General features: G+C 37.5%; 5 protein-coding genes and 1 pseudogene across 12 annotated transcripts; 4 read left to right on the top strand and 2 right to left on the bottom strand.

The window, feature by feature from the left end:
• Window positions 1-89,281: 89,281 nt before the first annotated feature.
• Window positions 89,282-108,524, top strand: AKIRIN2 (akirin 2). Its single transcript, XM_045843058.1, has 5 exons — window positions 89,282-90,081; window positions 103,906-104,049; window positions 105,731-105,880; window positions 107,266-107,337; window positions 107,824-108,524. Exons 1-5 carry the CDS (start codon window positions 89,844-89,846, stop codon window positions 107,832-107,834), a joined length of 615 nt encoding a protein of 204 aa, XP_045699014.1. The 5' UTR covers window positions 89,282-89,843; the 3' UTR covers window positions 107,835-108,524.
• Window positions 108,525-111,433: 2,909 nt separating this feature from the next.
• ORC3 (origin recognition complex subunit 3) lies at window positions 111,434-172,374 on the bottom strand. Of its 4 annotated transcripts, none has more exons than XM_045843054.1 (20): window positions 172,287-172,374; window positions 168,925-168,979; window positions 166,103-166,200; window positions 165,110-165,254; window positions 162,655-162,759; window positions 159,622-159,767; window positions 158,079-158,212; window positions 156,187-156,346; window positions 155,200-155,313; window positions 150,923-151,056; window positions 150,376-150,439; window positions 139,569-139,685; window positions 138,625-138,704; window positions 122,497-122,630; window positions 119,525-119,604; window positions 118,474-118,574; window positions 114,263-114,404; window positions 113,381-113,497; window positions 112,393-112,472; window positions 111,434-111,845 (listed from the first exon to the last, which is right to left on the bottom strand). In XM_045843054.1, exons 1-20 carry the CDS (start codon window positions 172,308-172,310, stop codon window positions 111,740-111,742), a joined length of 2,136 nt encoding a protein of 711 aa, XP_045699010.1. In that variant the 5' UTR covers window positions 172,311-172,374; the 3' UTR covers window positions 111,434-111,739. The 4 variants fall into 4 exon arrangements, with proteins under 4 accessions (XP_045699010.1, XP_045699011.1, XP_045699013.1 ...); XM_045843055.1 differs by having other exon boundaries at window positions 119,525-119,601; XM_045843057.1 differs by lacking the exon at window positions 172,287-172,374 and adding an exon at window positions 170,491-170,507.
• A 91-nt stretch (window positions 172,375-172,465) lies between these two features.
• Window positions 172,466-242,950, top strand: RARS2 (arginyl-tRNA synthetase 2, mitochondrial). Of its 3 annotated transcripts, XM_045843307.1 has the most exons (21): window positions 172,499-172,555; window positions 182,741-182,814; window positions 188,831-188,920; window positions 189,115-189,214; window positions 190,545-190,628; window positions 199,688-199,785; window positions 204,877-204,932; window positions 206,837-206,920; window positions 210,298-210,374; window positions 225,301-225,459; window positions 226,497-226,603; window positions 227,691-227,786; window positions 234,118-234,178; window positions 235,374-235,450; window positions 235,949-236,073; window positions 236,616-236,683; window positions 236,768-236,877; window positions 238,175-238,270; window positions 239,847-239,921; window positions 241,733-241,796; window positions 242,279-242,950. In XM_045843307.1, exons 4-21 carry the CDS (start codon window positions 189,140-189,142, stop codon window positions 242,363-242,365), a joined length of 1,599 nt encoding a protein of 532 aa, XP_045699263.1. In that variant the 5' UTR covers window positions 172,499-172,555; window positions 182,741-182,814; window positions 188,831-188,920; window positions 189,115-189,139; the 3' UTR covers window positions 242,366-242,950. The 3 variants fall into 3 exon arrangements, with proteins under 3 accessions (XP_045699261.1, XP_045699263.1, XP_045699262.1); XM_045843305.1 differs by lacking the exon at window positions 188,831-188,920 and having other exon boundaries at window positions 172,466-172,555; XM_045843306.1 differs by lacking the exons at window positions 172,499-172,555; window positions 188,831-188,920 and adding an exon at window positions 172,580-172,711.
• A 795-nt stretch (window positions 242,951-243,745) lies between these two features.
• On the bottom strand, window positions 243,746-278,169 carry SLC35A1 (solute carrier family 35 member A1). Of its 3 annotated transcripts, XM_045844151.1 has the most exons (9): window positions 277,959-278,169; window positions 277,368-277,428; window positions 271,200-271,377; window positions 257,438-257,597; window positions 257,100-257,252; window positions 249,376-249,442; window positions 247,273-247,449; window positions 246,702-246,836; window positions 243,746-244,662 (listed from the first exon to the last, which is right to left on the bottom strand). In XM_045844151.1, exons 1-9 carry the CDS (start codon window positions 278,058-278,060, stop codon window positions 244,535-244,537), a joined length of 1,161 nt encoding a protein of 386 aa, XP_045700107.1. In that variant the 5' UTR covers window positions 278,061-278,169; the 3' UTR covers window positions 243,746-244,534. The 3 variants fall into 3 exon arrangements, with proteins under 3 accessions (XP_045700107.1, XP_045700108.1, XP_045700109.1); XM_045844152.1 differs by lacking the exon at window positions 277,368-277,428 and having other exon boundaries at window positions 277,959-278,115; XM_045844153.1 differs by lacking the exon at window positions 277,959-278,169 and having other exon boundaries at window positions 277,282-277,400.
• Window positions 253,411-253,738, top strand: LOC123822197 (phosphatidylinositol N-acetylglucosaminyltransferase subunit Y-like). The gene has a single exon (XM_045844154.1). It carries the CDS (start codon window positions 253,444-253,446, stop codon window positions 253,657-253,659), a length of 216 nt encoding a protein of 71 aa, XP_045700110.1. The 5' UTR covers window positions 253,411-253,443; the 3' UTR covers window positions 253,660-253,738.
• A 299-nt stretch (window positions 278,170-278,468) lies between the features above and the next one.
• LOC123822185 lies at window positions 278,469-280,528 on the top strand (annotated as a pseudogene).
• The last annotated feature ends 7,830 nt before the right edge of the window (window positions 280,529-288,358 follow it).

The following is a 288,358-nucleotide window of genomic DNA, read 5'->3' as shown; positions in this document are numbered from 1 at the left end:
CCTTGTGTGGTCTCTGTTGTTTCCCCAAAGCCTACAACAGTGTCTGACATATAGTAAACTCTCAATAAGTATTGCTTAAATGAATACATGCATGAATGGATGAAGTAATAATGCTTAAAATAAGATAATGAACATATTTTTCAATGTCTTCCATAAATTAATTTATGCCACTCTGGAATAAATAATTTGCTGCATATACTTTATATAAAAATCTTCATAGCCCTGGCTGGTGTGGCTCAGTGGATTGAGTGCTGGCCTGAGAACCAAAGGGTCACTGGCTTGATTCCAAGTCAGGGCACATGGCTGGGTCACCAGTTGAAGGCACACAAGAGGCAACCATACATTGATCTTCCTCTCCCTCTCTTTCTCCCTCCCTTTCCCTCTGTCTAAAAATAAATAAATAAAATCTTTTTTAAAAAGAATCCTCATAGTAATAGATTTTCCCCCCAGAATTAGAAAGTTAAGGGTCTCCTCTGTAATGTGCACTATTACCTTTGCCAAATTGCAAGAACAAGGTGTTTTGCCTATTCCCTGGACCTGCTGTAACTGTTTCCACAGAAGACCCAACTGTCCACAACCTACTCATGGTATCATGATTATGACAGTGAAGGTAAGGATCACAAGATATTAACTGCTTTTAAAAAGCAACTCACCTTTGTTTTTTTTCTATTTGTTCATATGTTGCCTGCTCCCTAAAACATCCAGGATTTGAGAACAAATAAAGGAGTCCACATTTCCCACAGAAAACTGGAGATAAAGAAAATAGGACTTCTCTTCCCTCTCTTCCTTCCCTTTGGATGGGAGAAAATTTTGAACTCCAGGGAGAAGTTGGTCTCTGTCTTCAATCACCAGGATGTTCCATATCTCAGCTTTGCAATTTAAGAATCTATTCTGTTTCATATTTGTCAATCCCTAAGAAATGAGTTTGAATATAGCTGAATAATGTTGCACAATGTAATTTTCCTCAATCTTGTATAGAAGAGTTAGGATCTCTGAACCCAAGAAGCAAATAAGAACAGCAATGGGCCCCTGCTGCATGCCCAATCTCTTATTAGAGTCTGCTTTCACTTCCACTCCACCCAGAATGGGTAGGAGCTATATTTAAAGGCTGGTTGATTGTGTTGGAAGAACAAAGTCTTTTAAGCCACAGTGCTTGTATAAAAGACTTTATTAACCCAAGTCCAGAGTCATTACCTCTGTTGGCACCTTTTCCTCTGCTAAAAATTTATAAAAGGCCTTTATGCCACCTGAGTCATGAACCTACTCCTGCATACCAATTCATTTCACTGAATGAGTCTTAATCACCCATGTTTTGAAGGGTGTAGTCAAGTTGTTAGATCTTACTAATGAACCTTTCCAAACCATGCACACCATTTACTGTAAGCTATGCTAGACCAACACACAGTTAAATGGCATGTCATTTAATCTCCAAAATAATGAGGGAGATTATATAGGTCGGATTTAGTTCTGAGGCAATTACTTAAAGGCTTACCCTATAATCTTGGTGTGTAGTTAACATTCAGGAAAAAGAATAGCCATGCAAGTCATTCAGGAAGGCCCGTAGGTTGGAAACTAGTAGGTGTGAATGAACACAGAGTATATGATTTTCACAACTTTAACTAAAATAATTGACATTTTTGCAATGTTGTGATCACTGTGCATAAATAAAATCTTATCTAATAACTTCTCAGCTACCAAGAACATAGGCAAAACTCTGCTTTAATCTTGAAAACTTGCCTCAAAGTGTATGGTATACAAAGTTCATCCTCATCTAAGTGCAAGGCCATGAACTGAGCACTGCTGGACACACAAAGTTGGGTCCATCGTGGTCCCTTCCCTCTAGGAGTCCACATCCTAGTGCAAGCTGGACATTACACAAGGCCTGATGGAATAAGTGCCTCCTAAAGAAACTTGTTATTTCTGTAGTAGGTGGGAGGATGGAAACCTTAAATCTGATTAGTAGTTCAGGTAAAGAGACAGAGGGAAAGTGGACCTAAAGGATAAAAGGATTCCAATTAGGGAACAATGAGAATAAGGACACTGCAAAAAGATGAACTAAAAATAACAATGGCATGGAGCCATGAAACCCTTCCAAATGCAGAAACTATGTAATTACATCAACTCCTAAATCCCACTTGTATGTCCTGCCTACACTATGCTCAAAGCACAAGGTCTTGGGAAAAAGAAGCATAACACTGCTTCTCCTGCACATGAATTACCCTCAAGTACCTTTTACCACAGTTATGGAAGAAACTAAACTGTATCTTTCTCTATACACAGACCTTGCTGATAGCCCCTAATTGATTTCCAGTCCATTGGTTCTCAGTTCCCAATCCATTCTGCACACTGAGGCCTTATTAACCTTCCTAAAAGATACATTTCTTTAGGTAAGAAGAAGTCAGGGATAAGAAGAACATACAATATTCTTCTAGAGTAACCTAATGTTCACAAGATAAAACCTAAACTCCTTGGCCTGGACCTCAAATGCCTCCTTGATCTGGTTGTAATTCCTCATTCTTTCTGAATCTTATGCTACTCCCCATCACATGAGTCATGATGGCAACTTATCACTAAGCAACTACACAGAGCCCAGGAGTTAAAAAAAGGAAAGAAAGAAAACTGCTAGGATTGATCAGAGACAAGGAAGGGAGTGAAACGACTCTGGACAGTGAATCAGAAAAAGAGAGAGAGGCAGAGAGACAAAAAGACAGAGTGACAGAGAGGCTGAGAGGTTGAGACTTGCTAGGAAAAGTTTCTGAGGAGAGAAAACAATTTTTTTATCTGAGTGAAAATTTCATTTCATTTTTGAACTTTAAAAGTAAAATACCAAATTTTAATAAGATGTTAACTCATAATTTTGATCTAGTGAACCTTATCCATGACTCTTCAAAATTATCACTTATTTATTTGTTCAGCAAATAGTGACTGAATGTCCACACTGTGTCAGGCACAATTCTAAGTCCTTGGAGATAGAATGACAAAGTGGACCTAAAATGATACTGCTAAAATGAAGTGAATAGTCCAGATAATCTGTCTATGATGTGTACTCACACACCGCACTCCAAGTCAGCAGAGCAGTGACTGGCAACTTCTAGATAACTAGATAAAGCAATAAAAGATGCTTCTTGATATCTCTGGCAGACTGCCATCTACCATATTTGGCTTGCCCCTCTGAAGTCAGTAATGTCTATAAATATTACTAAAATTCCAAGCAAGGATGACTTGATCTATGTCCTTCTGAATGTTCTTACCACTTCCTATAACAAATTATTTTCAGTGTCTGAGATCTTTTCAGTTGCACCTTTAAACAAGAGGAAGGGATCAAGCCTCCACAAGAATTTCAACTTTACAGAAACTGAGTGCCTTAATTAAGATCTCTTTGGTTGACAATAACAGAAGCCAATCTGAGCTAGCTTATTTGAAAGGGAAATTTTATTCTAAATTTACAGGAGTAATTCACAAAATCCAGGGGTTTGAAAGCAGCCAAACTTCACAAAGATCTAGAACAAAGACCTAGAAAGCCACTGGAAACACAGACGGTATTCCCTCTCCATATTTCCTCCTTTCTCTCAGTACCCATGTTTCTTCTCTCTCTTCAGATCTTCCTGCAGTTGGTTCCTCACTGTTTGAGTTTTCACCACCTGCATTCCAGCCATAAAGAAAGTAGCTGGCTGTGTCTGAATCCCAACACCAAATTCCTAGGGGTGAGAATCTAATTGGCTCATCTTCAGTTTACCCTTTTCCGACCAAGAGCCACAGGGGGTTGGAGTCCATAACTCAAACATGGATGTCAGTAGAAGAGGCATTGTGAGCTGGGAAGGTCAGCAGAAAGGTGTTTGTTATAAGGAAATGTATACAGGGACTCCGCAGCCACCTTGCACTGAGAAATTTCTTTTAAGATTCTGTAGGTTACAAGTCACTTGGCTAGAAAGCCCTGTAGAAAGACAGGGAAAATAATGTGTTTAATAAATAAACTCAATATCCCTTTCCATGTAAATTTTAAGTTACACTAGGGAAGCAGTTCTCCAACTTTAAAAAAAATTTTTTTAATCCTCACCCGAGGATAGGTTTATTGATTTTTAGAGAGAAAGAAAGAGGGGAGAGAGAGAAAGAGACAAAGACAGAGAGAGAGAAACATTGATATGACAGAGAAACATCTACCGGTTGCCTCTTGTATGCACCCCAGCCATGGATCAAACCTGCAATCTAGGTATGTGCCCTGACCAGGGATCAAACACAAACCTTTTTGTGTATGGGTTCAACCAACTGAGCCACCTGCTAGGGCTCCAACATTTTGGTCTCAAGGTCCCTTCATCCTCTTAAAAATTATCAATAACCCCACAAACATTTGTTTATATGGACTGTATCTACATATAATAGATATTTACCATATTAAATGTTAAAACAGAAATTTTTCAAATATTTATTTTAAAATAAAAATAAACTCATTAAATGTTCAAATAAATATATATATAAAATAATTTTATTTTCCAAAACAAAAATTACTCAGTGAAAAGACATTGTTTTATCTTTTTGTAAATCCCCTTTAACATCTAGCTTTATAGATTTTTAATACAGTCACATCTCCTTCTGCTTTGAATCTTCTGTGGTATCACACATCATGTGCCCTCTGGAAAACTCCACTATACACTCCTGAGAGACTGAAAAAAAAAAAGAAACAAATAAAGTCTTAATCTTATTATGAAAACAGGTTTGATCACACATGGCCGTGAAATGGTCTCAAGGGCCTCCGGGTGAGAACTGCAGCACCACAGATTAAGCTACCATCTGCATGTGAGTAGACATTTAAATTAAACAAAGCAGCCTGGTTTGTAGGAGTAACTTCTCTCTGTCTCCGTATAAACTAGCCCATCCAATTCTGCTCCCTACATTAATCGTATTATTTTGATTAATTTGATGAACCCATGAGTCAACTGAATTTGATAAATTTCATAGACAAATAAATAGTAGGATATGAAAGTTACTAAAAAAAAGCTTTGGAGAAGGCAGACCTAAAGTTAAAAGCTGGGTCCTCTACATATTAGTTGTCTGACATCAAGCAAATCCTATAAGGCCCAGTGCCCCCATTTTTAAGTAGGCATAATATTAATACTTACTCATGGGGTGTACAGAGGGAATGACATAGTAAAGTGCTTAGCATAATGCAGGACAGACATACCATGAGTGTTCAATATAGAAGCTGTTTTTATTACATTTTGTTACTGGTCAAATCTATGCTCACAGCCATCATAGATGAATATCTCTTTATGCTTGCAGAATGAATCCTAAAAATAACTTACGTCTTGTATCTTAGATGCCCCTATACCACTGAAAATATGCTATTGGGGACATAATGATTCTGGAGGAAATGAAGTCCTTCCACCCACATGGCTGGCTTACAAAGTGATTGGTCTCACTGAGACATTATGGAAATGCCTTCAAGTGGGCCAGCAAAACTAAATTATATTTGGATGTAGTTAAAATTATACTGGTTCTATGTGGAGCTCGCATAAAATAATTAGTTAAAAAAGTGGGAGACTGATGACTGATCTCTGGCTTATCCTAAGCTTCCCTTACCTTCATTTCATAACGTTTATTAAGGACAGAAAATATACAAGTCATTTAATTTTCTTCATCCAAAACCAGGATATTCTTCTAAAATGAAACCGGAAAGTATTTTCTTGGAGCATGTGCTGTGTGGCCAAAGACAACTATCTTTTACAAGAGACAGAAGTGAGAAAGGAAGAGGATAAGACTTTACCTTATGTGGCCACTAATCAGTTCTGCCCAGGTCCTCCTCTCACTCTCCTGCCAAACCTTGACCCAGGGTCTGGGACCTAACAGGCCACAATAAAGAGCCAGGGAATAACTCAGTTATTTGGCAAGTTGGAATGACTTGATTTAAAGAATATCCTTTTCTTCTGTCAATCTTAACTCTAAAGCTCTTTTCCATAAGCTTCACAAGGAAACATTTAGATTCCTTGTCACTCTATAATCTCCAAAGACAAACAACTAAAATCCAGTACCTTTGGCTTTATTTTAATGAAGGAATGCAACAAAACATCAATCCAGAATTACATAAACCAGAACAACATTTGGAAAAAAATTTTAGTTGGCAGCATAACAAAGCACAGCTGATAACTAATGCAAACTTTCATGTTTGGATTAAATAATAAAATGTTTGTTTATATAATATTTTTTTACTTTTCATAAAGCTAAAAAACTCACATTTTTATTGAATGCTTTCATCATTTGGAGTATACAACTTTTTCCAGCTTCTCTGGGGTCAGTGGTTTGTCAGGATATAGTGAAAGTAGGACCTGGATAAAAATTGTTAGTGGCCACGTGTCTATCCTCTTCCTATCCTACTTATGTGAATATATCAACTTACGTAAAAAAATTGTTGCCTTCAGCCACCCAGATGTGCTGCAAGAAAATACTTTAGTGTTTTATCATGTTAGAAAATACTGGTATTGGGTAAGTAAAATTAAACAGCATGTACTTGAGTCCTCAAAAATACTACTTTACAATATTTTATTTATTAATAAATTTTATTTGTCATATATAGTAACAATTGTTATTTCATTATTTGCTAAAAGGTTAATTATTCAAAAAATTTTTGGAATTATTGTTCAAGCTTTGATAAAATACAACATAAATAAGTCTCATATTAGTAGAGAATGTCTTAGAGGAGAGGTGAATCAAACAGTGTAATCCCTAAGAGCAAGGGATCTAGAGTTGCCCACAAATCTTTGTCTCCCAGGAAAGTCTCCTATGGTTAAAATGTCAGGTTTCTCTTCATTTTGTATTTTATGAAATACAGGAAAAGTTGGGAGCCTTATCACCTCAGGTTTCATTGCTAAGCAGAGCCATGATATATTTCAGCAATTTCTGTCCCTGAGTCCCAACAACAGCACCAATTCTTCTGTGCCATGAGGACCTACATACTCATGAGTTAAATGGAATGACAGATTGACCAAAGAAAACATTAGAGTTTTTATAGGATGATGTTATATAATGGGCAGGAAGCCAGAGTGGGATTTTTTTAAAACACACAAACATTTATTTCTAGTTTACAGCAGAAATAAAGACAAAGAGAATCCTTTCAACATCGTACCTAAAGTAATAAAAATTCTCTAATTTTGGACCCAACTCTACTCTTTTACCTTAGTTCCCCTCAAAATTTAAAATCTATTTAAGCACCCACACTTTGCACAAATTAATATAAAGAGGATTTTGGAAGATGAAGTTTAGAAGCGAGCAAAATAAGAAGTTTCCATGGAGAGGGGAAAAACCACTAGATAAATGATTCTTGAAATTTTTTGGTTATTCTAAATCTTCTGTAAGGAAACTCCAATTTTCAAAGAAACATTATCCTCATATCTTCATAACCAGAACATACGGTATTTATTAAGTCAGAATTTAAAAGTTACTGTACTTTTATTATTATTAACTATCTTTTAACACTGGAACTATTTCTAATGATGAAGAAAAATTTTCTTATCAGTGACTTTACCATATTATTTTTAAAAATTGAATAAGAAATTAAGCCATAAGATCACCAGGCAGGAATCAATTACAAGTTTCTATTTTTAGTAATGACACAGTAGCTCGTATTAGATCAATCCTCCCAAAGTAACAGTTATGAACTCTGGGCAAAGCACAAGAAACAATATCTTAAGCCATCTGACAGTCACCAAAAGCAGGCACAAACCAGAGGAAAAGTATAGCACTAGATAACTGATCATTTTTTATGTCCTTTTGTCTGAGGGTAGCTCACAAGTGATGCATCAAGAAGGTGGCTAAAACTTTAATAGACAGCTTACTGACTGATAAATTCGAAGACAAAACTCAGGACAATAGCAGCTAGCAAGAGATGGGAGAAACAATGGAAAGAAAAGAGCCACAAAAAGAAGCCTCAAACTCTATGTACAAACTGTTCAAATCTCTGGCCAACCCTAAACTAAACATATGTTGGGCAGATACCAAAAAATCCATCTAAGACTAAAAGAACAGAAATTTTACTTGCTATACACCGCAGGGTAATTTAGAGATTGAGATCAGCCAGGTCGATTGCCTGCTAAAACAAAAAAGCAATATTCTTCAGAGTTACGTAAAAGAATCCAGAATCCCTACAATGTAGTACCCAAAATATGCATGACCAATCCAAAATTAGTAGGCATAAGAAGAAACAAGAAAAAATGATTCCATACCAAAGAAATAACAATCAATGGAGAACAACCCAAGACAGTTTACATGCTGGAATTAATAAATAAAGGTTTTAAAGCAGTGATTATGTCTAAATAACAAAATAAACATAATGAATAAGAAGATAGAACATTACAACAGAGATTATAAAAGTATTATCACTATCTAAAAGTGATTATACTACTAAAAGTATAATTATTATAGTATTTCCTAGAATTAAACATATATTTGAAATAAAAAATCAATACACGTGATTGAGCAATAGATTGAACACGACAAGAGTTAGTAAATGTGAAGATAGATGAAGAGAATTATCCAATCTAAAAATGAAGAGAAAAAAATGAAAATGGTAAAAAGAACTTCAGACACTTGTGAGAAAATAGGGAATAATAAGAATAACATACATGTAGTTATAGTCCCAGAGGAAAAGAGAAGAGTGAAGAAAAAGCTTTAGAAAAAAGAACTACCAAAAAAAGTCCCAAATTTTGTAAATGACATACATTTATGAATTCAAGAATCTCAATGAACCCCAAGCAGGATAAATAAAAACAAAACTATACCTATGTACATCTTAGTCAAAATGCTGAAACCCAAAGATAAAAAGAAAAATCTTTAAAGCATCAGAGAAAAGCAACATATTATATACAGGAAAACAATGATATTAGTGATAGCTGATTCCTCACCACAGAAAAAAAGAAAAAGGGAAGCAGAAGAGAATGGAATAATATGTTTAAAGTGAAAAAAGGAAAGGAGGAAAAGAAGGAGAGCGAAGGGAGGAAGGGGAAAAACTAGGATTCTTCATCCAGTGAAAGTATCCTTCCACACGGAAGAAAAAAGACATTTTCACACAAATGAAAATTAAGAATGTTTGTTGTCAGCATTATAAGAAATACCTAAAGAAGTTCTCCAGGCTGGAGGGAAATGATAGAAGATAGAGAACTGGATCTCCCAAAAGAAACCTCAGAAATAGCAAATATGTGGGTAGATATGAAAACATTCTTTCTTTTCTGATTTTCTTTAAAGTGTGTATGATTATTTACAGTAAAAACTACAGCATTGTACTGTGAGGTTCATTTCACATGTACCTGTGATACATGTGACAACTGTAGCATAACGGAGGAGGTTGGAGGTAAAAGCCAGGTGACCAGTGCAAACAGAAGCTTCCTGACAGCCCTTTTATTTTTTCAATGTGCACAGCTGGATGTATTTTAACAAATGCCTTCACTCACGTAACCAACATTAAGATCAAGATTTAAAACATTTCAGGTTCTGCCCTGGCTGGTGTGGCTCGGTTGGTTGGAGCATCCTCCCATAACTAAAAGGTTGCAGGTTGAATCCTAGTCAGGGCACATACCTAGGTTTCGGGTTCAATCCCTCGGTAGCAGGTTCAGTCCCTGGTCCAGGGTGAAGAAGGATCGCCAGTCTGGACACATATGGGAAGCAACTAATTGCTATTTCTCTCTCACCCTTCTTCTCTCCCTTCCTCTCTCTCTAAAGGCAATAAAAGAAAAAATGTCTTCCAGTAAGGATTAAAACATTTTTTAAAAAAATTCATGTTCCCTGGGAGATTCCCCAATGCCCTCTCCCATTGGATGCCACTCTTCTTGCTTTCTCATCACAGTTTAGTTTTTGCTTGTTCCAACAACTGGGTTTTTTCCCATGTTTCTTTTTTCTACCTTTCATTTCTCTATTCTCCTCTTGTTACCTTTAAGGTTGTATTGATTGTCAAAGGCTTATTGGAGGGATATGTATATCAATTCCTCAAAGCTGGAAGAATAAGCAAACCAATTTCTAAAACAGAAGACATGGGGCTGAAAAAGACAAAAGGGCTGGAAAGAAAGAAAAGTGGGGATTCTTCTTTGAACCTGCCCTGCTACGAATGCCATGAAATACAAACACACACCACTTCTTATCCATGAAAACTTCACTTTGCCCAACAAGCCTATAAACAGTTACACAGTCTGCCTATGGTGATCTCTAAGGAGTTTCAGTTCCAACTTTGTCTAATTTTATAGTCTTTGCAAGTGGCCTTCAAAACTCTTGACCCAGAGCTATTCCAACAGTGCTGAGTGCCTGCAGCAGCCAAGGCCACCCTCCTTCCAAGTCCCAGAATTTGTTAATGACCATGTGTTGGCCTTGAGTAGAAGGTGGCTGATTAGAAAGCGGTAGGTGGGAATGCAGCAACTCTGATGATAAGTTAGTTAATTACCACAGCATGTGCAGTTAACACTAACATCAAAGCTAGCAGCATGAAGGGCTCTTTGATCTCCAGTTCAGTACCCTTTCAAGTTGTTCCCTTTATCCTGCCCAGAAAGTTCTGGCTTCTTTTCCCCTTGACTTCTAGGGAGAATTCTAATAAGAGTGACCTCCAGCCCCACCCACCCACCCAGTGGTGAGCAGGAGAGGGGCTAGAGCACCATCCTGAACACAGTTAGCTCCCTGCATCTCAGCATTGCCTAAGGCCCCTGTCTCCAGTGCGTAAAATCACATCACAGCTTTTCTTTCAAGAGAAGCTTCTGAACCACGATCACTATACAAAAAATGTTCTCAACAGCATTATTGATCTGAGCCAAAAATGAGAAACAGTTCTGTTGTCCAGAAACAACAGAATGAATATACTGTGTGTCCTGACAATGGAATACTATATATCCATGAAAATGAACAAGCTCCATGTAACCATATAGATGCACCTCACAGACATAATATTGGGTGAAAGAAACAAACAATAAAATAATGTGTGCTGCATGATCCCATCTATGTAAAATTAAAAGCATCCAACACTAAATTATAGTGTTTCTAGATGAATAGTTTAGTGGCAAAAGCATAGAGGAGCAAGGAAACGGCATAAAAATCAGGGTGGAGGGTGGAGCGTGACTGGGAAGGAGCATATAGAGGAGGGCTGTGGTTCTAGGAGCTGGAAATGGAAATCTGGACCTGGGTGATCGTTATCTGAGTGTTCCCTTCATGATGCTGTATTTTTTTTTCTCTGATCTTTTCAGTAAGTGTACCACACTTCACAGTTTTAACAAAAGCGTTTTAGAAAGAAAAGGAAAGCCTGGGAGTTTTAAGACTAGGGGGGAGAACTCAAGTTTCAGACGAGATCGGGCGAGTTCAGGGTGGTATGGCCGTAGACTAAGTTTTCAAAATTAAAAGGAAAAGGAAAGCCCCTTCAGCTGTTGCAATGCCTAATAAAGCTGTGACTCCAGCCCAAACCTGCAGGCTGTCAGACTCACAAAGTGTGTGCATGTAGGCAGTGAAGATGGATCACCGAGGTTTCACACACACAAACAATCAGTCCTTCAGGCCGCCCACACTGCACCGACTCAGCACCAGCCTGGAGTTCGGCGTTCATGGTGTGTGTTCTCACAGAGGCTCTGGGGAAACACTCGCCTTCACCGGAGGCGTGGTTGGCCCTGCCCCTTCTCACCTGATGGTGCCAGAAAATCTGAGGGAAGCATCACTCGCCCTGGTGCCAAAAGAGGAAACTGTAGCGCTGCCTGGAGACAAATCCTTGCAGCGTCTACCCTTATCTTCAAAAAAGAAAGTATTGCTTTCAGAGTCTCCATCCCTGCAGGTAGTATGTGCCCCTCTGACTTCACATTGTGTGACAGCAGGGGATTCTTCCCAATTATCCTCAGGCTCAGGCTGTGGTTTATACTTCCTACTGGATCAACCAGCTGAGCTTTGTAGCATCCCAGATGAAACAAATCAGATTAAGGTCGCTGATCCAAAGCGCTGGGTTCTACTGCAGCTGGACCGACCATCACCCAAGAGGCTTTGACTTTATGGCAAAGATGGGGATGCCAGGTGTATCCTCATTTCTAGGTCAGGAAGGATGTTGAGTCATTTTGATAGATAGCACCATTTCTTATAGAAACAGAAAAGTCCTTTCTGGGTTTTTCTTTTTCAACATCCAAATTAGAGATTTAAATGTGGTATAACAAGAGAAGCAATACTTGCTTTAATCTAGTGAGGGCACCCCCTGCCATGGATGAAGTCAGTGCATCACAGACACACACAGTAAAAACATGGCTATCCTGTTGCACTTTTAGCTCCACCTCTCACACAGCACCTCACACTCTCTACTGGGTATCACAATGATTTGAATACTTACACTTACCTTATCTCCTCTATTACTGGGTTGCAGGCTCCCAGAGGGCACAACCTGTATACAATGGGTTCCTCTTTGTTTCCCCCCTGCCTGGCACAGTGCCTTGTAGTCACTAGTCCCTCTAAATGTTTGTAGAACAAAAGAAAGAGAATTACCATGCATTCATCTCTAAGCTGTATCAGTTACCATATTAAATGCTTAAGGTATGTGATCTTACATACTCCTCACAACAAGCCTTTGAAGTGTTATTACCACCACTTTATAGGTAAAAAAAAAAAGTTAAGGCTCAAAAATGTCAGTGTACTTGCCTAAGGTCACTTAGCCAGTTAGAGTCAGAGCTAGACTTGACTCTACAACTGTCCCTCTGCATGGTCCCTCCTCTTCTCTCTCCATGAATGAGTGGATGAATGAGGTTGGTGATATCTGAGATGACTCATCCCAATCCCTCAAGCACTAGTAACACTGCCTCCCACCAACTCTTGCTTAAGGTTCATGGGGCTTTTTTTGACTCTTTGGCTAGTCCTTACTGGGGCTGGAATTAAGCCAAAGACAATGGAGAAGTGGTCTTGGCACTATTTTGTGCGATACTCTCTGCCCACATAACTGCCAGGGCCAAAGTGAGTGTCACTGCATTACCTACTAGTGTCTCCTCTGTTCTTAGCATGACCACGCCCACGAGGATCAAGCAGACTACTGAACTCACCCAGGTCTGTTCCTTGGAATGCCTGCCCCATCATCTGCCTGACAAACAATTGCTCATTCTTCAAGACTCACGTCCTTCGGGAAGCCCTTCCCAGCTCTTTTGGCAGAGCTCCTCAAGAGCTCTTCAGTTGCTGGACAGAGCAAGGGCTACACATGACAGGGACCAAGATGACCAAGAATCTCTCTCCTCAATGAACGGCAAGTCAAAAAGGGAAGACAAGAAGATAGAGCATAAGAGTACAGCATTACAGGACATTGCATGTCTCTGGGTGTAGTATAATTATAGATACACACCTATGGTATATCCTTGTCAGAAAAATAGAACCTGGCTGTAATCAAGTCTCTAGATTTAACTGGCAATTGATAGGAATACAGGGAATAGAAGAACATGGTAAAAACACCACAAGGGTGGAATCAGCCAAAACCAGACTATGAAACAGAACAATTGAGCTGATTATTTCAACAAATACATGGGACTGGGGAGGGGCAGCAGTGATGGGAACTGTTGCAGGTTAAAAGAAACTTAAACATATCAACCAAATGCAACTAGGAACCTAACTTTGAAAACAGAAACTATAAATAAAAGAACATTTAGGAAAAAAATGAACATGAACCAGGTATTAGATGACATTGAAGAATTATTGTTAATTTTGTTAGGTCTGATCATTGTTTTGCAGTTACAGTTTTCAAAAAGTCCTTATCTGTTACAGATATATTCTGAAGTATTAGTAAATGAAAGAATGCCCAGGACTTGCCTTAAATTTCTTTCTCAGGAAAAATAATTGAGGGGATAGGTGAAGTCAGAGTAGCAACATGTTGAAAATTATCAAAGCAAGGAGAGACCTTTACACTCCTCTACATGTATACAGTTTAAAATTTTCCATAATGAAATTTTTTTTTTCAATAAAGCAGATTGCACGCTAAATGCACTAATGGATACATGCTGAGGGGACTTGGGAGCAGGGAGAAAGGGTGCTAAACTAGCCTGAGGTGGTTGAGAACAGCTGCACAGAGAAGACAGGAGCTCAACTATTGAGCCATTCTTGCATTTATCATGCTGTATGATTGTGGGCACACAAGGGATGCAGCCAATTCATCTTTGAGACCCCAGCACTCAGCAGAGTAAGAAAAACAACAGGTGCTAAATACAAGCTATTGAATGAATTAACTATAACTGCCTGAAGACTCCTTTCATGTTCCCATTAAAGCAGCAGCAGCAGCAGACTCTCTATACTGTGATGGACATGGAGGATACACAGAAATTTTTTTAAAAATAGTCTCCGCTTTCAAGGGAAGACAAGCCATTCACACAAAAGAAACTGATTTTCAAAAGAAGCTAAATGGGCTAAGTACTGGTATGAATGGTATGACATGCTGAACATTGCAGCTCTGGAGAACTCTTCTAATTTGTGTGCAGAATGGCTCAATGAGGTAGGGAGGTCAGTTGGATGCAGCCATGCAAGAATGGGAGCAATCAGGGATGGTGACCATAGGAAAATAAAAGAAGAAAAGGGTGGATGTGAAAGAACTGATCCCACTATAAGGAAGTATGTGCTGTGGACCAGAATAATAGTGTTCCCAAATTCTTCCCAAGCCATCAAAGCTCACGAGGATTCTTCCATCATCACTGCCAGGAGCATAGTGAAGGGAGGGCAGAGGGAAACATGTCTTCACAGACAAAAGACATTAATTCTTGCAAATGAAAGATGTGGCAGAAAGTGGGAAGATCGGGTAAAAATGCATCACATTGTTCCTGAGCAATTGGACTCTCCCTCCCTACTCTAGCTACTGTGGTATCAGAATCCCAAAACTTCCATTCCCCTCTATAAATAATTTCAAGAAACCCACATGGAAAGATCCATCTGAATATACCTTTGGTTTTATCTACATGATCAGGACAAGCTTCACCAGGACTGAGAAGGGGCCACTAGCCTGCTCTTCCTCATGGCTGGGAGAAACCACGCCATGTGACTGTCACGTGGTGATAATTCTGACCTATCTTTAGAGGCTTCAAGAGAGCAGCTTTCCCAGACTAAGCTCCTCAGTGCTTTGATACAACCTGAAAATGGGCAGGAAAAAAAAAAAACAAAAATGACTCAGCAACCCAGCAGGATATAGACCCAAAGATAAAATTAAGCTGATCTAGAGAAAATTTTAAAAGGTCATACTTATACACACCTGAGTCTATGGACTGAAATTTAGGACAACCACATAAGAAAGATATCCTTTTCAAGTTAGCTTAAATAGAAAGAAGTTTTATGTTAGAATACATGGGAATCTAGAATTGGAGCCTCATGATCTTAAGAGAGAATAACACCATCAGGAACCAAAGCATCTTTTCCTTCCCTCTCTCTCTCTCCCTCTCTCCTCACCAACCCCTCACCTCCATGTTCTCGTGGTCTCTCTCATCTGTGCTTCTCTCTGAACCTCTGTCTGTCTCTTGTTCTCTAAATAGTAGCTTCCTCTATTCATTTGCACATGTGTGGGCAGAACATAGCTGCCCATGATTTCTTTTTGTTTTTCAAAAACAAACAAACAAAAAATTTTTAATGATAATAATATTGTTTGACATTTTTGCACATTCTTTTAATTGCTTGCTTAGTCAATTGACTTTGAATAGATCTCTTACCCATGTATTTGTTATTTGGAAAATATGGGTTCAACAAGTGTGCATACCTTCCAAATGTTGACACATTCCATATAAATATATTTTAAAATCACATTTGTCAATATCACCACTAATCCCATCAGAAAAATCTTTAAGTATCAAAAACCTGTGAAGCTCATGGTGGCAGTTATAAGTTTTTCGAAATTCTAGTTTTCATTTGGAAACTCGCACTTCATTCTTGGCAAAAACAAAAACAAAAACAAAAATACTATTCAATATTTTCCTTGAAGTGACAGGAAAACATTCATTTTTCAAGAAAATATCTCCCTGCCTGAGAAACCCTAGTTTGTTCTTTCAAGTGAGAATGGTGTTCCTTTCAAAAATCCACTTGTTTAGTTCCCAGCTCAAACAACCACAGAAGTAGTTTCCTCCAAAAAGTGCTTCCTTTGGTCATCAGTAGAAGGTAAACTTGCAAACTTCCCATTTCATCACACAGAATATTAAAAAGATGTGTACTCAAAGGTTGAGATTTAATGAAATTAATAATTTAAACACTTCATCAAAAACCCTCTTAAGCACAACTAGCCTTTTGCTTTTCTTTTACTTTTCTCTTCTTCTTCTCTCACTATGAGTGTGTGGTAGTGAAAAATATGATGACTACAGTTTCATGCCACTGCCTGAATTCATGCTAAGATGTTAACTTTTCGTTTTTATGTCATCTGCATAAAAACACACTAAAAAAGGCAAATAACCTCTTAGCATTATTATGAAAATAGTTTTGATGTCGTAGATTCCATAAAACAGTCTCAGGAATCCCGAGGGATCTTTGAACCACACTTGAGAACAGGTATTCTAAACTATTCAAATTCAAGCAATTAATAAACTCCCTGGGTTCCAATTTCCAATTCCAAGGAAAGAAAATTTGAGTTAGATGTCTACCCTAGCCCTCAGTGTGGCCAGACATGCGATCATGTGACCCACTGACCACTTCACAAGGGTTGTGGACCCAGAGTCTGAAAAGAGGTAGACAAAACTGGCAGAATGGAGACTCTGAATACAGTGGGGCTAAGGGCCCCAGGAACTTGAAGAAGAATTGGAATGACCAAGAAGTTCAGCAGGAATACATCTTGGAACCTCCCTAGAACACTATTAACAACTTAAGCGTGTACCATATTTTACAGATTCCTAAGTGCTTTTATACACCTACCTCATTTAACCCTTTCAACAGCTTTGTGAGGTAAATGCCACTTTAGAAATGAAGGCACAATAGCTTAGAGAGGTCAAGGCACTTTACAGTCATGTAATGAAGAGTTGACAGAGCCTGAATCTTCTTCTGACTTTAAGTGAAGAGCTCATTTTACCTACAGCACAGCTTCCTGCCTTGGTAATTATACTCCAGGTGAAGAGCAAGATGTGCTCCAGAGTATGGCTAATGATTAGAGATTATGCATTTTGTACCTGGTGAGAAGATGGGTGAAACAAAGACTTAGCACTCCCTGCCTAAACCTCAAAGTGAAGTGAAGGAAATGAAACCAGAGTCAGAAAGATTTCTTAACACTCCCAAATTCTGGACAATTAGGTACAACTGAGACTCTGTGGGCCAACTGTCCCATTCCACGCTGTTGGCCACTCCGTAAACTCACAGGGACGAGCCTGCCTTCTACACTGGCTGCTGCCAGTGAAGTGCTTCTTTATGCCTCTGAAAAAATAAAGTATTAAAGTATATATTATTTATTGACTAGCTGATATGAATTCCTGCATTCTGACTAGAAGTTAAAGTATAGTCTTTGTTACATTGTAAACATTTTTTTCTACTGTAAGCCAGCTAGAGGATCTCCCACATGAGAAAGAAGCATCAGGTCTAAACAGATAGCCACCCATTTAGAAAGCCTGGCTTCGATCCTTTCCCCTGACACAATCCAGTTTCCTCTAACCCCTTTTACCCAGAAACAGTTTTTAGGATATTATTCCAAGTGGGCAGAGCCAAGAGGAAATGAAGATTAAAACTAACAAGGAAACCAATGGCATTTTTTTAAAAACCACAAGCGAAGCCTGGCTTTCCGTAAGATCTGGGCTCTGAGTTCTGAAGCAGAGCCGGTGAGACGCCGCCACAGAGGAGAGCTGATAACAGCCTGGAGTTACGATGTCGGAAATGGTTTCCAACAACTGTGAGTGTGGAGACTTGCAATGTGGCTAATTCAATTTATGCTGCATGAAGGATACACATCAAGTTTTAAAGACTTAGTACAAAATGATGCAAAATATCTCACTAAGAGTTTTTATATTGATTACATGTTGAAATATAATATTTTGGATATATTGAGTTATTCTTCAAATCAATTTTACCTGTGTTTGTTTCTAATTTTTTCATGGGGCTAGCTACTACATAATTTAAAACTGTGCATACGGCTCACATGGTTGTGCTGATGACACTTGCCTGGAGGGACCAATCCGACCTCTCTGCTCTCAGCTCCTCCTCGTTTTTATTCTAAACCTTATCAGTCTGTTCTGCCTTTATTTTTTAATTCCCTTTCACATTCTAATGATAAAAAGGAATCTTGAAGGGCAAGTCTTTCTAATTTAGTTTGGGCAAGTTGTGATAATAAAAAATTAGGAGAGGGAGAGGAAAGGATCACGTCCTGGTTTACTGACAAGGTAAAAAAGAAAAAAAACTATTCTGCTCATCTATTTCCCTTTCTTGCTAAACAGAGAATGTATTCTACATGACAAATTGATGCCCCTCTTAGAGAAGAAAGAATTAATAATGTGATAATGACAGATTAGTTTCTATTCGATATTCACTGAAAGTGAGTCTGTTAAATTGGAAGTCTCCCACCACATATTACCAAATGCTCAAAGAGCTGGAATAAATTATCAGTTAAATGCTATTATTTTGTGTAAACAAATCTAAATAAATTCTGACCCAGAGCATTAAACTGCCGGGTGGTGAGGAGGGGAGGTGGAGAATTGCTGTGGGAATTTCTCATAGATAACTGCTGCATGACTCCTTGGTCACACTTCGATATTTTAGAAAGCTAAAGGATATTTGTGCCGTCGACAGGAATTCTGTGTCTTTGCCTCTAGGCTGTGGATAAACCTTTACTTCAGCAGAACCCAAGCAGCCTTGAAGGTTAGGATGAAGGTTAACAAAGGACAAGGCAATAGTTCGGTGTCGTTAGCTGGAATACAGAACAGTACAGGAGAAAGGTTTGGGGCGAGGAATGGCGACAGTTGCTGTCATTTTCTAGAGGACAATTATATTGCATTTCTCAGCTTCCCCACTGTCACATAGATGACCTTCGCCACAACTCCCAGAGTGATTCATTTGCTTTCCACTGGACAGCTCTACACTAATCAGAGACTTGTTAAACAAGCCTGCAGGTAGCCCATCAAACCCAGCAGTGAGGTGTGACTTCTCTACCTCAGCCGCCCCTCCCACTGATTTGCGCTCTCCGGAGTAATTCCCAGGGGACCTGGCTTAGCTATTGAATATGTTACTGAATAAAGCTGTACTATGTAGCAAAACAGGAATCCAGGCAGGATTACAAATCTGTACTCCTCCCAGCCTTGTTACTATTCATCCTTCATCCTATACCTGGATGGGTTTCCTCCTTTTTTATTCTTTCCTAGTGCCTGCTGGATTTGCTCAAGGTATGCAAACTGCTTGCTGTGAGGTATTCCCACCTTGTCAGTCACTGGAAGCCTCCAGTTAGCATTTCCCAATGCCCTGCCCCTTTTCCTGCCTGTGCTTGTGTTACTCTACCAGCTGCCTGGGAACAACCCTACTTTGCAAGTTACCACCTGTGAATGGACTGGATTTTGTTAGGATATTTTGAAGTGATGACAATACCGATTCCTCCCCCAAAGAGACTGACTCAGCAAAGATCATTGTGAATGCTTCAAGTCTTATAAACGTGGGAAAGGAAAATTTGAGTTACGATTACTTTGGAAGATCCTACTTGGAGAAGCCATTCTTCAAATAAAAATGGAAAATGCTCCCTAAATTTAAATGGGCATATAGTACGTGGATGTAAAGTACAGCACAGCATAGGGAATATAGTCAAGAATATTGTAGTAACTATGGTGCTGAGGGGACCACTTTGTAAAGTATATGATTACCTAACCACTAGGCTGTACACCTGAACTAACACAAAATAATATTGAATCTAAACTGTAATTGAAAAGTAAAATTTAAAAAAATAATCTGAATAGATATGGCCAAAAAAGAAATAATATGTATATGGTATAAAAATACTTAAGTGTGTACAGACACAAAAGCTTAGCATTTATTCATGTACCTTCAAAATGTGCTACAAACTTTATGTAATTAATCTTAATGCAACACCCAGATAGAGAAGTCAGTATTAATAATTCCTTTATATTATCAAATGGTGAAACTTAAGCACACTGAAGCTTTAAAAATTGTCCAAAAACACCAAGAACCACCATGAATTAGCAGGTTTTGCTTGTCTGAAGGCAAATACTAGACAAAGAGGAGAGCAGGAAAAAAGGCATGGAGTAATATAAAGAGAAAAAACTCCTTCTGAAATCTAAACTGCTCTGAATGTGAATATAAGACCAGTTTTCCTCATGGAATATTTTTTCCTAAAATAATTGCAGATAATGTATTCATACCAATGGACCAAATCAAGCAAGTGTTTTCTAGAAGACAACCTTTCTTGTTTGGAAATATCCTAGATTAGCCCACACTGACTTTTCACAGAATTTCCTTTACTTCTTCCAAAACTTTCTTGTTCTCCTTCCCCTTACAGTATTTTACTTGAATAGCTGTGGGAGAAATAACCTGGTAGCTTAGAGCAAGACTAAGAACAGGATAAAAGTGAGTTCAAAAGCTGGTCCCACTGCTTATTAGCCGTGGGAACATGGGAAAATTTTTAGCTCTCTAAAACTGCTTCTTCACCTATGAAATAAAATGATAATGATACCTATCTCTCAGGATTGCTGGGAGTATTCGGCAATGTTATACTTGTAAATTGTTTAGCATGGTACCTGACATCACATGAGTGGAAATAACTACTATAATTTTGAGGGGGGGTATCGTCTTTTTTTAAAAGATTGTACTTATTTATTTTTAGAAAGAGGGGAAGGGAGGGAGAAAGAGAGGGAGAGAAACATCAAGGCGTGGTTGCCTCTCACACCCTTTACTGGGGAACTGGCCTGCAGCCCAGGCATGTGTCCTGACTGGGAATCGAACCAGCAACACCTTCATTTGCAGGCCAGCACTCAATCCACTAAGTCACACTAGCTGAGGCTATAATTCAGTTTTAAAGCAAGAAACTCCAACTTCTCAACAAAATCGATGCCAGCAGCCATACTACGGAGAGATTTTTAAGGGGCAACCGATAACACCTTAACTGAGAAATAAACACAGAGCTCGGACAGAGGAAGAGTAGGACACCTGTTTGATTATTGATAAAACCATGGGTAGCAGGACATGGCTTTGCTGTGTGGCCACAGGAGGCTTGTGTAGCTTTACTTCTGACTTGACAGGCACAGCTGGACCACCACAGGCCTCCTCCTCAAGGGCAGGTCCTTAAAAAGTGGCAGATAACAGAACAGGCAGGAAAGTCTTTAGAAAAGAAAGGAAGAAACTGTACAGAACTGTTCAGTTTTTTGTCTCAAGGATAAGGAGAAGCCAGAAGCCTGAAGTTCTTCTGCACAGACACACAAAGTATAGAAAATGTTCTTACTGTATCCTATCCCCAACAAGAAAGAGTTTTCTTACTGGGGTTGTTCTGCAAAACACTTCAACTCCCCTGTTCCTCTCAGAGTGCTCCCCTCTTCCTCTAAGACTTCTCCACATTAGAGTTCTCTTTTTCCACTTCTCCATGGTACATTCTCCGTGTTTGAGCTATAATGAGAGTAAGAATTTACCAAAAAGACCAGAAACAGAGAAGAATATAGTATTCACTCATTCCATCATCATTGATCACCCAATATGTATCTTCAGGTTGCTGTGAATATCATCATGAATAAGACAAACTCCCAGATCTCTCCCATGGAACACCCACTGGATGTGGGAGAAACAGGACAAGCTACCCAAAGAGGTCCATCTCTGCACACATAAGAGTAAAACACCCATGTTCTGAGTTCTTGCCTGGGCTCTTCCCCTAACTGACTGTGTGATGAAATTTCTCCAGGCCTCCATCAAATGAGAGAATAGTATTAGAACTATAGAATGTTGATTAAATTTTCAAAGATTTCCCTCCTCCTTGGGTCTTCCCAAGGAGATCCTCTCCCAGATGGTAGTGGCACCAAATGCAGGCATATGTCACTTGGCAGTGGTGTTAGGCAGAAACTGATGGGAAACAAAAGAATTCACAAGTCAAATACCATTTACTTCTATTTTAGACAAAATTTTTTTTGAGTTCAGTCATCCTTTTCTAAAGCCAATGCAGATATGAAGAAGCTAATTGGAAAAGATCATAGATGCAGGCACAGCAGGGAGAAGTGCCAGACCGCAGTGGCTCTGCCTTGCTTTAGTGTTCCTGAAAGCCTCCCATAGTAGACAAGAGACAAAAGGTAATCATGCGCCTGCCCCATACTCCAGATGTATGTGTAAATTATGCTCTAGGCTCTAGGATATATTTTAGAAAGATTTCCATTCAAAAGAATTAAGGTTAAAAATGTTTGGTACTTTAAGAAATAAATGTCTCGATTCTGGAAAACTAGCCTGTGTTTCTTTACATGCAGTTTACCCAGTGAAAAGGAATAAATTCCTTTTGAAATGTATTTCTTTCCAAGCAGTTGCAAACTCCCATTGTTTCAAGAATCAAACAAGTCACAAATATATAAAGTAGATGTAAGCATTCAAACTCAAAACACAATAGAGATTTAAATTCAAAACTGTTTGAAAATTGTGACCTCTATTGTAATTAATGTTTTGGGGAGAGAAAGGTACCCCTTGAACTTAAAAGTAAAATCACGCTCTGAGATTGCACCTAGTAAGAATCAACATATAATGGATGAGATGAGCCATTAGTGGAAATTACTTGTCCTAAAATTGGTCTGTAAATACATGGCTGAGAAGATACACTACCTCCAGTTTTAGTCAAGTTTTCTAGAATAAGTGTCAAAGAGACAGGACTGATGGAAATTAAGAAAACAGGAAACACAATTTTTGAGTTGCCTTTCCAAAGGCCATTTCTTTCCTCATCTTCATCAGTGTCAGAACCTACCTCCCATAATTGCCTATAAAAATGCCAGAGCCTACCTTTCCCAGCCTCTCTTGCAGCTAGGGGTGAAAAGGTAATACCGTTCTAGCCCCAAAAAACATGAGGGATAATCTTCTGAGAGACTTTTGATACTTTTTTTTTAGATTTTATTTATAGTTTAGAGAGGGGAAGGGAGGGAGGGAGATAAAGAGAGAAATATCAATGTGTGGTTGCCTTCCACATGCCCTCTACTGGGGACCTGTCCCAAAACCCAGGTATGTGCCTTAGACTGGGAATCAAACCAGCAACCCTTTGGGTTCACAGGCCGGCACTCAACCACTGAGCCACACCTGCCAGGGCTATTTTCTCTGTAATAATAATTAAAACTACCTGAAGAAAGCTTATCCCTATCCTAGGCCCAGAGAGTAAGGAGAAAACTGGAGACTTCAAAGTAGGTGGAGGCAAAAGTCAATGTAATTTGCATTTCAGAAGGGTTAATATTATAAATTTATGTTTGCTCTTGGAGAATGCCATATGCATCAAAGGGTTGTATTGATCTCTTTACACACTCTCCAAATCAAGCTCTGTACTAAATAAGAAACCATGTTTGGGAAAAACTAAAATTCTGAGAGAAAATTGTCATGTTCACTCAGAAAAGAGTTGACAATGATTAGTTTTCTCTGGGACATCAAAATGTCCCTGAGTGACTTAGAACAGTTTTTATGGAGATGTTCCAGCAGGATTAGATATCCTGTTTACAATAAATATTTATGATAGATTTTGAAACTGCAGTTAGTGGTCTCTGTCAAAGAAAGTAATAAATCAAAACACAGTAAAAATTTAACTACTTCTTCAGCTTTCTTCACATACAAGAGGACATCAAGACACCATTCTTCCTACATCAGTCACTTCTTTTGTGCCACTTCAGATCCTCTCAGCCTGATCTTTCTCTGGCTTCGTGTTCCAGCTCAGCCAATACTGTGGCAGCCAACTCTATGTAAATTCTACCAACTCTACTTGGACAGAACAATAGCAACTCACTTCATGCATATCTCTCACCTTGTGTCCTGTGGCTTTCCTGTTGATACTGCCGTGTGCGACCCCACAGAACACACTCAATGCCTACACATGCACCCTCGAGAAGTTCAAGGAAAGGAACACTCAGCAGGGAAAATCTTTGGCGATATGGAAGCCAACAAATAATTCTTCTCTCTTTCTCCCCTGGGAATACTGCCCTGAGAAACAATCAGTGATTTGTCTCTAAATCAATAGTTCCCCAAAATTAAGGAATCGGTCACTCTTAATAAACATTCCTGCATTGCATTTTCCTCCTTCCCTGCCTCCCTCTACTTTTCCCTTATTCCTGCTCCCTATTTGGGATTGCAATCCCAATAAAGTAGGAGCACACAAGCCATGACCTCAGGCTCTGCTGTCTAAGCAACAAATATTCAGACTATATATTTTTTCCCTGTTTCTATGTAATAAATTACCACAAACTTAATGGCTTAAAATAATACCTATTTACCAGGTCACAATTCTGTAGGTCAGAAGTCCACCAGGAGCCCTCATCCAGGCTTACCCAGTTGTGACAGAATTCAACTCCTCATAGTTGTAAGACTAAGGTTCCAGTTTCTTTGCTTCCTGTTGTCTTGAGTGTTCTCAGCAACCAAAGGCCACCTTTCTTCCTTTCCATGTGGCTCCCTTCATCCTCAAAGCCACCAACATGCATCGAATCATTCCTGTGCTTCAAATCTCATTGGTTTCTATATTTCTGATCTCTAGATCTAGATTTGAATGGTTTATGTGATTGGGTCAGGCCTACCCAAATAATCTCCCTATCTTAAGGTCAATTGATCTTAGTACTTAAGTACATCTGCAGCCCTGGCCAGGGTGGTTCAGTTGGATGGAGCATCATCTCATAAACCAAAAGGTTGTCAGTTTGTTCCCTGGTCAGAGCACATACCTAGGTTGCAAGTTTGATCCCTGGTTGGGAGGGAGGCAATCAACTGATGTTTCTTTCTCCTTCTCTCTCTCCAAACAATGAAAACAATGTCCTTGAGTAAACATTTTAAAAAATGGAATTCGCATCACATTGTTTTAAAAAAATCCTTTGGCCATGTATTGTAACATATTCACAAATTTCACCCACCCTCAAAGCGATATAGATTATACAAAGACAAGAGTCACTGGGGGTCATCTTAGAATTCTGCCTATGGCACAGCCAGTTGGCAACAAGAGTGAACCATGGAAGCAGACCCTCAGGATGAAATTTTGGTGCTCAATTACTCACTAATATGAAAGCAATGGGGGGGTTCAAGTTATTGGTGGTAAGTGGGGGTGAAAACTCCTGTCATGCAATGACATCACAAGTACTAAAGCTTTCACTTGAATTTAGTATTAGGTGGAAGGCAAGGCAATGTGTTGTACAATTGCTATGGTGTTTTAAAAATAGGCAATTATGTGAGCAATTATGACCATAAAAATTGTGGATTGTCCTTAATGTTATTAGCATAATTGGAAGCTTTGAAAAAAGAAAATAGATTGAGGTTAACCAACTGCCAATTCAAAGCCTGCTTTGAAATCAAGAAAGCCTATGAAGTAAGTTTAAAAAATATTCTCATCTATCCTTTATGTGCAGTTTCTAGGGAGACAAGTACTGTGCCTCATTCTTAATGGTACAAGGTGTGAGGTGCAGCCTTTCATTTTTTATCTTAGAGAGGGTGTGCTGACATTCTCCAGACCACTAGATCCCCAAAAACACCACCAGTGTGGTGAATCTCTAAATATTCATGGAATTTATCTCCATTTTTTGAGGAAATATGATTCTACTAAGGCATATATGGTTCTTGCTACTTCCTGTGCATCATTTAGCAAGATGCCATGAGATAATCTGATAGTCATACCATTGTCTTGCCCATGTGAAGGTGAACTACTTTTGATCCTCCTTCTTAATGGGGATTGAGAAGTATGCATCTGTCTGATCAGTAGCTGCTTACCAACTGTGAGAGGCTACATTGACCTGAACCAGGAAAGATACCACATCCAGGACAACAGGATACAATTGAAATTAATACCCAGTTAAGTCTCTGAGAGTCTACAGTCTTCTGTGATCTATCCAGATTTTGCAGGAAGTATAGAGGCAAAATGAAAGGGGAAATGATGGTAACCATAACAACTATATCTTTTAAATCTTCCATGATGGAGCCAGTCTCTAAAATTCCTCCTGGCTGTATGCTGTATGCGTGTGATTTATTAACCTGGTGAAAGGGCAGAACAGTGGGGACGAGTAGTTTGAGGAGCTTCCACTTGGCCTTTCCTACTCTAATCACTTTCACTGTACTGACTAGGAAAACAATGTGAGGATTCTTTCAGTACTAGACCCTTAGGGACTGGGAGATAAGAAGAAAATGGGTTCACATACCCATTGGACCCATTATCAGATAGAATTGGTAAAGAATTCCATTTAATACATGGCCCCCAAAAGCACCCACTATATCTCAGGTCCATGGAAGTGGGTTCCCTGATATCAGTGTTAACTTGGGTACCATATCACAAATTCTCTGAATCTGAATATTTCTTTTTTTTTTCCCAGTAGACCTACCATGACAAATGGTTACAGATCCTTCCAAGGAAAGAGAGTAGAAAATATTTACCTATGCATTTGTGTTGCATTATAAGATCTTTTCTCAGCCCTGGCTGGTGTAGCTCAGTGGATTGAGCGCAGGCTGGGAATCAAAGTGTCCCAGGTTCAATTCCCAGCCAGGGTACATGCCTGGGTTGCAGGCCATGACCCCCAGCAACCGCACATTGATGTTTCTCTCTCTCTATCTCTATCTCCCTCCCTTCCCTCCCTAAAAATGAGTAAATAAAATCTTTAAAAAAAAAAAAAAAGATCCTTTCTCAAAATGACCTGGCTTCAAACAAAAGGATTTGAATCTGTGAATTAACTTAGATTTGGAAACTGGGTAAGGTACCATACTATTTTCTTTGAGTGGCTAGAATTAACAATGGAGTTTTTATTGCCATCTGACTGATGAGTGACCCAGCTCTAAAGTCCCATGAGGGTCTGCTTTCTAGTGTCATTTCTGATACCAACTGTCTTTTCCTAGATTCCCCCAGGAGTTGAACAAAGTCCTTGTACAAAGAGTTATTTGGGAAGGGATCCCAATGAGCAGAATTGCTGAACAAGAGGAGCTTAATCTCCTCTTGAAGGTCATCTCAAAACTGTTTGCCAAGTACAAAAAAAGAAAGCATTTCTTCATTGACTCCCATCCCCCACTAGTCGAAGATGACTCCGTGTATGTTGACTCCACTGGACTTCCTGTTTTCCCATGCATGAGTGTTCAGAGATTCTGTGGGTGTCCCCCTTCAGCATCAGGAAGCTCTAGGACAGGAACCAGAGGCTGAGACAAGGCACTGCCAGAATAAAACTGCAGGCAGCCAGTCTAAACCCACAGGGAACTGGTTATCACAGCAGTGGCCAGAGTAAGAGGTGGGGCCAAAAGGATGTAAGGTATGCACAAAAAAAAAAATGTGCTCAAAACTCTTCTATTTGATAAATCCAAGACAAGTTGATTTAGATCAGAAATATTTCTATGGGGAAGAACGCTGAATCCTGGAATATGATATTTTTGAGTCCCCAAAAAGAAGTTCTGATATCTACTTAAGTATACTTAATTAAACATGTATTTTATTCCTCTTCCTGCCAAAATCTCACCAAATGAAAGCAAGAGGATAGAAAAGGCTTCAGAAACAGAGAAAAAGCAGACAAAAGAGATCAACACAAATGCTAGAAGCTAGAATATTGATGGGTAAGTAGTAACTAATTTAACAAAGTGGGAAAAACTGCATTTCTAAACTTTCAAGAGCTCAGAGAAGGAATTGAGGATAAACATCTCTGATAGCCTTAAACACTGAAGACACCAGAAAATGCTGGAGGCAAGCACAGAAGCAGTGCAGACAGTGCCATCATTGCACAGGTCTGTATAAGGAACATTTAGAATGCCTGATCCCCTCTCTCCCACTAATTCCCTCCTCCCTGTGCAGCCAAAAATCATTCTTTCCCTATTCAAGCAAAAGGCTGTTGTTTACTTTCTGAAGAGGTTGAACCAGACAGATTCCACAGTTAGAAATTGATTGAATGCCCAATGTGCTAAACATTGAAGGAAAACTTTCATTTCTATCAGCAAGTTTCTGGATGGTTACTGATAGGTAGGATCAAAAGACGACTTGGAAGCAGAAGCATTTAGAAAAGGAAAGAAAAATGTTACTTGCAAAGACTATAAGGAAGTCAGACCCATAAAGACTGGCCACAAAATTAAAAACAAGTTTTTTGTTTTCTTAGAAAAAAATTAAAGAAGTTCTTTATGTAGTCACATGGAATGATCTCCAAAATATTGTAAGTAGAAAAAACAGGTACAAAACTGGGTATTATAGTATTTTACTATTTGTATAAAATTATGGAGAATGCACAAAAACATATTTGCCTTTTGTATTAGTTGTCAGTTGGAACAAATTACCCCAAAATGAAATGACTTAAAATATTTATTATCTGTTTCCACGGGTCAGGAATCCAGGCACAGCTTAGCTGGTTGCCTCTGGCATAGGTGGTCATGAGGTTGCAGTCAAGCTGTTAGCTGGGGCTGTGATCTCACCTGAAGTCTCAACTGGCGGAAAGAGGATCTGCTTCCAAGCTCATGCTGGTGGTTGCTGGCAGGCGTCTGTCTCTCATGAGCTCTCCACGGGGCTGCCCCCAGCATCACAGCTGACTTCCCCCAGAGTGAGTGATACAAGAGAATGAGCAATAACGCCCAAGAGGGAAGCTGCAGTCTCTTGCATAACCAAGTTTCAGAAGTCACATCCCACAGCTTCTGCAGCATTCTATCCCATAGAAGCAAATCCCTAAGTCCAGCCCACAGTGAAGAGGAAGAGATAGATGTACACAGATGTGAGATCATTGGGGATTATTGTGAGCTATCTTAGAAGTTGCCCAGCCCTGCACTTATATAGGCAAAGAATATTTTTGGAAGGATAAGCCAGAAACATTAAACATCCTTTGCCTTCAGGAAAGGGAACTGAGTAACTGAGGTAGGGCTTTTCAATGAATATGCTCTTATACCCTTTGAATTTTGTATAAAGCAACAAGCACAATGCCTGGCACACAGCAAGCTTTGTTTAGGCTCTGTCCTGTGCATGGAATGCCCTGCACCCCTCCCCTAGTGCCAAGTAAAATTAGCCTCAGGCCTGAGATGTCATTGTGAAGCATTCTCATCAGCAGTTAGTTATCACTTCTCTGCTCCTACAGCATTCTGTTTTACCTCAGATACAACACTTTTATTATTGTATGACAATTCAAGTTTCTTCAATTCGTCTTGTCCTTGGATCATCAGCACCAACATTACTTGGAATCTTATTATTAACACAGAATCTAAACCCCACCCTAGAGTTGCAGAATCAAAATCTAAATTTCTTTTAATTTATTGATTTGAAAGAGAGAGAGAGAGAAATACCAATTTGTTGTTCCACTTATTTATTGGTTGCTTAAACCGATCATTGGTTGATTCTTGTATGTGCCCTGACAGGGCATCAAACACACAACCTTGGCTTATGGAGACAATGCTCTAACGAAATGAGCTACCTGGCCAGGGCTGAATCTAAATTTTAACAAGATACCAGGAATTTAGGTGCACATTAAATCTTGAGAAACACTGCTTTAAATCTTTCCCTAGTTAAACTGTAAACTTTTCTAGGGCTTTCATCTTTGTCCCTAGAACACATCATAAGAGCTGATCACCTGACTCTGGGCTGGTAAAAACACAAGTTTTTAAAAAAAAAAAAATCACCAAGCTACCAAGTTTACGTTACTTTGTTCATGATGGAAAAAACAATTTTTCACATGATTATCTCGTTCACAAATTCATGACTTATATTTAGACATCTGCATAGTAAAAATCATGAGTAACAGTATTTTTGTTAGGGGTTTCAAATCTAAAAGAAATATTCAAGCTTTTATTATTTGAAGGACCAAAACCAGATGGACCCTATTATTTTTGGACTGCCTCGGGAAGTGCTTAGTCATCTTGGAATCAGGGCAAAATGAGTTTTTGTTTCTAAAACAATAAAAAACTTAAAAAGCAAACAAACAACAACAACAAAAGTGGGACAATTGTTACTTAAGGGAAAACAAAAAATTGTATGTGCTAGTTTATCTCTGCTTTCTCTCCATCTTGGCTTCAGGCAGCTGACCTCCAGTAGAATGCCTGACCCAAGCCCCTTTGTTTCCTGGTTTCTCTATTGGTTCAGCCAGTGAGGGGTCACTCCTCTGCTATCAAGGTCTTACAACAAGAGATCAAACAAAGGGCAGGAGAGGTTGAGATATTGATTCCACCTTCCCCCTCACTCTGCCCCAATCCATAGACTTTTGGCAACAGCCTTGTTCCTTAACCTTTGGCCATAGCTCCTGCCTGGTCATCTCTCCATAACTGTGGCTCTCTGAAGGTCCCCCATGCATATTGGGGCAGAGTGGGTATTAAGAAAGCTGAATCTATATCTTCCACAGTAGGAAGTTTATAGATGCGATATAAAACTGAAAAAAAAATTTTATTTTAAATACAATTTTATTTTATTTAGAAATACAGAAATAAATACCATAAAATTGCTAGTTTCTTATAGCTATTTTTTAAAGTGTTGGAAGTTTTAACTTCTTAGAAAAAAGAATTAGATCATGTAGAGAGATAGAGTCCAGTAATATTATTGTACTTTTAAAACTATGTATATGTACTTACTTTTGTTTTTCCTAAAGATTTTATTTACTTATTTTAGAGAGAAGGCAAGGAAGGGAAAAAGAAAGGGAAAGGAACATCAATGTGCGAGAGAAACTTCGATAGGCCCCCAATGAGGGACCTGGCCCACATCCCATGCATGTGCTCTGACTGGGAATTGAACTGGCTAACTGTCGGTTCATAGGCTGACACTCAATCCACTGAGCCACACCAGCCATACAATCCAATACCAGGACTGTATTTACTTTTCAAAAAAAAAAGAATTTCCATTTTAACAAAGACTACCTAAATAGCCAGAAAATAAAAAGTCAATACTGAATTCTCCTTTTGATTTTTTGACCAATAGAAGAGGGAAAAATGCCCAAATATACTCTAGAGTCTGTTGAAACTTAGAAACAGGGCCCTGTTGCACTGGCCCCATTTCAGGATCGTTGCCCAAGGCCTTGGCAACTGTGCTCAGCTAGCTGAATGCTTTAACTCAGTGTTGAATTCCAGTTGGCTCCAAATGTTTGTTCATCTTTGAGAGACCCCAGTATATATGAAACTAAATCCATAAGGCAATCTTTCCCTTCAAACATTAGTACTTTGTTATAAGAAGATATTAAACTACCACATTTGGATTTAATTAGGGTGATCATCTCAACATTTTGAGAAAGGTAAACAGTAATTTAACTTGATCTGGGAAGTTATTAAAGAAAAATTAACCTACAAATATAAAACCACTGTAAGCTCTTTAAAGGCAGTGTGTCTAGAGCTGTCCTCTGGATATTCATCTAAAAACTTAAATTTACAATGAAGTCTTACCTTACCCTGGTTAGGTCCACAAACAGAGAAATGCGCATGTCAGCAAATCCCCTTGAGAATCCCTTAGGAGGCCTCTGTGTTAGTCACCATTATGCTCACTCAGTAAATCCCACAGTCAGTTTTTGTTCCATTTCTGGAACAGATTGTTGTTGCTTGAGCTGAGCACCAGATGAAATAACTGACATGCATTTAGGGTTGTAAAAGTTAAGTATCTTTGGCAATAGAATCATGCTCAGTTTGGTGAGATTTTCACTCTCCGAGAAGCCCTTAGGTATTGAGCAGAGCTAGGAAATGGCTTATTCACATCTCAGCCTACATTCACTCAGGGACATATGCTCACTAAGTGGAATGATAGGTGGACTATCCCATACTAATCAAAGAATACTTCTCTTTTTCTTTTTCAGAGTATTTAATGTGTACAATTAAATGCATATATAATGCATAATCCATGTAATTTGGAATTAAATAAGGAGTCATCTAAATTGGCACATTGAGGATACACTTTCACAGTACAAGGGTCCAGATGTGCAAGGATATATGTTTTTTGTCTATAGCTGAAATTAAATTTAGCTCTCAAGATCCCATCTCTTCAGCTAACAGAACACTTAGTTGTGGCAATTCTAAATACCTCAGTCACAAAATAAATAAAATAAATAAAGAAATAAATACACACATAAATACTTAAGTCACTTCCATCTGAAAATGTAGTCTCCTAAGGTTCTCTTCCTTTCACCTTTTCTTTCTCTTTTTCCAAGAATAATTGAAGTTCCACGAGGGATTACATGTTTTCCTAGCATCAAGGGAAGGTCATTGGTCCCTGTGTCATTTTTGTCCTCACTGGCCTTCCTAAGGCGTGGTTTGCCTCACCAAGTCTTGGGCAGTAGCCTGTTTCCACCATGACTGTTGCCAAAGTCAGCTGGAATAATAAATCCTTTCTGCCAATTTGGTGCTCAAAAAAGCCTGGGGGCATGATGGTCGCTCCCACACCAGCTCTCATCTTACTGCAGATCCTCTGCCTCTTGGCCACATCTCTCATCCCAGCCCTTGTGGGAGTGTTCTCCCATTGTTACCGGAAAGGGGACCTGGCCCTGAGCAGGTTTGCCTAGGGCCAGCCAGTAGTGTGTAGGAAAGATTTCACAACACAACCAGGTGATTTTCAGAGAATGTTTATTAAAGCTGAGGACAGGGAAACAGGAAGGGCTTAGGATATTGGCAGCAACAGGACAGCCTAGATGGGGCTGCCGTGCTGGGGACCCTCTTAAAATGACTTTCTTCTAGAGAACCATCATACAGGTCAAATAATGACAATTCTTTTGGAATGAAGCTTTGAAGGAACTACAGTCCCATTCTTACCTCTCCAGTGGCCACCACACTGCTGGTTTTTGCTTTATTGTGGGCCATTGGTTTCCAGGCTACCGAAGAGTCGGAGTGGGGCATGGGAACAGAGCAAGTTAAAATGCCACATAGTTCATTGTTACTGCGATTCAGCTGTTTTCTTGAATAAATGCTCCCTGGAGTGCTACAGCCTTTGATTAATTTCCAGCATTCCTTAAAAAAAAGTTGATTCTTTTGCCAGTTTTTTTGCAGCTTTCATGGAATTTTTGAATGTTCTTGCTCTGCCATTTTTGCTGATGTCACTCTATTACAGACTTTTAAAAGTATTTTAAAATGCAAACTAAGCAATGACTATTTTCAGCTGTGGCTGCTTTCTCTCTCTGGATGATGATCATGATAATAATATAATATTTATTGAAGCTCATGTGCCAAGTACCAGTCTAATAATTTCACATGTATTATCTCAGTTAACCTTCAAAATGAAACCATAAAAGTCAGTGTTAATGCTGCCTGTCACTATTAGAACCAATAAGTAGAGACAAGGATTGAATCTTTATGGGTGCTTTATTCACGTGCCAAAGATCTGATAAGACGGTGGGTTACATACCCTTGAAAAACCATCTTAATATCACATCTCAAGCTGACCTTTTATAAGGAGAAGAAAGAGTGGGAAAGGAAAAAAAGATTAATCACATAGGAGTTGTAGCCCAGCATCCATTTTCCTAGTACTTTTTTATCTGTTGATAAATTCTTTATCTGCCTCACAGACATTCCCTCCTTAGAACACAATGGCTCAGGTACCATCTCCATTTCTTGCAGACTCCCAGGGGCACAAATGTTGAACTGTCACATTGGTCATGTAGTCCAGTTCCTGGAATAATAGTTTTCCACATGCATTAATCACTTAAGCTTATCAACTATGACTGAAGTTAAAATCTTTAACTCTTGAGTTCCCCTATCCAATACAGTTCTACTTACAGATACTGTTATTATCCCAGTTAACAGACAAAGAAAATGTGGCACAGAGAATTTAAGTGACATGCCTAAAGTCAACAAGAACGAAGTGGTGGAAAGTGGATTTGAGCCCAGGCTCTCTGGCTCTAGAATCAGAGCTGTGAGGTAACATAGAACAACTAGGAATTACCAGAATAAAAAATACCTCAGTTGGTATTTCAAAAACATTAACCCACTGCATAGGCTTTTATTTTATTGAACTGTGGATTACTGTAGGTGTAAGATGTTTCTTGGTCATTATAATTTCAGGTAGGTTTAGTATTTTGATAAAGGCAAATGATTAAGTACACAACTAAAGATTATTTAATTTTCTGATTTATCAGAATTTTCATATAAGTAATTTAAAAAATCAAAACCAAAATTTTTGATCAGACAACTTTTTGCTTACCCTGAGAAAATATAATCACTATACTTTTGAGATCTGTTCTAGTGCTGAAATCTTTTTGAGGTTTCATTTTAGTTTGTTCACTCTCAATCCAACCAAAAAAATGTTTTTTTATGATTCCATTTATTTAATTCTAGAGAGGGAAGGGAGGGAGAAAGAGAGGGAGAGAAACATCTATGATTGGTTGCCTCTTGCATGTCACTAACTGGGGGCCTGGCCTGCAAGCCAGGTATGTGCCCTGACTGGAAGTCAAGCCAGCAACCTCTAAGTTCTCAGACCAGTGCTCAATCCACTGAGCCACACCAGCCACAGTATTTTTTTTTATTTTGTATTTATTGATTTTAGAGAGAGAGAGGAAGGGAGGGAGAGAGAGTGAGATCAATCTGTTGTTCCACTTATTCATTCATTCCTTAACTGATTCTTTTATGTGCCCTGACTGGAGATCAAACCCACAACCTTGGCATATCAGGATAATGCTCTAACCAACTGAGCTACCCAGCCAGGACCTCAACCAAAATTTCGAAGTGTTTACTTTGCACAAGACGCCAAGAATGTGATGGTTAGCAAAAAATATTCTGCCATCATGAGGATCATAATGCAGTGGGAAAAAGGAAGTAATAACAGGTGTAATTAGTATTAGGAAAGGAAGCACAGCTATTACAGGATTACAGTGAAAGACCTGAGCTACTCTGCAAAATTAGAAAATGGCAGCTTTGACGTATTGTCTCGGACAACAGCTCACAGTGTCTGCAGTGTTATGGATGAAATGAGACATTCACATGGACTACTGAGTACTATGGAGGAAAAGGGATGTCACAGCTACCCTCTCAAGGGGATGGTGTCTCAGAGCAGCCTGGCAACTCTCTCAAGAGGAGAGAGCACCACGAGCCCTTGCCTAGACAGGCTTTTATTGGGTTTAATTTGCACAGGAATACAGGTACAGCTTATTCATCATTGTCAGGCAGTAAGGATAAAATGATAGATAGCATACAAAGAACTATTAGGGCTCATTCTGAGTCAGGGTCTATCAGCTAAAAGGCTATAAAACTTTGGGAAACAAGCTCATTTCCTGCTCAGGCCTTTATCATTTAATTAAGAGCATTCTTAGCAAAGCAGGTTTCACAGGAGTTTATGTATTCTTTCTCAGTCCTCATTACCTGGGGAACCTGCCCTTTCCAGCATAGGGCTGGACTGCCCTCTGTCATTGTCAGTCAGAGGAGGCAAGATAGCCAAGAAATTAGGAAACTTCTCGCAGGCAGAATGAGGACTCAGGCTTTTTCAAAGTCGAGGGGCAAGGGTCCATCACCCCCTTTTTCTGTAGAACTCCAAGTCCTTCCCTGGGGCCTCCACGTGATCGTGCCTGTCTTAGGTTGTTCCTCGCTTGGGGAATCTTACCCGTCACTGGCTAACCGACCAAGCATTGGGGGCCAGTTATGGAAAAAGGAGCAGAAGTGACACTCTTGCCAGGGAGATAAGCTTTGTCTCCTTAGTGGCTTCTGGTCCAAAGGTCGCTCACTCAGCCTTAGCCATTGGGCCGGGGGTGGGGGGGGTGGGGGGGGTGGCAGTTACAGCTCCTGAAACCAGGCATGGTGGCTCCCAACAAAGTATGACATTTAAAATGAGACCTAAAGGACTGGGTGGAGTGATGGGAAGTCTAGGCAGAGGAAATAGACATGTGAAGCCTAGCGTTCCTAAAAGAATGTGGTTTATCAAGAACTGAGAGCAACTAAGGGTGGCCAGAAAATAGAAACTGTGGGAAGAGGAAGCCATGGAGATAAAAGGACTTGGCTGAGAGATTTTTTTGTTCAAAAGTACTTGTTTAGATGGGTTAAAGTCCCCAAAGAAGAACACACTATATTTATATGTAAATATTCTTTTAGCACATCATTAAGAGATTGCCCAATGGCTGTGTACGTGACAGGATCCTGCTATCTGGTTGATGATTTTTAATGAATAATTGCCTACATTCTCCAATAGAGCTAAAAATCTATCTGAAAACAGTGCTAAGAAATAATGACAAAAGATTCATGAACAATTTGGTAAAAGCAACCCAAAATATAAAGCTTAGAAGAGAGAGAGAGACAAGAACCTCACCGGGTGACACAAATACTGATGAGTTATCCAAGGTTCTCTCTAAACAGATTCTCTTCTCTGCTCAGGTATATTACAATATATCATTCATTATCTTCAGGACAACCCTTTGAGGTATTACATTTCCCTCTTTAATAGAAGCAAACCAAGGTTCAGATATATAAATGACTTCAGATATATAAATGACAGTGACTTCAGTTGGGCAAGTACTTACTGAGTGCCACCTACATGCTAATTTATCAGTGAACCCAAGCTAATGAAATTTATATACTAGCAGGAACTTGTCTGAGTTCACAGAACTGATAAACCTAAACAAAGATTTTTTTTAACTAGAAAGACTAGACCCTACTTCTATTGCACCACTAATGAAGAAAGGGATAATTTTTTTTTCTTAAAAATTATCTAGAAGATCCTCGAGGATTCACTAACAATAAATCGTATGTTGATGTAGTATCAACTTAAGAAACGCCCAAACCTGTAATAATTTTTATGAGTTTATTTGAGCCAAACTGAAGACAGTTGCCAGGTAGCAAAATCTCCATAGATTGAGAAAATGCTCGGGAGAATGGCGGTTATGCACCTTGTTTTCTACATCACAATCAAAGAAGGAGAAGTAGAGGGTAATGTGAAATCCACTGGTGACAGATCAGGGACGGGGGAGGAAGGAAAGTGGGGAAATCTCTGGGACTGGATGAAAAGTAAAACAAATGCTGGCCCAGGTTTGATCCCCAGTCAGGACCCATGCAAGAGGCAACAGGTCGGTGTTTCTCTCTCACATGATGTTTTTCTCCCTCTCTCTCTCTCCCTCCCTTCCCCTCTCTCTGGAAATAATAATGGGGGGGGGGGAAGTAAACCAAATGGACACATACTTCTTTTACATTTGTGGGTATAGGATAGTTAATAGTCAAAAATTAAACAATTAACGTGATAATAACAATGAGGGATTTGTGGTCTCTTCTCTGCTATAGTGGTTGTAGGAATAAAAAAAAGGAAATTACTTTGATATTCCAAAGGTATGTTATCTTAGATGAAAAAGACAACAAACAAGTTCAGTTAAGGAGAAGATTGACCCTTATTAGGGAAAAATACTGGCTTAGGACATGACTATCCTCCATGAACTGCTTTTATTCAGACCATCCTATGTGATTACTTTGGTCTCTGAGTTTGTAAGGCTGCCACACAGGCCTCCCCTGAGCTTGTCAGGTTTACTATGTGGCTCCTTGTCATCTACAGTAGGTTCAACTAAACTCTGTATTATTTGCTGGTAATTACAAGAGGTACCTCAATTTTTACCTGTAGAACATGATATCTAACGAAATGTTAGTTTACAGCTTTTGTCATGTAGGAAGAACCATCCAGACTCAGGAAGACTGAGAAATACAGATAGATCCAAGTTGTGAGTTGATGCTGCTTGCTTCTCCTTGGCTCCACCTTCCATTCCCCTCTTTCAGTCTCTTTCATCTCCTCTCCTTTTTGGAGCCTTCTTAAAGACACCTCAAAACCCAGGATCTGTCTGTCTTGTACAGACATCAAAAATCCCCAGTACCCAGGACTCTATTCATCATTCTAATATGTACATTTTGGTTCCCTAATTCCAGATCCTTGCTTCCAGTCTCCAAGGGACAAGGGAGCAGAGAAGAGAATCTGTTTAGAGAGAACCTTGGATAACTCATCAGTATTTGTGTCACCCGGTGAGGTTCTTGTCTCTCTCTCTTCTAAGCTTTATATTTTGGCTTGCTTTTACCAAATTGTTCATGAATCTTTTGTCATTATTTATCTTTCTTAGTTTTTTAGAATTCCTCTCACTTTCCTTCTGCTGACATCCCAACACTATGAATCAGGGAGGTGTGAAGTGTTATTGCACATCGCCTCTCCACAGACACTCCCACAGAACTGCTCCTCTGGCAGTGTGTTTCTTTCAAAGATGCTGATTCTTTGAGACAGTGAAAGGGAAGAAGACCTCAGGAGGAGAAAGAGAAGGCTGGGTTGCCCTCTGATTCTTCCTCTTGAAATATTTTCCTCGATTGTACATGGGTGGGGGAGAGGTGGCAAGAAAAAAAAAACAGTATTTTTGTTGCTTCTTGCTTTTTCTATGTTCTCAAAAAATGTAGCCTCAAAAAAATTCTGTAACTATGTATAGTGCTGGATGTTAACTAGACTTATTGTGGTGATTACTTTGCAATGTATACAAATATTAAATTATTATGTTGCACACTTGAAATTAATACAATGTTGTATATCAGTTTTACCTTAATGAAAAAAAATTTAAGTACAGCTTCAATATTACACATTTATAACAGAAGATTTCACCACAAGACCTCCCTGTCCATATTTAACAAATTGAAATTCATTTTTTACTTTTTAGACTTTTAAAAAAATTTTTAATTTAATTTATTGGGGTGACATTGGTTAATAGGATCATATAAGTTTCAAGTGTACATTTCTATGATACAAGATCTGTATATTGCACTGTGTGCCCACCACCCAAAGTCAAACCATCTTTCATCACTATGTATTAATCCCCATCCACCCCCCACTACTGCCCACCCTCTTCTGTCTGATAACAAGTTGATATTCTTTAGAAATCTCTCTTTTATATCCTCACCTTTCAGACCCTTTGAAATTTTAAGCCATCTATATATTTGTAATATCATATTATTATTAGTAAAATTTTAAATAAATATCAATAAGCTAATTTGCCAGAGAAAAAAAATACCTTTTTTTAAAAGGATGCTCTTCTGAAAACGTAAGTTGATTCATGCAGCATCAGGCAAACCCTGTAGGGGTACAGCCTCTGTCTGCTCTGTGCTGCATGTATTGTCTTGATATCAGCTCACATATCATCCCCACTGTCCCTTTGTGACCCTCTCACCAAGGAAACACATCCAGTGAAATTCACCCAGCCAGCAGTCTTATACAAATAAACATAACCAGAGCAGACAAGAGATGAATGACTGTCACTAAGAGGACATTAGTAAGTAAAGCATACAACTGCTTTAGATTTGACTGCTCATCACCTAATGTGCCAACTGGCTGGAATCAAGAGGAGACACATAACGTGCTTTCTTTCTTAGTAGACGGGGGAAAAAATAAGAGCAGCTTTAGCATCTCTAGCATCTTCATTGAAGCTTTGGCATGATAGCAAATCTGTAGTTATACGTATTCCACATTCCAGGTAATTTTGAAAAGTTTCATTTTCAGCCCTGGCTGGTGTGGCTCTATGGATCGCATGCCAGCCTATGAACTTAAGGATCGCTGGTTGATTCCCAGTCAGGGTACACGCCTGGGTTACAGGTGGGTCCCAAGTTGGAGGCGTGCAAGAGGAAACCGATCAATATATCTCTCACATACCGGTTTCTGTCCCTCTCTTTCTCCTTTCCTTTCGTTCTCTCTAAAAATAAATAAATAAAATCTTCAAAATATATATATAAAAGAAAAGTTTCATTTTCAGAGGTTAGAATATACCATGAAGCCCCGCCAATTGATTCTACCTGTATAGTAACCCCAACCTTTATTCCGGTTTTACATTCCGTGGTTTCAGTTACCCACAGTCAACTGCAGTCTGAAAATATTAAATGAAAAACTTCCAAAAAAACCCCAATTCTTAAAACAAGTTTTAAGTTTTGTATCATTTCCAGTGGCATGATGAAATCCGATGCAGTCCCACCCTGTCCCACCCAAGACACAAATTATCCTGGCAGAGGCTGCCCACCTGTCAGTCACTAAGCTGCTGGCTCAGTTATCAGAGACCAAACTCATATAACTTTTCATTACCCTACTGTGTTGTTACCATTGTCCTATTTTATCATAGTTATTATTGTTAATATCTCACCGTGCCTAGTTTATAAATTAAACTTTCTCATAAGTATGCATGTACATATAGGGAAAAATCATAGTGTACATTGGGTTTGGTGCTATCCACAGTTTCAGGCATCCACTGGGAGTCTTGAAACATATTACCCATGAATGAGAAAAACTACACCACACGTCTACTGTCACCGATTCACTGTCACCACCACTTCTCTTTCTGAGTGTGGTTGTATCCTGCCTGGACTCTGCAATAGCCTCTGAAATGGTCTTCCCACTTTCACCTCTCCCGTCTATTCCCCACATAGCAGTCAGAGCTAAAACACCCATTCTTTAAGTCATTCCCCTGTTTAACTCTCTCTAAAGGCTTCCCTATGAATAGAAGATAAGATTTGAAATCCCCAGCCTGGAATCTGAAGCCCTGCAAGAACCAGTCCCCTGCCTACTCCAGCTCCATGTTCTTTGTTCACCAGTTCCAGCAACATACTGTCCTTGATTTCTCTGGACACTGCACATTCTTTACCACCTTAAAGATTTAGCACACACTCTTCTTTTGGCCTGGAATGTTCTTCCCTCCTGATTTGCCTTATTAACTCCTGCTGATCCGTCAGAGCTCCGCTTAAATATCAGTTCCTCAGGGAGGCCCCCTTATTCATCCCAGTGTAAATCAGACCCTTCTATCATCGCTCTCGTAGCACTCACTTTATATATTTATACCTTAATCTGTGTGTTAGTTTGTTGCAAGCTTTCCTCCTCCCCTGTGATAAATCTCCGTGCATACAGAGTCCTTGATGCTTTGGGCCCCACTGTTCTCATGCCCAGAGCAGTACATAGCACAGCGTTATGTGCTCAACAGATAATTAGTAAATGAAGGAGTAGATGAATATTTGTGGAAGGGAATCACAAACTCCCAAAACATCCATCAACTTCCAGGCAGAAGCCCTCCCACGTACAACGCAAGACTTCTAGAGAACTCAACCGAGCTCCCCTTAGACACACGTTACTGCAAGATCACTGGGGCTTTTTGGGATAGAGTATTCTACCCATACCTTTGCAGTTCTCAGTGAGTCAATTATAGAAACTCCCAATGAACCAACTCTACAGAGGCTCTTCACTGATTTTTCCACCAACAGTCCTGCTCTCCACCTCCACCCCCCACCCCTAATAACTTACTGTGAGGTCAGAGGGATGAGAGACCTTTTTAAAGACTCTACCCATTAATACTGTTTAGTAAATATGTGAACCATGACGTAGTCATTTATCATCACTATCAAGTATTATGTACTGTACATAATTGTATATGCTGTACTTTTATATGACTGGCAGCGCAGTGGGCTTGTTTCCACCAGCGTCACTACAAACGCATGAGTAATGTGTTGCACCACAACACCAAGACGGCTGCAGTGTCACTAGGTGATGCAACTTTTCAGCTCCATTGTGATCTTATGGCCCACATTTGTACATGTGGTCTGTCCTTGGTCGGAAAGTTGTTATGCAGAGCGTGATGGTATAATCATCTAAAGCTCTTCATTATCTCCTCTTTCCAGATCTTTTGCCTGTAAGCCTCACAGATCTACCGTCACCCCATGAAGTTATTTCAGACAAGCCTCAGGCCTCCAGCTATAGTCATCAAATGTGTCTTGGACCTAAGCTATGGCACGACACTTGCTCTTGACTCTCTCCTCCATTCTAGCTTCCGAAACTGGCTTTTGAAACTCTGTTTTGTCTCTCAGTCGGGCCCCACTCTCAGTGCTTGGGTTCAGTGATGGAAGAAGCAACCCACTCACTTTGGCCTTCTCCTGCCCTAGGGTCAAAGCTTGTAGTTCACCTTTATATCTCTCCATCTGTTTTATAAGGAAACTCTCACCCTGGCCCCAGGCCTCTGGCCAGCACTCAGGTCAAGCTTAGACAAGCCCCCCCCCACTCCCACAAGACAGAAGGTCAGCGAGATATGGCCCTCACCCATCTCTGAGGCCCCATTTCCCTCTGGTCTTCCATGAACATTCCGTTTGCCCTCTCTTTGTGTCCTCAGTCCTGAACATTCTGCCTACCACCCCCCACCCCACCCTGCCACCACCACCACCCAACTAACCACTAACTCTGGCAACCAATTCTAATTCTGCTGTCAAGTTCACCTCCAGATCTTCTAAGAAGCCCTTTCTACCCCTCCTATCTACTCACTTGTTCATGAGCAGCACGTGAGATTCTCTCAAAAGAACAAACCCAGATTTAAATTCCATCCTTATCACTTGCCAGCTGTGGGACCTTGAGCAAACAACAATATCTTAAAGTCTCATTTTTTAAAATCTATGAAATGAAAATAATACCCACTTATAACATTTGGCTGCTAGCACAGTCGCACCACATGGTAGGCATTCAATAAATGTGCAGCAAGGGGTATAAAGAAAGAATGCATTAATTACTTGCAGGAACATGGTGCTAGGGCTATAGCAAAGAAATGAAAGCCTTATTTTGGCTATATACGGTAAATCTTCTAGATGCTGAGAGAAATCATAAGAGCAGCATAACAAAGGAGAGATGTATGGAGAGAAAGCCTGTGCTTAAAGAATATGTAACATATAGATAAGAGAATGAGAAAGGAAAGCTTTCCAAGATGGCCAACAGAAGTAAAAGCCTGAGCAGCTCCTACTTCCGGGACAGAGGAGGCAAAGCTGAAAGGAGGGAGAGGAGCACGCTGAGGAAAAGCAGAAAACAAGCCTGAACAGGTGGAGAAGGGCCAGCTCAGGAAAGATGAGACCAAACTGAGCCCCAGGTTATTGCTTTGGGTTTGCCTTTCTCTGTAAGAGAACACTTTGGGATGCATCATCACTAAGCATTTGTTTATTTGCAACTCAATAGCCCAACCCAGGAAGTGACATAGTGTACACCTCACCCATAGTGTACAACTAATTAATGTCACCTAAAGTAATGGTTGTAAGGATGTTGCTGGAGATCCTGCAACTGCCTTGGCATCACCCCGATGTGGCGACAGAGGCAGGCACCTCCCTCTCTGCTCCTCGACCTTGGGTCACTCAGCTTGTTACTTACACAGTTTACTGACATCACATGGGCATAGTTGTGAAATATTTCCAATGAATCCAGATTTGCAAAAGTTCTTGAAATCTTGGCTGTTACACAGAATAGCTGGGGTTTTGGTCCTTGTTTTTGTTTCATCTTTAAGTCGACTCAGGAAAACTTCTATTTCTGCTAATTTCTCTACTTCTTTGGACCTTCGTATCTCTGGTTAAGTTATAATAATAATACAATGATACCTCCAGATAAGTTAAATATCACTAACACTAATCCTGATTGAATAATATCTGCCAGGCATTTTACTTATATCATAACACATATTTCTCACAGCAATCCTAAGACACAGGTACTATTATTATCCTCATTTTGTAGATGAGGAAACTGAGGCACAAAGGCACGTCAAATAACTTGCCCAAAGCCACACAGGTGGAAGTGGTGGTATTAGGATTCAAACACGGCAGTCTGCCTCCAGACCCCACGCTGTCACCCCTCTTGCCATACCAACTGAGTGGCAAATGTCAGCATCCCGATTTTACAAAGAGGAAGTGAGTTGTGAAATAAGGAAGAGAATCACCTCGGGTCACTGAACAAGTGAATCAGTGACAAAGTCAGAACATTCTACCATCCTGGTGCTCTTTTGGCCCAATTTTTTCATCAACTAATCTGCGTGAAGACATTTCCCCTCTTGTCATCCTCCTCCCATTTTTAATGGCTCCCAAGGCAATGGGACTAGAGCATGAAGAAACAAAAATCCATTTCAAAAGCAAAGCTTAAAATTAACAATACTTAAAAATAAACAAACAAACAAATAAATAAATAAATAAGCAAAGCTATCCCTTAGCTAAAACTCCGTTTTCCTAAAGCTCGTGGCTTTTAATTAAAAAAAAAAATAGAAATCAGTCATCCCCAACCTGCTGGCACACCACAGGGTGAACATCACATGACCCAAAGTTTTTCTCCTTGCTTAGGAGGCCAAGGAATGTGATTATCAACAGATGAGACCACCTCTGGGGTTCTCAGTGCCTAAGGTTACAACATACAAATATATAAGAATTAGTATATTAAACACTTGAAGCTTCAAGCGTTCTGTTTAAATCCCAAGGAGGTCCTTTAAATTGCTACATCCTTCTTCCTTAACCGAGGAGGAGAAAATAGAGTTTGGGGAGCAAAACCAAGCTCCCTATTGTGGGGAGTTGCCTAGAGAACTGGTAACATTCTCCCTAGTTCTCCACAGGAATACAAGTTAGAAATACACAAGAATTTTAAATGTTTCGGTCCTATAAAATGTTATCTAGTTTCTAGTTTAAAGGCTTAGTGGTGCCTTGGATTTTGACACATAGTTATCACATAGTTTTAGAGAAGAAATAACCGATTTGCTTTGATTCTCCTCCAGAAACATCAGCAGCCACAGCATTAAGCCCTTACCAGGGATGGTCTCACCCCAAAGTGGGAATGCTTCTGAAACAGGCTCTAAAGGCAAGGTCCCTGTGTACTAAGCTACATTCAGTGATGACACACTGCAGGATAAGGGACAGAGGGCAGCCAGTTCAGTGCACTAGAGCCAAGCAAGCTTGAAATAATATTAGAAATTTCATGTGGCCTGTTCTGTCTGTCGAAAATAGTCCAAAAGTTTTCCTACCTCAGCCAAGCAGAAGCCGTACTCTAATCCAAAGCCAACAACTGGAAACAAAGTTGCCAAACCCTTAATATTTCCCACTCAGTGTTATATTATTTTGTGTTTCCCACCACGGCCCCCCCGCTTCCCGCCCCCTTGGCATTTTGAACTGCATTGCCAGCTCTGGTTGATACAAAAGCCCAAAGCTTTCCTGCTGCTGCAAGTTCAAAGATAAAGTCATTGAAGGCAGTGATCATCCACATGGCTTAAGGGATACGCTATGAAAAGAAATTCTTTCCACATGTGCATAAATGAGGATTTTTCAGAAGTATGAAATAATCATTTTCAGTTTAGTGTTCAGTTCCTGTACAGTCTCACTTAACTTCTCTATGTTGAGGATATACTGGTAAGAAATTGGCTACTGGGGAGTCCTACCTTTTCAAAACTATGCTACATCTTTCACAAATACTCAGGAAACTGAAGCTCAGCTTCAGGTAAGTTTTATGATAAAAGAGAAGCTTCTGTTCAAACAAACAAGTCATCAGAGTTAACAGTAGAAATATAAACATGGATTTGCTCATAAATACTTCACATTTTCTGACTGTCTCATGATTTGGTTTTTGCTTAGGCTTTTAATTCCAATACAGAGAATGTCAGGCACATAGTAAGTACACACACAAAAATGTTAAAGTGGGTGACTTCATCTCTGTTGAGCCAAGCCTATTATCATATATGTAATAAGTAATAGCATGAGCTGAATTAATAAGACAAACAGAGAAATGGCCAAAAAATACCAGCACCATAAGCATAGCTCATTCCTGAAGGGATAGATCACCTCTAATTTGGAGAGGTCTCTGGGCTCACAGCCTCACTTTGCTTAGCTCATTACACCTATGCAATGTTTGACCGCCCTGTGCACTAATCAGCCCTTACGACATCCCTCTGAGATAAGTGGATGAGGGGTATCATTAGCTCCACATGGCAAATGAGGCAGACCAAACAGATGGAAATTAAATAACTCGCCTCAATTCACTCAGAAGCTAGTGGAGGAACTGAGCTTAGAACCCACAAGCTCCTGCTTTCTGTACAACAAACCCACAGACCCACGTGGTGAAGCCGAGCATGATCCCAGATTGCCACTGAGAAGCTGGTCCTCCCTAGCCACTCCCAGACAACGACCTTGGTCTGGATGCCAGCATGGAGGGAGAAGGCACTCGAGCTAAGGTGTCCATCAGCTCAGAAAATAAGAAATTCAAACATTTTTAAACTTCAGAGTTTATTTTTGAAATGCTCTTCACAGTAGGTAGATAAATGATAAGCAATTTGAGAAGAAACTCTATCTTAAAGAAATATAAGGGATTAAAGGGTCATTGCAATGGGCTTTTCTCAAATTAAAAGGATCTGAAATGTTTCTGCTCAATAAGTTTGGAATGAAGTTCAAATTCAGTTCATCAACTTATCTCCAAATTTCTTATTTGTAAAGTACCTCAAACTTAAACTCCCACTTAACTTGATCAAAAGCTTCTGCTTCAAGGGACAGAGCAATAATTAGCCCTCTTGTTCCTTTAGCCATGTCAGTGTTCTTAATCAGCATAAAAAACATCAGGAGCCAAAGGGTGTATTTTTTTGTTTTGTTTTGTTTTAAATAAAAAAAATGGTTTGATGAGGCTCCAGGCTGGTGGCAGCCTTCTCAGCCCAGAAAAATGAATCAACTGCTCAAATATGCAAACAGGCCCAAGAACAGGGGCCAATTCCAGGAACCAGCATTTTTCAAGCCTCAGGTCCCCAGTTGTGTACCTCTACCTGGTTCCCCACCTCTGCCCCTGCAATGTTCCACACGTCCTTCACACCCTTCATGCTTGTTTGCTTCAGGGTGTCAGTGCCCTTTCTCCTTCCTAAAAATATGTCATTTGGGCTTTTCTTTCTCTTCTCTTCCATCTCTCAACGATTTACTCCTAAAACCTTTGAGTGGGACAGAACACTGACAAGGGGAAGCCCTGATGGTCAGAACTGGCTGTTGGGACACCAGCAGGCTTAGAAGGGTGTTAACTAGTTAGTAGTTAACAATAACTAGTGTGAGTTGACCAACCCTGAGCAGGGTGAGGATGACGTTCCTGCAGGGGCAGCCTGGTGCCGGCGGCAGAGTCCCATTTGGTAAGGAGGGAGGCCCTGTGGAAGGGCAGCCGAGAGTCAAGTGTGAGAGTCCAGCAGAGTGGGAGGACATGCTTCTGTGGGTAAGAGGCCAGAAGTGGAACAGGAGACTGCTTACGTAGAGGTGATAAATCGAATAAGCAACTCATTCAGGATAATAGGAGCTAGGTTTCTCACCACTGGTGAAGGGAAATACAAATATTAGAACAGAGAAAACTGGAATGAACACTGTAGCTGTTGGACTGGAATTGGAGGTATCCAAGTGAACTCATATTTTTCAATATATTTCTGTAGATACAAAAGTAAATAGGTATATATGTACATACATATTGTTGAATGTACATTAATAGACTCCTTACCTCCAAAATGTTCACATTCTAATGCAGCATACCTGTGGATGTTACCTATATGATGAAAAGGACTTTGCAGCTGTGATTAAGTGTTTCAGGATGTGAAGACTATCATGATTATCTGGGTGAGCCCTTGTGATTATATTGGAAGGCAGGAGGGTCACAGTCAGAGATGGAGATGTGACAACATAGCAGAGGTAAGAGAGAGGAAAAGGAGAGAGATTTGAAGATGTCATGTTGCAGGCTCTGAAAATGGTAGAAGGGTTCCCCAGCTAAGAGAAGCAGGCATCGTCCAGAGGCTGGAAAAGGCCAGGAAATGAACACTCTCCTACAGCCTCCAGGAGAAACATAGCCCTGCTGACATCTTGATTTTAGACTTCTGACCTCCACAATGGTAAGATAATAAATTTGTGTTGTTTTAAACTACTACATTTGTGCTCATTTGTCACAGCAGCAACTGGAAAGTAATACACATATATTGGTTAGTTCTATTCAGCAAGAGCTCCTGGGAGAAGCACTACCCCAAGAGCAAGGAGCACACCTAGCAGTTAAATACCAGCCTGCACTAAAAGGAACCAAGGCTCCTGGGAGAAATGGCCGATGCAAGGCTGGGACTTGGAACATGCAAGATAAGTCTGGAATCTGTTTTGTATCAGAGAGCAAGGAAGCGCTCCAAGAATGGTGGGGCCTTCTCAAAAGAACACAAGGAGTCAGCTTGAAGGGGACTGCTGTGGGACAAATCCAGAACAATAAGATCACCAAAATAAGAATAATACTGACAGATTCTAAACCACTGAATAATTTAGAAATATGAGATCCCAAAATGAAATGAATTAATAAATGAATAGCCCTGGTTGGGAGGCTCAGTTGATTGGAGCATTGTTCCATGCACCGAAAAACTGCAGCTTCAGTCTCTGGTCAGGGCGCACACTTCAGGTGCGGGGTGGATCCCAGGCCAGGGTCGATCCCAGGCCGGGGCACATGCTGAAGGCAACCGAGTGAAGTTTCTCTCTCACATCAATGTTTCTCTCTCTCTTCCCCCTTTCTCTCTCTCTAAAAAAAAAGTCAATAATAAAAATATCCCCAGTGAGGATTAAAATTAATTAATTAATTAAACTTTGATTAGAATTGGTACATTTATATCATTTCATAATACCTTCCCACAAAATACTATTAATTACAAAAAAAGAGTAGCTGTATATCAAAGCAGCTTTGCAGTTAAGAACTTAATCAAATGATCAGAGTGGATGTTATCAGTGATAGGACAAATTAAAATAAAATTAAAATACCCACCTGATAGAATGTAATGAGAGGGACAAAGCATCACTTCTGTGTTATTCCTGCCAAAGATTCACAATCTGAATTTAATCATGAGGACACATCTGACATAACCAAACTGAAGGGCATTCTCCAAAACAACTGGTTCAGATGCTACAAATTTTTTAGATTATAAAAGTTAAGTAAAGATGGAAGAATTCTTCCAGATTAGAGAAAATTAAAGAGCCTTGAGAATTAAAGCAACATGTCATTTCAAACTGAATCTTTTGTCTATAAATGAATTTGGTGAAACTTGAATGGGATCTGAGTGTTGGGTGATAGTATTCAAGTATCAGTGTTAATTTCCTAAATTTGATGGTTATGTTGTGGTTATGTAGGAGAGTAAAGTATTAGGAATTATGGGACATCAGTTTGGGAAATTATTCTCCTATGGTCCTGGAACAAAACTCTTGGTACTATATTTATAACCTTGCACTAAATTGGTGATCATTCAAAAAAATTTATTATGTATCATTTGTTACCAAATCCATTTCTTACACTGTACTGAATTAAATCTTTCCCCTCCAACTGTTGCTTCTGTTCTCCTGGTAGAAATGGTAGTTCTCATTTTCTCCAGAGTAAGAGCATCTTAATGCACATTCAGGCACGTATCTTAATGGAGAATGCCTTGGGTCTGGGCCATGGAGTCCAGCAGGGCTTGTAACAGCGCTGATTGGATGGATCCTGGGTGGTGTGAGATGGTGTGGACAGGTGTGAGAAAACAATTTTGAAAAGCAGGCAGAATATTCTTGCTTCACTTTCTTATTTTATTTCCTAACATCTGATTAAATTACCCAAGTTCACAGTGGAGTGCGAAGAAGAAAAGTTGAATATCATCTGTTAGCATTTCTGTCTTCAGTATAATCTCTCCAGAGCTCTCTGTTAGAAAAAAAGCAGACCAACCTTTCTGAGAGCCCTGATCTGAAGGGACGAGGAAGTTCTTAGAAGGTCATGGTTTTCTAAATCCCAGCTCTTCTTTTCTTTAGCTTTCCTTAGCAAATTAATCCCATTTCTCTTGAGCATTTATGTGTACTTAGACAAGTCTTAGTGATATTCCAAGCTTCAAAGAAATCTGGCAAGGTACAAAATACAGTTTAAAGTAAAAATTAGATTTTTCTATGTCCAAGAAGCCCAAAAATCTTATGCCACCCATTAAAAATATATATTTGCCTTATTTAAACAAAAAGATATGAAAGATAATTTGGGACAACCTGGGAGAAATAAATATGGATTCAGTACTAGAAATTAGGGAATTCTTATTTATTCTGTTAGGTATGTTACTGGTGCTTCATTGCACAAGGAAAATTACCTCAATTTTTGGCCATGTGATGCTTTTGTATAAAATACTATGATGTTGGTAATTTTCATTAAAATGGTTCGTATATACATCCACACACATACATATCTATGCATGAATCAAATACGGTGAAATGCAAAAATGTTAACTATTGTCAAATCTAGGCAGTGGGTATATGAGTGTGCATTGTACTGATTTTGTGGGCTTCTAAAAGCATTCAGTTAGTTCGTCTTCCACATTCTAACACCCATTCTCCTCACCTTACTCACAAACCTACTTCAAGAAACTTTCGGGGGATTGTGGATGGCATCCCGCACCACATACATTTTAGGATGAATTTGGCAGCTTTGTGGCTATACCAGGTTCTTCTAGAGAATTCAAAATCATTATACACCTGCTTTCAAGTTCAAGACTTGAAACATTTAAATATCCTATAGAAACATTTTCTTTCCCCTCAGGATATCTAATTTAAATTCTCTCACTCCTGGAAGAAAATAGGATATTAGAAGAATTTGTTCCCCACCTCTCTCCCACCACTTAAAAAAAAAAAACAAAACTTGTCATTTCCCAGGGACAAAGATTGTGCCTCTCAGCAGGCCTCAGCCCCTTTCACAGTGCCTTTGCTCTCCCCTCCCTGCGATGCCCAGATGAATAAACACTTGCACAATTGCACAGAAAGCTTTCACTTGCCATTCAGGGCCAAGTTCTGTGTCACTTCCTGGATCCTCCAGGCACAATTAGTTGCCCTGTTCTCTGGGCTCCCACAGCATTTTGTTCATGTCCTTACACTTACAACTTTGGTAATTTATAAATTCGTTGATCTGTCTTTCCTATATGCTCTGACCTCTTCAGAAGGAAGAACCATGTATTATTTACCTTGTGGAGCAACCGACATGTATAGCAAATACACAATAAAAGCTTGTGAGTGAAAGAATAAATGAGTGCATGAATAAATGCCTTTGAGTTGGGGCCTAGGCAAGGTCTAATGATTTGTAAAAGCATGGGAGCCATCAGCAGCATTTCTAATACCGCCCTCCAGGGCCTGATACTTAATCTTCAGATCCTGATACTTAATGCCACACAGAGGCATTAAACAGCAGCCACTGCACATGAGATTAAAACCAAAGAACATTTGAGGTATTGAAAACTTAAGGCATTTCTCCTTAACAAGTTTCACTTTTTTTTCACAGCTTGAAAATTAGAGCTCTAATAGCTATGCAGAATATCCACTGAACACTTCCATGAGATGATAAAAGTCACAAAATAGTTACAGGGGACATATGGACACTTCAGACAATTGGGGTGGTGAACAATCAAAAGCACTGAACACAGAGAAATCCATGTGGAAAGGTAAACATTTTTTAAAAAAATCAAATGTCAGCTAACACTTATACCAGACTCTATTCTAAGGGATTTAGTGTATTGTCATATCTAGAGCTTGCAACAGCCCTGTAACAGGGGGCCCATTACTATCCTCATTTTATAGGTGACGAATGGGGCATTGGGCTCACTCATCTAAGAGTCACTCTGAACCAGGACAGCCTTGCTCCTGAGCCTAGGCTCTACACTACTTGGACATCATGGTACCTTGCCATGTACACATGTACAAGACTCATTAATTAGCCTCACACGATAAGCCATCTAGTCAAGGTCTAAAGAAGGAAGTAGAGACCATAGGGGTGAATGGCTTATCCTGACTTAGAGAGATTGTTCCCAGCAGAGCTGGGCTAGAACTGAGGGCCCTTGTGCCCAGCCCAATGTGCCTTCACCCACAGCACAGTGCCTCTCCTCGCATCTTCTCATAGTGCAGCATCTGCTAAGTCAAGTGTTATCATATGAATTCTCCTGTTTGTTTAGGAGTAGTTGATGAAATCGGTCAATATTTCTTAGGAAATGAATCTCAGGGTACTTGTCCTATCCCAATAATTATTGGGTTGGCCAAAAAGTTCACTTATTTTTCCTGTAAGATGCATCTAGTAGCACTTGGTTTTCTTTAATTTCACTCGAAATAATGTTGTTAGATTGTATTGTGACAGCTGTCATATCAGCGTGCATTTTAAAAAATTATCAAAATTGGTGAATTTTTGTGTATCATTTTAATATTGAAAATGGAAGAAAATCTGCAACATTTTCAGCATATTGTGCTTTATTATTTCAAGAAATGTAAAAATGTAACTGAAATGCAAAAAAGATTTGTGCAGTGTATGGAGAAGGTGCTGTGACTTGTCAAACATATCAAAAGTAGTTTGCGAAGTGTCGTGCTGGAGATTTCTTGCTGGATGATGCTCCATGGTGGGGTAGACCAGTTGAAATTGATAGCAATCAAACTCAGAACAACAGTGTTATATCATGTGGGAGATAGATTATATACTCAAAAATATCCAAACCAATAAACTTATTGGTGAAAATGAAAATGGTGTCTTTTATCTTATAAAAAAAACTAAACAGACTTTTTGGCCAACTCAATGTGTTTAATAATATTTATGTTCAAGCTAAGTTAATACATATGTAATAATCATTGTGAAAGAGATGAAAACTGAAAAAACAAAACAAAAAGAAAAATAGATGTTCAAGTCTGTTTTCTCCCTTAGCAAGGTTTAGTTTTCCGCAGCTTGAAACAAAATGGGAGTCTCTATTAGAAATGTATGTTATTAAATATCAATTTTCTAGCAACTAAACCACTGGACACTCTTGTCTAAGTGAAACAAACTCCCTTTTGTGCATTTCCATGGGAGAAGACCTTTAATCAACGGAATGTGATTAAGCATTTTTCAGTTGGCTTAGAAAAGAAAACCTCAGGGGAGAGAGTGTATTAACTGAAATAATTTTCTTTTTAAGCTCTTGATCTTCGGTGTTTATTTTTAAACTCATTAATCATTTAATTGGTTGTCAACAAGATTTCAGATTTTCCAGATGTAACGTTAAATTTGAAATTAAATATAACATCAGTATGAATGCCAGATTTGTCAAAACTCAAATATTTGGTAACTAACCAGCAATTTGCAGTTTTAGTCTGTGCCCTCCACCCTTTCAGGCAACAGTCAGACTGGGTGCTAACATGTCTCTGAAAGCTGTTTAACAAAGAAAACCGTAATTCATGCCGTGGGCTCTGGTGTGAAACAAGCCCTCTTCTGTCTGCTATCTCTCCTTAGAAGGGTGGAGGTGTCTTTCTCTTCCTGCCTCACTCTCCTGGGAGAAGAGGTTTCCCAAGATGCACCTCTTGCAAACATCTTTAAAAGCTTAGTTCTCACTTTCTACTTCATTGTGCTAGTTAATTGAGACATGTAAAATGTGAATGGGTCTAGGCCAAATAATTACGACCTAGTGAAATCCATATTCTCTGACTCTTGCTTCAGGACCTATTTGCTCTCCTGCTGGAGAAGCCATCAGGATTTTATTACAGCTTAGTTGTCACAGTACCAAAGAACCCAGACAGCATTAGCGCTATAACCATCAGAGCAACTGGCAGTGTTTGAGAGCCTACTGTGTGTGGGTACCAAGCTCTGGGATTACCATGTTATCTGATTTAGCATGAATGGATTACCTTCTTAAAAATCGGAGAACCAAGTAAAAGCAGGCATTTTTTTGTTGTTCTAGCAAGGCAATTCTGTCTTTACAGGTCAGAGACAGAAAAGAAAGGATGATACGCATTTACTTTTTCCTTTTGAGAAGAAAGTGACCCCTTAATACTAATCTGCACTGGCTTTTTACAAGAGGCTCTTCCATTATTTTTCTTTAATTTTAATGTGCAGTGATCTTGATTCTTTCATGAGGAGCCCTGAGAAAGGGCATCCTTGTCAAAGTGAAGTCGGGCAGAGGTGCAGGCCATGTTCCATCCTCTGCTCATCTGTTCTTCCCCTGTCCCCACCTTAGCCCTGTCTTAAGCTCAGTGCTGGTCATACTGTTTCTCTCAAACCCAAAGAATTCTACCCCAAAAGATTTCTTGGAATGTTGGAAGATTTCTTGCAATGTCATAAGATTTCTAGTTATGAGAACTAAGACCATCCAGGCCTCCAATTTACCTAGGTAAAACTACCTGACTTGATAACATTCTGTAAACTAAGACCAAGGACAAGATGATACTTTGTAACTATGGGAGGGAATGCGGCTTCTCACTTTTAGAGAGAATATAAAAACAAGATCTCAAATTCTTTCCATGGCATGCTAAAGAGGGCCTCATAGTGCTAGACCTTGATTCTCTCAAACAATAAGGAAGCCATCCATAATAGCATAAACAATAAAACTTCAAAAATGGAGGGAAAAAGGAAGTAACAGAAGACCCTTATCTTTCAGAGCTCTTTTGCAAGGCTGGTGTTTTGTGCCTTATAAACTGAGGTCATTTTTCTTTATTAGAGTTTAGATGGGGGTGGGGTCACCAGCAGATATTCTGAATACCAAGAATATGGATAGATTTTTTAATTTTGCAGGGCACTCTTGTTTAATTCTTTTTAAAAGTTATTTATTATTATAATGCAGAGCAATGCCTTTTGTGCTATGAGGGATTTAAAAAGACAGATGATTAAAATAGTCTTATTTTTGGAGTTTATCATCTAGTTGAGAAAACAGGTCTATATATAATACAAACAGTAAATCAAGAAAAAAAGAGAGGCAAGAAAAGCACTAAGTATGAAAGGATTTTTAAAAAATCCTGACTCAGGAGCAGAGTGGATGGCAGTGTCCTGTGACCTAAGAATTTTATTAGTGAGCAGACTGGGAGGTAAATGATTAACAAGGCATGTTCCCTTGGCCTGAAGGAGTTTCCAGTCTCATGAGAATGACAGGCATGTGAATAGTTTACAGTAAACAAAGCAAGAACTGTAAGAGATAGAACTAAAATATAAAAATCAAGAGAATAATAGAATGACTAGTTCTACTGAGGAAAGTCAAGGAAGGCTTCACATAGAAGATGAGATTTGAGTTGAGTCTCTAAATGTTGTGGGGTTGTTTTTTTAAAGATTTTATTTATTTATTTTACAGAGAGGGGAAGGGCGAGAGAGAGGGAAAAAAGCAACAATGTGTTGTTGCCTCTCGAGTGCCCCCTACTGGAGACCTGGCCTGTGACCCAGGCATGTGCCCTGACTGGGAATCAAACCAGTGACCCTTTGGTTCACAGGCTGGTGCTCAATCCACTGAGCCACACCAGCCAGGGCTAAATGTTGTGGTTTTAAAATATGTCCATAAGTTTTTGGACATCCTCTTTTTAAGAGATGGAATTTAAATCTCCTTCCTCTTACTGTGGGCTGGACTCAGTGGCTCATCTCTTTGTGACATTAATAAAGCATGGCAGAAGTGACAGTGTGTTACTTCCAAGACCAGGTCATCAACAGTACTGTGATTTTCTCCTTCCTTTCTTACTTGGATCATTCACATGAAGGTCAGCTGTCATGTCATGAGGTCTATGTAGGTCTATGAGGAGGATCACATGGCAAGAAAGTAAGGCCTTCTGCCATCAGCCATGGGAGTGAGCCATCTTGGAAGTGGCTCCTCCAGTCCCAGTCAAGCCTTCTAAGGACTGAAGCCTTAGCCAACACTTGGACTGCAGCAGCATAAGAAACCTCCAAACCAAACCACACAGCTAAGCCATATCTGAATTCCTGACTCCCAGAAACTGTGAGATAATAACTGCTCCTTGCTGTTTAAGTCACTACATTTTGTGATAATTTGTCATCCAGCAATAGAGTCCTAATACTCCCAGTGAGAATCAGTTGGCCATGCTGGCAGCTGGGAGGCACCCAGTTAGAACTGAAAGGTTGTACTGAGTGATTGAGTGTGGCCAAGGTATAGGACATGTGGTTGTAGTTCCTAAGCTATTAGCATCTTAGAAATTTACCTGTCTTCTTTTAAAATTGACTATTTTAGAATAAATGACCACTATTCAATATGGCTTCCCATTGCACTTAGGAAAAAATTCCTTGCCATAGTGCTGCTTACTCACACCTGTCACACTGGTTTTCTTCAGTTGCTTTTCTCACAATAAAACTTTTTTCCCAACCAACTTAAGTTTATATTTTTCTCTTTTTAATTATATTTTATTAATTATGCTATTACAGTTGTCCTGATTTTTCCCCATTTGCCCCCCTCCACCCAGCACCCCCACTCCCTCAGGAAATCCCCACATGATTGTTCATGTCTATGGGTCATGCATAGAAGCTCTTTGGTTTCTCCATTTCCTGTACTGTACTTTACATCCCCATGGTTATTCTGTAACTACCTATTTGTGCTTCTTAATCCCCTCACCTCTTCACCCATTCCCTTGCACACCCCTCCCATCTGGCAACCATAAAAAATGCTCCCCATATTCATGATTCTATCTCTGTTCTTGATTGCTTAGTTTGTTTCTTAGATTCAATCGCTGATAGGTATGTATTTATTGCCATTTTATTGTTCATACATTTCATCTTCTTTTTCTTAAAAAGGTCCCTTTAACATTTCATATAATAATGGCTTGGTGATGATGAACTCCTTTAGTTTTTTCTTGTCTGGGAAGCTCTTTATCTGCCATTCCATCCTAAATGATAGCTTTGTTTGGTAGAGCAATGTTGGCTGTAGATACCTGTTTCTCATGACTTTGAATATTTCTTGCCAATACCTTCTAGCCTGCAAAGTTTCTTTGGAGAAATCAGCTGACAGACTTATGGGAACTCCCCTGTGGATAACTAGCTGCTTTTCTGTTGCTGCTCTTAGATTCTCTCTTTATCTTTAACCTTTGGCATTCTAATTATGATGTGTCTTGGAGTGGGCCTCTTTGCATCTATCTTGTTTGGGATTCTCTGTGCTTCCTAGACTTACATGTCTATTTTCTTCACCAAATCAAGGAAGTTTTCTTTCATTGTTGGGAACCGCCCTGCCTGGTATCAGAAGCTGTAACCCCCTCCAAGGCTAAGGCTGAGGGAATGACCTTGGACTATAAGCCACCAAGGAGACAAAAGCTTATTTCCCTGGCAGGAGCACCATTTCTGCTCCTTTTACTTCAGCTATAACTGGCCCCCAATGCTTGGTCGGTTAGCCAATGACAGGTAAGATTCCCCAAGGGGAAAACGACCTGAGACAGGCACGATCACGTGGGAGGCCCCCAAGGAAGGACTTTGGGGACTACAGCAAAAGGGGGTGATGGACCCTCGCCCCTCGGCTTTGACATAGCCTGAGTCCTCATTCTGTCTGGGAGAAAATCTCCTAATCTCTTGGCTGCCTTACTTCCCTTGTTCCACCTAAGCCTGAAATAATGACAGAGGGTGGTGCAGCCCTGTGCTGGAGAGGGTGGGTTCCCCAGGCAATCAGGCCTAAGAAAGAATATGTAAAATCCTGTGAAACCTGCTTTGTTTAGAATGCTCTCAATTGAATGATAAGGGTCCAGGGAAGAAGTAAGTCTGTTCCTTAAAGTTTTTTACAGCTCTTTAGTTATCTGACCCTGACTGAACATAGGCCCTCAGAGTTCCTTGTTATTTGATCCTTACTTCCTGGCAATAAGTAATGAGCTTTACCTGAATTCCTGTGTAAACGAGCCCAATAAAAGCCATTAAGGAAAAGGCTCTTGGTCCTTCTCCTTCGAGAGATTGGCTACCTTTCCTCCCCAAGCAGATTATGTCTTGGTAGACTTATTCCCATCCGTGGCAGATGGGGGGCTCAGCGGACAAAGCTCCCCTACATTTCATTATTTTTTCAAATAGATTTCCAATTTCTTATTCTTTCTCTTCTCCTTCTGGCACCCCTATGATGTTAATGTTGCAATACTTGAAGTTGTCCCAGAGTCTGCCTACACTATCCTCATATTTTCTGGATTCTTTTTATGTCTTGTTTTTCTGATTGGTTGTTTTTTGCTTCCTTATGTCCCAAATAATTTATTTTATTCTTGGCTTCATCCACTCTACTGTTGTTTCCCTGTAAATTGTTCTTCATTTCAACTAGTGTGTCCTCCATTTCTGACTGGATCTTTTTTATGCTGTTGAGGTCCTCACTAAGTTCTTTGAACATCCTTATAACCAGTGTTTTGAACTCTGCATTTGATAGATTGCTTATCTCCCTTTTGTTTAGTTCTTTTTCTGAAGTTTTGATCTGTTCTTTCATTTGGTCCATGTTTCCTTATCTCCTCCTTTTTGTAGCCTCCCTGTATTTGTTTCTATGTATTAGGTAGAGCTGCCTTGACTCTTGTGTCTTGGTAGCATGGCCTAATATAGTAGGTGTCCTGTAGGGTCCAGTGGCACAGCCTCCTCTATCACCCAAGGTGAGTACTCAAGGTGCACCTTTCATGTGAACTAGGTATATCCATCTCTTATAGTTGAACCTTGATTGCTCTTGGAGGGTCAATGGGAGGAATTTACCCAGGCTAGTCAGCTGTAAGGATTGGCTGTGACCACTGACCACCAACCTCTGCCCTCCGTGGAGGATCAACTGTGCAGATGCATCTACATGGTCTATAGCTGTCCACTTGGTACACAAGCCCTGGAGTTTCCATAGGTCAAGACCAGTCCTCACCTATGTTCTGCCCTTCACCACCTTGCATCAGCTATAAAGCAATCTGAGATGGCTGCTACTTGTGCTGGGCTTGGAGATTCTCAGGAGTAGCCAAGCTGTGGATCTAGGCTGGATGCTGCTAGTGTTGAGCCTGGGGCCACTTAGCAAGAGGTACAGGAGCTGGGGGCTCAGTGAGACTGACTATTCCTTGTTTGAGAGGATTTAGGGAGTTGTGAAGCATAAACCAAGACCAGCCATTCCTATAGAAAAGTTACTTGGGTGGGCCCCTAAGTTGGGTGGAATGGAGCCTCAGGGTATCTTCTGGGTGGGTCAAACAGTGTTAGCCAGGTTGATGGAGTCTAGGCTATGACACCCGCCTGCTGGCTCTGTGGCTTTCTGGGGAGAGGGTTCAGAAAAGAGAAAATGGCCTCTGCCCACCTTTCTGTCTGGGAAAAGGCTGTTCCAGTTCTTGCCTGATGCCAGACACTTAAGTTTCCCCTTGTATGACACTCGTGCCTTTCAAGTTGCTACCCCTGTGCTGGAGCTCAGAGGGAGTGAGTATGAGTAAGTCCATGTAGGGGTTCTTAAGAACTGCTTGGGACTCCAGTAGTTTCTTCTTCCATCTCAGTCCCTGCTGGGTTTTGCAGCCAGAGTTATGGGGACTTACCTTCCTAGAACTGGAACATTGGGCTAGGGGTTCTGGTCTGGGGCTGGGACTTCTCATACCCAAGGTATCCCTCCTGAATTTTTATCCACCACACGTGGATGTGGTACCAACCCACTCCACATCTCCACCTCTCCTACCAGTTTAGGTGGATCTGTTTTCTTTAATTTTATAGTTGTCAGGCTTCCATTCAACTTGCTCTCTGCCAGTTCTGAGTGATGGTTGTTCTATAATTTAGTTGTAAATTTGATATGGTTGTGCAAGGAAGTGGGCTGTGCTTACTTGTGCTACCATATTACTCAGTCTCACCCCATTAAAACTTTTGCACACAGTTTCCTCTGCCTAGAATGTTCTTCATCTTTCCTGTGGCTAACTCCTTCTTCTCTTACAGCACTCAGCCTCAGTGTATCTCCAAGAAGACTCCTTTCCTGACCATCACACTTATTCTCTTTCATAGCCTTTGTTTGTTTCTACCACAAGAGTAATTTCCCCATGTATGTTATATGTCTGTTGCATCATATTTTTGTCTGTCTTCCTCTGCAGAGAATACATCTACTATGGCAGGACCACACTGGATTTTGTTGTACTATCTCCAGTACTTAGCATGGTGCCTGACATGCAATAGGTTCTCAATAAATACATAGTGTGGTTATCTTCTCTTTCTTCCTGTGTAGTAAAACTTTGCATTAGGAATTTCCATTTTAAAACTGTTTGCCTGTGTTATCCTCATCTCAGAGACAGGCAGATGAAATTAAGTTTCCAACAAACTGTAAAATAAAGTGTGTTTAACCTTGTGTAATTTTGTATTGCTATTATTTGATTATCTCATCTCTCATGTCTTGAACAGTAATTCCTTTATTATGATAACAGAAAATAATAGAAACATCCCGTCCTGCTCTGGGTGAAAGCATCCCTTCCCTGCTTTCGCTCCATTCCCAAAAGGCCTTTTCAATGATGAAATGTTGAAAATATATTGAAAAGTAGAAATAATAGTATAATGAATATTCATCTCCAGTGAATAAAAACATTCTCTTATGTAACAAACCTAACAAAATTTTAATAAGTTCTATCACCCAGCCATCTAATACCCAGTTTTCCAAAAAAAAAAAGTTTATTTTATATCTGGTGTGTTCAAACCAGGATCCAAACAAGAAAAACACATTACATTTTGCTGTTATAAATATCAAATCCCTTTTAATATAAAACAGCCCTTCCTCCCAGCCTCCTGTTTTTACACAATTTTGACTTGTTGAGAAATGTGGGTCAATTGGTTTGTAGAATGTCCCAACTTCTAGATTCATGTGACTGTTTCCTTATGGGACCACTTAACATGCTCCTTAGTCCCCTGTGTTTCTTATATGTGGAAATGCAGATACAGAAGTCTTGATTAGATGTAGATTAAACATTTTGGCAGTAATACTTCACAGAAGTCTTTGGACCTATACTTCATACTGCATCATATCAAGAGGTACGTATATCAGGTGCCTCTTTATTGAGGATGCTGAAATTGACCACTGGGTTTAAGCAGTGACCTCCAGATTTCACTTGGAAAGTTTTTCCCCCTCATAACTGGCAATGATGTGGAGTAATCCTTTGGCATTATGCAAATACACAGTGGGCACTATGGAGTTTTTTTCCCATTTACAGAAGACCTAAAGGTTGTATCTATACTCTGTGTAGGGCAGGATGGAAGAACCCAAGCTTCAGGGTGCTATGATTTACTTCTTTGTCCATTCCAGCTGTGTTGCACTGGTCATGAGGCAATACATATGTGTTCAGCAAATGGTTCTAGGCTTGGATGGCCATGAAACAGACAGTAGGCAAGTTAAAAATTGCCTGCCCTTTAGCACTAAAAGTATGTACTGTATTTTGACAGTTATAATGTGTACATTTTTGCCCAAACTTTTTAGGGAAAAATAAGAATGTGCATTATACATGGGTATAATGACTACATACCATGGGTTTAATAATGGGCATAATAATCTCATGTATAATGTGCACAAAAATGTGGGTGTGCATTATACATAGCAAAATACAGTATATTAGGAAAATTAAGGGGTAGTAAGGCTCAAGACACAATATTAAGGCAAAAAAAAACCCCACAGGAAACCAAACTGTACATACACTCTGCTTCAAGTTTACATATATACATATATATTGTGTGTACTATAGCCATATATATGTTTATATATGTATAATATATATATATTAGGCTTTTAAAAACTGAAAGAAAGTACATGTCTTAATAATATTTGGGGTTGAGAAATATAATCATGAATTTTTCAATTTTTTGTAATATTCCTATGTTACCTTCATGATAAAAATAATAAATATATAAATAAATAAGAATTCAGGGAAGTAAGATGTTTTGACAAGAAAAATCATGAATAAAAATATGAACAGAGAACATGACACAATGAAACAAATTTTAATTTTTTAACTCACTTTACCTTTTATGTTGAAGTTATTAAGGCAAACTAGAGACATAGTGACATCTAACCCATAAATACTTCAGCACACATCATTAAAAAGTAAGAACATTTTCCTTCACAGCTAAAATAAGACTATTCACTGAACAAAATTAACTTTAACTCCAGTATCACCAGTCCAGTCCATCTTCAAAATTTTCCCCTAGTCATCCACTAAAATGTCTTTTGTATCTAGCTTCCAAACTGGGATCTAAAGCAAACAATTTTTAAATGATCACACAAGAAAAATTTTAATGGTATATCTTTTAGATACAGACATTTCCTTTTAATTTCATACTTTACCCACTGATTTAGGAAGAAATATTGCGCTGCTGCCATTGCACTAAATGAACACCACACGCCCATGGTCAGGAAATTTGCAATTTCTTTTAATTCTAAAACTTATTGTCACTGACAACATTTATGTTCTTTTGATTCTGAACTCCTTACTAGCAATAAAGAAATCTTAAAATCACTATGAGATTGAAATATGTTTGTTTATGAGTTGGGCCCCAGAAATAAATCTTGCCCAGTGACTCAGAAGCAGAAAGCAGCTGCTCTGCAGGAATTACCATCATAGCAGGAGAAAGCAAAGCTTGATGGCCAGGTTCAGACTAAGACTTCAGAGATGAGAGAAACAATACATTTTGATTTGACAGTCAACAGGATATGGATCTGAAGACCCACAGAGTCTCCTTTCTCAATTTTCCCTTTTTTTCTCATTAAAATGACACTTTAAACTTTCCATGCCTTCTTTCAGGATTTGTTCATTTTCTAAAAGAACAAAGAGTACTCCTTTATCAACCACTCTCTGACAAAAATGTGGAAATTAGTAAGTCAAAGATGATATATCCAAGACATGAAATCATGGATCTTTCATCCCTCTGTGCCCCAGAGTATTTGAACTATTTCAAATAACAAACCATGACTTTATTTTTCTATTAAATATTTTTGAAAATTGGGGGAAACATTTATATTTGAAATTAGCCTTTTTATGAAATACTAGGACCTGTGTTATTCAAAACAAGCAAAGAAACTTGTTTATAATTTTTGGTTTCTATGTTTTGGCCTGAATGTTGATCACGTGCTTGATCAATAACATAGAAATATGTCAGAATTGTAACCATCTTTTATATAGAATCTTTAATCCAAAGACCTGAACATTTTTTGTATTATCTGTTTGTAAATAATATTGGTCATTCTGAGAATAAGCAAGTTGAGGAGAGAAAATTACCTGCACACTCAAGGACTAAACCTTGGTGTGATCAGTATCAACTTGTTTTGATCCACGTCTCAAGGACTGACTTAAAATCTCAAAGACCCCTTTGCTCTGCCTAGACCAATGGTGCTGACTTGAAACATTTTGTGTGCTCTAATGTTAAGATAATAAGTCCTCAATAAATAGACCACGTTTCTATAATTACAGTTGACCCTTGAATGACACTGGGGTTTAGGACACTGATCCCTGAATAGACAGAAATGCACATTTAACGTTTGATTCCCCAAGTACATAACTACAGTCATCCCCTTGTATCTGTGGGACATTAATTCCCAGACCCCTTGCAAATACCAAAATCTGCAGATGCTCAAGTCCCTTATATAAACTGATGTAAAATAATGTATACATTCAGTCCTCCACATCTGAAGATTCACCACCAAAGTTTTGATTTGCAGTTGGTTGAATCTGCAGATGCAAAACCCCAGGGATATGGCGGTCCGACTGCGTAATTTTTTTTAAAAAGCCACATATAAGTCGACCTGAGCGGTTCAAATCCATGTCATTCAAGGGTCAACTATATACAAAATAACTATGTATGAGTCAATGGCATGGTTTACACGTGTATTTGTTTTGTCTGTTTCTTTTTAATGAATAGGCTCACCCAAGAGACAAAAGAGTCTGTATAATCAAGAATACACACAAGCCCTGTCTGGTATGGTTCAGTGGATTGAGCACCAGCTTGTGAACCAAAGGGTCACTAGTTCGATTCCCAGTCAGGGCACATGCCTGAGTCACAGGCCAGGTCCCCAGTATGGGGTGTGTGAGAAGCAACCACACATTGATGTTTCTCTCCCTCTCTTTCTCCCTCCTTTCTCCTCTCTGTAAAATAAATAAATAAAAACTTTAAAAAAAGAATACAGGAGGAATAAACACTGGTTATTTATTGTTCTTTTCTCAGATTGTAGAGATAACACATATTTGTTATACAAATCTGGGACAACCCAGTAAAAGCACAAAAAATATATAAAATACCCAATTTCCCACTTCCCTGATCTATGTAGCTATCTTTATCATTTTGATTTATCTTAATAAATATGTCATGCATATCCATCTCAGCTGTCATCTGGCATCTCTCTGTCCCCAAAGATATAAGCAAATTAGACTCAAATCCCTTTCCAGGCCTGTGGAAAGTCCAATAACCTCCTGGATACTTCTGCAAATCCCTCTAGGCCTGACGGAGGTGGGGGTAAGGGAATTTAGAGAAATCTGTCCCATGGTCCCTGATTTCTTGCCCCTATCAATTCCTATTCTCTGCTCAGGCACCCCACTGGTGGATTGCACACCCTAAATGTGAGGTCCTTCTGGGCCAAACTTCAGTGAAGTTTCAGGAAGATTTGAGAAGATGGAGAGAGTGATAGAAGTTTACTTCACTCTAATAGAAACAACTTATAATCGAATAGTTAACATCCCTCTTCTTAAACTGTTTTAGCTTTTTTGACAACTTGGATTGTAGCCTCCTACCACTTTCCTTGCTTGCTTTTTAATACAAAATCTTCACCAGCTTATCCTGAACCTACTCTACAACTCTATTCTCCCTACGCCTCAATAAATTTTTCCAATTTATAATGCTAAGTTACTCAGATTTATCTAGACTTCTAATATAGGAACAGAATGCCCAGGTTAAAATCCTAGGGCAGGTCAACTCTCCAAGCTACAGTTTTCTCATTTGTAAAATAAGGATATTGATAGAACCTCCCTCCTAGCCAAAGCACTTAGCTTGTCACTTGATGCATTTAATAAACACAAACTACTTTCATTCTTATTGAGAAACATTTCATTTGGACAGTATAAAGCCTGGAGAATCTGTCTGCGCCTCTGTTTAGTACCCCTTTCTAGTGACCAGAACAGTTAAACCTGGAGAAACCTGGAGTGAAACCTGCAGAACAGTGAAAGCAGCATCAGAACACACAGCCTGATGCTGACAGGCCCATCGTCTGTGATATAATCAGGGCTCTGTCACATGTAGAGTTCTCAGGAAGCAGACACTGAGATGGAGTTCGGGATGCAAGATGATGGTTAGAGATTGATACCTATGGAAGGAAGGAAAAGGAGGCAGGATTGGGCTAAAGTGACAAACCATTCTGGTTTGCCTGGGATGAGGGATTCTTGAGACATAGAACTTTCAGTGCTACAACCAGGACAGTCCTGGAAAAACTAAGATGGTCACCCCAGTGGAGACAGAAGCTGAAATGCTATGTAGGCTCATCAAAGGTTCTGCCACTCAGGCAGAGAGTTTTGTTGTGACTGTTCCTATCAGAATTGTTTCATGTTAGCCCAAGTTGGCTGGACCTTTATACCCTTTCTCTTTGCCATCCAAGGCAGGCTGCCCTGGGGGGCCCTGACCTCTAGCCAAATAGCTGAGACTAACCCTGAAGGTACAGACAAATGAAGGCAGCTGTGCAGAAAGTCCTTTGAAGGACAGTGAGTCTCTGTGTCTACCACGGGCATCACTTCGTCCCTCAGTTCCCTTTATCTGCAAAGAAGAGATAACAATGGTAAATACCTGGTAGCTTTCCTGTGAGGATTAAATGAGTTAATATGTGCAAAGTGATTAGAATAATTCCCAGCACACATTAAGTTCTGAAGTGTTAGCTCCATGGCCAGATCAAATATTTTCCTAATGTTTACTGTCAGATCCTGAAATTCTTGATCTTTGGGGTATCGTTTTGTCAAGCCACCATATTAGTGTCCTTAATTACCTCAGTCTGGTTGTAATGCACATGATTAATCTACAGCTTTCTTCATTTAATCTGGTTGAATTTGGCCACATGTTGGTTTCTTGACTACAGCCAAAAAACTGGGGTATGAGCATCTTCCATTTCTCTTCTTACTCCCTGATTTTGGGTTGAGTTAGGAAACCTTAAGTTCTTATGCTATGCTATTTCTATTATTGAGTAATGGAAAGGATTAAACAAGGAGAAGAGTGACAGAAAAGGAGAGAGGGAGAATTTTTACATTAAAAGTAGCTTCTACAAAAGGGGAATTTAAGCATGAGAATTTGGAAGCTGGGGTGGGGGGTATAAATGGCTAAATGACTAAAGACCATTTTTAGCCTGGGTAAGTTTGATGATCATGAGGCTGATGAAATAAATGATCCTCACCCTGACTTCCCTTTCCTCCAAAATAAGCCACGTTGTGTAACTTTATCGGGCGGCCACTGGCTTGCTAGTTCCTCCATCCTAAAGAAGCTAAAGCTACTAAAAGTCATGTGAATCACAACATGAGTAAGAGCAGGAAACAGCAGTAGGTTAAAATTTCAAGTGTGACATTCTCAATGTGAAAATACTTCCCTCCTTAACAAGCTCAACACAAATTACTTTTTATAGTAGCCCTTGGCTTTTCATTTACTCAGGAGGGAGGTATGAGGTGGTAGGGTTCCACACCCTTTTTCACCTGGATGATGTTCTTCTGTGTCATCTAAACATCTTCTCAGAACAAGGTGGGTTCTTTATTCCCTTATCTCATCACCTGCACTAAAGCAAACAAGCAACTAAACCAAGCTACAGAACAATCTTAGAGGCTATCTACAAAAAAATGCCTACAAGAGCTCTTTGGCGTGTTCTTCCATCGAATTCCAAGCATTATTTGCGTGGGTTCCCTAGTCTGAACTGTTGGCACAAGAGATGCAATTTTATTCTCAAAGCAGGGTGTTCCTGGGGCACTGAGCCAACTGCATTGGCTCATTCACTTCCTTCTCTGCTACATTTCTTCAGGGCTTTTTACATGTCAGAAACCTATTGTATGATGATTCAGGAGGGGATACAGGAAGTACTGCTCCTAATCTGACATGGCTCCTCACTTCTTTCTGGCCCAAACTGTTTTACTTCATCAAGAAAGCCACAGAGTTCCTTCATCTTAGTTTCTTTCCAATTGTGTAACATCATGATGGAAATTCAAAGTAGAAAGTACTTCCCTGCCCCCTCTGCAAGGGAAAGTTACTGGGACTTGCACCCCAGGTAAGGCGCCTGTGCCATCACAAAACTGAGGCTTGTGTGATTTCTAAAACTTCTGCTGCTGAGTTCTTTTATGCAGGTGACTCAGCTGAGCTAGGTGATCCACACCTTCACATGTCCCCCTAGTGGAAGTGTTTGCATGCATCTGTGCAACCTTCTTCACTTGCCTAGTGCTTCTCAAGAACCTATTCTAACAAATGATAATTGGAGGCACGTGGCCCAGACTAGGGATGCCCACTCTATATCTCTTTCCAGGAATCACACAGATGACCTTAATCTGGGAACCCAGCCAACTTTAGGTTCCTAGGGAACCTAAAGGTCACATTCCTTTGTGTTAATGAAGTGGAGCTGAGCCAGACCTGCCTGACTTTATATCTCCATGGAGACTCAGGCTTCTGGTCCAAATGGTGTGGCGGGGAGGGGAACAGCACTGGAAACTGCATGCAGAATCACAATAGAGGGTGATCTGTGTGTAGAAAGGCTGTCAGGAGCCAGAGAGAGGAGAAAGGGAGGGCTGCAGGTTCAGCCTCCCCTTCTCATCATGCGACTCTGAGATCCTCTTACCCAGCTGGAGGGCTGCCCAGCTTGAGGCTTCTTATTCAGTAACACATGAGATAAAATTTCTGGGCTGGTGTTTGAGCAGATGACTCACCTTTTTGTCATCAGAAAGACACAAGAAAGTTATAGTCTTTCAATATGGTTTGTACTTCATCCTTACATTTTTCTGCAAAAAATGAAAAAGAAAACACAATATGTGAGAAAATTCTTCATTTGCCCCACATTTAAATTTTATTTTATGGTCATAAACCAAAATCATATCTTATCTCAGAATTACTTGAGCTTTATAGTTAATACATTTTAAGATTTCGGGTTGACCATACATGTACTATGAGATTTTTACATCCTATGAAAATAATTGGTATATTCAGTATCTTTTTCTGTCATTATCTTTTTTGTTTATACTTTCAATAGAAACACTGCTAAAATGATGTGATTATCTATTTCATATACATAAAAAATGGGATGTTTAGTTTATGCAAAGTTAACTATTTTAAATTTGTATACAGATATAGCTAGATATTTGTGGATGTTTTGAAAAATTGGTTATCAGCAAATGTTTCTACCCCCACCACTGCATTGTGGGGATAGAAACAGGCATTTAAAAAGAATCACTTCTCACCCTGGCTGGCATAGCTCAGTGGATTGAGTGCGGGCTGCAAACCAAAGCATCGCAGGTTCAATTCCTAGTCAGGGCACATGCCTGGGTTGCAGGCCACGGCCCCCAGCAACCGCACATTGATGATTCTCTGTCTCTCTCTCTCTCTTTCTCCCTCCCTTCCCTTTCTAAAACTAAATAAATAAAATCTTAAAAAACAAAAAGAATCACTTCTCAAACTATCCCCACAAACATCTCTAACTCACATTTCTTCTCTATATCTCCTGCTATTCTTTCCCATGTAGCTTGCCTTTTTTCCTACCACATCTTAAAAATATGTCTTTTTCTCCTCCAGGATTCAGCTGGAGATGGGAGAAGTAAACTGAGATCTTGAGATACTTTTTCGCCAATGGGAGTTCCCCGGAGTGCCACATTGGCTTCGAATCAACTTGAAGGCTCACACCTTCCTTGGAATGTTGCTTCCCTTTAAATCCTTTCAGGCCACTTTGGCAGTTCATAAAATCTCTCCCTCAGAACGTGGCTGGAAAACACTCCTTACATTCACCGGGGTTTTTTTTTCTTTCTTTGCCTTTTGATGAATTTGGAAAAGGTTATAGGCATTCACTATACAGGAGCAAACTGTGTTTCCCATAAGAATCATAACACAGATCAAAACAGCAATCGAAATCTTGGACCTATAGAATTCTGAGGCATTTTTGTAATATTTTCTAAAGCAAAGTTTTTTAATGCTATTTGCAGGACTCGACTGTGGCATAATATTGTTTTATGATTTTTTTATGAACCATAAGCTGGAATTGTTAAAATAACTACAGGTGGACAGATGCCAAATGGCAAAGCTGGGTTGGAAAGCAGTGGTAAGAAGGGATTTTTACTGCTCCATTTACTCACAAAAACTCCACCCAATAATTTCTGCAGAGCAAAGATATAATACATTGAATCCTCTGTTGATCTCTAAAATCTGGACCCTCTGAGTTAGGGGGAGTAAAATAGCCTGATTGAAGTCATTAAAATAAGCACTGATACAAGTGCCCAGAGAAAATTGGCAGTGGAACTGCTGAGAAATCCCCTAATTGTTTCATTTTCCTAAGACTCATCACTTGTGCTGACATTCTGAATATGCTTGCCAAAGAAGTTGCCTGTATTTTGTTAACAGACAAGTACCCAAGGGTGTAGGGGAAAAAGACATCTGTAAGAAAGTATCCTGGCAAAGGCAGGCTGTGTCAGCATAAATTTCATAGGACTAATTGACTGTTTCAGGTCATACTTTTCTACTTGTTGAAAAATAGCATTATGACAACTGTGAAATGTTGAAAAATAAAACTAATGCCTCAGAAGTCCACCATCTTAGTCCTAACTTGTTCCCACTTTGAGGATGCAGATCAGAAGAGGCTTGAATGATGAACTGTAATGTTACAGCCAGTGATGTATATTAGCAGATGTCTATTTGCATGAATTGATTTGCATGGAGGAGAGAGGAGGAGAGTCTGTGGGTTGAAGAAAGAATAAGGAAACAGAAAAGAGAAACAGCACCCTGTTTACTCCTTCAGCTCAGTTGCAAGGACTTCCATCTGAGCCTTAGAGAGAAGGGCTGTATGCAGTCATTAAAGGAAGTATTTTTAAAGGACACTTGGAAAATCATTATATACAGGCTGTGATGCTTTTGGTCCAGGGATGACACAGAGTGAAAGAATTTAGAAGTATCACACATTTGACATGGATATCAGTCTCATCATGCTTGATACTGATGTAGGTATTGAGCCAGCACCAGTAAATGGCTTCTCAGGCTACAGCTGAAACACAGGAGACTGGCTGCAAGAACATGAGAGAACTGCGAGCATGTAGGGCCCCAACTCGGGGATTCTGGAGGACACATTGGGTGAGGCCAGAAAATCTGCGTTATGCAAGGGGAAGGAAGACCTAGTAAACCTTTGAATTTGTTATTAATGTAAACTTATTTGTATCTCCTGGCTAGTAGAGCATGATTAATAAGAAAAATACATCATTTCTAAATCTTTCAACTTAATATTAAATCATGAAAGTTGGAACATATTGAAGATTTTTAGTTGCAGACAACAGAATCCACTCTTGCCAGTTTAAATTTTTTTTTTAATGGCTTAAAGGGTTATTACTATATAGACTTCTGGAAGGGCCAGAGAATCAATGCCCTAAGGCCACTTTGCAAGATGTCATACCCCAATTACACCACCACAGGCACAGGCACCAAGCTGCACTGATAACCCCCACAGGGGATGCAGACACTACGGTTCCTGCTGGTTCGGCCTTGGTGCCTCTGCCAAGCGCCACAGCCCTCACCAGGAAATTGACTCTGCCTGACACCTGCTTTCTCATGGTTTCCTCTTCCACACTGCAGTCTTGCACAGATGCATCTGATTGCAGAAACAAGGTCACATGCTTATACCCTGGTTGCAGAGCAGGCTGGAATAGTGAGTTCTAGTTTTGTCTTGAGAAGGCAGGATTCAAAAAGTATAAGTTTCTTCAGTATATAGGAGGGGCTTTTGAGAGATACTGTGTGGCCACGAACATAACAAAAGTCTACATGAGATCATTATGCAACCAAACCATTGGGAAGCAGCAAGAGGCCACTGTTTAACTCCTGCTTTTCAAGGAGACTTGACTGCTTCATAAAACAACCATAGAAGGATTCTTCTGTAAATGAAAGAAAGACTTTTAGATGGTATTCAGGCTATAAACTGTTTTTTTTTCCTACCAAATGCAAGAAGATATACATTGTCTCCCCTCCTCACCTCAGCTTAGAGAGTGTTCCCAGAAACTTTGCAAAAGCTGTTAGCACACTGGCAAGGAGTCACAGAATTGAGAAATAGTAGATAAGAAAACACTAATGAAAACAGTCTAAATACAGTTGTTGAAATCTTTGTGATGCAAAGCAAAAAGTCTCTGTATAAGACTTAAGTAACTGCAGACGTAGAGACTGAGAATCTCTCCATTGTCAGTAGGTCACAGCAGTTGGGAGTGCTGAGGATAGGCATAGAAGTAGATCAGCACAGTGCAGAGAATCAGGCCTGTGAAAGAAAGAGTTCAGGGCCTGAACCAAGTCAACAACTTTCCCCTAGCCAAGATCATGTAAAGCAGAAATGCCGATAGATTTTATCCTACAAATCAAGATTTATGAATTGATTGTGGGTACCTCAATCACCTTGCTGAGAACTATCAAGGAAAATGTCCTTATGTGAACCTGTTTTCACATGGTCAATACTTTTAATTTTATATTTTGCTTTTTCCTTATTCATTGAATCATAAATATTTTTCCATGTTATTTACGTGATCTCGGTAGCTATCCTTTAAAATATCTGTGTAGTATTGCATCTGATGATTCTTATTTTACTCAATCATTTCTCCATTATTTATACTTACTTAGTTCTAAGGATTTTAAAAGGGTAAGTGGACTTCCTCAAAAAGCCCTTCTCATTGTTCAAAAGAGATTACAGGAATAGTGCCTGAACTTTTCATGGATATGGCCACCCATCAGCTAGGTCAATGTTGGGCCTATGGAGATTCCACAAGTACAACGACAGGAACAGAGGCTTTATGGGAAAATAGTCTTAATCCTTGGAAACTTTAAGTGGAAAGACTCTAGGTAGGGAGTGTTGACATATATTCCCAAGGTGGCAGCTACATACTCCAATAAGATCTCTATTTCTGAACAGAATATCTCTAGACTACTTTGGGAAAGATCCCAAATGAGGCTAGCTTCCATTTGAAGTTCTGGAAACCAGTCATCTGGAAAGCTTGGTCTGTAGAATCTAAATAGTTAGTGAGGAGAATGGAGAAAACCACTTATCCTATTGTGGGTTTTAAGATAAAACTTCAATTTCCATAATCTTCATAAAAGAGCAGTCCTTCCACCTAAAATACATTCACTATGAAGTATAGAGTGTCTTAGATTAAACAGAAATAATTTAGATGCAAAACACAATATTCCACTTAGCTCAAAAAAAAGAGGGTTGATTGAAAGGCAGAGTTTATTATGGGGTCATGATAAACCAGCGCAGGAGATAAAGTTGGCATTATGAGACCAAGAAGGCAATTATGCAGATTTCTCTCTCTCTGTTTCTCCTCTGCCTTTTGAGGTAAATGGTCTCTCTATTTATGTCTGGGCATCTGCTCCATCTTTCTGCCCCTCCGTTTGCAAACCAGATTTTTCTGCTGACTCGGGGTTTCTTAGCTTCCCCTCCCTAGCTAGCATGAAGCTTCAGCCTGCTGTGACAGGCCAGCTGGGCATGACCTTGCAACTTGACTCTGCATAGCTAAATGACTCAGCCCCTTTGTCCCTTTTCCAAATTCTTGGGAGAGTATCCAATGGCCCAGCTTAGGTCAGCTGTCTATCCCTGGGTCAGCCGTAGAGATTGGTGAGACACAGTCACATTGTATGCTGTGCTGTCCCTCCCAGGGTTATGAGTGGGGCAGAGTCTCCAAGGTGAAATGTGGGTAGGGAGAAGGGAATGTTTGGCATTTCTGAGGCAGACTTGTCTGAGAGAGGCATGCCGAGTTATAATAAAAAGAGCATCAGTTTGGGAGTAAAAAAGAAATCTCTGCTACTTCTTGGTCAGGAAACCAGACACTTCTAATCTCTCAGAGATTCATTTCCTTATATGTAACCTGAGGGAACCGAACAAGATGACCTTCCAGCTCCTGCTGACTATGATTATTATTTTCATCTTCAGAGTCTCATCATGTAAGGAATGACCAACCCTAATATCAACGATTTGGCAGGTTTTACTTGAACAATCATTCAAAAAGCTGTCTGTGTAATAAGTTCAGTGGTGTATAATCTCCAACATTACCACTACTATAAACATTTTTTGGAAGACCATTATATAAGCTAGCAATGTTGAAGTCCCTAGGTAGGCATTCAGCAAATGTTTCTTGCTTAGAGCGAAATTCTGAAAGAAGAGGAGAGACAGAACTTGTTCTTAAAAAGTTGCTTGTCAAGGTGTTAGAGGCTTAAAAAAATGTAATATGGTAAATTTCAGTCAATTCTAATGCTGTCGGTGAACAATGTTCTAAAATGCATTATTGGTAAAATATCTTCTGCAAATAAACATAAAAGACTGTTTAACTAACATTGTTTTCTATTTATGGTAAATTAATGTAGCTACCCTGTAGTACATAAAATTGAGGCATTCTAGTAAAGGTGTCTATACAGCAAAACTAACTTTTCCACCACTGAAATCCACTGTGGTATTGAAAGAAATTACAACTGGATTTTTAAATATTTAGCATATTTCTATCAAAAAAGGAAAAATCCTAAGGGAAACATCTTAAAAATAATAATAATAATCCCCACAAGAACTTCAATTTTCCAACCTATTTAAGTTCCTTTAAAAGAGTCCCAAGTATCCACACAAACCCATGATAGACAGAAGGTAAATATGTCTTGAGGATAGAAGACCCAACACACCTCCAATTTTCTCAGTTTGGCCTCCAGTTCTTCTTATATCCAACCCCTCACCTAGCTGCATACCTTAACTCTCATCATTACCTGCCTCCTCTTTGTAGATATTGATACATAAATATATTATCTATAGATTTGAGCTGAAAGGTTTGACTCAATTAAGTTCATTATTTATCTATAGTAGCAGGGAAAGGCCCTTTGGATTGTGGGTAAACCATATTCTTTAATAGGATTTAGCCCTAATGTACCCTGTAGTACTGGGAGAAGCCAACTTTTCTCCTTTTCCCCCTGGAAAGCTCTTGTTCAATAATCCTAGAACCTGAGCAGGGCAGCCTTTGTTGCTGCCGACTATGCCTGCTTGTTTGCCACTGGAAAATGGATTTTTGTTGTCCTTCTTTAATTTTAAAATATCCAATGTTTCTCTTTTATGTATAATATATGTATCTTCTTGTCTCCCCAAAATGGAAAAACTTACTGGTTTTCTCATCCAGTTATAAACATAATTCATGCTTTAAAAAAATGTTGAACAATATGGAAATGGGTAAAATAGGAAGTAAAAACTTTCATAAATCTGTTTATTCCCATAGATGGCCACAATTAATAGTTTCACATCTATTCTTACAGATATATATAGACACATATAAATTATTATGTATTATATATACACACATATACATGTCTATGGATACATATGCCAAATATAATATGTACAGTACATGTTATATATTTAGTACTTAACAAAAATGAGGTCATTATTTACTCTTTTCTGTGGTTTACTTTTTTTTTACTTTAAACAGCTTCTATACATCTTACATGTGAATCTTTCTCATCTTTTATAATGGCCTCTCAGCATTTCTTTGCACATAATGTCTATCCTTCACTGATAGGTATTTATGATGGTCTAAGTTTTTCTTAAGGTGTTTTAACAAATATCTATATACAAATATGCATATGCATGTGCCAGTGCATGTTTTAATTATTTCCTTAGGATAATTCCTACAACTAAAGTTACTGGGTTAAAGATTATGCACATTTAAAATATTACAACAAAATGCCCAGTAGCACATCAGATAAGTCATAGCACCTCATACTCTTAACAATTTTCCTACAATTACCTTTATGTTTCACTATTGGCAATCTGATGGCCCAAAAAGAAAAAATGAGCACCTCACATACTCGTGCTAGTCAGCATTTCTTTGAATGTCAGTGAAGATGCATGTCATCTCAGGTGTTCCTTAGTCATTTGATTTTCTTCTATGAATTGTTTGAATCTGTGTGTCTGCAGTACTCACTTCTGTTTCCTCCCTCTCCCACCCCATATATACACACTTTTGTTTGACAGTAGCAGGTCCAGATATGTGACAGGAGCTAGCAGGTCAATAAATTTCCTTTCCTGGGAATTTGGATTCCAGAACAGGGGACCTCTAGGCTGCTGTATTTAAACCAGAAAATGATGCAAAGCTGGACTGGGTCAGCTATTTTTGGTTGCATGCATGATAAAGAAGAGAAAATAGATTTGCAAAGAGAAAAAGCAGAATTAGGCATACCTTAGAAGCAGAGACCAGGACCTATGGCCTTGAGTACTTCCTGTCCTCCAGCCTGTGAGAAAACTCTGTGTCCTTAAGCTAGTTTGAATGGATTTCTGTTAAGATAAGTAGTATCACAGATTCTTCACCATGAAAATATTGGGGGGTGGGGGAGGTGATCTGAAAGAATATTTTGACCTTGATTGTCCCTTTCTTGGTTCCTAGAAGCCTAAAGGAGCCCTAAGAAATCTGATTCCCAAGCTCGAAGAGAAGCTGAAGCAAAAATTACACAATGGGCCAAATGTGTCTTCACTCTAATGTTTTCTTATTTATTCTTCCAGCATTCCCCTTCCAATTAGACACCCAGACCCTGCTGCCACTCAGCAACTTCTGTGCCCTGTATCAGGACTACATACCTTATCAGGGCAATGGCTCCATTTACTGAGCACTGACTATGTACTCACTAAGTGTTTTATATGCTGTATTATCTTATTTAACTGGTGAAGTAGGTATATTAGTACTCATCTTTATAAAAGAGGAGACTATGACTTAGGGAGATTTAGTAAGTTGCTCATTTAGAAAGTGGTGGAGACAGATTCCAGCTTCTGCTGTCTGACTGCGCTATACCTTCTGTTCCTTGGCTGGCCCACCTGGGTGTCTAAAGCCTAGAACCTATGTGGCATTGGTCTCTGGAGCAGAATTGTGGTCTCCAAGAACATGGCTCCAGGCCCCCCTCAGACTGCCACCTTCAAATGCTTTCCTTTCTCAGAACAAGAGGCACACATATCCCAGCTGCTGACAGCTCTTTTGGCTGTGTGTGGAGAAGCCTTACTGTTCCTTTCCAATGTGCTAGAAGCTGTTGCTGAACAAGTGAGCTCTGAGAGCTGTGCAGGCTACAATCTGAAGATGGATCACTGTCACCAAAGGTGCCCTCACCTCTCTACCTTAGGCTAGCTCCTCTGACACAGGCTTCCCACAGGCTCCCTAATGCCTCTCCCCCACATTCTGCCTCCTTTATAACAGTGAAAGTCAACATTTACAAAAGAGTTTGTCATTCAAAGAGTTTGGCACATTTTAGCTCATCTAGTGCTCAAAGTATTCCCCATTTTACACAGGGACTCCCAGCCACCCTCCCTTGGGCTTCTGATGGGCCAAAGATGTTTTGAGGACGCAGTTGTCCAGGTTGGATGAATCAGACGGCGTCACTACTGTAGACAGTCATGGGGATGGCAAGGAAGAGTGGGCTCTTAGAGACCCTGGAAAGAGGCAATTTCAGTTCACAGCCCCCACACAGCTCCTGGACAATGAAAGGTTCCCCGCTGTGGCTGAACATCGCCTACTTTCTCTCTTCCTGGCCCCTTCAGCTCAGTCCTGTTCTTTCTGTTCTCCTAATCTCTCTTCTGTCTTTGTTCTCCCCCACACCCTCAAAAAGTGGGAAATAGTCTTTTAGTCTGGGGAAAGCTACCCTCTTTCAACACTGCTATTTTTTTTCCTCAGTGGCACTTGCTGTATTTTGCTATTACTGCTTCAAAGTATCCAGCATAACTTCTTTAATGGGTTTCAGCTTTTTGGAAACACAAAAGCTAGACACCATTTCTGCTTTGGTAATGTTCCTTCACTGAAGCAATGAATAACAGGGGTTACTTGGTTAAATGGAGGAAGGTTGGGGGAACAGGAGAGATAGAAATATTGGGAAAAACAAATTTCCATGAAAATAAAAATATAACATCTCACCACGTATTTCTTATCTTGAGACTCCATTTATACTCATGACAACCCCAAAGAACTTGTTTCTCTGGGTTGTATGTATTAATGCTTAATGTATTAGAAATTAAGATGGATAAATGCATAGAATATTTATTTATTCATTTAAAAATAGCAATAAACCCATTACATGGTTACATAAGTCACATATATTTTTATTTAAAATAATTTTCTGAACAAGGAAATCAAAATGATTTAATGAGAAGAATAGTATTGCTTAAATTTTTGTAAATCTTTTAAGTGTCTGGCTTAATAGAAGGCAGCTGGATTCTCATATCTGTTTCTGCACTCAATGTGTTGTGATATCACGTCATGTAGCCTCTGGAAAGTGTCCCTGAACACTTGTAAGTGAACAAGAGTAAAAGAGACAAACAACATCTTAGCGTTATGATGAAAATACCTAGGGGAGGGGCCTTTCTGGAGGACCACCAGAAAGGACCACACTTAGAGAACTGCTGTTTTAGATCATGAAGTACAAAGAGTGCTCACCCTGGGAGGGAATAGACATGGTTGTCACCAAAGGGAGGCAGCGTGTGTAATGGGTAAGGACACTAATTTCAGAGGCAGACACTTCTAAACTTGAATCCCAGCTCCTCACCTTCCTATACAGTGAGTGACCTTGGGAAAGTTTCTGAATTTTTCTACACCTCCACTCTCCTACCTATAAATAGAAAACAACAGTGTATCTACCTTCCTGGGGTACTGAAAGATAATGAAGTCTTTTTTAAACTTCATTAGTCATATCTTTTGTCAAGTCCATGTAAAATCTGTACCATTATCCTCTTTATATTTTTCCATAGCTCACTTTTTAAATGTAAATACATTTTTAAAAAATTTTACATTCTTATTATAAAATGGGAAACAACTTAACCTAAATTGAAGGTGCAATAAAAATAAAAAAAGACCTTGTTTTCAGACAAATGTTAAGTCTAAGTCCTGTTCCCCTTTTGTAATAAAAGGAAATAAGTCAATATTAGGAAGTCATTCAAGGCCTCCACCAAAGGGACTCTACCAAATGTGATCAGAAGGAGTCTGAGACTCAAAGAAGAAATAGCTTTCTCATTATGTGATGCAATTTGACTTCTGCCTGGCCCATGCACCACTTAATCATCTCCCTTATTACCTGAAACCATTTCCTGTGTTACCCCACACTTAGGATACACTGAGATCATACATGTAAAACACTGAGCTCAATTTCTGGCACAAGGGAGGGACTCTGCATTGCAGCTTTTGTTATCTTTTCTAAATCTTCCTTTTCTTTTCCCACACAGGTTATATTACTCATGTAAGCCCATAGTTATTTGTTGGAAGACTATGACTACAACGCCTGTCTTCTGTCCCCCTGTAGATAAGACCATGGACTCTGGCCCTGGCTGGTGTGGCTCAGTGGATTGAGCCACACTCACAGGCCAGTGCCTGTGAATCAAAGGGTCACTGGTTTGATTCCCAGTCAGGACATATACTTGGGTTGTAGGCCAAGTCCCCAGTTGGAGCCATGTGAGAGGCACCCTATCAATGTATCTCTTGCATGTTTTTCTCCCTCTCTTTCTCACTCCCTTCCCCTCTCTCTAAATTAATTTTTTTTTTAAAGGACGTGGACTCTGGAACTGGGCTCTGCCACTTTAGAGCTGTGTGAACTTTAACAAGGGACTCAATCTCTCTGTGTCTCAGTTTTCTCATCAGTAATACAGTGATACAACGACACCTAATTCAAAAGGCAAAAGCAAATGAGTTAATACATGTTAAAGCACACAGAACATGCTTGACAGGTATTTAACACAATATACATATTAGCTAATAGCGTACTTTCTTTTTCACCAGCTGGATTTGACAGTAGTAGTCATTAACAGGGAGGTTATTATAGAGACATGTTTTTCAAACTATTTGAAGTGATGAACCAGTTTTTCCCCCAATGCAAGTGGGCCAATACTTTTGTAAATAGAACAAAACTAAATTAATAGAAAAATGAACAAAAAAGAGAGACTATGAAATACAAGTCCACTTTTTTAAATTAGATTCAATAGATATACCTTTCAGTAAAGATAATCAGAGGAAAAAACAGGAGAAAAATTACAAAAATGTGTACATTTTTCATTGAAAGCCTGAGTACAGGCAATTAATAGTCTTACTTCAGTACTTTTTTGTCATTCATTTCTGTGACAAAACAAAAAGTTATGAAGGAAATATGAATTCTCCATATTAAATACTGATATGCATACTGGAAACAAACACTTTGTATATTAATATTTAAAGTTTTCATATGGTATGTGGGCTTGCTTTTTTAATTTTATTTTTCAATTATAGTTTGTATTCAATATTGTTTTGTATTAGTTTCAGGTGGTGAGCTTGTTTTTTGCTTGTTAATTTATCTTATCAAGTTTGGATAGATGATAGCACAATGAAGAGGGGACCATGTATACCTAACCGTTTCTAGGTTTGCTTTAAAAACATTCACGGTAAAGAAACCAGTCTCACAGAAGCAGGTTGATGAGAAAGAGAAGAGAGAATGTAAAGCAATTTCTGCAAGCCTTAGAAATTCACTTTTTGCTTTGATCAAAATAAAGCACTTGATGTTTTATATTCAATATTCATTTTCCACAGCAGTAGTCAGTTCCAAAATTGATCCTTTAAAGTTATAGTTAAATTTAAATTATCTTTGATACACAAATGAACAAGATGAATTTTGGATTTTATACACTTTTGGGCTACAGTTGACAAATTAACCTTAAAATATCCCATGTGGTTCTACGTGGGACAGCCACACTGGGGACACATGTGACTCACCCACTCCAGTTCAATGCCTGAACTATACCCTGCATTTCAGTTTGTTCAGGTTACTATAACAAATTACCATAAGCTGGGTTGCTTAAAAACATTCATTTCTCACATCCCCAGAGGCTGGGAAATCCAAGATCAAGGTAGAGGGCTTGCTTCTGGTTCATAGACAGTGCCTTCTCTTTGAACCTCATGTGGTGGAAAGGCCTAGGGCCTCCTCTGAGGCCTCCTTTATAAAGACACTAATTCCATTCATGAGGTCTTCATCCACACCGCCTAATCACCTGCCAAAGGCCCAACCTCCAAAACCCCCCCTTTTGAGGATTTAGATTTCATCATATTAATATGGGGGCAGGACACAGACATTCAATTTATAACACCTTGATCAATGAGTTTGGTCCTTTGGTGATATCCTGGCATGTTGTGATAATGTCAAATTGCTGTAAAAATTTCTGAATCATCATTGCTGATTTTTATACTTACCTTGTTATGGCTGGAAACAAACCCACACATCACACTTTGAGTAGCAGTCACATGGAGCACAGTGCTAGAATGATGATGAGTTGCAAAATTTTAGGAGAAATACTGTTGGATAGCGGATGCTGCTTTAGTTCTTTATCAAGACTTTCCATTTTTGAAGAAAGAAAACATCTCCTATTCATATACTTGCATCTCAGGTGCTAAAGAAATTTTTGAGAGTAACACCAAGGCCATCAAAGTAATGCTACAAACTTCACAGAGGAAAGAAAACTGGGGCAGAATTTGTTCTTCCCTCTCAAACTGCAAACCATAGCCTTCTGTTTGTACACTTAGCTAGTAATTGTTCACACACCTACGAACTTCATGAGAGCAGAGACCATGTATTTTTTTTTTTACCTGTAACTGGAGCACTTAGCACAGTGTGCTAATAGTTTTATTAGCACTATGGCAATCACTCAAAAATTTGTTAAGTGAGTGGAGTCTAACAAATTAGCTGTCCTACATCTTTGTTGGAGTGCAGTGGAGGGACAGTTCCTGGGGAAAGAAGGAAAAGTTTAGCAAGTATAGGAAATGCATCTTTCCTTTTTCTTCTTACTATATTCCTAAGTTACCATCTCTTGAACAGCAAACACAAAATCAGGTATGTTGTCTTCATTGAAAGCCATTCTGAACTACACTCTTTTGCAGAGCAGAAAGTTTTAGGTACAGGAATTTGATTGAACCAGGAGAGCATTTTTAGATTGCCTAGATCCCCTTTTTTATTCTACTTTCTCTGTGTCACAGAGGCCATGTCTTAGTTATCTTAGTATCAGTGTGGCCTCACAGAGGGCCTGGTACACACGTGAGGACTGTGGCATGGTGTTATCAGCACATCTACCAGGAAGAGGCTAAGTGAACTAGAACAGAGCTTCTCAAATTTAATGCGCATGTGAATCACATGGGGGATCTTGTTAAAATGCAGATTTTGATTTGGTTGGTCCAGGAGTGCTCCCAGGTGCACTCTTAGGCGATGCCAATGCTTCTGGTCCATGGGCCACATTTTGAGTAGTAACCAAGAGGAACAAAAGGAACCCAAACTTTGATTCAGCTTCTTGTTAGCAAATGAAGTAAAAATGTGTGATTTAAGAATGATTTTCAGTGATCTATAGTCAGCTGTTTTGGAGACACCATGAAAGACCTTTTTAGGAAAGGAAAGTAAGGCACATGGGCCACAAGATTCCACAATACTCCCTGGGAACTCACAATTGCCTTAGAACAGAAAAATGATGCCACAACAGTCAGTCATCTTTTAAGGCTTCGAGCTCAAGTATCAGGTTCCACGGGGAAAGAAAACAGTGCAACAGTCATAGGATACATTCTTGTGTGTCTTCTGGATCACATCCTGTCACTGTCCCTAAAATTTTTTTATTGATCACTTACTACTTACTGCCATTATGATGCTTTGTAAAATTTAAATGAATCCATCTCTTTCCAGGTTTCTTTGTTGCCCAACTAAACATGGCAGAGTGTAAAACACAACCTTGGGCTCTTACAACCTTGGGTAATAGTCCCAATTCTGACCCATTTAAGATTGTGTGGCTGTAGGCATGAACCACAGGTTCAACAGTAAAATAAGATTACCACTCCTACCTTGGAGTTTTATTAGGATAAACTGAGGAAGCACCGGGGCCATGGTGGGATCCCTATAAATAATACTCCTACTCCCTCCAAATAATCCCATCCTACGCTCTAACTCACCTACCTCCATGGCATTAAAGTGAGGCTTGCCCTGTAACCCAACTACACTGATTTAGAACCTAGATCTTGTCTGAGTTCCTCCCTAGCACCAGGGCGTGGAGAGGGGCTAAGAAATTGGCCTCCAGCAGCTGTGATTGGCCTCTGGGCAGTCTAGGAAGAAGATACTCTTAAATTTCTTTGACTGCTTCAGCTTGGTGAGATTTTAGAGTTTTTTTTAGCATGATAATCATAGCTATCACTTACTATTGTTTAACTGCAGCTAAACACTGTTTTTAGGTGTGCTGGCTTTTAAAAAAACAATTTTGTTTATTTTCAGAAAGAAAGGAAGGGATGGAGAAAGAGAGGGAGAGAAACATCAACATGAGCGAAATATCTGTCGATTGCCTCTTGAACCTGTGACCTTTCAGTTTGCAGTAAGATGCCTAACCAACTGAGCCACACTGGTCAGGGCGAGATGTACTGACTTAGTTTTCCAAATGATAGAATTTGAAATGACTTCTTTTTTCCAGAAAATTATATTTTATTTTAGAAACAATTGTGATAAATGGGGTTTTTTGTAAAAGAATCTTCAGCCATGGCTGGTGTGGCTCAGCAGATTGAGTGCCGAAATGATGGCGAACTAAAGGGTGGTTCAATTCCCAGTCAGGGCATGTGCCTGGGTTGTGGGCCAGGTCCCCAGTGTGGGGTGCACAGGAGGCAACCACACATTGATGTTTTTTCCCTTTCTTTCTCTCTCCCTTCTTCTCTCTCTAAAAATAAAAATAAAATCTTTAAAAAGAAAAGAATCTTCAGACAATCATATAAGATAGAAAGTAAGCCTCTTTGAGGTTGGGAACTGTGTCCTGTTCATCTTGCTCCCACAGCCCGACTCTATGTCCCACTTTTCAGAGGCAAGCCCTGTTAAGAGTGCAGATTGTCTCCTTTAAGATAGGGGCAACTTTTTGGACTAATAGAATCACAAAGAATAACTGTGGGACACAAGTTCCAGATGAAATCTAGCAATTTACTGGGCAGCTAGTGAAGCCCTAGCCTTAATACAGGCCTCCATGACTATAAATGACCAATAATTAATTGGTTTAGGTTGATGCTTGTTATCAGTGGGCGGGGTTGGAAAAGCTGCTCCTGAAGGAGGAGTTGGACCTGTTTCTTCATTTCCTTCACACCACACACCTGACTGACCCTTATAACAATAGGTTTGCAGAGAAAGTTCAAAATTTTGGGGAAGTGTAGGCACCATCTCATTGTCTTAAAAAGCCTCAGAGAAGGTAACTGTGGCATCATGGAAACCCAAGACAAGAGGCACAAATGAGAATGGCAGCTCGACACAGACAGTGATACCAACTCTGAGTCAGGCTTGGACTCCAGCAGGACAACAGAACTGGCACCTGCAGTAGAAGGTGTGAAGCAATTCTAAAACTAAATGACCAGGAGAGGCTAGAGACAAAATTCAGGGGCTTGAGGTGCCCCACCAATGGAGAGTGGTGTGTTAAGCTTTTCACTATTCATCCACTGTTTATTAAGTGTTTATTTTATGCCTGGCACTCTGAAGTGAATACAACATATATAGCTCAAGGTACTTCACATAAATTAACTTTTCAGACAATATTAAATTGTTGAAAGTGTTGATTTTCTTAAATACTATCAATGGAACATTTTCTAATATTATATTTGCTACACAGTTTTGAATTGCATGGTAAACATAGGTTGTGCTTTACTGATGACTTGGGGTCAGCATCTTGTTTAGAATTGCCAGATAAAATACAGGACATCTAGTAAAATTTGGATTTCAGATAAACACAGGCAATATTTGGGACATAGTGTACTAACAAATTATTGCTTGTTTACTTGAAATTCAAATTTAATTGGGTGTCTTACACTTTTGTTAAATCTGGCACCCTACCATTATTATATGATGCTGTAATAATGCAGTAATGCCTCAGGTGCAATTAGACTATTAGTCCTGATACTTTGGTAGCTCAAGGGTCTTATGCTTTTTGAATTTTGTAGTTATTTTTTAACAGTCTCTTTCTTTGTTATCCAATGATTGTATTGCTTATTGTACTCAGTGCATTGCACTTTCAATTCCCCTTTCCCTCTCCTTCTACTTGATTGTTCTAATTGGTTTGGGCTGGGAAATAAGATCCAAAACACGTTTGACTTTTCTGTAAAGTAAGAGCAAATAGTTTTTGAGTAAGGATACAGGTACTTGAGAATACATATTTGAGAGGAATATGCAGATTTTAAAATAAGAACTTCATGAAAACTTATTTTGACTGCCCAGAGATCATCTTGTAGTTTCTTTCAAAGTCCCTCGGAATAGATGAATCATGGCTTATCTCCTGGAGTGCATTGTTCTTTATAGTGCACTATACAGGCATATAATTTTATTGCACTTCACTTTATTGTGCTTCACAGGTGCTGTGTTTTTTACAAATGGAAGGCAAAACCCTCCACCATAAAAAAGATTGCAACTTGCTTTAATATGTTGTTTGAACAAACAGCAACAACTCAGAGATATGCCTGTACAAGCAGAAATCAACCTCTATTGGAGAGGAGGTTACAGCTAGATATAAGTGATTTTGCAGTTGCATTTTCACAACAGGATTTTGAATGTTGTTCCTGAAAATCTTTAGGAAGAGTCAGATATATTAATTTGACTTGAGTAATCATGGGGACTAAGTCCCCTTGAAGTTCCTCTTGAAGTCATTCACAGATACATAGTTTTGATTAGTTTATGATCTATCCAATCAATTCAAAATAATGACCACATCCAAAATAATGAAATCAAAGTAAAATTAGCCAACATCATATCTATAATGGAAAATAGTATGTATTCCAAATATGGTGCTTAGAAGAGGTTCTGGCCAGCCTGCAAAATCTTATGTGGAAGTTATGTCTAGTCCTCCCTACTGAACTCATTTACACAGTGATTAAGCAATTTTTTTGGCCCCTAGGCAATGCTTGTTCTGAATATAGATTTGAAATGACTCCTGAATTAGAACTGCTGTTCCTAATGCTGAGCCTATCATTACTCAAACTCAGCATGCAAAGTCAGCAAACACCTCTCCACACTTTACAAACTCGCATTTATCTTTATTTGATGGCAGAACAAATGTTTGAAAATAATTTATGGTACAAAGGAGAATTTCAGGTTGAGGATGATGAAATTTTGTGTCACCCAGCTATGTCTACTTTTAAAGGCTTTAGTCAAAGAATGACTCATCTAAATCAGATCCTGGGGAATATTTTGGGAGGTGTTAGAAAAGTCCAGGGCCAAACAAAGACCAGCATCTTGATATAATGGTTTGATTCTTTTCAGAGGTTTCTGAGATTGTACAAATCAGAACATACTTAGTCAATCATCATGAAAGTATTATAAATATTTTCAAGCCTTTAAAACTTGTTATAGGCCTTTTAGTCACAACAAGAGCAATTCTGTTCTGTGTAGGACTCTGGAGCCATTAGCAGTACTAAATATTTAGATTCATGTGACCCGAATCAACTTATTAACATATTATAGTTTATATTCCTCTTGATCAGCAAAACAAAAATTCACTTCTAAACAATGTTGAGACTTATGGGATTTCAAGTGTTATTTTTTATTTTTAATTTTTGTCTAAGAAATATTTTCTTAGGTTTTTTTTCCTTCAACAGTTTTCTTCTACCCTAAAAGGGTTGCTATAATATTTTAGTAGATAGCTATCTTAAGGGACAAGGATAATGTAAGCTACTGGGAGGAAAAGGTGATTAAAAAATGTTTAAGAAACATTCAGTGGGTGTTTGGTGAAATGTGCAAGCTACTATACTATTGGCAAGGAGTTAAATACAGCAGTGGGAGAGGGAGATTCATGACTGGAGAGTTATAGTACAATGTGGTGAGAGTAATGATGAAGATGAGCAGACAGGTGTCTCTTTCTCTGTGAATCTATAAAACAAATTCATTCATGAAGTGTTGAGGGAAGGCTTCCTATAGGAGTTAGCCTGGTTGAAACTTAAAGGTAAGTAGTCAGGCAAAAGGTTGGAGCAGAGAGCCTGAGCAAAGACACAAAGGTGAATAGAAAAAGGTACCTCTTTTTCCTCTCAGCTTCTTACTCATTGGTAAAAGGGAAGGCTGCCTCAGGCTTGTCACTGTTTAATCATAACAGAGAGCCTTATGCAGACATGGCTGTGCAGTGATGATCTCATGGGCAGCTCTTATGACTAAAATGCCAAGTTTACCAGATACCCCCTACCACTTTTACATATTGGTTTGGCCAAAAAGTTTGTTTAGTTTTTTCTGTTTGATGACGCTAGTAGTGCTTAGTCTTTAACTTCATTAGAAACAATTTTGTTAGATCATATTGTGACAGTTGTCATATTAGCATGCATTAAAAAAAACTTATCAAAATTGGTGATTTTTTTGTGCAGCCATTTTAATATTGAAGATGGAAAAAGAAACACAACATTTTTGGCATATTATGCCTTATTATTTCAAGAAATATAAAAACACAACTGAAACACAAAAAAAGATTTGTGCAGTGTATGGAGAAGGTGCAGTGATTGAGCAAACATGTCAAAAGTGGTTTGAAAAGTTTCTTGGTACTGTTGACATTTTGGCCAAATAATTCTTTGCTATGAGGCTGTCTTTTTTGTTTTAAGATTTTATTTATTTATTTTTAGAGAGAGGGGAAAGGAGGGAGAAAGAGAGGGAGAAAAACATCAATGTGTGGTTGCCTCTTGCATGCCCCCTACTGGGGACCTGGCCTGCAACCCAGGCATGCCCTGGCGAGGAATTGAGCCAGGGACTCCTTGGTTCCCAGGCCCACGCTCAGTCCACTGAGCCACACCAGCCAGGGTGCTATGGGGTTGTCTTATGCATTGGAAGATGTTTAGCAGCATCCCACCCCTACCCACTAGAAGCCAATAGAGGGACATAGAGCTGACATATTCAAAGTATCTAAATCAATAAAGTTATCTTTGAAAATGAAAAATAGCTTTCATTTTATGGAAAAAGCTAAATGGACTTTTTGGCTAACCCAATACAACTCTTTCCTAATTTTCCGGGCAATCTAGTGTAGCTCAAATAAGCACAACCCCTGCAGTAGTTTCCTAGGGCTGCCAGGTTAAGTACCATAAACTAGGAGGCTTAACAAACAGAAATTTGTCTCTCAGTTCTGGAGACTAGGTATCAGCAGGGTTGGTTCCTTTTGTGGACTGAGGGAGAATCTGCTCCATATCTGTCCCCTAGCTTACGGTGGTTTGCTGGCAGTCTGGCTTTCCTTGGCTTATGGACACATCACTTAGATTTCTGCCTGTCTTCATATTCACAGTGTCCTGCCTGTGTCCAAATTTCACCTTTTTATAAGAATAGCAGTTATGATGGATTTCCAGTAACGCCTCATCTTAACTAACAATGTCTGAAATGACCCTATTTCCAATATGGCCACATTCTGAGATACCTGGGGTTAGGACTTCGGTGACGCGGGCTCACTGGCTGGCAGTGACTGCGGAACGCTGTGGACGGCTCATCAAAACACACGAGAAAAACATACACAGAGACAACCAGGTCCTGTGGGGAAATAGGGACGAAATGGCCACTTTCTTTAGTGGGGAGCACCATGGCCACCCTCCCTAGGGGGAGACCGCCTCGTTCTCCCACTCGAGCAGGCTTTTTATTGGGTTCATTTGCATAAGAATTCAGGTAAAGCTCATTACTCATTGCCAGGAAGTAAGGATCAAACAATAGGTAATAAGGAAGTCTGAGGGCCTATTTTGAGTCGGGGTCAAATAGCTGTAAAAATCTTTAAGGAACAAACTTACTTCTTCCTTGGACCCTTATCATTCAATTGAGAGCATTCTAAACAAAGCAGGTTTCACAGGATTTTACATATTCTTTCTTAGGCCTGATTGCCTGGGGAACCCGCCCTCTCCAGCACAGGGCTGCACCACCCTCTGTCATCGTTTCAGGCTTAGGTGGAGCAAGGGAAGAAAGGCAGCCAAGAGATTAGGAGATTTTCTCCCAGGCAGAATGAGGACTTAGGCTAAGTCAAAGCCGAGGGGTGAGGGTCCATCACCCCCTTTTGCTGTAGTCCCCAAAGTCCTTCCTTGGGGGCCTCCCACGTGATCGTGCCTGTCTCAGGTTGTTTTCCCCTTGGGGAATCTTACCTGTCATTGGCTAACCGACCAAGCATTGGGGGCCAGTTATAGATGAAGTAAAAGGAGCAAAAGCAGTGCTCCTGCCAGGGAGATAAGCTTTTGTCTCCTTGGGGGCTTATGGTCCAAGGTCATTCCCTCAGCCTTAGCCTTGGTGGGGGTTACAGCTTCTGATACCAGGCCAGGCGGTTCCCAACACTACAGCATTTGGATTTTGAGGAGATAGTTCAACCCATAACACACCCTTTCTGATGTAAGTTCTATAATTTAAGCTCAACTCTTAATTTCAGAAAATATTTACCAGGAACATAAATGTTTTGTGACTTGTTTTCTGTGGGTTGCCCTATTCTTCCTACTCATTTACATAAAACATGTATATTGTTAATTTCACCTTATCATAGATTTCATGGAGTGTTTAGAATTTAGTAAAGGTAAATTTTTGTTAAGTTGCTGTTGCATTAAATGCTAATTTTCCTCAAAAGATATTTCCCCAACAGTATAATATCTTAAAATTAACACAGTTGTTGGTGCAAACATTGTGATCAGGACTGCTGATCTTTCAGGTGCCGAACAATTTTATAAAATAAGAATAACTATATTTGCCTATTGTCTCAAAATAATGTAAAAAAATAAGACAAAACAGTACAAAACATCTTTTATTACCGAATAAATGACAGGAACAAATAAGCCAGATATGATATCTATGATCATCCGATAATAAGGCATTTACACGGATAGTTTTGTATTGGACTAGTGAAAACTTACATAGGCAAAGGACTGGTGATAATTTTTTACATAAATCACTTCTTTTTATTCATGCTGTATTTGATTCTTATTCTAGGTACCTGATTAAAAGCACAACTTTAAGGGAATAAAGTTTTCTCTGCTAACAAAATGGGTCCAACATCTATTCCCTACATTATGTCTTTATTTTTTTCTGTTCACAAGACACACACCAATATTCGACAAAGGTAATAGAATTTTTTATGACATTCGCTTTTTATCCAAAATAAAACAATTTGGTTCTGTATGTTGCTCAAATCCTATTCAGTTACAGAATGAAACTGGCTTTGCAGAATTACTAAATGGATGCAAGCAGCTACCTGGGAAGGGAAAAGTATCAAGTTCAACCAAGGATCCTGTAATCGGATACTATTACTGTTGTTTTCTCTTTAAGTCCTAAATAGGTTCCATGATCTTACTTCCTAGCCCCTCGATGTGGCAGGTTTTGTTTTTGGCACTAGTATTACCGAAATTAATGTTTCTTGGGCTGTTAGCTTCCTATTTCCTGCTTTTTAAATCACTGCGGAAGCGGTATCAGAACAACTATGTCCTAAATTTTAAAGGTCTTCCAAGCCTGCTTTTCACACTAGTTAGCTTTCCCCTCACCCAGTTTCTCAGAGCCTTTTCTTTTTCCTCTAGCTTAGTTTCTTTCACATACAAGCTGTGTGGGGGGATTTAAATTCCAACCCGGAACTCGGAATCACGCGCCTTGAATGACGGGAGTCGTAGTTTCCGCGACTCCTTCCTAATCGCTTTTCGCACAGATTCCTCCCTATACTGAAAACCTACAACTCCCAGAATGCATCTTTGGAATGTCTACTCCTGGACGCACGCACGCGCCCTGACGCCGCAGGATTTGAATCGGCGGCGTTGTTATTGACGCCATATTGGGGCCGGCGGCGGGTGGAAGAGTCTTACGGAGGAGAGGGAAGTGGCTAGACGTGTTTGTTTGAGCTCCTGACGCTGCTGCTGCCTTGCAATCTCTCCTCATCGACCGCCGGTCTCAAGCTTCTGTCCTTACTCGGGCGTTTTAGGAGCCACATTCCAGCCTTACGCCTCACGGGGCTGGTATCGACTGCCAAAGGGAGCCGGTTTCAGCGCGGGAGCGCCTCCGGCACGGCGCAAAGCTCGAACGGACGGCGGGGGCGCCCGGAGCTTCTCCCGGGGGATCCGCTCCTGAGGAGGCGCAAGAGCCCCCCTGACGCGGCTGGCGTGAGCTGTCGACACCGCCCCTCCTGCTCTCTCCTGTGCCTGCCCCGGCCACTGCCCCTGCCGCGGAGGCAGCAGCGGCTCCCCTCACCTCACAGGCGCTTCGACACCCGCCTTTCTGCTCTTGAGCCCGTTGGTTAGCCTCTCCTCGAGTCCTCGCCCTTCTTTCCCGTCACCCCTTCTCAGCCTCACCCCTCACCGAGCCCGGCACCTCGGCCCCTCCGGCCATGGCGTGCGGAGCCACTCTGAAAAGGACTCTGGATTTCGACCCGCTGCTGAGTCCGGCGTCCCCGAAGAGGAGGCGTTGTGCGCCATTGTCGGCGCCCACCTCGGCCACAGCCTCCCCGTCGTCTGCGGCCGCGGCCACCGCCGCCTCCTTCTCGGCCGCCGCCGCCGCCTCGCCCCAGAAGTATCTCCGAATGGAGCCGTCCCCATTCGGCGACGTCTCGTCCCGCCTCACCACAGGTGGGACTCGGCCCCGCGGTCGTGGGGTGGGCAAGTGGGGTTCCGGGGCGCGGGTTGCGGCCGCAGTGGTGGGGGTGTAGAACTGGCCCTAGTTAGTAAAGTGGTCGGGCGACCACATTTTTTTTTAACTCCTTCAGCTTCCGAGACACAATGGAAATGGCCTGGTATGAAGGGGCCTGAGAGAGGGGGGTCGGGAAGTGGGGTGGGTAGGGGCTGTGCCTTGCCGGGTATTGTGGGGAAGAGGAAGATCCTTTTCTTTGGGTCGAATAACTGGAGTTGAGTATTTCCGTAGTCGGGAGACCCCAGCGGAAATGATCATAGAGGACAATATTATTCGTAAATTTAAGCGAGAGAAGAGTCACATTTCACGCGAATCTCGATGTCTGTCTCCTCGAATCAGTTGGTTGCAGCTTTTAGCTGTGGAGCTGGGTGATTTCAGGCGAGGCGGCAGCCCGTCCTCCAGTTCAGACATGGCTGATTTTAGTACAGAGGTGGTGGGGGGTGGGGATGGATGTCATTGGGGCGAGATCTAGGCCTGTCATTAATCACCCACAAGAACGCCACTTTGGCTGAGTCAAGACCTGTTTTCCTAGCAGGGTCAACAACAAAGAAAATGCTCTTCCCTAGTCCTGTAATATGATCACACTACACTCAGACCTGAGAATTGGGGAACTTGAACTTTTAACGAAAAGCAAAATTGTATTGAAAATTGGGGCTGAGTGGTTGCTTTCAGTTGGAATTGCTTTATTTCTGCCCAACAGAGTATGTTGGGGAAAGCCTAGGCCTTGAGAATAATAAATTAACCTAAGATTCCAAGGGACTTAAAAGACTGTTACTGCTTTTTCATCTTGAAACATTTCCTGAAAGTGACTAGGAAAAGGCCTTTTGGCTTTGTACACATGTGTATGCCATTTTTTGTACTTTGAAAACCCTTGTGTGCCTCTGTCACAGTCCTAGGATAGGCTTTTGTGGACCGGTGGTATAAATCTGTTCTCTTTGTGTTTCAATAATATGACCTATAGACAAAACCTTTTAATAGCTTGATTTAGATGTTTTGTTATCTGTAGTTTAAAAATATATATCTGTGGGCATGTTAAGTAACTTCCATTTGGAATTTAATTTTGGGTTTGTTTAGATCAGATTTTAAAATATCCTTTCCCGAATAGTACGGGACTTCCTTTTATTCACCCATTGAATATTTCATTTAACTTAAGTATACACTATTGTAGAGTTGTCAGTTTTCAGAGGAATTTCCACTTATTAAACTGTCTTCTATATAAAGGCACTTATTGGTTTATTGTTAGGCTTTACAATAAAACGATTAAAAATGAGCTCCTACTGATGAGCATTATTTTTAGAGTGTGTCTTTTTAGTAAAACCATTGAAAGTTGAAATGATACCATAGTATCTGTACTTAACTAATTAGGCCACTTAAAAATAGCTCTAGCTAGCCAGCAATAAGTTTGAGTCCACAGGGTGAGTTAATACAGTGTTAGGTTTGGGAGTTAAAGTATATCTCAATGCTAAAATAGTCTTGAGCACATATGTGGTAAATCTGCCAGGGATAGGGTTATAGCATTTGTCCTCGCTTTAAAAGGAACTTACTCAGAAAGAATTGTGATCCTTGGCAAATTTGTCATTTCATTAATATATCTGTAGCATTGGCTAATACATTTAGCTTCACATTATCTCAAATTTCAATTAACTGGATAGTAAAAATGATTGGAATTGTTAAACCTGCTGATTCAGATTTACATTTTCCAAACTATTGTTGTCTTCTGTTCTTTGAGATGTTTTTGACCTATACTCCTGAGGGTTGATTATATCCTGGACTGGAAAATCACACCATAATTGAATTTTATTGAGTTTGCTAATAGTTATTTAGCTGTTAGAATTGATTTAAATATTGACATAAAAAGTTGACTTGAGAAAAGCAGCTAAAACTGTTAGTTTTGAGTTACTGAAATTTGCTTTTTCTAACTAATTTTAAATGACATTTTACATGTAGTTTGGTTTTGTGTTTTCATGGCCAGTTTGGGGCATGTTGCTGTGTGGTCTTTGTAATAACGTTGTCATAATGGGAGCTGCAGTGTTGTGCAGGTATGAAAGCGCTTCCTAGTTTTCTTGTCACCAAACTTGGAAATAGTTTTTCCAAGCACCTAAATATTAGGTTCCTATTTTAAACAGTGGTGATTTTTAAGCTTTACAAAAGTGAATACCCATATATCTTTAGCTGAAGTAAATAGCTAGGATGGAAATGGAAAGTAACTTACCAAATTGAGGTTGGGACTCTGTGGGAACTATTTTCCTTTCATTTCTGATAAACTCAAATGTAATTTAAAGAATTTAGAGCTAGAGTACTGAAGTTCTTTTTTTTTTTCCAAAGCATGTATATGTAATTTATCATTAGCATCTCCTGATGTGTAGCTGAAGTCATACTGCAGTTTTACTAGTAGTTTCAGGAAAGTGGATGACTGTTTTAAACCCCAATTTATTTTAGTCATCCCAGGTGATTCTGAAGTTTGACTTGATTATTATTTAAATCAATATTTTTCAGACTTTTGCACCATATACCAGGAAAGAGGAAAGGGGCTGGCAAATAAAGTTTTATTGGAACACAGCTAACCCCCGCCTTTTTTTTTTTTTTAAAGTATTGTTTATTGCAGGCTGTAATAGTTTGAGTAGTTGTGACAGGGACTGTTTTTTTCTCAGAGCTCAAATATTTACTGTCTGATCCTTTACAGAAAAAGTTTGGATATCTCTGGTCTAAAGTGTTAGCAGTTAATAATACTATGGATGTGAGAAAGGAAAATTGAATAAGGAATGGGGGTGGGGGAAGCATTGACTATAATGGGGGAAATGAATGCCTCTAGTAGCTGTATCAGCACTCACCCTGGTAAGTTAGTTGAAAACATTCAAAGGATTCTATTCTGGGCTTGTTTTTGAAACATCTCAGAATATTAGCATTTAGCCATGACATTCTCAAAAGCAAAATTATTTTAATAAAACCAAAGTATGCAACATTACGAGACTGGCAGTCAAATGCAACACATTATTTTTCATAAATTATGTAGTAAATGAATGAATTGTCTGGTGAAGAGTTCTTTCTGTGAATGTGAACCTATTTGTGAGTTTGTTGGGCACTTTTGTGCACATTGTCTTGTTACCATTGCCCTAGTCTGCTTTAGGAATTGAGTTGAATGAAGAGTTAAATTCCACTGGAAGAACTCATTGTATTTGCTGGAAACTTGCCATTAAAAATGGAAATCGCAGCTTGTGAATGGGGAAGGGTTTGCATTGATGCATGCCTGCAGAGACACCAGCTGGCTTAAATGAAGTATAAATGGTTCTAGGCAAACAAATGAGATTCTGTTGCAGGAGGCAGCATTTCACGTCAGATGTAATTTATATTGAACCAGAAGTGTTTTTAATATTTTGTGGTTATTTAGACAGCTGTTAAGTTGCTTCTACTTTCTCAGTGAATTTGGCAAATAAAGTGTTTTTATGGTCTTTGTACTTGGGATTTTAAACTTGGTTTTTTATTTAGGGCTGTGTATGTAGCTTCAATTATTTCATAGTTCCATGAATTAGCGCATCTAAGAATTCTGTAAATTTATGGCCATTAAAAGCAAAGTGTAATTTTCATTATTGAGCTATTTTGTTTTGAAAGTAGAAAAATAAAGCTTAACTTGAACATAGAAACACACTGGATAAGCATGGCTAGATCAGAGAGAAGTTAGCCCTTTGGGTATAGATGCTGCTAGTTACCATGCTTGCCACAGAACTATAATCTGGGGTGTAAAGGAGAATAGTTTCTTCAGTCCTTAAATGGCCTTATGGGAAACACAGTATACTGTGTATTACTCGAGTAGGTCTTTCCTTAGTGTTTAGGAAAGACACAATAGCAATACTTATGTTTGAAAGGTTGAGAATAAGAGGTTTAGTGGAAGTGCTTGGTTTTGTGTGATTTTCCTCTTTGAAAAGAAACTTTTGGCTTTCCTTCAGAATAATAGCATGGGTTAAGTTTGGATTTATTCAATAGTTGGTTTGTGAAACTAGATAATGGTTTTAGGGGTGAGTCTTTTCAAGTGCCTATAACTGAACTAACTAGCAATTTATAATCCCCGCAATCTTGGTGTTAACACTGCTAGTATTGACTCACAATATGTTCTCTGAATATATGAAACTGGTGAGTTTCTTTTCTTTGAGAAGACTTCCTACTTTCGAAAACGTATGAATGGTGACATGCTTGCTTGGTCAAGCCTGTATGAACCAATTTGGCATCTGCAGACGGTAAACAGGTATTCACAAATGAATTTAGTTCAAGAGATTTATCTTTAATTTTACAAGAGTGTTGTAGGGGTTCTAGAACTTGGCTTACCAACCTTTTTCAACTTCTAAATGCACCTGAGAAATGTGATCCATCAGCAGCATTCTGTAACGGTAAGACTTATTAACAGGAATGCCCCCTGGATTTTGAGGTGGGTCACATGGGTCTTACATAATTTGAAAATAACTGCAAAGTTGTTATTCTCTGCCAAGCTACCCTTCTTAATTAATGTCTTACCACAAAGTTTAAAATGGTAAATTAATCAAGCCTTGGCATTTTCCAAGGTTCTTGGAGATGCTGAAGTTTTCCTAAAAATGTCCTTTCAGTTCTACCCCTCCTTCTGTACCAATTTTTAAAGACTTTTGTGACAACATGGCTATAATATGTGATCATATATATTTTAAATTGTGATGCAGAAAATGTAGTGATAATAAATTACCGCAGTTTAAGATTTTGAACAATACTTTTCCTTAGCATTTGAAATATACTTATTATTCTCTTATGTTTCTGGACAATGATGGTATACATTGATTATGTGTATTAATAATATTTGAAATAGCCCCATTCACAAAGATTATCATTTTCAGAGATTGGCTTATTTGAAGAAACACATCTTTAAAGATTTTACATTATTTTTTAGGAGAAAAAATTTTGTATTATGAAGTTCTGATCTTTTATTTCTAAAAGAAGTGAATTATTTTAAGTTACAGCAAATTTCTCACATAAGATGTTGTAACTATAATATATTGTTCAGGGAGATTATCCTTGAATGTAAATTAAAATTATAGTGTATGATAAGCTGCCAGGTTTGATATTTATTTTGATAGAGTTTTGCAGTATGCCAGATTGTGTAGTCTTCCTTCTGATAAGTTCTTTCAGGGGTAGTAGTAATAGATTTTTAACGTTCTTGGACTAGAAAAACAGCTCATAATAAATATACTTGTAGTTTGTCTTGGAGTATAACTTAATTTCTTCCTCCCTTTAAAAATCCGTGTTTTTCTGCCACAGTCCTCATATGCCAGGTCATCCTGGCATGTTCTAGTGCTTTACAACATTTTGATTTAATTAAAATTGAAATCTTTCCAATAATGTAATTTTGGGATCTGACCTAATTTTTAATTTATATATCTGTGTAAGTATCCAATTTTTCTGAACATTATTTAAAAATCTAAATATTTGTTCTAGAAGTCATTTGCTTTAGTTTTTACAAACCTCCTTTGAGTTTCAGGTACTGTGCTGTTAGGCAAAGAAAAGACAAAGTCTTTGGAGGGATTGCTGGTAAAGCCACCCCTGCTAATACTTGATTAGCTGGCTAAACTTGAATAAAAAATACGGTAATCTTTATTATTTATCAATATGCCTATTTTAATTTCCTGTGCACATTTATACACGTTGGCGTTATTTTCACCTTTGGCAGCCCAAGAATTGGGTTACTGGACTAAATCACATGTTTACTGCTTTTGAAATCTTAAAGAAAAAGTTTGTCTTCTTTTTTTTTTTAAGATTTTATTTATTTATAGAGGGGAGGGGGGAGAGGCGAGAGGCATCAATGTGCGGTTGTTGGGGGCCGTGGCCTGCAATCCAGGCATGTTGCCCTGACTGGGAATCGAACCTGCGATGCTTTGGTTCGCAGCCCGCACTCAATCCACTAGCTACACCAGCCAGGGCTAAAAGTTTTTTTAAGTGAGCGTTGACCCTTGTTTATTGGCTGTTTCTGAAATTGTTTCAGTCTTTGATGTGTAGTCTGACTTTGGTTTAGCATTCATTTTCATTAATGTTAATTCTTAGAAAACTCCTCCAAAAAATCAATCTGAAATTAAAGTTTAGAGGGAGGGATCTGGGATCTTAGAGAGTTGATTTTCTTTCTTTTGCCTCCTTTTTTTTTTTTTTAAAGAAAAGTATTGTTGGTCCTGGCTGGTGTGGCTCAGTGGATTGAGCGTGGGCCTGCCAACCAAAGGTTTTGCCAGTTTGATTCCTAGTCAGGGTACATGCCTGGGTTGCATGCAGGCTAGATCCCCTGTTGGGGACACATAATGGGCAATCCTTCCCTTCCCCTCTCTCTAAATATAAATAAAATCTTTTTTTTTTAAAGTATTGTTGCGTTAATCTAGCAATTGAAGGACAGAACATAGAGTGGAATTTGAAAGATTGTAGAAAGCCCATTTTTAAAACATTACTGTTCCTGAAATTTGCCCTTCGTTACGGAGGATTACCTTGTTCTAATGCTGAAGTATTCTCTGGAACAAAAACTTTTCTAAGTATATTATTGGTTTCAAGTATAGGAGGTTTTGGGTTTCTATGACAGCTGTTGCTCACTGTAACAACCCATCCATCGCCCAAGGTGAAAATACGTACATTATCAGAGGCTGGCATTGTAATCAGTACTGCATGGCAATGCTGATCTACCAATTTAGAACACTTCCTCACTTTCAGAACACCAATAAAACATTCTGGTCAGATGTCGATGCCTATCCTGAAAGGAAGTGATTTAGAGACTCTTGCAGCATTTCCTTAAGTATCTGAATATAACATGAAGTTAAACTTTTTTTTTAAGATTTCATTTATTTATTTTAGAGAGAGGAAGGGAGGGAGAAGAACATCAATATGCAGTTGCCTCTCATAGGTTCCTTGTTGGGGACCTGGCCTGCAACCTAGCCATGTGCCCTGACTGGGAATTGAACCCAATGGCCCTTTCTTTTGCAGGCCAGCGCTCAGTCCACTGAGCAACACCAGCCAAAGTTAAACTTAAGAATTCCTTAGTTCTGTGTTCAGCTCCACTTCTGTCCAGCTTAATAGTCTCTAAGCAATCATCTCTGGCTTCTTCAGTTTGCCCTCACAGGGGACTCGAATATGTTTAGTTCATACCATTCCTCTCAGCTTGGGCCATTGAGAATTTGGACCTTCTCAGTAGCCTTCCCCACTTAGATAAGTCATAATTTTTGTGAAATGTTGATCTTAAAATATTCATGACTAATTTATAAAATATATGAGATAAGTAAAAGATATCTGTGGGCTTCCAACCTGGTGTGGGGTGCCTTCTGGTATAGGGGTGGTAATGTCATATAATGAGTCTCCAATGAAGTTCAAATTGATTTACAGAGTATTTTCTTGCTGGGGAGGGATATGTCTACCATAGAACTAGGATAGCTGTGTGAGAGTGGAAGTGATTTCATACACCTTACGTCTATTTAAATTGAATACTTGGTCACTGCTTTTCTTTTCCCCTCCATTTCCTGGTATGGCCAATAATTAATAAACCAGCCAGTTTTCTTTCTAATTGCCACAGTAGTGGAGTTAATTATTTTAAGCAGTGGATGGAAACTTAAATGCCCATAGTTCCAGGCAAGTAATATAAATAAATGACTGAAGTAAAGTAGTTGAGAACCAGTGTATTCAACCATGCTACTGACCAGCAGCATCACCTGGAAACTCATTAAAAACACAGAGTCTGAGGCTCCATTCCTCAGTTTCCATTAAAAGGGAAAAAAAATTCCCAGGTGATTTATGTGTGCCCTTGAAGTTAAAAGCATTTGAGAACTTAAGACCAAAAGGTAGCGGCCATTCTTCACCTGAATTTTACCATATCCAATTCCTTCTCCACCCAGCAGTGGCTTAAAAGCCTGACTTTTAATGTAAAATGCCCAACTTTTAAATGTTGGCCACAGATTCACATTTGTTTGTCAAAAAATACTCAAGCTAGATATGTCTTTAGCCTGTGAATCATCAGTGTGCAACCTACCAGAGTACTATGGATGTGTGTGCGCGTGGTTGGGTGCCCTTGTAACTTGTGTTGTAGAAGACTGGTTGGTTCTTTAGTGTGATTGTGCTGTCCTGGAGTCCTCCTCAGGGAGCCTTGCTCTCTGTCCTTCCAGGCTTCCAAGTCATACCTTCATGGCCATGGTTAATTGGAATTGAAGCTGGACTTTCTCCCTTGGCACTAAAGGTGCTTTGAACATGCATGTTTGGGGTTTGGATTTGCATGGTTCAATTTCCTCTTTTCCCTGTTTACTGTTTTTTCTGTTATTACTCTTTATTTTTCTAGCTTGTAAGCTATTTGAAGACATACTTAGAGATATTAAAGAGCTAACCAGCGAAAGCAACAGGGGTAACATATCCCTGTGGAATCTAGTTTAATGTAAAATAGAAGTGTGGGGAGGAGATATCTGCTGATTGAGCATTGCTGGGCTCTTTGCATTCATGATGCCCATTGTGCAATTTGTGAAATTATACTTACCGCCTGCAGGGTTTTAACAGATTGAGTCATTTCAAATAAATAATTATTGGTTATTATAGTACCAATGAAATAATAGAATTTGACCTGTAGTGATTAAAGTTTTTCTTCCTCTTGGAGATCAATGAATGCTTCTTAACCCAGTAGGATATCATATAACGTAAATTTTAAAATACTGTAGGTAATAATACCCTAATGTTTATATAATTGTGTGCAACTATATTATGTTGTTAGGATTCATGCTAATCCAAATAGAAATTAAAACTGTAGTATAACTTCACAATTTTGTGTTAAGATTTGGTTCCAGGCCCCTTTGACAGCAATAATTTTTAAGTGAATTAAAAATGGCATCAGCACATTCTTTGTATTAAATAGCTCTTGGCTGGTTAAGAACATTGTCCATAAGGTTCCTTTGAGGTGAACATAAGAGCTGTTTTTGAACAGATGATCATGGGGAAAATAGTTGATTTACAAAGATGGGTCTCCACAGCATCTTGTAATTGAGTGTTTTAATGTATAAAGTAGGCATGACAATGTCTAATATGTAGTTCAGAGTTTTAGATTTGGTCTGTCATTTTATTTGGAATATTTTCTTAATTTTAGGCCTTAATGGCTACTGCCTGTTTGTACACGTTTTCCATTATTACATTTGTGTTCCTGCTTAGTGCTGACAGACCTTCAAGATCTGTTTTATTTATGTTAATCCCACTGTTTGAGTTATCTGTCTAAATGAACTTTCATTTTGTTTTTTCAAAGATATAGCATAGAAAAATTAGCATATAAAGTGAAATAAAAGGGTTTTATAATACACCTAAGCTTAAAACTTAATGAAATTTAATGTTTGATCTATTTTAGTATTTGTATGATGTCAGAAGGAAAACAGTAAGTCTTATTTTAGTTGGGACCAAAGTTTACAGTGTCAGAGTTTTAGACATTTTATGGACTTCAGGAAAAAGAGACTTGATTCCTCACCTCCACAAATTTTGTTCTCCTTAAACACATTTTTAGTTACTTCTAATTCAGTATTTCTCCTTTTGCTCTCAATCTCATCTTAATGCTGTTTCTCTTAACTTTTTCAACTAAGTTATTTTTTCTTATCCTATCAGCTTTTTCCTGTTTATATTTCTGACTATTCATTGTGTACATACAGGCTTTCTCAAGTAATCAGTGGCAACTAAGAAAAGTTAAACAATTTGAAAATAGGTTCTATTCTTTGAAGCCAGGCTTTTTCTTCTCACATTTACTTAGGTTTTCAGTTGTTTGGGGTTTTTCTTTGTTGTTGTCATCATCCTTTTTTATTCCAAAGAAGTTTGGCTCATTGATAATCTACTACTATTTGTTAAAGGAGAATTTTACTTGCGTAAAATTAAATCTAGTAAATAGCATTTACTAGATTTGGGAAAGAAAATGCTATTACAAGTCATAGAATTTGCTAAGACTGATTTTTTACTTAATCTAATACAGTGGAAGAAAAGTCTTAGCAGCATGCTATTATAAAAGACTGATGTACCCTGGCTGGCATAGCTCAGTGGATTGAGCGCGGGCTGCGAACCAAAATGTCAAACCAAACTTGTCAAATGTCGCAGGTTCAATTCCCAGTCAGGATACATGCCGGGGTTGCAGGCCATGACCCCCAGCAACTGCACATTGATGTTTCTATCTCCCTCCCTTCCGTCTCAATAAATAAATAAATAAATAAATAAATAAATAAATAAATAAATAATTTTTTTTAAAAGACTAATGTAGTTTTTAGGATCTTGAAAAGGGGATGTATAACCAGTTGTTGTGTAGATCAGCATGAAGGTAACTGCATATTTTGCTCTAAGCAATTTGCTGCAGATCCAATATGTGCTTTATGGTCAGGTATAAAAAGCTGCTTGATTAAAACTCAAATGTGCAACTGATCATGTAAGGGAATCTTTGGCTTTTTCTTTAATGGACTGCAAATTGTGTTGCCAGCATAGTGACATATATTACATGTACTTGAAATAAAATGTTACTTCCTAGTTTGATAAGAGATGGCTAACTTTAAGTAGTTTATGACTAAGTGGACATAGGTATTTTATTGATGTACGGAAGTACATTTATTGATGTACTAGCTGCCTTTATGCAGCTAGTATGGAAGCAACTTAACTCAGGCAAATACCTAGGTTGAGCTTACAGTGTGAATTGAATCTGGGGCAATTTCTTGAGTTAATCAGATTCAAAATTGCTTATACTTTTGAACTGAGATAAGTTGAGTTTGAGGCTTGCAGTTAGCTATTGGCTACTTGCTACTTGTGTTGCTAAGATCCCAGTCAAGTTAAATTGGACCATTCACTGCGTAACAGTGTTAATCACATGTTACCAGTATTAGAACATTTGAGGGCACGGTGAGGCTTAGATGGCATAGTTGCATCCTGTTAGATGTAGAAAGCAGTGCAGGCAATGGCATTCAGAATTCTTCAGCTCTTTACCTGACAATAGCAAGTGTTGCCAAAGATGTAGAGCAGCTGGAATTTTTGTTGTTGGTGGGAATACAAACTGGTGTAAGTACTCTGGAAAATGGTTTGGCAATTTCTCATAAAGTAAAGCCATGCACTTACCATATAATTTAAGCCATCCAGTCCCACTCTTAGGTATTTGCTCACCCATAGACTTGTACCTGAATATTCTTGATAGTCTTGTTGATAATAGCCCCAAATTGGAAACAATTCAAATGCCCATTAAAAGGAGAATGGATAAGTTATGGTGCACACACACACACACTCTCTCTCACACTCATTGTAATACTGCTCATTAATAAAAAAGGAATTGCTGATTCATACAGTATCATTGCTGAATGAAAGAAGTCAGACACAAAAATGTTATGATTCCATTTATATGACGTTTTAGAAAAGGCAAAACTTATATGGTGGCAGTAGGTTAGTAGTGGCAGTGATGAAGGTGGTGAATAGAAGCACTGGGAGTGATACGGAGTTCTTATGAGTGTAGTGGTTCCAAGATGGTATGCACTTGTCAGAACTTACCAAATTATACATTTAAGGTGAATTTATTTGTAAATTACACTTTAAAATTCCTTAGCTTGTTTGATGCTTCTTAAGATGTTATGAAGGCTTATAAAGCTAAAATTTTTAAAGTTTGAACATATCTTAGTCCTACTTTAGATTTTTTTTTTTTTTTTTGAGGCTGTCAAATGAATGGTTTGTTACAACTGTTTTGGTACATCTTAGTTTTGCTTTGTTAGATTTTTGTGAAGCGAAAAGAAGACTCCAGTAATCTGAGAACAGCTGTGTGGTGATCAAAGAATAAGTTATACAGAAGATGTTAAAGGTCAAGTTACTCTGCTGTAGTACATTTGAAATCTCAGGTTGTGTATAAACGTTAGGATACTTTGGCACTTTTGATCAGGATGATGGTAGCTTTCACCAGGAAGTGATAAATGAATGAGATCAAACCATCATAACGTTGAAACCTTTTAGATATTGATTGCTACTGAAAGAGTTACTAAAAAATAAGGATATGTGAACTTGTCCTGATTGGTATAGAATGTTGCCCAGTTTTATTGGATACCTCTGTGAACCTTAGGAAATCCATTTGTATAAAGGTGCATAATTGTTCAAATAGCCGTTTTATTTTACAGTGGTAACTTGGTTTTTAAATTACAAACTAGTTCAATTCAATGGAAAAGGACTGAAAACTTTCATATAAGTAAATGTTAATATTCTGGAAAATGTTAAATATAGCTCAAGCATTCCTCACGCAGCCACCCTAAAAGTTAATTATTCCAAAATGTGATTTTGTATTTACACTGCACATTCACATATATGTAAACAGGTTTGTTTACACAAAATTTACATAAACAGTTCTGGCTAGTGTGGCTTAGCTGGAGCATTGTCCTGTAAACTGAAAGGTCATGGGTTTGGTTCTGGGTCAGGGCACATGTCTAGGTTGCAGGTTTGGTCTCTGGTCAGGTCATGTACAAGAGACAACCCATCCACATTTCTTCTCCCTCTCGCTTCACCTCTCTCTAAAAGCATAGTCTCAGGTGACGATAAAAAAATTTGTTTGACATAAATGGAATCTTCACTGAGTATATCTTTTGAAGTTTATTTTCTTCCCCGATTTTCAGTTAAAATAATGGCTTAATCTAAAATATTCATGGGGCTGATTGATGAACCCTCAGTTTATTTCTCAAAACCCTTAACAGTTCATACCAGGGAAGCAATATAAGGTAAGAAAAGGAATTAAGTATATGCCTAAGAAAACCACTAGTATGGAACATTTTAAAGAAGGATTGTTCTCTTCTTACAAAAATATTTAGTCTTCAGTTGTGTTTTTAGTTCATGTTTAAATCAATGCAGCATTGTAGAATTGATTGTTAAAGTTATAGCCTATTACATTTATGAATCATATTACCTGTTATATTACCACAGTAACTTTTAATTCTTGTTTAATTTTGTTTTGGATTGAGATTACTAACTTTTTGGTTTGGGATATACTGTAGATCCTCAATTAACATCATTGACATACAACTAAACCAGTTTACCATAGGCTAATTGATATAAACAGGACTTAAGTTTCTATGACATCTATGTTATAAAAAGAAACAGACATCAAATAAAATGATGTTATTCCAGGACCTGTTGCAGTTTCAGATGGATAGCCTGTTAATTTAGAAGCTGTGGTCGTTGTGAGAAAGTCTGTTTGGAGGGTCGTGGAAACCTTAGGGATTTTCTAGAGAGGCTAAATGGTAATTTTTGAATTAGAAATCATTCTAAAATGAGTCATACTGGCCTAAAAGATATGCTTTATATAATTTTACCCATTTCCATGGTTGTGGTTGACGACAATGGCACAGTGGTGTAGTAGTTCTTAGTGAGTGCCTATAATGTACCAGGCAGGTACTTTAAATGGGTTTTTACCCCCAAGGGTCAGAACAAAAGTTTGCTGTTAATGCTTTAATACTCATAGTTTCTGTTGAGCTTAATGTTAATGGCTGTGACCATTTAATGTTTGATAGTTTTTTAGTTCCTATGTGTTCTGTCATTTTGCTGACCTACTGTCACATCTGACTTAATTTTTGTGTAATTTTGCTTTGGGTTGGAATTAACTCCTTGAAATGTACAGTAAGTGCTCACTTCACATCATTGACAGGTTCTGTGACATTAAGTGAAATGACATGACAAAACCCCTCTTAACATAAGCTAGTTTCTATAAACAACCTTTTTCTTTTTTAAACTTGGAAGTTTATCCTGCCATATTTTAATTTTTTTTCTTTTAGAGCAAATTCTGTACAACATAAAACAAGAGTATAAACGCATGCAGAAGAGAAGACATTTAGAAACTAGTTTCCAGCAGACAGACCCGTGTTGTACTTCTGATGCACAGCCACATGGATTTCTTCTCAGTGGACCAGCTTCACCAGGTAATGATAAACTTAAGTGAAAGAAAATGTTATTTAGTATGGGTGGGGAAAAAGTAATCCTTTAATCACTTAGGCTCGTATATCTCCCTTTGATTTTTTAAAAAACATTTATACAAGAAATGCATGATCTCTTAAATATGGTACAAAATAAGTAATTGCCACAGGATTCCCCTTACCCAAAGACAACCACCTGTATGTAATACGCCCAAGTGTACTTCCTCATGAGTGCTATGATTTGCAGCCTCCATTAAAGAAATAACAATATACCATGTGCTTCTCATAGCTGAGTACTATGCCATTTTATGGATTTCTAATAATTATTTAACCATTAATGAATTAGACTCTGAATTTCTGCTGTTGCAATACTACAGAATTGTTTTTGTACATGTACCCTAATTCAGTTGTCCTGTTTAGATAGATTCCTAAAAGTGGATTATTTTGACCCAGTGGTGTTGTTTACCTACCTTTTGTTGGAGGGAGTAGTTTGCAAATAACACTTTTTTAAAGGGGGGGAAATGAGGACTATTTGAAGTGAAGGGCAAGTAAAGTTTCTAACTGGAAAAACCATCAAAAGGGGCTCCTACCTTTAGTAAAGTTCTCAGCAAAATAGTTTTTCTTCTGACAGTAGTTGCCTGCCTGTTTTCTCTTCCCTTCCAGCAGGGATAGGAAAATGGGGCAGAATAAAAAAACAGATAGTAAAGGGCTACAGAAAAAATAGGGACATCAGATTATATTAGGAAACATGAACTTGTTTAAAACCAAATTCTGTAGTACTCCTGCCAATTTGGAAAGCCAGGTATAAGTGGGTAAAATGTGGTATAAGGAGCTGAGGGTAGAGGGTAGTATTGACTTGTATCCACAGGAAACTAAGATTATCATCATTCAGTAGTCAGTTTATTTTGTAGATTAACTGGCAGGTTCAATTAACAAAGCTGGGAATTTTAAAGTAAATAAAGACAGCCTTAGTGTGGTTATGATGGTCTATTTTTAGGTGGTATAAATAAAGCTCAGGATACTTTATTCTCACTATAGACAAGCATAAGAAGTGAAGTTAGTTAACTGGTCCCACCCATGCAGGTTATAAGGAACAAATGAAAAGAAAGTGGAGGCTACATCAGGGAGAGATAAATAGAACAGGACAAATTACTGATAGCAAATTCGTGTATTTGTATGTGCATAAAATATTTGCAGCAGTGTTACAATGGATGACTATCAATCCCAAGTTCTCAAAAACATTAATTTCAGGTGTTCTTTTCAAGAAATGAGGAATGATTTTGGAAAATCAAATCTCTTTAAGTGGTACTTGAAGAAAAATGCATTCCTAAGAATCTTTTGTATCAAGTATCATCTGATTATGCCACAAGTGGCTTTTAGATGAATAATCTTTAAGGACTCTGAACCATTAAATTTAACATTGGATATTAGAGATATATTCTCAGTATTTTTATCAAGTGGTCTAGCTAATATCACTAATTAAAGAACAAAAAACTTTATTAAGTTTTGTCTGTATTTTGTAGTTTTCGCCGCTCATCTTCAGGCTTTTTCTCTGATATTGATTGTATGCATCTTGTTGTGTGTTTCCAGTCACACACTGAAAGATTCAAATGACAATTCTTCAGTTAGAGGACACTTTCTATGATGGCTCTAAATCGATGTTTTTTGTTGTTCATGTTATACATAGGAACTTCATCTGCAGCGTCCTCACCATTAAAGAAAGAACAGCCCTTATTCACTCTACGGCAGGTTGGGATGATCTGTGAACGTTTGTTGAAAGAACGTGAAGAGAAAGTTCGAGAAGAATATGAAGAAATACTGAACACAAAACTTGCAGGTAGGAGTTCTATTTTTTTTTTTAATATTTGGCTTTCTTTTAAAGATTTTATTTATTTATTTCTTAGGGAAGGGAGGGAGAAAGAGAGAGAAACATCAATGTGCGATTGCTGGGGGTCATGGCCTGCAACCCAGGCATGTACCCTGACTGGGAATCGAACCTGCGACACTTTGGTTCGCAGCCCACGCTCAATCCACTGAGCTACACCAGCCAGGGCTAGGAGTTCTATTTAGTCTCCCAGAACTCACTGTAACAAATGCATTATTTCCCACATACACTTCATGGCAGTTAATTTACCCTTTATGTACAGTGTTACAATATGTTTTCAAGGGAATTTTTCTGTAGCTCATGGCCCTCCTTAGTGACCTCAAGAAATGGTAGTTCTAGTCATGTAGATCAGCAGCAGTATTAGTGAACTAGATTTTTCTTTTGATGTAAATTTGATTGCATTTTTGGACTTTTTATCTTTCATGATAACTTTGCCATCAACTTTGTCTAGAAACAATCTTGAAATAATCTACCTGGCACCATGTACATCATTTTAAAGTATCAAGCTGCTACAGTTTTAATTATCCAGAAAAAATAATTGTAAAATTTGATAGCATTAAGTGCAGTGAATAAAATTTGTTATATGTGATAACTTAATTAGAATTCTCCACTCAGTTTTTTATGCCACAGATTTTACTGGAGATCAATATTAAAAGCTTTTTGATTCTTAAGGTAAATCAAGGTGCTAATGTAAGCAAGAGTGTTTGCTTAATTATATAACATCTTTTTCTGTGATATCCAATTAGGTTACTGGTGGATTTTTTTTATATCTACCAGTTTTTTAAATATATATACATCCTATTTTTATATATATTTTATATATACGTCCTATTTTTTAAAGTTTTTTTAAAGTTTTTGTCATCTTATTTCCTCCCATTGCAGTACATTTTTTATTTTTAAAAACTTAAAGTGTAATGATGTGTGTGTGTGAGAGAGAGAGAAATACCGATCTGTTATTCCACTTATCTATGCATTCCTTAGTTAACCATTGTATGTACTCTGATTAGATAGAGATCGAACCTGCAACCTTGGCGTTATCAGGACAACGCTCTAGCCAGCTGAGCTACCTGGCCAGTGTATTCAAGCCTTTTATTTTTTAATGGGTTAAGAAATATGCCTTACCCAGCCCATAAACAAGGTCATGTGATTTGGACTATAAAATGTAGGTTTTTATATACCATAATATACTATCATTATTACTGAGATTATTATGTGTCTGATTACGTGCCAACTTAGAATTGTTTCACTGCACACATTAGATTTTTTAACTTATTTGGCTCTAATTTATTAAAGAGCATTTTGCAAGTCATGTAATTCACATGTACCTTTGTTTATAGAACAATATGATGCATTCGTGAAGTTTACGCATGATCAAATAATGCGACGATATGGAGAACAGCCTGCTAGTTGTAAGTATTGCATATATGAACTAAAAATCTTGTAAGGAGATATTTATTATAATTATCTTACTAGCCTGGAGGAAATAGACAACCAATTTTACTAAGGCTTATATTTAGTAATTTAAATACCTGGGGTGGTGATTTTTCAACTTGTATGCCACAAGAGGCACACTGGTGTGCCATAAGAATTTTAAAAACATGCAGTACTTGACTAGTCAGGCACTGACCTCTTTTTCTTTCGATTGTCATTAAAAAAAAATGACAACAGCCAACACAATAGTAGCCATCTGCTATGAATGAATCAAAATTATGCCTATTTTTTTTTGTCAGATTGGCAAAATATATTTTTTGGTGTGTTGCAGAATTTTAGTATGTAGTTTATGTGTGCAATGAGATAAAAAAGAGTGAAAATTGCTAACCCAGGGCAATAGTGTGGATAAAAATCTTATGTTTTGTATTGGACTTTGCACTAATTTTCCTTTTCTCCCCCTTTAGATGTTTCATGAATCACATTTTCTGCATTTGTGGGCTGCCTTGTTCCTTGTTGAATTGTTGCGAGAGGTCCCAATTATGACATGCAGCAATGCCAATACCCCCCTGTGAATACAGGTTATTTCAGGCTTTCGTCTGTGGCAACCACTTAGGCAGCAACTGGTTTTGGAAATTTCCCTGATGTCAGTACCACCTGGATGTGGACTTTTGCTACCTGTATTTAATACCAGTGGCCTCATTTGCTGTATCATTACAATTTGGCTTCTTATATTAATATGTTTGAAAAGGATTAAAGCTGGTATTCTAAGAATATGCCCTTCAATGGTTGTGTAAATAAAACTGTAGAATGACACTTCAGATGAAGTTAGTGTGATTTTAATTGTGCACTACAACCAAGTTGTAACCAGTTATTAATACTTTAGAATGTAATCCCAGGACATTATTAAGCAAATAGCCTACAGTGCTTCCTGTGAAATAGTGAAGGAGGAGGGCATTTCTGTATTTCAGGACTTCTTGGGGTTTCAGAATGGGTTTATATAATTTTCTCTCTCCCACCCACCCCCCCCCCCTTTTGGTAGTTTTTATTTATTCTATCAGTCTTTTTAACAAATGTTTATTGCTGCATTTTTCTCCCCAGTGTATCATTGTTTTACTGCCCTTGTAGTACTGGAATTTAGTTGGAAGAATAAAACATTTACTTCTAATCTGCTTGTTTTTTAATGTACAGGTGGGTAGTATTTGAATAAAGCCAGTGTTTTAAATGTAAGCATTTTTCTAGGAATCAATGAATTTAATTTTCTCAGGAGATTTAAAAATCAGTCTTTTCATTACCATATCTAAGATTTGGGTGCTATTTTCAAAAACTGACTCTGATTTCAAATTGCTTATAACTGACTGCATGATAGTTACATAATTCATCAATTTTAACAGCTGTGGAATTTACTTCAAAGGTACCAGTTAGGATCCAAGTGTTTTGTTTTTTTTAATGATGATGTATGAAAGCATATTTAACTCGCTTTCAATACATGCTTTTCAAACAGCTTTCCTAATATGAAGTGAGTGGAAATGCTTCATTGAATTCTTCTATGAATTCTATTAGCATACTCCAATCATAAGTGTCCCAGGACATATATTTGTAATTTACATAATTTACGGAAGAAAAAGGATTTTTTTAAAAAACAACTTTTGGTCATTTTACTTTACCAATTCTTCATTAAAAACAAGGCCAAAAGAGGTATAGGGCTTTCAGAAAATCTTCAAATAATTCATATGCCCATTAAATATTTGAAAAACATTGGTACGATACAGAATGGCCATCAGTAAGGTGGGTAATTCTACCTGTTTTAATGGACATCATAATGTAAAGAATCTCAACCTCAACACTTGATCATTTGAGTCAGATCTTTTTTTTTTTTTTTTAAGATTCTGAGGGGAAGAAACACCAATAGGTTGACTTCAGTATGTGCCCTGGACCTGGCATCAAACCAGTGAGCTTTCACTTGTGACGCAACCAACTGAGCCACACTAATCAGAATTGAGCAGGATCATTCTATGTTGTGGGCTTGTCCTGTGTGTTGCAGGATGTTTAGCAGCATCTCTGGCCTTCACCACTAGATGCCAGTAGCACCCCCTCCCCCCACCCCACACTGGGACAACTAAAATGTACCTTCAGATGCTTCCAAAATGTTGGGGTAGGGGGAGGAAATGGTCCCCAGCTGAGAACCAGTGGTACAATGGGATAGCATTTTTAGGAGGAAGCAAGTAGTAAGGTAAAATCTGAAGGACTGGGAGTAGGGTGAATGCGAAGACATTTTACCCCTTAAAATCCCCCATATAAGAGCAAAATAATGGATGAATTCATGTAAATAGGCTTGTGCAAGTTTTTATAGAATTAAATTTATAGAAGAACTAGATTTACACTTGTAAGGCTAGACTAAAAGGGAAATAAATCTGAATGGAGCTGCAAGTACAGGCATACCTTGGAGACATTGTGGGTGTGGTCCCAGACCACTGTAATACACATTGCAAGGTGAGTTACACAAATTTTTTTTTATTTCCCAGTACATAATAAAGTTATTTTCACTTAGCCCAGGTTGGTGTGGCTCAGTAGACTGAGTGCCAGCCTGCAAACCAAAAACCTAATGTATATACCCAAATTAAAAAATACTTTGTTGCTAAAAATGCTAACCATCATTTTGAACCTTGAATGAGTTGTACTCATTTTACTGGTGGTAGGTATTGCCCACCACCAGCAAAATGTTGATGAAAACAATATGTGTGAAGTACAGTAAAACAAGGTATGCCTGTAATAAGTTTCTAGATTCAACTTTGATCAAGAATAAATTTTCTTCCACGGCCCAATTTCTGCTTTATCATTTTACTAGAAAATGTAAGTAGCCCTAGCTTATGGGCTACTTACTAAAAGTATTATGTGAAGTATTTCCAGGAAAAAACGGGGGGGGGGGCAACTTCTCAAATTTGTTTGTAATTAGATGGACCCAGTTGAAAAGTCCAAATACCAGCCACACTTTGTATCAATAGATTATACAGTATAAGTTACCTGGGTATTCCAAATTCCCAAATATCCTTGGAATTCCTTTTAATAGGTAAATATCTACAGAATTTAGTGTGCTAACAGTTTTATCATTTCAGTAAAAAAGCAGTGCTGGTGTGGTGCTGTACTTTTATTTTTAGGTTATGATGTGTTCAGTAAATATCCAGTTAACAAGGGCACACTGCCAGATATAATTCTTTGTATTTTTGAGGAAAAGCAAGCATAGGCAATCTGAGAAAAATGTACTGGAGGTTTAAAATATCAAAGCTAATTTGGTTTATGGTAAGAACTTACACTGCTTAAGAAAATGGTTTCCAAATGAGACATTTATTTAATCAGCAATATTAACTGGAAAACTTGTAGGAAAGATCCTGTGTTCTACCCTGAGACTGCTTTAAATTTGAAGAACGGAAGGACTTTTGGAATTTAATATGCTCTGAATTGGAAGTGATTATCTTATGTAGGTTATCTACTCCATTCAAAATTTTACAGTAATTGGTGTTAATTAAGCACCTAATAATTTGTCCCTGTTTAACTCAGATGTGGTTCCAACAATTCTGTTCCTTTGTTTGCCTTAGGTAAAAATTAGATCCAAATTCTTATCTCAGAGACAGTTCCCAGCATCCTCTCCTGCATATTTTGTTTCCTAGAGCATTCCCATAAGCATAGTAAACATGCTATTAAAAATCTTTTGATCCTATAATCCCTCTCTAGCTCTATTACCCTATTTTTCTGCTCTATAACCTTTAAAGCAAAATTCAAGAATTTGCTTTTTCCCATTTTTATTAGGAAAACGTCCAGACATAGGAAAGCTAACAGAACAGTCTAATACACTTAGAGTTACGAGTTACTATACCATACATATTTGCTGTATATAGTTATGTGTGTGTGTTTCAAAGAACATACATGCTGCAGCTCCTAAGAATAAGGTAGTTATTTCTGATAATCTTCATCCCACTTAAATACTTCCCTAATTTAACATCCAGTCCTTATTCAGATTTTCCCATTTGTCCCCAAATGTCTTGAAGCAAGAATGAGTACTCTTAAATCAATTGCAAATGATTTATACTCCTGGGTAAGGACATTTATTACATTCATATACTATGTTCAAGAATAATTTATTAATGATGTGAAAATTACAGTGGTAATGTGAGAGGTTTTAGTTACAATGTAAGCATGTTACTGGATTCTAAAGTACTCCAAAGGTGTTTTGGTATGTTCCTGTTTGGGGTTAGCAGTCTACTTTCTGGTTAAACATCACATGGGGATTATATCATCTGTCTTCATCTAGTTGTATAGAATTACGACAGGGCTCCACTTTCTCTTAGGCCAAATGTGATCCTTCTGGCTCCATTCACTTGCTTTCTAGCAGCCTCCCCATGTTAGCCTTGCCACATGGTCAGTCTTCCGTTTGGTAGGTTTTACAAATCCTAGAAGTTCTAGTTCAGAAACAGCTCTAATAAACCGAGCACTGAAGGATGTATAGTTAAGGAAACTGTCCATGTTGTGGTTTGACAAAAAGAGGTTAAAATCTCAATGTTAAAACATTAATTGGTAAACTGAAATGTAGTTCAAATATGTATTCCTAAAGTAAACTATAACTCTTACTGGAAAACATGAAATGTAATTAGAATCCCGTCAGTAAGACATGAATGGAAAAGTGCTTGATGCTTACCTAATTCTAATTTTTCCCATAATATGAAAATTGTGCCCCTTCCACTTTTAAAAGTATACTAATAACCTTATAAAAATAGAGAATTCAATAATGACAATTTTGGATATTTTTGGTGAATTTTGGAAAATAACCTTGATATGTTTTAAACCAAGTATTTTAGATTTGGTCTCATTTTTTATTAAATTTGGATTAAATATTTAGAAATGAATCATTCTGGGATGGTATGGTTAATAATTACAAGGTTGGTTGCACCATGTCTTTACAAATCTCTAATGTAGATCTGGGAAAACTAAATATTCTATACGTAGATTTGGACATTGTAGAAATGGTTTTAAGAGGATACTGGATAATTTCGTTCCTTTCTTCTGAGGTTACAGAACTGGCATCCGTTTTTTCACCAGCTGTCACAACTGTTGCAAAAGCCTTTTGAGAGACAAGAGAGAAGAAAATATAAATCCCTACTCTTGCCAAACATCTTTCATTGCACTTGATGGCTCTGTATGAAGCCAGATCAAGCACTGCTGCTGCTAACTAGCACATTTTTAAAAATCACAACAAACTTCAGATTCTCAAAACCATAATGATGATGACTAAATCAAGTACACATTAAAAGATAATAGAGCAGTTCCTGAATAATCTTACGTTTCAGAGAAGAAGGTACGGAGGAAAAAAAAACAGTTGAAATTGAAAAGCAAAGGCTAGCATGTATCCTGTATTCCCCAACCTCCATTACCCCAGAAAATGCCCATTTTTCTTTGAAGAAGCCAAACTTAAATATTTTTAAGTGGTGACAAGAGATCTGTAAAATAGAGCCTTCAACAGAATTAACTTCATAATATGCATATTTTGAGAAGGGAAAGTTAAAGCCTTTAGTTAATTTAAAATAATGACAATGTGTCATGCTCTTGCCAAGTATTCCTTGTACTTCCTGATTGCTACTTTGGTTATTTGAATATGATTTTTTTTCTTTTATGCAATAAGGGAAATGCTAGTTAATATACTTATTTTACAAAGTAACAAAACTTACCTGTATTGCTCAGCTTTTGCTTAACTGTTAACTGGGATTTGATCCCATATTCTGACCTGATGTGAATGCACCACTGGCTTGGTTGAGGTGTGTGAGATCAGAGTGCAGGGGATTGGGAGTGGGACTGTTGAGCAGTTAAACTGCTATTCTGGAGGAATTTTTGAAGTGTGAGGTGATTTACAATTTCCAAATACAACAAGACATTAAAAAAGCATGAGTTTCAAAGCACCAAAAGTATATACTCCCGGGAGAGTTGTCACGCATGGTATACAGATAAATTACTTGCTCTTTTTTCCCCACCTACCTCTGACCAGTCCACAAGGTTGATTAGCCTGCTGCACTCTAGGTGCAGTTTATATGCTATGCAGATGTCTGGGGCAACATTTGGAATGCAGCCTTCTTCACTTTTCAGTGCTTCATTCTAAAAATAACAGTAAACTAAGATGACTACCTTTTAGAAATGACGAGGAGCAAGACCAGACATTAATAAATCTAAAATTAGTAAGCCAGTAATAAAATGGACTCTAGTTTCCTTTACATAGCGAGTTGCCTACTCCAACAGCTGCATGTTTAGGACTAGGTCTTGGTCATAATCTCCTAGTTCCCAGTCACTAAAATACTCCCAGGAATAGAAGACAAGCATATTTTTTATTTATTAAAGTTTTTTATTTATCGTAAAGTTTTTTATTTATCGTAAGTTTTCTGTTTTCATTTTAATACATTGCAAATTTATGAGACCCTAATGAATTTATGGTTTCCATAAAAAGTTGATGGAATTTGTGGATTTTCAATGAATTGCCACTTCCAACACTTGAAATTAAATTCTTGGAATTACTGTAACACACCATTATCAAGGCTGTAATCTCAAAAAAAAGACTTGTCAACACTGCAGATCCTAATACCTACAAAAACCATCAGCACTTTTCAATTTATCTGAAATTCACTGTCACATGGAAACGTAGGTATTTTTACACATGACCCAAAGTTGGCAGCATTGGTTGACCATTGTTATTTTCACTGGCTTAGAAAACTCTGAAGTCAAAAGGATAAAAAGTATCTGAAAGAAGTGCAACCCTGAGCTGCCACCTAAATCCCTGGTCACCAGAATTGTGAATTTACAGTATTTTTGTGATACATAACACCTGGGGTCTGAAAATAAACTCAGAGAAATGAATCTGTTTCTTACCTTGAGATAATAGTAAGGATTGTTCAGTGCAGTGTGGAGGGCAATTCTCGGAGCAGCATTCAGGTGCTCGTGAAGGGTGTGGGCAGCAGTGAAGTACACCACCTCATGCAGAGGCTGTGTCTCAGGAGGAAGAAGGTGTTCTCTGAAACAGCCGAAGTATAAGCTTTTAGATAAGCACAGGCTTAATTTCAATGTAACATTTTTGTCAGTCCTTGGTGTAAGACTAGGCAATCTACTTAAAGAGGAAAATCAACAACAACCAAAAACAAAAATGAAACATCCAAATATCAAATCCAGGACAGGTTCACTCAGAATTGTACCTTTTCCATATATTTTTAGAAGTTTCCAAAACTCTTTAGAGTGCAATAAACTATATTCGTTCTGATTAAAACCTTTAGAAACATATATAAAATTACCTACTCAAAAATTTTTAAGTAGAATTTCTCAAAGTACTAATGAATTCTTAAGTTGTTTAGAAAATAGATACTCACATTCCTTACCAGAGCAAACATTTAACTTTTGGCAATATTGAACAGGCCTCAGGCCTGGAATTAAAGAATTTAGGAAATTCTTTCTGGACCACAGAAAATGTTTTAATTTATATAACTGATACCTGGAAAGTTTTTTGTTAAATTACTTTTTACTGCAGAAGGCCAAAAAGCTAAATTTTTGTTTCAGAATACTGAAAAACAAATGAATTGTTTATATTGAAATTCCAGTTATTGAAACAAAGTTAACTTGGAATTCTTAATTATGAGCTAGAAACAAACCAATGGTAATGAAATCTGAATTTTAAAAATAAAGCATTAAAATTTTCACTTTGTATAATGAGCCCATCAGCTGGTCTCAACCATGACAGTGACACTGTTCTTGGATGGCCTGGAGGGTAGCAAATTGGTCCACACTACCCAAAGACAGTAGTAAGTCACTCAGTTAACTCACATGCCTTCATAAAGCTTCGTGAGGCTTAGTCAATTCCTAGCCTTAAAATATTTTGGCCACGTGACAGGTCTGTATCAGGTCCTTTTTCCAACTAGTGCAAGCAGAGCAAAGCATTCACCTTAGCCCAGTCATCAGGGAAATTACCCTCTCCTGGCTCACTCCTTCCTGGAGAAGATACCATTGTCTACAAAATCTCACTAAACCTGCCCCACCCCTGTGGTCAGTGGAGGAAGAGAAAGTGAAAGAGGTATTAACGGTGCACATTGCTCCTGCCCCGCTGCTCAGTCCACTTCTGTAGACTTCTGCAGAGTTGATCAGGAGGAAGCCTATTTACAAAGAGTATGATAATTTTCCCGTTGGCTGAAAGGATCAGAATTCTGTATCTCAAGTACTGCCAACATCTTAGTCAAGATTAAGTTAATTTAGCTGTAACTTCAGGAATGATTACTGTGATGCTGTGCCTCCCTGGAGGGTGGGCTACCCATTTATAATTTCTGACCATAAATTCTTCCTGTATGAATCTCAGGCTGCTTCTCCCCAATCATGAAAGACCCTATTGAAGTCTCTGCTATGTGATAAGGACTGGAAGGCTAACAAGGCAACCAGATAGTCAATTTCAGAAGAAATTGTCTCACATTTATACTCCCCTCCTTTTTTAACATTTTTGTTTTCAATGTTCAGAAATTCAAGTAATTCCCAAGGGAACAGGTAGGGGTTTTTTGGTTGTTTTTTTTTTTTTTAAATCTCAAGGGATATCCATCAGAGGCAATATATTTACTGGCTGTATTTTGTTTCCACTGGGCAAAATTAGATGAACAACAGTGACAAAGTATCATACATTAGATGTTTTATCCAAACTACAAACCTGGAGGATAGCACAGAAATATATTTCTGCAACTTATTTGCTGTGAGAATAAGCAATAAGGTTTGACACCAGAGAACTGCATGCACGATGCTGCTCATTTTGGACTCAGATCAGAGAGGTAGTTTTAATAAGTGGTAGAACCATTAAGTATCAACAAAGGCAACAAAATTGAAGCTGGTAACTTAGAAAGCGGCAACTTAGTCTCCACTGTTTCGGCAAGAGCTGCTCATGGTGTGCTGGAAACCCTGCCTTCCAGAATCTATTGCTTATGTTTACTTTTTTTAAGCAACATGTTTAAATGGGTGATTTCCACAAACTGCAATGTTTCTAACCAGCACAATTCAGTGAGGTACAAAACATTACGTTACAGGCTGTGGAAACAAGGCAGTACCAACAGTGGCACCTTCCAGTCTTGGTTTGCCTGGCAGTAGAAGGTGGAAGAATGTTTCTTTTTAAACTGAACCTCTTATTTCAATGTATAAAAGAATTATTGTGATTGATATTAAATCACATTAAAAAAAATGGACTAAAAAGCAAATACCCTATGCTGGGGTGGTAATGGGAGGAAAGAATGAGTAGGAGAGGAGACAGGTGGGGGAAGGGTCTGTGCTGCAACCCCAGGGAGTCACTCAACACTGCTCCATTTTTACTTTTGGTGGTTTCAGGAAGGTCCAATTTTCTTCTTTCTTCCCCTCTGTATTTGTTTGGAAGTTTCACCAGCTGTCCACACGGCCCTCTCCACTGTCCCTCAGTGTTTTTCTGCTACTCCCTCTCTCATTTAGCTTTTTCAGATCAGTCTCTTCTTTCCTTTTCCACTTCCTTTCATGCATCTCTTTGGCTTCTCTCTGTCCTTTTCATCAGCTCAGCAAAAAGTTTCATGGTCTGTTTGTATATATTGCTTGTTTGAACAGCTCTGGCTCTTCCTCCTCCACATTTCTCTAGAACTCTAAGCTGAGTTCAAACATCTGTTGTGTGATTGCTCCTTAGGGACAGTATGGAGAAATAGAGAGGGCCTTCTGGGGATGTCTGCATACTGGGATGTGACTTTCCAGTCATAGCCTTCTCTCTGGGCTTTAGCTGCCACATGATTCCTTGGGTCCCTTTTACTCTAATTTACTACAAATCCTAATCTCTTCCATCCTGCCAGTCTTGGTAAAGAAAGTCAATCCTAATATGGAATTTTTTGTGATTTAACAATGTTTCAGTCATGCTGAGCTTTACTTCAGTAACTACTCAGAAGGTAAATAGACATATTAGGTCAAAGAACACAAAAGGGAAATGTTTGTTTGGTTTCAGTGCCTACAATTTAGGATTGGTGAGAACTCGAAAAGGAACCTGACATTTGGCCGAGAAATTAGGCTACATAACATTGCAAAATTATTTTTAGCAGCTACCATGGTCACAACCTGGTAAAAGGGAAGAGCCAGGAACTTGGGGCTAGAAACTACAACAGGAAAGCCATTAAGGCAAGATTAACTCAGTTCTATAAGGTCATTTCTGGCTAGTAGGTCAGTTCAACATTGCATTGCATCACTTCTATATGACACACTTCTCCTCCCTCTGTCATACTTGGTCGATCATTTGGACCTTTCGTGACATTAGTAATTTTTCCCCAATGACTAGGAACAATGACTCTGCCCCTACACTGTCCTGGAAAACTGAACTTTTCACTTCCAAGAAGGTCAAGTAATTTATCAGAAAACCACTCTCCGTCTTGTAACTGAGCTATTTTTTTTAGTATGTGATTCTATTCAGTGCCTAGCCTGCTGTTGAGTTTAAACTGCCATTTAAAAATAATCAATGATAAATAACGAATTTTTCCTACTTTTTAACTATTAAATTATTTTCTTTTCCACACTGCTCATGTTTTCCTATAGCAATGATCCGAGTTTCAAAAAAATCACCTTAAAATATAGGCAGGACTGGCAGACTTCTAAATTTACTATGAGTGCATTTCTCAACATCAATTTAGTGCTGGTAATGAGTTGCTCTGCTATTCTTTAGCATTATGTTCTTTACTCAGGATGAAACAGGACATTATGGCGATCTTCTGGGCTTAGCCCAGGTCCAGCATACTCCTAGCAAAGGTAATGGATGAAGTGCCATGCAAACAGTTTGTTATTGGAAAGGGGAGAAACACTGTTTCCACCACTACCTCTCTCCGCTGGAACCTAATGAGCAAGATCACATTTAAGCCTGTATTCTTTAACTGGTAGTAAAAGAATGCACTAAATCATCATAAGAATGGAAAGACAAAATTACAATTCTTAGATGGAAGGAGGAACCCAAAAAGCATAAAGCCTAATCCAGGGAAAAGTGTCCTGGAATGGCTATAGACAGCTATCACAACAGGGTTATTTGGGAAAATAGCCTGACTTTTAGCTCTTTAGAGCAACAGACTCACCGCACCAGACCATCAATGAAGTTCACAACTTTTTCTCTCAGTAGTTCAAACTTGGTCTGCTTCTTGCCTGTTCTTCTTAACTCCTTCATTTCCAATAAGGACTGTGAATGGAAAGAACACATCTTTTCTGGTGATTGCGAGAAAAAAAATCCCTCAGAAGGGAACTCTGTGGCTCAGGCAGAGAGAGGTGATGGATGCCCTTTCCACAAGACAGAATGTGCAAGAAAGAACGAAATGAGAAAGATAAAAAAATGAATTGTTTCTTATTTATAAGGTCTGGGAAGAATCTCTTTTTCTAGGTGTTTTGTTTCAAATATCAATGAATTTTCAGGGAAAGAGGAAAAGGGCAGTTAGTTCACTTCATTACTAAGTTATATGGCAGAGTACTCACTATCCACAACTCATTACTTCATTTAAGTGAAGGACTTGCCAGAAGGGGAAGAAGGAAGAAAAACTTTGCCTTTTTGCCATGCTAACAGAACAGGGTCCATGAGTTTTGTTTTTCTTAGACTGAAATTTCACTCTACATTTATCATAACTTGGCATCGTACTGTACAAAAAAGGTTCTACACTTTGACAACCAAGATTCTAAAGTTAGAACTGTCTGAAAAAGATTATATTGGATATTCTGTGGTTCAATTTCTCCTCTACACTGAATACGCATTAAAAAAAAATCAAAGAAAGTACCTAAAACAAATGAGGTAGGCTCAACATAAAAACAAATAAATACATCAGATAAATAATCTGATTCTTTTGTGCAACTATGTTTCCATTTTACCTTACTGCTAGTTAGTTTTCTTTCTCTGAGGATGCAGGAAGAGCTTTCACCTACCTCCCCTAGCAAATTGAGGGCTGTCCATGGAGATGAGAATGGCAGTGGGATAAACAGGATGTTTAATATCTAAGTGAGTTACAAAGTCGGCTTTGTTCCTCCTTGTGGTTTTAAAAGGAAAATAAAAACATCCAGGCAGAGTTAATCTAAAGTATACACCAAAAAAAGGGAGTGTTACAGGATGTATGTAGTTGGAAGGAAAAGAAAGTGTGACCTGACCTTCTGAAGATGATACAAGTCTGTCTTCTGAAGCCCCTTTGACTGTGACCCAGAAGTATCTTCTTCCTCTTTGGCTTCTGCTTTAAATAAAAAACCAATACACAGCAACTAGGTTTAATTCAATCAAGTCAAGAGAACCAACTAAGAGGACAAAAGCCACTCTCAGGCCCTCTTTCTCAGAGCTGGCTGGAACCCCATAAAGCACAGCTGACCCTAATAGTTTTATGAGTCTTTATCCTCAAGACTAGCAAATTACTGGAAGCATCCTGAAGGTGCAGAGGCTCTGGAACCCACAAAACACATACCAGACCACAACCACAGGACCTGACCCTGCACCCAAAGATAACAGCGAAACAAGTTGCAGCCTAACTGAAACATCCTGCTCTACAACCACTCTATTACCAGATAAAAACTCACAGCCCCTCCCGGTACATGCATATTTCTACACCTAGCCCCTTCCCTCCCTTGGAAAAGTAAATATAAAAACCTTTACTCTCTGCACTTTGTAAATTCTTTCCCCAGTGTGTCAGTGACCACCCTAACACCACCATTCTACTCCAAAAGAAATAAAGTTTCATCTTTTTTTAAAAAATGGCAGGGAATCAAGGGCCCATCAGATAAACGATTTGTCTTGAAGCTGAAGGTCAATAAATAATAAGTTATGCTGCAAGAGGGCCTTGAAAACAACAGCTACTGGATTTTTAAAATGTGACCACAGTGAAAACAAAATACAAACACCCCCCTCTCCAAAACTGACAGCAGAAAGCATTAAATCTTTGTGCTGTTATACACAGCTTCTAAAAAATAAACAAATTCAAATTTTGTTCCTTTGATAATGCCAAGTTAATAAACAACATAAACCTAACACACTTTGGCCTTGATGTCCCAATGCACTTTCTGTGAAAAAAGTGTTATTAAAGGAACATAAAAGTTTTGAGATCTACAATACAAAGTGCATCTTTGTTCTTTAGTAAAGGCAACAACAGTAAACCATATCTGGTCAAAGGTGTGCTTCCGGAGAGAATGAGGTTCTCTAGTAACCCCTGTTCATGCAGGGCAGGTTCTGGAAACTTCACTCTCACAGGATGCAGCTGGAGAATCTACATTGTTCTCACATAACAGATTTCTTTTTAACTCTGCATAATTCTTGATTCAAGGAAGATATAATTTAAGGTTAAAATATCTAATAAATTCTTTATCCCATTTCATTAACATGTAGCAGAGCCTTAAAAATAAATCTGACCTACTTAACACTCCAAATATAATTTTAAAACCAGACTCTAATAATATGTAATAAGTGTTAAGGATCCAGAGACAGCATAAAGTCAAATATTTCTACTTGTCCAGTATAGGAGGTTTCAATTTTACTTGATTATTAACAATGTGTCACCTTTAGAAATGGAGAAATAAAAACATTTCTTCAAAATACTGGTTTTGCTTCTACTTGTAAAATTTTTTATTCTTTACACTGTCAATCATCTTAATCTCCAGCCTTCCCATTAAGTTACATTCCTTCATTTAGTATTAGGGCATACAGAATTTGTTTACTAGTTTATGTTACATGAACTCTAATTAAAATTATGTGCAGTCTCATTTTACAAAAATCTGAGTCTAATTTTATGTAAGATTGAAATCTACCTAATTTATTTTAAATTCTCCTAAGTCTTTTACCCTATTTATGTCCTTAAAGTTGGACCCTCAAAGTCCTAGTGCCCACGATTAGGGGGGATTTAAATTGTGAATCTGGGGGGAAAAAAAACAGTGAGCTGGTGATTGAGAGAGGTGGGAGGGCTCTGATCTGAGTGCTAGCTGGCTGTGGGATCTTGAGCAAGTTATTTTCCCTTCCCCGGCTCTATGATTACCAATTTACAGCCTTTTAAAAATGATTAAGCTCACGTTGTAGTACAAAAGAGAAATGCCTACACACAACTTGGAGGGGACCAATCCCCGTAGTCCTTGGAGTACTTCCTCATTCGGCCTGTTCTTGCCACTTCAAACTCTTTCGCCTTCCATTAATGAGCACCCATCAAGGTACCTAACACCACAGCTAGGGAAGAGAAGGGAGGGACTTCAACAAAAAGTGGTTTCCTAAATCTAAAGGCTTTTCCAGGCAAAAGAACTCTCGCCAAACATAACAAAGATTGATATGGGCATTCCAAGTAAAATATTTTCACTATACCATGTGCAGTAAGCACACAGACGTGTGTGCATTGTACACCAAGCTGCCTCTTCCCCCAAACTCCATTAAATTTTTTCCTAAACAGGGGCAAGTAAAAAGTGCACGCTTATTGTTTTTTGTTTTACCAAAGGAATATCATACTTTGGTGCTAAAAATGTGGGGGTCATGAAAATAAAGGAAATTGGCAACCCTTCAACACAGAAATGCCAGGCTGCCTTGATTCATTTACACTTGTAAATCCGATTAAAGCGAGACTCATGCATATTTTAGTAATCAGCATACCAATGAGCCTCAGGGCTGTGAAAGCAGTTCAGGGCTATTGTTTTTCAGGCTTACAAATGATTTGTGCAATGTTTTTTAAATCTGTAAAGAATTTGATGAAATGCTTAACAAAAAAATCTAAAAGGAGTCCTTAATTATGATGTCCCTGCTACTCTTGTCAATCTTGATATATTTTTTTGCTCCCCTCACCCCGCTTTTTAATTTTTTTCCAACCCTGCTTTTTAAAGGTAAGTCCTCCAAACTGTCATCTGGAGAAAGAATGTGTTTGTTTGTTTGTTTGTTTGTTTGTTTGTAATGCCCACTTGATGCTTTTTATTGTTTAACCAAAGCTGGAAAAGAACCATTTGGCCTGTTTGTGACTGTCAAAGTGTGATGTTCTGAGGCTTGGTATACTGACTGATCATGAACTTAATCCCTTCACCTCTCAATATACCAGAACATGGGTTTTCCATGTCATTTCAGTTATATGACTATCACAGCTAGTAAAATTGGCAAGATATTATCTTCTTACCATCAAGGCTCTGAAACTGGGCCAGGAGCTCTTCTATTCTCTTTGCTGAGCTGCCAAGCTGCTTTTCAGAAGAGGACTTTAAAATGCTGAAACATTTCTGAAGTATGGTCATCAGTTCATCCTTTGCCAACATTCTAAAACAGAATCAGTGACAGAAGATGTAATGTAATTGGAAAATTAATGAAGTTAAAAACATTGTCTACATGTTAAATGATTTTGGTCAGAAGTTGGTGTAAATTCTTCATTAGTAGCTACCAACTTTTCTTGGAGAGATTTTCCTCAATATATATGACATTCAAAAGTTTTCAGAAGCATTCTCATGTAAAAGCTCAGCTTAGAAAATTTTAAAATATCTGGGTTCACAGTCTGGCTCTGGCTTACTATTTGTAATATAGAACAAATTACTAAACACTTCTGATGCTTAGTTTCCTTGTCTGCAAAATGGAAATAGGAACTCACCTATTTCACAAATTAGAATGGAAGCTTCAAAACTAAATGAAAAGACAGTTTGAAGAATCTAACACAGTGCTTACCACACAGAAGGCATTTAAGGTTTCCTTCCTTTCAGATGTAAATGTAAATATGAGGCGAGAAATATCTGCTGAGAATTTAACACTTATGCTAAATGGAAGCTTGCTTAGAAGAACCAAAAAAGTATCACAATCATTTCTATAATACCATTTTAGTTATGCTTTATATCTTTTATGTTTCATAACCATCAATCAGAATAAGGTAGGTAATTCTGCTTGTTTTATAACATAAGCAAAAGAGTTGTGTAACTCACTTAAGGCCACAAAGAAAATCTGTGTTAGGAATGGAGAGAGAACACAGATATTCTCAAATTAGGATGCTGTTCTCAAAGCCATTACTTATAAGATCTCTCTGCTAAGATCATATTCAGTAACAGAATGAAATGGAATAAGGTCAATATTAACATTATGTGTCATGACTATTATATTAAAATTATTCTTGGGAAACAGACCTAAATCATGAAGACTACGATAATTAAAAGTTCATATGTGAATCATGAAGAAACAATCACATATCCAGAACATTCAGCAAGATAGCTCTCTTATGTTTGATATTTTTCATAATAAAAAACTAGGGAAAATATTAATATTACTAAGTTAGGAAAAAAGAGACATAAATCTAACTAGATTATGACTACTGAAAAACTTAAGCCTGATTACTTCAACTAAAATTTAAATGCAAATTGAAAAATTTAAAAATGCCATACAACCAATAAATACAGGAACTGGTAGGGGTGAACAAAAGGCAAACTCTTTCCTAATATTAAGAAAATATATAAGATCTTCTCTTTTTTCACAGCAATAAAATAATTCTCCATAGTGTAATTTTTACCTGTGAATGAAAAGCACCTAACAGGTCAAAGAAAACTAAGCCAACACATCTAATTCTTGATTACATTTGGGATTATTTAAAATTTCTGGCTTTCTATTGCCCAGATAGAGTTAAACTGTTAAGAGAACAGAGTTAACTTGAAGTCTGATACACTTGAACAATCTTTTATACTTGACCTTCAGCCCTACTCCAATAGATAAACTCAGCATTTCTGGAGTCCAGGGAAACACTGACACTGGCTTGCTCGGAGGGGCAAAGACGCTGAGGGAAAACTGGCAGAGGTCTAACCCACATCAGGAGCACTCTGAGGTCTAGCTTCCCAGGACACAGGTGGCAACACCTATTTGCAGCTGACAAAACTGAGTATCTAAGAAGGTGAAGCCCAGCCTATTATTCATTTTCAGGGTACATAAAAGTGGCATATATTGTATTATTTTGCAACCAAACTTTGTAACTGTTAACATGGCATTGGATTCAGAGGGAGAATTTTGATGTAAGGTGTATCTTTCACCTTACATCAAAACTGCCAGGGAATGAAATAGTTGTTATACTTTTTATTCTTAGCTAACAATTATGCTCTTACTGTTTCCAAAGTAGGAAAAGATCTTACACTTTCCCAAGTACTCTCTGTCTTAATATAAAAGAAGCCTTGAGGTAAAGCTGATTAGAGCTAATAATGTGATAAACACAAAAAAGTCATTAACATTTTTAAGTGAATTGTATATACATAATAAGAATCGACAAAGATGCCTGCTATCATCATAGTCACTGAACATCATTCTACAGTCCAGTCTATGATAAATTAAGAAAAAAGAAGCAAGTGGCATAAACATTAGAAACATGAAATTTATTGTTTGCATATAATGTAAGGTTAAAAAATTTAAGAGAACTTCAGAAGTATTAAAGAGTACAAAAGGCTGAGTGTGTACATGTGCACACACACGTATTAGTAACTTATACATTATTAAACCTGGTAATGGAAAAAAAAGGACACATTCAAAATGGCAAAAAAAAACCCCTCACCAAAAACGTACAGAATACACAGGAATATACTTTATAACAAATGTGTAAGATATTAAAAATTAAAAACCCTGAACAAATAGACATTTTAGGACTTCCTGCCAAGATGGAAGTGTAGGTAGACATACTTTGCCTCTTCACACAACCAAAAGAAGGACAACAGCAAATTTAAAAACAAAAAATAACCAGAACTGACAGGAAATCAAACCGTTTGGAAGTCGACAACCAAGGAGTTAAAGAAGAAACATTCATTGACACTGGTAGGAGGGGTGGAGAGGATGTCCAGCAAGGCAGTGGCTGGAGGACTGGGCATATGAAGCAGCGGCTGGTGAATTCCCACAAGCAAGGGGGCAGCTTGTGGACCGGAAGTTCCCACATTTGAGTGTGGACAATCAGGAAGAACAACTAGGGAGTGAGACAGATGGAGGAACCCAGGGTTCTGGCCCATGGAAATAAAACTTCAAAACCTCTGGCTATAAAAACCTGTGAGGGTTACCACAACATAAGAAACTGCCAGCCTCACAGGAGAATTCATTGGAGAGACCTACCCACCCGGGAATCAGCACCAGAAGGGCCCAATTTGCTTGTGGGTAGCAAAGGAAGTGACTGAAAGCCAGCCGAGAGCACAGCTAGCAGGACTGTTCCCTCTTGGACCCCTCCCTGACTTACAACACCACAATCAAGAGAAATGGGTTGCCCCACCCTGGATAATACCTAAGGCTCCAGCCCTTAAAATGTAACAGCTGTGCTAAGACAAAAAAAACTATGACCCTAATGAAAGAACAGATCGAGGCTCCAAAAATAGAACTAGGCGATGAAAAGACAACCAACCTATCAGATGCACAGTTCAAAACACTGGTAATCATGATGCTCAAAGAAATGGCTGATTATTGTTGCCAAACGGAGGAAAAAGTGAAGACTATGCAAAGTGAAATAAAGGCAAACATACAGGGAACCAACAGTGACCGGAAGGAAACCGGGACTCAAATCAACCATTTAGAGCAGAAGGAAGAAATAAACATTCAACTGGAAACACAATGAAGAAACAAGAACTCAAAAAAATGAGCAGAGGCTCAGGAACCTCCAGGACATTTTTAAATGCTCCAACATCCAAATCATAGGGGTGCCAGAAGGAGAAGAGGGAAAGCAAGAAATTGAAAACTTATTTGAAAAAATAATGAAGGAGAACTTCCCCAATCTGGTAAAGAAAATAGACTTCTAGGAAACTCAGAGTCCCAAAGAAGTTGAACCCAAGGAAGCACACACAAAGGCACATTGTAATTATATTGCCCAAGATTAAAGATAAGGAGAGAATCTCAAAAGCAGCAAAAGAAGACAGTTACCTACAAGAGTTTCCATAAAATTATCAGCTGATTTTTCAAAAGAAATATTACAGGCAAGAAGGGGCTGGAAAGAAGAATTCAAAGTCATGAAAGGCAAGGACCTACATCCAAGATCACTGCATCCAGCAAAGCTTTCATTTAGAATGGAAGGGCAGATAAAGTGCTTCCCAGATAAGATAAGGTTAAAGAAGTTCATCATCACTAAGCCCTTATTATATGAAATGTTAAAGAGACTTATTTAAGAAAAAGATGATAAAAAATATGAACAGTAAAATGACAACAAACGTACAACTATCAACAACTGAACCTAAAACAAACAAAAAAACCCTAAGCAAACAACTAGAACAGGAACAGAATCACAGAAATGGAGATCACATGGAGGGTTATTAGCGGAGGGGGAGGGAGGGGGCAGAATGGGGAGAAGGTACAGGGAATAAGAAGCATAAATGGTAGGTATAAAATAGGGTAAAGTAAAGAGTAGTATAGGAAATAGAGAAGCCAAAGAACTTATATGCACGACTCATGGACATGAGCTAAGGGGGAAGAATGTGGGTGGCAGGGGGGTGCAAGGCAGAGAGGAATAAAGGGGTGGAAAATTGGACAACTATAATAGCCTAATCAGTAAAATATATTTAAAAAATAGACATTTTAAGTTCTAAACCTCATTATTGTAAAAATACAAATTCATTCCAAAATAATCTATACTTTTAATTTTGAAACACCCCAGTGGGTATTATTTTCAAAACCCAATAAAATTATTCTGTAGTTTATATGAAAAAACAGGTGTTCCTAATAAAGATGAACAATGTGTGTACACTTGAGTATGTGCGTAGTGGGCTTATTAACATATCAAAAGGTATAAGCTACAATGAGTAAAAGCAGATGGCACTTTTAATAGGAATAGACAGGCCAATAGAAGAGATTAAATGTATAGAAAGAGATCAAGGTATATATGAGAATTCGGTACATAACAAACATAGCATTTCAAATCAGCTGGGAAGAGATGGGAGGTAATGGAAATAAACTCATTTGAAAAAATAGATCACTACCTTAATATACTGCAGATAGAATAAAAATGTGAGTATGGCGTAGGGACAGGGGAAGGAACTACTCCATCAACCATAAAATACTGGAAGAAAAGAAAGATACTTAAGTCTGATAATATCCAGCATTAGCAAGAGTGTAAGGAAACAATTACTGATACAGTTGGTACAAGTGTACCTTGGTGTGTGCAAGGTTATATTTTAGATTCACAAAATCTGTATATATGTATTTATTTTGTGAAACAATTACACAAATGTGCAAACACACACTCAACTCTAGGCTATTACTGTTTCTAACAGTGAAGAATTAGAAACAACCTAAATATATATCAAATAAGGGACTGATTAAATACAATGTTACACTTTCAAAACATGGGGATTATATAGTGGTGATAAAAAATGAAGTTAATACTAGTGATAACAGCTAACATTCATATGCACACACATGTCGAGGCATTGTTTAATCTCCACAGCACTGTATGAGGTAGCTACAATTATTATTTCCATGTTAAGAGATAAGAAAACAGAGGCAGAGAAAACTTAACTTGTCCTAAGTGTGGCCAAGTAATTGGCAAAGGTGATGGCATTTGAATCCAGTCTGGCTTGGTATCCATGTTCTTACTGACCATGCTACATTACATCTCAAGACACAGTGTCTACAGTAGCATATTAGGTGCAAAACAAATTAAGAAACAAACAAAAAAAATCCAAGTTGTGAAATACTGTGTAAGTATGACTTAATATGTTTGTGCCTGAAAAACAAATCTAGAAGTACAAATTGCTATCAGTGAATAACTGGCTTTAAAAGTTATATAACACAACAGGCAATATCAGAAAAGTAAAGAAGATAAAAACTATGAACAATAAAATGTCAATAAATTCCTATCTGCCAACATTTGAATCTAAAAAACAAACTAAGTAGACAATAAGAACAGATACAGAAGCATGGATACGAAGAGTGTTTTTGATGGATGCCAGATGGGAGGGGGTGTGGGGGAATGGGTGAAGAAGTGAGAGGATTAAGAAGTGCAAATAGGTAGTTAAAGAACAGTGGTGGGGATGTAAAGTACAGTATAGGAAATGGGAGTGGCCAAAGCACTTCTTTGAATGACTCACGGACATGGACAATGGTGTGGGGATTGCCTGAGGGAGTGGAGGGTGCTGGGTGGAGGCAGGCAAAAGGAGAGAATAGGGACAACTGTACTAGCATTATCAATTACTATATATATATAGTAATTTATATATATATATATATATGAACCAATCTGTTTCTCTCACACTAGGATGTTTGTCTTCCTCTCTCTCTCCTTCCCATCCCCTCTCTCTAAAGATAAATAAAATCTTTAAAAAGTTTGAAAACCGTCACACTCAATTAGTGAAAGAGAAAGGAAAAAATCGTGTAAGGTCACATTAATGCAGGAAAAAAGGTTTAACCAACTTGAATAAGTAATTATATCACTATCAGGTATATGGTTCAAAAAAGGCCTGGGATGCTTAATGTGTTAAAACTTTATAGGCTGTATTTAAAAATGTTTACTTAAATAAGGCAGAAAGACTCATTCAGCAATTATTAAAAGTAATCATCTGGCAGGGCAGTGTTCTGCTTCATCAGGCAGAAAGCCAGTAATTTCTGGTTAAGTACTCATTATATAAATGTCTATGGAGAACAGGCTATATGAGGAGAAACTCGTCAATCCTCGGCTAATGCAAAGATCTGAATAGTGAGTTCTCAAGTTCTCAACAGACCATTATAAAACATCTTTGAAAAATATTCAAAAACGTAAAGCTGCAAATATATTGAGACTAGATGAAAAAACACAAAAACGGTTACCAAAAAAATTCAGAGATCATCTTATTCAAAGACAACACAAAAAACCAATCATCTATGATAACAAGTGAAACAGAAACCGAAAACATTCATTTCTCCTAAGCCTCAATATTTCATCTTAGATGCCACCTCCTACAAGAAACGGTTTAACTTCCCAAACGAAGGTTAACTGCACACGAAACCTCACCCATCGCAGCACTTACTACTCTGCATTCAATTGCCTGTCTTCCTTAATCTCTCACTTGGCCAAAATTCAGTATAGGTAAGAACCATGGCCATCTTTGCCATCAGTGGATCAACGCACGCGCACACACACACGCGCGCGCACACACACACACACTCTGGATGGCTGAACCAGGCAAAGGTTATGCATGATAAAGAGTTTCATGACCTCAGGGCTTAGTGAAGAATAGTTTGTTCTCAAAATGGTTCATGTTGGGGAGCATCCAGAAGTTACGGTGCTCACTCCGTGGGCAGTGTGGGACAGCACACTCTTTTTTGTATGTCAAAATGAATAAATTTAATTCTATCATATGGTTAGGAACAACTTTAGTATGAGAAATATATACATATTTTATTGATACACTATAAAACAGTAACACTGAACTCACAAGAAAATAAGTTGTCAAATTGTTTGATCAGCTATTTCTCAGTTTTTAAAATTAGTATTTCTTAGCTACCTGTTCATTTTACTAGCAGAAAATTAGTACTGGGGACTGATTTTTTGTTTTAATTTTTATTTTAATTGTTTTTCAAGTACAGTTTTCAGCCTTTCACCCCCATCCCAGCGCCCCCCCCGTTTTATTTTAAGAAAAAAACCTTAAAATACAAATTTAGATTTTTTCCCTGTTTATTGATATAAAAAATTAATTTTGGACTAAGATCAATTTTAGTCCCAAAGTCACCCAACTTCTCCACAATTAAGACTTTTCTTTTCCTTTAAAGGCTTCATTTCTTTCTTAATTTTTTGTAGCCCTTTTATATTCCCTTATTTTCTAGAATAGTGTTTCTCAAAGTGTGGTTCCTGGACCGTATGTCCAAACGCTGTGGAGTGCTTGTTAAATACAGATTACTGCTAATGACCCCACCAAAGTTCCCACTAATTAGACTTAGACTTTGGGGGGCAAAGGTAGAAATTTACACATTCAGTACACTTTAGCTAACTCTTGTGGCATACTAAAACCTGGAAACCATAACTCTAAAAACATTACACTCAACATTGTTTGCTTTAAAATGAGCTTCAACAATCAAGCTGTTTTGTCTGATTTTACCATGGCTACAGATGAATGTGGAGGACCTGATGTGTTGCAATTCCAAACTGGCAACCCCTGTTCTAAAAGAAAGAAATTGTATTTTAATAGTGAATCTCGTATGTCTTCTGCATGGACAGATCTAGATAATCAAAAGTAATTACAGTATTGCTATTTAGGAGGCATTTCATTGACTGTGGGACTGTCATTTTTCCTAACTAGATCTTTAAATATCATCTAAAGATGATCCATAATGTCAGGAAATAACACATTATTTAAATTCCAAATCTCTAGTCTCTCTGAAGTAAGCTAAAGTGATCAAATGTTAATAGTATTACGTGGGTCATATTTTTTCAACTCAATGAAAGCTGAGCCAAACTGCTAATATATTAGGTTTAACTCAAAAGTCTTCCTTGGAAATTGGAATAATTTCTTTCAGTATAAAGTAAATTCCTTCAGCTATCAATCAACTTCAATTTACAAATCTGTTTCTGTAGCCAGCTCATAGCATTACACTTGGGATAAGCAGACCAGACACTGTGGCTCCTTTCATGTGTGTTGGCAGCCTGTGCCAAGATGACTAGTGTCAAGATGCTGGGGGTTATGGGGGCGTTGAGTCCACAGAAACTTGCTCTGCTGGCTCATTTTTAAAAATTGGGTATGTTTTGAACATGGACTATTCGCCACAAATGCATATAAATTTCCTTTTACACCACTTTTCAAATGATTAGAATAGAACTGAAAAACAGACTATACTTTGAAAATTCAGACTTAAATTCCAGCCCTGCCAATTGCAGAAAAGCCACTCAATGTTTCTGGCTTTGGTTTCCTTATTTGGCAGAAAATGGGATTGAGTAACTCTCCACTGATGGGGTAGGGGGCAGAATAAATTCACCTAAGAAGAGGGCCCTACTTTTCATTATCCCCAATTTAAGAATCATAGCCAAAAAAAAAAAAAGAAAAATTTAGAAAGGAAGGAAGGAAGGGAGGAAGGGAGGGAGGGAGGGAGGGGCGGGTGGGCTGGGAGTAAAAGACAGAACCGTACTTGAACAACAACTAAAATAAAAATAAAAATAATTAAAAAAGAATCATAGCCAAAGTAATCCACTGCTCCTGATGTGAGGGTATAGTGCTCTCCAGGTCCAGCAGATCCATCATCTTCCTATATATAAATAGAGGACTGTGACTTCTATCAATCCTTAAAACCTTGCTATTGAAGCAAGGTTTTTAGAATTTCAGAAATCTGAAAAATTCTTGATCTAGTGTTTGAATTCTAGACAGCTGTTTAGAGAGTCTGTCCAATAGAAAGATAAATTTTTCATCTTACAGTCTCTTATGGCTGACTAAGAAAAGCCAGTGTACTCACCTAGCTCACTGCTGGGATATCACCATTTTTACCACTTCCTGTTTCCAAGTGGCATTTTAACACAAATGTGTCATTATATAATGATATGTGGTCGAGTGTAAAATTAATGAACTCATATCCTATATGTGGTCTTCATGCTCAAAGAATCGACTCAGAAAAGAAAGGGTATAGAAGGCATGCAGAACCATTGCATTCATGTCAAATTATGACATGTTATAAAGACATACATGTGTGCTCACCACATACACATCAATGTTTGCCACACACACTTTTAAATAACTGTGATGCAAAGTTCTGCTGGTCTTTTCCACTCATGAATATATAGCAAACATTTTCCTAAATTATGACAAATCCCTTGTAAATTCTTTTTAAAAATTGGGATATAATTGATACTTAACATTTTATTAGTTTCAAGTGTACACATAATTCAGTACATGTATATATTGCACAATGATTTACCACAACAAGTCTAGTTAACATCTGTCATCACACATAACTATAATTTTTTAAAATAATGTGAACCTTTAAAATCTACCTGGCAACTTTCAAAAATGTGATATGGTATTATTAACTATAGTCACCATGCTGTCCATTACATCTTGGGGCTTATTTTGTAACTTAAAGTTTGTATCTTTTGACCACCTTTACCCACTTAATTTTATTTTTTGATTTTTGAAAAAGGGGAAGTGAGGGAGAGAGAGGGAAAGAAACATCAATGTTAGAGTGACACACCAATTGATTGCCTCTTGTATGTGCCCTGACCAGGGAACCAATCCTGCAACCCAGGTATGTGCCCCAACCAGGAATCGAATCTGTGACATTTCGATCTATGGGATGATGCTCAACCAAGCCACACCAGCTGGGGCTACCACATTCATCACTTTTGATCACTCCCAAGCCCACTACACCTCACTGACACCACTCACCTCTGGCAACCACCAATCTATTCTCTGTATCTAGGAGTTTGGTATTATGGCAAGATTTCCTTCTTTTTAAGGTTAAATATTAGTGCGTGTGGGGGTGGGTACATTTTCTTTATCCAGTCATCCACTGATGAATGCTTCAGTTTTTTGCGTGTCTTGGCTGTAGTAAATAATGCAGCAATGAACATGGGAGTGCAGATAGGTTTTTGAGTTAGTGCTTTCATTTCCTTCATAAAAATACCCAGAAATGGAATTGCTGGGTCAAATAGTTTTATTTTTAATTCTTTGAAGAACCTCCATACTGTTTTCCATAGTGGCCACACCAATTTACATTTGCACCAACAGGGGACAAAGCTTTCCTTTTCTCCACATCCTTACCAACATTTGCTATTTGTCTTTTTAAAATTATATTCTACTGATATTGCCTTTACAATTGTCACAAGTTTCCCCTTTGCCACCCTCCACCCAGCACCACCCTCTCCCTCAGGCAATTCCTGCACCATTGTTCATATCCACAGATCATGCATACAAGTTCTTTGGCTACTGCATTAACTACACTGTACTTTACATCCCCATGTCTATTCTGTAACTACCTATTGTACTTCTTAATCCCTTCACCTTTTTTAACCAATGCTACCTCCTCCCGCCCATCTGGCAACCATCAAAACACTCTTTGTAGCCATAATTCTGTCTCTGTTCTTGTTTACTTAGTTTGCTTTTTAGATTCAATTATTGATAGATATGTGGTTATTGCCATTTTATTATTCACAGTTTTGATCTTTTCTTAAATAAGTCCCTTTAACATTTCATATAATAATGGCTTGGTGATGATGAACTCTTTTCTTGTTTTTTTCTTTTCTGAGAATCCCTTTATCTGCCCTTAGATTCTAAATGATAGCTTTGCTGGATTAGAGTAATCTAGGTTGTAGGTGCTTGCTTTTCAACACTTTGAATATGTCTTGCCAGTCCCTTTTTGCCTGAAAAGTTTCTTTTGAAAAATCAGCTGACAGTCTTATGGGAACTCCCCTGTAGTAGAAAAGCAGTAACTAACTGCTTTTCTCTTGGAGCTTTTAAGATTGTCTCTTTATCTTTAACCTTTGGCTTTTTAATTAGGATGTGTCTTAGAGTGGGCCTCTTTGCATCCACCCTGTTTAGGACTCTCTGTGCTGCCTGGACTTGCATGTCAATTTCCTTCACTGAATCAGGGAAGTCTTCTTTCATTATTTTTTCAAATAGATTCCCAATTTCTGGCTCTTTCTCTTCTCTTCCTGGCATCTCTATGATGCAAATGTCGGAACGCTTGAAGTTGTCCCAGAGGCTGCTTACACATCCCTTGTTTTTTTGGATTCTTTTTTCTACTTGTTCTGATCAGTTGTTTTTTGTTTCCTTATGTTCCAAATCATTGGTTTGATTCTCAGATTTATTCACTGTAGTGTTGTTTCCCTGTAAATGGTTCTTTATTTCAATTAGTGTATCCTTGATTTCTAACTGGATCTTTTTAATGCTGCTGAGGTTCTCACTAAGTTGGTTCAGCATCCTTATAACCAGTGTTTTGAACTCTGCATCTGATAGATTGTTTATCTCCCTTTTGTTTAGTTTTCTTTCCCTGGAGTTTTGATCTGTTCTTCTATTTGGGCCATGTTTATCTTCTCATTTTGACTGGCAGCCTTCCTGTGTTTGTTTCTATGTATGAGGTAGAGCTGCTCTGACTCTCTGTCTTGGTCGTGTGCCCTAATGTAGTAGTGTGCTGTAGGGTTCATTGTCACAGCCTCCCCTATCACCCAAGCTGGGTACTTGAGGTGTGCCTTACTCAAGGGTTGAGAACCCCCTCCTCCTGTAGTGAGCCTTGATTGCTGTTGGCAGGTCAATGGAAGGAATTTACTCAGGCAAGTCAGCTTCAAGGACTGGCTGTGACCACTGACCATCAATCTCCACACCCCATGGAGGATCTGCTGTGCATGTGTAGGGTGGTGGTGTTCCAATGAGGTCTGTAGCTGTCCACTGGGTGCTCAAGCTCTAAGGTTTCCCAGAGGGTGCAGGCCAATGTCTCCCCAACCTGTGTTCTGCCTGAGGCCACCCTGCATGAGCTGTAAAGTAATCTGAGATGGCTGCTCCTTGTGCTGGTATTGATCCCCAGGCACAGCCAAGCCATGAATCTAGGCTGGCTGCTGCTAGTGCTGGGCCACTAAGCAAGAGGTATGGAGACTGGTGGTTTACCAAAGCTGGCTGTTGCCTGTTTGATAGGATTTAGGAAGTTGTGAAACATGAGCCAAGACCAGCCATTCATATGGAAAAGTCAGTTAACAGTTTGGGTGGATAAATAAATTGAGTGGGATGGAGTATCAGGTGATCTTCAGGGCAGGGTAAACAGTGTTAGCCAGGTTGATGGCTGGACATATCTGGGAGTCTCAGATACGGCACCTTCTTGCTGGCTCCATGACTTTTTGTGCGGAAGGGCTCTAAAAAGGGACAATGGCTTCTGACTGCCTTTCTTTCTGAGAGAAAGCTGTCCCCCAGCTCCCACCTTGATGCTGGACACTTCAGTTCCTCCCTGTATGCCCCTAGTGTCTTTCAAACTACTGCCCTGATGCTTGCAGTTCAGAGGAAGTTAGTATCAGTAATTTCATTTGTGGGTTGTTTTGAGGGGTAACTGCTTGGGATTCCATAAGTTTCTTCCACTGACTCAGTCCCCATTGGTTTTTGCAGCCAGAATGTATGAGGACTTATCTTCCTGGCACTGGAACCCTTGGCTGGGGGGTCTGGTGTAGAGCTGGGACTTCTCACTCCTGAGATACTCCTCTTGAATTTTTACCCACCACACATGGATGTGGGACCAACCCATTCCAAGTCTTCACCCCTCCTACTAATCTGATGATTATTGTTTTAATAATAATCATCTTTAATTCTGTTGTTTTCTTTAATTCTGCTGTTGTTGGATTTCCATTCAATTGATTTCTGACTGTTCTGAGTAATGGTGGTTCTGTATTTTAGGTGTAATTTTGATGTGGTTGCATGAAGAGGCAAGCTGTGTTTTTCTATGCTGCCATCTTGACTGGAATTTTCTTGACTGGAATTTTTGATAAGAGCCATATGAACAGTGCAAGGTGATATCTCATTGTGGTTTTAGTTTGCATTTCCCTGTTGATCAGTGATGTTGAGCACCTTTTCATACACCTGCTCTTTGAAAAAGTGTCTATTCAAACCATCTGCCCACTTACAATCAAATTGTTCAGGGTTTTTCATTTGTGTTGTATGAGTTCTTTATATATTTTGGATATTAACCCCTTATTAGATATATGATTTACAAATGTGTTCTTCCATTCTGTAAATTGCCTTCTCATTTTGTTGACAGTTTCCTTTTCTGTGCAGAAGCTTTTTAGTTTGATGTCATTCCACTTATTTATTTTTGCCTTTATTTCATTTTCTTTTGGTGTCCAAGACAAAAAATTGGTCATTGCCAAGACCAATGTCAAGGAGTTTACCACTTACATTTTCTTCTTGTTTTATGGTTTCAGGTCTTACATTCAAGTTTTCAGTCCATTTTGAGTTGATTTTGTGACTGGTGTAATATAGTGATCCAGTCTCATTCTTTTGCATGTATCTGTCCTGTTTCCCAATACCAGTTATTGAAGAGACTCTCCTTTCTTTACTGTACTCACTGTGTAGTCTTGGCTCCTTCTTCATTCATTGCCCAAATATGTGTGGGTTTATTTTTGAGCTCTCTATTGTGTTCCACTGATCTATGTGTCTGTTTATACCAACACCACACTCTTGTCATTACTATAGCTTCAAAATATAGTTTGAAATCAGAAAGCATGATGCCTCCACCTATATTCTTCTTTCTTAAGATTGTTTTGCCTATTTAGGGTCTTTTGTGGTTCCATACAAATGTTACAAATTAAGTGCTTTTTAATGGTCAGAAAATATTCCATCAAGTAAATCTATGGTTACTTAAGGATACTGCTTTCCGGAAAAAAGGGATATTTCCAGGGAGATGTTGCATTTAAGGTACTTTATTTTTTAAAAATTCAAATCAGAAATGTTACTAGACTATGGTTTTAACAGTATTTTAGTTTTCCTTTCCAAAATAACATTCAATAATCATTTTATTCTCAATTTCTCTTGTGACTTGAATTGTTTATAGACAGGTAATGAGAATGCCTAGTCTCCTAAATCCAGATGATTCTTACTCAGAGTGCCAAACTGACAAGTGCCCCTTACTTCCTGTCTACAACTAATCTGTACAAAGGGAAAAATAAATCCAGTCCAGAGGTTCCCAGACTCCTTTTCTTTAGTAGTGCCCACTCTTGCCTGTCCTTGCTGTAGCTGCCATATTTGATGTTTTGTGTTTTTCATATTCCTATATTTCTAACCTTAGCTTAGAAAAATGACTATAACTTTGTTTTCTGTTGTTTCTGCTTTATGAGATCCCCAAATCCACAGGTACAACAGCTTTGAAGTCAGGCCTGGATTAGAATCCTGGTTCCATCAACAGTTAAGAGAATCAGGCAAGTCACTGAAACACTCTCTGTGCTTCTGTTTTCTCAGCTGTAAAGTGTGGCTAATAGTATCTAATGCTTAATTATTAGACCAGAAAATGCACTGAAAGTGCATAATGCAGTGCCTGGCACACTACAAGTCTTCATACACAATGGGTACAACTGTTATATTATTTTTATGGCTCTTGTTTCCTTATCCTAGTTTGGAATTGGTATTTTTGATCCTTGACTTGTACCCCAAGATTACCAGGCCAAGGGAGATACAAAAGGAAAAGAACAAGTCCCTCCCTGACAAAGGAACCTATGAATTTAGCAATACCAAACTAAAGAAAGAGAATCACCAATCACAAAGTTTAAAGAGAAAACCCAGCAATAAGAATCAACTAGGTGTTTGAGATAGGTATGGTAACTTAAACAGAAAGCAACAGAAGGCTCAGAAATATTCCAGTGGAAGTAAATAAATGCACAGAAATCTCTTATTCGCATTTTAAAAAATTAAATACAACATAGCTTTTCAGTAGCAACCTAGTTTCCATAAGGAGTTATTTTTCCAGATAGCATTATAATTAGTTTCCTATCTTAGGCTGTACCTGCTAGATCACAGAACATTTGTATTATTAAGTCTCTGGACTGAAAGTGCTTTCAATGTGAATTTTCCTCCTACTGTGGCCATCTGTTATTTTCTTGTGGGTCCAGAGGAAGCCAAAACTTAATAAATACTCAGTTCTCGAATTTCTTTATACTTTCATATAAGCATTTCTATCCACTGAGGAAAATTATAAGACTATATGCAGAAACCTAACTCACACTTGATTTTCCTTTTCTCACTGACCAAGTGGTCACTATTTTTATGGAAAACTAAAAAGTCACCATACATCTAAGAAGCCAAGAAGAACAAATGATTATAACTTTAAAAGGTACACTTGTCAGAGACAGTAAGTGATAACAACTCTAAGATATCTCATTTATTCATGTAATATTAGATACGTAATTTATGCATTATCCAATGTTGTTGTGGATAGGGCCAGCTCAGGTAGGGGAAAACATCGAAGCCACTGCCTACTCGTGGTTGTTCATCAAGGTCGGCAGTGACCTTCTTCACAGGGTGCACTTCACCTAGGGAAGCTGCTCCTCCACTCAAGTAGGTAGGGGCCATGGTGAGCTTGCTTTCCATGACTCCCTTCCTGGTCATGATGTCAAGCTGGCTAGATTAAAATTATCCATATCTCAGTTCTCCTGGTGTAGTGTTAATATCTGACTAAACAAACACTTGTTTTACTTTAAAAATCACAAGGTCAAGTACGAGCTAAAACCAGCAAAGAAATGGATGGTTGCCACATTAAAACACTGTAAGCTACAGACATAAATTCAAGGTACATACAAGTATTAGAGGCAACATGGCTACTTATAAAACTCCTTGGCAGGCAAAGGTCTGGAGAAAGGTGTTAGTTACTGGCAGGCTTAAAGCAGACTAAAAAGAAAAAAAAAAACTACCTCAGCAACTGCAAGGCCGATGCATACTCCTCTGAATCCCATATGTTCTTTTCTAAACATGTGCAGTACAGCTCTCTGATCTGCAAGTGAACAGCACACTTGTGAGGAACCAAAAGTGATGTACTCAAGTTTGTACATGACTAGTTTGACAAAATCCACATAAATGGTCAAAACAAAAAAATTAATGTTATTAAAAACAACCATTTTCTTTAGATAAGAAAAGAACTGGCATAAATCACGTGGATTGGGCTTTATAAAAACATCATTTAAATATAAGCAAAATGAAACTCTATTGGGATTGGGATTGGCTATTATCACTGGTCACTTTGCAATATGGAAATCATAAAAACAACAATGTAGTTATTAAAAAGGCTTAATGGCAAGAAATCAAATTATGAACAAATCATTTTTAGATATTTGTTCTCCAAACTTTTGAGATAAGGATGCAGAAATTCAGGGAGACAAAATTCTTCCATTAGCATCCACTGTACAGAGGGTTTATGGTAGGTATGACACAAAGACTAGCAGAGAGTAATTTTGCCAGAAGTAGAAGTACTGCTTCTCTTTTAGTTCTTGGTACAACACAAGATTAACCATAAAGTGTTCTTAAACAGAATTTTTCCATTTCACTAAGGTGGAGAATCAGCTCTTAGTTTTAAGTGATGAAAAGTACTAAAGAGAGAAAGGTAAAATGCCTTAGCACAAGTACACTGTAGTAGAAGCAACACCACTGGGTTTCAAGTGGTTGTTTCCAGCTGTGGCCATCAGAACAAAAAGTACTGTTTCAATTACCAGTAATGTGTATGGCTGAATGGATTTAGATTAGCACTCACTGCAAAATTTAAATCTATTTCAAATTCTGATGCCTGAATGGTACCAAAATCAAAACAAGAAATGACCAATATTCTGACTTCACAGATTCCACATGAGGAAATTTAGGTTACCTGTCGACCCAGTGGGTACTTGGGAAGAGAAGAAGTGAATTGATGAAGACATCTCAAAATCAGAAAGTAATTTGTGTGGTAAACTTGCAGGTTTTCTAGCAATGATTGTGTTTCCTCCTAAACAACCACGGAATATATATGTAAGCCAGTAATTTTTAAAAATAGTAAATCTACTTCATGGGTATATATCATTTCTGAAAAACTGATAAGAAATGATTCAGAATTACAAATTATTTTTCTTAATTTTGAGAATTTATAATGTACACAAAATCCAGAATAAAGAGTAGATATTTTTTATTTAGTATCAAGTCCGCTGATATTTTACACACATCAAAATTAATACTGTGATTTAATTTTCTATCTACAATACTGCCACATAACTTGGCCCCCTAAAATATAAGTGCAAAACAGCACTTTGTTGGATGTCGGCCTGTGCCTGTCACGTATGCCTCAGCAAAGCAGGTGCATCACCCTCTACCTCACTGGCATCAGAGGGTGAGGAGACAACCAACACCAATGCATTAACAGTTGCTGAGGTTCCACTTGTGATGTACGATCTTCTTAAAGTACTGCTAGCATTGTGTTTGAAAGGGAAGAAAACACTATAGAAGCAACACCACAGGTGATTCTGTCTTTTGTTGAGAATGTCCAATATGTACAGCTTTTATTTACCTTACTAATTAAGAAATAAATAGTGAAAAAGAGAAATCTAAAACCAACAAGCTTTATAATTTAGAATCCACCAAGTATAATGGAAGAGTGTCTTAAGAAACCTATGCCATGACCAACCTTACAAATCAATTTCAAAAGGTTTTTTGGGGAGAAGGAAAGTTGAGGGGAAGAAGCACTATGTTTTCTAGAACCTTTTGAAATAGTTTAGAAATTATTTTAAAACACTGCATCCTAGCAAGCACTTTTCAGGTCTCAAAATATTTTCCTAACTGCTTACTTCTACAATGTTTTCTTAAGAGGATTATGATCTGTGGCATGGTCTTCAGGGGTTTTTTTTCCTTCTAATAAGTCAAATAAAAGACTTCACTGGGGCTTTTTTTTTTTCAGTAATATCTTGCAGATATTAATTTTAACAGTCAATCATGCAGAAAATAACACCTCAAGTATCAATAAATTCAAGCAAGTCTAATCCATATAAAACAACAAATCCAAGATATTTTCCTAAATGCTAAATCACTGGGAAATCAATTCCTTGTTCAGCAATCTATGGGTCATTACCTGAAAGGCTGGGGCAAATCAAAGAAAACCTTTTAATATCAAAATGTTTTTCCTCCCAGTATTTAGTTAGTTGGTAATTTCAAAAATCTAGGCCTCCTATCATCAGTACACACAGTACTTTAACCACCACTGGGAGATCATACTTTAATTCTACGCTGACTGCAAGCCAAGGAATTTCAACTGGTGTGCCACAAGAATTTTTAAACACGCAGTACCTGACTGTATAGTCATAAGCACTAATCTCTTTTCCCTGAGACTGTCAAATAAAACATGTAACACAGCAATAGCTGTCCAATATGAATGAAATAAAAATTATACCTATTTTTTCCTAAGGTTGGCAACAAATATATTTTTGAGGTGCCACAGAATTTTATTAGTTTATGTGTGCCATGAGATGAACAAGATTGAAAATCGCTATGTCATAGCTTATAGCTTATAGCTATGACATAGAGACTGCAGAAAGCCAATAACTGCTTCCCTCAATGAGTGCTTAATAGATTTTAAGTTATTTTATTCTGTGGAGTAACTATATGCACAAGTAACTGAGGGACAGAGTACAACTGAATAACATCTTCCCTGAATATATTTGGATGAGGAGAGAAAAGAAGTATTTCACAAAGTGTAGGCAATGTTGCACACTCAAGGAACTGTGCCTTAGAGTGTGAGAAGAGAGATATGAACCTGATTTTCTCCCAGAGAGATATGAACCTGTCTTCCTACTTCTCACTGCGTGATTACATCCCTGTGTTGAGTGGAATTCTAGCATTTAAGAAAACATTTTGTTTTGTTCACAAAACATGGCCAACTATTTTCACCTGGTGCTCAAATGAGGAAATGGATTTCTGGTTCCAACACTGGAAGTAAAATTGGCTATGTTGGACTTAATAAGACAATATCTGTTATACATTTCTAAGGGAATTACAAGAGTAATTTTGACCTTTCCAGATCTTTGCCTTATGTGTTGACTTTAGAACCTAATCACCCTGTAAGATTCCACTTTATTTGTATCTGTGTTCTCAGCTGCAGCAGAATATATCACAAACGATTAACTTCACTTTTTTCATGTAATCTGTTCTCTAAGTTCTTTTTTTTTCTTTTTTAAGTTCTTTGTCTTACAGAGATACATATCTGGAAATGCCTTTACCGGTCCAGGCCAACAATTCCTAATGCACCTTATGAATACCCTTTTATTTACTCAAGCCTATAAAAGGTTCTGGTGTATGAGAAAATTTCCCACTTAATACAGTATAACAGCATCACACTAGGAACATGCACCAAGTCTGTTGAAGTAGTAATCCTGTTTTCCTGTATTTAAATTTTTCCTCCAGCATCTTTTCTGCACATTAATCATAGCTGCCACTGTTTTATTCCATAATTGTATTTAGGATGATTCTTTTCAAGAGAGATACACTTTGCCTAGGAATACTATTTATTTTCCAAAGAAATAAGCTTTCTTCTGTTACTGAAACATGAACATCTCCTGACCTTTACTGATCTTTGATACAGGTATGGGAACAGAAATATTTCTCTACTCTTAAGAAAAACAGAGCAAATAAACCTCCTTACTCTGCCTCAAACATGCCAGACATGCCCCAACCTCAGGTCCTTTTCACTTGTTGTCACTGTTTGGAATTCTTTTCTTCCAGGTTTCTACATGTCAAGCTCTGTAACTTTAGGTCTTTACTCAAAATTTACCTTATTTAAAATTTTGATACCAGCCCTGGGTGGCGTAGCTCAGTGGACTGAACTCGGGCTTCGAACCAAAGTGTCACAGGTTCGATTCCCAGTCAGGGCACATGCCTGGGTTGCAGGCCATGACCCCCAGATGTTTCTCTCTCTCTTTCTCCCTCCCTTCCCTTTCTAAAAATAAGTAAATAAAATCTTTAAAAAATTTTTTGATCCTACTCCCATATACACCAAACTTCATATTCCCTTTTTCTCCCTCATTGTTTACTCAACACTTATCACCGATATTTTAACTATTTAACTTGACAGCATGTAAGCTCCATGAAGGTAGGGGTTTTTGTCTGTTTTGTTCACCTCTGTATTCTCAGCATCCAGATTAATGCCTTGCACACAAAGAAGGCACTCAAAAAATACTGAATAAGGAAGTGCATCAATCATGAAGACCAATACTCTTCTAAATAAGAACGATTGCTTATTGTCTTGCTGGATGTTGGCCAGATTTACTAATTTTTCAAAAGAAGATAAAAGTTTGCATTTTGTAATGTAAATTTCCTCAATTTGTAAATACTGATTCAGATTTTCAAAAAAAATACTTATATTGGTCTGTGGGTTGCCAGTCAATGTGTAACATACATTTAAAATCCACTGTGTCCAATCACAGTAATCCTGTCATTTATTCAAAAGTCATTCATGTACTGTTTACTTATACGTCAAGGCCTCTATCTTCCCCGAGCTAGTTACTTCCTTTGGAGGAGTAGCCAATGGCTATGTAAAATTTAGAGAAAATATAATCAGGTAGAATTACATTTGTCATGCTGCTTAGTTTTTACATTTATTTCTTTACTAATCTCCACAGTACTTACCACTTTTGTGTCTACATTATATGTATAAGGGATAAAGAGTGACCTCAAAAAGATTTTTAAAATGTAAAAATTACTGTAAATTTTTGTAATTTGTTCCTTTTAATCAATTTACTGAGTAAAAGCTGGTTAGAAAGTTATAATGAATTTTAGGATTAAGAGATAACTGTCTAAGAACACAGCATATTCTTTCACTTATCACCTTGATAAAGTATTTTTTTTTTGTCTCATTTGAGGAAAAATGAGAAAAGGCTGACAATGTCTCCCACACTTGACATCATGCTACAGCTACCTAACAGTGTGCCAAACCACAGCTTTCTCCCAGGTCTTGGGTGGCACAAATGCTAGCCTGTCATCCGTCTCAGTCTTTTGTTCTCTGTATTCCTGCCCCAACAGGTCCGATCAGAAGAACTCGATGAAAGGTTTGGAGTTGAACTGCCAATTTCTAACACACTACTGGGCTAAAGCCTTGTTTGTTTGATTATTCTTGGTGGTTTGTTTTGCCCTTGTTTTTTTTTTTTTTTTTCAATTTTTCTTTTATTATATTTCCTAATAGATATCGCCCCTCCTCTTGCTCTTTAGTTTAAAAAAAAAAAAAAACAGAAAAAAAGAGTTGGGGGCAGAGGTGAAAGGCAGGTCTCCACCAAACCAATGAACTAATTTTGTGCCTTTTTTCATGAAGCATCAAAAGCATACTAAATGGTGAAAAGAACTCCTTGCTCTGTGTCTTCAGATATTTAATTTCCTTTATCTTGGCTGCAGTACTTCATTTGTAAAATGAGCTTGCTGAATCAGGTTATCTTTCTAACAGTAATGCCCTATTACAATTCTAAGGAGTTCAAGATTTACTCCCCACTCTTAATGGATTTTAAATCTAGTTGAGCACATAGGTGTAGAAACAAAACATTAACAAGTCAGAGTAATAAAACTTCAACTATCACCTGCAAGGGAGAGACTCTAAGTTTTCTACATAGCATGAAGTTTAAGCCTTTAAATGGTTGAACAATAGCAATTAGCTTTAAAAAAGATATTAAATAAAAACATATACCTTGATTTTCTTAAAAGAATATGGAATTAGTAATTCATTAAATATACTGAGCATAATGTAACTTCTTACTGACAAGACTAGATCAACATGAATAGCAAATCAATTACTGCTAATACAGATGATGTGGTTGGTGTAGAAATCCCAGGATTAAAATGGACCTAACTGAAGTTATGGTATTGGGACTTGCTTAAAAAAAATTTGTTTTTTAGCCCTGGCTGGCGTAGCTCAGTGGATTGAGCGCGGGCTGGGAACCAAAGTGTCCCAGGTTCGATTCCCAGCTAGGGTACATTCCTGGGTTGCAGGCCATAACCCCCAGCAACCTCACATTGATGTTTCTCTCTCTCTCTTTCTCTCTCTCTCTCTCCCTCTCTCTCTCTCTCTCTCCCTTCCCTCCCTAAAAATAAATAAATAAAAAAAATCTTAAAAAAAAATTTTTTTTAAAATAAAGCATGTGTATATGTGTGTCTATGTAAGTGACACTGCGTGTACATAATACATAACTATGCAATGACATAACTACATACAAGGTGTCCAGAAGGTATCCAGCCATCTAATATGAAAAATAGAGACAAGAAAGGTACAAAAAACATTATACACAGGAGAATGACACCTCAGTCCCCTTCAATGTAAGCACTTTGGGATCTCACGCAGTTCTCCCAATTGCTATCAGCTGCCTCATCATACTGTCCTGACTCTCACTAAAGGTCTGATATCTCTTCCCTTTCACAAAGGTGATTTTGGTTTCAGGAAAAGCCAGAAGTTGCAGGGCACCAAATCTGGTCTGTAGGGGATTGAGTCATCAGGGTGATTTGATGTTTCACAAAAAAGTTGTTGTTGTGATAAAGCTGTCAATCATCAGTTGCCCATAGTTGCGGCCTCCTGAATCATCCAAATAGTTCCCATGGAGGAATGTTCAAGCTTAATGTAAATTCTGATGCAGATTCATTGCTCTAACTCACTTAGTGATTTTGAATGGGATGGCCACACAGTACACATGCTGACTCCAGGGCTTCTACTGACCCCCAACTGACTAGTACAGTGAAGTCATCATTGTTCACACATGCGCATTCCAGTCCACTATCTTTAGCTGCCAGGTCACATTGATGTCAGGCAAACCATTCTCATATTAACAATGACTGGACTTTTTCTGGACAGACCTTGTATATTTGGTGGGGGAAAGGGGGTTGTTTCCTTCACTTTCTTTAATTGGAGCAGCAGCATGTAGTGCTGCATACCTGGCTACCTGAATACAAGGCTGAAGCTGCCTCATTCCAAGTAATTTTCTAAGTATCCTACAAGTGATCTTCACCATTAACTTGCCACAGTATTTGAAAACCCCATTTCAGACTTCTCAAACACTAATAAAGAACCTTAGGCACCTCCTCTTCAGCTTATACTAATTCTTCAATGAAGTGTCACGGAAAGTATGTGGGCTTTGACATCAGGCCTAGATATTACTACAGATCTTCCATTTGCTAATTGTGACACTTTAGATAGGCAAATTACTTAATCATTTTGTGACTCCCCCATCAATACTAAGGGATGTAAAAACATCTGTCTTATGTGGTGGCTGTGACTCACAAGAGGCAATGCATAAAAACAACTAATTGGGAAAAGCGGTTAATATCCCCCCATTTCCCCAAAACATTTGCTCATGGGAAGGAAAATAATTTTTCATTATTTAAAAAACCTTTCCAGTATATCAAGGCCAAGTGTTTATTATTATTATTATTATCATTATCAGATAATGATGACAATTATGCAATGAAAATGAGACCACAATCTTCTTAAAACACAATTTCAGGCATAAGCAATAACAAAAATTGTATTGTTGTAATTATAGTGAATTTGAAATTTCAGGCTCTTTTGGCTGCTTAATTTTTCATGAAATATAGTTTCCTAAATTAGAGGTTTAAGTTAAAAAAAAAAACAGAAAGCTTAATTACTAAAGCAACACTATATGGCAAAAGCATGGTAAAAACATATCCAGTCACTGTTCCTGCTGTTTCACTTACAACCTATAGTTGTCTAACATAATAATTTATTTATCTTCAATTAAACCTATGCATTAAAATAAAATTTAATGAGGAATCTAAACAATTTAAACAGAAAAAAATTACTATCAACCTGTTTAATCAACAAGTACATAAAATCATAGCATTCTCGAGCCAAAAGAAACTCTAAAGATTATTTGGTTAAACTTCTTTTAGGGTTTTGAAAGCTACTGAGTCATCAGAAATTTCAAATTAATGGGAGCTGTGTAAGCTTTTTCTGCTTAAACTTAGTAGACTTGATTGTTAATTGTCAATTAACAATTAACAATTGCCACTGTATGTACCCAGTTGCACTGTACAGTTGTTCAAGACACCAACTAGTCGAAAATGAGAAAATGCACAGAATTTTTCGTCTTCATCAGCAGTAAATGGCCTTCTAACATCCACCCTGAATTTCAACTTCATAGTGAATTTACTACACACGTACATGCTCTAGTCAGCTTATGATTTTTTTAAAGATCTTACTTATTTTTAGACAGAGGGGAAGGGAGGAAGAAAGAGAGCAAGAGAAACATCCATGCATTGTCTCTCGTACGTACCTGGACTGGAGACTGAACCCACAACCCAGGCATGTTCCCTGATTGGGAATTGAACCAGTGACCTTTCACTTTGTGGGACTATGCCCAACCAACTGAGCCACACTTGTCAGGGCAGTCATCTGAATTTTTAAATTTAAAAGTATACTCTAAAAGCCCAGTCCTTAAGTTATGAAACACAAAGTTGGCATACAGTTTTAAGCCAGTACTTGATAAACTAAAGGTCCATAATTTTAAGAGAGTTGAAGGTTTTTTTAAACATCTTGAGTCCAGAGGATAATTAAGATCAATCCTTTGTTTAAGCTGGGATTTCACAGATTAGTTGTACACTTAAGAAAATAATGTAAGGGAAAGATAAACAACATTCCCTTCTGGGGAGTCAATCTAGTTCAGTGGTTCTCAAAGAATGGTCCCTAGACCAATAGTATCAGCATTACCTGGAACCCTGCTAGAAATGAAGAGCTATAGACCCAGAAACTCTGGGGATGGAGCCCAGAAATCTGTTTTAACAAGCCCTCCAAGTGATTTTGATTTGTGAACCACTGGTTCAGCTCATCAGAGTAGAGAGGAAAGTAGATTTAAATAGGGCAGAAACAGTCCAGACATAAAGAGTATATATTTCCCTGGAATAAACTTTGAGCTCAATGTCAGATATCTGAGTGTAGAAACTAGGTAAAAATAATAAAACTCTAATAGTAGGCATGTCTATTTAACTATATAATCTACATGACTATATAACAGAGTATTTTTATATATTATATGTACAGTTAATCCCTCGCTATATCGAGGTTCACTTATTGCAGCTTCACTGTATCGCGGGTTTTACAGTGAAGCCGCAATAAGTGAACCACGATATAGCGAGGAATGACTGTATACTTCAATGGTGAGTACCCATATAGAATTTTGTATGTTGTTAAAATTACATAGGTTTAAGAGTGTAGAAAGTGTTTAAGAGCATACGAAGAGTGTTTAAGAGCATATTAAGAGTGTGGAAAGGTTAATAAGAGTGGGAAAGGTTTATAAGAGTGTGGGGTTTATAAAGCCTTAAAATATATATAAATAATAAAATAAATATAACGCCACTACTTCGCAGATTTTCACCTATTGCAGGAGTCTCTGGAACATAACTCCCGTGATAGGTGAGGGATCACTGCAGTATATAAAACAGATTATGTAATATATAAAACTGTATTCATATTGCTATCTTAACTTTTATTATAGTGAAAAATAAATAGTAGCAATATGGTTTACATTTATAAAAGTTTTAGTTATATTTGTTTTTAACTCACTCTCACTTGCCAAGCACACTTAATCACTAAACCTATGAGGAAATTGTACAAGGAATTATTATCCAATTTTATAGATAAGGAAATAGAGGCTTAAATAGGGTAAGTATACATGGCTCTTGAGTAGCTGCAGTACAAATGCAAATTTCTGAGTTCAAGATAAGGATTTTTCCCTATATCATGCAGCACCATATTATAATGTAAAGTTTTTTTCAATTTTTAAAATTGTGATAAAATACACATAAAACTGATTGCCATGTATTTTAAAACAAAATCATAAAAAATGAAGCATTAATAATAAGAATAAAATATTCAAAGATACTTTTTACTCTACACTAGGATAATCAACAGACATTCATTTTTTTTTTCCCCAGACATCTTCTGTCCTTTGAATTCATCAGGTGGCCTGCAGATAACTTTTTCAGGTAAGGTACTAATCTTTGTGACTCCACTATGTAAGTCTCAAGAAAATAGGCCTTGAATTGACAACACATAAAGCCTTAAAATGAATACGACAAAGATAACCAACAGGCTGATAAATGCAACAAGACAGCAGAAATAAATGCTTAGAAAATACACAAAGTTACTGAGAAGCAGAGATTAGTGTTGGGCTAGACATTCTCTCCCTTTATCACCTCAATAGTTAAAGGTACTCTAAAAAATCTATTCCTGCCTTCTGAAAATATACTCTTGACAGAAAATCCTAGCAGGAAATGCACTTGGCAACTAGCTCACTCAGCAGAGAGCTATTCTATCTGATCCTAAAAGACTTCAGTGAATACGCACACATCCTTTTCCAGTGGTTCTTAAATGTCCTCTCTACCAAAATAACCTGCATTAGGGTTTGAGGACGTTCTACACTGCTCTGAAAAGGTTATAGAGATTATTAAAATGCAATCTAGAGCTAATTTTATATTAGGGCACAGGGTGGATTCTGCATGAGAAATAATGTTTAATAAAAGCTATTCTCCACTGAATGTTGTATGTCAACTATATCTCAAAATAAACCCATTCTCAGTATTTTTTGAGGATTTACAAAAGGTAGGCAAATCAGTATTTAGAAGTATACAGAATGCATTCCCTCTGAGAACTAACATTCTTTTATTCAAAATTTAAAAATACGTAACACACATAGCATCAGGGCTTAACTTCGATGCCATCTTAATTTTATCATAATTTTCTAACAACTTTTCCCTAAAAAGGGCATGAAGAGCATAAAAAAGTGTGACATTACGAATTTCTAACTGTTCATCAGTAAGAGACTCATTAAATAAAATAAGGGTGCATTCATTCAATAAAATATTATGCCAATTTTTATTACTGCTATGTAATGATTTCCTAGATCAGGTGCAAAACAAAACATGGTGCAGAATAGTGTATGTAATATACTTATTTCTGTAAGACTGGGGAAGAAACCCCCATAATATATACAATTACTTGTATATGTGAAGAATATCTCCAGAGTGATAGATAAGAAACTAGTAACATTGGCTGTAACCAGGGAGGGAAAGAGGGCAGATATTACCTTAGCCTCTTGAATTATGTACCATGTTTAAGGATAATTTTTTTCAAGAAAAAAAAAATCAAAAAAACAAAAAAACCTCCTTCTTTTGATTATCCCTAAGTTGTCTGGCTAATTCATAATGTTTTAAGCTCATTACTTCTTTCATGGCATTATATTGTCAATATATAACATTTTATCAGATCAATACCACCTTAGTAGTGGGTCCCAAAGCTACATAGCTTCTATGTGCTTTTATTTATGACAACCTTTAAAAGTACAGTAAAATGAAATTGCCTACAGATTCCAAAACTGTCATGTGGAAAGAAAGCTAAGATCTAAAAGTGTCTTCAAAATATGCATAGGAGAAATCCAATATTCTAGTTAACATTTTCCTCAATAAAAAGTCTTATCTCTTAGATAAGGTTTTGTGTTATTTTAATAGTCACATCCCTATATGATTACCAAGACCTACTACTTCATTCTGCAAAAGATGTTAGGATATACAGATATGTTTTATAAAATTAACTCAATAAATACTAATGGAATCTTTTTAATAAAGAAAACAAAGAGAATAAAACAGAATAAATACATCCACACTCCTACCTTCAAAAATCTCTCATTGGTCAACAGTGCAACTTGCTTTTCTGCAGCCTGCTTTTCCACATACCTAAAATATTTACCATACCATACACAAAAAGAGATAATTAAATATTGTAAGTATTTGACTAGCATATGGGGAAAAAGAAATAACTAAACTGGGGGTCACATGCTTTCATTTCTTTTCAACAACAAATTCAAGATGACAGTCACGATATATGGTAATCTTTAACTCCGTGAGTTACCCACAGTTCACAGTCTGGAGGGTCTACGTAAACAAAGAACAGAAACTCCAGAAATAGAAAATGTTATTTATAAAAAGCAACTCTGGAAAGCTATAAATTATGTCCCCTTATAAAAATATTTTTCTTGATGCCAAATTTTCAAATCCAACACAGAAATCTCACAATTAAAAACAGAAAGGTTTTAATATAATCTAAAAAATTAAAATTATTTTTCCTTTCTTCTCTTCAAAAATAGCTGGATCTGAGATCATTTGTTTTGCCCCAAACTCTATTATAAGATATGCTAAATATGTATTTCTCTTTCTTACCTCCTAAATGATGGAAGACGTCGGATATTTTCACATTGATTATCAGATAAAAAATTTATTCTTCCCTTGGCTTCTGGGAGATTACAACATAGAACACTAAGGGGCTGGGAATAGAAATGTTCTAATAGAGAAAGCTGAAAAAAATGTAAAGATTAAATATATTCATTATATTTTGGCAGTAAATCTTCTGCTCAATTTTGCAGTTTAAAAAAACAGCAGAAGTATTTATGAACTAATATACCTAATGTCACCAATAACTGCAAATGATACATAAATGGCTATATACATAAGGCCCATTTTGTGAACAATGTCAGAATATTATAATCTCTGAAGTATAAACTAAAAGAAACTAATATAAACAGATAAATTAGCTAGTTTCAGAAGAATCTCACTTACTTTAACAGAACAATAAATGTGGTGGTGATGGGACTGGGGTGTGACCCAAGGTTCTAATTGATGCCCAAAAACTCATAAGAAAATACCAAGTCAGAAAATATCTAAAGTCAAGTGTAAAAACTGGTCTGCTAAAATAAATAAAAACGTTACAATGGTAGAAGCTTTGCCTACTGATAGAAAGAATAGTGCAACATGAGGATGGCTAAAGAAAATGTATTTTTTTTAATTCAGTTTTACTACATGGAGGAACACATGGTATAATATCTGAGAGATATGAGTATTCTAGTAACTAGAATGCTGTGGTCTCCATAGTACAAGGGAAAATGATTTTCCAGATTCTATTATAACTGATAAGATAGATCTCCTAACTGTCCAAATGTTAAAAACTTTGACTCTATGCAACCTTCTCATGACCAGTTTGGTTTTTCTAGATACCTTGATACTGGAGAGACAGTTCCCTACATAGTAGATAAAACACATTCTGATCACTGAAAAATATCATTCCCCATCACAAACTAATAAATTAACATGGTAATTTATAGATCATCCTTAAGGTATTTGAGTTTGATCCTTCCTGGGTAAACTGGTAATTTCTGAGCCTACAGAGCTGAGGATCAGAAACCCAAGGCTAGAAGAACTCCTCCAAAATAGTCTATGCTGGAGGAAGTATAAGGAGGCTGTAAGGCAACAGGCCAGCCTAACTTAGAAACAACTACAATTTAGTTCATGCCAAGTGCTAAATTATCTTTGCATATATTAACATAATCTTATTTCTTACTTATATTTTCCAATTATATTAGTGTGATAATACTTATTCTAAGGTTAACACCACTTTTTAAACATGAAACAAATAAATATCAACATGATAAGGAACTTCCTGGCAAGGAAGAATAGAAGTAAGTCACATGAGCTATAGTAGAGCTATAAATGCAGTTAAGGACCCAGTATCACTTAACTATTTTGTTCAAGTGCATTCTCAGTATCTGGGTCAATTAATAAGTTGGTTAACATATCCACCTAAAGCGGGAAAGACTTAAGCATATGTGGAATGATCACATGCCCTATTGTACCTGATATAGAAATCAGGACTTCACATTTACAGCGATATGGAAAATTGGACAAACAGGGTCTAAATGTTCTGCCACTTATTACCTATGTGCACTTCGCCAAGCTACTTAACGTAAGCCTGCTTTTTCATGTGCAAAACTAAGGGTAATAATATATATTTATGAAAGAAAGGAATTAGTAAGTGCCTAGCACAAAGGAGGTGCTTAGTAAATTATCAGAAACCTATAAAGTCATCCAATCTTAATTGCCTTATTTTACAGATGAGAAAAATGGGACCCAAAGGGATTAAGTACTTGGTTAATGTCCTTTTCCTCCCTCACTTTTCAAAGGTATTTGGGACTAGTTAATGTCTTCTAAAACTCTTTCTTCCCTTGACTTCCATGACATTCTGCTTTCTATTGGTCTCTTTTTGTTTCTAGTCTCCTTTTCTATTGTTCACTCTTATATGTCAGTTTGCCTGAGGGTTCTACCCTTACTGCTTATCTCACTCTTCTGCGTGATGCCTCATCCTCACTACATGGCTTCAACTACTATCTTTTAACGATAAATCCTAAATATTTCCAGTCCAGATCTTTCTCCTCAGTGCCAAATCTTTATATCCAACATACGCTAAATTAACCTATTCAAAAAGAAACTCACGCCCTGGCTGGCGTAGCTCAGTGGATTGAGCGCAGGCGGCGAACCAAAGTGTCGCAGGTTTGATTCCCAGTCAGGGTACATGCCTGAGGTGCAGGCCATGGCCCCCAGCAACCACACATTGATGTTCTCTCTCTCCCTCTCTCCCTCTCTCCCTCTCTCCCTCTCTCTCTCTCTCTCTCTCTCTCCCCCCCTCCCTCCCCACCCTTTCTAAAAAAAAATTAAAAAAAAAAAAAAAGAAACTCACCATTTTCTAACAAACTGGCTTTGACATGTTAACGTGTACACTTAATCAATGGTACCAACCTCCAATCCATCTGCCAAACTGGAATCTGTGTATCTGTCACTTATGTTCCTCTCTTACACATCCTATCATCCACTTAGTCACCAAGTTCTATTGTTTCTAACTCGTCCTCAAACTTGGTTCCTCCTCTCTAGTCCCACTATCACTACCTTAGTTTAGGCCTTGCCTTATCTTGTCTAGACCACTGCAACCGCCCTCTGATAGCTCTGTCTCCCCCTATTATTGCTTTGCTTGGAATGCTCTTCCAATTCTAACCTGGCCAGCTCTTCTGCCTTAGAATACATTCCTGTTCTCCTATAGAATCTCCAGGGATGTTTCTTTCATAGTACTGACTCAAAACTATAAATGCATGTTTATTCTTCTGCCTCCTTATGAAGCCATGAGCAATATGAAGGCAGATATTTCTTTGTCCTCTGTATGCCCAGGGCTCAACATAGTGTTTGGTTTTTAGTAGGCTCTTGCTAAATACTTATGAGTAAGTAAAAAATGAGTAAGAAGTAAATTAGAAGTTGTAGTAGCGCAGTATCATTTAATCTCACATACTGCTAAGGTAAATATTTTCTTGCTTGAAAATACTTTTAAAAAAAAAACAACCTAAGTTGAGCCCTGGCCAGGTTGCTCAGTTGGTCAGAGTATCTTCCTGTACACCAATCAATGTTTCTTTCTCACAATGATGTTTCTCTCTCTAAAATCAATAAATATACCCTTGGGTGAGGATTTTCAAAGAAAATCTAAACTGTAAAAAAAAAAAGACATATTAGCCGTAACAGACAACTATAGAGTTTTATGTAGAAGAAGGGTACCTATGGAAAGTAATTTATAATCATCTAGGAACTACATAAATATAAGGTAGTATATTGCACTTTTATATTGAAGGTTACTAATATACAGGTTGTAATCAATTTGATAACTGACATGTGTTCACAATCACTACACTTTGCTCAAGTATTTTAGATAGTTGCCAAGAAAGGGAAATAATAGGTTTTAAACAACAGAATAATGGGGTCCATCGTTAGTTTATAACAGAGATTATGAAGTTAGGTTCATGAATTTTTTCTGTCCATTCATGAAACCTTAGTGAAAATACATTCTCAATATATGAAAGTATAAATGAACACACACATATGTACAGGGGACAGCTAGCTACAACTCACAGCCTATTTTTACATGACCCAGGAATGTTTTTTTACATCTTTAAAGGGTTATTAAAAAAAAAAAGAAAAAGCAAAGAATATGCAACAGAAACCATATGTAGCATATAAAGCCACAAGTATTTAGCATCTAGTCCTTTGCAAAAAAAGTTTGTTGACCCTTTACATATAATATTTCCTAGGTAAAAAGTCCATAAGCTTTCATGAGATTCTTTTATTTACTTTTTATTTTTATCATTTTTAAATATTAAAGATTTTATTTATTTATTTTTAGAGAGGGAAGGGAGGGAGAAAGAGAGAGAGAGAGAAACATCAATGTGCAGTTGCTGGGGGCTGTGGCCTGCAACCCAGGTATGTGCCCTGACTGGGAATCAAACCTGTGACACTGGTTTGCAGCCCGCGCTCAATCCACCGAGTTGCGCCAGCCAGGGCTCATCAGATTCTTTAAATAGGTCCTTTTCCCTCCCACCTCCCCTAACATGGTAAGAATCACTGGAATAGAGGGAGGCCTTTTTTCATTTTAATATCCAATTAGTGTATTCTTTATATTTTTGCTGCAAGGTAACAAAGTAATGGTAGAATTTAGAATAATATAACTTGAATTTACTTATTCTACAGTTTGCCATTTAAAATGCCTTAAATATCATAGTAGTCAGTTTGAATAACATGCAAATTATTTAGAACCAGGTTGTGAATTTTCAAACCCATTAGTGTCTTCTTACCTGAAGTCCTTTTATAAAGTTCTGAATTGAGAAATCATAATACAAAAAGATGCTGATCAAAATCTGTAACACTTTTTCACTCAGTTTAAAGGGAAACTGAGTTGTAAGAAGTAGCTGAAAAGAGATAAATGGGGGGCAGGACACATTCCTTGTTAGTCGTTATTCTTCATAAATATGAAGTATAAATAATGAGGCAAAGAATGAGACTATGACATTAACTATGAAAGCTATAACAATAGCAAGGTTTTTCAGATCAAACATCAACTAAAATTTTAAATTAATTTACACAACAGTAAAAATAACAAAGAAACTATTCATATTCATACTACATGTTTGGAATCAAAGATATTCATCATCCTCTACCTAATTCCTAATTTTAAAAAGTACTGCCTGTCAAACATATAACTTCTTCCATCCTCCCATCAGAAGCCACTGAAGAAGCTGCAGGCTTTGGCAATTCTTGTTATCTGATTTCTTTCATCCCTACTGATACACAATAATGAACAGTACACCTTATGTACTGTTATGTGAAAACCCCAAATTAACAAATGTCTATTTAAAAAATGTAAAGTAGCTGAATTTGTATTATTCAATGCCGGTTTCATTCCCCATCAGGGTACATGCCTAGATGTGGGATCCATCCCTGGTTGGGGTGTGTACAACAGGCAACCGACTGTTTTTCTTCCTTGCTCTCTTCCTCCCTTCCCCTCTCTACAACAAAAAAAAATTGCATTTAGTAATAACTGATTGATAGCTACAGACTGATATCATTTTATAAACTTTATATTTTAATTTTCATAAATATTGATGGCAATACTATACCACTATAAATCATTAAATAGAAGTATTAAAAAATGTAAAGGAATATCTAGTTCAATATCATACTTTGAAGAGATGTAGAAATTTATCATTAACATTTATATTTATAATCTATTTTTGGCAGTTTTCTTTTCATCCTATTTTACTGGTAAATTTTTTTCTTTTTACCTTATCAAGTACTGTAGTCAGGTGCTCCTTGCAAGACAAAGATTGGAATATTTCTATACACAACAGAGATGATACTGCATGAGGAAGCAACCGATGGATGATAATAGGAGATGTGGCAATTCCAAAAATGAGTATTAGTGGAAATTCATGTAGATGTTGACTAGTATAAAAAAATACAAGAGTGGGATTTCTTCAACAAATATATTTCAATGTATCATTTTGCAATAAGACCTTATTTTTATGTCAGCTTTATAAGACATTGGTAAGGAGTATCATTCTAAACACTAAATTTGCTAAGTCACTGATTTTCCTCTGTTAAAGTAATAGAGAAATAGTTGGTGCATAGGATGACAATCAACTAACTGAGCCACGTGGGCAGGGCTGAACATAACTGGTTCTTAGCATTTCCAGTAGGGACACAAATGACTTCCACAGAGTAAAACAATACTCCCTTAGAGAGCTACTGCAGGTCAGTCTGGTGTATTCTGACTGCTGATTTTGCTAGCTCCCTCCTATTACCTATTGATTTTCACATCCTAGTTATATATAGTTCTACCTTCAGAGGAGTAAAGGACTCCATTATGGTTTTAAGTTTTTTCCTTACTTTTGATGGTAAAAGTAGTCACAAGACTGAGCTCCATAAAAGTAAAGCTTTTCTGTCACTATTCTGTACTGTGTACATTTTTCTAGCATGTTAAGCAGCTCAGTATTAGCATTAACAAAAGTCTTAGGATCTAGAAATCTTAGTTTAAAAATGGGGGAGAAAGATACTATCAAAACAGGAATAATAAGTATATTTGTAAATTATAACAATTTAGATTTAAGGCAAATGTAGCCATAACTGTTTCTTAAAAGATTTTATTTATTTTTACTTTTTAGAGAGAGAGGAAGAAACATTGATGGGTTGCCTCTTGCATGCCCCCAACCAAGGACGTGGCCCACAACCCAGTCATGTGCCCTGACCAGGAATCAAAGTGGCAACCTTTTGGTTCGCAGGACAATGCTCAATCCACGGAGCCACACCAGCCAGGGTATACCATGGTACATTTGAAAGATGTAATTTATTTTGTTTTCTTCAGTATGTTAACTTGCTTAACAGTTACGGCTACAAGCCCTGGCAGATGTGGCTCAGTGGATTGAGTGCAGGCCTGTAAACTCAAAGGTCACCGGTTCAATTCCCAGTCTGGGTACATGTCAGGGCTGGACACCAGGTCCTTGGCTGGGGGTGAGCAAGAGGCAACCCATCGATGTTTCTCTCCCTTTCTTTCTCCCTCCTTTCCCCTCTGAAAGATATAAATAAATAAAATCTTTAAAAAAACACAAAAATGTATCATGGGTAATGCTTCTTACTGGATTTTAAAATAAGAGTTAGTTACTTCAATCCTGAGTCTCACAGGATCTCCTTAAAGGTCCAATGAGATCATGAAGCAGATTCTCATCATATAAAATAATGTTTTTTAGGAAATATTCTTGCTCAGTAGAGCTAACTCAAAACTTCTAAGGGTGGACAGGTAACAGAAAGCAATTATCTGACAAAAATATCTCAATCTGCAGTAGTTTATATATTTAATGGGCAAGTAAGAGACAGACGATCTTGGTAAAAGAAACTACATTCTATACTGCCTTACCATGCTAATTTAAAATTGGCTAATTTTTGTCTTTTGATTTTCATTCTTTGGTCAAAAAGCAAATGAAAATCTGATAGGAGGTCTTTGAACATTCAATTATAAGGAATTTGAAATCATCCTGGTTTCCACCCATTTAGTATTAAAATAAGGATAAAACTGCAATTTGTTTTCTTTGAAAAAAGGTTGTTTTTTTTAAGTTAAACATTGTATGTTTTCTTAATAAAAGAAATTTTGCACAAAAGACAGGTGATACACATCATCTACCTGCTGACAATTATGAAGTCTTGTAGTACTTTTGTGGTGAAGCTTTCCATATCCTTTAAGATAAGCACAACAGGAGGAGACTGCCACTGGCTAGAAGAAGTCCTCTTTTTCCCTGGCTTTCCTGGGTCCATCTTCTTTTAAGCCATGGTGGAAAGGAGGAGTTAAAAGTAAGCCTTACCAACCAAATAATGCTATACATGTAGATCTAGATCCCTTTATATTTCACAGTAACTGGTTTTTTATTTCTCCCATGTAACAAAGAGAAACTCATTCTAAGAGTTATTAGCACAATCTTTCTGTCTAACATGGGAATAATAACCAAGAAAAAAGGTTCAGCAAAATCTGTAACTCATAAATAATATTTGTATTTTCTCCCATTTGGAAAAAATGACAAAAAAGCATGAGAGAACATTCTCTATAAAACTGAATGTTCTGTTGGTGAAATATCATAATTTGCTTTAAAGTAAGAATTAGTATTTTTAATTAAAAAGCACAATGAATAAAACTGCTCTGCCACTGTGAAATTTCAAGTTGAAAAGCATCTTAAATATCATCTAGTCAAATCCCAATTTTTAAATTGCATGTAGCATTTGATTTCTACAAGATCTAAAATTCTGGATCAAATTAAGATACTATAAATAATCATTAGACCCAGCTTAATACCTACATATTGTAAAAGGTAACCTCACTTATGATGACTTCAGCAAATATATTCATCAAAAAACATCACTACTGCCCTGGCTGGTGTAGCTCAGTGGCTTGAGTGCCAGGCTGGGAACCAAAGGGTCACTGGTTCAATTCCCAGTCACAGCACATGCCTGGGTTGCAGGCCAAGTCCCCAATAAAGGATGCATGAGATGCAACCACACACTGATGCTGTCTTCCTCTCCTTCTCCCTCCCTCCCCTTTTCTCTAAAAAAAAATAAATTCATTAAGTAAAATAAAAATATCTCTACAGTATTTCGTCCCATACTACCTGGCTACACAGCATCATAAACTAAGGCCGTGGTTTTATGGTGCAGCAACCCATGAATCACTCAGTTAATCATTTTCACCAGAGACTAACATGGAAGAATGGAACTTCTTTTTATTGAATACACTTTATTCAGAGAGCATTTACTCCCTAAAAATTCTAAACATGGAACATATTAGATTCTTAAAAAATATATATGGCTATTTCTCATCAGACTAAGTTGACAGTAGACACAGCATGATTCTATTAACCTTATAGCCATTGTTATAGAGACAAAATCTGCAAGAAAACCAATTTCAGATGCTGTTTTTGTCACTAGAAGATATTCTCCCACAAATAAAATGGCCTTGTAGGAACCTAAACTTTTATCAGGAAGTAGGCTGCATACTGATAAAAGAATACTTTTAAATTCTAGTAGCCTTAGGAAAAACAAGAGCTATCATTAAATTAATAGTTGATGCTGTATAAGCACATCCTTATTAGAACAAAACAACACTATACTTAATAAAATTCCAAGCCTCTCCAATCATATGCCAATTTCCTGGGAGAAAACTGTCAGTTTACATTTACCTGTGTGACATTCATATACCAACTGGAAAGAAAATCCATTGAACAATGTATCTTTTTCTGGGTATCTTTTTCCTGCTCTTTGGATTCCACATCTACATGGCAGTCCATCAACTGTGAGCATAACTTTTGCAAAAAATGTTTCATATCTGCAGAATATAAAAGAAATCTTATCTCCCCTTAAAGTAATCCAGTATAAAACTGAAACTTTTTTCATATTTTACTGATTATGCTATTACAGTTGTCCCATTTTCCCCCATTTATTCTCCTCTGCTCTGTACATCCCCTCCCACTCACATTCCCCTTTAGTTCATGTTCATGGGTCACACATATAAGTTCTTTGGTTTCTACATTTCCTATACTATTCTTAACCCACCCCTGTGTATTCTGTACCTACCATTTATGCTACTTATTCTCTGTACCTTTTCCACCACTCTCCCCCTCACATTCCCCCACTGATAACCCTCTATGTGATGTTTCTGTGATTGTGTTCCTGTTCTAGTTGTTTGCTTACTTTGCTTTTGTTTTAAGTTTGGTTGTTAGTGAGTTTGTTGTCATTTTACTGTTCATATTCTTTATCTTCTTTTTCTTAGATAAGTCCCTTTAACATTTCATATAATAAGGGCTTGGTGATGATCAACTCCTTTAACTTGACCTTATCTGGGAAGCACTTTATCTGCCCTTCCATTCTAAATGAAAGTTTTGCTGGATAGAGCAATCTTGGATGTAGGTCCTTGCCTTTCATGACTTGGAATACTTCATTCCAGCCACTTCTTGCCTGCAAGGTTTCTTTTGAGAAATCAGCTGATAGTCTTATGGGAACTCCTTTGTAAGTAACTGTCTCATCTCTTGCTGCTTCTAGGATTCTCTCCTTATCTTTAATTTTGGCTAATGTAATTATGATGTGTCTCGGTGTGTTCTTCCTTGGGTCCAACTTCTTTGGGACTCTCTGAGCTTCCTGGACTTCCAGCAAGTCTATTTCCTTTGCCAGATTGGGGGAGTTCTCCTTCATTATTTGCTCAGGTTTTCAACTTCTTGCTCTTCCTCTTCTCCTTCTGGCATCTGATTTGGATGTTGGAACATTTAAAGATGCCCTGGAGGTTCCTAAGCCTCTCATTTTTTTGAATTATTGTTTCTTCCTTCTTTTCTGTTTGGTTGTTTCTTCCTTCTGGTCCAAACCATTGATTTGAGTCTCGGTTTCCTTCCCATCACTGTTGGTTCCCTGTACATTTTCCTGTATTTCACTTAGCGTAGCCTCCATTTTTCCCTCTAATTTGTGACCATATTCAACCAAATCTGTGAGCACCCTGATTACCAGTGTTTTGAACTATGCATCTGATAGGATGGCTCTCTCTTCATCAGTTAATTGTATTGTTTCTGGAACTTTGATCTGTTCTTTCATTTGGGTCATTTTTTTTTTTCGTCTCGGCAGCACACCTGTTACATAGTAAGGGACAGAGCCTTAGGTGTTCACCTTAGGTGTTCACCAGGGCAGGGAGGGCAACCCACGTTAGTGTATTGTGAATCTGTATGTGCGGGCGGTGTCCAAGTGGGAACGGTGCCACTTGTTCAGCTCTCTGCTAGTTTTCAGTCACTTCCCCCACTACCCACAAGCAAATTCGGCCCTTCTGTTGCTAATTCCTGGGTGGGTGGGTTTGTGTACATTCTAGGACCCTGTAGGTCTCTCCAACAAATTGTCCTATGAGGCTGGGAGTTTCTCCTACTGCCACCTCAACCCCCACAGGGGTTTTCAATGAGAGGTTTGAGGCTTTATTTCCCCATGCTTGAACCCTGGGTTGCTCAGTCTGTCTCACTCCCCAGTTGTTCCTTCCAGTTTATCTGCACAGGAATGTGGGACCGACCTGTCTGCCAGTTACCGCCTCACAGGTCCACAAGCCACTGCCTTGCCTGCCCCAGTCCTCCAGCTGCCACCTTGCTGCAAGTCCTCTCCACGCAGCTGCCCATCTCTGCCCCTCCTACTGGTCTAGATGAACATTTCTTCTTTAACTCCTTGGTTGTCAGACTTCCACACAATTCGATTTTCTGTCAGTTCTGGTTTTTTGTTTTTAAATTTGTTGTTGTCTTTCTTCTGGGTATGCAAGGAGACACAGTGTGTCTAGCTACACCTCCATCTTGGCCAGAAGTCCACAACTGAAACTTCTTGATCAGTAAATTATATTATTTGAGTAAAATGTGTTTTTCTATACTTAAGATTAACTACCATATCATTTAACATATTGCCTATGAATGTTCATTAGTATCTCCTCTTTAATATCTAAATTTTATTAAATGATAAAATTTAGGACAAACTTTATATGTATTGTCTATAATAAAAGTGTTACCTAAACAAATGTATAAATATAAAAACTTAATTATATGAGGAGTAATATATATTTAATTTACTTCTGGACATCAAAAGGTTTTTAAAGCCCCTAAAAAAAAGATGAAAAGTATTACTTACACAAGTTATTTTTAATTCCAATCAGTTTATGAATATGAAAGTAATATAAAGCACAGAAACACATCAGTGCAATTTAAGCACATTTTACTCTGGTAGTTTCCACATCCTTTACGATTGAATGGCTTCAGATACTCAAGGTAAGCTCTGGCAATGGACTATTTTTACTCATGGTGGCCTTTCAAAGTGGGACAGTAAGATGACTTGAGGCTGTAAACATGAGCCTATGTAGTCTATTCTCTGTTGGACTAAATAAGAACTCCCAGTTCCTCAATTATCAGCGCCTGTGCCAAACCTTCCAACTTAAAAGGCCTGGACCATTAATGGCAGTGAAGCAGATATGGCAGAGGCAGGGCTGGAATAAAGTGTCAAGAGTCCTACAATAGTCAAGACTGTTCTGGGAGGCACTAAACTTCACTCTGCCAAAATGCAGTGGCAGACTCTTCCCACAAATAAAAAGGGACAAAGAAAGCTTGAGAGAGAGAGAGAGAGAGAGAGAGAGAGAGAGAGAGAGAGAGAGAGGGGACCCAAGAGATTTGTAACATCTCATCAAGGTTATTAAAGCATTTATACTTCACCTGGGCAGTCTCTAGATTGCAATGAGACTACATATGGAGTGACATTATTCTGAAGAGCTTCTGTTAGACTTCTGAATGTTAAATCATGATCTGTTACATTCACGCCTGTGGGATTATACATCCATATTATACCACAATTTTTATTATTAATAATTTAACAACAAAAGCTATTTAACTTAAGTGAATTGCTAAGTTGAAAGTATATTACAACATGATTAATAACAGAAACAAAAAAAACACACTGCATAAATGAAGAGATCTCCAGCGATAACAGCTATCTAGAGGCACACGCTATACTTATTTGTCAGGAAAGGTATTTAGCACAAATTGTCTTTTTAAAAAAAATTACTAGGGATGTATAGTTTACCCCTGAGAACATCTTAGGAATAATTTCATTCCTCTGTCACATTCACAAAAAACTCTTTAAAATAATTATTCAAAAATAAGGATTAAAAATAAGGATTATAGATTCTAGCCTTACTGTGATCCTCACTTAACAACCGGGGAAAATCCAATCAGTAATATTATTTATGATCACAGTAGTAAATAACATAATAGGTAAAGTGTACACTGAACTGATTTCTGAGGAAAAGAACCTAAAAACAAATTATAATTTTAGGTCTTTTAGGTATTTACAAAACCCTGACTCCCATTTCCACAAATCAGAATTTTAGAGCTCTGCATGTTGTTATCAGAGTTGAGTGAAAATGTCCCCACATACTTTGGAAGAAATTCTATTAACTGGTAACTTCCCTAACATCACAATCTGTAATTTCTAGAAAGTGCTTTGGCACTTGGGCAGGTGCCAGCAGCAGACATCTTGAAACTACTTGAGACTTGCACCTATAAAACTTCAACTGCTAATCAGAAAAGGTTCATAATCATCCAGGCCACCACCAATAATCAACATTTTTTTTTCTAGAAGAGCCAACACATAAAAAATGTTGGCAGGCTCTTTTTAAATGGACACACACTAAAATAAATAAATAGACCATATACATTTGAGAAAACAGAAAATATGCAATTATACTTAAGTATCTTTGAGATTTTTTTTAAGTATTGAAATGATATCTGAGCATGCATTATGATCTGTGACTGTGATACTACATCTCTGAACAAATTCAGGAATTTACTAAACACTGGCTTATCCTGTCTGACTGAATTTATAAGCTATTTAACACTATGTTCCTTAAGACAATGGAACTGTCTACTAGAAACAAGATAATCAGAATCTTTAACTGAAAAAATGTTCTCCTCAAGCCACTGACTTTGAAACACATAATTTCTATTAGCTTCCTTCCTACTTTTGGCAGAAAGCAGAAAAGGGATATAAATAGTGCTCTCACCAACAATCTATCAGCCAGGCCTCTTAACTGTGTTTCTCCCATTCCACTTGCAATTGCTGCAACGTGGCAATACAGAAAAGAAAGCAGGAAACAGTCCAAGGCAGCCATCAGTTTCTCACCCATAATGGAAGGGGTTTTGAAATTAAGTGGCAGGCTGCACTGAAAAGCTGGTCCACAGCATTATAAATCATTCTACAGAGTCTTATTCAGAGTGGTCCCAGGATCAGTAGCATGGGCATTAGCTGCAGGCCTGTTTGAAATGCAGAGTTTCAGGTCCTACCCCAGACTTATTAGTGAAAGCTTTCATTTACTAAGATCCCGTAGAGATTATTTGTAGGTATATTAAAATGGAGAAATACTCTCCTGAATATCAAGTATATAATGAACAATATTAGGCAGTATTAGACTAAAGAATTTCTTATCTCAGATCCTACTCTTATAACAAATTCTGAATAAATATATTGAAAGTGCACTTAAGAGTACATAAGAAATCCAAATATATTCAACTTTCTTTTCAGAAGGAGTGAAGAAAATTTGCTAATATTCCAAGGAAAAATTTTTCCATTACCTGCAATCCAGACGGCTGGTTAAAACGGAATGTTAATGATGGAAATTTAAGTAACTAAGAAATTTAAACCTGCAGTCTGAAAGCAATTTATATATAATTCATCCAAACCATCTTTTAAACAATCACTATTATACAATAGAATATAACAATCCAAGATTAAAAAGCTATGAACAGGGAAATAAAATTAAGGTCATAGAGTAATTGCAATGAAGAGATGATAAAAAGATATTAAAACAGAATCTATTAATATACTGCTGGCTTCTTTATTACCAAATTCAAATCTCATGTATTTTCATAAAATAACTAACCAAGAAAAGAGTAACACAAATATATTTCCCCAACATTTTTCAGACAAAAATTTGGAAGATACTAGCTAATCCAAATCAATTTTTTTAAATTAGCAAATGTATAATCAGTATAAAGAACTTTTATTGGTTTTGAAAGTATGCCCAACAAACTATAATCGGTTTGATTCTATAAATTATTCCCTACTATTCTCAATAACAAAACCACCAATTTAAGAAAACAAATATGTACATACCTAGAATAAGAGCAGCAGTTGGAATTTCTCTGAGTTTTATTTGACAGCCCCAGTCTCTTGAATTCTTCTGGAATCCAGAATGAGACTTTTGCAGAAATTTTATTAGACTGTCAAATAGGTTTTTATTTAATTCCTCTTGCAGTTGCTACACAGAACACACAAAACTTCATGGATTATTATTAGTAATAATCTGCTGTGTCTTTCTAAATTTGGGAAAGAAAACTGTCATGAATTCAATTCCAAAGATTACATGTAAAATTACAATCATGATGAAATAAAAAATGTTTTTCTCTTAGATCTCCAGTGATTAGTGCTTTGGATTCCCTAATTAAAGAACCTCATTTATTCATTCAACAAACATTGACTTACAAATGAAAACCTTACAAATGAAAGATAGCCTCTACGCTATTCACCAATTTTTCTAAGTTTTTTAAAATGTACAATGATACGACAACTGTCACAATACAATCTAACAAAATTGTTTTGAAGGAAGTTAAAAACAACTAACTACTACTAGAGCTGTTGTACATGTAATGGGCTTTTTGGCCAACCCAATACAACACTGTGTTGGTCAAACAAAACAATCCCACTTAAGATGTTGGCCCTAGAACAATGAATCTGCTAACAATAAATTTTTCAGACCTGGAATATACATAGCATAGTAACAGAGCGTGAAGTAGTTTAGAAATAGCCTCATTTCTTACTTGTGTAACTGAATGGATAATTTGAAGAATGCCAGTATCTCAAAGCTGTGAGGATATGTAAAGGCCCCTTGCCTTAGGAACTATCATTATAAACATATATTCCAGTACCCGAAACTATGATTAATACTTGGAATGTGAGTGTTTTTTTTTTTTAAGGACATACAGATTGTACTTAAACAATATTCCAACATGTCACCAATTCTCTTGTAAACTGGTAGAAAAGATAGGGAGCAACAAATATGAGATTTACGGTACTAGAGAAATGTTGTTATTAAAAAAAAGTATTCACCTCAGTTTCAGATTTCATCTGCTGCCATATCAACTGGTAAGTTTCAAATCGAAGCTTACTGTCCTCAGACTCATTTTTTCCTTTATTAAAATACTCCTCTGAAAACAGAAAAGATTAAGTCAATGTCTTTCTTATTAATAAAAGTTAGAAAATCTTTGTACAAGGTCACACAGTAAGTAATGGGGTTGAAATTTTTTTATATGCCTCAAATATATATATATATTTGGGGATAGGTAACATTCAATATCCTTGATATTTAATTTTATTTATATATCTTATATTTTACTATAATTCTGTCTATAAGATTAAATAGCTTTTTAATTTTTAGAATGTATTTCTATTATTTACTTCTCACTTTGTTTTTATTTAATGGTTTCGATTTGAGGTTTAATATTAACATATTTTCATTATTTTCTTCTTCTAAGGCCTTGTATACTTTGCTTCATATATTGGCTTTGAGCTCTTCTTTATTAAATGATTCTTACTACTACTATTGTTGTTCATTTGTTCAGCTGACATAGTTTTAGCCCAGACTTTTATTTATTCTGTCTGTATTACTTTATACACTTTTGGAATGTTTTCCTCCAAATGGTTAGCCATTTACCCAAATACCAATTACTGCAGTGGTTTTCAAATTTTTGCAAGCATGACCCACATTAAGGAATACATCTTACATCATAATCCAACACACATACATATAATAAAGTCCCACAAAACAATATTTACCCTTATCATGTGATACAAAATGTTTTCTATTGTTTTTTAAAACTTTCATGACCCACTAAACTGATTTTCTGACTCATACTTGGGTTATATATAAAATCTTCGGTTTAAAAAACATTCTTTTTCTACTGATTTGGGATGCCCTTATCATCTAAATACTCATATACACACTTGGAACTATTTTTTAACTTTTTTTTTTCATTCTACTGAATCCAACCAGAACAATCCTGAACTATTTTAATTACTGTAACTTCACAGTTCATTCTAATACTGAATAGGTCCAGGTCTTCCTCCCATCACCACAAACACCATCATCCTTTTTCAAAAATTTTTAAACCATTCCTTCCAACTAATTTTGTCATTTCTGGAAAATAATTACACTGGTATTTTGACTGGATAAAAGACAATCTGTACTTTTTGGGAAGAAATATTTTTTTGAGAAATGATATTTTTAATATGGTAAAAATTCACATCCAAAAACACTCCAAGACTCTTACTTTAATCAATGTTACATTCCTTATAGTTTTCTACTTTGCTTTATATTTCCTGTTTACTTCTAGGTATTTTATTGTAATAGCAAGAATGTTAATGATATTACATAATTGTAAAAGTATACATTTTGTTCCTGACTTCACTAAAATGCTGCCAGTATTCCAACATCAAATTTAATGTTAAGTAAGAGTTTGGAATAGAAATTCTCTTTCATGTTAAGGAACTTCACTTCTAATCGTAGTTGAATTGGTTTGGGACAAACATTGATTTTTTAATTTTATCAAAAGGCTTAGAATATACTGAAGTCATCATATGATAAATGACAGATAAGTTTATAATATGAAACAAACTAAAAAAGCAAGGAGATATACTACTAATAAGAGACAAGAATAACAAGGTTGCCTTAAACAAAACAAAAACAGTCATCTTTGAAAATGAGTAAAAACATAAAGTGTTAAAGTGGCAAATCAAGACATAAATACTTTTGTGAATGATGCTGCATCAAAATACTGAACAAAGTGTCAGAAATTGGAAAACAAGAGCAGTAGGACCCTTTAACCTGTTACCACAACTTCTCTCAGTCATTTACCAAGTAAGCAGGTAAAAAATAAGTAAGCACTGAGAGGAGGTAAACAATGACTATCAGCTTTCACTGCTGACAGTTTAGCTCTTGCTCCTTACAATTCATCTCTCTCTCTCTCTCCACAGAATACTGAGGAGAAGGAGAGGTATCAGTCTTTTTTTAGGCACACGTCAAAATGCCTTCAAGTCAGGGGACAGTTGTGGGGCACAATGCAGAGCATCTCTCTACTTATTCAGACAATTTTGTTTTGAGAACTGAAGACATTGAAGGCAAGTGCTAAAATCTGGATATGTTTTCCTCATTTCTGCTCCATCTGTTTTAAAGTTAGGGTCAATTCCTCTAAGATTTTCATACTATAACAGGACCTGTTGGTCTTAGATCTGCATAATGGAATAAACCTAAGGTACTTCAAAGTTCATATTATACAGTTATAAACACTAGGTTTACTAATATAACTAAAAACTTTAAACAAATCTTAATAAATTATAGCTGCAATTTAATACAAAAGGTTCTAAGTGAAAATTCATCTCATAGTTTGAGAGGCAGTACTAAGTAATGGTTAGAACATGGATTTGAGAATCAGACAGCTTGGTTTCAAAACCTGGCTCTGCCACTAACAACATCACTGAGAAAGTTCTTTATGTCTATGTATCCTCATTTGATATGTTCTAACAAAAGCCTGCAGTCACATGACCCCCCCCCTCAAATCTACAAAACATTTCCCTCACTCCATAAAAGTCCCTCCCGCCCTTTTGCAGTCAACTCCTATACTTTACCCTAGGAAACCACTAAGATTTTTAAGACAATCTCTTCTAAAGAATGGTGACATATCCTTTGAAGGACATTTACTTTTCAATTTGCCGTTTGAAGGTATGTTTGTATTTCCTTTTAGATTAGAACCCTAGGGTTGTACCCTTATTGCTTTGTCCTATGCCTTGTAAGGTAACTGCTATGTCAACAGAAGAGAATTACTAAATTCAGTTAGGGAAGGAAAACTAACAAATCTGTTATTAAGACATCTTACCTATAGGCACAGAGGTCTTTCTTTTCTTTAAGTTTGGCTTAAACACAAAGCAGCCCTGTAAAAAAAGGGGAAAAAAATCACAAAGTCAACGTAGCCAAGGATCAGTAAATCTACTAACCAAGTATTTTATGGATAAGCAAATTTTTTAAATGTATTTCTTTAAAATGCTAAGAAATAATCCATTTTCTATCCAAGTTATAGAAGGAAAATTCTTAAGCAATACAAGAACTATGCATTTCTTTCTCCTCCTTCCCATGGGATGTTTACATTTGATTTTGCTCTTAGGGACCTTACTTTAGAGGTAGAAAAGAAAACAAATGCTGATGAAATTTAACTCAGAAAGGTTCCATTTTTATAAAACTTAGAGAAGAAAGAATATTAGTATACATTAAAATGAAGATCGAGAATATATAAAATAGGCCTGACCTATTTTATACATTGGAATGATGATTGTGCATCATTCCACAAAGTGAAAGGTTGCTGGCTCAACTCCCGGTCAGGGCACATATTTGGGTTGCAGGTTTGGTCCCCAGTCGGGATGTCTACAAGAGGCAACCAACTTATGTTTCTCACCCTTTCTTTTTCCCTCTTTCCTCCCCTCTAAAAATAAATAAAGTCTAAAAAAAAGAGAAGATACAAAATAGTTGTGCTCCTATCTCAAAAGAATTATTTCTTTTTTTTAAAGATTTTATTTATTTATTTTTAGAGAGGGAAGGGAAGGAGAGAGAGAGAGAAACATCAATGTGTGGTTGCTGGGGGTTATGGCCTGCAACCCAGGCATGTACCCTGGCTGGGAATCGAACCTGGGACACTTTGGTTCCCAGCCCACGCTCAATCCACTGAGCTACGCCAGCCAGGGCCCAAAAGAATGATTTATTTCTTAATTAAATTAAAATCCAACTATCTAGAACGTGGATGGGAAATATATAATGTAGGCTATTTTGTGTCACCTTTTTTCATCTGAGAAACTCTTACTCTTTCATCCATTATTGGTCAACTCAAACCTACCCACTCTGGGAAATCTCCAATTCTCTAGTTAAAATACTCCTTCCCCTAAGATCTCACACTACTCGAATATCTTTATTTTAAATCTCTTTCACACTGTATCACAGTTATTTAGGGTCTGTCTCCCAAAGTAGTTTGTGAGCACCTTCAGAGCAGATTGCATTCAGTTCATAATCATTTCCCCAATGTTTAGGATAGTGTTAACATAGACATTAGACCTAATTATCATACAGAAGGAATGCTTGCCAAGTAATATTCCTGGTAATTTCCTAGCTACACATAGTTTCATGTTATAATTTGACTAGTGATACATAGCCCCCAAGCTACTGGTCTTATGTTTATTCTACCAATCCTAAAGCCACATATCATGGACAGCTACTTAAGATTGCCATTTCTAAGGAAAAGGAAAATATGTATCTAGAAAAAGTCATCTCAGGATAGTGCTGAAGACAGCAGTGAAAATATAAAGTGGTCATTTGGATTACGGGATCCAAAGTGAGAACTCTGCCTTATATATACTTTTGTATCTGCTACTAGTGGAACTATATAAAATACACATACATATTTAGAAAAATGGTGTGGTACCATGGCAAGCTTGGCATTGCCTCCTTTCTATGTCCATCTGCAATTCAGAAAAGGAAAAGGAGCTTTAAAGGCATGAGATACAAAGAATACCAAGAATGAACCATAATTTATAGCAATGGTAGTAATAAAGTTAACCACTCTTAACTCCTGATCAAGGAATGTTATTTGAGATGGACAAAGAATCTAGGAGGACAGCTGACAGCAAGAAAATATGACAAAGAAAGAGAAGTCTAGTAGGTTAGGGGCAAAAAACCCCCCAGCAATTTCATGAACTCCAGAAATAGTCTTTAAAGATTCTTATTCATGCAAGAACTCCTTCATAACCATCTCAATACAACCATTTCTGTTATGCCATAAGTACCTTCTTGGAAAAAAAAAAACACTCCCAATTTTGCCAGATACCAAAATTCAGAGTCTTACACAACAAAAAGGATTAGGGGACAAACCACTCAAAAACTATGGAACTTTACTACCAGGGCAAAACAAAACCAGCACCAACCCTAATTAAAAAAAAAAAATAGCCCTTAAATCTCTTCTAGCATTTGCTTCTAACATCACAGTTAGTCAATCCTTTGAAAACTTAAACCCTAAGTTTGTAGTTCCTCCTTGGTATGTGTAGTCTTGGAAGGCACTGCTTCTCATAATTTAAATCAAAATTAAAAGTTAGATCCATGGTGCAATCCTCTTCATTAATCTGATTTAACAGAGCGAGAAATGTCTTTGCAGCTTTTTCATCTGCATTCTCAGCTTTATCAGACAGCTTAACTGAAAGGGCTTCCAGTTGCACTCATATTATTAAAGAAAGGTCTTTGTCTACTGCAGTGCTATCCAACAGGGCTTCCAGTAATGAGGGAAGTAAAATAATCCGCACTAGTATGTAGTCACAGCCACAGGTGGTTATGAGCACTAGAAATGTGGCCAGTGAGACTGAGAAAATGAATTTTTAATTTTTTAAAATTTTACTTTAATTTAAATATCCACATGTGTCTAGTGGCTACAGCACTGAACAACAAATCTTTAAAGTTCATCATCTTACCGACTACACTGTCTTGCAATCCCTGGCCATCTAAGCAGCCAATATGAGGTCTATGATCTCCTCACATACACACATCCTACAGTTTTTTCTAAGACCCCCTTCTCTATCTCTACTAATTATACGAACAAATATGCCATTTTATTTCCACCTTCTGGTCCAAAGAACATGTCATTCTCTCTGCTAAAACTGCACCCCCCTCTTCCCAAACCTCTACCTAATTTCGACTCATTTTTCAAATAGCAGATAAAATGTCTTTCTCCAAAGGCCTTCCCTGATCCTCCGCAATCTAGATTAGGTTCTTCACGTTCTTCTGCTCTCTCACTTAGAATTTTCTTTCTTTCTAACATTTTTCACAACTTGTGGTCAGTTTCTCTGTTTAATGTGTTTGAGTGCAAAAACTGAGTCTACTCTGTATCCTGGTACCCACTGGAGTGGTTGACGCACAATAAATATTTGTGAGAAGGAAAAAGTACGGGAGACTAGGGCACATCCTCCGAGCATTCCACCTCCTCAACAATTTAAAGGTCCTCCCAACCAAAACACTAAGGCACGTGAGCGTCTTTGCTTCCAAAGTAAAGTTAGCCTCAACTGGACCAGGAACAAAGACCCTCACCTCTGTCCGCTGCACCTTACCCTGAAGTCGGCACACCTAAACCTATGTAACCTCCGCTTCGTGCCTTCCTGAAAAGAAAAAGAGGCTGTCGTTGAGTCTTAGGAACTGCCCGCCCCTACGTACCTTGGACACTGAGGAGGTGGCCATGGTCCCTGCGGCTCCCAGGAATCCAGAAACTCGGGATTTCCCGCGCTCCACCGCGGCAGCAGGGCAGAGGTTAGTGGCTGGCTATTGGGCTTCCTGATTGGCTGGCATCACCCTCCGGGGGCGGGCTTCCGGCGCGCTGAGGCGGGGCTGCAGAAGGCGGGGTGTGGCTCCAGACTAGAGTGCAGGGACTCGCTTCGTAGGAGGCCAACATGGCGTGTGGCTTCCGCAGGTCCATCGCCTGTCAGGTACGGACCGGGAACTGGCAGAAGGAGGCCCCCGCACCCCGAAGCCATCTAACCGCGGTGGGCCGTCCTCAAACAGCGGGATGGCGGGTTCTGAGAAAACCCTGTTTATTTCTGCCGCCTTCTCCCCCTTCTTTGGTGATGTTTCAGCTGATGACGGTAGGGCATGCGGCTCAGAGCAATTTTCACTTTGAAAAGCACTTTTTGCTTTTCCCCCAGTCCTTTCCACCCTAGAGCGTTGTGTGCTTTATCTGGGTGAAAAGTCATTGGGCCATGATTAGACCCCATAGAAATTAATATTGACCTAGTGAAATCAGGAGGCTTTAGCTAGAAATGAATAAAGATTTACCCAAGGGTCTTAAGGTTTGTAAACCAGAAATACAGCTGTGTAATACACAGAGTGTTCTGAAGACAGAAAAACAGGGAGTTCGTATAGTATTGGGTTGGCCAGAAAGTCTGTTCTTTTTCCCCAATGGCTCTGATAGTGCTTATCTGTCCTTAATTTCATTCAAAACAATTTTGTTAGGTTGTATTGTGACAGCTGTCATATCAGCCAGTGTGCATTCAAAAAGTCTTATCAAAATTGGCGAACTTTTGTGTGGCCATTTTAATATTGAAGATGATAGAAGATATGCAACGTTTTGGTGTATTATGCTTTATTATTTTGAGAAAAGTAAAAACGCAGCTGAAGCGCAGAAAGATTTGTGCTGCGTGTGGAGAAGGTGCTGTGACTAATCCAACGTGTCAAAAGGGGTTTGCAAAGTTTCTTGGTACTATTGACATTTTGGCCAAATAATTCTTGGCTGTGGGGCTGTCTTATGCATTGGAAGATATTTAGCAGGTCCCCTGGCCTTTACCCACTGGAAGCCAATAGTGGAAGATAAGCTGACATACTCAAAATGTCCAAATCAGTAAAGTCATTGGGGAAATTGAAAAATGTGTCTTTCATTTTATTGGGAAAAAAAACCATAATGGGCTGTTTGGTCTACCCAATAAAATGGAATCACTATAGTCAAGTTGCTAAATTACTAAAATCAAGTACATTGATGTATGAGGAAACAATTCAATTATTGTTTTAACTAGCCTGGAAACTTAAAATTTTAAATTTCCCAGTCCCACATTAATGTCTGGATATACACCAAACCTCCAGGTAATCCTCTAATTACTCTCTGAAGGAAAAGAATCACTTTCATATGTTCAGACCACTGATCACCTAGATCAGGGGTCATCAAACCTCCCGCCTGTTGGGAACCAGGCTGCACAACAGGAGGTGAGCTTGAATGTAATGCACTTGAACCATCCTGAAACCACCCATGCCATCCTCCCCACCCCACACTGCTGTGGAAAAATTGTCATCCGTGAATCCTGTGCCTGGTGCCTAAAAGTTTGGGGACCACTGAGAGAATTACCATCTAGGACCAATTCAGAGGATAAGAATACAAAACTAATTTTAAGGAACTTTTTGGCCAACCCAATGTTTCTTTATTCTTCAGTGTTCTCCACACTTGGTGAAGTTGGTGATGGATCTGAATTTTTATTCTAAAGGATCTAATTTGAACAGTGCTCATTTATGTTATGGTCATTTTGGCTGCCTGCCTCAGTTTTTGATAACTCCAAAGATAACATGAGACCCTGTTTTCCTTGATTTAGAGTCATCTTCCAACACTTCTTTAATAAAGAAGAGAAAGAATATTTCAACAACCTTACCCTCCAAGTCATTTGGGAAAATGTCTTCTGAACCCTGAAGTTTTCGTTGTTACCTTATTTGCTGCCTATTTGAGTCAGAGCAAATCCAAGCTTGTACATGAGGAAAGTCTCTGCAAATGTGGGACTGCTTGTTCATTGGCTCTTGGTGGCAAATGTCCATACTTCACCTGGTTATATTAGGAAGTCAGAGTGAGGAACCAGAGGTTATTAACAGTTTAAGTAATTTAAGATCTGGAAGAATAATTGATACCCTTTCAAGAATTTTAAGACTCATCGCTTTGCAGACTATTGTATGGATAAAAACACAGCAAATTTTCATTAAGATGTCAGTTCTGTCACCTAGAAGTCTGGTTACTAAAGCATAAGGATCTCTTTTGCATTAGCAAAATTAGGGTTTTTATGTGATTACCAGATATTTTAATCTTGAACTTGGCTCCTAGCTGAATTTAGAATTTTTTTCTAGAGCCAGAGTGACAGGATATTTTTTGGCTTTGTGTTCAGTACCTGGCTATGAGGAATAGGAATTATGTGTGCCTGGGAAAGGGGTGGTTAAGAGCTGCCCAAATTTAATTAATTAATGTGTTTTCTCATACAGAGAGCCAAGGATTCTATTATAGTACAATCTCTGACTTTAGATTGCCAAATCTAAGGCTTAGAATTGCACCTGGTACTTGGTAAATATTTAATACATACTAGCCATTATTATATTACACATTGGTATCTCTGGTCTTAGGTTTCCAAACCAGATCTGGAGTGCATGGATTTTTCACTTTAGATACTCCTTGAAGAAGTGCTCCCTACCTTCAGCTTGAGATTTCTTCCTCATTCAGTTGTGTTATTTAGTTTATTTCTCAAGGACTGTTTTTAATATTTTGTGGTTATCTCTGTTACATTTGAGCTTTACTGTTACAGTCTTTTATTATTTTATTTTTGAGTATAGTATTTTTCATTCTCTAAAGCTTTTTTCTGTCATCAATATGAGGCCTTAAGTAGATAGTTATCAATAGGCCCTTGTTACACCGGTGGTAGCCTAGATGAAGCCCAGTACCAGGAATGGCCCCATTACCTGAAAGTGAAAAAAGAAAAGAAAAATCCTGTAGCTAAGAAAACCTGTAAGCCACATTCCCATCAGAAAAAGCAGTAAATACAATGTTATTATTTCCAGAATAATTATGAATCTGTGAGAGTGTAGGTAAATTAAAAACCATGCTCTCTGACATTTCACCACTTAACAGTGGTTCTTTTATCATGTGTGTGTGTGTGTGCGCACGCATGCCCCATGTATTTGAAAGATATTTCTGTAATTAAAAGCACACATAGTCTGGACACTGATTGTTAACATGGAGGGCAGCTGGCATCTTCCTAAGCAGTGGTTCTCAAGGCTTGGCTACAGACTGGAATCATCTGAGAAGCATTAAAAAATACTTAAATGTAGGTCCATTGGCCTGGCATGGGTCTTAAAGCTCTAAAAATAATCAGGTGATTGTGCTGTTCACCCAGGCTCGATAACCACTAACCAAGGATGACCAGGAGGCAGAAAGGAATGGTACAGTTGCACATTGCCACTGCACATTACAATCAACCCAAGAAATTTTTAACATCCTGTTGCTCAGGTCACACCTTGTACTAATAAAATCAGAATATTTGCATGAGCCAGGCATCAATGTTTTCTCAAGATCTCTGGGTCATTCCAGTGTGTAAAAGTATGGGAACCACTGGTACATTAGTGATTAAGAACACTGATCATGAGGACATGTGGGTTTGTATCAAGCTTCTCTGATGGGTAAGTTCTCTGTCCTGCATTCATAAAAATCTGGGACATTATTTAGCTACTTTATAGGTTTCATTAGGATTTAATGAATTAATATGTATATAGTATTTAGGATTGTGTTTGGTGCATTGTATACGCTAAATAAATATTATTCATTATTATATTAAATTAGAATGCTGAGGATGTTATTTTGAACCCCCTTTCTGCACCACTACCATCCCAAAGGCTTTCTGATGTGGGGGACATAGTAATACATTTACCCTCAGTGAATGCTTTTTGTACCACATGAGGCTAGATCACCAGAAAGCTACAATACATATCTGAACCTTACTTAATTTTCAATGGGAATTCCTTAGTAGTACTTTTATAAAGTTGTGCTTTGGTATAGAAAAAAACTCTGTTACATTTTTGCAAAAATAATGCTTGTTCATTGTTAAGAACTAAGTAATACAAAAGAATTTAAACTTCCCTGTAAATAATCATCATTGACAGGTTGACCTTAATTTTAGATCTATTCTTTTTGCAAGTATACAGGCAGGAAAAAAGAAGGAAGGAAGATAGAAAAGAAGACTGGATAGATATGCATTTTATAAAAATTGGACTGCATTGTAATGGGTTTTTATTTTTAATTTAGGTTTGCTTGCGTTTTTTCTTGTTTTATGATGAAAAATCTCCAACTACTAAAAGTGTAATAGTGTTAGGATTCCCCATGTGTCATCCATAACTTAACTGCTGTTTTACAGAAAAAAATATTAAACAAAGTTTTGCTTAAATATAATGAAAGAAAAAGAAACCAAAGTGCAATGCAAAGAATTATTGATGTATTTCCTAAATGAGTCCTCTGCAGTTAAGAAAAGAGATTATGCAGAATATTACAACTTGGAGCGTTTCTTTCAAATCTTGACGTTTCAGATTTAGGCAGTATCAACCCATGGTAGACAGGAAGACTTTAAAATTTATCTGAGTAACTTTCTCACTCAAAGTTTGTAACACTCATAGTCTATTTATTAACCTATCTGCACACCTAACTTTTATCCTGTTCATTTTATATTAAGTTGGATAAATGCTTACTGTCAGTGCTTTTCCTGGTACGTGGCTTGAGTAGCTGGATTTCTTTATAAGTAGAGTTTTTAAAGAAGGGCTCATGCTGCTTTATTTTTTTAACTTTACTTTTTTTAAAAGAAATTTATGACTTCTCAGATAAAATAATCCTAGACGTATCAAAAGGAGGCTTCCTTAATCACTAGAAAGTTAGCATGTTTAGAAATGATATCAGACAGGGAGAACTGGGCACATAAGGCAACCGGGAGCGCGTAGGGCATCTGGGGCGCACAAGATCGCAGCAGGTGGACCCTGAGTACGTAAGCGGCAGCTGGCAGACCCAGTGAGGTGGCAATTGTGGACCGAGATAGAGCGCGCAACCCAGGATCCCAGAGAAGGGACTGAGGTCCCAGGAGAACGGAGCTACTGCCATTGTTCCCTCCTGCCCTTGCCCCCACATACAATGTCACAATCTAGCGACTGGGGTGGCCAGCCCAGTGAACACCTAAGGCTCCGCCCCTCACCTTAAGAGGAGCAACCAGACCAAAAAAGAGAGAGAGACATAGACGTGTCTGAAACAGAAAAACAGATCAGTGCCCCAGGACTCATCCTTTTGAGCGACCGAGAGATAGCCAGTCTATCAGATGCACAGTTCAAAACACTGGTGATCAGGAAGCTCACAGAATTGGTTGATTTTGGGCGCAAGTTACATGAAAAAAAATGCAGGTTACCATAAAAAAGATGAAGGAAGATGCACAGAGAACCAGTAGTGATGGGAAGGAAACTGGGACTCAAAACAATAGAGTGGACCAGAAGGAAGAAAAAAAACCAAACAGGAAAGAATGGAGAAATAACAATTCAAAAAAACAAGGAGAAGCTTAGGACCTCCAGGACAACTTTAAACATTCCAACATCCGAATTATAGGGGTACCAGAAAGGGAAGAGGAAAAGCAACAGATTGAACACATATTTGAACAAATAATAAAGGAGAACTTCCCCATTCTGGCAAAGGAAATAGACTTCCAGGAAATCCAGGAAGCTCAGAGAGCCCCAAGGAAGTTGGAGCCAAGAAGAAACACACCAAGGCACATCATCATTACATTAGCCAAGGTAAAAATGAAAGAGAGAATCTTAGAAGCAGCAAGAGATAAGGGTACAGTAACCTACAAAGGAGTTCCCATCAGACTGGGAACTCAAATTTCTCAAAAGAAATTTGATTTCTCAAAAGAGACCTTCCAGGCAAGAAGGGGCTGGAAAGAAGTATTCCAAGTCATGAAAGGCAAGGACCTACATCCCAGATTACTCTATCCAGCAAAGCATTCATTTAGAATGGAAGGGCAGATAAAATGCTTCTCAGATAAGGTCAAGTTAAAGGAGTTGATCATCACCAAGCCCGTATTTTATGAAATGTTAAAGGGACTTGTCTAAGAAAAGAAGATAAAGAAAAAACATGTATAGTAAAAGGACAGCAAACTCACAAGTATTAACAACCACACCTAAAGCAAAACCAAAAGAAACTAAGCAAACAACGAGAACAGGAACAGAACCACAGAAATGGAGATCACACAGAGGGTTAGCAACAGGGGAGTGGGAGGAGGAGAGAGGGGGAAAAGGTACAGAGAATAAGTAGCGTAGATGGTAGGTAGAAAATAGATACATGGAGGGTAAGAATAGTATGGGAAATGTAGAAGCTAAAGAACTTATAAGTATGACACATGGACATGACTAAAGGGGGGATATGGGTGGGAGAGGGTGTACAGGGTGGAGGGGAGTGAAGGGGGGAAAATGGGACAACTGTAACAGCATAATCAATAAAATATATTAAAAAAAATTTATGACTTCTCAGATAAAATAATCCTGGACGTATCAAAAGGAGGCTTCCTTAATCAGTAGAAAGTTAGCATGTTTAGAAATGATATCAAAATAGATTTAGAAAATAATCAAAAATCTTTATTTTAGAAATAAAAACAACAACTGAGCAGGTGAAACAAACATACCAGTCTTCAACTTCTCTAGTGGATGAATCTAGTCTTGTATAATATCATTGCTAAATTATTTGCTTTAACCAGTTCATGTTCTTCACAATTAGGTAACAAGGCTACAAAGTGCATTTTTTCATCTCTGGATTTTTAAATTTAACAACTTACCCAGATGTAGCTCAGTGTTAATTTTCTGTTACATTATCCTGACATAGTAGTTTACTTTGATCTATAGATTCAGTTTGTGTCTTTTTTAATGAAATATTGAATCATGAAGAAGAATATAGATAATTTTCAGGCACCCATTACTAATTGATATGCATTCATAGCTTGTAAGTGACATGCACAGATATGGCAAACACAAAACCTCATATATGAGGAAAGAGAATTTGCAGGGGTGGTTAACCAGGAGATTTTAATAATATTTGCAATAATTAATTTTTAATTATTAAATTGTATATAAGTGGTCATCAAACTGTAATTATCCTTCTGCAACTTGGAGTTTTGTTTGTTTGCCTCAATTCTTTAAAAAATCTATAATGATGCATGGAGGTTTAGTTCTTTCAGTTTACTGCTGTATACTACAGTTTAGATTTGGTTCCTCAGGGTTTTTCGTTTTATTGAATATGATGCCCTATTACCTCCCATCACTTGGTCACACCTGTGATTCCAGCTACGACTTGTGTGAACAGTTTCACATGTGCCTCAATTCACTCACTGCTAACAGCATCCCATTCAGTCTGAAAGCCTGCTGATCCCTGCCTATACTCAGCTCAGGTGTGACTGAGTTAATATCAAGGACAGCCCCCCGTCAATGGGGTATGGAAGCTCCTGTTTTGGGATAGACAATTTTGGTAGATACCATGTATACTTCTTAGGAGGTAGTAATGGAAATTAAGCTCCCAGTGCCTATAGCAGTTGCCTTGATAGCACAATGTTGTGTTAACTTTTTCTCTTTTCTTTTACTCTCCCCAGTCATCACTTCTGCCCTCAGGAGTCACCTTCCAAATGAACTACCTACATGTAATCCTTTTCTCAGGTCCTGCTTTTGAAGGAACCAAGATATATATCTACAAATACTTTTAATTTTGAGGGGGGAGGAGATGATTTATCTCTATAGCTTCAGATGAGTGAGACCAAGTTAGGATGCACTCTGTTAAAGCTGCTCTACTCTGCTTCAGAATGTTTTACATCTTTCTTTGGCTATCACTTTTTGAAGAGTGGCTTTGGACTTTGTCTCTGTCCTTACATATTTGCTGCTGGAAAACCAATGTACCCATCTTCCTGTTCTCTTGCTTCTTTGCTGCTCTTTTTATATTTTAGGGACACCAAGTATCCTAAGGTTGGATTATCTCAATGCAATCGTTTTATCTTTCTCTGGTTACTTTATGTTTTTATAACTGTATTCTCTAATTATCTTAGAACTTCTATGTCATATTTTTATTTTTAATTATGACTGTTCTCTTCCTTTGTGTTTCTTAATCATTCTGTATTAAAAGTATTTTATCAATTTATTTAATTTTTAAACTCCCTTTTTATCTCATTCTGTTTGTCATGTCTTTTAGTTGTCGTTTATTGCATTTACAAATGTTGAAGCACTTATGAAGAATGTGTTTGTCTTCATTGGGTTATATTTTTCTTCTAGATAAGAGTTCTTTGGTCTCCTGTATACCACATTCCTTCTCTTTTTCCTTCCCTCTTCAAGTAAGAGTGTGTGCGCTAGTGTGTGCGCGCGTGCTCGCGCTCTCTCTCTCTGCCTATTTATGCTTATTTTTTTTCCTCTTGCTCAGGCTTGTCAGCTCTGCCCAAAAATTTTGTATATTTTCCTGCATTGTGCAGGTGATTTCCTCACTCTCCATTTCAGATTTGTTCTTGGCTCACCTCACTTCTTTGGTTATAAAAATATAAACTCTGCAGCTCCACATTCCTCTTTTTGTCTCTCCAGTAGGTTGTGGTGACCTGTACATATATTCCTGAACTCTAACTTGGCATATTAGATTTTTGCTTCCTAGCCCTGATATTTTTTCATATTTGCATAAAAGTTCCTCTGATTCTCACTGCACATGCAACACCAAATCAAAATTTATTTCCTGTAATTGGGGAATGTACGAGTGTTGTGTTTCCACTGGGGAGGCTCCCAGTGTGCTGTCCTGGAATCTTCACTTCTGCTGGAAGGTGCTGGAATTCACTTCTCTGTTTTACTAATTCTCTCCTGCAGCTCTCCGGCATCTCCTATTCATAGAGAGAGGAATACCTCTGGATTTGGGGTATTAATGAGGGTTGTTAATTTAAGTTAGGAGCATAGCTAAACAGGCTGCACCCATTCCTCTTCAGAATGTGCTGTATCCTTCCTTGGCTATCACTTCTGAAGTTTATGTCTTTGGATTCTGCCTATCTAGTGTATCTGTTGATGGAGAACCAGACATCCTATGTACTTAAAAGTCAACGTATACTAGATCAAAGCAGAAATGTACACAGCATCTTAAAAATATATGACAGCTTTTCCAGGTCTGCAAGTTTCCACTTTTTTTTTTAACATTTGTGAAATTTAACAAAGTTTTTTTTACAATTTCAGAGTAATGTTACTAGTCAGGAGACAGTGGTTTTAGTTTTACTCCTATTGGGAATACTTACAAACAACTCTGAAGATTTCTTTTTACATTCTTTACTTTTCCTGTTTACCCCATTTCTCCTTTGTCTTCTCCCTCAACAGCCATGGTTTGTCCATTGCAAAGCCTTCATAAAAATTGAGGAGGTGGGGAAGAAAGATGAAAACAGTTTTAATTTCACTATGCTGTACTGCTATTTCACTGTTTTTAAGCATTTCTCATTGAAAGGATAGGATGCAGGTATGACACAGGGGTCTAGCGGAGGTTCATGTTTTAGATTGCTTGTGTTCACATTCAAGCTCTTCCACTTAAGCCAGTTACACAAATTCTTGTATTTCACTTTCATCATTCATGAAATAAAGTATGATAGTGTGAAAGTCATGGGATTGTTTCAACGAAAAATTAAGGCATATAAGATGTGCCTGTCATGTAAGAATAAGTCAATAAAGGGGGTTGACTAGGGCAGTAGTTTGCAACTGTGGCTACCCACGCATTACAGTCATTTAAGGAGCAAATATCCCGACCCTTGCTATTCTGCTAAACTTTTAATAGGGCCTGGGGAACAGATTTTTTCTCAATATTTGTTTGCTTGCTTGTGTATGCTTAAGTGCCATAAGATTTTTGTCTCTTTTGTTCATTGCCATATCCCCAATTCCTAGAACAGGGTCTGGCACAAAATCGGTACTCAATAAATACTTCATGAATGAATAAAATGAATTACATTTGGTTCCTCTGTGGTTTATCTCCTTTTTAAAAAATAATTTATTTTTAAATATACATATATAAAATTCATTTTGGGGAAGAGAGAACAATTATGTTTGTTTCTTATCATCAAACCCTCTCACCTTCAATCTCTGACAACCACTGATCTGTTCTTCATCCTTACAGTTTGGGTTTTTCCAGAATTTTAAATAAATTGAATCTTAAAGTATGTAGCCTTTTGAATGACTTTTATCACTTAGCATAGTGCATTTGAGACTCGTTTAGTTAAGTGTCTCAGTATTCCTTTTATTGCTGAGTATTCCATTGAATCTGGAACAAATATATTAATAGTCATGCTCCATTTTGTTTTTATTTTTAGCTTTCCAGAGTATTGGATCTTCCACCAGAAAACTTAATCAAGTCAATATCTGCTGTTCCAATTTCCAGGAAAGAGTTAAGTATATTCATAACAATTTAAAATGTTGTTGACTTTGTAAATATACAAAAAAAAAGTTACTCTTCAATTTACAGAGTAGTCCTTGGAATTAACCATAGTAGTATGCTTGTGTTGTTTTGATATTTATTTATGCTGTTAACTATAATTATGGCAAAGTCTTGAAGAAGAATGAAGAATAAGGTTAAGATTTCATTCTGTAACAGCAAATAAAAGAACTAAGTTTGTAGTTGAAAGATTCTTAAAGATTATACATCTATCTGATGCTTGAATGCCATTGTACAATATTTACCTGCTAGGTTTTTTTTGGGGGGGGGTTGTTTGTCGGGGTTTTTTCTTGTCTCCATTTGAGGACTTTTGGTGATGTGGAGAACTATTGGTTAAGACTACGTGCAACCAATAGTTGCCTTATGGAATGCAGGGACATATCTATCTCTTTGTGACTTTGGTCATTCTAAATGGTAAGTGTTGGACTTCTGGCCAAGATGGAAGCATAGGTAGACACACTGTGCCTCATCGCACAACCAAAATAAGGTCAGCAACAATTTAGAAACAAGATAACAACCAGATCTGACAGAAAATTGATCTGAATGAAAGTCGGACAACCAGGAAAATAGATGCGTTCATCCAGACTGGTAGGAAGGGCGGACTCGGGCAGCCAGACATGGGTTGCAGTGGGGAGAGCATTGGGCCCAGGCAAGTAAGGCTTCTACGCGCAAGACTGCAGCGGGTGGACCCTGAGCGCACAAGCAGCAGCTGGCAGGCCTCAGCCAAGGGGTGGCAAACAGCAGACCCAGCAAGGCGGCAATTATGAAGCAAGGCACTGCTAGCAACCCAGGATCACAGCGCTGGGAAATAGAGCCTTGGGGCACTGATTGAGAACACCTGTGGGGATTGAGGAGCAGGGAGGGACTCCCAGCCTCGCAGGAGAGGTTCTTGGAGGGTCCCACAGTGTGCACAAGCCCACCTACACGGGAATTGACTCTAGAGGGGCCCAGTTTGCTTGGGGGAAGCAGCGGAAGGGACTGAGGTCCCACGGAGAGCGGATCAAGTGCCATTGTTCCCTCTTGGACCCCGCACCCCCATACAATGTCACAACCCAGTGACTGGAGTACCCTGCCCTGGTGAACACCTAAGGCTCTGCCCCTCATATATAACAGGCACAACCAGACCAAAGGAAAAAATAAAATAAAATAAAAAAGGTGGCTTAAACAGAATTAAAAGCCCCAGAGCCAGTTTTTTTAAGCGACCGAGATAGCCAACCTATCAGATGCACAGTTCAAAGCACTGGTGATCGGGATGCTCACAGATAGGTTGATTTTGGTCGCAAATTAGATAAACAAATGCAGGCTATGATAAGAGAAATGAAGGAAAATGCACAGGGAACCAATAGTGATGGGAAGGAAACTGGGACTCAAATCAATGGTGTGGACCAGAAGGAAAAAAACAACCAGAAAAGAATGTAGAAATAAGAATTCAAAAAAATGAAGAGAGGCTTAGGAACCTCTAGGACATCTTTAAACGATCCAACATCTGAATTATAGGGGTACCAGAAGAGGAAGAGGAAAAGCAACCAGTAGAAAAGTTATTGGAACAAATAATAAAGGAGAACTTCTCCAATCTGGCAAAGGAAATAGACTTGCTGGAAGTCCAGGAAGCTCAGAGAGTCCCAAAGAAGTTGGACCCAAGAAGAAACACACCAAGGCACATCATAATTACATTAGCCAAGGTAAAAATGAAGGAGAGAATCCTAGAAGCAGCAAGAGACAAGGAGATAGTAACCTACAAAGGAGTTCCCATCAGACTGTCAGCTGATTCCTCAAAAGAAACCTTGCAGGCAAGAAGGGACTGGAAAGAAGTATTCCAAGTCATGAAAGGCAAGGACCTATATCCCAGATTACTCTGTCCAGCAAAGCATTCATTTAGAATGGAAGGGCAGATAAAATGCTTCTCAGATAAGGTCAAGTTAAAGGAGTTGATCATCACCAAGCCCTTATTTTATGAAATGTTAAAGGGACTTGTCTAAGAGAAGAAGATAAAGAAAAAACATGTATAGTAAAAGGACAGCAAACTCACAAGTATTAACAACCACACCTAAAGCAAAACCAAAAGAAACTAAGCAAACAACGAGAACAGGAACAGAACCACAGAAATGGATATCACATGGAGGGTTAGCAACAGGGGAGTAGGAGGAGGAGAGAGGGGGAAAAGGTATAGAGAATAAGTAGCATAGATGGTAGGTAGAAAATAGATACGTGGAGGGTAAGAATAGTATGGGAAATGTAGAAGCTAAAGAACTTCTGACACATGGACATGAACTAAAGTGGAATGTGGGTGGAAGAGGGTGTCCAGGGTGGAGGGGAATGCAGAGGGGAAATGAGACAGCTGTAACAGCATAATTAATAAAATATATTTAAAAAATAAATAATAAGCGTTTATCATTTGGCTAGAAAACTGTAACATTTGGATAAAATACCCTCTAAGTTAATTAATAATGACAAGAAATTGACTGCATAGTAAGCATTTAAGCCCTAAGCTTTAGAAAGATATAAAGATAGAACCATCACTATCAATATGTCCTTACGTTTTGTCCCCTTTGTCAGGATTTTAAATAAGAGCAGGATAAATATTCTTGCTCCCAGAATAGGACAAAGAGATAAGTGAAAAAGGAAAAGAAAGCTACATATGGCATTATAAAACAGAATATCTTAAAAGTGGCCCCCTACAACCTCCTCTATATTGAATTCTAAGAACAATGCAACTACTGACCTAAGAACTTATGATTATATATAAATGGATATACTATTCTAAACTGGTTACCTATTTCATAAAAACTATCAGTGACATTCTGCATAATCATGGGATTATCTCTGTTTTTCTTTTATGTTTCAAAGGCCTTTAATAAACTGACCTGCCTTGGACTATCTTTTGAATAAGACTTCCTTTACCTGCCTAGAGCTCCTTTTGGTAGCTGCATTTAAACAATCTGAAGTACTAAGATTGTCGTTAATAGAAAGTAAATATTGAAGAGGACCTCAATTTTTCTAGGCTACAAGTCTAAAATTCTACATATTACATTTATTTAAAACAAATGCTTTGTCATAACCCAAATGTCTTTTAGAGTACTAAAACCAAGGCTAACTTGTTCTATATTTCTAACTTTATTCTAAAATCCTTAGTGCCAGGAGATTAAGACATGTTATTTTTGTTAATGTGGCTTATTTAATGTGATATGAATCAATTTGCTTAGGTCTCCTAATTCAATTATATTTTCAGCTATGGTGGAACCTCTGTTTAGTACTGATCATAGTAGAGAGGATTAGTGATTGTTACAAGCCAGTAGTACTCAAGTCCAGGGATTTCACTCTAGCACAACAACAGCAGCTCCTCAAAAGGAGTGGGAAAGTAGCTGTTGCTTTCTAAACTATTTTTTAACTTAAACATCAATTTATTACTATTTAATAATAATATTAAGTTGTTAATACTAATTTAATAATATTTATTAAATATTAAAGTAGAAGAAATAGATTAATGACCCCTATGTACCCATCAATCACTGTCATTAATACATAGCCAGTTTTGTTTCTAAATGTTTTCTGAGTGAAACATTTAGAATGTTTTCAGTTCTGACTTTTTACATAATTCACATTCAAGAATTACATCTTTAAATAGAGCAGAAAGGTATATAATTGGAAGCTCCCAAAATGAAACAAACAAAACTGACCATGTGCCAATGACAGTAGACACCCCTACTCACTCTCCTGCTTCACCATGGCTTATTTTGACAACTACTGTTTTTCATAGTCTAGGTGTTATGTCTTTTTAAAGGTTTTTTTAATTAATTTGTTTTTCTATCACAAAAGCAAAACATAATTTTAAGGAAATTTAGGAAATTATAGAAGTACAAGAAGAGAAAAAAATTCCCATTAGTCTTACTGCATTAAGATATCTGGTGTTAGCAAGCTGGTATATTTTCATATTTTCTTTTTGAACATATCTGGCAGCCTGTAAGAAAACAGTTATAAAACTACTGTATGTTTGGTTCTTTAATCCTTTCCCTTGACATCATTCTTTTTTTGTAAGTATCACTTTTAACAATGGCTAAATAATACTCTAAATGCTCCCCTGCTGATAGACATTTAGAATGTTTCCAGTTCTGATTTTTAACATAATTCACATTCAAGAATTACATCTTTAAATAGAGCAAAAAGTTCCTTGTAGGTATATAACTGAAAGCTCCCAAAATGGAAAACTGGGAAGTAGGTCAAGTCTGGTTGATTCCTGCATAGCTCCTTAAAGCATTTATTTCTCTTTTTGGTCTTTTTTTACTGCCAAGTAACCCTTCACATCATTTCATAATTCATGTTTTAAATATTCCTAGTTAATAAATTATTGTTAATCATTTTTAATAGACTAAAATAATGATTTTTAAAAAATTTTCCTACCAGTGAAATAATTGGGGATATTTGTGACTCAATTTAGATAATTAAATTTTAAATTAAATTGAACTTTTTTATTATTTATGTCTAAAATAAAATTGTAGATGCCTCCTACCATTCATTTTTAAAAACTATCTATAGAAAATCCTATGACCTCTTTGTGTTTTCTAAATGTTTTGAGAATCATTCTGTATGTTTATGGTTATTTTTAACCTTTTATAAAGTATCCTAGCCAAATGTCAAAAATCATAGTTTAATCTTTGGCCTATTCAAATCTGTATAATTTCAATTAATATTATTATGGTATACTATGATAGTATAATAGTAATACTATTTCAATTAATAGTATTACTTTTAAATTTTTTTCATTTAAAAATTGTGTGTTATTTTGTTATTCCCATTTTATTAAACTGATTTGTTCAATTTCCCACATTATTGGCACAAACACTTGACTAAGCTATCAGAGTACTTTGGAAATAATAAATAAAATAAATACATTTAGACTGTATATGAGTCTCTACAGTTAAAATTAATCTTTAGAAAAATCAGATGGTCATTTAATCATTAGAGAATACTCTTAGGAAAAAAAAAAGTATAGTTTTCCAACCAAGCTAGTATAAGAACTACGGACAGAATAATTCCCCAGGGCTCAATACTGGTACTATTAAACATTTTGTATTTAACATTAGAATTAGGATTAGTATTATTTGACAAGAACTTAATTTCTCAGCAACACTATGAAGTAGGTACTATTACCATTTCACTGAGGTTACAAGGGAGGTTTAAGCAACATGCCCAAGATCACACAGGCACTGATTAATAGACAGACATGGGTCTGTTTAAGTTATAGCTTAAATATCAGTAGATAAGTTTGGGTAGGTAAGTATAATTCACACTAGTCTGCTGGATAATTGAAGAATGCTCAGGAAAATTCTTTATTGTCATTGTTGACTGGGTTCTTTAATGGGCTATTAAATAGAAGAGACACAATTTTTTGACATGCTTCTAAATTTTAACAGTGATGACAATGGAGTCATTTGTGCCCCTCTAAAATGTGTCCTTTTCTTTTCCTTTTTAAATTTATGTTTTACAGTTGTTGCCATTATTTCCCCCTCTGGCTCCCTCTACCCAGCCTGCCCCCCACTTTCATAGTTAGTCCTTCCCCCGTCGTCCATGTGCATGGATCTGCACATATTCCTGGACTAATCCCTTCACCTTCTTTAAACAGTCTCCTCTTTCCTCCTCCCCTCTTACCTCTGTCAGTCTGCTCCATGATTCTGTGCCTCTGGTTCTATTTTGCTCATTAGTTTACAAAATGTGTCCTTTTGTGTCAATGTCCAGTAGGCTTGACGGACACTGGTTCAACCCACTTATTCTGCTCATAGAGTCTCATTCTCTGGTTCCTTATTAAATATCAGATGTTCAATATAGGTAATAATATAGGTATTTCTGTGTCAGTTAAAAATTATTTTACACTTTGAACTATTGCAAACCTACAGAAAAAATTATAGAGAATAATGTGATGAACACTCACATGCTTACTTTCTAACATGTCAGGCCTTAACTTTTTTCAAAGTGGCTGTTCTACTTATCTCACAGAGATATGAAGCTATTGTACAATACAAGTAGATAATAGAAGAAGAAGAATTTTATAAGATGATAAAAGGTAAAGTTCTAAATAAATATACAAGGTTATAATATTTTTAACTTCTTTGCTTTATATATTGAAAGCGTAACAACCTTTTTCTTATAAAATTATGTCAATATGGAGAACCCATATTGATTTGTTCTTTTTTGGGTCATACTAGTAATGTCTGCAGAGTAACAACAACATTTTCCTATTTCAATGTCTGTCTTCAGAGAAATAGCTGATTTTCAGCTTTCTATGGAGTCTCTGTTGGAGAACAGTGACCATTCAAGACCAGATATTCAAGTTCAAGCCACAAGACTGGCAGAGAAGGTACTTTAGCACTATTACCTTTTTTGACTTTGTAATACACTTATTATTTTAAGGAAAAAAATACTCAGCAGACTATCTCAGCAATAATAATGAATTTATTAATGTTTCTATGTTGAAGGTGCCTTGGAAAATATCACTTAAATTCATTTTACCCTTGTACTATAAGATTAGGGTGATTTTTCAGTTTAGTTACAAACCATTCCTCTTGAGCTGACAGTGTTCAATTTTTTTGTTTAACTGCTTACAGGAGGACTGAAGTGATAATTAAAATTTCATGTTGAAGCTGGATGAACTTCTGAATTTAGGAGAACAAGCTTGATAAATTAGAGCAGTGGGTTGCACTTTTTAAAATGAGTTTCTGAGAAGATGATCATTAAAATATGAGAGGAAATGATTAGATGGAAATAGAATCATGGTTGTAGAGAGAAAACAGTTAGATGATTTAATAAACCTCTTTAATTTCTCATTTTTCTGTTAAGTTTGGTATCTAAAGGGGGAATTGAAAGAATTGTAGACAATGACCAAATTGTTAGTGTAATACCATCAGAAAAGGCAGATGTTGGACAAGGTATTTTTTTCTAATAAGGTTATTATATGTGACACAAAAGAGGTGTCTGGGTACCCTATAGACCTAGAATAGTGAAAGTCATCACAGAAAACAATGTTTGAACAATGAGAATTGTAAAGGATGTTTGGTAGTTGAGTAAATATTTATTTGATCAAGAACCACCTCAGATTTTTCTCAGGAATTATACCAGGAGTAGAACCATCCTAATTACAATATTTAGTCTTAAAAACTACTGGCTTCTCATTGACATCAGGTATTCCTTCAAGTTCCATGGGTATGTTAGGTGCTTTTGAATAGTTGGTTAAAATGTTAAGGCATACTCATTGAATACCAAGTATTTAAATTATTTACATTTCATGTGTTGGTACAAGTGATTTAGCATAGACCCTGACAGAATGTCATGTTCTGTGGCCCTCGCAAAATGTGGGTGAGATAAAAATAGTTCATTGCCTGTCCAGGTGCGTAAAGTGTTGCTGTTATTCTTCAATGTCAGATGGAGAATTTGAGGTGAGGGAATGAGAAAGAGGGAGAGACTCAAAATACAGAATACTGTTCTCATCAGGAAAAGAAGAAAACATGCTTACCCAAGTAGAATGACTGTCATAAAAGACTGGCTTAAGGCCCAAGTTCAGATATAATGACTGAAAGAGATGATCCACCTGCTGCCTTTGGACAGTTGAAAATCGGATAGTTTTAGAACTACAACTCTTATTAGGCTTATTTTATAACATACTTATTTTACTTCATTTGTTGTCTTTTCAGCTAAAATGTGATACAGTGGTGAGTGAAATCAGCACTGGTCAAGGGACTATAAATTTCAAAATAAATAGAGAACTATTAACAAAGGTAAGAATGGGTATTACAGCTCTTGCATCTTTACCCACTGCTTTAGCTACAGTAGTTTCCTTAACTTACTGTGCCTCCTCCTACCTCGAAGCTTTTGCACATTCTAATGCCTCTGCCTGGAGGGCCACCTCACATTAACTTCTACTTATCTTTCAGATCTTAATATTTCCTGGCAGTGGCTTTCTGACCCCTTCACTTATACACTCCCATAGCACTGTATAGCTCTCCTTGAAACACTTACCATAGTTTCTATTTTACATTCCTTTTATTTGATTAATGCCTGTTGTCCTTTAAACTCTAGTTTTCATTAGGGCTTACAGTTTCTGTTTTTCTAACTCTATTGGATCTTCAGTTCCTAGCACAATGCCTGGCAAGTGGTAGGTATGAGGTAACTGTTGAATGAATTAATGGACTCTGTATTGAATGTAAGAAAGTACTGCTGGTTTCTGCTCTCTGGTAGCCTATAATTTGTTGGAAGCATAAGATTTATTAGACATATATCTTATAAGTTTATAATACAGCTTTTAATAAAACAATACTAAAGATGATTGGTACAATAAGCATAAGAAAAATCAAAGGTGGAAAAGTCAGGATGTCTTAGAGGATTTGGGGAAATCACATAGAGGAATTGGGTTTCACATGAGTGAGATCATGATAGCAGTGATATGAGGCCTTTTGTTAAGAGTTTCATCTCAATTAAACTTTAAAGTTTACCATAATGCATGCTATCTAGTGTATTATTGAAAACACATACACACCTGCATTGAGTTGGCCAGACTTAGTAATTGCTGCCTCTTAAAAACAATTATAAAACCAAAATTTCTAATATATTTTTTCACTGAAGGAGAGATACTGTCTCATACTTGTCTCTAGTTCTTTTAGATTTTTTCTTTTTTCACTCTTACTTCAAAGTAGTTAACCAAAAATCAGTTACAAGGAAAAGAAGGAAATTTTTTTTGAGCTTTTTAAACAGTGTCTACAAAAGCCTACTGGGCTCTTGATAACATTTCATGTAAATTTAGCAAACCAGCCCTGGCTGGTGTGGCTCAGTGGATTGATCCAGCCTGCAAACCAAAAGGTCACCAGTTGGATTCCCAGTCAGAACACAGGCCTGGTTGTGGGCCATGTACTGGGTTGGGGGCATGCAAGAGGCAACTGGTCGATGTTTCTCTCCCTCTCTTTCTCCCTCCCTTCCCCTCTCTCTAAAAAACAAATAGCATCTTTAAAAAAAAATTAGCAAACCATGAGTCTAATTTACTATTTTTAAGTAAGTGACCTTTCCAGTTGTCTTAATTTTATTGAAGTAGATATGCAACTCACCAAAGTGCCCATCAAACTTTAGGCCATTTGATAGGCATCAATATTGTACTGTTTTTGCTTTTCCTAAGATGGGAATATGTGCTGTGGTAGATAGAGTTTGCCTTTTTATTTTTAAATTATTTTATTGTTCAGTTACAATTATCTGCATTTTCTCCCCACCCCATCCAAACTCACCTCCCTCTCTTGCTTCCACCCTCCCTGTTGGTTTTGTCCATGTGTCCTTTATAGTAGTTAGAGTTTGCTTTCATAGCCAGCTTACCTGAAAGAGATGTAGTTTTTATTTTAAGTCAAGATATAGACCATACTTTGTTGTGTATAATGCACATGGTTTTGCCCAGCTTTTTGAGGGAAAAAATAAGGAAACCCAGTAGTACCTGAAATACCTTGTGTTTCTTGTGTTTGGTAATTCTTACATAAAATTTCTTGTACCATAATATATTCCAAAATAAATGCTGAAATTCCTTTGTAATACAAGAAACAACTACCTAAATATAAATTAAATAAATAATTGAATTAGGAAATTAAAAGAATTTTTTTCTCATAGTTTGGGCCACAAATGTGAGTGTGCATTATACACAGGAAAATACAATATTTACTTAATAATTTCAACATTTAATAGCCATGAATTTTCATCCTTTATTACAATTAGCAAACTGAGATTTTCACTGGCTTAAGGAGCCCACTTGCTATTAAAAATATTCCCAAATTCTTCTCCATTGACAAAAGAGAGAATAACAGTTAGGGCTTTCAGGTCCAGATACTCTTCCTCACATAGAAATTCTCCCTTCATTGTGGCCTTAAGGATCTGGATCTTAGTTTGATTTTGTTAAAGGAACAAGCCCATTGCTCACAGTAGTTAAGCAGTGAACAAACACCCATCGTCTAAAAAGAGGGTATTGAAAGTGTCTGTATTGAAAGCATAACCAAATTATGCTTCCTAATCCCTGCACCCTTTTCCTCCATTCATCCCCTTTCCCCCAGCCCCAACTGATAACCTCCAAATGATCTCCGTATCTGTGATTCTGTTCCTGTTCTGCTTGTTTGCTTAGTTTATTTTTTTAGATTCAGTTGTTGACAGTTGTGAATTTGTTGCTTTTTTAATGTTCGTAGATTTGCCTTTTGTTCATAATGTTCGTACAGGTGCCTTTTTCTTTTTCTTAAGTAAGTCCCTTTAATATTTCATGTAATTATGGTTTGGTGATGATGAATTCCTTTAGCTTTACCTTATCTGGGAAGCACTTTATCTGCCCTTGCATTCTAAATGATACCTGGATACCTAATGATACCTAAATGATCACTGGATAGAGTAATCTAGGTTGTAGGTCCTTGCTTTTCATCACTTTGAGTATGCCTTGCCAGTCCTTTCTAGCTTGCAAAATTTCTTTTGAGAAATCAACTGATGGTCTTAGGGGAACTCGTTTGTTGGTAACTCTGCTTTTCTCTTGCTGCTTTTAAGACTCTCTCTTTATCTTTAATCTTTGGCACTTTAATTATGATGTGTCTTGATGTGTTCCTCTTTGGGTCCAACTTGTTTGGGACTCTGTGCTTCCTGGACTTGTGTGTCCATTTCCTTTGCCAAATTAAGGAAGTTTTTTTTCATTATTTTTTCAAATAAGTTATCAATTTCTTGCTCTTCCACTTCTCCTTCTGGCATCCCTATGATTCAGATGTTGGTTCATTTATAGTTGTCCCAGAGGTTCCTAAACCTATCCTCAATATTTTTGAATTCTCTTTTCTTCATGCTGTTCTGATTGAATGCTTTTTCCTTCCTTGTGTTCCAAATCATTGATTTGATTCTGGGCTTCATCCTCTCAACTATTGGTTCCCTGTAGATTTTTCTTTATTTCACTTACTGTAACCTTCATTTCTTCCCTTATGTTTTTGCCATAGTCAGTGAGTTCTTCAAGCATCCTAATTACCAGTGTTTTGAACTCTACATCTGATAGATTAGTTATCTCCAGTTTGTTTAGTTCTTTTTCTGGGGATTTGTTCTGTTCTTTCATGTGGGCCATATTTCTTTGTCTCCTCAGTTTGGCAGCCTCACTGTGTTTATTTTTGTGTATTAGGTAGAGCTACTTTGACTCCCTATAAGAGGCACCTGTAAATTGTGTAGGGTAGAGCATTAGGTAATCATGAGTGTGGAACAACGTGCTTCACACTCTGTAGCTCTGTGTGAGGGGAGGGTTCAGAGAGGGGATAATGCCTCTGCCTGGCTTCTAGAGGTTTGCCAGCACTCTCCTTGTTTCCAGTCACTTCACCCACTTTCTGTATGCAACTGGTGACCTTCCAGCTGTAGCCCTGGTCGTGAATCAAGGAATGGGTGAGTTTGCATTCATTCTGGGACCATTCGGGCCCTTTAAATGAACTCTCTTGAAACTCTAGCAGGTTCTTCCGCTGTCCCAACCCCCACTGGTTTTTACAGCCAGAAGTTATGGGGATTTACCTTCTAAGCACTGGAACCCTGGGCCTTGCGTTCTGGCTTGGGGCTAGGATCACTCACTCTCAAGGTATCTGTCCCCATTTTTATCCACCATATGTGAATGTGGGACTGCCCAATCTGCCACTGCCACCACCACTCCATGCCACACTGCCTCTCCACACATCTCAGAACTCCACCCCTCCTATCCATCTGGATGAATGTGGCTTCTTTAAATACTTGGTTGTAGGACTTCCATACAGCTCAATTTTCTGACAGTTCGAATTGTTATTTGTTTTGAGAAATACTTGTACTTCTCTCTGTGGTTGCATGAAGGAGGTAAAGTGTGTCTACCTATACCTCCATCTTGACCAGAAGTCATATACTATAATTTTTTAATGATAATTATTTTTTGCTTAAAGTCTAATTTCTTCTACATCTGGGTCCATTATTTCTGGCCTTAAATAGTGGTCCTTTGTGTGCCTAATGAATTTTTCAAGTCATATCAAGAAAAAATATTCAGCTCTTTTAGAACCATTAAAAATCCTTTTTATTTTTTTTACATTTTAGAGTTATTAAGATTGACATGTAGCCAGTGATTTATGTCCAAAACTTACTCCTCAAAAAGAGAATTATGAATATGTCATTGCTTACACATGTACAAACTTAGCCTGCATGAAACATTACCTGTTTGTGAATTGCTGTTGAGTTATTAGCTCTGCGAGCACTGAGAATGATTAAACGTTAGCTTAAGTTTGCATCGCTAATAGTGGCTTACAATTTCTTCATATAAATCATTCTCAAAGGTAGGAGGCTAAAGTATGAATTAGATGCAATAGAAACTGCCAGATCTCTGGGACTAGATCATAAAATTTCAAAGCTAGAAGATGATATGATCAGTTCATACATTGTGAAGAACTGTCACTTTGGTATCAGACCTCACCTGTCAGTAGCTTATGGATGACTTTCAAGAGAAACTAACTTCAAGTAATAATAATTTCAGATTGTGGAAAGAAAAAATAAGAGGTTAGCTAGGAACCAATCCTGTTTTTTATGTATGCCTAAGAAGTACCCAGTGGATAACATCATTTTTATTTTACATATATACATGCATTTTTTTATTTGCCAAATTCAATTTTACATTCTTCACTAAGACTTAAGAAAAAAGAGATACTGATTTAGATGGTTCTAATTTTGGTCATTATTTTACTAATTAAGTTTATGTCAGTAGGCAGTCAGGATGCATTCAAGTAACGTGTAGTGCAGTTGGTTGAACACAAGGAAAGAATTAATAATTAAGCACTTTTCCACTATTGACTAATGAATTGACTAAACAAATAGGTAGTGGTAGCTCTCTTAGCAGTCCTGTTCAGAGCTATAGAAAAATAGCAACCAACGAAGAGTTAGGTAAAATGACAAAAGTCATCCACAGAAAAGTGATGGTGATAAACAACAAGTGCTAGCCAATTAGAGTATTTGTTAATTTGTTAAAGCACTCCAAAAAGTGAAAACTTTGGTAGATTTAATTTCTGATTATATACTCATTATGCACCTATATTTGCATTACTGGTACATCTTACATTTAGACATATTGATGAATAGATGAACATCTAGCTTGCTCATCTATTGGAATGAGGGAATTTACTAGCTCACTGCCAGTCTAGAGTTGATAGCTTCTATGTGCCCATTAATTTAATAAACCTTCTGCTTATTATTTACCAGGGACTATATTACTGAAATCTAAAGATAGCTCCTCCTGCCCTCAAGGAGCTTATGATAAAAAATAGGAACATAAAAAGTAAAGTGTGATGGATATGATAATGTGATGACTAATATAATGGAGGCAAGCTTAAAGTTGCAATCTAGTGTAAAGAAAGTTGCACTTAAGTCTGTCTTGAGGCAAGAAGAGTAACCTTGAATTGAGATAAAGATAAAGAAGAATTTACCTGGGGGATACAAGAGCAGGCAGAGAGGACAGCTTGGGCCAGAGCACAGTCAAAAACATGTCATGGTCTGGAAATCAGCTAGTATGCTTTGAGTATGCTATGCTTATAGGATAGCATGGGGAGGATATGAAATTATACACTGTGAAGGGCCTCATATGCTCTGCATAAAGAGTTTTAGCATTTTCCTCTGTGTACCACAGCTAGAACATATGATAATTTTTGGTATTACACTAATAAAGTTTCATTTTCATAGTTATACAATTGACTCTTGAACAACACAGGTTTGAACTTCATGGATCCACTTATACATGGATTTTTTTCAATAAATGCTGTAAATGTATTTTCTCTTCCTGATGATTTTTTAAATATGTTTTTCTCTAGATTACTATATTGTAAGAATACAGTATATAGTATATATAACATACAAAAATGTATTAATAGACTGTTTATTGATAGGGCTTCCTGTTAGCAGTAGGCTATTAGTAGTTTTGGGGGAGTCAAAAGTTATACATGGATTTTCAACTGCACTGGAGGTCAGTGCTCCTAACCCCTACATTCTTCAATGGCCAACTGTAAATTTATATGTACATTATAAGAAGATAGGTGTTACTGCTTTGTTGTCGTTATTGTTTTGTAGTGGTATCGCTGACATATGATGGGGCAGAGGGTACAACTACAATGATATTTAGGAGGTAGCATTAGCTGGGCGTGGTGATTAATATCTGATTGGTTGTGGATATGAAGGAGGGAAAGGGGTAATCTTAGGAACTCCTGTGTTTTAGACTTGATTAGTTGGGGGTAAAGTTCATGGAAATGGAGAATGCAAAAGGAGGAGACATGTTAGGTTGGCCAAAAAGTTGGTTTGGTTATTTCCACAAGAGCACTCTGATAGCATTTAGTTGTCTTTAACTTCATTTGAAACAATTTTGTTAGATTGTATAGTAATCGCTGTACTATCAGCATGCATTAAAAATAAAACTTATCAAAATCAATGAATTTTTGTGTAGCCATTTTAATATTGAAGATGGAAGAAAATACACAACATTTTCAGCATATTATGCATTATTATTTCAAGAAAGGTAAAACACAACTGAAATGCAAAAAAAAAGATTTGTGCAGTGTATGGAGAAAGTGCTGTGACTTATCAAACTTGTCAAAGGTGGTTTACAAAGTTTCATGTACACCAGTTAAAGTTGATAGTGATAAAATCAAGACATTAATTGAGAACAATGAATACTGGAGATGGCCAACATACGAAAATGTCCAGATCAATAAAGTTACTCTTGAAAATGAAAAATGTACCTTTTATTTTATGGAAAAAACGAACTTTTTGTCCAAACCAATATATTCTGTTTGAAGTGCTTAGGAGAGCTGTCCAGTCCTAAGCTGGATATATCACTCTGTGGCACAGGTGATATTTTGTTAGGTAAGTAGTACTCGAAGTCTTAGCAAGTTATACCTAGGAGATGTGTAATGTAAGGACTAGAAGCAAGGAAGGAGTACAGGGTGAGAAGTGGAGCGACAGGCAGTGGAAGAGGAGCCTGCAAAGGAAACCAAGAGGCAAAAGTCTGTAGAGAGTGGTGTCAATACAACCAAAGAGGGAGGGTCATTGCAAGAGGAGAGTAGTCTTCAGCTAAGATAGTGTGTGAAAAGTGGGCATCCCTGGGGAAGGCCAGAAGGGACAAAGGGATCAAAAGGGACTCACTCTAGACTTGAGCTTTACCTTGTTTATTTTTTATTTTAGAAAAAGAATGTACTCATAAAAGTAATATATTAAAATTTAAGCATTCATTTAGGTTTGGCATTTAGAATTTTGATTGGAGAGCACTTTCAGTGAAATAGTAGAGAAAAAAGCTCCAGGTGGCAAGGTGGTCCAATTGTAAAAGGAATGTTTGGAAGTGAAGCATATAAGATAGTTTTTCATTAAAGTTACTTTTTTGTATTTGTGCCAGAGAAACCAATGAACTGAGAGTCATTTATAAAGAGCATGCTAACTTATTGCTGTTACCATTTGTGGAGTCTACCATCCAGTGCATAAAAAGGGATGGAAAGTGAAAAAGATGGGTAGACTTTAACTCTAGAACAATCTGAGTATGATTTTCTTCTTACTGTTTACCTCTCCACTTGCAGCCTTCTTGTCACACATATTCTTGAAGTAATTAACATTTAATAAGGCACCTAGTATATGACAGGCACTTTTTAATGTCTCTGTGTTATTAATCCTTTATCTCTGTGTCCTACTGTACAATGTGAGTGAAGAGAATGTTTTCTTTGTGTCCTTGGGCAAATACCAGTACATACTGTTTCTGAACCTTAGTTTTTGCAGTTGTTTAGTGAGAAATGTTGCCCACCTCTAAGATTATGAGGCTTAAAGATAACATAAAAGCATCTAGACTTGAACCTAGCACTCTGGAGATGCATCATAAAAGTATTATTTTGCTGCTTCCTGCTACATTTGCCTTTTCCATTAAGTGACCATCTTAACTAACTCTCATTTATGATCATAAAATTCTTCATGTCATAAACTTCATATTTAGGACTCAGAATCCAGTTTGAAAAGCAAAACCAATATAAAAGTAAGTAAAAGTCTATCACAGTAAATTCAAAATCCTAAAATAAATAAATCATCACCATTAGCAAAATAAAATATGAATTTTGTGAACTATATAATAGTCCTGTGTTAATAACTAAAAATTAACCTAGACTATGTTTTGGTTGTTTCTGTAAAATTTCCTGGATTTTACTTACATAGCCAATAGGCATTTGAGTTCTAATTTTTATTTGTTTTCTACCATTGCTTGTGATTATTAGTATCACAAAAAGTAGCAGCAGCATGCAATAGCTAGCACATAAACTATGGAGTAAAAACAATTACATGACTTAATAGCCATATGACCTTAGGTAAATTACTTAACCTCTCTGTGCTCCTACTTCCTCGTTTGTAAAAATGATGTCTATCTCTTAAGGTTATTGTGTGGATTAAGTGAATACATGCATAGAAAATGCTTAGAACAGTGCCTGACACGTAGTATGCAGTCAGTAAAATATTAGATGTTGCTTCTGGTTTTGGTGTTATCAGTAGTGTTTGCTGTGGGACTTCTGGCAGTTACTTAACCCTTCTAAACTTCAATTTCTTCACCTGTAAAATGCCTACATGATTAATCACTATGCGGAGGAATAGACAGGATGTATTGTATAAAAGAACACAGAGCCCCTGTAGACAAGAACTCAAGCAGGTGGTACTGCTGGCATTGGTATAAAATTCTCAGTTCTCTAAATTAGAATAAGCAAATCAGCAACATTTAGTTCCTAGTAACAAAGTAGTTTTAAAAATTGCAGGTTCTTTCTATCATTAAATCCCAGCCTTTACTTTTTAGACAGTGCTAAATCAAGTAATAGAAGATGGCTCAAAATATGGATTGAAAAGTGAGCTTTTCTCTGGTCTTCCCCAGAAGAAGATTGTGGTTGAATTCAGGTGAGTGCTACTCTTATGTGTTGGTTAATCAGTTGGCTGAGCAGGTGACTATTTTACTATCATCATCTGAGGTCTCATAAAATTACATGTGGAAAAATTGAAAACCAGCGAGATTATATTATTTTCTTAAAATCACAATGAATTGAATAAAAAGTTTTATACTCCAATAGAAAAAAAGTCTAGTGATTATCATGAGCTCTTTCTTTTTTTTGAATTTGAGTATTTAACAGTTACTTTTTTGGAAGAACTATTTCTTCATTTTAGTAAAATTTTAAAGCAGAGGTAATGGTTATTACCATATTAAAAATTTTAACATAATTTGATTCCAGTGAATAAAACTTTGTAGTATTTGTCATATATAATTTTAAAAATTATCAGAAAAATAGCTTGAAGTTTTAATATATTTCTAAATAGTCTTCGTAATAACTTTTTGATATGCTATCAGTACAACTATCTAGTATTTGAACTGTTTTTAATTAACCAAAAGAGAAAAGGAAACACTTTCAGAGCATAGCTGACAGGTTGACAGCTTGTAAAAATTATCAGAGGTGTTGAATTTGCCTTCCTAAAACCTGAAGAAGAGACTTAATGAATTTTTTTCTGATATAGGAAGCTAGAACTTGCTAGAGTCTTTTGTTTCCTTAAGTATATATTTCTGTGGAGGATTTTAAAAATTTAATATGGGAAATAGGACTGCAGGTTTTCTAACTCATTATAATTCATGAGGATAACTTGATTCAGCTTAGATATGATTAACACCTGCATAATCAGAAGCAAATGGGTTTTATGGTTTCCACATTTGTACTGCTTCTACCATTCATTTCTGTTCTTAGAACAGACATCCTGTAAGATTCTGTAAACTCATCTATTTATGATGAGGACTGATTGCTGACTGAACTAATGATCCTATGGAGCAGTCAGAGAATATGAATAAATCTTATACTAGCAGTACACCTCAATCATGATACTTAAAAGTTAAGCTTAAACACTTGTTGTATCAGAGAGGAGAGGGACTTCATGTGGTCCCCCTGAGGCCACCTTCCAAAGCAATTTGCCTGTCGTTTCAGTACCTCCTCTTGCATTATGTCAAAACTGGTATGGCTCAGCAGGTTAAGCAAAAGCCTGTAAACCAAAGGATCACTTGATCAATTCCCAGTCAGAGCTCATGCCTGGGTTGCAGGCCAGGTACGCAGTTAGGGGCATGCAAGAGGCAGCCACACATTGATGTTTCTCTCCCTCTTTTTCTCCCTCCCTTCCCCTCTCTCTAAAAATAAATAAAATCTTTTTTAAAAAGACTTAATACAGGGATTAGCAACCTTCAGCTCATGGGCAAAATCCAGTATGCCACATGTTTTAGTAAAGTTTTATTGGAACACAGGCCAGCACATTCAGTTGACATGTTGTCTGTAGTTGCTGCTTTTATACTACAGTAACAGTTGAGTAGAGTTGAGTTGAATAGTTGAGATCAGGTGGTGTGGCCTGCAAGCCTAAAATATTTACTATCTGGCTCTTTAAGAAAAAGTTTGCCAACTCCTGATTAAAACAACCATTTTAATGTTCATGACTCCACAGATCAAGAAATCAGGGGTGGTTTTAGTTAGCTCAATGATTCTTTTACTTGCTTGTGGTCACTTACACAGCTCTGTTTATCTAGAGATTATACTGGGGCTAGAAATGCAGGTGGCTCATTTATTTGTATGGCAGCTCACCCAAGGGCTGTCCAAGCATCTCTTTCCACATTGTCTCCCCAACAGAGTAGCCAGACCTCTTTACAGAAGTGATTAGGGTTCCAAGATGGTAAACACATATGGTCTTGGAATAGGCACAGCCTCACGTCTGTCACATTCTGCTGCTCAAAGCAAGTCACAACATCAGCCCACATCTTGGGGGAGGAAAAAATACACTACATCTCTTAATAGCAAAGATTCATGGCCATCTTTAATTCTTTTCATGTCTTCACATTGATGCAGGACACATCACCTTCTCTGGAGAGACACTTCAGTACCCTGTTATTCTCACAGCCCTTGCTTTTACCTAACCAGCAGCAAAGGAAAATCAGTAGGGAGGTGGTATAGTATCTGTTCACATGTGTACCTTTTTGAAATCATGCCCTTTCAAGCTTCTTGAAACTTGAAAAGTTGCCACCAGTGCTCATTTCTAACACCTTCTTTCTCATTTTCACTTCCCCATCTTTCCTGCCCAGCCAAGCTCAAAATACCAAAACCTTAGTTTTCCTTACTCATTTATTCTCTGGCTTTTCTCCTCAGTTTTTGTTTCCCATACAGTGCTCTTTTTTTATTTATGCTTGCAAGAAATGTCTAACAATAACCTGTTCTATTTGAGTTATAGGCTTTTTCTATGATGATTTATTTGCCTATGGATTTACCCCCTCTACTTTTTTCCAAAGCAGTTAAGGGTGGCTAGAACTTAAATGAGCATTTGAGCTGATGAAGGCAGAGTCCATTTCTCAGTAGCCATCTTTGTTGTCTGTCATTTTCCATCTGGCCTTACTGTGGGCTGACCACAGCTGTCCTCCTCCCTTGGAAGTTTTCTGGCTGCTGTGGTGCTTACCATTGTGGTTTCAAAGTAGAGACAAACAGGTGGGGGATGGAGCAAAATTGATAGAAACATTGTTCTTGAATTTCTTCTGAAAATGAGAGAGGTGATAGAAGAGAATGTTTTAAATATATAGTGTCTCAAGTAGACCAAGCAACTTTCCCCCTAAAAGCAAGAGATATCATCACAGTGCTCCAAAAACTTGCCCCCTACATCGAGATGATGATGATAATAGGTAACTTGCGCAGGGTCATAATTCTAACTCTGACTCTGGAGACTGCATACCTAACCTTTACTGCTTTCCTGATACTTATATGTGTTTTGTCAGATTTAGGAGCAGAGTGATGAAGTACCACAGTAGAAGACTGTCCATCATAGGTGGTGTAAAACTTGAAGATAACTACTGTTGCCTCTCTCTGCAAAGTTGGCCCTTCTCTTACTTTATTCAGATCAAACCTGTAGGAGCAGTCAGTGGTGATAGCCTTTCCTCGTCTTTCCTCAACATAGTCTTCTCCTACCCTCTGCTGTGCCCATTGTGAAGTGTTCTCACACAACAGATTGAGGACCTCTGATTACAAAAATGAGAAGCCAAAAGATGAGGGTACCAGTTCTAACTCCTAGTAACTGGTTTGGTGATCTCTGATCTCTTTTCTTACCTGGAAAATAAGAGCAATAATATTTGTCTTTTCTTATAAGATTGAGGAAATTAACATGAAATTTTTTACAAGTCCCAGTAAGGTGTCCAAACTATAATTCATTCACTGCCGCTACTTTGGTTGCCAGGGAGTTGAATTTGTATTTTCCATCTTACTGTTTTTCCTTCCCAATAGGAACATGGTGCCAGAGGATGGCAAGTTGATGATTTCAAGTGGCTTTTTGTTAAGGCTGAAGACCTACATAGACTCAATTCTTTTATCCCTAGAGGAAAAAACATAAAAGCTCCGTGAAAGCTTTAAAAAGTAATAATATAAACACCTAAAATACTATCAATACCTTTGAAAAAATCAAAGATTGAAAAAGTATGTTCAGTGAAGAGAAAGTCTTCCCATCCCAGTTTCCTGGTTCTCTCCTTTGGGCATTCACCAAACTAGCTTTTTGTTTAGTCACCTAGAGATATTCTTTGCCTTCATAAACAGATGTCACACATTATATGTTGTTCAACTCCTTGCTTTTTTCACTAAACAGTGTAACTTATGTTCTTTCAACAGCAGGACTTCCAAGGCTGGTTTGTAATTTTGTTGTTTTGTAGTATTATTTGTTGATCTCTTTTTAAATCAGCTTTATTGAGCTGTAATTACATACAACACAGTACAGTTCACCATATTTCAGCATATACTTTGATGAGTTTTGGCAAAAGTGTACAGGCTGCGTAACCACCACTACAATTATGTATAGTAATAGAAATTTTCTGTCTTTGTTTTCTACTTTATTGATTTGTGCTTTTCTCTGTATTATTCTCTTTTATTCTGCTTACATATGTCATCCTTTTCTAGTTTTTTAAAGGAAAACCTTAGGTTATTGGTTTGAAGCTTTTTTTTTCTTTTCCAATATAAACATTTTGTGCTATAAATTTTTCTTCTTTAGCTCACAAATTTGCTGTTAAGGCAGTCCTAGGGATCACCTTGTTTGTTCTCATTCTCTTAAAATCACAGACCTTAACTACCCAGCTTTATAAAACTAGTGATTTATACATTTTTCTGGCTTTCTGGTTAATTCATCTTTTTAATATTGAAAAACTTATAAAAATTTTAAACATATACAAAAGAGAAGTAAAATTAAATCCTGTATACTCATCACCCAGATTCAGGTGATCAAGATATTGCTACATTGGCTTTATTACCTCTTTTCCTTGTTGTCCCAGTTCCTTCATCTGTAAAATAAGAGATAACAGTACCTCACTCACACTTCTTATGGGTATGAAGTGAATTAATGCATGTTAAGTGCATAAAACTGCCTGTTAGTAGTGAGTGCCTTAGAAGAGTTTGTATTGTTAAATTATTGATTAAGACTTCTTAGGCACACAGAGGAGTGATAAAAGTGTTGATTGAGAATTTGGAGTGGTGAATCAGACTTTTGATTGTTCTGGAAAGATTACTTCATAAATATTTTTTATATTTTTCTCTTTTAATTTCTGATATAATAAATATTGCTAGATACTACCCATACAAACAAAATTTCTTGGGACCCTCAATAATTTTTAACAAGATAAAGGGTTTGTGAACTGGTGCACTAAATTTAATTCCCTATAGTCAACATTGTTTGTGTCAAAACAATATTTCTGAATGTCTTCATTTTTAAAATCAATCCTTAAATGTATCTGCTTCTTCTTAAGTGTGCCACTTCTGTGTATGGCACAGCCTCATGAATCACAGAATCAGTTTCTCTAAGGATGATTCTTTGAGTTCTAACTTATCTTTGCCACAAATTACCAAAGGCCTGAGTCCTCAGATGTGTTAAACTCTGAAGGCATGACCTAGTTCATTTTAGACCTCTTGTTTTTAGAACAGAAATATAATTTTTTGCAATTATTTGCAGTTCACCTAACATTGCCAAAAAATTTCACGTTGGACATTTGCGTTCTACCATCATAGGTAAGTGTCATTTCACAGAAAATACTAAATGTGTCTTTGATAATCCAGTCTTATGGTTTAATGCTTAAATAACAATAGAACAAAAAGGTTTAAATTTATATGAGCTTGATGCTAATCAAATATTACATGAAATGGGGAAAATTGGTTTAAAAGTGGAAAAGAGAAATTTGTTCAAAACCAAAAGATTAATTCAGAAACCAGTTTTAACTGGTATATTTGTTATGATTTTAACTTTTTAAAAATATAAAAAATATGTATGTATATGAGAAGATCTAAAAGATGTAAAAATGAAAATAATTACCATATTTTTCAGACCATACGACACACCTAGGTTTTAGAGGAGGAAAATAGGGAAAACATTTTGAAGCAAAAAATGTGGTAAAATATTTAATAACATAAACAACATAATATTTCACCAATGTAAATGTAAACAGAACTCAACAGCAGCATTAATTACCATTATTCCTCCCAAATTGGTTGGGGGTGAGGGGACATGCATCTTATAGTCTGAAAAATACGGTAATGTGGAGCTGGTAATAATCTCTCCCAATTTTTTTGTTATGTATTTTGTTTTAAAAAAGAAAGAATGTTGTATGTCAATTATATCTCAATTTAAATAAAAAAAGAAACTCAGTCTTAGTGATGGGTGTGCTAACTGAAGTGTTCAAGACTGGAAATTGAAACAAGAATATTCTAATAAAGATTACTATCATACTTCATAGCTATAATGTTTAAGTGCAGCGATTTTAGCCTTCTTTTTTATCTCATGGCACACAAACTGATTACTAAAATCCCACAAGATCTGACATCCAAATTGCACAAAATCTGATCAAAAAAAAAAAGCAGGTAATTTTGATTCATTCACACCATGGCTGTTGTGTTGGCCGTTGTCATTTCTTTATTTGAAAATCTAAGGAAAGAGGTCACTGCCCCCAACTAAACACATAGTAGGGTACTGCATGTTTTAAAATTCCTTGCAGCATAGCAGTGTGCCTCTTGAAGCACACCAGTTGACAATTGCTGGTTTAGTGTGGTAGGTTTATGATTTTTAGATATTTAAAACATGATATAATGCAGCAGTCCAATTTAAAAACTGCAGTTAGAATTGGAACTGACTTTGAAGTTTATCTCATCTAATCTGTCTTTCAATATAAAAATCTGTCTATTGCATGCTTCAATATAAAAATCTGTCTATGCATGCTTAAGAGAAAGTCATTTAACCCATACTTGAATACTTCTAAGAATTAGAGAAATCAGCAGTTGTGGCATGCATTATTATTAAACTGGAGTCAGCTTTCATTGTTCCTAAGTTCTCAAGCTGCATTTTAAGAGAAGAAATGATCAGACTTGATGAAAAAAAGAGTGTAACAAATATACAGTGTAAGAAAAGCTACATGAATAAGTCAAAATTAAAGGAGTGATAAAAAGGAATGATGGATAGATCATGACAAAGTTGTTATTTAATAGTTGTTAAAGGAACTATTTGGACCAGGAAGACAGAATATTTATTGAAAATCGGCAAAGTGAGCTATTTAGAAATAAAGCCAATATCACTCAGGGTCTTTAGGGCACAACCAAATTGCCTCTTATTAATTACCAAGACAGTGTTATTTTCTGTCTTTGGCATTGACTTGGATGTGTTCCCTACTCCCATTAATGTTAATAAACACTCTGTTCTTGTGAAAGTTAGGAGATTCCTTGTAATAAGTGCCCCCACAATAATTTCTTACTTTCTATAACATAGATGAAAACACATTACTGAATGTTTTAATTTTTAAAAAACTGAATTGGTAAATTTTACCAAAAGAATTTTCTGTATTATACTTTGACAATAGAGAAGCACATGGTTCTTTTGCCAAAATGGATAACAAGAATGAGAAACTGTATGTTTTATTCATTACTAGGAAATTTCATAGCAAATCTCAAGGAAGCTTTAGGACATCAAGTAACCAGAATAAATTACCTTGGAGATTGGGGCATGCAGTTTGGTAAGTAAGTTTGAGATTTTATTTTTCATTTCACTGTTAAATTTAATATGTTTTAATATCAGGTCTCTTGATCATGTGGACAGAATATAGGCAGAATCTCATTAGATAAAGTAGTGCTTCCTACCTGTTTTTTTTCTTCCTAATGGCTCTTTGCATAAATCTTGTATTCTATTTATTAGACTAATTCTCACCACACAGGTAAGTTTTGAGGGAGGAAACTTCACACATTTAGATAAACACCCAATAAATACAGATTTTTATGGTTTTATTAAAGAAAAATCTCTTATATTTGTGAGTTAAATGGACGAGTAAATATACAGGGAAGACATATAGCTATATACACTCTTCTCAACCACAGGCCCACCTCTATTTTTAAAGATTTTATTCACTCTCAGAGGGAGGGGAATGGAGGGAGAAAGAGAGGGAGAGAAACATGGATCCATTGTCTCTTGCACGTGCCCTGACTGGGGACCTGGCCTGCAACCCATGTGCCTTGACCAGGAATCAGACTGATGGCCTTTTAATTTGTGAGATGATGCCAAAGCCACACAGGTCAGAGCAAGGCACCATTTTTTAAAAAGACTTTATTTATTTACTTTTTTAGAGAGAGAGAGGGGAAGAAAGGGAGAGAAACATTGATATGAGAGAGAAACATCGATTAGTTGCCCTCCCACGTGCCCCAGCCAGGGGCCAAACCTACAACTCGGTCATGTGTCCTGATAAGAAATTGAACCAGTAACCTTTCATTTTGCGGGACAATGCCCAACCAACTGAGCCACACCAGCCAAGGTGTGACCCACCATTTTTAAAACAAGGGAAGTCCAGCCTCCCTGGGCCCCCCTACATGTTTTTATATCCTGGGCCCATGATCTGGAAGAAAAACAAAGAGGAAGAGAGGGGTGAGACCCAGACTGATGGGTGCCACAAATTATCTCCAATATCAAGAATTTAGTCAGAACCATTCCTAGCTCATATACACCAGTAATCAGGGTATGGAAGGGCAAGAGAAATGTAGTTGCTAAGGTGGTGGAGGGTTGATAGCATGTAAAATGCAAGTTTAAAATATCTCTGACCACTACTATGTATGTTTTTAAGATCCAGCACTTACAGTGTCACCTCTGTAAAGTACTAACACAGACACATCCTTGCCCACCATCTCACATCACCACATTCCTGGTACCCAGCTCTATTCAAATAGGCTTCTGTCTCACTGTCTTATTTGTGTGCTTCTCTTCCTGCTAGATAATATGATTTTTTAGGGCATGGAGTATGTCTTAATTATTTTTGTATCCATAATGCTTGGCACATAAGGGTCACTTAGAATGATGAATGACTCTGTCCTGGGAGGTATTTTATAATACTAATCCAAAAGAAAGGCTAAGTAATATTTTAAAGCTTCTATAAAGTTCAGTGTGCACTGCCAGTTCTAAAGTTCACTGACAATATTATGTTCCATATCTAGTGAAATGAAATCAAAGTTTTCAAAAGACAGACTTATCATAACTTTCTCTTATTAATGTTATTCCTTGAGTTAAAAAAACCTTTTAGACCTTAAAAAGGGTAGAACTTGAATCTACTCTTATATCCACGGTGCTTTTATGTGGAGGAATCAGAAAACATGCACTGCATTTTAAAGCTCTACCTGCAGTTCACAGCATCTGGCAGACGTTTAGGCTCTAGGCTTAACAGTCAGATTTAATAGATGGTGTCCACTTTGCATTAGTTTGACCAACTTAAGGCATTTCACAGACATTAGCAAAAATGTGATTATGGTAGTCATAAAATTTTAGCTGCAGGATTTTATTAAAGCTGTTTTTTCTCTAAAGAACTGCAGTGCTTAATGATCTGTCAACATTTCCATTATAACCATCATTGTTGAAGAGTTCATTTTGGTTGTTTCAGCTATCCCATGTTGGAAGTTTGCAGACATTCATAGGCACAGTTAGTTTTTGAAAATATATTAGGTGCAATGTTAAACGGAATTGGCATTTACTTTTCCTATTTCTGTTTTTTAGAACACTGAGCATCTTTCCAAACCCTGTTTGTTCCCAAGACTCTGAATCACAATCATATGTGCTTTTGCTTGAAAGTGAATAGAGCTGGTACATATTTTAGTCATCCTTCTAGGCCTGTCTCAGCTCCAAAGCATTATACTCATATAGCCATGTGTTCAGTAGCATCCCACTTTCTGCTAAGCCTGTACAGGAAAATGTATACCAATCTGCAAGGCCTAGTGGCAGTAGGTCCTTTAGAGTTGAAGCTTGGTAATTGATATAGTTGTAAAAAGGTGATTTTTTAAATAATTAAACTGTAATACCTTTTATTGCTGTTGGCCCCAGGCTGCAGATACCCCTTCAAACTGAAACTGTGATCATCTTTTAGCACAAGATTCTAATGTATAAATATTTACAGTCCACACTAGTTGTTTTCGTTGCTGGGTTATAAACTTCAATTATTTTTTTTAAGATTAGAATTAAATTGTTTCTGAATGCTGAACTTATCATCAAAGACTTTAAAAAAATTATTGACAAAAGTTGGCCAGATAAAAGAATTTTGTTGCTTGGCCACCGTGAATGAGAGAAATAATTTGGATGTTTCAAGTGTTACTTTTTATTGCCGTAATTCAATTATTTGTTTAAGAACTAATGTTACACTACCAAGATAATTCCTACCTTTGTTTTATTTTAACATTTACAAGTTTATTTTTTAAAATATTTTATTTATTTATTTTTAGAGAAAGGGAAAGGAGGGAGAAAGAGAGGGAGAGAAACATCAGTGTGTGGTTGCCTTACACACAACCCTTACTCGGGGCCCGACCTGGCCCACAACCTATGCATGTACCCTGACTGGGAATTGAACCGTTGACTTTTTGGTTCCCAGGCCAGTGCTCAATCCACTGAGCCACACCAGTCAGGACTACATTTATAAGTTTAAAAGAAAGTTTTGAAATCACTTGCCATCAGTTTGTCCTCACAAACATTCAATACCCAGTACCCAGTGCCCAGCATCATGCTTTCCCCAGAGTGACTGCTCAAGAAATAATTCTTTTGTTCTGTCTGCTAGGGAACTGTTGAACATTGTTAGTACAAAGATAAATTAGTTTTAGCCCCTGCCTTTGATGAGTCCATAGTCTGTTGGTTTCTGTGCAATTAATTTTAGTAATTGATCTATTTCAACCTATTGAATTTGTGATTCAATATATTAAATTTGACTTATGTCAATTTATGGAGTAGCAGAAGGGGATAGTATGTATTTGCAATGTTCTCAAGATACATAATTATGGAAGATTGATCTTTTTATACAACTATACCTGTTCCCTGCCATGATTGTTCTCTACTGTTCCATTTTATGTTTTCATTTATGGATTATTGTGGTAGGTCTACTGGGAACTGGCTTTCAACTGTTTGGCTATGAAGAAAAACTCCAGTCCAATCCTTTACAACATCTCTTTGAAGTAAGTTGTCAAAAAACAACATTAGAAAATACATCAGCTTTCTTTTTTCCAGAGTACTATGCAGCTTGCCTAACATATCTGTAGTCCCAGAGGTTTTAACAAATATTCCTTAAAACAAGGAACCAAAAAAGTAGAAAATGTTGCTTTTATATAACTAGGGAGTTCTTTTAATTTTCAAATGCAGATGTTCTTTTATTACTATTTTAGTTGATTTGAGACAGTAGTTCTCTAGGTATAGAATCATCTTAGAATAAACACATAGGATAACAATTTAACACAGAGGAATTTCTCAATTTTTGTCATTTGCTGGATGCTGCAGTTTTCCCCATGGTAGTAACTATAATTCATTTGCACTTCAAAACATGAGAATATACTATTTTGCTCTTTTTTTGATATGGAGGAGGGAAGGTGTGTTTCTCTCTGTACGTTCCTTCTTAATTGCTGGCTTTTGGCTTTTTTTCTTGGCTTTTGTCCAATGCAAACTCCTTTCTATTCTAATTCATTTAGTCCCTTCATGTCTCTGTCATCAGTCCTTCCTGGAGTTCATTAATAAAACTCTTCTGTCCACTTAATCTCCAGGGATGTGTTTCCTTCTCATTGTCTCAGTTGTTATCTCTGGTATTTCTGGGCCTCACAAAAGTGCAGATACACATTCAGCCATGTTGGTGACATACCAGGGAATCAGACTAAAGATGTTATACCTGTGTATGAGGAAGAGTGTGCCAAAATAATGCTTTTCTTCTCTAGCCAAGGTACAGAGATCTGGATTTGTCATTAAATTTCACCTAAATAAATTCTAATTCTTAAAGATCTTTAAAGGTTTGTCATTTCCTCCTGAATCCATGCCTACAATACAATTTAAACACCTACATTTTGATTTATAATATTAACCAACACATATTTTTCTCTCCAGTTAAGAGTTTTGATAGGCAAGAGTTTAAAAATTAATAATTTTTTATGGTTTTCTGTAAATAAAGCTTGCCACCTTAGTGCCTGGAGTTTTTGCTATTTTCTTTTGTTAAACTTTGAATAATGTCAGATTTTTTTTACCTCAAGCTTTATGAACCTTTTCATGAGATCCAGGCCCATGGAGATAACCCATGGTGCAAAATATACAAATCTGCTTGAAGACCTTGTGTCATTGAGAAAACATTTTTAAGGATTTGAAGTATAGGGACTTCTGGTCAAGATGCCAGTGTAGGCAGATATGGCTTACCTCTTTGCACAACCACATAATTGCAACTGAAATACAGAACAACTATCACTCAGAACCATCACAAATCAAGTTGAAAGGAAGTCTGACAACTATAAAATTAAAGAAACCATATCCATCCACACTGGTAGAAGGGGTGCAGATGTGGAACCCCTTACCCATATGTGGTAGATTAAAATTTGGGAGTGATATCTTGGGACCAAGGAGTCCCAACCCCATGCCAGGGCCCCTAGCCCAGGGTTCCAGTGCCAAGAAGATAGGTCCCCAGAACTCTGGCTGCAAAAACCAGTGGGGATTGAATCAGTGAAAGAAACTTCTGGAGCCCCAAGCAATTTGTCTTAAAGCACCCACATACCAACTCACCTACTCAGACTTACTCCCTCTGAGCTCCAGCACTAGGGTAGCAGCTAAGAAGAATGGAAGTGTCTGGCATCAAGGCAAGCAGAGGCCATTTCTTTTCTGAAACCTCTCCCCATAGAGCTGGCAAGCTGGTGCCATATCTGAGACTCCATCAACCTGCTAACACCATTTGACCCCACCTTGAAGATCCCAGAGACTACGCCCCTCCCAATTTATTGAGCCCAACCAAGCTGCTTTTCCATGTGAATGACTGGTCTTGGCTCATGCTTCACAACTTCGTAAACCCTATCAACCAAGCAACAGTTGGTCTCAGGGAGCCCCCGGCTCAGCACTAGAAGTAGCCAACCTAGATTTACAGGTGGGCTTCACCTGGGAATCTCCAAGCCCAGCATAAGTAACAGCCATCTCAGATTCCTTTACTGCTCAAGCAGGGTGGCCCTGGATAAAACACAGGTAGGGGCTGACCTTAACCTGTACCACCCAGGAAACCCGAGAGCCAGTGCACTCAGTGGCCAGCTATAGACCACATCAGACCATTACTACCCTACCCCTAGACAGCTGATCCTTCATGGAGGTCGGTGGTAAGTGGTCATGGCCAATCCTTGCAGCTGTCTGGCTTTGGTAAATCCCTCACATTGGCCTTCCAACAGCAATCAAGGCTGAACTGCAAGAGGAGGTGTACTCGGCCTACACAAAAGGCACACCTCGAGTACCCAGCTTGGGTGATAGGGGATGCTGTGCCACTGGACCCTATGGGACACCTGCTATATTAGGCCACACTACCAAGACACAGAGTCAAAGCAAATCTACCTAAAACATAGGAACAAACAGGGAGGCTGCCAAAATGAGCAGACAAAGAAACTGCAGAAAAAGAACTAAACAGATGGGAGATAAGCAATCCATCAGATGCAGAGTTCAAAACACTGGTCACAGAGATGCTCAAGGAACTTAGTGAGGACCTCAGCAACATAAAAAAGATCCAGTCAGGACTTATGGCCAAGATGGAGGAGTAGGTAGACACACTGTGCCTCCTCACACAACCAAAAGAAGGACGACAAATTTAAAAACAAAAAAACAACCAGAACTGACAGAAAATCAAACGCAATGGAAGTCTGACAACCAAGGAGTTAAAGAAGAAACATTCATCCAGACCAGTAGGAGGAGTGGAGACGGGCAGCTGGGTGAAGAGGACTCATGGCAAGGCAGCAGCTGGAGTACTAGGGCCTGCGAGGCAGTGGCTGGCAGACTAGTCGGTCCCAAATTCATGGGCAGATAAACCAGGAGAAACAACTGGGGAGCGAGACAGGTCACACAATCTAGGGTTCCAGTACAGGGAAATAAAGCCTCAAAACCACTGACTGAAAACACCTGGGGGAGTTGAGGTGGCAGCGGGAGAAACTTCCAGGCTCACAGGGGAGATTGTTGGAGAGACCCACCCACCCAGGAATCAGCACCAGAAGGGCCCAATTTGATTGTGGGTAGTGGGGGAAGTGACTGAAAACTGGCAAGAGAGTGGAGCAAGCAGCATTGTTCCCTCTCAGACCCCTCCTCTGCATACAGCATTGCAACTCAGCAACATGGGTTGCCCTGTCCTGGTGCACACCTAAGGCTCCATCCCTTACTGTATAACAGGCATGCCAAGACCGAAAAAAAAAGAATGGACCAAATGAAAGAACAGATCAAAGCTGCAGAAAAAATACAAAGAGATAGCCAACGTATCAGATGCACAGTTCAAAACACTGGTGATCAGGATGCTCACAGAATTGTTTGAATATGGTCACAAATTAGAGGGAAAAATGAAGGCTATGCTAAGTGAAATAAAGGAAAATGTACAGGGAACCAACAGTGATGAGAAGGAAACTGGAACTCAAATCAACCATTTGGAGCAGAAGGAAGAAAGAGATATTCAACCAGAACAGAATGAAGAAACAATTCAAAACAATGAGGAGAGGCTTAGGAACCCCCAGGACATCTTTAAACATTCCAACATCCGAATCATAGAGGTGCCAAAAGGAGAAAAGGAAGAGCAAGAAGTTGAAAACTTATTTAAACAAATAATGAACTTCCCCAATCTGGCAAAGAAAAGAGACTTCCAGGAAGTTCAGAGAGTCCCAAAGAAGTTGGACTCAAGGAAGAACACACCAAGACACATCATAATTGCATTAGCCAAGATTAAAGAGAAGGAGAGAATCTTAAAAGCAGCAAGAGAAAAGAAAACAGTTACCTACAAAAGAGTTCCCATCAGAGTGTCAGCTGATTTCTCAAAAGAGACCTCGCAGGCAAGAAGGGGCTGGAAAGAAGTAAATCATTAAAGACAAGGACCTACATCCAAGATGACTCTATCCAGTAAAGCTGTCATTTAGAATGGAAGGGCACATAAAGTGCTTCTCAGATAAGGTCAAGTTAAAGGAGTTGACTTATTATATGAAATGTTAAAGGGATTTATATATGAAATGTTAAAGGGATTTATCTAAGAAAAAGAAGATAAAAATATGAACAGTAAAATGACAACAAACTCACAGTTATTAACAACCACACTTAAAAACAAAGTAAGCAAACAACTAGAACAAGAACAGAATTACAGAAATACAGATCACATGGAGGGTTATCAGCAAGGGAGTGGGAGGGGGAGAGAGGGGAAATAGCTACAGAGCATAAGTAGTATAAGTGGTAGGTAGAAAGTAGACAGGGGTAGGTTAAGAATAGTATAGGAAATGTAGAAGCCAGAGAACTTATATGTATAACCCATGGACATGAATTAAAGGAGGGGAATGCAGGTAGGAGGGGGTGTGTGGGGCAGAGGGGAATAAAAGGGACCGGGGAATGGGACAACTGTACTAGCATAATCAATAAAATATTTTTTTAAAAAAAGAAAATACATACTATTTTCCATTTATTGAAATTTTAGAAGACATTAACTAATACAGTGATAGGAATGAAGCAGAGGTTACTTGCAGGCTCAGGGATGGAGCAGAAAAGGGTTATCAGAAAAGAGTTATTACCAAGGAGCATGAGGAAACTTCTGAAAGTAATGGATATTTTCATTATATTGATTGTGGATTGGTTCATAGGTATATACATACATAAAAACATTAATTTTATATGTTAGCTATGTGCATTTCATTGTATGTCAAAAATGTCTCAATAAAATTAACAAAATTCTTGCAATTTTAAAAAAAAGATCCAGTCAGAAATGAAGTATACAGTAATTGAAATGAACAATTTACAGGGAAACAACAGTAGAGTAGATGAAGCTGAGAATCAAATTGATTATTTGGAACATAAGGAATCAAAAAAAAAACAACCAATGTGAACAACAAGAAGAAAAAAGAAAAAGTGAGGATGGTATAAGCAGCCCCTGAGACAACTTCAAGCATTCCAACATCTGCATCATAGAGATGCCAGAAGGAGAAGAGAAAGAGCAAGAAATTGGAAATCAATTTGAAAAAGTAATGAAAAAAAACTTCCCTAATTTGGTGAAAGAAATAGACAAAGAAGTCCCAAACAAGATGGATGCAAAGAGGCCCACTCCAAGATACATCATAACTAAAATGCTGAAGGTTAAAGATAAAGAGACTACCTTAGAAGCAACAAGAGAAGAGCAGTTAGTTACCTACAGGGGACTTCCCATAAGACTGTCAGCTGAGTTTTCAAAGGAAACTTTGCAGGTTAGAAGGGATTGGCAAGAAATATTCAAAGTCAAGAAGAGCAAGAACTGACAGCCAAGATTTCTCTACCCAGCAAAGCTATCATTTAGAACTAAAAGACAAAGAACTTCCCAGACAAGAAAAAACTAAAGGAGTTCATCATCACCAAACCATTATTATATGAAATGTTAAAGGGAATTATTTAAGAAAAAGAGTAAGATCAAAACTTGGAACAATAAAATGATAAATATACATATCTACAATTGAATCTAAGAATCAAACTAAGCAAACAAGAACAGAGACAGAATCATGAATTCAGAGAGCCTTGATGGTTGCCAGGTGGGAGAGGCATATGGGGGAATGGGTGAAGAGGTGAGGGGGTAAGTACACATAGGTAGGTACAGAATAGCCACAGGGATGTAAAGTACAGTATAGGAAATGGAGTAGCAGAAGAACTTGGACTCATGATCCATGGACATGGATAGTGCTGTTGGGATTGCCTAAGGGAGCAGGGTAGAGGAGAGCAAAGGGGTAAGAATCAGGACAACTGTAATAAAGTAGTCAATAAAATATAATTTTAAAAGGAATTTAAAGTATATCTTCATATATGAGTAACAGTTCTCACCTTTATCCCACCTGGCACAAAAGTTTTTATTGACTCCTGAAAACAGTAAACTTTGTTGCCCATAATGTTTTAAATAGTTTAGTAAAATCTGTTCTCAAACTGGGTAGAAGCCTAAACATATTTGTCTTTCTATGTAGTTTAACACAACTTCCTGTCTTTTAAGACTTATAAAAGCATACATCTGTTAGAGGTGACTAATTGATGGATACACTTAAGGAGGAAACAGGGATGGGGATACTCCTAAGAATAAAAACTAAAGGAACAATGTATTTGTTTTCATTAAGTATTCTTTTGCCTAACGGCTTCATAGGGGAGAAGCTTCTATGGATAAAAGAGTGTAAGTCAAATACACCCACCTTGCTAATTGCATAGAAGATAGAAATGCATTAGAGCACTTACCTGTTCTTTTTCTCATTTGCAGGACAGGAAAGGCAGAAACTAAAGTGACAACCTCTAGGTTATTTGATCTTTTGCTAATTCTTGCAGACCTAGTTTTTATTTTAAAATTGTAGTTATCACTATAGATTATTTTCAACAACTTATAGCATAAATGAGGACTTTTTTCTTCTAAGTAAAGCTTTAAGCAAATATTAATAAATGATTTTATCCTGTTCATAAAAGAAAACAAACCAACCTGAATCATGGTTGAACCCCTGGTTTTTTCCTTGTCAAATCGTAGTTGTGAGCTCTTTGAGAGGAAGCACCTTGTATTTCTGATCTTTTATCCCCAACCCCAAACATTGTGACTTGCAGGAAATTGTTTGAATGAATTTGACCTTGCCCTTTTCTCTTTTATTTAAGTTATGCAAATGTAAAACCTATTGTACAGTTCCAGGGAAGATCTAACTATAGTAGGACACATTCTTACCATTTGTCAGGTTCCAACTTTATTATGCAGTTTACTAATGAACCCAAGGATCAGACCCAGGATTCCAACACAAGCAGTTTGGCTCCCAAGTGCCATAAATATTGTACTATACTTCCCTGCCCTCACTGGCACTACAGAGTTCCATTGGTTGTGATTACTTACATAGCATTTTCCTCTGTTTTATCCTCAAATTGCTATACCAGGGATGCAATTAGTAATTTAGTTTTCAGACTTGTGGCATATTTGTTTTGAATTTGGCTTAAGTTGTCCAATAACAGGTTTTGTGGCCTACCTCTCTTTATATTGCACCATGATCATTATCCCCATTTCAGTGTCTCGGGCAGGTTAGAAATGATATATGGTAGTTTTAGCCTTTCTCTTCTGTAATGTAACTCCTACAGTCATTTCTCTACTACATTTCTTTTTTGTGCTTTGCTTCGTTACTAGTTTTTCTCTGTACCTATACTCAGTCTTTGGCGATGGCATCTGACTGTGTTGTACATAAACGGGCCTTTTGTAGGCCAGAGTTTGATACTTTTTCTTTAGTTATTCTTATTTGTTGCCACAAAATAGGAAAGTGGTTTTACAATATTGTAGTTCCTCCTCCATGAATTGGCTGATGAGTTAAACAGCTAATATATTTACTATTTGGAATTGACACTGTTGAGTCAAGGAAAACATTCGTAAAAAGTTTTGGAACACTTACAAAAAGCCTTTCCACTTATATTGAAAAGTAATTTCTCATGGTAAAAAGTTAGCAAGTGTTAAATTATTATTTACTTTTGTTATAATAATAATTTTTAGAAGAAATTTCTTAGGGTTCCTCCTAGATTAAGCTACTTGAATGGACCTTGATAACATGTAACACCGTGCCTTTATGAATGGATAAACGCATGTTTTTCTTTTCTTTCTTCTTTTTCTTTTCCTACAGAAGATTTTCAAATTTGACTCATTACAAAGTGCTTATTAATATGGAATTTGATAACTAGAAATTCACTTGAAATATGAGCAGCCTCTCACAATAGATAAATTTTATGGCAGTAAAGTATGCATTGGCCCTGTATCCTAGCTCTGGCATTTGTAAAGGTAACATAATATATTAACACAGATAGTATAAAATTTTTCATATGTTCAAAATGGCTCCCATAGTATTTCATAATTTTTACCTTACCCCATTCTGAAAGAATTTGGGGTAATTACAGTGATGGGCACTTAAAAAAGTCAGAAAGTCATAGGATAATGTATTAGTAGGTAATAGTCTATGATAGAGATCTGATCTTGAGTTTCCTTATATCAGTAGCAAAGAAAAAAATACTAAATGAAAAATATAGGGCAAGATCAAAGTACCAATTTGATGAGTGGTAATATTTATTTGCTCTTGTTTTTAAAAATGTGGAAGAGATATCTGTTTTCTCAAGAGACTGTATTTTTTCCTGGTATTAGTCCTAGAACAATTTCCCAAACTTAAGTAAAGAAAATAATTCAAGACTGAATCAATTCTAAATATATACAGGATTACTTATGCAATTAGCAATTTGTATTGTATAAATGAATTCCAAAGTTTTTTTTTGGTTAGGTCACACTACTTTTCCAGGGTGATTGTTATGGTCGATGTGAATTTTACTTGTTATAACACTTACATGCAAGAAATAGCTTTTATATTGAAAGTCTACTTAAATCTGGAACCCACCATCCCTTTTTTAGAGTGGTGAGAGTCAAGTGAGTCATTGCTAGGGATTCCCCACCTCCCAAATCATGCAGAGTTCCCTGGGCTCTTATATGCATCCCAGGAAGGCAATGGAGGCCTCTTCTTGGCCTCATTCCACACTCGTCTTGACTGATATACCTGTATCCAAGCCTACATAATTCCTTGCAGGCACACAGCTCTGCTTATGCGACAAGCTTCCCCTGGGAGGTCCTTGCTGTGGCCCAGTTCCACAGGCCTAAAGACTACCCTCCCTGTTAGGAACACCATGAACCATTTTTCTCTAAGGGCCTACTGCCACCCCAGGGGCTGCCCAGCTTCTACTATTTCTGGGAGTGTTCCCATATTCCCTCCTCAACCTAGACAATTCTTCCCTCTTTCCAGGCAGCATCCTTGACAGTCCTCCCTAAAGCCACTTAAATTTCTCCTTAACCCAGGCTCTTCTGGGACAGCACTATAGGGTCTCATCCTCTTAAGTGTTTTTAAAACAAGAATAAAATACTGAGCAAGGACAGAGTACACGTTAATAGCTCAGTAATTATCCCACCCCATTGAAATGTGCAAAAACACCTTCAGCATGAGAAATGTTGTATTGATTAGCACTAATGTGTAATGGTCTACAAGGAGTTAGTAATTATAAAAATATGAGATTCCAAATATTAAAAGGAGAGAAATAAATGGTAAAATGTTGTTTCTATGCTGCTATAATGTATGATATTGAGAAATTTGACAATGAATTACTTAGTCAATTATTTTTTTACCTGCCAAGCTCTGACTTTGTTAACTATTTGATGTATTACTATAGTAATTTGTCTGAATTTATTTAATATTTCATTGAATATAAGGAAGCCGTCTCAACCAGTGGCTGTAAGAAATTTCTAATCAAAATTTAACAATGAGCTTGTTTGAAGCTTGTTTGAATCATGAGTTAACATGTTCTTTTCTAAAAAAAAAGATATCAAAATTAAATGCATTTTAAGATAGAGGACAAGTAAGTATACAGATGAAAGGGTCTTTAGTGTCCAAGTTATGCTAACCATTGTTAGCAGTTACTCTGAATTTTAAGAAAAAAATAACCAGAAATGGGGTTAGGGTCCTGCTGCAAGGAAATAGACTGTGCCCATGTGGCTACTGGCAGAATCAAATTTAAGGGATTAAAGAGTAAGAGGGCTCTGGCCAGTGTGGCTCAGTTGGTTGGAGTGTTGTCCCGTAACCAAAAGGTTGTAGGTTCAATTCCTGGTCAGAGTGTTACAGGGTGCAGCCAAGAGGGGGGACCCCAAATGGGCATTTGAAATGGGGTCCAGAACTTAAGGTGTCCAGGAGATTTTAAGATGTCTCCATCTCCCCACCCAGGGTGTGGGTTGGGGGAAGGGACAAATGGAGCAGGGCCATTGAGAGCTGTTTTGCATAGCAACAGCCTTGCAGCTAAGCTCTGGTGTGGTCATTTAACATATCTATAGCCTTTGGCTGGTTGCATGGATATGTTAAATAGCTGTGATCATGCCCTGAGCCAGGGGAATGGAAGTAACTTCCCCACCAAGACGTGACTGGGGGCAGATCCCCCAAGCTACAGCACCTGCGTGGAAGCTCGGAGAAGATTGGCTCCAGGGCATGGGGCCACACCTGCCCAGACTCAAGATGGCAGCCCAGTAAAGCTGGAAGGATATGAATTCTGGCATGTGAAGCCGAGTGTGGGAGGAGTCGGAAATGAGGCTGCAGAGGAAGATTGGCAGCGGGGATTTAAAACCCAGACTTGGCGGCCATTGAGAGGGGAGAGAACCATGCGGCTTTAACAGAATGGGGAGGACCTCAGCCATGGAGAAAGAACCATGCTGCTTTAGGAAGGAGAGCCATGCGCAACCCTGAGAAGGAGAGTCATGCGCAGCCCTGAGGGGAGAACTGTGCTGCTTTAGGAGAGGGAACCACGCGGCCTTGACAGAGTGGAGACTCCCGCAGCCCTGAGAGGGAGAACCACGAGGCCTAGACAGAGCGGGGACCCCCACAGCTTTAGAAGGGGAACCACCACCTGGTTTTAGCAGAGATCCCGGCGACTCAGCTGAGGGTGCTGGGAACCCAGGGAGGTCTCCCAGTCGAGATGGAGTATTAACTGGGAAGAACCAGAGGACTGCCTGAGCCATGGACTTCTATTTCCTTTCCTGAGATACGGTACTCTGGACTGGGCAAAGGGGGGAAGGAAGGAAGGACTGTGTCTGTTTGTGGGTGTTTTAAGGGACTTTAGGATTTTTGATGAAGACATTAGGTCACTACTTGAAGTTTGTATAGCATTAAATAAACATTTCCTTTCCTTTTCACAAATCTCTGGCATTGAGAGACGTCTTTCCTAGGGCGGCGGACATAACGGACCTGGGGCCTTCTTTCAATAATAGTATATTGTCCCAGGCCCCCCTTGTCTGTTCTGTTACAAGAGCACATACCTAGGTTTTGGGTTCAATCCCCAGTCCAGGCCACATACGGGAGACAACCAATCAGTGTTTCTCTCCACATTGATGTTTCTCTCTCTCTCTCTTCCTCTCTCCCTTTTTCTCTTTTTCTAATAGCAATGAAAAAAAAATGTCCTTGGGTGAGGATAAAAAAAAATGTTCAAGAAGGAATGAGAGGGCTTTATGTACTACTTTTATTTTTCATGCTTATTTCTTTACATTTTAGCAGGTCATCCCAAGAGCTGGCTATAATGAATTAAATTAGAAATAAATGTCAAATATTTTTTGGCAGCTCCAACATCTAGAAACAATGAAAAGAAAAGGTTGATATTTCTTTAAAGAGGTCTAAAGCATTTAGTTTATTCCCTAGTGGCAAAACAGCTGGTTTTTACATTCTAGTAACTAAAAGAAAATTGTGTTTCCATCTTCATAAACACTTTGCCTAAGCCACACCCTCTTATTATGAAATCCAAGTTTAAAATTTCCTCTTTATTCCATTTGTGTCTAGATCTAGCCTCAAAAGGAAACTATCTTCAAAATGCGTACTTTCTAAGGGTAAAAGGTTTGTAGTAGTTGTAAATTGAAAACTGTCTATAATTTCAGAAGTAATAGTATTAAATTTATTTGTGAAGAAAAAGCATTTCTTTTCTAAAACAATGATGAATATTCATAATTCTAGTTTTATATTGTGCCTTTACAGGCAGATTAAGTGCTAATTAAGGCTCTTGTATTGTTCTGTTTGATAGTGTCAGTTGATTTTCAGTACTGTTTGGTTTATAACTACAAATTGCTGAAATGCCAAAATTCTTAAAATATTAGGAAGGGTTTTTATGTTTTATTTTGTTTTAATTACTTCTATTTTAAACTTGAAGAAAGGAAAAAGATTTTGGTTGAGTTTTTTCTAATTCTTATCAATAGTTTGAGTGCATATTACATTTTTAAATGTTTGTTTATTTGATTTTAGAGTCCTAGATTTAAAAAAACTGAAACCTTTACTCTTCTAAAATAAGGATATTTGTGTTTCTGCTTATAAAATGTGTGTGTGTATGAGTGAAAGAGAGAGAGTTAGATTGATTTTGAATCACAAACCATGTATCCTTACTCCTGTAGGCTGGACTAGAGGCATACCTCATTGTATTGCATTTCACTTTATTGCACTTCACAGTTGTAGGTAATTTTTTTTTTCAAATTGAAGATAAGATCCTCCACCATCAAAAAGATTACAATTCTCTTTATTGCGGTGGTCTAGAACTGAACCCACAGTATCTTGAGGTTTGGCTGTATTAAGCAATTGTCAATAGATCGATCATTCAGAAGTCAGGAAGTTTGCAGTTTACTGTCTTAGTCTTCCCTCACCTTACCAAAATCATATTTTTCTGTCTTCTGACTTATTTTAGACTTATTCATAGGACCACATGGAAATTAATTTTAATGATATGTGTGTCAGGTCTCCCAAGACCGCTCCCAGGTTTGGTGACTTACTAGGAGGACTTATAGGACTCAGCATATAATTGTACTCATAGCTGTTATTTATTACAGCAAAAGGATGCAAAGCAAAATCAGCAAGGGGAAAAGGCACTTGGGGAGACGTCCAGAGGAAACCAGACCCAGGCTTCCAAGAGTCCTTTCCTCGTAGGGTCACACAGGATGTGCTTAATTCCTCCCACAATAAATTGTGACAGTGCATGTGAAATGTTGTCTACTAGGGAAGCTCATTAGGTCCTCTGTGCGCAGCATTTCTACTGCAGGATCACGTAGGTACCCTCTACATAGCATATACTAAAATTCCATACTCCAAGAAGGAAAGCAGGTGTTTAGCTAAAACCATAATTTTTGCACAGTTTAGGCACAGTGAGCCATTCTTACCAGGTTGGTGGAAACATTCCTGAAATCCAAGTTCCCCCAGATGCCGGTCAAGGGCTAATCTTGCAAACAGGACATTTGAAGGATACCAGTCTCGGGCTTGCTATATTAACTTGTTTCTGAACAATATGCTTTAAACAGGAAAAAATATTAAGGAAGTTTTTATTTTTATTTAGATATGTATTCATTCAATTCTGCCATTCCAATAATTTACACAAGCCATCTATGAAGGGAGAGACATTTTTGCCTTGAGACAGTTGTTTAATGCCCTTTCTCCTTTGTTGGTAGTATCTCATGGGTATAAGCCACTTTCTGGTTGTCCCAATGTATTGTCCAACTGTCAGAGCATTTGCTAACTAAATACTCCTGCGGTGATACTTTGATCATATTACTGTTGCGCGTGGGTCCCCGGCCAGCAGTGACCACAGAACGCTGTGGATGGCCTGACGAAAAACACGCGAGAAAAAACATGCACAGAGACAGACCAGTTTCTGTGGGGAAGTAGGAACGAAATGGCCACCCCCCCTAGTGGGGAGCGCGCCGATTTACCGTCCATACCTGCTTTTATTGGGCTCATTTTGCATAATAATTCAGGTAAAGTACAGTACTCATTAGGGGGAAGTAAGGAACCATAGAAAACAAGGAACCCTGCTGGTCTATTTTGAGTTGGGGTCAAAGAGCTGTAAGACTTCAAACTAACTTCCTCCTTGGACCCTTCTCATTCAACTGAGAGCATTCTGAACAAAGAAGGTTTCACAGTAATTTACATGTTCTTTCTTAGGCCTGATCACCCAGGGAATCCGCCCTTTTCAGCACAGAGCTGCACCACCCTGTCATTGTTTCAGGCTTAGCACGGGAACTAAGGCAACCAAGAGATAAGGAGATTTTCTCCCAGACAGTGAGAACTCGGGCTATGTCAAAGCCAAGGAGCGAGGGTCCATCACCCCCTTTTTCTGCAGCCCCCCAAGTCCTTTTGGGGGGCCTCCCAAAGTGATCGTGCCTGTCTTAGGTTGTTCCCCCCTTGGGGAATCTTACCCGTCTTTGGCTAACCGACCAAGCTTTTGGGTATTCAGTTATGAATAAAGCAGCAGAAGCAGCATTCCTGCCAGGGAGATAAGCTTTTGTCTCCTTGCTGGCTTACAGTTCCAAGGGCGTTCCCTTAGCCTTAGCCTAGGCGGGGGTTTCAGCTTCTGATACCAGTCAGGGCGGTTTCCAACATATTACTAAGAGTTTAAAGACCTCATTTTTTTCTTGGTAGTTTACTTGCCAACTTTTATTACTTTCATGCTACTCTAGTAGTTTTCTGGAAAAAATATGAGGATTGTAAACTTATCATTCATGTTTCTCTGGGGGAGTTACAACTTGTAAATAAAATCTTTATAGTCCATATGCATAACTTCAAAACTACTTGAGCTATAATGCTGATATTTAACTTTGGATTTTGGAGACTGGGAAATGACTAACAACTGTGTTGTGAACACAGAATCCTAGAACTAGAAGAGTCCTTAGTAAGCTATCTAACTTCACTCCTGTCATTGGTGGGTGTGGAGCTAAACCAACCAAGGAAAATGGTGCAAAAGAACTCAAGCCGTGAGTGCTCTACATAGTTCTCAGAAGCCCAAGCTGGAATATAGTTAAGCTAACTATCCAAAAAGTTTTCCTAGATCACCCATTTTACTGGTGTTTTGTGGATTTAGAGAACAGTTTACAGTATCAGCTGCTATATCATTCTTTGGCCTTTTCTTTGCCAGATAGAACTATCTTCTTTCTTCAACCTTTTCTCAGACAAGTTGTAGCTATAATAATTTGACTTTAAAAACAATAAGAAGATATACCACTCTAGTCTAAGCGAGGCTTTCTTAATGTAAGAGAAGAAAAAATTACACATTTTTTTCACTAACCTCTGTCAGAAAGTTTGTATTTTCCTTCATTGCTATATCACAAAATTTTTAAACTTTTTGGATAACTATTTCAATGTAATTACTTCCTTTGTAAATATATGTATTTATGCACTTAGAAGCATTTTGAGGGGGGCTCTATAGGGTTCATTAAAGACTCATGACAAAAAAAAGAAAGATTACACTCTAATGAGAGCAGTTGGATAACCTTTAAATGAGAATTTTCAGGATTGTTTTTGTTTCCTTCTTTATTAAAGATAACTGTGACTAATAATATACTTCATTTAACATACTGTTGTGCTTTAGGTTTATGTACAGGTTAATAAAGAAGCAGCAGATGATAAGAGTGTAACAAAATCAGCACACGAGTTCTTCCAGCAATTGGAACTGGGTGACATGCAAGCACTTGGACTATGGCAAAAATTTCGGGATTTGAGTGTAGAAGAGTACATTCGGATTTACAAGGTATCTGCCTACTGTCCTACTTTCCTGTGATGTGGTGCAGCTCTTGACTAGTGCCACTAAGTAGCAAAGTTTCTCCTTAAGCTCATATTTTAAGAATAGATTTGACATTGGGTTGGAAATTAGGACTCACATATTGTTATTTGGGCTGAAAGTTAGAGCTCTGAAATAATCCTGAAGCCTGTGAACGGAACAGACTGAGTATCTGGTGACATTCTGATACTTTGTTTCAGTCTCGCTTTTCTTTTCTCTCTCATATTTTTCCTTCACTTTTTTTGTAATCATTTTTTCTTTGATTGCTGCCTTAGGCCTATAGGTGATGGGCATAAATTTATTCATTTAATAAAAATTTTATGTCATGGGAAAAAGATAACAATGAATAAAAAAGATAAGTTTTCTCATAGACTTTCATTCTAGCAAGGGGACAGAGTGAATTAAAGTTGGTACAAATTAAACAAGAACATATAGTTTGTTAGGTGGTGATGATGTTATAGAGAAAAATTAAACAGGGAAGAAGAGATCAGGTGTGCTGTCCGTGGGTGTAATGAGGAGAGTGTCAGTCAAGAAGCCCATGTGGGTGGAGTAGGTAAGCAGGATGAGGAACAGTAGGAGAGGAGGCTGCAGAGGTTGTAGGGTGGGATGTGAAGTAGGACCTTTTCCAGGGCTCTCCAGCCTAGTTTCGTGCGGTGATAGAAATGGTCTATGTCTGTGCTGTCCAATGTGGTAGCCACTAGCCTTGTGTGGCTACAGAGCACTTGAAGTATGAGTAATGGGATTGAGAAACTGAAGTTTTAATTTCATTTCATTTGAATTTAAATAGCTACATATGCCTAGAACTACTATATTAGACAGCGTAGTACTATTGCAGGGACTTGACTGGTATGGGAGGAGCCTCTAGAAGGTTAGAACAGAGGAGTGACTTGATCTAACACTTCTTTCCCCATCTGTGTGACAGATTGTAGAGCATCCTATTTTATCTTAGGGTAAGGTAATAACACATTTAAACAACTTTTTTTCCTGTTGTTTCTCAACCCTTTTAGCGTATAGGAGTACACTTTGATGAATACTCAGGAGAATCATTTTATCGTGAAAAATCTCAAGAAGTCTTAAAGATGCTGGACAGTAAAGGACTCCTACAGAAAACAATGTATGATCAGGTTACTATTCTGTAGTGATTTGTTCTTTTTTGAAATTGATATTGATATATTCTCTCAGTGAGAACAACAGAATGTGCTGTGTTGCCCTCTAGCATATTTTTAGTAGTGCTTTTTGCTGTTCAGAGTACATCCCCACATGTTATCTTTTGCTGCTGTAACAAAATTCTGGTAAAGTTGGGAGAAAGGATATTATCTGCTCTTTACACAGGAGCAAACTGAAGAGCAGAAAGTACACATGACCTTCCGGTCACACAAGCTGCTAATGGTATATGTGGAAAAAGAAAATAGAACTGACATGTTCTTATGAAAATAGGTGTAATACAACAAATTTCTGAAAGAGTAAAATGAAGAAATCAGGAGGTAGGGGCAGAAAATAATATGAAGTCAGGTGGTATTAGTACATCATATAGCACACACAGAGCTGTTTCCTTGCTTAAGGTAGATTTCTAATTTAGTTTTGAGCTTCCTGTCAACCAAACAAAAATAGCACCAGTCATAGGAGCTCAGGCATGTATAATGTAGAAGCAAACTAGTTGCTTAGAAATGCTGCTTTTCATAGTACCAAAGAGCCATTTCTCCTGTCATTTTCATAAGGAAGACATGGAAAATGTGTTTCATGACATCCTCAGCAATGTCCTCAAGGAAAATTTTTAGATTGCCATATACAGATTCTAATTTTTGATCAGGGAGTAAAGACAATAAGAAAATTCCATGGTTTTATTACTTTGTGACATGTTAAAACTAACCCAGTATTTAATATTATAATAACTGGAATTAGCAGAAAAATATGATGTTTCACGGTTGAACTGCTGAACTGAAAAAATGAATATGCTGTTTCACTTTTTTTCAATTAGGTATATTAAAGACATTTTTTTAAAGATAACATAATATTAATCATACTTGCTCTTATTAGGTCATGGTCAGATTCCATCCTATCTTTATTGTTGGTTATACCACTATTGCTACTTAAGTAATAAAAATAACTTCTGGTTTGTCAATGATAATGTTATAGATATTTACTTTTAATGTCTTACTTTATTATATTGCTTCAGAGTTACCTTTTTTCCCCATATCTAGAAAAGGATCAGCTGTAGTGGATCTTTCTGGGAATGGCAACCCCTCTGCAATTTGTACTGTAATGCGAAGCGATGGAACTTCTCTCTATGCAACCAGGTTTGTGTCGTATGTAAAGGTCAGCATTACAATGTGCATATGACTTCATGTTATTTGTTCTTGAATTAATGCTAAGAAAATTATCCTCAAATCTATTACCAAATGCTAGTTTCTAAATCTCTTTTTCTCATTAATCAAAATATATTTATTGGGTTTCTGTTTGTTGCCAGTTACAGTTCCTGGAAAGGTTTAATATTAGAAAAGTGACTGAAAACTATTTAGAATTAGTTAAACATTATAGGATTCCACAGCTGAATACATTGTTCTGCATGCTGTAAAACTGAAATACCTCGTAATCAACTACAAGTATTTTACAATTGCACATTGGCAGGGAATATACACTGGCAAGTGGCCATGTGCACTCAGTGATGTCCCCACTCTGTAAAGACTATCTCATGTGCACATATGTACCAGTCCTCATTCTGACTGTGGTGAAATAGGCCAAGGAAAAGTAGGCCCTATCGCTTATATTTTTAGTTCTGTCTCCACAGCTGACCCCTGTGGAAAGGGGCAGTCTCTGTTACTCAGTAAGGTGTGGGTTTGTCAAGCACACTTATTTTGAAGGCAAAGCTAATAGGAAGGAAAACACAGGACAATAAAAAAGCCATGCAAGCAAACATGGCCATACTCAAGCACTGCTGGCTAACAGCTCTCATGTCTCCCATGATTCAGGCCCCATTTTGAATGAGACAAGACAAATTCATACAGACTACCGAGTCCTGTGGAGGAAAAGGGATGGCACGGCCACTCTCTCAAGGGGAAAGTGCCCCGACCCTTGCCTTGACAAGCTTTTATTGCTTTTATGGGTACATTACATGATGGTCCTCATTTACTATGCACAGGTTTGCTTTAGGTGGTTAGCTTTTACAGAAAACAAAGGAAAGGATGCCACTAATTACTTCAAAGAGAAGGATGTTACAGACGAAGGGCAAAAGTGGTTGAACTGGTTATACTCTGTACTGGGGAGGTTTAGCACAGACTTTAGGAGTTACAGGAAACACTTAATGCCTCAATTCAGGGTGAGGGAGTTTTAGCGAAAAGCAATTCTCAAAGTGGCCTAGGTACAATGCAGGCCTGATTCCCCATGGGAGCTGTGGGTGTGGGTCCTGTCTGGGACCACAGAACGGTCTCCTATACTCCCAGGATATTTTTATATTATATCACAAACCATTTTTGTGGTATAGTTAAAGTAATGATATGTTGTTATAGTTTTTAACTACTATCATTTATTTCAAACAACTTTAAACAATAATCTGACTCCCATATTGTGCTTAGAAAATTCATCTACTTCCTATTATTTTTTGACATTTTTTTTATCAGTTCCATACAATTGGGGGTGGGAAGTAAAAAGAACCTATATACCTAAGAGGTACCTCTCTTTCTGGATACCAAAACTATAGAGTAGAAAGATTTTTATGCCAGCTAATTATTGCCGGAAAGATTATAAGAGAAACTCTTGAGCAGTTGTAAGAAATGTGTCTGCTCTATAGCTGTCCTGATCTGGTGTCTTTGTGGCTATTATTAGGTCTAGATTTTTCTGTGTAGAGTCATCCCTTGGTGTCTATGGGGGATTAGTTCCAGGATCCCCCCACAGATACCAAAATCCATATATGCTCCAGTCCTTTATATAATGTAGTATTTCCATATCAACTGCGCACATCCTCTCGTAAGCTTTAAATCATCCTTAGTTATTTTTAATATCTAATGCTATGTAAATAGGTGTTATACTATCCTGTTGGGGAACTATAACATGTTGCGTGGGTCCCCGGCCAGCAATGACCACAGAACGCTATGGATGGCTCGACGAAAAACACGCGAGAAAAAACGACACATGCACAGAGACAGACTAGTTTCTGTGGGGAAGTAGGAACGAAATGGCCACCCCCCCTAGTGGGGAGCGCGCCGATTTACCGTCCATACCTGCTTTTATTGGGCTCATTTTGCATAATAATTCAGGTAAAGTACAGTACTCATTAGGGGGAAGTAAGGAACCATAGAAAACAAGGAACCCTGCTGGTCTATTTTGAGTTGAGGTCAAAGAGCTGTAAGACTTTGAGGAACATACTAACTTCCTCCTTGGACCCTTCTCATTCAACTGAGAGCATTCTGAACAAAGAAGGTTTCACAGTAATTTACATATTCTTTCTTAGGCCTGATCACCCAGGGAATCCGCCCTTTTCAGCACAGAGCTGCACCACCCTGTCATTGTTTCAGGCTTAGCACGGGAACTAAGGCAACCAAGAGATAAGGAGATTTTCTCCCAGACGATGAGAACTCAGGCTATGTCAAAGCCAAGGAGCGAGGGTCCATCACCCCCTTTTGCTGCAGCCCCCCAAGTCCTTTTGGGGGGCCTCCCAAAGTGATCGTGCCTGTCTTAGGTCATTCCCCCCTTGGGGAATCTTACCCGTCTTTGGCTAACCGACCAAGCTTTTGGGTGTTCAGTTATGAATAAAGCAGCAGAAGCAGCATTCCTGCCAGGGAGATAAGCTTTTGTCTCCTTGCTGGCTTACAGTTCCAAGGGCGTTCCCTTAGCCTTAGCCTAGGCGGGGGTTTCAGCTTCTGATACCAGTCAGGGCGGTTCCCAACAATAACAAGGCAAAAGTCTCTATATGTCAGTACAAATGCATCCATCATAAAGTAGTCCTGACCACAGAGTACGTATTAACAACAACAGTACCTTTTGTTCCCAAATTTTCTATTCACAGTTGATTGAATCTCTGATACCTATGGATACAGAGGGCCAACTGTGTTTACTGTAATACCCATACTTTTTCTTTCTTTAGAAGAATAATTATCTTTTTGACACTTGTCAAAATGTTTGATTTTTCATCTTGCTCTGTCTTTAGTTGTTTCTGCCTCTTCGTTGGGTTCCTTATAGAATACACCTATGTGTGTAGATATGAATTACAGGAGTTGTTATAGTAGACAAATAAAAATGCCAAATACTGACACAAGCACACAGTGAGGCTAGACACGGAACGTTGTTGTGAGACCATGACCATCACTTATTTTCTCTGGGCCATGGTTCCATACTTTGTGAAATGAGACACCTGAACTAAGGACCTAACAAATTTTCTGGCTTTCAAATTCAAGTTCTACAAACTCAACTTACAACTTTTTCTTATATTCTTTTTATTATTATTGTTATTATTATTATGTTAAAGGAAAATGGAGTTTATTACCTAAGGTTACATAGGTTGAAGTTTTTTAATATATTTTATTGATTATGCTATTACAGTTGTCCCACTTTCCCCCCTTCATTCCCCTCCACCCAGCACACCCTCTCCCACCCACATTCCCCTTTACTTCATGTCCATGTGTCATAATTTCTTTAGCTTCTACATTTCCCATACTATTCTTGTCCTCCCCCTGTCTATTTTCAACCTACCATGTATGCTACTTATTCTCTATACCTTTTTCCCCTCTCTCCTCCTCCCACTCCCCTGTTGCTAACCCTCCATGTGATATCCATTTCTGTGGTTCTGTTCCTGTTCTAGTTGTTTGCTTAGTTTGTTTGTTTTTGTTTTAGGTGTGGTTGTTAATAATCGTGAGTTTGCTGTCATTTTACTATACACTTTTTTTATATCCTTTTTCTTAGATAAGTCCTTTTAACATTCCATATAATAAGAGCTTGGTGATGATGAACTCCTTTAACTTGACCTTATCTGAGAAGCACTTTATCTGTCCTTCCATTCTAAATGAAAGCTTTGCTGGATAGAGTAATCTGGGATGTAGGTCCTTGCCTTTCATGAGTTGGAATACTTCTTTTCAGCCCCTTCTTGCCTGCAAGGTTTCTTTTGAGAAATCAGCTGACAGTCTGATGGGAACTTCTTTGTAGGTAACTGTCTCCTTATCTCTTGCTGTTTCTAGGATTCTCTCCTTCATTTTAATCTTGGGCAATGTAATTATAATGTGCCTTGGTGTGTTCCTCCTTGAGTCCAACTTCTTTGGAACTCTCTGAGCTTCCTAGATTTCCTGGAAGTCTATTTCCTTTGCCAGATTGGGGAAGTTCTCCTTTATTATTTGTTCAAATAATTTTTCTACTTGTTGCTCTTCCTCTTCCCCTTCTGGTACCCCTATAATTCAGATGTTGGAATGTTTTAAGATGTCCTGGAGGTTCCTAAGCCTCTCTCATTGGTTTGAATTATTTCTTCATTCTTTTCTGTTTGGTTGGTTCTTTCTTCCTTCTAGTCCACTCCATTGATTTGAGTCCCAGTTTTTTTCCCATCACTAATGGTTCCCTGTGCATTTTCCTTCATTTTACTTAGTGTAGCCTTCATTTTTTCATCTAATTTGTGACCAAATTCAGCCAATTCTGTGAGCATCCTGATCACCAGTGCTTTGAACTGTGCATCTGATAGGTTGGGGGTCTCTTCATCGCTTAGTTGTATTTTTTCTGGAGCTCTCATCTGTTCTTCTGTTTGGGACAAAAAGTTTGGGACTTTTTGTTTGTTTGTTTTGATTAGTTTTTTGTTTTGTCTTGACGCACCTGTTACATATGCGGGGCAGAGCCTTAGGTATTCACCAGTGCATGGCAACCCAGTTGCTGGGTTGTGACATTGTATGTGGGTTTCAAGAGGGATCAATGGCGCTTGTTCCACTGTCTGCTGGATTTCAGTCCCTTCCGCCGCTTCCCCCAAGCAAACTGGGCCCTTTTGGTGCTGATTCCCATGTGGGTGGGCTTGTGTACATTCTAGAATCCTGTGGGTCTCTCCAACGAACTCTCCTGTGAGGCTGGGAGTCTCTCCCTGCACCTCAACCTCCACAGGTGTTTTCAATTGGTGTTTTCCATTGGTATTTTGAGGCTTTATTTCCCCGCACTGGGACCCTGGGTTGCACGGTCTGTCTCACTCCCCAGTTTCGTCTGGTTTATCTGCGTGCAAATGTGGCACCGCCTGGTCTGCCAGCTGCCTTTTGTGTCGCACCCCTCCACAATCCACCACCTCGCTGGGTCTGCCTGTTGCCACCCGGTGCCCAGGGTCTGCCAGCCACTGCCTGTGTGCCCAGGGTCTGTCAGCTGCTGCCTTGTATGCCCGGGGTCCACAAGCCACTGCTTGTTTTTGCCACAGCTCCTCTCCACCCGGCCATCTAACTCCACCCCTCCTACCAGTCTAGATGAATGTTTCTATTTCAACTCCTTGGTTGTCAGACTTCCATACCGTTTAATTTTCTGTCACTTCTGGTTGTTTTTTTTATTTCTAAATTCTTGTTGTTGTTATTTTGGTTGTGCAGGGAGGCACAGTGTGTCTACCTATGCCTCCGTCTTGGCCGGGACTCCTCTTACATTCTTTTTTATTCTTTTATTGGATCAAAAGTTTTCTCTGTTTTGTCCTTTGCTCAAACCAAAAAGTGTAATGGGGATGGATGTATGTGACTTCATTCTTGGAATAATCATCAGTACTAGTGTTTCATAACCTTTTTTCCTTATAACCTCTCATGAATTTTAATACCATAGATATAACGCATATCTATATGTATTATATGCAAATATGTGATTATACATAAAAAGAGTAAGATATGTTTTTGTCCTTCAAGAGCCTGCTTTTTGCCTCTATTGAGAATGCATATATTGTGTTATTGCAAGATTAGGAGGTGGGTACTAATGATATTTTGATAATCCCAACATTTCAAAAGATCTGAGAACTTTTTAATTCCTCCCAGGGTTATATAGTCAAAAATAGCTTTAATTTTAAATTTCAGTATTTTCAGAACCTTGACTTGAAGTTTTTTAGTTTATGGTTTATTTTTCATTATTTTACATTACATGCAAACTCTCTTGTACTTAATCAGGGATAAAAGAGATAAATGGAATTTTTGTCAAAGTACTTTATAATCTTTTAAAATGTTTTAGAATGTATTACTTATGACTGATCCAAAATTTTGAAACTCCTTGATCATACTAACAGAAGAGGAGCTAGAAGATAACTATTTAGCCACTGCATCACCTGTGTTTTACATATGTTAAGAAAATGTATTGTAAACAAGTGACAATAGGTGATTCCTTCCAGTAGACTTTTTATTTTTATTATTAACAAATCCTAAAACATTTACCCACAGACACTTTTCCTAGAGCTATTTGAGTTAATCCTGCATGTCCTAGAGCTCTTATTCACTTATGTTTTTATCTTTTCACAGTACTCTTATAATTAATGTTATCACTTCCCCAAAACTATTTTTATATGGTATTGGGATTGTAAAACATGGTGGTGTATCCCAGGCTATGGGATAATAGTTGTTCTTACTTAGAAAAGCCTCATTACTAATTAAATAGGTAAAACAAATTATCACCCATATCTGCTTAGTAACTCTTAATTCATGGCCATTTTTTCAGAGATCTTGCAGCTGCTATAGATCGAATGGACAAGTATAATTTTGATACAATGATTTATGTGGTAAGTAATCACAATAAAGAACAAAAGATTATGATTCCTACCTCATAAAAACCGCAAAGATAGAAATTGGATGCGATGTTGAAAAACTATGGAAAAGTAATTTTGTTGACTATAGAAAGAATTCAATACTAAGTGTGTTTAAGGTGGCAAAAAAAACCCCACATAAAAAGTAAAGAGTTCACATTGCTTCATAGTAAAAATAAAATTATTCAAATTAGGAAAATAGTTATGTGAAATGAACATGTACAGATCACTAAAATGCACTTAAAAATAACTTTCTATTTTAAATATTTTAAGATTTACAAGAAGTTTCTAAATATGGCAGAGTTTTCACATACCCTCCACCTAGCTTTCCCCAAAGATAATATCTTACATAACCATAATACTTTGTCCATACAGGAAGTTGATAGTGGAGGAGACCTTAGTTAAATTTTGCCAGTTTTTATATGCACTGGTATATGGGCCCATGTGTGTGTGTGTGTGTGAAATTTTATCACATATGTACAGTCACATAACCATCACCAAACTACATTCAGTATATAGAACTGTTCCATCACAAAACAAACTCCCTCATGGCAACCACTTAATAATCACACCTCCCCCACAAATTAACCCTTGGCAACCACTGCAGTTCTGTTCCCACCACTCCAATTGTGTCATCGTATGAGTATTATATAAAAAAAAATGGACTCATAGTATGTGACCCGTTGAGATTGGCTTTTTTAAAATCACATCGTGAATGCCCTTAAGATTGACCTAACCTCTTTAGTGTATCAGTGGTTTGTTCCGTTTGTTGCTGAGTAGTATTTTAGTCTCTTCTTCCCTTTCCTTCTCTTCCAAGTGCAACCCCCCTTTCCCCTAAGAAAAAAGTTGCCATTAAATATCTTTTTAGAACTTAGCTTTGTTCTTCTTTGAGATAAAGGTAATAATAGCTGAGAAAGGGAATTTAAATAGAATACTCAGAATATTAAAGTTCGAATGACCTCACTGTGGGGTACAACAGCTCTTCCTTCCTTCTCTTCTAGTGCACTCAGACCTTCTTCTAGTGGCATCCTCTGTGTGTGCTTATGTAAAATATAGTAATTGGCAATGACTGTAGTCTGTCAGAACACAGATATTTTAATTTGATTCATGTCCATCCCATTTCTATAGATTAACTTACCACTCTTCTTTTAAATACTTTTTTTCCCCAAAGACAGACAAAGGGCAAAAAAGGCATTTTCAGCAAGTGTTCCAACTGCTGCAGATCATGGGATATGACTGGGCAAAAAGGTAATGTCTGTGGTGCTTAATTACCTGCCTCAGGATCATGTTAGGTGCCAAGTCCCAAAATGTACCAAGTTGTTAAAGATTTTTCACTGAAATTTCTTCGTTTCAAGATGTTAGTGTGGAAAAGCAGATTTGCTTTTTTGTACTAATTTATGCCCTGGCTTTATTCATGCATAGCTTAAAACATTTAATAAACATTTTTATTAGATGTCTGCTCTTAGTGGCTTGATGGGGGTCAAAATTCTTAACCCCCATCTCCTTTTTTTCAAAAAGGTAACTGGGAATTTAATCACATGCTCATGATTACCTCTATAAAACGATGATGTGTGTTTACCATCTTCTGTGGCATACAGCAAACCACATCATGTTTTATCTATTAACTTTTAAAAATCCCACTATGAGAGGTGAAGTTCAGACTACTCTCTGAAATGGTATTATTCTATACTTTGATCACTAGCTCTTTTTCAGTTTTCTGTTAACTAAATGCCTGCTCTGTTTCAGGTGCCAACACGTGCCCTTTGGGGTAGTACAGGGAATGAAGACTCGAAGAGGCGATGTTACTTTTTTGGAAGATGTCTTAAATGAGATTCAGTTAAGGATGCTACAGAACATGGCTTCTGTTAAGAGTGAATTCACTTTTTTGTTGTTATGGTCATAATTTCTGTGCCACTTTTATATTTTGCTGGGCTTTGTGCAGTGTTATTTATTATGACCATTTCTCCATTAAACATTCACTAACCTTGTCAAAAATAGCTTGCACTAATTAGAGGTGCCAGAATTTTCAGACTTCCTGCTTAAGTATTGTTCAGTTCAATAGTCTGTATTGATATTACCCTGGGCCTCTCTTTTCATGGACAGCTTCAGATTATCATTCCATTGTAGGGAGTGGTTCTGTGAAGTTCCTGTGTTACATAATTCGAAACAAGTCACAAGTCCTATGGCTTTGTTTAACCTTCCCCTTGGAAAATTTATTAGAAAATTAAATTCGTGTATTTCTTCTTTTAATGAAAGGCAGGGGAATTATCATTTTCCAAGGTAAATTAGCCCACTGTGAACATGTCTGTCCTCGAGATTGCCAGCATCCATTTTTGGCAGATTTATCTCCACTTCAGTCCCTGACTCTGTATAGTTCCTGCAGGTTAAAGGCAGCCACTTTTATCTGTTTCAGCTACAAAAGAGCTTGAGAACCCACAGGAGACTGCAGAGAAGGTCGGGCTCGCAGCACTTATTATTCAGGTGTGTTAAGACTGCTTCCTATGAGACCCTTTAGTTTAGTAGTAGAACAAGTCCCAGCACTGAAGGTTTACTCTGTCATTTTAGGACTTCAGAGGTTTACTCTTATCTGACTATCAGTTCAGCTGGGATCGTGTTTTCCAGAGCCGTGGGGACACAGGTGTCTTCCTGCAGTACACACACGCCCGCCTCCACAGGTGAGAAGAGGCTGCAGGGAAACACTGGACCAGGGTGGGGTGTGGCTGCTGTGATCCTAAAGCCAAATTCTGGGCTTCTGTGATATCTCATATTCAAAACTAATAGAAGTACAGTGGACTGACTACCTCTTATGTTGGGTTTTGATGGAGTTTTTAAAATATTATTCAGAATCTACATAGGAAATGCTTTTATGCATATTACTTTATTTACTACTCACAATAATTTGACCATACTCCATTTTCAGATAAAGAAATAGATTTGGGGAAAATTGAGGCATCAGATTGAACAATGTTAGTTTCAAACACCAGGACTCTGGTCATTCCGCACTTAAGGACAGGGATACATTCTGAGAAATGTGTTCTTAGGTGATTTTGTGGTTGTGTAAACATCACTGAGTGCACTTAACAAACCTAGATGGTATAGTCTACTACATACCTAGGCTGTATGGTATAGAGCCTATTGCTCTTTAGGGGAGCGAAAGTAATTTTCTCTGTACCCTTCCTTCTGAGTTCATGACTGAGATATCCCTATACCAAAAGACAGATTAGCAGCAGCTGAACAAAAGTTTAATAACACTTGTACTTCCTATATACATGGAAGAGACTCAGAAAAACTGAGTTACTTGCCAAAATGCCTGAAGCCTCCACCTTAAATACCATCTACAGCTGAAGACAAAAGATGTTCAGGGTGGGAGGAATCAGTTATGGAGGTTGCCAGGAAAAGCACTTGTAAAGAAGGGTGAGATTGGTCGTGCAGATTGAAGTCCTGGTCTTCTGCGTTGGTAAGAGTTTCTACAAATGATGTCATCTCCATCTTCCTGGTACACAGGGAGACACCCTGACAAATGGAGATTTCTCTCACAGATGTCTTTTACAAAGGGTAACTTCTGCTTGGTTTTCAGAGCTTCTCCCATATCTGCTGTCTCTTAAAATTAACCAACCTAAATAATCTTTATGCCAAATATACATATTTTGGGGTGATAACTGTTTTCCTAGGGCTCCTAGGCTGTATAGCATGTTACTATACTCAATACTGTAAGCAGTTGTAACACGTGGTATTTGTGTAGTGTTTGTAACATTGACAGTATGCCATCACCAGGTGTTAGGAATTATAGGAATTTTTCAGCTCCATTATAATCTATGGGAGCATCACCCTAAAGACAGTCCATGGTTGACCAGCATGATGTGGCATGACTGTGTGCTAAGGAGAGCAAGACTGTACTATGAGATGGTGTTCATCACTTGCAGTTACGTGTCCTTGGGTGACTTGTTTAATCCTTTGTTGTTTTTATAACAGTTTGGAAGAGACTTTTGGGTGTGGTTATCTAGATGACTTCAACACTGCTTGTTTACAAGAGCCACAGTCTGTTTCAATTCTCCAGCATCTTCTCAGGTACGGTTTTCTAGTATTATTGAGTCAGCGTCTCCCTAGTGAAATTGTTACTGAACCCGGGTTCCTGTGCCCGGTATTTCAGAAGGCCAAAACTCAAAGCAGTATTTGGAGTTCATTGATTGAGGAGCCAACCAAGAAGGTGGGAGACCAAATAGTGCCTTCAATTCAACTTACACCTGGACTAGGTTAAGGAATTTTAAGCTGGAGAAGGGAAGAAGGTGAGTTAGGGTAAATTCTTGTGGTCTTTGGTCTCTTGATAAGGTCTCAAGGAATACCATAGACTCTAAGATGCTCTCAGAGGGCCACATGTGTAAGGGGTGGTATTGAGTTTCCATCATTCTGTGCACAGTAAGCTTGTTCATTATTGTCTTGTGGCCATTCCCTTCTCTGAAGCAGAAGTATTGAACTTAGATGTTATTTATGGAATATAGTTGTCCTGAAACTGTTGTTTGACCAGTGTGGCACAAATTAATCCAGAAACTGTCACAGTCTTGCTAAGCCCCACAGTTTAAACATTAAGCAACATATGGATACAAAGGGAATGGGTAGGTTGATATAGCTTTGTTAAGGGAAAAACAGAGGATCTAACTTGCAGAGCTGAGCTGAGGGCCTGGCTTATGGGGTACAGTTACAACAGTTATGACTATTGTTGGTTTGCTGACCACTGGAATGAACAGGCCAGTAGCTAGCTCCTACCTGTCCCTTGCCTGTCGCCAGCATTTCCCTAAAGGAGGCCAAGAATTGACTGTCTGCCTTTTGGGTGCAGAGGGCATGCTCATGGTCAATTGCTAAGTCTTAAAACTATTACCACTGAACTAGCCCAGGTGCCTACCATCCTCCAGGTGGTGGTATGAGAATGTGAACCCTGGTGAAAGAATAGCTGTTCAGTTTTTTAAAAGATCTTCTCACCCTCTCTGATAAGTGAAGGAAAATCTCTGCCTTTGTCAGCTTCCTTGAAACCGTCTTTCATTTGCCTCTTGGTTTCAATTCACAGTTTCAAATATACATCTGTCTGAGGCCCTCATACTGGGTAGACCTCCCCTTTGAGCTCTCTCTCACGTTGGTGGGGAAGTCAGACTTGTGACGAGATCTGTTTCTGGAAGAGATGTGGCTGGTTAACAAGGCAGTTTGCTCTGATTGCCACACAACGGCCAGTCGTTCTTTCCTGGGATCAGAAGGATTTAGTCTATTCACATCTGACTGATTTTGTGAGGAAAATAAGCCAGCTTAGTTTTCTTGTCATTGAGGGTAAACTGTTTGCCAGTTTCTAGATTATGTTCCTGAACGTCACTAAGTGACTTTTTACATTCAGTTCAACAGCCCTGATTTGAGTTCGTGCTCTGGGCTAAGCCTAAGGGATAAAAAGGTGATTTAGAAAGTACCTGCTATCAACAAACTTGTGAGAAAGAAAAATGTGCCTTTATTGTCAACTGTACCCAAGGTCTTTTTTCAAATACCCTCTAACCCTGCTGATGCCAAGTCAACCTCACGTCCTAGGTCTTTGTCTTAATAGGGTAGCTTAGGGTACTATGTGCAATCTTCCCCTGACAGCTGCTTCTGCCATCTATTTTTTCAGGTTTGATGAAGTGCTTTACAGATCATCTCAGGACCTTCAACCTAGGCACATTGTCAGTTACCTCCTAACTCTAAGGTAACTTTATAATCCTATTTTCAGATGTTAAAAGACATCTAAGACCTGATCTGACAAAGGACCTTTCTGTCATCAGAAGTTTTCCTGTAAACAAACCCTTAGGCCTAAAAAAATTATGTTCTTTAAGTTATAGGAATTCTTGCTTCCTCATTGCAAATTAGCAATTAATGTTTGTTTATTTATTCGCTCAGTGATAGGAGGTACAGTCACTACAGTAGAGGGAACAGGAAACAGCCCCATAGGTTACAGAAGCAGTGCCTATGTGTTAGGATAGAGTGGATCTAAGAAAAATGTTAGAGCACTCAGCCCCAACCTTGAGGGATCAGAGAGTGCTCTTTGGAGGAAGGGAATAGATATTAATCAGGAGAAGCAAGGTGGCAGAGAAGGAGGAAGACCAAAGTTGAGCAAGAACATGACATATGAAAAGAACTATAAGCATAGCCTTGGGAGAGATCAGAAATGCAGCATTTACATGTGTCTTTGCCATGTACTAAGGCATTTCCTCTTATTTTCAGGGCACCAGGATCCACAAAAAGATTTTAAGCAGAGGCACAGAAAAATGGGTCAGCTAGAAGGTAGAAATGAATTGGGGAGTCAGCAACACTTCAATAGAAATGTCATGGTGGTTATTTTAGAAATTTTGAGTAGAAGTTGATTCTATCTTCTATAGCAACAGCTATTTAAGAAATATTTGCTTTTACGCAAGATTTACTGAAATCAGATTTATTGGGACTGTTCTATTGATTATGCCTTTTTATCTTGTCTTCCCCAGATTTAAGTAGTTTTTTCCTTTAAATTCCACTTAAATATATAGAGATGAAGGAGCCCGAAAGTCTTATTAAATGTCACTTAGTAATTGAAACAGATGTTATAAGCATCATTTCTCTGGTACGTTGTTGTACTTGCTGCCATGCCTAAATAGAAAAGATGCAGCCCTGGCTGGCGTAGCTCAGTGGATTGAGTGCGGGCTGGGAACCAAAGTGTCCCAGGTTCAATTCCCAGCCAGGGTACATGCCTGGGTTGCAGGCCATAACCCCCAGCAACCGCACATTGATGTTTCTCTCTCTCTCTCTCTCTCTCTCTCTCTCTCTCTCTCTCTCTCTCTTTCCCCTCTCTCTCTCTCTCTCTTCCCCTCTCTCTCTCCCCCTCCCTTCCCTCTCTAAAAATAAATAAATAAAATCTTAAAAAATTAAAAAAAGAAAAGATGCTTTAAAGATGAGTGGCTGGGATTGAAAAAAAAAGTCCATGGAAAAAATAAAAACAAAAATGAGTAGCTGGGTAGCTCAATTGGTTAAGAATGTCATCCTGATCCGTCAGGGCACACATACAAGAATCAACCAATAATGAATGGCATAAATATGTGAAACAACAAATTGATGTCTCCTTCCCCCAAAATCAATTAATTAAAAAAATATATATGAGTGGCCAGTATGTGTGCACAGTGCAGTTAACTACTCTCTACCTCACCTCCTCACCTCTGTAGGAAAGCCAGGCCATATTAAAGGAAGCCTAAATGAGGGGAAAACTCATTAGAAAGGTCTCGTATACTTGTAAAACAAATAATGAAATCATAATCTTTAGAACTTGCCACCTGATAATAGCAGAACCAGGACCAAAATCTAAAATTTGAGTTTAATGTGAATTCTGGTCTCAACTTTCCAACCTTTAGTACATTTTAATGGCTCTATCTGGGCTTTGGGGTTTTTTTGTTGTTTTTAATCTTTAAATTGAGAAAGTAAGATTAGCTATCAGGCTTATACCACAGGAAATGGCTGCAGGTCCTAATCGCGACTTCCCTCTTCTCGTTTCAGTCATCTTGCAGCTGCAGCACACAAAACACTGCAAATAAAAAGCAGTCCTCCTGAAGTCGCTGGGGTATGTCACATTGACTGTGTTGTCTGTAATAACATCCTCAGATTAATATTATTGAGTCAGTCTTGAAAATCTTTCTAAAACAACATACTATTTTTCAACTATAGTAATGTACTTAATAGTCTAAGGTAATAATTAGAAGAATTAGGTCGTAACAATCGGTGTTTATGTACTTTCCAACATACAACACTATGAAACACATTTGTCTACATCAGGTATTACAGCGATGAGTTTCCCCTTATGTGAAGCTGTACTGTATGATGATACTGTCACTCTCACTCCCCAACCCTCAGCTACCAGTATTAAGACAAGGGATTCTAGGAATTTGTATTCCCTTGCCTACAGCAAGTGCTAGGGCACTTTGAGATATTATTTCTACTTTAAATTAGAAATTAGATTACTCTTAAAAACATTCTTATTTATTCAATTTGTGGTTAGCCAATAATGGAATTGAACATTTAATCATTCTTTGATTTATTTTGCAGGCCAGACTTCATCTTTTCAGAGCTGTGCGTTCTGTCCTGGCCAATGGAATGAAGCTTCTTGGAATAACACCTGTATGTAGGATGTAATTTCTAATTAAAATGGCTTTTTAAATACTAAACTAATTCTAGTTATCTATTCTTATATGCCTTGCTGATTAGAATTTTAAGCTGTTCTGTATCAGAATCTATGTATTAAGTCTATAAGTGATTTACCAACTTATTAAATCTTGGTCCTTAAAAAAAAATCATGAGTTCCCTCATGGTCAATAAGTACTAAATAAACATTTATAAAATTCAGTTAAATCTTTTAAATTCATTGTGGTCTAATGGGAATAAAGGGTCAGAGTTTAAACTCTACTTTTATGTTTCTTACACTGTCATACTTCAGAAATTATTCTTGTAACTGAGATTATATAATGTTGAAAAATTATCTCAAATTTCCTCTAAGTACAGCTAGTTCTGAAAATATTTAGGGAGACCAATATTAAGTCTTTTTGCCAATACAGCTGACACTTCCAGAGAACAGATCTTCTGCTTGTCTTTGATTTATACAGGTAACTCTTACTATGTGAGCTTGGGAACTGAATATATTTGAACAACAAGAAATTACTTGTTCAGTATTGTATTAGGGTCTTTTTGTAAAAATTAATTAAACCATACTTTGAAATGGAATTTCTCAAATCAATTCCTTCATGTGTCTGTCTGCATATTGGCAAAGTACATTTTGTGTGAATTGTGTAGGTCAATATAAGTAGGGTGTGATCTGTTTCATTGGTATGGCTGTCCTCACCTGCCAGCATTTTCATTCAGGTCTGCTGTGATTTATTTTCAGTGTTGCTACTAGAAGTCTTCTAAATACCAACAATCTATCTTGACAAACAGAGAAGAAAATTTGCATGGACCAAGCTTCTCTAGTTAAATGTTAGCAAGTATGGTATACCTTCTTAGTCCTAAAAGACTCATCCGTGCAGTTTCAATTTTAAGTGTGTTGGCTTCCAGAAGCTAATTTTCTACTTAAAGTATCACTAAGATTTAGTTAGCACAAACCAGCCATGGAATAAAGTATACAGTCAGGACATAATTTTCATGTTCAATATCCCATTCCATTTCTTTGAGGAAGAGTTCTCCTTCCCAGGTCAGTGTTAGTAGCTGCCTATATAGTTGAATCTTGAGTGAAATGACACAGGGGCAGTGTTGGTTAGAACCGAGTCTTTCCAAAAGCAGATCCTTGAGAAGACTGTTCACTAATCCCCACAGCTTGGAGCCCTAGAGCACTGACTACAGTCCTTATAAACTTTTTTTTTTTTTTGCTTAAGGCTAGGCAGAGTTGGTTCATTGCTATTATTTGCAACCAGAGAAACCTAACACAATTGCAACACAGAGAAATTTTAAATGTAATGTTTGGGGTTAAAAGTTTATGTTTTTATATTACCTTAACAGTCATATCTATAACAAAAAGTGATCATACAGATTTCATATAAAGTTTATTGCTGAATTTCCTCATTAACATTATAGAAATTTTTTTAAAAACACAGAAATTTCACAAATTATTGTAAGCCCCACAGCTAAACATACTTTATTAAAAAAGTACAAAAGTGACATTAGAAATATTTTTTGAAGAAAAGTATATCATCTAACAAAGAAATATGACTCCAGACAATGAATGGCACAAATACAGCACTTAACAGTGTACTCAGTCACCACCCAGAAACCACCATCTGAGTTATGAAATACTCAGTTTGAGAAGGTGCACACTTGATTGTTTCTCACTAGCTTGTCTTGTTTTTGCCTCTCCTATAAGAAAAGAACTAGGTCTTTACTGCTATTAGGGCAAAATACTGTACATAAATTGGAGAACAAGGAGGGGCCATCCTTCTCCTCTGGTACCTGAACAAGATAGCAGTTAGTACAGAAATGGCTTTGGCACTTTAACCTTTAACATTGTCCCAAACCTTATTATTTGACTATTATAGCCTCACATGATTTTTTAATACCATATCATCTCCATACTTTTTATATACATTATATATATACATATATATAATAAAAATTCCTTCATTCTAAAACAAAATGTGTTTACCCCAGACAGGTCACATTAAATCTTCTATAGCAATTCACTCACTTTCTTCTTAATTCTGATGCCACACAGTTAATTTTGATATATGTGTTTGTTTAAGCTACCTTCTGGGATTGATTTAAGGCTCTAGTTTAATGCAAATGGTTTAATCTTAGCAGGAATCTCTTTTGCAGCTGAAATCACACACCACTGATTCTCTCTTTGGAAGCTGTTTCTGCTTGTTGGATGGATGTAGTGTCTTGTCTGGGTAATCCATAGAAATATATAGAAACACACACGAGAAGAGTACCCAGAGCAAAGGTAAGAGCTGAAAGGAAAACAAAATGAGTTTTATCTGTATTTATGCCTGTAAAACTAATATAATAATGATTAATTTAAAATTTTGAAAACTTTTAATTAGTTTTACACCATTCCTTTATTTGCATTTATGACAAGAGTCAATTTTAAAATGAAACGTAAATATGGGAAATAAGTAAATCTAAATGTTCTGTTTCTATGATGGTAAGGTTTAGAAAGATAAGGGAGTGACAATCACTGATTGTACACTTTCCAAGAACACAAGTAGTATGCCTGTCCTTCCACCACTGACAAAGATCATACTAACTTCCCTATATGTTGATTAAACTAAAGAGAAGTGGAGTGTGGTTTCTCCATGATACTAGAAACCTGTGAAAATTTGGAGCAAAAAGTAGCTGACCAAAATTAAAAGAGTCAGGTGACCAATGACTGAAACCACTGAAGATTTCTAAAACACAGAGGAGGTGGTGATTTATTAAGTAAAATTCCATTCTGCTAGGTTTGTCTTTCTTATCGTCGTAATCTTACAACTTGTCCCAACTTGACCAGTAGTCACTTTATAAATTAATGCTTATGTTAAAACAGTATATTCCATTCAAAAGTGAACCACAGTATATATGGAGTACAATGGTACAGTCTTAACAGCTTTAAAAATGGCATGTAAAGAAATGCCATCATGCTATGACTTTAGTTCAACCCTAACCAGAAAAGACTAGCTTTACCTTCAAAAAAGCGTAAGGGGATAAAATAAATCTAAATAAGAAACTGGAAAATTGCTAAGACAGTCTAATTTCCTTGACCATCGTTAAGATAGAATATTTACCAAAAGCATCTTATACTGTTTCCAAATATTCTGTGGGGGCAATGTCATAATGCCAATGTCACAATGTTGAGCATAATGATGGACCAGAACTTCAGTTAGAAGTTGACCCAAATCAGGTACGAAAAATATCTAAAGGAGGCTCTGTAAATATCTGATACTTAAATGTTAAGTGGGCCTTATATAGAATACTATGTGCCAGGCACTGATCCAAGCACTTTACCTGAAACAACCCTACGAGATAGGTGATACTACCATTCCTATTTTATAGAAGAAACACTGAGACACAGGTTAGTAACTTCTCCAAGGTTTCATAGCTAATAAATGGCACGGGTGAAATTTGAACCATAGTATAAAATGGTTTTCTAAGATTTCTATGAGGTTGGTATTCCCTCTATTTGCATTTATAACAAGAGTCAATTTTAAAATGAAATATAAATATAGGCAGGTCTGTTTCTTTTTACTCAATGTTGATATTTGACAGATTTCCCTCACACATTAGTAAATAAAATTATTACAAAATAAAAGCACCCTGCAATGAAGTCAACACCACTGCCTTAATAAGGAGCCAACTTAATGCTGGATGTGGGATAGAGAAAATTACATTAGAAGGACTAGCATGGTGGTGGTGCGAGAATGCCTACAATGGTGAATTTTGTATTAATTACATATTAAATGAAATAAAGATAATCTTTATAAAGAGAAAGAAAATTTCTATTTGAATTGTAATTTCAAAACCAGTTTGCACCCAAGTCCAAAACAGCTAGGAAGGTGCAAACTAAAGGGGGAATGAAAGAATTTTTCTATTCTTCCCTCAGAATAAAATGTTTATTCTAATTCCACTGCTGAAAGTAATCATGTCCTAAAGTCCTTGTATTTATTTCTTTGTGTACCTCATCACAGTACATTCGTCCTAAAGCACTTCAATTGTCTTACATCAAATACCTGGAGGCTTTGACAGCAAAAAAGCTCTTTCTAGTAACTGAGCGGCCCCTCACTCCCACATAGAACCAGCACTCCTCAGCTTAAGCCCCAGGACTATTCTCAATAAACCTAAGTATTGCTGACCCACATTCCACACAACTAAGAACTGCTGTACTTAGAGAATAAATTATAACAAAACTAGGAATTTCTATAAACACTGTAACCAGTGCCACATCTAAAAGACAAATCAAGGACGTGAACAGCTTTTCCACGTTAAAAACTTAAAGATACAAACTGAGACATACTTATCTGTAATCCAAACAGCATCACGGAAGCAATGGTAGAAAGGATAATGGCTGCTGCTGCAGAAAAGCCTTTCATGATGTTGTCTGTGTACTTGACCACAACAGAAGTGTAGAGGCCTCCAACACTTGCAAGAACTTGTATACAGAAAGAAATAAAATCTTAACACTCAGATAAATGAAACAAACATTTTATGATGGTGATGCCGTTTTCATCCCCAGAGATACCATACTAATTTACCTGGGAAAATACTATTTTTCTTACAAGCAGCCATCTGAGTTTATATTAAAATTCAGTAATAGTTCCTATAAAATGTTTTTCAGATGCCCAAAGGACTGTGTAGTCTACTACTAAATTGTACACATTTACTACTAACACATTACCTTTGATTGTGTAGGCTGCATTGCTTTGGGACAGCTATGCCATGAAAGTCAATAAAATCAAAATTACATTTTCAGGCTGGTGTTCACAGTATAATGGAACAATTTCAAAATGCTATAATGGCTTAAAATGGACATCTAACTTTTTTTAAAAAAATAGTCTACCAAGAACCTTTAATTCCTGGATACTTACAGATGACAAACCAGACATAATATGTGTAACCATAGAAAAATCCTTTTTCTTTAATTTCAGCTCCGTCTGACAAGTAGACGCCAACTAATGTCACAACAATCCCTGATAGATACATTTGAATGTTTCTCACCCAAAGGGAAGTGTCTGAACTCTTTAAAACTTTTTCAAAGTACACTCCTGAAAGAAAATTAGACGTGCAAATATGAAATAGAAATATTAGAAATTAACTTAAAATGTCTTTCACTTAGAACAGTAACCTGGAGATATGATAATATAAAGTATATGATTTGTGGAACAAACATTTTACATTAAATATACATTATGTTGGCATGACATGCATACTAAACATTACCAATATGTATTAAGAACAGGTTCTGCCATTACTATAGCAATAAGATAGATCACAACAAAAGACTTTGGTCATCTGGAAGACTATATATACTATTAAGTGTTAATTATCTTAATCATACCCCTATAATATCTGCCTAGTATTGAATACTCCCAGCTTTGCAAATTAACTTATATAATCACCACTTGGGATTTTTTTCAGAGTAAGTAACACAACCAAAATAAAATTTAAATAGAACTTGCTGAGTATAGTCATTTTCCTTAAAGCAAGGCTCCCCAAGCCAAGTTCATACACAGTGTGAGAAGAACCAAGAACTCCCTAAGTAGGTAATACATTTTATGTATGTGCATTTTTCTGGGGTTGGGAAGTCCACAGCTTTTTTCAGATACGCCAAAAGTGCACATGTCCCCCCTCCCAAATCACATACCACTGCTGTAAGTTTTATAACTTAAAATAAATGCATGTTTAACAAAGACATTAAAGATTTTAATTATAAATACCATGTTAATTAGAGACTTAGGAACTGCCACGGAAGTAATAACCCACTAAAAAATTCTAATGAAAAACAAGATTGTTTTTAACAAACATATGTTGGAAAGAGCCGGCTAATTGGAACAAACGTATGATGGCTTTTCCTCTTTCCACCTTTGAACTTCCTATCTGGGAAAACCACTTAACTACAGAGTGCTCAGTTATTCCAGCATAAAGAGTATTAAAACTCCCCCATTTCCTCAATTGTGTATTGAGAAGTTGAACTAAGAATTGTTGGATACAAACATTTAATTGTTCAAAATAATGCTAAAAATCATATTATTTTAGGGGTGACTCAGTTTTGTTTCTAATTTGCTAGTTACTAAGAATAAAAGTTCAGCATGATGCTATCATTAAGTATATTCCCCAATTTGTATTTTCCCTTCTTACTGAACATCTTTTTTACAAGTAATATTTCACTTTCATATCCAGCCTACTTTCCCAGTCAAAAATAAAAGCAAAGTCCTAACTCTTGAAGTAACAGAAAGATAAATAATCAAGACAACAGTTATAAGTAATATACTCTTTACTATCCATTTGTTCTCTGTTGGAACTATTTGTAAGACACATTTCATTTATGTTACACATTCATACACTGTCTCTTGATTGAATGGAGGATTGCCTGTCCCTACAGGATTCCAGACTTCCTTGTTTGCTTGATGTTAGTGATTTTGGTTCTTGATCCTCTTTTTTGGCTGGTACTTTTATGTATTAAGTTTTCTGAGATACTCTCCATACCACCCCTTTTTTCTCCCTACTCCAGTACTTCCTAATCTGTTGAAGAAGAGGGAGAACTTGAAGCTACCAGGGAAAAACAGATACTGAACTAGTGACTAATACCTTAGAGAAGCAGAATCTAGCCTGAGGAGATTGACAGTTCCAGGAAATGAAGAGGCACTGAAGCTTTCTGGTGGCTAGTTACCTCTATTTTCAAAGGTCTTTTCATTTACTTCCCAGTTCTTGGCAGGTCTAAGGATGGTCAAGGACCAATCTATCCTTAGATAACAGCAAGTATGAAAAAGGACTGAGGTCTGAACTGAGTTAAACACTACCATGTGTTTACTGGAAAAACAGCTGACACAGAACTAAATAACTATAAGTAAGAAGGTAAGCTTTACTGGAAATAAAATCATTAGTTATAATAAAACAAGATAAACCAGATCTCTAAAGTTTGATATTTTAAAAACTGGACAACAGAATAAAATGATGCTTTTATGATTTACCTGCAAATCCTGAGCACAATACAGCAATAGCTATAGCGCCAAACCCTAACAATGGATTCTGTTCCACCTGCAATAGTAATGTTTTAAGTTACTTTCAGTGAGTGAATAGAGAATTCATCCAAGAGACCAAATAAATGAATATAAAAATTTGTGTTACATTTCTACTGAAAGTATTCACCATATCAGAAATGGCTATTCTATAGACTAACACAGGACCAAACAAAAGGCCATCTAGAGATTAACCAAAGCACTTAATTTAAAAGCGTGACCCTCAAATTGCAGTCATAGTAAATGCTTAAAATAAATGTGTGCGTACTTCCTAATAATCATGGGCACCCTAGCATAGACTTTGCATAGTCAGCCTGCCTCCCAGTGGGGTGGTAACTTCTGCCACCACCCCAATTCAGGTCTTCATAGTATCAATCATAGAAACATTAACAGTTTTAACTTGTTTTAAGATTTCCCACTTCATTGAATTTTTATCAAATATTAATAGCATACATGCTATGTACCAGACATACTGTTATATACTAAATGAATATTTATGAGAGTATATTTAGTATATAACATATACTGTTATAAATGAATATTTAATATATTTAGTATTTATATTTAATATATAAATATAACATATGCTAAATATTCATTTAGTATATAACATACTAAATATTCATTTAGTATATAATATAGTATATACTAAATGATGCACAGCTGTGGTTCCTAAATAGTTCATGGATAGAAGAGATTCAGATATATGTAATATGTAATAATACTGTGCTAACAGATACATATATATGGGCTCCAACCTATTGCTTCAGCTTTAGTTGATTTCCTTTCTCTTCACTAAAGTAATCCTCAGGAGCTTTCATCAGTCTTTCCTCAGAGATAAATATACTCTCTGGACTAACAATGAAACTAAAGAGTTGAGATGTGTGACTAGTATGTATGACAAAGCACACACCCTGTTCGGAATAAATAAGCCTGATATAAGGAGAGTATTAGTTCATGTTAAGTACCTGAAAAAGAAAGGTTGGTCTAAAATATCTGCATGAAGATCAAAGGAGAAATAGAAGATACTCTCGACTGTTGATCCCTGGATCAACAGCAACATCATCACCTGTGAACTTGTTAGAAATAAGCATTGATGTGCCCTACCCAAGACCCACTTAATCAAACCATGGGGCTGGAGCCCAATAATCCACTTAACCTTCCATTTGATTTTGATGGACACTAAAGTCTGAGAACCAATGCTATAGACTACTCTTGATACACACGAGTGCTTTCCTCATACAAAGTACAGGACTGGCATATTTATGAGGGAAAAAAATGGTGTGAGATTTCACCTATCCCAACAACTAAACTGCTAGTAAAGTCAAACTATTAAAAATAGTATGTGATAAATTCTTGGCTTGCTTGTCTGCCAGTTCAGTCTCTCTACAGTTAGGAAAAACAGTTATAGACATGGCTTCCCTGGCATTTAATTCTAACTAATAAGAAAATTCCAGGTGATGAAGTGGAAGTGGTGGAAACTTTGAAGAACCATGTCATTTTACCATGAGTAATAGCCAAACAAAGCATAGTTAAGAAACGTAAGTGCCAGTCTTAAAATCAAAATTCAAACAAGTAAAATTTCAAGTTAGCAGTCTATAGCTAGTAGGAAGATGGTTTAAGAGAGATAAGAGGTTCTGAAGAATGAGATTCTGATGAAGAGTAAATATATATATACACACATAAAGAAACCAATGTTACTAATTAAGAGCCTCTTCAATGAATTCTGATTTTATAAGAACATACAAAAGAACTGCAGTGCACTTAACCAAGAGGAATCTAACCAGGAATTTTAGTATCAAGAATTTGGAAACTCAGAGTAAGCAGAGACTTACAAAAATAATTTTAAATATTAAAAGGCTTCTAAAAGTATGTTTAGGTCAGGGAAAAAAAGGGTATGTTTCTTAGGCTAGATGCTATACTGTTAAATGGCAAGAAAACAGGTACCCAAATCTATTTTCCTTTTCCCCTGTGAATAATTTTAAATAATAAATAATAAACATATTTAAAAGGAAACTAAAGTCTAAGACATTTGGTTTGTTATTATGAAAATACCTAGCTAACTAAAACAAATTCAAAAGTATCTTGACAACAAACAGTAGCAAATCAAGATATTGATAACTATGTCTTTGAGGAATAATGGAGAATGGAAGCATGCCAGAAAACATGAATTGGGCACATACTGTCCACTTTTTCCAAAAGGCTCAGAAAAGAAAGCTGCATAAATTATAGACGCTGCTTGCAACTGGTAAGGCAGCCCAGGACAGTTACCAAGAGCACAGGCTCTGGAGCCACACTGCCTGGACTCAAGCATTGTGACCTGACACATGACTAACCAACTTCATCTGTCAGTTTCCTCATCTAAAATGGAAATGAAAACAATACTAGCTTCAGCCCTCACAGATACTCAGTTGGTTCAAGAGTGTCACCATGATACACCAAGGTTACAGGTTCCATCCCCAGTCAGGGCACATACAAGAGTCAACCAATGAATGTGTAAGTGGAACAACAAATCAATGTTTCTCTTTCTCTAAAATCAATAAATGAAAATTAAAAAAAAACTAATGCCAGCTTCACGTGGTTGTAGGAATAACTGAGTTAAATGCAAAGCACTTAGAACAGGGGTATCAAGCTCATTTTCACTGGGGGACCACATCAGCCTCGAGGTTGCCTTCAAAGGGCTGAATGTAATTTTAGGACTGTATAAATGTAAGTACTCCTTAACTAGGGACAAGGAGCTCGGAGCTGCCACCAGATAGAAACAAGGTGCCAGGCCAAATATAAAACAAGGTAGACTGCTGGATTTGGCCCATGGGCCTTGTTTGCCACCTGTAACTTAGAACATTATTGGTATTTAGTGCTGTATAACTGATTACAGCTGTTACTGTTATTATTGATTATTAGCAAAATGGTTGAACAGATGACTTAAAGAATTTAGAAAGTTTAATGGTCATATCACCAGAAAACAATATGGCTTCCCTAGGAGTGAGACATACCAAATTTCCTTATTGAAATGATTCCTAGAAAGCAATGAGAGGAATTCCATAGATAATGTTTACCAAGAAATTTGACAGATTTGCATAATATTTTTTGTGGAGACAGAAATTTAGTGAGGAAAATAGTACAATTCTATACATAGCTGAGTGAATGCTCATACAGCACAACCAAGCTAGACTGACAACCAAAACCATATGAATTGAGCCACCTAGGAAACGTCTTCTAGGCCCCATCAAGCCCTCAGCTGACTGCAGTCCTTCCTGACACCTTCACAGCTACCTTCAAGAGATCTTGAGCTTGCTTGGCTGGGCCTGGCAGAGGGCAGTGAGGGGCAGTGGCTGACAGCCCACCATGCTGAGTGCAGCATGCGGCAGGCTCGCCTTAGCGTGGCACAGTACACACGCGCTGCGGCGTGCTGCCGTCTGCGGTCACCTGTAAGTGCCTGGGCAGGTCAGGGTTGCAGCACTTGGCTGACCAAAACGAGAAGACTAAGGAACTGCCCAGCGCCGTTGACCTGGCACTGCTGGAGTTCTTGGTGTGCCCACTTTCCAAGAAGCCGCTCAGGTATGAAGCATCGACAAACGAATTTGATTAATGAAGAGTTGGGAATAGCCTATCCAATTATTGATGGGATTCCTAATAATGATACCTCAGGCAGCTAGGATGACACATCAGAACAAGAAGGAAGAAGATATGGAGCAGCATTAAATCATAATTAAAAATTACATTTTAAAAACTAAATTTTCGCCCTGGCTGGCGTAGCTCAGATTGAGCCCACTCAGATTGTGCGCGGGCTGCAAACCAAAGCATCGCAGGTTTGATTCCCAGTCAGGGCACATGCCTGGGTTGCAGGCCATGATCCCCAGCAACTGCACATGGATGTTTCTCTCTCTCTCTCTTTCTCCCTCCCTTCCCTCTCTAAAAATAAATAAAATAAAATCTTTAAAAAAAAACACTAAATTTTCTTAATACTGACTACCTTTTAAAAAAGTCAGGGTGGCAGGTAATAAGTGGGAGAGAAGAATGTTTCTGTATCTTCCTACATTGACTGTCCTTATTCCATTGGTCTCTTTAGCAGGACTGTTCTACTCGGCCTCTATGGAAGAAAACTTCCCACAGGGCTGCACAAGCACAGCCAGCCTCTGCTTTTACAGCCTGCTCTTGCCCATTACCATACCAGTGTATGTGTTCTTCCACCTTTGGACTTGGATGGGTATTAAACTCTTTAGGCATAATTAATGCAACCAGAGCCAAGATGGTATATACATTAATAATAAGTCTTGAGCATCTGTCTCTGAAAGCTCAACTACATGGAAATACTGGAAACCAACTTAATTTTCAGGAAAGATCCTATACCTTGCTTCTGTCAAAGATTTAGAGCTAAGGGAGGCTTAAGCTGCAGAAACTTCTTTAGTATACTTTGGTTCTGCTCTTATTTTTTGAAGGTTCTAATTCATAACTGCTGTATCAGAAGCAATTCAACACTGTGGCTTGTTGGAAATGAACAACTCCAACCATCATCTAATGACTTTATTTCATTTCCCTTTCATCTAAAAGTTAATAATTTGAAATTTTATGTTTGTTTTAGAAACTCTTTGGTGAAGTCACATGTTACAGATAACTGAAATAATTCCAAAGGACCTGTGTTGCAGCAGTTGTAAAGAAATGCATTGGAACTACTGTGATATAAAACTATAATAAAATGGAAATTTCATGAACTTGCAAAAAAAAGAGATCTCAAGCCAGAAGTACCTAGCTAAGGCACCCTCAAATCTCTGACCCATAAAACTGAGAGAGAATAAATGTTTCTTTAAAAAAAGTGTCAACTAAAGAAAGTCTAATGGTATAGCCTCAGAACTCTGGTCCTGTGCTATCTAAAATTTTCAGTGACAACCAAGACATATTTGTCAAATCTGTAGAAAGCATAATACTCAAAAGAAAAAGCTAATAATGGATAAGGACTGGGAAGACCTCAAAGGCCTGAAAAATGACCCAAAGCTAAGTGTAATAAATACAAACACATCCTGAATTTTGGTTTAGAAGAAGCCCGCTGCACATGATACATTTGAGATAAACTATTTGTGTGAAACAGCTACATGTAGTTGTGTATAATCAGTTATAAAATGGATACCCCCCCCAAAAAAACAAATATAATCTGCTGACTTAACAAGTCCCTGGTATTTAGAACAAAATGAGGTAATTAGCAAGTTATCCCTCACACTGCTCAGTCAACATCTAGAGATAATGTGGAATACATATAGGAGAGAAATACAGGGAATATTGGAGCAAGAGGCAGGGATCAGGAAGTCTCTGAAAACCATATAGGTGAAATCACAAGGTTGTCTCAGAGAGGGGAAAAGGACTTAGAAAGTAGAGATATGACACTGTCCTCAAACATTCAGAGGATATATGGGAATTTGTAGGAATCGGAGTTATTTTGACAAGAACAAAGACAATGAGAAGCAGTTACAGGAAGCCAAACTCTGTTTAAAGTATGAAATAACTTTCTAGAACAATTTTCAACCTTTTTCATCTTATGGCACACATAAACTAATTACCAAAATTCTGCAGCACACCAAAACTACGTTTTTTTGCTAATTCAACAAAAAACATAATTTTGATGAACAGCTATTCTTGTGTTGGCTGTTGTCATGCTTTTATTTGATGATCTCAGGGAAAAGAAGTCAGTGCCCCAGGCTAAATAGTCAGGTATTGCATGTTTTAAAAATCCTCATGGCACAACAGTGTACCTGCCACAGTACAGCAGTTGAATATCACTGTTCTACAGGGATCCAAAAGTAGGATAAGCTGCCCTGGGCTCCACTTTAGTTTACTGTATTTTTCACATACATTACCCATGTGAGTGGACCTAACATCTCTAATGGTGTGAGGTATTGGGTTGGCCAAAAAGTCTGTATCTTTTTTTCCTGTAAAATGAAAGACACATTTTTCATTCTCTTTAATAATTTTATTAATCTGGATATTTTGAGTATGTTGCTTATCTCCCAGGTGATTAAACATTGATTGTTCTCAAGTAATGATTTGATTGCTATCAACTTCAACTGACCTACTCCACCATGGGGCTGTAACACATTCAGTCAGTCACAGCACCTTCTCTATACACTGCAAAAATCTTTTTTGTGTGTTTCAGTTGTGTTTTTACCTTTCTTGAAATAATAAAGCATAATGTGCAGAAAATATTGCATATTTTCTTCCATCTTCACTATTAAAATGGTTATACAAAAATTCACCAATTTTGGTAAGTTTTTTTAAGTGCACACTGATATGACAGCTGTCACAATACAATCTAACAAAATTGTTTTGAATGAAGTTAAAGGCAAATAAACACTCACTACTAGAGCCATCTTCTAGAAAAAAACAAATGAACTTTTTGGCCAACCCAATATTATTTAAAGTTCACATTTAACTTATAATTACATATTTGCCTTACTTCCCAACAAATTATTTCTCTGTAGGTCTGCAACTGAGTTAAATGTGCAGTGCATATTTGATCGGTTTTTTGAAATGTCACCAGGAGTATCAGCATGTTTAAACAGATAAAGACAATAAATATTAATCTAAAACTCATTTTTCTAGAGAAAAAATCTTCACTAAACTAGAGAGTAAGTATCTAATAAAAAGGAACTGACTCCCTGTTTTCACAACTTCTCCTTCTCTCTCCAGATGCCCTGTACTCCTAAGAGAACTTCCACTTACTAAAAGTTGAAGATAGTCTTCAGTTGTAGAAGGAAACTAATAACTTTTAGAAAGGCATTCACTAGAGTTCCACTTCCTACTGCTCTTTAGGAAAATAACTGATTAAAGAATATAACATTTTTTAGCCCTGGCTGGCGTAGCTCAGTGAATTGAGTGCAGGCTGCGAACCAAAGTGTCGCAGGTTCGATTCCCAGTCAGGGTACATGCCTGGGTTGCAGGCCATGACCCCCAGCAACCGCACATTGATCTCTCTCTCTCTCTCTCTCCCTCTCTCTCTCTCCCTCCCCCTTCCCTCTCTAAAAATAAATAAATAAAATCTTAAAAAAAAAGAATATAACATTTTTTTAAATCAGGTATGTACCTTAACATTTAACTTTTGGCAAACTAGAAGTTGTAAGTCAAGTATACTTTTTGCCCTATTTTAATTATCAATTATCAGTAAAAATACTACTCCCTCTAATCCCTATCACTGACAGTGGGAGTGTATGCAAAAGGATTAAAAAACTTTTATGAGGTAAGGGGTAAAAATTAGATGGACAAAACCTTGCCCAGTGTTTCTGAGAAAATGTCTAAAAGAGACCTCGAAGTTCTGAACATGCACTCATTGTATAGAAGTTGTCACAATTTTAGTCACAAGTTAGCTATTAACTATAACTTTGGACAAGTTACTTCACCTCTCTGGACTTCAATTTCATCATCCATAAAATGAAGGGGATGGATAACATTAACATACCTTCCATCTCTAACATATTTTTATGCATATTCCCCTCTAAAAAGAAAGGAAGCTAGTAAATTACATCATCTTTAATATATATCCTAAGGGGATTAAAAAAACCTATCTGTAGGGCAAAGATTATTTTTAATCAAAGAAACATACTTGTGCCACATTCATCAATGTGACCAAAGTGTGTAAGACACAGGAAGTTTTCTATTTTAGTTATGGTAACCATTTTGTTTCTTACCATGACTTTTGTAGCTTGGGCTGGTTTCCACTGTACAAGTGTAACTCCTCCACACAGCATAAAAACTGAAATCCACTGTACTTTGCTGAGTGTTCGGTTTAACATTAAAACAGTACATAAAGCAGTACAGGGAATCTTCAATTGGTAAGTCACCTGGAAACAAAATAATAAATTAATGAACTTAGTTAACATTAGTCTCTCACACAGCTATTTCTGATACAATTAATAGAATTATCAAGAAAAACATTTGATGTGATAAAGGGTTAATAAAAATAATTTTACCATACAAAAACATTTTTTAAGACTCTGGTCTTTTCATTATCGTTTATGCCACTTACCTGGTACACTGCTGCATCCAGGTTGCTAAGAGCTAGGAAAGCCATGTTGTTCTGAACAGCATATACTAATGAGGGCACACTTAACTTCATCAGTTCTTTGGGGCTCCCCAAGACATTTTCTCTTAAAGATGTCTTCAATCTACCCAGACTACCAGTTTCTCTTTGAAAACAAAAGAGGGAGATGAGAAGGAGCTGAGGAATAAAATTAAAAGGCATCCATTTGATAAGAATTCTTCATACATAGGATAGTTATAAGTCCATCGGTATAATTTAGCAAATTTATCTTTTTACAATTTTCAACTAATTTTAGACTTATTAAAAGAAATAGAGCAACAATTACATTATAAAACAATTATAAGTTCTCTTTGGGAAAATACAAAAACAATTAGGTTTACCATCATCAATCTCTAATCAGACTTGTAGAGTTTTTGAGTATATTAAGTAACGAGACAAGAAACCATAAGTGTGGATATTACCTATAAAAATTTAATTTAATCCCTGAAACTAACTGCTATTACATCAAGTTTACCATGATTATTTTTTAAATTGGGTTGCATATCCATTTTTAATTTTTTTTAATTACAATCGATTTAAATTGCAAGCAAAAGAAAAAGGCTTTGGTAGCCATGGAAGTTACTTGGGATAGGAATTGATAGATTCAGATCAATATCATTTGCAAATTAGCTCAGTACTTATGAAGTATAGTAGACAATAAATCTTTAGGCAAATTCTCATAAAACTCACGTACATATCATAATTTTGCAGGAAATCAATAATTGACTAATACCAACAAAAATAAACTATATAATGAGTATAAAGTTCACTATTTGACTGCATATTGATTATGCATGATGTTAACAATTCTTATTTTTCCTCAGGAGGAACTATATAACCTCACTGTTTCCTCCATTGTAAAATCAGTTTACTTATTTCATGAAAATAAAAGTAAAACAACATTTTATAATAAGCATCAACATCAAAAAAAGTACTTGATTAAAAGGGTTCTAACTATAATTCACAATACCCTTAAGAGGATAATAATAACTTGTTGACCTGTTTCAACTCAAAATTTATATAGTTATAATAAGCCTCTAATTTTGGTTAACATACTTTACCTACAAAAATAATCACTAATGTTCTAAGGGGAAACAAAAAGTCCGTAATGTTAAACTGACTAGCTATGCCTATCCCATCCATGTACAACACCCCAGTCCCCAAGAACATGCTTAAGTGAGACAGGAAATTTGGCCTAGGTGACAGAAACAAGATACCTTCTTAGTTACAGACAGATCTTCCTCTGGTGCCAAATTCAACCCACTCCACAACAAATGGTAAATCTATATGCTGAAAAGTAACACACATAGCTTGGTGGGAGACAATGAACTCCATCCAATAGAGGAAAGAATACCAAAAAGATCACTCTGCTGAGAAATTTTACATTGTAGGGATTTCCAGGTATCTGAAGATGAGCCCTTTAAACATTTGACATTCTTTTTTAAAATTACTTTTAATGCAAATCTAACATGTCCCATATACTTTTCAAAGAATGTTTTCCCTCAATTATAAAACTAAAGAAAATTAAAGAAAAATATTAAAATAATCAGAGTTCTAACTACATTAATATGGTGATATGTTAGAAAACAATTGAACATTTCCTTTAATGTCATAATTCTCACTAGTAAGCAATCATGTGATACAGATAATAAATCTTGCAGATTCTGTGAAGTACAGGACACTGTTTTCACTGTACTATACCTTTAATGTCTTCCTAAAATACTGACACACATTGATATATCTTCAGCATGCTTCCCCAAGGAGCTACTGAGGAACCCATTTGTACCCATCTCCCACATTCTACTTCCTTCCATGCCCATTTATCTTTCACATAAGACACTCCAAACTCCTACTGTAGTGGCCATCTGTCCTTCTCTTAATCCTCTGCTATGGGCAATGCCATTTTACCTTCATCCATTAGAGATGATACCTTCCATGGTATCGAATTAATTTTTGGCCGAGAGAAGTCGATCTCTTTATCACTGATACTCTTCGCCCTGTAGGAATATGGGTTGCTTAAGGATCTAAGTGCTATTTCTAATAATCATACCTGCACATAACCAAGGTTGCTATAGTCCCTTTTCTCCTTTCTTATCTCTTCTCCCACACTTTCCAGCTTTCACATAAAAAGAAAGGTCTGTGAGACATCACCAGCCAACCTGACTGCTCCTTTCCTTCAATGTGACAAACCAGTAAAGTACTATGTTGGATTAACCTTCAGGTCTTTGGCTGTTCTGACTACATCACTTTTTTGTTCAATGCTTAGGAGCTACTACTTCACTGCCAGGAAGGCCATAGTATATTTTTCTGGTTCCTTTGCTAATGTGGGTAGTAGAGAAGCCAAGCTATAACAGAATGCTAACTACCAGAAAGCTCATTTCACTGCAGTACCTTAGAATTACAGCAACATTATATAATTATAAATAAGTAAGGTGTTGTAAAATAAGTTACAAAAATAGCAGAGGATACTGAAAGAACTTATATAACAAAAGCCCAAGAGTAATAGGAAAACATCAGAAAGTAGAATAAAGAAATTTGGGAAGTATAAGAAAGAAGAGTATGTGGGAATCTTAGTACACACAATGTTTTAAAGAAGGAGATAAATTATTTCAGTATTAATCAGGTTAAATCCTGCTGAATTTGACATATGTATTAATAATACAGCTCTAAAAGCTTATATTTAGCTTTACCCACTACAGTTTTAAAGAAAGTAACAGCAATATCTCCCAGGAAAATCTAGTAATCATCAATACTCCTCTTTTCCATTAAGTAGGCAAAAATAAATGATCAATTCTAAATATACTACAGCCTTGAATATAAAAAGTAACACATAAAGATCAAATACTAGGCTCTTGCTGGGCAGCCCAGTTGGTTAGAACATCATCCTGATATACCAAGGTTGTGTATCAGTGTCAGTCAGGACACATACAAGAAGTAACCAATGAATGCATAAATAAGTGGAACAACAAATTGCTGTTTCTCTCTCCCTCTGAAATAAATACATTTTTTTAAAGGCCATTTTTTTCCTTCTATTTTCATGCCCGGATATTTTCTTGGAAATCAAATCACAAGTACTTTAATGAAGACCTTTTGTTAAAAACAAATTTATTAAATTTAATTGTATAAATGATATTGCTAGATAAGAGAAAGAGCATGTATGGTCAAAAAGCATATACTAATTTTCATGGATATAGTATTTCCCATTAAATTTCCTATTTAAACAATTTGATTTTTATCACTATAATAGAATCTATGTGCAGCCTTTTGTTACCTGAAAAAACCTGAAGCTCCATGTTGACTGCAGATATTCCAAGGCTGCCTCCCCCCACCCCCAAATTTCCTATCAAATAGCCGAAATGAAACCAATTATTTCTGACCCATGTTTAGTCAAAAGTAGACCTCATTCTTCCAGCTCCTGATCTGATGAGAACTACTAGGAGGCATAAAATCCCTGGCCAGGTTACCAAGGCACTGTGCAAAATGGAACACAGCAAAAGTTACTCATGAGCTTGAGAAATTTAAATTTTGTTTACAAATTTTGTTTCATTAGTAAAGTATAATTAATTCATATAAAAGACTTTAGGGCTAGGTATAAAAACCAATAATGAGGTCATGTGAAGACAAAATACCCATCATATGAGGTACATGACTTTTATTTCCTCCTCATGTCCCTACACCCACTATGGCATGAGTACAAAAGAGGCTGTCAACATGCAAACTCAGCAGGAGAAACAGAGTAGGGCCCAATAATCTACAACCTAAGTATATAATAGCTACACTCATTATTCTAGCAAATACTTGAAATAGTAAAATAATCATCTCCAGCGTTATATGGATAGTAGCTCAAAGATTTAAGATACACTTGGTTTATTACTAAACACACCCAAAGTATATGTACATTTATACAACCTGCTAGGTTTATTTAGTCTTTATAAACTGGTGAATAGCAAACAAAAAAAGTTGACTTTGTTCTAAGGTGTGAATGTGTTTTCATTTCCTCTTTTTCATACCACAAATGACTAAATCAAAACTGTCAATTGCAATAGCTATGACAGGGTTTAAGTAAAGTATACAGGTAACTAGTAATTTTCCTTTGAGTTGTAGTAATAATTAGTTTTATGAAAATCTAAAATATTTTAAATGTGCTGTTTTATGTTTCAATCAGATTATAATTTTGAAATCGGTAACTTATAATTCAAAGATTTAAAAAATTAGCTATTCATATAAGAGCTTTTAACCCCAAACTACTAATCTGCTCCCCCTCACCAAAAGAGGACTTAGTAGTTCTGTTTTCAATTTAAAAGTGTCTTACCTAATCACATATGTACACAACAATATATGTAAAAAGATAATCACTTCATCTTCATCATAGCAGACAACTAAAAACGGCCCAAAGCCTATCAATGGAGACTGGTATATATGATATGTCCATTTAGCAGAATGCCATGCAGCTCTTAAAAAGAATGAGAAAGATTTCCAGTACTGACATGGAACAATCTCAGATAAAGATAAAATACACATGAAAAAATAAAGTGCAGCATAGTGTACATTGTGCATATACACACAGTGCACATAACTAAAACTCACCAATTAGACCACACAAACATTAAACTTTATTTATCGAAATAGCTCTCCATTCATTCTTCCCCACACTCCTTATTTTCTTGCAGTTCTAACTTCTCATTCAAATAAGTATACTTTTGCATTCCAAAAATGATTGGAAATTATAATATCAACAAGCATGGGAAAACTAAAAACATAATTACTAGCAGAAACCTCCCCCCAAAAGTCAGTTTTTTAAATTACACTGAAGCAGGAAAAGAATAATCCAGGTATTCTAAAAGTCTTTTTATTATATGCTCTAAAACTAAAGGCAAAAATAACTATATACAATATTGAACTTAGTAGGTTTTTTCACAGCTGTATGTTAGAAATTCTAAATCTACTTATGTATTCTAGGATTGAGCAAATGAATAAATATCTTGAGGATAATGGGAGCCAGACATCACCACTGAAGAAAGGAACAAATCTGAAAAGGTAGGAAGGTTAAAATCAACTGTGGTTTTGAATCAGAATTATAGGTATCACACAATATATAACTGATAGTTATACACACAATGTAAATATGTATACATAGATAGGTGTGCTATGCATGCACATATACATGCACACACATATAATTCCTAGCTCTGTCTGCTGAAAGGACCTAGAAGCAATGATACCCCAATAGCAATGTGCACACGTAGTATCTAGATTCTGGTATCTAAATATCAGCCCGAAAAGAAAAAAAGGGAACAAGGTTTGAAGGCTTCTTGGAGAAATGTGATTTCAGAGTTGGGGCAGGGAAAATACAAGATGAGTCTTGGACATCTTGTTGCACTAAAAAGAAACTGCTCAAAGACTAATGAAAACAGGGAGGGAGAGAAGGAAACAGGAAGAAATTTGAAGATCCCACTGTCTAAATCTACAACAATTTGTGCATCAAAATAATGATGCACATATTATTACAGCCCATACAATAAAATAATCCATGAACCTATGCTAGGGTGCAGGGAATATAAGGGGAAGCTTATTTGAGTAGGATGCTAACTAATAATGTACAGAGAATGATAGAATTAGGAAATTACCATTTAGCAACATCAATGGGCAATAAAACTAGTGAGTGAAAGTGTAATGAGAAACAGGATATTTACCTAGTCTGAAAGTATCTCTCCACAAGATACTTATTAGTTACAAAGAGAAAATTGGTCACTTTATATGGAGAAACTTGGCAGGCGCCACTTTAATCAAGAAACCAAAGTTAAATCACCGATAATAGGGCAAATAGATACTATGTGTCTCATGCTGCCCTGCTCTGAGAAGTACACATCATTTCTGTTGTATTCCTGACTAAAAAAGCGCAACCATAAGTTTAATCATAAGAAAACAGTCGATAAATATAAACTGAGAAATATTCTACAAACTAAATGAATTATGCTCTTCAATTATGTCAGACATGAAAAAATATGGAGGAACTATTCTAGATGTAAGGAAGCTACAGCTGTGACAACTAGATGTCAAGTGTGATTATTTTACTATTAAAGGACATTAGTGGGCAGTTAGCACAGTTATCTAAGGTCTATGAATTAAATAATATTGTATCAATACTGAGGTCTCACTGTTGATATTTTGTGATTATGTACAACAATGTCCCATTTTTACAGAATATGCCCTAAAGAATTTAGGGACAAATGGGCATCTTGTGTAAAACTTACTCTCAAGCAGTTCAGAAAAAAATATACACACACATACAAATACATACTTACAAAAAATATAAAACATACATGGTAAAATGTGAACATTGGGGAATAAAAACTTAAAATAAGAAAAATAAAATTACCGAAAATTATTGAGATATCTAACAGTGCTATTAAGTGTTTATCTTTGTTCTAGCTAATCAAAAAATAGCTTAATCATTTGTTCTGACTTATAATTTGAAAATTAGAACTCAGGGAACTTGACTTCTAACCCTGTGTCTGCAGCCATGTTCTAGGTACCTTTGGCAAATCACCACTTCCCTCAGCCTAAAATTTCTCATCACAGAAGATGAAATAATAGCTACAGCTAAAACAGCAGTACAAGAATGAAATGAAAATTAGCTGTATTTACCTGTATGTTTCCCTCACCTGTTTTTTAAGGGGAGACGGAAAAGAACATTTCCTTAACACCATCACTCTGGCAGCTTGCCATTCTCAATAGCAACAGTCCTGAATGTCTGAAGGCAGCAAATTTAGTTGCTGCAACCTTAAAAGAGGATGGCTGTCAGTTTACACAACACGTTTTGACAGTGATTAACAGTTGGTATCCTAGAGTGTAGTTACTTGCTTTCTAAAAAAAAAAGAAGTTAGATACCTGCTCATTAGGATTTTAAAACCTCATTTTTCACAATAGTCCAAAAAAACACATTATTCTGTTTTTTCTAAGGCAATTTTAACTTATAACATTATATATAACAATGATATATTTTAAGCATTTTCCTCATAATTTATTGCCCAGTTTTCTTGGAGACCTCACCAAGGTGTACATTTCTCTGCCTTCTGTTCTTTTCACGTTATGGTGAAAGCAGTTTTTACTTTTTTTTTTTTGAAAGAAATATAAATGAAGTCCAAGATCTTTGTTGCCCCAATATATATCAGGCACTCCTCACTGAAGCAAGTTTGTATCTCTAAGAAGCTAAAAATCCTAAACATATCAGGGAGAAAATTTTCAAGTCAATTCTTTTTATAATTTTTTAACTAGTTCTTTCTAAAATATTATAAATAAGTAGGGCAAAGAAAAGATTTGGGGTTAAAAAAAGCTATCATCTTGCAGTGTTTTAGCAAGCAAAGGTCTTACAATCTGATACGGTGAACATCAAGATACTCCTGCTTCAGGGATGCAACCCTGCTAGTCCTTCCCTGGGGAAAGGGAAAGGAAAAAACCAGAGACAGGGTCTCAGCCATTTGACCTAGCCTGCCACTCTAAGTTCAGTCAAGCAGGGTTCCCTAGGCATAGAAACTCCAAACCACCTCACACCCTGACAGAGGCTGGCCTGTCACTGAAAACATGGGTCTGAAGCTGTGCTTTTATATTTGGTTAGGTCAAATTTATTAATCAAAGATTACATTAATCAGTCCCTTTCCAGGCTCAAAGTTCTCACACAAAAGATGAGTAACTAGACTTTAGGTCTCCAAAAGCTCACCAAGATCCCTGGAGCTACTACAACTGTGTCTGCTTCAATTTTGGGGACCTAAAGATTCTGATTTACCTGATTTGGGCACTTAAGTGAAGTTACACTTACTCTAGCCTGCTTAATTTAACTCTTACAAAATTCTTGGACACTGATTCAAATCATACTATTACTTCTTAAACAAGCTGACTTCCACTTGTCTAAACATACAACTATTATGTGTGCCCTTTTTATGTTAGTTCTGTGGTTTCTGGTTAGTCCAGAAAACAATAATCTTTAATGTATATGGTATCAAAGGACAATAAAAATGGCAATACTTTTACAAGATCACTCTTTTAATAGCTCTTCTAAGCTCAAGATTAAATACTTTTGTGGGATAAGTCTCCCATATTTATTTCTCCAGCTCAACCTCTTCTGTGTTCTGGACCCATTAATTCAACTGCCTACTCTCCATGCTCAGTAGCATATCCCCTTTCCTCAAATCTGCTTTTCTTCCTGTCTCAAAAACAAACAAACACCTTAGCCTGTCCAAGGCTAATCCCCTGAACCTGTCCCCAAGGCCCCTTTTCTCTGACTTCCCAGTGAGCTAAGGCAGCCCAGCCTTGGCTCTCCTGTTGCTTCCTCTATGCCAATGCCTCCCTTGTCTCACTGTCCCAGCTTTAATAAATGTACCTTCACAGTAACCTGGACTCATGTTGTGAAATCATTCCTACACCAAGTGAAGAACCCACACATTACAGCTGGCCATAGGCAGACCCACTCAGGGCTAAACCCCTGCCCAGCAACAGTTGGCTGTGAGTTCAGTGCTAATGAATCAATAATATATATTAAGTAAGGTGTCTTTAAACAGAAACACTTATAAAACAAGGTTATATAGATCAGTAGTTGACGAGATGTTGTGACCAAAGGCTCCCTGGAACCTAACCCTGTATTTCCCCTAGAAACAATAATTCAGTATTCACTAACTCAGTGTCCATGGTGACTTTAGAGAATATTACTATGTGGTGATTTTACAGAATAAGAATCAACTGTCAGATGGGAAGAAGGTTTGGGGAAATGGGTGAAGAGGTGATGAGAGGATTAAGAAGCACAAACAGGTAGTTACAGAATAGCCATGGCGATGTAAAGTACAGTATAGGAAATGGAGTGGCCAAAGAATTAATACACATGACTCATGAACATGAACAATGGTGGGGGCAGGGGCTGCTGAGTGGAGGAGAGCAAAGGGGGAAAATCTGGGACAGCTGTAATAGCATAATCAATAAAATATAATTTAAGCCAAAAGAAAAAAAGAACTGTGTACCAAACCCACCACTCATGCCCTAGAGATTCCACTTCCAAAACATAAAATTTGCTTCTCTTTATCATTATTTATGGCCTCTAATAAGCTCCCTAACTTCCATCTCCAGCACCCTTCTGATCCAATTCTTTGCAAAAGCATTAAAGTGACTTAGAGTGAAATGGGCCACCATGCAAATTAGTCCCTGATTTAAACCAATGATTTTTCCTAGTTCACTGGAGATAAAAATCCAAAATCCTTTACAAGCCCATAGGGTTGCTCTTGATAGCCTGCTGACCTCTCCCTTCCTCACTCACTACACTCCAGACACACTAATCTGTTGTTCTTTAAAACTTAGGGACTTCAATTACACTGTTGTCTTTATCTTCTCTGTACTCTTTTCTTGCCTGTCTTGTACTCAATCTTCAGGTCAAGGTTTAAATGTAAGATCCAGAGAGAGAAAGCCCCCAATCCCAAGAGAGGCCCTCTATTATATTTATTTACAGCACCCTCTAATTACCCTTAACACCACAAATGTATTATTTATTGAATATTTGCTTAAATATCTGGTTCTCCACTAAATTGTAAGTTCCATGAGGACAGAACTAATGCCTTTTTAGTTTTCAACTATATTGGAAGCTGACTATCCCACTACATCTCTTTAACAATACATTGAAACAGACATAGCACAACTGTATGTTTAAAATGCTTGGAGAGAATGAAACACATTATTTGGATGTGGCAGTAATATATGTTTATCTGTAAGTGAACTTTAATTATAAGCAAGACATTACGAATTTCAAGAAATTTCCTCAGTCTCTGCCCCCATCTCCACATGATATAAAATGACACGTATTTACTTTAACAACTACCCAAGACTAAACATACTACTAAGCAAAGAAAGAGCATTACTAAAGAGACCATACTAAATAAGCAGCCAAACAGATTGGTCTATAATGAGATTAAGTTTTGCATAGTTCAGATAAAATTAAAGTTCTGCAATAATATTTGTATCAACTCTATAGTTATACTTCATCATAGGGTAAAGAGTGGAAAGAAGAAGCATTTACTTCATTTAATAGTTTTTTCCATTTATAGTAGTTCTAGTTTATTTCCCTTTTTCTGTCATTCTCTAAAAATTTGAAATCAAAATTTAATAATATATTTTATAATTTTTATATTAACTTTATTTTCCTGGAAATATAGGGAAACACATTTTTAATCATCAAAAACTAATTTTTTTATTCTCTGATGAGATTTTTCAAGTTCTAAACCTTGTTATTATTACTAATATAATTCTTTCACATTCTCCCACAATATCTTAAAATTGTCAGCCTTTTCTCAGATGATAAAAGTATTGCTTCTACTATGAAAACAATTAGTTCAATATCACATGGTAAAGAATTTTCAAACATATAAATACAAAAATATGAAATCAATTTTAGTTAACTTTGTGTATAACAAATCAACTCAAAAATTTTCAAATAACATTTTTTTTGATATTTAGAAGTTTCTCCATCAAAAAGTCTATTTGCTCTTTAAACTCAAAGAGCAAATAAAGTACTGACATCCAACATGTATTTTTTGACAAGCTATATAATACCCTACTTGCCTTTGATTCACTTACTTTTTTAATTACCAATTTTAATATGTGTACAAAGCAATGACTGCCTAGAGAATATCTGGAAAATCTTTTACTTTGTTGCAAACTTCACACCACAAAACAGAAAAGACATATGGAAAGTTCTAGGCTCTTTAATTTGCTGCAACTCACTGTTCAATTCACTCTCAGTGGGCCAATACATTAGCCATGTATTTTATTCATCTTTTCCCTATTCCATACTGCTTCAGATTAATTATTACAAGCCAACTGTCCTCTCCAGATCTAGAATCAACTTTCAACATTTTCACTGGGCATCTATCTTTCCCAAGCTGGTGGCCGTGCTTTAGTTTCATTAAATCAATTGTCTCATCACATGTTAAAGAAACTGAAGAAGCAATCACAATGCCCTTCCATTTCATTTTGGAGCTACTCATCTGCTACCTCATAGGCTGAAATAATTCTGCTATATCTTTCACTTTTATCATTCTAGGAAATTAACATTTTCACAGATGCCTTCTTAAAAGTAAACTCTTTGTTCCAAGAAATAAAATATTTTTATTATGAATACCAGGTATTCAGTTTCTACCAATGTGATTTGAATAAATACATGAAAATTTGCCATCATTTCTCTATAAAAATCATATTCACTTTAAAATCTAGTAATTTCAAGTGCACTGTACTTTTTTCATGTTTTACCATTTTTTCCAGTGCTTTTTCCAGTTAGAAGCTGGTGTTTTAAATATTGTGTTTTAAATATTTTAAATGAGTCTTCTTCACAACCAAATTCTTGTTAGCCACATAATGTGAAATGCCAACCACCAAAACTCTGTAATCATATTTCTTTAATTTTTTCTGTTGTCCCTGGTCTTTGTGTACTTTCCAGGTAAGTGTCCACAAAAGAGCCTGTACATTATGTTGGTGATAGAAACGGCAACTAGTTATTGATAATGATGCTCATATAGTACACAATTGGTTTTCTAAACTTGTTATTTCAACATTGTTTTTGACTTGTCTGAGAAATTACTGAAATTTTTGTACTTGTATTTTAATATAATTTCAAAAGTTTCCACATAACAAACTATAATTGACCATACCCATAACTGAATAGCTGAGGAATTGGAAATACTATACACCAAGCAATACAAAGCTGGAAAAACATCATAACAAAAAAAATCAGTGCAGGTGGGTTGGTAGAAGACAGGCCAACTGCTGAGTTACACTGAAGGTTTCATTGCTCGTTTTGCACATTTAAAAAAAAATTCCCTGGCTGGCGTAGCTCAGTGGATTGAGTGCAGGCTGCGAACCAAAGTGTCACAGGTTTGATTCCCAGTCAGGGTACATGCCTGGGTTGCAGGCCATGACCCCCAGCAACCGCACATTGATGTTTCTCTCTCTCTCTCTTTCTCCCTCCCTTCCCTCTCTACAAATAAATAAATAAAATCTTTAAAAAAAAATTCTCCACAGTTACAGAACAACTTCCTATGGAATTTAAGAAATAAAGAGTAGAAATGTGTAGCCCTACCCTCTTCCTCCAACAACCCTGTATTTGTCTTAAAAGAAATTAAACCTTAAGATTTTATTAATTTATTACCTCTTAGGTTGTTATATGGAAACAGTTCTGAAATATTAAATGTAGAGACCTTTGCCTTTGGAACTCTTCCTTTTAAAGGAACAATAAGGTCTTTCATCCAGCTGACATTATCCAAAGTGAAGAATCCCTTAATAAAAGCCAAATGTCAATAAAAATGAATATTATTAAGAAACTGAAAGATCTGAGATTTTACCTTATTTCAACCTAACAAGTTAGGCTGCCACATTATTTCTGCCTGTGAGATAAATTTTAAACTCAAATATATTACAGCTTTCCACCATTTGGCCTCAAGTTCTTTTTCTGTTCTTTTTCCCCTCCCCAAGCCATGTTTACAGTATTTTTCCCACAGGATTATTTGTAATCAAACATGTGTTTACTGATTTTCTGTCTTGTCCACTAAACTTACGTTCCTATCAAGCAGGAACCATATCTATTTCATTCATACCTACACATTCAACATATATTATAAAACTGTCACATAGAAATCACTTAATAAATATTTGTCAAATAAAATTTAAGTGTAATTGTTTCTATCTAAACTCCAACACAGGCTGCTCCTCTTTGGTTCCCTGTTCTCACCAACTCACATCTTCAAACCTATATAAAGTCTCACCTGCCCATATGACCCAGATGGATCCCCACATCATACATCTCTCCCTCAGTAATTTCCTACAAAATTTTATTTAATTCTCACAACTCTATTTTTTTCTTCAATTAAAAAATGAAGGAACTAAAGCTTAGAGAGGTAAGAAATGTGTGTAAATCATAATCCCAGTGAGGCTACAATGAGAATGAGATCTGTCTCACTTCTAAGCCCCTATTCTTAACCCTCTTTTATACTGCATCCTTAGCTAAAATGATTCTCATATGATGTTACTGATTCAAAGCCCAGTGGTGCCACATCTTAGCAGTGCAATATTGAGGACCTCAGATACTATACAGATAAAACAGGAGGTAACTGTAGTACATACCTAAAAATACGAAGATTAAATGAGATAATTTAATGAAAAGCACATAGCACAGTGCCCAGGACTTACTACAAAAAAACACTCAAGAGATGTTAACTATTATTATCATTATATTCCTCTAAAACAGAGGTCAGCACATTTTTTAAGGATCAAGTGGCACAGAAATTAGCTTTAGTGAGTTACAGTCTCTGTTGCAACATAAAACAGGCAGCGAGCTTGATTTGACCCACAGGCCATAGTTTGCCAACCCCCGCTTTAGAGCAGGGTTCTTCAACTGCTTGGCACTACTCATATTTGAGGCTGGATAGCTATTTGCTGTGGAGGGCTGTCCTGTACATTGTAAGATGCTCAGAAGCATTCTTGGTCCCTACCCACCAGATGCTAGTAGCAACCCCCAAGTTGGGACAATCAAAAATATCTCCTGGGGATCAAAACCACCCCAAGTGAGAAACACTGCTCTAGAGCAATCAAAATATTAAAATGTAGCTTGACTTTTCTCATAATGAAAATACCTTAAGTAGAGAAATAATTTAACACACTAAAAAGTAATTATACTCACTTAGCTAAAATTCCCACACTTAGCAATAACTTTATAACTTCTGTGATACACACGGCTGTGGTGGAAAAGTAGAGTTCTTTATCTGATGTCCTTGTATATCTTAAAGCTATGGTGTAAGTTGCAGCCACCAGGGTCATCACTGTCAAGCAGTATAACTTGAATAATAAACTGACATTTTCTGAAAAATATGTGCAACAAAGATATTATTTAGTAGACAATATTAATGTATATAAAATTTAATTAACATTATACCTCAGAATGTTTTCCAATTTCAAGTACAAAATAACTTTTTAAACCCATGATATTTAAAAATTTATTTCAAAACAATACTTTACAATTGCCTGAATATAAAAAACACATACACAGAACAGCTGACTTTGAATATTAACTGGTTAGGCATTGATTTTGTTCCCTGGGAATGCCTCAATTGCAAGACTGACTCTAGTTTGGAATGTTATAAATTATGAGTTTGAAATGTCATAAATTACATACTTTACATATCTTTTAACTCAATCTTATAAAAGCAAAGCATGAAAAGATGAAAACAAATTACAGCAAAGAATATTCTAAATTTAAAGACAGCAAAAAGAAAACAAAAGGAATGACTGAGTGTTAAATGTGGAATGTAATATAAAACTTTATCCTAATAAAAAAATAAGCCTCTCATAGCATTATAGAAAAAAATACTTTGTAACTCAAAAAAAAGAGTATTAAAAATAAAGTCCTATAAACCTGAAATGCATTCTTCGCTGTTGTGGCTCAGTGGATTAAGCACTAGCCTGTGAACCAAAGAGTCGCAATTTGATTCCCAGTCAGGGCACATGTCTGGGTTGCAGGACAGATCCCAGTAGGGGGCTCACGATAGTCAACCACACACTGATGTTTCTCTCCCTCTCTTTCCCTCTTTCCAAAAAAATAAAGTCATTAAAAAAATAGTATATAATAAATATATATATTTATATATAATATTATATATATTATTATATGATATTATATATAATATTGTATCATAGTATATAATATATTAATATATAATATATAATATTATATTATATATAATAATATATAAATATAAATATTTATATATTTATTTATATATATATATAAATAAAACTTTAAATGCAGGATATGCACAACTTATATAAACTCAATTTAAGACTGCAAGTCTATTTGTGCAGCAGCCCTCACTCAGGCACCAGGGTGGGTCCAACACCTTTAATAAAACCCCAGGCCCTGGAGTACCAGGTCTCCCTCACACTTCCTTACCCCCAGCCCTGCTCTGGTACTGCCATCATCCAAGGCTCAATCTATTTCTGTTGTCTTTACAAACCTCTCACCCCTCATCCCTAACCTTTCAAATCTTCAGGATAAGGCTACACAAGGATCAGCAAAATTTTTCTGTAAAGTGCAAACAGTAAATATTTTAAGCTTTTCAGCCTGCAAGGCAAAATCAAGAATATCATATAGGTACTTAAGTAATAAAAGAAAACAAATGTTTTGACATTCAAAATATAACAATTGAGTACAATATTTTATAATATAGGTCTGCTATTGAGAACAATAGAATTATTTTGAGGGATAACATTTTGCTCCATTGGTCTTCAGAGTAGTGCTTCACCAAATCAATTGCAAATGCTCATCTATAAAAACCATTCTTAGATCATGAGCCATACACAACCAAATGAACCTAATGAAAGGCTGGATTTGGCCAGTGGATCATACTTTAACAACCAGTATAAGAATGAGAGGGGCAAAGGGTGACTCTGGGCTGCTACTGTAACCACAATATACACTAGGTATGCTTTTGTTCACTGTTTTGGAAGCCTAACCACAATTTAAAGGTGACTTTCATAGGGAAATAAAATGAGAGCTTCAAAATTACCTTCAGATGATGTAAGGGAAGAACTTATAAGGTTACAGGTTCTTCAATATTAATATTTAGCTGGGAATAATTAATTATTTGTAAATTGTAGACAATTTTTAAGTTATATCAAGTATTAATTATTGTAGATGGATAAAAGACTTAAATTTGAGTCCCGATACCACAAAAGTACCAGAGGAGAACATAGGCAGGAAAATCTCAGATATCCCACACAGCAATATTTTCACTGATACATCCCCTAGGACATAAAGGAAAAAATAAACAAATGGGACTTCATCAAAATAAAAAGCTTCTGCATGGCTAAAGAAAACAGCATTAAAATGAAAAGGGAACCAACTGTATGGGAAATTATACTTGCCAATGATACCTCGGACAAGGGTTTGATCTCCAAAATATATAAAGAACTCACATGACTCTGCTGCAGGAAGACAAATGATCCAATTAAAAAATGGGCAAAGCACCTGAACACACTTCTCCAAGGAGGACACAGAGAGGGCCCAGAAACATATGAAAGGATGCTCAGCATCATTAGCCATCACAGATGCAAATTAAAACCACACTGAGATACCACCTCACACCAGTGAGAATGGCCATCATAAACAAATCAACAAACAGCAAGTGCTGAAGAGGTTGTGGAGAAAAGGGAACACTAGCACACCATTGGTGGGAATGCAGACTCGTACAGCCACTGTAGAAAACAGTATGGAATTTCCTCAGAAAACTAAAAATCCTGAAATGCCATTTCAAAAGAACCTATGAACCCCAATGTTCATAGCAGCACAATTTACAATAGCCAAGTGCTAAAGGCAACCCAAGTGCCCATCAGTAAGTGAGTGGATCAAAAAACTGGTACATTTACACAATGGAATTCTATGCAGCAGAAAGAAAGAAGGAGCTTCTACCCTTTGCGACAGCATGGATGGACCTGGAGAGCATTATGGTAAGTAAATTAGCCAGGCAGTGAAAGACAAATACCATATGACCTCACCTTTAACTGGAACCTAAATAACAAAACGAACAAGCAGGAAAAATATAACCAGAGACACTGAAATTAAGAACAAACTGACAGTAACCAGAGCAGGGGAAGGGGATAACTGGGCACGGCAGGGGAGGGTTATCAAGGAACATGCATAAAGGACATAGAGCCAAAGCCAAAGAAGGGTAGGATCGAGGGTGGGAGGTGGGGCAGGTGGGGGTATTGGGGGAGGGGGTAGAGACAACTGTACTTGAACAACAATTTTTAAAGAGAAAAAAATGAATTGCATTTTAATTTTGTATAGAACTATAACATGTAAGAGATTAATAAGAATAGCCATAACCTTTAAAACTTTGATCTTGATTGTTAATCATTTGTAAACTACTGAACTGCTACACTAGAAGGAAAATATAATGGTTAATTATATAAATGTTGAGTTACTTGCTAACGTCAAATGCTACCCTTTTATATTAATCACTTAAGCAATTAAATCGCAGCTCTCAAGTCTCATGAAAAACTATGAAAACAAACCTTAGAATGAAAAAAGTTAACTATTATAAAAAGTAATGATAGAACAGAAGAAAAAGAACTCTTATCTACCTAAAGTTTTTTTCAAAAGATATAAGAATCTAAAAAGCAATTTTTATGTAAAAGGAAGTGAAGATCACTACAATACTTCCTTTGTTCTAAAACTTTCTCATACAAGGGAAAAGTATAGGGAATCCATCCGCGTGGCAGTGGCGAATGTAGCCCAGCCCTAATTCAGAAAACTGGCAGGGAGCAAGTCAGTACACAGGACCCAGGCCAGTGGATAGGTTCTCCTGTAGGGAATCAGGCCTGCATTGTACCTAGGCTGCTTTGAGGTTTGCTTTTTGCTAAAACTCCCTCATCCTGAATTGAGGCAGCAAATGTTTACTGCATATCTTTAACTTCCTAAAGTCTGTGCTAAACCTCCCAAGTATGGAGTGTAACCAGTTTATCCACTCTCCCCTTGATGTGCAAACATCCTTTTCTTTGAAGTCATAAGCAACATTCTTTCCTTTGTTATCTGTAAAAGGTATCATGGAAAGGGAAACTGTGCATAGTAAATGAGGACCATCCTCGATGTAATGTGCCCAGAAAAGCAATAAAAGCCTGTCCAGGCAGGGGCGGGGGCCCTCTCTCTCACTTATCAAGTGGCCATACCATCACCCCTTTTTCTCCACAGGACTTCTGTAGTCTGTGTGAATTTATTCATCGCAGCCACACACACAGATCCTGCTGGCCAGAGTCCACATCAGAAAAGTATATAACTTCAAAAATTAACAGCAATAAACTTTAGTTACTCAGTAAAGGAGAAAGCATTTCCCATCTCCTAGATGAGGGGTGAGCAAACTACATTTCAGCTCTCATTTTTATAAGCCTGAAAGTTCAGAATAATTTTATATTTTTAAATAGTTGGGAAAAAACTTTAAAACATTTTTAAATATATTGATTTTAGAGAGAGAGGAAGGGGGAGGGGGAGAGAGAGAAGGGGAAAGAAACATCAATGTGAGAAACATCAATTGGTTGCCTCTCCTGAGCACCCCAACTGGGAATCAAACAGGGAACCTAAGTATGTGCACTGACCAGGAATTGAACCCCTAACCTTCTGGTGTATGGGATAACACTCCAATCAACTTAGGCACACCAGCCAGATGGGAATAAAAACATTTTTAAAATAACCTTTTGTGAAACTTACAAATTATATGAAAGATTCAAATTTTAGTATCCATAAATAAAGCACAATTGGAACATAGCCATGCTCATTTGTTTCCAAATTGTTTATGGCTACCTTTTGTCCTGCAATGGCAGAGTTGACGAGCAATGACATCCAGTCCTTTACAGAAAAAAACTGCCAATCCATATTTATGAAAGCGCTGACCCCTAGATTGTCAACACTTTCATAAATGAGAGGTTAGAACTGCCAAACTGAAAACTATCCCAAAAACAACATAGTGAATGTTTAAACACTAAACCAAGTATGTATAGCCTGCAAGTATATTCTGACCTCAAGTTATCATTGTCATCAACTGTGAAAGTATACCTATTTGCATAGTGCTTTTATAGGAATATATATTATATTCTTGAAAAATTAACTACTGATCTAAATGGACGAGCAAACAAATAAGTTTAGACACTTGTAAAATGTACAGGGCTTTGGTATGGCATCCATTTACAAAACAAACTTTTAAAAAATACTTAGTGCTTTTAGCATACTTTTCTCTAATTTCAGGTTAACATTGGATCCATATAGTTCTTCTTCAATCCATTCACAAATTCTCCAGTATGAAATTTCAATTATTAGCAATTTCAATTTTTTCAAGGAAGAATCAAAAGTTCATCTCATGTACTCACTGTAAATTCTGTTTTCACATCATGCCCAAGGCCAGAAACTATAAACCTAGCCCACAACTCAACTGCATTGTTGAATTGGCTTATTAGCACATCCGCATTGTTTTCTTTTTCTCATGAAGTTCCCATTAGATTCCACACATTATTTGTTTCTGTGTAGAAATCGTTCCTCAACAGAAATTTAGGATCTGAAGTTATTTTTGTTCTTCTTGTTGTTATATTTTACATGGGACATTATCTGTAATACTCAAGAACTTGCAAATTCAGTAAGTTCCAAATCAATCCTTTGTGAATATCAGAAAGCTATGACAACTGCAATTTTGTTATGATTATACAAATCTAGAGGGCATATAAGATTTCGAACATGACCAAGGCACAATGAATAAGTATTGGCAATAGCCTAAACCGGTAAATTGTTGCAACTATTTCAGATAGTGACTTGGACTCCTTTAAAGTCTCGCTCATCATTAATCCTGCTGCTCCCATTCTGTTACTTATCAAAACAATTCTGGGTTTTACTTCCTGTGTTGGTATTAAAAAAAAAAAAGGCTCTTAAGGTTGGACTTAACTTGAAATGGGAGAATGCATGAGAGAAGCAAATGAAACTAAGCCAATGCCCCTGGGAAGGGCTTAAATGATAAATGCAGTCACCCGAACCAGGAAACTAATTTGGCACCCATGCAGAAGATGCTCTTCAAATATTTGTTCAATACTTATTCAAAGGGGGAAGGGGAAGAAAGAATCGGGTGTCACCCAGCCTCTCCTAGCTACTGCTCTACCCTTAAGAAATTCAGCTCCGGCCCTAACTTTCCCTACTCAGGAAAACAAAGGGCTATGGAGTTGAGACTCACCTTCAGGTAATGGCAATTAGTCATCCAACAGTATTACTCTAATTTGCCATTCCTGCACGGGGTTGGGGGGCGGGGGTCAATCTCACCTTCCGCCCAAAATATCCGTGCTCCTTCTATCCACATACAACACTGTCCTTGGGAGGAACTCTGTAAAAGACTGCTTTCAGTATCCCGAGTATGCCCTGAAGCATCCGAGCATCTGAAGGGCCGAGGGGCATCTGAGACCGCAGGCGTGGTGACCCTGACGCAGACAACGACCGGTCCTGCCTCCCGCTAGGTGATGCGGGTCCAGCCAGAACCTGTGCCCTGACCCCTCTCCGGGCCTGGAGTAGCCCGGGCCTGTCTGAATCTGGTTCCCACCCACCACCAGCTCTTTGAGGCCCATGCAGTCTGGAGCCACGAAACTGTCCGGCGCAGGGGCCGGGAAGACAACCGCAGTGGGAGTCTGGCCACCCCGCGCTGCCCTGAGAAGCGGCGGTGCGGACTCAGTCGGAGCGCTTCAATACAAACTCCAGATGCCCAGCACCTCAGCACTAGCCCGGGAGCCTAAAAGGGCGCCCAGATTGCCGGGCCGCCGACCAGTGCCAACTAGCGCCAAAGCTCTTTTGCCACCACCGGCGCTGGCTTCTCGGTTCCGCTGGTCTCCCCCAGCAACCCCGCTCCGCCCTCCGCCTCACCTCTCGCGGTTGCCATGTTGCCCTGACAGCGGCTGGCCGAACTGACTCGCACTGCTTCCTCGTAGGCTGTTTAGAACACCCGGGACCGCCTCTTATGGCCATAGAGACGAAAACCGATGGACCTAGAGCGCCCTGCCCAACTGTCCTCCAGCTTCCAGGCCAGCCAGGTACACAGATAAGATAAAGCTCAGAAATACGAACTATCGCCCCGAATGAGATGACGTGGATGGAGAAGAGGACTTTACAGTCGAGTCCTTGCGGACAAGTGCGTAAAACTCGATTGTGAGGCTTCGTTCTGTAAACTACAAATCCCAGCCGGCTAAGGAAGTGGAGTTAAGAGAGCAGAGTGTTGCCTTCTGGGAATTGTAGTCCTCCCCAGGTGATTTGACAACAAATAAGGATTTGTAGTTAGACTGTGTGATTCATACATGTCAAAGCTATTGTAAAGCAGGGCCGGAACGAGCGAAATTCAATCTCCGGCGAAGGTTCATGGGACCTAAACTGAAAGTCATGGAGGCTTCCCAGGGGTTTGTGGAAGCCGAGGCTCTAAGCTGGAGCCGACTGCTCGTTACCTGAGATATTGAAAGAAGCCAAAGTAGCAAGTAAGAATGGAGATCTGGAAGAAGCGTTTAAACTTCTCCATTTGGCAAAGGACATTTTTCCCAACGAAAAGCTAATGAGCAGAATCCAAAAACTACGGGAAGCCTTGGAGGAGTTGGCAGATCATGAAGATGATGAATTCACAAATGTGTGCAACTCTGGCCTGCTGCTTTGTCCAGAACTACACGGCCAACTATTTGAACACCAGAAGGAAGGCATAACTGTCCTATACAGCCTATACAGGGATGGAAGAAAAGGTGGTATCTTGGCAGATGATATGGGATTGGGGAAGACTGTTCAAATCATCACTTTCCTTCCTGGTGTATTTGATGCTTCACTTATAAATCATGTGCTGCTGATCATGCCAACCAGTCTTATTAGCACATGGTTAAAAGATTTTGACAAGTGGACTCCAGGAATGAGAGTCAAAACCTTTCATGGTCCTAGTAAGGATGAACGTAGCAGAAACTTCAGTTGGATTCACCAAAGGAATGGTGTCATTATCACTACATACCAAATGTTAATCAATAACTGGCAGCAACTTTCCACCTCGAATGGCCAAGAGTTTTTGTAAGACTATGTCATCCTTGACGAAGCACATAAAATAACATCTTCATCTACTAAGTCAATGAATGGTATGTGCTCATGTTATCCCTGCCAGTAACCGCATCATCCTCAGGGGAACTCCAAGAACTGTGGTCCATGTTTGATTTTGTTTGTCAAGGGTCCCTGTTAGGAACATTAAAAACCTTTAAAATGGAGTATGAAAATCCTATTACTAGAGCAAGAGAAAAGGATGCAACTCCAGGGGGAAAAGCCTGGGGATTTAAAATATCTGAAAACTTAATGGCAATCATAAAACCCTATTTTCTCAGGACTAAAGAGGAGGTACAGAAGAAAAAGTCAAGTAACTCAGAGGTCAGACCTTGTGAAAAGAATCCAGATGTTGATGCCATTTATAAAATGCCTTCCCTTTCCTGGAAAAAGTAATTTAATTATTTGGCTATGTGTTGTACCTTTACAAGAAGAAATATACAGGAAATTTGTGTCCCTAAATCACATCAAGGAATTGTTAATGGAGACATGCTCACCTCTGACTGACTCTTGGAAGACTCTTCAGACAATGGACAAAATCTTGTCAGTCAGTCTTCAGAACATGTGGGGAAAGAAAATAGCTTGTGTAGCTCTCAGAGTTTGTACATAGCAAAGCAGGGCTCAGTATGGATCTTTCTGAGGAAGATGATGAGTCAGAAGTAGTCAATATAAAGGTCAGAAGTAAAACTGGAAGGATTGTTTCAAATGGTGAAAATGAACATCATACTTTTAAAGATACTTCAAGCACAAATCCATTCAACACATCTCCCTTTCAGTTCTTACTGTAAAATAATTTGATGCTTCAACTCCCAACAGTGACATCAGTCCACTTGGAAGGTTTTTTTCACCTAAAATAGCTGATAGTATGAATAAGTCTGTAAACTCTAGAAGATCCCTGGCTTCTAGGAGGTCTCATTAATGTGGGTTTAGACCACGTGGAGAATATGGAGGAAAGACTTGAAACTAGCAGTGAAGCAAAGGTAGCTGAAGATTATCTGCAGGAAAGAACTGAGGAAAGCAGTGGTAAAGCCTCAGACTGTGCAGAAGAGGAACCTTTCAGAGAAACCCTGTCTTCAGAAAATAAGTCCAGCTGGGTAACTACACCTAAGTCTGGTGCTGTAGCTCAAGAGACTTCTCCTGGTGACCCTGGGTTTTTGTGTGGTGGACAGTTGGTGGATTCTCCTCAGGATAAGGATAAGGCAGGAGAGGCTGTTAATGACTATGAGACTCTGGTAATGCATGGAAAAGCATTGAAAGAGTATGGAAAAATACCAGAGGCCATAAACTGCTTAGTTAAGGCACTTGACATAAAAAGTGCAGATCCTGAAGTCATGCTCATGACTTTAAGTTTGTATAAACAACTTAATACAACTTGAGAATATAACCTGCATATTGTTTTTCAAAGCAAAACCAAGTTATGAGGTAATTTGTTGTAGTTGGATTCTTTGGGATCATGAAGCACTCAGGCTTAAGGTGAGAAAGATCTCAAAAGGCAACTTTTTGTTTCTATTTGTAAATTCTGCCTTTACCCACTGTTTCTGCCCCCCCATACATATGTTCTGATACTGTTTTAGGCATACTCTACAAATCTAACAACTATGTTAAAAACTTCTAGAAAATTTTTCTGTGAAATTACTCTGGCCACATAAAAATTTATTCTGAAAATGATTACTTTTGTATATCACAGTTCAGATATGATTATTAAAGGTACTGTTCTCAAAAAAAAGAAAAAACTATCCTAGAAACTCCCATGACTCATAACAGAAACTACTTTCTACAACATTGTAACTTCCAGCTCATTCATTTCTTTCCATTGTTACCTCTTATTTAAACTTAACATAATTTATATCACATATAGGGAACCTATCTGCTTGGCAGTGGTGAATGCAGCCCAGCCCTGATTCAGAAAACTGGCAGGGAGCAAGTCAGTACACAGGACCCAGGCCAGTGGATAGGTTCTCCTGTAGGGAATCAGGCCTGCATTGTACCTAGGCTGCTTTGAGATTTGCTTTTTGCTAAAACTCCCTCATCCTGAATTGAGGCAGCAAATGTTTACTGCATATCTTTAACTTCCTAAAGTCTGTGCTAAACCTCCCAAGTATGGAGTGTAACCAGTTTATCCACTCTCCCCTTGATGTGCAAACATCCTTTTCTTTGAAGTCATAAGCAACATTCTTTCCTTTGTTATCTGTAAAAGGTATCATGGAAAGGGAAACTGTGCATAGTAAATGAGGACCATCCTCGATGTAATGTGCCCAGAAAAGCAATAAAAGCCTGTCTAGGCAGGGGCGGGGGCCCTCTCTCTCACTTATTGAGTGGACATGCCATCCCTTTTTCTCCACAGGACTTCTGTAGTCTGTGTGAATTTATTCATCGCAGCCACAACACACGGATCCGCTGGCCAGAGTCCACATCAATCACATATTCAGAAGTATTATGCCTGTGACCTATTGTCAGCATTATTGATTAAATTTACCTACACAGACATTCTAACTACATGATGGTCACACAAGAAAGGGGCTTCAAAAACAATAGATGCATCAACAGGCATTTACGTCAACTTCTATAAGCTCTACTTTCAATAGGGGATATTAATGAGCATTAGCAATATTAGAAATAATTTATTGGCAAAATGAATGGCTTTCAACATATGTGAATTGGTTTAAAATACCATAAAGGTACCTCATCCCTCAAACAAACAGGAGTACAACGTTCTGAGATGCCCAGCAGGCTACAACTTCTGAAGAATGATGTTTCTCCAAAATGACTTTAAGAGGTTTGGATGGTTAATGTTATATACTATTGTCTTATCATTATATATACATGCAGATATATGAGGTCTGTCTGGGGGGAAAAAAAAGTCCAGCCATTGTTAATATAAGGAGAATGGTTTGCACATCACTGTCACCTGGCAGCAAAGAAGAGTGGACTGTAATGTAAATACATGAACATGGCAACTTCGCTGTACTAGTCAGTGGGGGTAATAGTTGCCACTGAGTGAGCACATGTACTGTGTGGCCGAGACATTTAAAATGACTGAGGGAATAGAGCAACAAATCTGCATCAAATTTTACATTAAGCTTGAACATTCCTCCACAGAACTCTTTGGATGATTCAGAAGGCCACAGCTATGGGCAACTAATGATTGGCAGCTTCATCAGGACAACACACTCACTCATGTATCACCTCTCATGCAGAGTTTTTTTGCAAAACATCAAATCACCCAGGTGATTCAGTCCCCCTACAGCCCAGATTTGGTGCTCTGCAACTTCTGGCTTTTCCCAAAACTAAAATCACCTTTGAAAGGGAAGATATTTCAGACTGTCAATGAGATTCAGGGAAATATGACAAGACAGTCCATGGAGAATGAGAGAATTGTGTGAGGTCCCAAGGTACCTATTTTGAAGGGGACTGAGGAGGCATCATTGTCCTATGTACAATTTTTCTTGCATCTTGTATCTTCTTCAATAAATGTCTCTATTTTTCAATTACTTCCTATAATTGATACAGTTCCCACCTGTGGAATTACTCAATTCCCTGCTGTGTATGTTCTTATACATATACTTAGATGACTATGTGTACTTAAAATTTATTTTAAAAATTAAAATATTCTATCATATATTCATTCTTTTGTTTTACAACTAATACTTTTTATACTTTATCTCTTTCTGTTTTGGAGTCATTATAGTCTCAACTTAGTTTAATTAACTATAATTATTCTCCTTTTGACACTCCAGGGACCCCAATATGGCCCTTGTAAGTCTGCTCCTTTCTTTAAGCATGCACAAGACTTTTGAAACTTTTTAAAAAATTATTATTCCTATCAACAAATGGTTCCAGGCCAATCTTGATTTTTCTGGAGTCCTGGACTCCACTATACTTCAAGGAACTATATGGTTCCTACTGGTGGAGTGATGGAGAACAGTATCTCTCTCACACACACAAACACACACACACACATACTGATCACAATTAGAATGCTGGGTAAAGTGCTGCCAGGTAATTTTTGTGGCATTTCTAATTCAATTAACATGTTTTGCTACTAAACCCTACTTGTCTTATAAATTTTCATTACCCACAAAGACTTCCTACATCGTTGACATGAATCTTGATAGATTTTGATACCTCTTGTGCTAACGTGATTAGCCCAAGACCACCAGGGACAAAACCTATAGTCATATAGAGCGAGAGCTTTTGACCCATGTTAGTGAAGGAAATTGCACACCAGAGGAACTGCATAGGGTGTTTCAGGAAACAAAGGAATAGAGTTATACAATTTGGAGGAAGAGTGGACTTAAGTAAAATTTAAAGGAAGTAGTGTTTTGATAGGTTTAAAGCAGGGCTATGTGTGATGAGAGCAACATCAGATCTGGACTGCAGAATGGTCTTGGGATCCTGTTTCTTGGAAACTTTAATTATCATAGAGGTGGACTGTTGTATTTAGGAGTCCTTTAAATGAAGACTTTTCACCTGGTTGGAAATTGAGGCTGCTTTTTTATGTCAGAGTGATTTAATCCTCCAAGCAAAAATAGGATGTTTCATTCTTAATGATATAATTTTAATAGTAAGTTTCCTAATAGTGTATGATTATAAAGAGCCAAAAGTGGGGCTGTTATTAATACTTTACAGCATGTCCTTGGGAGAAATATTATTTCCCGTTAACTTTACATCTGGCTTTTCTGTTTGTTATCCTAGACCAATACATAGCCAAGTAGATATTTACATTCTTAGTTAGAACTAATTTTCCTTTCCTATTCTGAATTATCCTAAGTCTTGGAGAGAAAATATTGGCTTAATGTTTTTTTATATATATGCCTAGCTTTCTATACAATGCTGGTTAATGTAATTATCAGTCTTAAACATATGAACTACAATGTAATTAGTCCAATAACAAGCTAAGCAGCTATTTCAATTGCAACTTGAGAGCCTAATGATATTCCTTTTTACTTTTTAAAAGTTATTTATTTACTTACTTACTTACTTATTTATTTATAGAGAAGAGAAGGGAGAGAGAGAGAGAGGAAGAGAAACATCAATGTGTGGCTCCCTCCCATGTGCCCCCTGACTCCCTGCCACTGGGAACCTGGCCCACAACCAGGCATGTGCCCTGACTGGGAACCAAATCAGCGACCCTTTGTTTCGCAGGCCAGCACTCAACCACTGAGCCACACCAGCCAGGGCTGATATTCCTTTTTAAAAAAATGATATTTTATTGATTATGCTATTACAGTTGTCTCAATTTTTCCCCCTTTGCCCTCCTCCACCCAGCTCCCCCACACCACACCCTCAGACAATCCCCACCTTGTTGTTCATGCCTGTGGGTCATGCTATATGTTCTTTGGCTACTCTATTCCCTATACTGTACTTTACATCCCCATGATTGTTCTGTAACTACCAATTTCTACTTCTTAACCCCTTCACCTTTTTTGTCCAACCTCACCACTCCTTCCCATCTGGCAACCATGAAAATGTTCTCTGTATCTATGATTCTGTTTCTGCTCTGCTTATTTATTTTGTTTTTTATATTTACTTATTGAAAAAGATATGTATCTGCTGCCATTTGTTGTTCATATTTTTTATATTCTTTTTCTTCTTAAAGAAGACTGTTTGACATTTCATATGATACTGGTTTGGTGGTGATGAACTCCTTTAGTTTTTTTCTTGTCTGGGTAGCTCTTTATCTGTCCTACAATTCTAAATGATAGCTTTTCTGGGTAGAGTAATCTTGGTTATAGGTCCTTGCCTTTTATCACTTTGAATATTTCTTAACAATCCCTTCTAGCCTGCAAAGTTTCTTTTGAGAAATTAGCTGACAGTCTTATGGGGGCTCCCTTATAGGTAACTAACTACTTTTCTCTTGTTGTTTTTAAGATCCTCTCTTTAACTTTTGGTGTTTTTATTAAGATGTATTTTGGTGTGGGCCTCTTTGACTTCATCTTGTTTGGGACTCTGTGCTTCCTGGACTTGCATGTCTATTTCCTTTGCCAAATTAGGTAAGCTTTCTTTCATTATTTTTTTCAAATAGACGTCCAATTTCTTGCTTTCTGTTCTCCTTCCAGCACCCCAATGATGTGAATGTTGGTACTCTTGAAGTTGTCCCAAATGCACCTTACACTATCTTCATTTTTTTTTATTCTTTTTTCTTTTTGCTATCCTGATTGGTTATATTTTGCTTCCTTATGTTCCAAATTGCTTATTTGATTCTCAGCTCCATCCACTCTACTGTGGATTCCCTGTGTATTGTTCATTTCAGTTAGTGTATTCTTCATTTCTAACTGCTTCTTTTTATGGTTCCATGTCCTTTTTTATGCTGTTGAAGTTCTGAGTTCATCTGCTCTTCCCCTAAGTTCACTAAGAATCCCTACAACCAGTATTTGAACTCTGCATCTAGTAGCTTCCTTATCTCCATTTTGTTTAGTTCTCCTTGTGGAGTTTTGTTCTGTTCTTTCATTCTGGCCATGTTTCTTTGTCTCCTCATTTTGGCAGCCTCCCTGTGTTTGTTTCTATGTATTAAATAGAGATGCAATGTCTCTCAAGATTGGTAGAGTGGCCTAATGTGCACATTCTACATCTCTGCCCCTCCTACCAGTTACACTGTACTGGGTTGGCCAAAAAGTCCATTTAGTTTTTTCCGTAAAATAAAAGACACATTTTTCATTTTCACAAATAACTTTATTGATTTGGATATTTTGAGTATGTCAGCTTATCTCCTGCTATTGGCTTCTAGTGTGTAGAGACTAAGGGTGCTGCCAAACATCTTCCAATGCATAAGACAGCCCCACAGCAAAGAATTATTTGGCCAAAATGTCAATAGAAATTTTGCAAATTTGACACATTTGATCAGTCACAACTGATTTTATTTGACACATTTCTCCATACACAACACAAATCCTTTTGTGTGTTTCAGTTGTTTTTACCTTTCTTGAAATAATAAAGCATAATATGCCAAAAATGTTGTATATTTTCTTCCATCTTCATTGTTAACATGGCTACACAAATATTAGCAATTTTGATTTTTTTTAGATGTATGCTGATACGACAGATGTCACAATACAACCTAACAAAATTGTTTCAAATGAAGTTAAATACAACTAAGCAGTACTAGAGCCATTGTATGGAAAAAACTAAATGAACTTTTTGGCCAACCCAATAGTTGGTTTTTTAGTTCCTTAGTTGCAGGACTTCCATTCAGCTCAATTTCTGATGGTCCTGAATGATGATTGTTCTATACTTTCATTGTAATTTTCATGTGGTTCTGCAAGGATGCGAGTTGTGTTTACCTATGCCACTATTTTGACTGGAGGTCTGGTAATGGTATTCCTAATGGTCACCATCAAGCTGCAGTATTCACCTTGATACCCTGCTCACTTCTATCTCTACTGAGGCATGAGAGCTACCATAGTCTCAATGAATTCCTCAAAAGGAAACCGAGACCTTATCCCTTGGTAATAAAGTAAACATGTGAACTAAAAGAGGGCTGTGCAGTAAACGAAGACCAGAAGTCTTAGGGGGTTATAGTTAAATTCAAATGTGGTAACTATAGAATAGATTAGTAGAAGTGCTAAGGTTTAAAGTATAGTAAACCATTAACCATAAAGAACATGTAGACAAATGCAGATGCCTCAACATAATTGTTTCCATGACCATTTAGACATACTACTCATTCTGCTATTAAGAAAATCATACAAAACCAATTTGCTTGGTTATTGTTATTTTAGAACTCTCCTATGGTATAATATTACTAAAGACATTCCAGAAGAATTCCTGTATTTTACAGTAGAGAAAATAAAAAAGTACAAGGAGACAATGTAAACTTTAGTGTCTAGACTAGGACTGTTAAACATGAGTAATAATCATAAAAATCTAAACATTCCTTTTTTCAGCGTAACTGATTCTTGTCTTTGCTTCCTCTTTTAGTTACCACATCTCATTTCACTTTCTCTGCTAACAGTCATTGACATGTAGTCTGTAGTTATTTTTATCATTTTCTCCTTGCAGCAATCTTATTTCCATTCAAAGCAACGCTATTAAAACAGAGCTTGGCAGTTGCCTCCTCCATTGACTTTTCCTCATTCCTCATCCTCTTTTGTTTAGTCATCAGACATTTACTGAAAGCCATACATGCTAAGCATTATTCTAGGCACTGAGAGCTACAAAATAGAAAGTGAGAGAACAAAATAGAAAGTGGGATCATCTTCCCATCTCAAGAACCACTCTCCCAAAATCAATCTTCTCTTCAAGATTCTGCAGTGTTTTTCTAATGTCCTATTACAGGAAGACAACATATTCCTTTGCCTGGCTTTCAAAATCCTTCAAAAGCCATACCAACCCTACTTTTATTCTAATTTTATTATCTAATTTTATTTCCCACCAATTCCTAAAAATTATCTGTTTTCCCTCTCCTCCTTTCCAAAAAGTACTTTGCTGCTGAACTCGTATCTTGACTATTAAAATCATCGCTCAATCAATAAGCACCCTGCCTCAAGTTTGTCCTTTCATTCATTCCTTTTTTTTATTCAATCATATAATAATATACTATACAAATGCCAGGGATATAAAAATGAATAAAACACAGTCTGAATCTCAAAAAAAAAATCAATAAAACAGGGAGAATACAGATGAATGCATATATACTATTTACTTTAAGTGCTGTAAGAGTATAAATATTGGATATATCTCCTCAAGCAAAGGAAACAAAAGAGAAAAATAAACAAATAAAATGGGACTATATCAAACTAAAAATTTTTAGCAAAGGAAACCACCAGCAAAATGAGGGGCTGGAGGCTGGTCAGTTGTGAAGAGTGCAGCTCAGGAAGGGAAAAAAGCAAAACCAGTACCTCCTCAGCCTGCTGCAGCCAGGAAGACCAGCAGAACTGGCCTGGCCAGTATAAAGCCAGAAGAAGACTTTCTTTCTTTTCTTTTCTTTTTTTTTAATTTTTAAAAATTCTTTCTCCCTTTCTTTCCTTTTTTTTATTCCCTCTTCCTTCCTTTTCTTTTTTAATTCCCACAAGTGAGACAATAAAACCTGGAGCTGTGAAAAGACCAGCATTAGATCCAAAGAGGGGTGACCCCAACAACTGAGACAGTGAGACAAATTTCACTTTGCTACTCTGGAGAACTTGCAAGTTATTGCATATTTGTATTATTATTTTTTCATTATACTTACATCTTTTATTTTATTAGTATTTTTGTATTTCTCTTTTTTC

The sequence above is a fragment of the Phyllostomus hastatus genome, unplaced genomic scaffold (assembly GCF_019186645.2).
Source record: "Phyllostomus hastatus isolate PE091 unplaced genomic scaffold, TTU_PhHast_1.1 phas_contig_40, whole genome shotgun sequence".
NCBI classification, from domain to species: Eukaryota; Metazoa; Chordata; class Mammalia; order Chiroptera; family Phyllostomidae; genus Phyllostomus; species Phyllostomus hastatus.
Note: the sequence above shows the minus strand (reverse complement) of the source record. Positions and strands in the feature narration are given on the sequence as shown.

What these genes read in the sequence shown, in the direction of transcription:
- AKIRIN2 (XM_045843058.1), top strand. Translation starts at nt 89,844, where the DNA reads ATGGCGTGCGGAGCCACTCTGAAAAGGACTCTGGATTTCGACCCGCTG. An exon ending in CTCGTCCCGCCTCACCACAG is followed by an intron (nt 90,082 to 103,905) that starts GTGGGACTCGGC and finishes TTTTTCTTTTAG; the next exon opens with AGCAAATTCTGTACAACATA. An exon ending in ACTGAACACAAAACTTGCAG is followed by an intron (nt 105,881 to 107,265) that starts GTAGGAGTTCTA and finishes CTTTGTTTATAG; the next exon opens with AACAATATGATGCATTCGTG.
- ORC3 (XM_045843054.1), bottom strand. Translation starts at nt 172,310, where the DNA reads ATGGCCACCTCCTCAGTGTCCAAG. An exon ending in CCACCTCCTCAGTGTCCAAG is followed by an intron (nt 168,980 to 172,286) that starts GTACGTAGGGGC and finishes CTTTTTTTACAG; the next exon opens with GGCTGCTTTGTGTTTAAGCC. An exon ending in CCAATGAGAGATTTTTGAAG is followed by an intron (nt 139,686 to 150,375) that starts GTAGGAGTGTGG and finishes GTGGTTGTTTAG; the next exon opens with GAGGAAACACAATCATTGCT.
- RARS2 (XM_045843305.1), top strand. Translation starts at nt 172,520, where the DNA reads ATGGCGTGTGGCTTCCGCAGGTCCATCGCCTGTCAG. An exon ending in AGTTACCTCCTAACTCTAAG is followed by an intron (nt 239,922 to 241,732) that starts GTAACTTTATAA and finishes TTCTCGTTTCAG; the next exon opens with TCATCTTGCAGCTGCAGCAC. An exon ending in GTCCTCCTGAAGTCGCTGGG is followed by an intron (nt 241,797 to 242,278) that starts GTATGTCACATT and finishes TTTATTTTGCAG; the next exon opens with GCCAGACTTCATCTTTTCAG.
- LOC123822197 (XM_045844154.1), top strand. Translation starts at nt 253,444, where the DNA reads ATGTTTCTGTATCTTCCTACATTGACTGTCCTTATTCCATTGGTCTCT.
- SLC35A1 (XM_045844151.1), bottom strand. Translation starts at nt 278,060, where the DNA reads ATGGCCATAAGAGGCGGTCCCGGGTGTTCTAAACAGCCTACGAGGAAG. An exon ending in ACGGATATTTTGGGCGGAAG is followed by an intron (nt 271,378 to 277,367) that starts GTGAGATTGACC and finishes CATATTTTTCAG; the next exon opens with AAAATGTCAGTTTATTATTC. An exon ending in CCCAAGCTACAAAAGTCATG is followed by an intron (nt 249,443 to 257,099) that starts GTAAGAAACAAA and finishes TTACTATTGCAG; the next exon opens with GTGGAACAGAATCCATTGTT.